This window comes from Ambystoma mexicanum, chromosome 6p, assembly GCF_040938575.1.
Source record: "Ambystoma mexicanum isolate Mex_15411 chromosome 6p, UKY_AmexF1_1, whole genome shotgun sequence".
Lineage (NCBI taxonomy): Eukaryota > Metazoa > Chordata > Amphibia > Caudata > Ambystomatidae > Ambystoma > Ambystoma mexicanum.
Window position 1 is genome coordinate 602,982,807 of NC_090935.1, and position 288,358 is coordinate 603,271,164.

At 46.4% G+C, this 288,358-nt stretch overlaps 1 long non-coding RNA gene across 1 annotated transcript; it reads right to left on the minus strand.

The window, feature by feature from the left end:
- Window positions 1-66,008: 66,008 nt before the first annotated feature.
- On the minus strand, window positions 66,009-191,999 carry LOC138510952 (uncharacterized). The gene is made up of 3 exons (XR_011280492.1): window positions 191,959-191,999; window positions 69,519-69,568; window positions 66,009-66,311 (listed from the first exon to the last, which is right to left on the minus strand). It is a non-coding gene; the product is annotated as an uncharacterized lncRNA (long non-coding RNA).
- Window positions 192,000-288,358: the final 96,359 nt, after the last annotated feature.

The following is a 288,358-nucleotide window of genomic DNA, read 5'->3' on the forward strand; positions in this document are numbered from 1 at the left end:
CGTCACCCCAAATCCATAAGGGTCCTTTTAACACAAGACTCATTATTATCGATTTACATGGGTCACAGACAAATAAAGCCTTTGTTCAATGGGGCATGAAAACATGGAGAAGGACATTTAGCAATGTTTGCCTTGAAACTTTCAAAAAACCTCTCTCTCTCTCTCACACAAAATATCAGTCACAAAGCCAACAGATGGTGGTTCCGGCTGCCACATGTCAAGTGCAGCCTCAAATGTCCCAATAAACATATTGCTGCACACAAGAAAACCCAGGGATGCACTTCAAACAACAACAAAATGAATAGAAAACAAACACAATTTTGTACGATGGAATCTTTCAACTGACAGCATAGAATGTCGGTTTATATGTATTACTGAAACTTGGCCTGGCACTTCCAACTCCATAACTGCAGCCGCCCTTTCTTCACCCTTTACCAGCGGTGGCTTGTCCATAATGGGTCGCGGAGGGTGAGGGGGGCAGGAGGAGGGTGACTTTCCTATACTTAGGCCGCCTCTATGGCCCTACTGAAGAACATCTGATTCGATGGATCCAGCTTTATTATTCCTGGCTCCTTTGCTGGTAGGCTGGGCCAGCGTCCCCTACATAAGGCCCCTATTTAAGGCTTAAAGCCTGTCTGGTGCCTGACCAGGGGATGCTTGGTACGTGTAACGCACTTCATCCACTGCCCAGCTATCCTGCATCCCATGGTACTCCTGGCATCCACCTAAAGTTCTTCCATGCTACTGCATTGCACTACATGCAAGGTGAGATGGGGCGGTTACCTTTCCGGAAAATCCACATTGTCCCTTCCAGCACTCCACAGTGTGTGCCTTGACTCACCTGATCTGTTGGTCACCTCCATTTAAACGCTATCCTGTTTCCGACCTAAGCCCCCTCCCACAATGTATTTGAATCTGCCTGTCTGTCTGGCTGATGGAGCCCTCTTCATGAGACATGACTCATCTCTGCCCTCCTTCCCCATCATCCTCCTCCCTTCTTCATGCCCAACACCTGCACTTTCCTAAATATGTTGTTTCTCACTGCATGTGCACCCAGACCAATGTTGCTTTTTACCTATATGTACATGTTTGATGTAGCCCCGTACCATGAGTTTTGGCTTTCCAAATTGTGCACCAGACAATGTTGCTTTTTACCTACCTGTAGCTGCATGTTTGCTGTAGCCCCCATACCATGGGGTGCCACTTTCCAAATTGTGCACCCAGATCAATGTCGCTTTTTACCTACCTGTAACTACATGTTTGATGCAGCCCCTCGTACCATGAGGTGAAGCTTGGCCAGCAGCTATATGCACATCAATCTGTGCCTGCTAGTCATGCAAATTCTTGCATTTGGCCTGACTCACTCTGCAGGGCACACTCTGGATGTTCTGATCTCCTCAGACCTCCCCCTCTCCATCCCTCTCACCACTCTGCTCTCCTGGAGTGATCACATTCTCCTTTCCTCAAATCTCTCTCTCTATCCCTCAGGCCAAGTCGGCTCCAGCACTGCCACCAACCTTTCAGACATCTGACGCATGAAGCGTGCATCAGTGGACACTTTGACCGCTACTTTCTCTCCTCCTTCTGCACATTTGGCTGCCTCACACCTTTCACACATCCCTTTCCAACCTTCATCTTGATGTCCGTGCCCCTGTCATGAGGATCCGCTTAAAGCCCAAATCCATGTGCAACTCTTGGTACTATTCCGACCTCATCAGCCTTAAACGCAGGTGCAGGGTGGCAGAGAGGAAGTGGAGGGCAACAGGTGCACCCTCTGACAAACTGTCCTGCCGCCTCTCCAAAGGCAGTGCAGACTCTCTGTCCTCACCACGAAGAGAGCTCACATCCAAGCCTGCGTCACTGCAGCATCTAACAACTCAGCTGAACTCTTCAAAATCTGCAAGGAGCTGGCCAATCCTGCTGCAGTATCTACCTCTCCTATTCCCTCACAGGCCCTCGTACTGTCTTGGCTTCTCATTTCAACGCTAAAACTCAGGACATCCTGTCCAGCTTCTCTTCCTCTTCTTCCTCCTACTCCACTCCTGACCCTCACGAGACAAACTAATGCTGTGGTCCCAGCATCTGCCTATACCTGCAAACTTATTACTGCATGCAGACCCTTCCTTACTACTGCCAACTGTATTATCCTGGCTAGAACTCTTATTATGGGCAGAATTGACTACTGCTATGCCCTATATCTTGGGACCTGCCAAAGGAACATCAACAAGTTGCAGGTAAAGCAGAATAATGCTATAAGAGCTGCTCTTAACATTCCCAGGAAGGTCCACATCTCCGACACCAGGCGCAGCTTACACTGGCTCCCTGTTACTCACAGAATATCCCTTAAATCTCTTGCACTGACCCATAAGTGCCAGTCCAATTTGGCCCCTGTGTACTTAGCCAACTGCTTCACCTCTCACTTCTCATCCCGCCCGCTGAGATCAGCTCATGCCTATACCTTATCCATGCCCAGATTCAAGCTACAAAAAGCAGGTGGCTCTAATTTCCCAGACCTTGCGGCCAAATTATGGAATACACTTCCCAACGCGCTCAGAGCCGAACCATCTTACCATTCATTCAAGAGTAAGGCTAAAATGTGGCTCTTTGCCCAGCATCACGCTCCTACATGCGCCTATCTCTTATCACCTGGCAATCTACTGTACAATATGAGTATCCTACAGTAAACTGGTGAACTACATGTACACCCACTCTCTAGGAATTTTCATACTCCTTTACATTATCATCTATAGTGAGGCTGTACGCTATGTAATTTCCTACATGTATTCTGCTTCCTGTATCCTTGTATATTGGTATATTTGTATATTGTAGACTTGTATATTTCACATTGTTTTACAGGGTGACACTCGCCACCTTGCACTATTCTGTACTGCCTGTCTTTTGTAACCATGTATATCTTTCAAGAAATGCGCCCAGATGCCTTTGGGCCAGGTGCGCAATACAAATAAAATTCCTGTGGCCGCCTCTCCTCCTCCCTTCTCTTCCTTTCCCTTGTTCAACCCCGACAACGTTTCTAGTCAAGTCCGATCTATGAAAGTTTCATCAAAACAGGTACTTCCCTGTTCTTCCAGAACCATTAAGGACCATACTGACACCCTTTTTCCAGCCTCGGCCGATTTCTGCAATCACTATTTTGCTACTGGAACATTCCCCTCCCCCTGACGCACACCCTTGTGCACCGCCTCTTAAAGATGCCCGCTTCCAATCATCCTTCCTCTCTGGCTAACTTTCGCCCAATCTCTATCACTCCTTTCCTGGGCAAACTCTTGAAATGCTGTCCATCTCCCAGTTTAACCTTCACACTGAATCTGTTGGTTGTCTCCAGGACCATCAATTTGGCTTCAGAGCGGCCAGAAGCATGGAAACTGCACTCCTGACCATCCGTGAAGACCTGTTCTCTAACCTTGATTCTAACCTTCCATCTGTCCTCATTCTCCTCAATCTTTCTTCTGCTTTTGACACGGTCAACCATGCTCTACTTCAGGCTCCCCTCGGCCACATCTACTCATTCTCTCATTCCACACTGCCTGTCCGCAATTCAGGAGTGGTGTGCTGCCAAGGATCTCCGCCTTAATGCCTGTAAAATGGAGATCCTCCTCATCGGAAACACAAGCTCCCTCTTTTGCTCTCTCTCTCTTTCTCTGGCTGCCCACTATGGGCCCTCTTCCTGCTCCGAGCTATGAGGCTAAGAACCTTGAGGTCATCTTCGACTCCACCCGCTCCTCCTCTCCTCACGTCTCTGATGTCTCTAAGAAGTCAAACTATCAGCTGCACCTGCTCAGAGGCATTCTTCCTTTCCTCACTTTCCCCTGGAATCTCACTGTCTCCAGAGCTCTGGTGCTCTCATGGCTGGACTACTGCAACAGCCTCTTTTCTAAATGTTCCTGCCTCTACTCTCCCTCCTCTCCAACTTATCCAGAACAGGACTGCAAGACTTGTCCTTGGCCTCAAGCCCAGGGATTGTATCTCTCCAGCTCTGAAATCTCTTCATTGGCTCCCAGTGGCGGCAAGGATCAAGTTCAAGACCCTATGCATTGTCCACAAGGCTTTCTGGGTACTGGGACCATACTACCTCCAACTCTCTCTACCTATGTATCCCCCATCTTGAGCTCCCTGCTCATCCACCTCCAACTCTGAGGGTCAGTCTCTTTTCCAAGCAGAGAGTTGGGGCATATCTCTTTCTTTGGCTGGGGCCTTCCTCTGTAACAGCCTCTCTGCCTGCCTCTCTCACCTTGAGCAGAACCATCTCCAGGTTTCGGAAGCAACTCAAGACCTTCCTCTTTGCTTCTGCTTTCTCTCTTCCTCTTCCCTGCTGATGACCCGTCTGCTCCACGCACTGGTCACCTGGCCACCCTCTGAACTTGCATCCAGGTCCCTGCCTGTCCAGTTGCATCTCACATTGCCTCTTGGCTCCCCCAGCACTTGTGCTCTGTATCTGTAACCCTACAGTCCCCTCTCTTTGCACTTATGAGACACCGCTGGCTGCACTTCTGATTACCTGCACTGAGCCACCCGCTGGCTGCACTTTTATTACCTGCACTTCTCCATCCCCCTACCCCCTGTGCACTTCTCCCCTTCCCCTTCCCTGCTCTTGCATGATCTGAATGAAACAAGGCCTAGTAAGATCATTGTTTTGTCCTCCCTCTGTTTCCCCCTCCTTGTGTTGTCACGCCTTGTAACACTTGTGTGTAGGCGCGTTATACATGCCATATCATATCAATTGCAAACTGTTTGTCATTTTACCCAGCGGTTCACAGAAAGTGTGCTGTATAATGCACCATTTTAACCCAATATTTAAAAAGAAATTCTCCATGTGGAAACCCTCCCCCCAGATGCACCTTTGTTGGTTTGGGCTCCCTCGCTACGCCCGGTCGTTCTGGCATATTTGTGACAAATATTTGTGTGCATCTAATAAAAAAATTCACAAGCTGCCACTGCCGTATACCTTTTACTCTCACACTCCCCGCCCCATTGGCCATTGGGGAGGGGAGGTATTTTATATCATTCTTCTTTCCTTATTTCTCCTCTCAATCTTCCTTTGTTGTCTTCTTTTGAATACCACTACCCAGCCTTTCCTAAACTGCACCCATTGACTCTTCTAGTAATGAAATGTTCTCCCGGTCTTGTAAAGTCCTTCTGCGGGGTCATAGACACTCTTCTATTGTCTATGCTTCCCCTGCCTTTTCCTCTGATTCTGCTAGATGACTTTAATCTTCATCTTCAACTCACTAATAAGTAATCTTCCAGTTGCAGCCTATCCTCCACTGACCATTTTCTGTTCTGTCTCCTGTGTGTTATGTTTTTGTCCAGTGAGCGCTTAGAGGCCTATGGGTGTAAGGCACTATATAAAAAGTGAATAGACACATAGATAGATAGATAGATAGATAGATAGATAGATAGATAGATAGATAGATAGATAGATAGATAGATAGATAGATAGATAGATAGATACTTTGATTAGCACACACAAAAACAGGCATGTGCCACAATATCATCATGAACCTGTGACAACCAAGTGACAGTACAGATCCAGGTACCCGCAACAAAACAACCACACCGTACTAACCAATTATCATCCCTTCTCCTAGCTCGTCTCCAGTATACCCTACACATATCCCAAAAAAACTAACGGCCAGACCTATCTCACACAAACATACAACTCATAGAGCCACCAAAAGACCAAAACTGCCACAAACAAACAACTCAGATATTGGATGTTGCTTCTCTGGACACAATGACCCCAGTGCACACAATCCAAATACACTTAGAAAGCCAACACGCAACAACCCTCTTCCCTCACAAACCTACCCAACCCTCTTTCTTACAAAGCCACGTGACCATCTGGAGACTATGCAAATGGTAATGGTGTGTGGTATAAATCAACTTAACATAACATCTGACATCTATGCATTCTTCTGTTCCTATTATTACCTTTCATATTCGACTATACCTACTCCTCCCTCTCATGTCTCTGGCTTTTCTCTGTACTTGGTCTTTTCTACTCTTCCATCAGTCTCGGCTCTTCCAACGTATTCATTGGATCATTTCCTGCTTTCCTTTACACTTTCCATCTCCCACCTTTCGCCCTGTCACCGCTCCTTTTTATTTCTTGCCTCGCGATCTCTGACTTTGTGATACTTCTACTTTCATTTCACACTTACCTCAACCTTTTCCCCACTTGCTCACTTTTACTCTTCCTCTACCGATTGTATTGCTTCATTGCTGTCCACGAAACTTCAAGGAACATTTGATTCCCTGTATCCTACCTATTCCTTTTCTCCTTCACGTAAGCCTCCACAGCCTTGATTGACTCCCTCTATTAGTCCTTCTTGTTGCCTCCTATGATGGGCCGGTTGTTGATGGAGGAAAATACAATCAACTGCTGATATGGGTGCTTTATTCTCCTTTCAGACCTCCTAAGAAACATCTTTATTTTTGATTAAGCAAAGATTTTTCACTGAGCTCCTTCATTCTTCTTCTCACCCATACCAACTGTTCCAGGTCCTAAACCACATTCTGTCTCCTCCCACTTTGGTTCTGTCTGTACCCTCTTCCCTGTCTGCCTCTGACTTTGCCATCTTTTCCTCCAATACGGCTAAAAATCTATGTTTTTCTATCTCTTCTCGCTCCTCTTCTTCAAACTCTGCATTTCACCCTCCTTGCCTTCAGCTACTCTGTTTACTTGAAATCTTCTTTCTGACACTGATATCATGTCCGACTCTCATCCTACTGCTCCAGCTTCTAACCCTGTACCATCCTCTTCAATCTCTAAAGTCTATCCTTTTCACAGTTCACACCTCAGTGCGCTCTGTAATTCCTCTTTAGTTACCTGAACTATTCCTTCAGTCTTTATTATAATTGTAAGGGTTTATTTGTAAAGCGCTTATACACAAATGAAGTGCTTCAAAGCGCTTCAAGGCGGGAAGGGAACAAGGGATTACAGTCGTCCTTCTTAGGCCGGAAAGATTCTGAATGATCAAACAACAATAACTAGAACACTAGGCCAGAGGCATATTTACTAGTGTAAGTGTGTGACCAAGAGTGAGGAGAGATAGGGGGAACGTACAGTACACTAAACTACAATACTAGGCCTGGCAAGGGAGGGGAGACAGAGGGAGGACCAGACAAATAGACTTGCTACGCCTAGTACATTCAAGGCTGTGAAGTGCGGAGAGATAGGAAGTGCGGGGGAGGTGGAGGGGAACAAGTGCACCCAGTCCAGCAGGGGCCAGTGTTAAGTGCAGAGGGGTTGACCCTCTCGAGGAGCATAGTGCAGTAGTGCCAAGCAAAGTGCAGAGGCCCGGAGGCAAGTGCAGGACTGGCAGGGGAGCCGGGGACCTGTAGGTCTCTAGAGGGGCACCAGGCAACCAGTCAGCGAGCTGAGCAGGTTTGGCCAGAGAAAGAAGGGCTGAAAGAAGTGAGGAGAGAGAATATGCTTCTATTCCTCCATTTCTAAAGAAGCCCCCACTTGAGCCTTCCATGCTGGCCAACTCCCACCCCATTTCTTTCCTTCCATTCCTTTCTAAGCTCCTCAAGCGAGTTGTTTACATTCAGGTTTCTGCTCACATAATACACTCTGTTCTTCTTCCCCTCTATCACTGCTTCTTCCATCCTTTTCACTCGCCTGAAACTGCCCTTCTTAATGTCTCTAATTCTCTACTGTCCGCTCAATATGCAAAACAGTGTCCCCTGCTTTTTTTGCATGACCTGTCAGCAGCCTTTGACACTGTTGACCACTCTATTTTCCGTCTGAACCTTTCCCATTTTGGCTTTGAGGGCTCTGAACTCGATTGGTTACATTTTTATCGTACTAACCGCCCTTATTCTGTTTCCTGTACAGGTCAACCTTCTCCTGTTCTTACTCGCCAGTGTAGTATTTCTCAAGGCTTGGTTGGTGGTCCACTTCTTTTTTCTTTATGTACTGTTCCTATTGCTTGAATTACATTTTCTTTTGGCCTCTTTTACCAATTCTATGTGGACAACTCAGATCGTCCTTGCTTTCTCTTCTTTCCCTGGAATTATTCATTCTACTGTCTCTGCTGTGTCTTGGCTATCCAATCTTGGAAGTCAGACCACTTATTTCACCTCAATCCTTCCAAGGCTGAAGTTCTTTTTTTCTCCTGCCGCTACTATTGTTCCACTACTTCCGCCCCCTTTCCATTCCTCCTTCCTAGCTTCCATTTTCTTACACAGCTTGTAACCTCGTTGTTATTCTCGACTCTTCCTCATCTTTTACTTTTTCCGATCTTTTCTGTTGCCCATTCCTGTTGTTTCCATCTCTATAATGTCCAACACGCCCATCCTTTCCTTTCTTTCCATGCCACTAACATTCTAGTTTCATTGCTCATTTTCTCTCAGCTTGTCTACTGTTCTACTCTCCTTGGTCAGCCTGCTTCTCAGTAAGCTCCCCTCTGCTCCTATTTGTCGTCTTTTTCGGCTTTCCCCGGGACTCTATTTTTCCAGCACTCCAGTCTCTTCAATGGCTCCTTTGAATCTCCCTTACTTTTCCACTTTCTCTGTGTTGTCTTTAAATGTCTTCATGACATAGTCCTGCCTTATTGTTCCTCTCTGATTTCTTTCTATTCCCCCTTTCATTCCTTTTGTTTCCAGTCCCTATTTCTTCTATCAGTCCCTCGCCCCCCATCTGCTCAATCTCGTTTCCACTCCTTCTCAGTTCCTGCTCTGAAATTCTGGAAAGAAATCCCTCTTCGATCTTTGTCTTCTTTCCCGCTTTTGTTCCCGCCTTAAGGACTATTTCTTATCTTTATGAAATCACATTCATTGGGCCTCATTACAAGTATGCTGGTCCGGTAACAATGGTGCTGGTAAGCAACCTGCACCGTTGCCACAGGACCAGCATACTCCGTGTCCTGCGAGCGGGTGCCTTTCCGGCCGCCAGGTCTCACCTGGCAGCCCGGAAAGGCACCTGCTCGCAGACCTTGACGGTAGCACCGGCACCATTGTGAATGGTGCCGGTGCTACCGTCCTCCCCATTCCCATTGAGTCCTATTAGACTCAATGGGCCTCATTCCGAGTACGGCGCTAACCAATGGCGCTATTAACGCCTTGGTTGACGCCGTACCCGGACCGGCAGCGCCTTGGTGGTTGGCGGAATTACCGCCCCATTCCAAGGTTGGCGGGGCGGTAATTCCCCAATCCCCATTTACCCTTCCCCATTCCCATTCTTGCCCCATAGGGCATAATGGGAGTGGGGAAGGCGTCAATTACGCCACCGTAAATTACGGTGGCGTAATTAACATCAAGGTCCCTTAGCGCCATGGTATTTAACGCCTGCTAAAAGCAGGTGTTAAAAGCACCATGGCGCTAAGGGAACTCGGAGTATGGCGGTAAGGGATTACCGCCACCGCTCTCGTTAGCGGTGGCCGCTATCCCTTACCGCCATACTCGGAATGAGGCCCAATGGGAATAGGAGTCCTATCGGACTCAAATGGGAATGGGGAGTCATATTTACCGGCGCCTGGCTATGGGGAATTACCAGGTTCGGCGGGGCTGTAATGCCCCTGTAAATCCCCATTGCCAGGCACTAGTAAAAAAAAGACTCCGGCGGCAGCTGCATAAATTCAATGTATACAAATACAGAATTTCACCTTTCAGTAAATCATAATTTAAGTAACATAAAAAGGACATTAAATTGAGGTGTTACAGCCCTGGTGGAGCGGGCAGTAGCTGATGTTATTAGCTCACACCCGAGTAATGGGCACGATGCATAATGAGGGTACGGGCGAATAACAACTATTACAGCCCTCTCCACCAGGGCTGTAATGCCTTATAAAATGGCAACATCATAAAAACTAGTTATAGGCTATGAACAAAAGAAAGGAGGAGGTGCTTGGAATTTTGCAATGAGTATTGTCCAGGTGGAATGTTGGCTACGGGAGACACTGAGCATTCATGCGGAATGTTTGGAGAAAAACAGCAAGCTTTGTAATTTAGCAGTATTGACATGATATGATAATTTATTTATATCGCGCTCGTACACAAAGTGTTTCAGAGCGCGACAAGGCAAGGGAGGGAAACAGGGGAGAACAAAACGATCTTACTAGGCCCAGTGACATTGACATTGAGAATGCGCAGCTGAAGGCAATGCAGTGCCTTACGAGTCTGGAAGCCTGACTTTTGCTCCTGAGCAAAGAGAGTGCTCATAACAAGGGCTTTCAGCATCATAAGATCTCGTATTTCTCAACAGCAGCAGGCAACGATGATATTAGCACCATGGGGTAACTTTTCTGAAAATGTTGGGCGGAGACATGACGTGTAAAGGAAAGGGGCCCCTGCCAAATGAGGGGCACACATTGGTGTGCCATGAAAGTTGGGGCGGACAAACACCCATGTACACGCAAAAAATGATGCCCATGTATTAACACCTGGCCCGGAGCTGGGTGTTGCTTGCAGACAGGGGTGCGTGCAGAAAAAAGAAACAAAAACAATGAGTAGCCAGTAAAGGGGCGTGGTTTGGAGCTCATGGTGAGAGGAGGCTAAGTTGCCGAGCTCCGGCCGAGGCGCCGCATCCTGATACTTTTTCGTTGGTTGTAAATCCACCCTTGTCTGAGAAACACAGCCTCGAGGCCAGTGGAAACGGGGCCCATCACAGCTCAACAAATCTGAGGAAGAATCGGACCCCCGGGGCGGTTGAATTCTCACTCGATCAGATTCCCCCACCCCGCCTCTGGCCGCTTCCAAGATGTCCGCCGCACCTCGTAATCAGCGCCGGCTGAGATTGTGATGCAGGTCGCCTTCGCTGCGGGTGCCGCCCGCAATAGCAAAGTCGGGCGAACCCGAAACCGGAGATCCTGTCGAGCCCCTGCTGTGGATGCAGATATAAGCAACCCAACACAGAGCTGGTGAGAGCCGCACTGGGCGGTGAGTCGCCGTTAGAAGCACGTTGCGGCAGATGAGGGTAGCCCCAATCATCGAACCACGACAGAGAACGAAGAAAGCAGCTGGGAGCACCCGCCTGTGAATCAGCTCCAGCTCTGCTCGAGGACTCTGGCTCGGCCCCCCCCCCGTGGCGCGGAGGGCCGGCAGACAGTTGGAGGCACACACAGGAGCGGAGGGGAGCCAGATCCTACGGGGACCAGGCGGAGGCATGTAGGCCACGTCTCCCGCACAGCCCGGAGATCAACTGGCATCGGAGTGGTAGTGATGGACAAATCAGAGGTGAGGAGGGCGGCAGGGTGGACCAGCAATTAACAGTGGCACTGAACCTCCCACACCATAAACAGTACTAGCACACGCCAACCGTGCTACTAAAGCCCCCATCCCACCAGAACGGCCCAGATGGGCACGGACAAGTATCCCAAGAGCCTGCAGAGAGGTGGCAGCCCCCTGTAGTGGGCACCCGGCATACCACACTAGGATGCCAGCTACGCACCTACGGCACCCAAAACGCAGTGCCTCAAAAACAGGGGAAACTAGGGGTTGGCCCCCCTTATATCCAACCTACTACAGAATACTAACCTGACCACGTTAGCCAAGACTCGAAATCCTTCATTCTTGACAGCCTCTTGAACTGAAACACACAGTCCCTGAGCTAAACTGGACACCACACCTCCGAACCCCATTATGTCCTCCAGAAACAAAGGGAAACCAATCACCATGGACACATTTGTCACCACCAAAGCCCAGACCCCAATACAGCCTCACCCCTCCGCTCCTAATGTCACGCAGATGAAGGAAGCAGAATCTAATGCCCAAGTGCTGGAAGCCATAGCTTCACTGCGAACATTTATTGACTCAAAGATTGACGAATTCAAATCTGATATGCAACTCATGCGCCAAGGTGCCTGGAACTTAACCGAGAGAGTGTCAAATGCTGAGACAGCTATAAAAGAAACATCAAACGACACAACGGACCTGAAAGCTAGAGTGGTGGATCTGGAGAGGAAAGTGGCCACGCTCGAAGAGAGATCCGAAGATGCTGAAGGACGGGCTAGACGGGGCAACGCCAGGATACTAGGAGTAAGGGAGGGAACCGAAGGCTTAAACCCAACGGCTTGCATAGAGACCTTCCTACAACAAGAGATAGGCGCAGAAAAACTTACGCAGGGTTTTGCGGTGGAAAGGGCGCACAGGTCCCTCCAAAAAAAAAAAACACCTGGCTCGCATCCTCGCCCTATAATCGCCAAGATACTTAATTTCCAGGACAGAGAAACTATTTTGAAATACTCAAGAGAGGGAGGAGCCATAGAACACGGTAACTCTAAAATAACCATCTACCCAGACTACACCCGAAAGTTCAAAGGGAGCGAAATTCATGCGTGCCAATTAAGGCAAGGCTCCGACAGTTCAACTTGAAATACATGCTGCTCTACCCTTTCAGATTAAAGGTCATTTTCAAGGGCCGCGCTATATTCCTTGAGACTCCGGCAGCCGCCAATATGTGGCTGGAACATAATAACCTGGCAGAAGGCAAAGACGCCCACCCTGAGGACGACTGAAGTAGGACACGAAACAGCATATGCAATGACGAACATCCCCCAGCCCACACCCCAAGTGCAGACAAATGCTAGCTAGAAACCAAGAAGGTAACTCTCACACCTGTTTGCTAAATGGAAGCGGCCCTCGCTCGGCCTCCCACTGGGTACAAGGCACAACCCCCATGAACAAACCAATACAGGCCAATTGCCTGTGCGGACCTGCTTGTGCCCAATACCCGGATGGGCTCAGACCGCACGAGAGCGCCTGAGCACCGCACGGAAACTGCAGTTGCTGGGCGCACCAGTTACAGTTATGTTACCTGTTTTGTTAGTTATACAGTCTTCAAATCACCAAAACCAAAGAGACATGGAACAAGACGACCCCAAGATCTGAGAGCTGGCAGACTTAAGAACTCAAACGGGAGACCCGCCTCTTGGCAGCAGGGAACACCCCAATACGAAAAAAGGGACAGAAAAGATGAGTCCATAACACCAACTAAATGGCAACACAACTCAAAGTCATGACATGGAATGTGAGGGGGATGGGCTCTTACCTTAGAAGGAATAGGATCCAATCCTACCTCCGTAGAAAGAAAGTTTCGATTGCGATGCTCCAAGAAATCCATCTAACAGAAGAGTCCTCATCTAAGTTGTCTGAATGATGGGGTGGAACCGGAAGGGGTGCACCCTATTCCAAATACACTCGCGGTGTCTTCACGTGGGTGAATCCAAATGTACCATTCCAACTATTGGGCCTGGAAGCTGATAAAGAGGGCAGATATCTAATAATGTGGGGAACCATTGAACATGTTGCGGTGTGCCTAGTGAACTCCTACTTTCACACACACGGAATACCCTCTCATCTTAAAGCACTGTGTTCCTGATTGGCACACCACAGAGAAGGAACCTTTATATGGGGAGGTGATTTCAGTTGTGTCAGCAACGGATTTATCGACCGGTCCGAACCCCCAAAAAAGCCAAATAACGCTGCCACCCAGGCATTGAACGACACACTCAAGCACCTCAACTTGCTGGACATCTGGAGGGAATGTCAATCTGGAAAAGTGAATACCCTTCATTTGGATGATAGACGTATCTTGATGGCCAAAGGCCAACCGTCTTATGCACAGAATTATAGAAATACAGACGGCTATGCTTGACCAACAAGCGGCCATTTTAAACGTAGCAAGAATCGCCATTTTGCTTGTTAACCACTGCTCATTGCTTTCTGTCTAAACTGCTTTGCAGCTTGCAATTCTTGCGAATTCTGCTGAGGAGGCTTCAACACATCATGGCAGAAACTCTAACGAGAGAAGAAGACTTGACAGTACTTTCGCTTGATGCCATCAAGGCCTTCGACTCCATATTCTGGGAGTGGCTGGTTGAGGTACTGAGAGGATTTGGTTTCGGAGAGGGCTTCGTGAGATGGGTCAAGGTGCAGACGATGTGCTTCTATATCTAAAAGACTCTCACCTCAACGCACAAACTGCATTGGACTTCCTCGATAACTATGCAAACAACTCGGGATTAGATTCAGCAGGCTGACATCCTGCACCTTTCAGCTAGCTAGACTCAGAAACTTGGACGAAGAAGACCTGCCGGACGTTGGGATAAAATGGCAGCCTGATGCGTTTCGTTATTTAGGTGTCAACATAAAGCACACCCCAGAGCTCACGCACGAACATAATACGGAAGCTGTGATGAAGGGGTTGCGCAAATCCATGACATTTTGGTCAAAACTCCCACTCTCGATGATGGGCAGAGCGGCTATAACCAAAATGATAATTCTACCCCGGTTTCTATACTACTTTGTAAACATTTTCCACTACATCAGACCACCTTTCTTTAAGACACTGGAAACACTATTCAGGGAATTCTTATGGGGTTCAACTAGGCACAAGCTATCTTTATCGATCCTTACGCTACCTTACAAAGAAGGAGGGATACAACTCCCTGATCTCCAGGTATACTACCTAGCGGCACAGCTCACCCACGTGAGAAAGTGGCTCCAAGACGAACCCACAGCTGAATCAGAACTACTGAGACAAATACCCTCCTTGTTATTCCCTAAAGAGGTACTTTGGAATCCGCTGAATCAAACACAAAACGTCCTCATGATTGCAAAATAAGGCAGACAGATATGGTCCAAAACCTGCTCAGCGAGGCAAATAAAACACCCCTATTCCCCCAATACCCCCACACTGGCAGACACATGCAGAACTCGATCAGATCTCACAGTGGCGAGAAGCTGGGAAAGCGCCGGGATCTACGTATGGAGGGATATGTTTGACGAGGGCAAATTCAGGGACTTCGAATCACTGCAAACAGTTGAAGGCCTATTGGGTGGTCAGTGTTTGTGGTACCTACAACTCAAACAAATCGCCAAGAAGAAATGGAGCGACTGGCCAGATGAACCCACTCCAGACCCCCTTCTGCAAGAGATGCATGACCTCATGGATGGCTGGAAGCCAGTGACCAGGCTTTACGGTCGACTGATGGATAAACCCAATCCCAGAAGTGCGGCACTAAGGGGAAAATGGGAAAAAGATCTGGAGGTCACGCTGTCCGATGAAGAATGGGAGAGTGTTACTTTACCCCAAAGGGGTGTACAGAAATGCCAGATTCATGCAGATACAACTGAATGTCCTATACAGGACTTACATGACCCCTCAGTGAGTGGTAGTTTCAGCAAGCAGGCCTCACCAATGTGTCCCTGGTGTGGTAGCGAGAAGCAGATTTGATCCACATGTTTTGGACTTGCAGCAGAAAAGTGACATTTTGGTCCAGGGTGAAACAGACCTGCACAGAAGCGGGGATAACCAGGTACGAATGGGTCCCCAAAGAATGCTTACTAGGCACCCACCCCAGAGTGAGCAAATACAAACATACTGTTAAGTTGATGGACATCTCCTGTATCCTGGCAAAGAGAACCATAGCGACGGCATGGAAGTCCCCGGGGGGCCCGAGATATGAACGCTGGATCAAAGAACTGGAAAGATGGACAGATGCCAAAACCAAGGCCTGGCAAGACGGGGCCAACCCTGGGGAGGAGAGCATGAATGACACTCTTGAATCTTGGAAGGCCCTACTGCGGGACATTCGTTTCACCGCTGACCACAAACCACCATTACTTGATTACTCCCACCAGTTGGGTCCAGATAAGGGAAGCTCTCCTAAACAACTGAAGACACCCGAAGTAAGTCCCCACTAATTCATGAACTGCCAGTCTCTTATACAGTCAACCCAGATCGAATGTTTGAGGTCACTACAGTGCACGCAGAAGACTGGTTCTGTTACCTGTTTATCATGTTATTATTTGTTAACTGTTATTAGTTACAGGAAAAGGAAAAGAAAATTAAAAAAATGACATTACTAACATATATACAAGCTAATTCTTGTTTACCACCATCTGTATGCAAATAAGAAAATGTCAATAAAATATGTTACCAAAAAAATGAGGGGCCAGTCAAATGTGGCCACCGAGCAACGGTTGTTTGGTGGCAAGGCAACATGAGCATGTTGCTTGTGTTTGAGTCATGGGACAGGCGGCAAGGGGATGAGCGTAGGGCAACGGGAATGAGGCGAGCAGTGAGGGCATAAGGGAATGGAGAGAGGCAGCAGGTGAATTGAGCCAGTGCAAGGTAGAAGGGGAGGTGGAGCGGGAACAGAATGACATCTCGGTAGCAAGGGATGCACATCACTCTGGTAGCAAATGGAATCCTGTGAGCTATCAGGATCCATGACTACACCTGAGCATATTTCCTGGACAGCCTAGATCCTGATTTGCTTCCAGGATTCCAGCGTTCCACCCATTGTTCAAAATGTCCACGCCAACATTCCGACATGATTCTGACATATTAAAACAATTCTGAAGGACGTTGGTGGGAAATTCCCAACCTTTTCATGATAAGTTCAATATATCCTAGAGTTGCACACCACAGTAAAGAGAAGACTTAAATGTAGCCCTTCTTGCACCAATCCCACCCACATTGCGACGTCACAGAAAGGAAATGTGCACATCGTTCATCGTTCCTGGCCCCGACCACTCCATCATCAAAGTTCTGCAGGTGCGAGAAATGTTATTCACTCAGAGAGCTATTTAGTCCTTATCCTGATGACGTTGTCGAAGAATTATAGGTTCAATCAATGGAGCAGGTAGACTAACGGTAACTACACAGAAAGCTGATGACATCATGACTGAGATTATAACATAGATGCATCAGACATGAAGTATATACGCATTCCTGCTCAAAGCTACACAGACACATCGTCCACACCGCTCTTAGACATGAAGAATATGCTTATGAGCCACTTAGCTAGAGGACGACACACCTTTTCTATGCAATAACCACAAGTTGCACAAGAATACGTATGAGCTGCTTGCTGACACTAATATACAACTAACATGGACTGCCATGCAAATAATGCCTGCTTGCATTTTACCTTAGGTTTTGGAGATGCATAATTTGTTTTATGGTGTCATTGGTCCTTAAAGGATCAGGACAAGCCTGAGAACAACAAGAAAGTATTGGAGAATGATGCGTTGTTCATAACTTGATCCCTGTTTGTATGCTTTTAATAAACAGTGAGTTTTGACACATTTTTGGACTCTTCCGTTTTTGAGTGCGTGGCATTTTCTCTGGCCCAGTTCCTCTTGCCTGTAATCAGGGATGTTAACAAATACCTTCCATGTTTTCAGGTGGTAGCAGAGGACAGTCGATAAGAACCCCAGTGCCAATGCCATTTTTCCCGCTGCATTCCTGAAGCGATACGTCACGACCTGCGAGGACCGGTCCACTGAGACCATGCGTGGAACCTAAGACGTTCATCAGGAGCTCCCTTGGTGAAATTCCTGCCTGCTCCCCATGCGACACTGAGGAGACCGGAAGGCAGAGTGGAAGATTGTGGGAGTGAGGGTGTCCGAGGGCTTCAGCGGATCCACAGAGTGTGAGTATGAATCCAACAATTTAACAAATATTGGGAGGGGAAGTTGTTGTGTTGTGGTTGTGGTTTGGGTTTGTCTTATTTATGAGAGGTTTCCTGTTTCCGTCAGCTAGGTTACGGATGATGAGATGATTCCCTGTGGCTAGGCGATTAGCTTGGGTTGCGGAAGATGGTACCTTATTGAAGTTACAGAAAAAATAAAAAAATAGGAAAAAAAACAGATCTGAGGTTATCCTATGCTATTTTATGGTGTAGATGAAGGACCACTCCCATGAGTGGCCACTTTTTAGATATGCATTCCCCTGCTAATGAAAAAGCAGGAAGAAGGCTGTATTTGTGGTGTATCTGTATTTTGGTGTTTTTGTGTATCATGGTGTTTAAGAGTGCATAAGGGTTGTTAATAGGGCATAGTGTATTGATGCAAAGGTGACAGCCCACACCGGGGCACAGAGTTGTCGGTGAAGAAAGGTGGAAAAGGCATTGTTTTGGAGCAGAGCGTATTGGTGTTGAAGTGTTGGAGAAAACGAGAAGGTTGTTTCGTTTGGGGTGGGCTCGAGCAGCACCTGAAGAGTTGTGGCTTGTACTTTTGAGGGCAGAGATTAGAGTGTGGGCGGTGTGCAGAACACGTCCTTACTGGTGTTGGTGAGCCGGAGAGGCTGATGGAATAAAGCAGAAGTTGTTGTGGTTTGGAGAAGTTGATTAATTGTTGATAATAACTGTAACACCGAACTTGATATTGCCCAAGTGTGCAAAAAATCCTGATTTGAGGTCAAGTAAGTATCGACAGTCAGAGAGTGACGTGACACCAGGGGGGATACACCCCTTAAGCATATGTGCATGTCCCTTCTGCGGTATCGAGACAACATATGCAAGTATAGAGCAGAATGGACTTGCAATACAGAGGGCAAAATGGTGAGGCCATGGCCCGAGAGGGCAGTCTTTTGAAAGCTGTGCTGCAACCCATGACCACTTATTTACATTCTACGTATAAGGGGAAAAAATTAAGTAGCAGATTAGAAATATTGGAGTTATGGAAGATGTTCGAGGACAAGGAAAAGGGCACACCCAGGAGAGAATGGATACTTAGCCAGCATGATGCAGGGGGCAAAGTGCCCACGACTCCTCTTGCTCCTCAAACTGCCATCCCACTGACAGGAGGCCAGAGATTTTACCCCTTGAAAGAGTTAAAAGCAGCAGCACTGTACACTAATCCCGTTTATGCACCTCCTGCGTATAATAGCGAAGACACACTTAGCAGCGCTAAACTGGCCAATAAGAAAACAGGGACTATGATTGATGAACGCAAGGAGTGCAGCGACCTGCAGGCGAAGTTGACTGGGGGTGATGGGTTGACTCAGGGACACGTAGGGGAAAATAAGGTCACAGTACCGCCAAATGAGTGGGTGGGAGGACAGATGCTGCTCAAATTAGGTGATAGGATGATAACACAGCCTAGAGACATTGAGGAGGAAGCTAGAAAATTAAGGAGAAAGGAGAAGGAGGACGAAGACATAGAATGGGCATAGGTAATGGAGAAATGAGGAGAAGAGAAAAGGAGGAGAGGAAGGAAAAGGAATGGTTGAGGAAGGAAGCAGAGGAAGTACATGTGAAGGAGAGAGACGAAAGGGAAAAGAGGGAAAGACAAAAGAAAATAGAAGAGAAGGAGATGAGAATGGCAGAGAAAGAAAAGGAAAGACAGATGAAATTGAAGAGAGAGAAGAGAAAACTGGAGATGGAGATTTGTTAAAGAACGTCGATGCAAACAGGAAGAAGAGAGAGGTATAAGAGAAGAGAAAGAGAGAGAGAAGCAGGAAGAGACACCTCAAGGAGGTAGAGGACATAATGACGGGGTCCAGACTTTCGGATGATGATGAGGAAGTAGGAATACGGAGAAGGATCGGGATACTGTATAGGAGCAGGAGGGATAGTGTCTCTGATTCTAAGGCAATCAGGAGTGTGGCAGCATGCCCACTGTGGGGGGGGAGGCTATTTCACTGGACAGAGTAGAGAGGAGTTGAAAGGGTAAAAACATGTTGAAGATGCTTAACTTTGAGCACAAAGGGGGTGAAGACAGTGATGACAGTTTGGTGACAACAGGGTCAGACGCGGAATTAGGGGACAGTGATGACTACGAAGGGAGGAGGCCACATCACCCCTCCAAGGGAACAAGCTCAATGCGGGAGGCATTGTAGGACAAAGAGGAAGATATGGAAAGGGGATATGATGTGATATTTTATTTATAGCACGCCTATAAACAAGTGTTTCAGGGAAAGATAGAACCAGACGGATGCCTTGAGTGCCCCAAATGCAGTTCACATAGCGCAGATGAAGTTACTCCATATGTGCAGAGATTGAGAGCATTGCCAGGACGGAAGAGGACTACTCCGAAAAGAGCATTTACATTTACAAAAGACATAGGGAAATATGACAGTTGTGTGGGATTGATACAGTTCCCACAGCTATAAAAGGGTGGCGGATGGCCACATTATGTACCTTGGAAACAGACGGACAAAGATAATTTGAGATGTAAGTTTACATCATTAACTGCAGGTGGGGCAAATGCATTTATGAACTAGGAAGATTGACAGTAGGGACAACACTTGCAGTGGGTGACATGAAGAGATTGCTCCCCGCCATTCTTGCGGAGGTAGCTGACAATGTTTGGAAACGGTCGGGATATCACTGAGTGACAGCGCAGAACACAGTGCACGATGGGACGCCATTCAATAACTGCAGAGCAGCCATATGGCAGGCTCTGAGGGTACAGTACCCGGACACATCTGACATAAGCACAATTATGTGACACAAAATGCATGAAGACGAAGACACACTTCAGTATATTCAGGAGATACAAGAGTGTTGGCATCTCGAGAAGCGTGAAACGTGGGATAAAACGGTGGGGTTATTTTATCACATATTAAGCCAAGGACTACCAGAGCACGTTCAGAAGCAATTGAAAAAAATAGTGGGATTGTAGGCGAAGTCATGGCCAGAAATTCAGTTAACAATAGTACATTATTGTCGGTTAATGCAGGAGAAACAGGAAGAGGCAAAACTAGTTGATAATATATTGTCAAGCTATACAATGAAAGGGGCAATGTTCACAAGCGAAGAGGGAGTGGTTACTCAGAAGATACAGAATCAGCAGTCAATGGCAGGGTAGGTTTTGCAGGAAGGGAAAACACTAATTACTGTCCGTGAGGAAGAAGGGGTGTACCCAGGGGAAGAGGAGCGGGGTACCAGTGCAGACAGGTGGAGACGGGTTTAACGGGGGACGCTCCAGACTTATGGGAGGTCCACCACAGTGCTGGATATGTGTAAAGATAGAGCACATATCCCGAGTGTGCAAAAGCAGGGGGGAGCACAACAGAATGAGGGATGACATATCCACAAGCATACAATACAGAGAAACCTGACAATTATACCCAAGATCACATGCATATGCAAACACATGCACCGCAAATGGCGCCAGCACAAAATGAACCGACTCAGTTGTAACAGCCCATGACATATACATTGCAGGAAAAGGTGTATACACAGACACCGCAGGCAGCATCGCAAGCACCAGCACAGCAGAACGCTGTAGCCACAAGGCACGCAGACACCACAATGCAGACTCCCATACAGAGATTAGGGGGGCGAACGCAGTAGGGGGGAATTCTTTCACTGGAAAAGGGATGACTTTATACCCACAATAGGACAGCCCACAGATTGAGGGGATGTGTTCAATCCTATCAGTTACACCCAACCCAAATGAGGAACCATGTGTAGGGGTAACTATAGGTGACACGACTTTCTCTTTTCTCATAGATACGGGGGTGACAGCAAGACGACACTAAGCAACACAAGTTCGATCCCCGGGTCCGCGCTTAGAAACCTTTGGGTGTTTAAGCGCGTTATAAATATGCAACTAAGACAACAACAACAAAAATTACGCAACTAAAAAAAAATCATTTCCTGTTACAGCACCTCGATGTCCGCGGGCTGTGTGAGCGCTTTAAAAATGCAAATTAAATAAACAAATAAATAAATAAATAAATGGTGAGCAAACTCAAAATGACCATCTCATTCACTGAGCAAGGGATAGTGTGTTCTACCCCAGGAATTCACTACATGAATGCACGAGAATGTATTCATGCATTCTGCGGTCAGACTGTAGAGAGAGTTGTGCCCCTACATCCTGAGGCATTTCAGTATGGAATGGGAGTGCTATGAGCGTGGCTCCCAGGGATACAGGGCAAACTGCTTCACTTACCCAACACGGTCTTGTTTAAACCAGAGATTCCCTTAGATCAGCGGTATTCAAACTGTGGGTCGCGACCCCCTAGGGGTCCGCGGGTGCATCCCTGGGGGGCCCTGAGATCTCAGCATGAATTTAAAAAAAAAAAAAAAAAAACTGTTTTTTTTTTTAGATTCGTAGAAATGATAGGGGTGGCTCACATGGTCGGGCTGAAGCATGAAACTGTCTCAGGCAACAATGAAAAAGTGACCCACAGTTGTAAATGGATATTCATTCCTTTAGTCACAGACTGGGCATCATTACAACTATGGCTGTATGGTAACAACGGTGCTGGTAAGCTACTGGCACCGTTGCTACCGTACCGCCATAGTAAGAGTTGTGCTTGCGTGTGCCTGCCAGCCCACCAGGTCTGACCTGGTAGGCCGTGCGGCACCCGCGAGCACAGTTCGTTGGCTGCACCGGCACCGTTACGAACGTTGCAGGTGCATCCGAGCCCCCCACTCCCATTGAGCCCTATGGGGCTCAATGGGAATGGGGATCTACCGGTACCGGCACCCACGAAAGGTCAATTATGTCCGCCTAACTCGGCATGACCTGGTAATTGCCCATTCGCGGGTGCCGGACGCGGATGCAACTCCAGCACAGCTACCGCCAGAGTTCTAATGAAGCCCACTGTTTCAATAGTACCCAAGGGGGTGCTTTGTGTTAAAATGTAAGTAAATTGTGATATATTCAGCAACAACGGTCAACATTACTAACTGCATAGTTAAGTAACTCATCAAACTGGTCCACATTGGCCAAAATGGTGGCCCATTTTGACTGGCCCACACTAGCATTTTACATTTTTGATACAGGCATTGCCCTATAGGCCTGTCCGAGCCTGGCGGCTCATCCATAATGGCGAGGGGGCGCCCACCCAGTGGCCCCTCACCCATTATGGAGGAGCTAAGGAGCCTGCCCATTGAAACAGTGGGCACTCCCTCAACTGTTTTATCTAGCTAATGGAGTGCTCCTGGGCTGGCTGAACTGTCAAAGGGAAACAGTTTCCCTTTGACAGTTTAGTTTAGTTCCCCAGCCGCACATGCTCACTGAGCCATGCAAGTGCTGGGGCGTTTTGCTTCGCCAGCATTGCATAGCTCATTGGAAATGCTGGCTGGGGCACTGCATGTCTGTATGTCTGAGGGGGAGCTCCTGCGCCTCCTTGCACATACGGACAGAGCAGCCAGAGCAGGCCGTTTCAGCACCCACACGCAGGCCAATGTTTATTTATCTGTTTCTCCTCTGCTTCGCACTTTCCACTTCTCCCCCCTTCAATGCACTTTTCCCCTCCCCCTCGCACTTGTGCGTTCTCAATGTTACTGGGCCTAGTAAGATGGCTGTTTTCTTCTCCTCTGTTCCCCTCCCTTGCCTTGTGCTCTGAAACACTTGTGTACGAGCGCGATAGAAATAAAATATAAATATCAATATCAATGCCTGCCCCCTGGACTCCCAGCACCAATTGCAAACTGTTTGGCTATTTACCCATTTTTTGTTCAAAGTATGCTCTACAATGCAACATTTTAACCCATTATTTAAAAAAATTCACAGGGGGAACCCCCCCCTAACCTCCCCTTATTGGTTCGAGCTCCCTCACTATGCTCGGTCGCTATTGCATTTTTGGCAGAAATAGTTATGCCCTCCACTTAAAAAAAAAAAAAAAATCACCAGCCGCCACTTGCCCTCAGACTGTTGGGAACGGGATGGGGGAACCCAGGGATTATGGTGGGAGCACAATGGGCGGGAACCATGGGATAGTGGTGGGAGCAGGGTGGGGAGAGCCCAGGGTGTGTGATGGGGTGGGGAGAGACCAGCGACTAGGTAGGAGTGGGATGAGGGAGCCCAGCGACTGTGATGGGAGCAGGTGACGGCGCGCAATATATACTGTGCATTTGGCATTTCTGGGGGGTCCCGACCTGCCCAAATTTTGCTCAGGGGGGCCCTGGCCAAAAAAGTTTGAAGACCACTGCCTTAGATGAAGAAGAAGGACAGGTGTTTGCACTAGAGTTGGAGACAGTTATAGTGAGAGATGAAACAGTATTATTGCACGGGACTGGCGATAAAGGGCGAGCGTAGAGAGCAGTAATTGCAGTAGAAGAAGGGCATAGACTGACGTGTTTGACAGACGAAGAATTGTTTTGGGATGACTATTCAGATCTTGAGACAGTGTTCTTTATGATCATCACCTACTGGATGGGAATTCATTATAGGGGAATTCCCAGAGAATGGCCCTAATGAAGAAGGCACCCCACCATTTCTTGAGGAAGATATAGCACAAGTATCAAGTGCATTATGTACCAACAGTCCATATGACGTTGGCTTGTTGAAAGGAGTCGGAGCTCAAGCCAGGGGAAATTTTTATCACAGACAAAGCATGACCCTTTATCTAGGCAGGCCGACTAAGGCATTTTTGAGACAATTTCTGCACTAGTGCAACAGGGAATTTTAGTGTCATCAGAATCACAATGTAACACGGCTGTAACACGGCTGTGTACGGCTATGTACCCAGTTAATAAGGCTACAGGGGGATTGTGGCATTTTATCCAGGATATACGCCCTTTGAACAACATTGTTGAAGTAGAGTTACCTTTGTGCAAAGCAAAGGGAGGTCTGGGAGTCTCTCTACCAGCACGAACACAGCCCAATGACCTGTTCTTGGGTGGCTGGACCTTGGGAGAGTATCAACCAAGTCTTTAGCTCACTGTCCCTTTCACAGAGAAGAAATACCCCTGCATATCAGTCTTTGTCCTGCCCAGGGGCAGCCCAGCACTGAAATGCTAGGCAATTCTCCTCTGAACAAGAGTACCAACAGCAACCCCATAAACGTGTTTCAGCCTTGTTGGGCATCATCAGTGAGGTGGAGCTGTGCCTCTCTGAGAACAGTGAGCAAGGGGTCCACGTCTGGATTCCCCAGGTAACTTATGGTGAGACCCAAAGTTACTAAATATGCTAAACAAAGGGGGGTCTGGGAGTCTCTTTACCAGCACGAACATGGCCCAATGACCTGTTCTTGGGTGGATGGCCCATGGGAGAGTCTCAACCAAGTCTTTTGCTCACTGTCCCTTTCACAGAGAAGAAATATCCCTGCATATCAGTCTTTGTCCTGAACAGGGGCCAGCACCAAAATGCTAGGCAATTCTCCTCTGAACAAGAGTACCAACAGCAACCCCATACATGTCATTCAGCCTTGTTGGGCATCATCAGTGAGGGGGAGCTGTGACTCTCTGAGAACAGTGAGCAAGGGGTCCATGTCTAGATTACCCTGGTAATTTAGGGTGAGACCCAAAGTTACTAAATATGCAAAACAAAGTGGGGTCTGGGAGTCTCTCTACCAGCACGAACACGGCCCAATGACCTGTTCTTGGGTGGATGGCCCCTGGGAGAGTCTCAACCAAGTCTTTAGCTCACTCTCCCTTTCACAGAGAGGAAATATCCCTACATAACAGTCTTTGTCCTGCCCAGGGGCAGTCCAGCACTGAAATGCTAGGCAATTCTCCTCTGAACAAGAGTACCAACAGCAAACCCATACACGTGTTTCAGCCTTGTTGGGCATCATCAGTGAGGTGGAGCTGTGCCTCTCTGAGAACATTGAGCAAGGGGTCCACGTCTGGATTCCCCTGGTAATTTAGGGTGAGACCCAAAGTTACTAAATATGCAAAACAAAGGGGGGCCTGGGAGTCTCTCTACCAGCACAAACATGGCCCAATGACCTGTTCTTGGGTGGATGGCCCCAGGGAGAGTCTCAACCAAGTCACCTTTAGTTCCCAATCAAGTGACATACTAGTATTCCGATGGAGGCAACTCATTTCTCAGTGATAGTCTTGAATAACGCTTTCTTCTCTATCCAACTTCACGAATAATCACAGGATCTGATGTCAATTCTATGTAGAAATGAAAAGTGTAAAAACATGAGACTTCCTCAAGGGTACTGTGAATCCCCTTCTATAGTCAATAGGGTTCTTCAAATGGACCTGGAAATGTACATGTGGACAACGGTCATTCAGCACATAGACATCATTTTGGTATTCAGCAGGTCAGAAGAGCAGTGCCAAAGGACTCAGTACAGTTGCTGACAGTCCTAGCAGAAAAGGGTTACCAGGTGGACAAGGCGAAATTACAGTATTGCCAGAGAGAGTTTTATATATTGGACAACTAATATCACAGGAAGGCAGAAAGGTGACCCCTGAAAGAGCAGAGGCAATTTTCAGAACACCACCACCAAAGACTGTGAGAGAAATGCAGCAATTCCTAGGCTTCTGTCATTATTGCAGAGCCTGGGTGTTCGACTACAGCACATGCACTAGGCCTCTTTTAAACGGGCTTAAAGAGGCTCAGAGGGTGGGCGGTAAGTTAACATGGACATGGGAGATGACAGAGTCATTTGAAAATCTAAAGAGGGCAATATGCACCACCCCAGTATTGGGGATTTCTGAGTATAGTGCAGAATTGTATTTGTTTTCACACACCAACGGAGTAGTGATGACAGCAGTGCTCACACAGAAAACTACCTTGTGGCACAAACCGATAGCTTACCACAGTGGGCATTTAGTATTGAGAGGTCACTATCCTTGCTAAAAAGCATTGGCTGCTGCTGCATTTGCAGTAGAGAAATCATCAAGTGTTACGATGGGCTGTAGCATCACTTTGTACGTGAGCTTGCCCTTTTTGATATTCTTGAAAAGCCAAAAAGCATGTTGACCACATCGAGTGCGTCAGGATGCGCAGTAATTATCTCAAATCCAGCAATAAAGGTAGTGAGGTATAGAAGTGTAAACCCAGCGACGTTCATAGCTGAATCAGTAGAAGAAGGGGGTCATATACACGACTGTACCAAGTACCACATACACAGAATATCATAACGACATCCATAGAGCGAGGGATAATGCCCTTGGAGGAGGGGAGGTTCTCTTTATTGACCATTGATCAGCTCACAGGAGAAAGACACACTGGGATGGCAGTTGTGAAATTAAAACAGATCGGGACTTATGGGGCTAACTTCAAGTTTTTTGGCACTAGTTGCACTTATAGTGACTTTAGAGATTCATGAGGACAAGTAGATCACAGTGTACTCCGTCAACAGTACATGCATGATTGTCACATTGTAAAAGGCGGGGCTTCCAACATGCTGATGGTCCACCAGTGCAGCTGTTCGGGAGAATTCTCAAAAATGTGCTAATTCCCTCTACCTTAGAGACCCCCAGCAACTTTGCTGGATTTTGAGAACTTGATTTTTTTGCCTGGAGAGAGTGTGACCCTTTTTCCCACTATCTCATGTATTTTGATATGTGTTTTACCTTTGTGTTTCCTTTGGTTATGGAGTCTAACCAACTCCATAGGCATCATCTTTTTCATTTGTGTCACACAGCACCCTCAGTGCAGTGACACAGGGAAGCCTTTTCAGGCTTTCGCAAGGTTTAACTACCTTATCTAGGATAAACTACTGTTTCCCAGAACAGTGGAGTGAAATTGACTTCACTTAGTCCTGTACATTTAAAGAACCAGCGCGACCTATCTTCCTATAGAGTGCTGGAGGGGTTACCTAGTATCCCCTGTGTCTAGATACTCATGTAACAGTCAAATGTTACCCTTTCCTCTCAGAATGGCTGGTGGCAGTGGTTTTACAACGAACTACCATGATTTTTCCCGACCGCAAACTATTCGTAGCTCTGGTACGTTAAATTGCGGGAGCCATGTTTTTCAAGATGGTGCCCAACCATCGTTGCTAACATGGTTCCCGGTCTTCTTTCTTTGCCATGTCTTTGTGGAAAGGTCCTTCTAGAGTTTTTCTTTGCGTGCCAAACCAGGTTTGGTCTCTTTGTTCATTCGCCTTTGGCGGGCTTCAGGAGTGAAACCTGCCTCTCGCTCCAGAGTGTCTGGGGTAGGGAGGAAGTGTGGGAGGTGCCCAAAAATCCCTGTGCTTAGTCTCCTAGGAGACCCAAATGCACTCTGTGATGATTGGCTGGCTGACTGTCTGGCAAGGACAGCCACCCTGCTGGGTGAGTGGCAGCTAGGCTGGAATGAATGGGAGAGAACTGAATAAAAGGCGAGTCTCTTGGCTTGGAATGCAGAGTCGACCACTGGACGAAGGAACCAAGAAGAGCTTGAAGAGGACAGCTACTGCAACTCCTGAACCATTGGTTTGCCCGGTGAAGCCCTGATGCAGGTCCGAATCTTCAAGTTTGCATCGACAGAGAAGCCCTGCAAAGGACGACTTCTCCCTTTGAGTTGGACGGACAAATCAACTCCCAAGTAAGCCACCTGGACACCCATCTCAGAGCTGGTTGCATTTCCTCAGAGTGCTGCAGGAAACCGTAGAGCCAGGGAGAGGGACACTAGATTGCGTGCGTTACTTGTAAGCTGGCCCACAGCGTTTGGAAGATCCTCTGGACTCCCACGAAGTCGGACCGACCGAGCCTGACCCCCCTCAGCTGAGCATAGGACCTCTGAAGCAAGGACAGTCCACCTTGACAGCCAGGGCCAGCGTTGTTACCAGTGCGGTAGCTGAAACGTGAAACAGCCACTGAAATTGAAGTTTGCCAGTTGCAAGCTTTTGATTGTCCCAGTGCAGTGCAGGAGTCCCCCAACATCCTCCCTCTTGTCCCCATGACTGAGGTCCTGGAACAGCAAGATCTGCAGGAACCAGAATTCATCAGCTGCATCTTTTTCTTCATTGTAAGGTGCTGTAAAACAAGACTGAGAGTACTTACCTCTCATGGTGAAAGTGCTTGAAACTTTTGCAACTCGCAGGCCTAATCAGCTTGTGACCCAACATATGATTCTTCTCTTTACAAACTGCTCCTAAGAACTTGAGCCGAGACTTTTCCGTTTACTTACCAGAACCACTTTATCCTATCCAAGACTTTAGCCCATTGACTTTGGCCTAGCCTATTGAATTGAATTGACTCTTCTGGTGAACTCAAAGTATTTGCACTGTCTAAGAATAATTGTAGTTTTTTATGTTCTGATAACCTTTGCCTTTTACTCCTCTGAAAATTATTGAAGTATATTTGTGTGTTATTATATGATTGCCTCCTTCTAATGAATGTTTTATAACTGACTCATAAATAAATTAATAAGTATTTATCCAAGAAACCTTGAGTGTAAGAGTTTATTTGAACACCTGTGATTGTAAACCTCTGTGTAACATCATTAATGCTCACATTCCCCTCTTGAGATAAGCCTGGCTGCTCAACACGCTACCAAAACCGTGTAGTACAGACTTATCCCAAAGGTTTATTTGCTTACATCTGTAGTCATAGTTGTGTGTATTGTTCCCAGAGGGTACTGCATACATACTTTGCCTAACACACGCATCCCTATTGGACAGGCTCATAGATGTGCTGCAGCTCCCATCAGCCATTGGGGTAGAGAAACGCCAAGCCCACACGAGGGGGGAGCATGTGGTTTCCCACAAAAACGAAGCTGCAGACTCGGAAGCAAAGTGAGCAGCTTACTTTTCAGACATAAATGAGTTTGACACTCCACCCGATAAACCTGTGCACACAGTTAATAGGATATTGCGAGAAGGATATAGTTCATTGCCCGTTACACAAATATTAGAATTTCAGGGACGAGCACCAGTGGAGGAAAAAGGGTTGTGGATAAAAAGTGGGTGTTCAATATCTCCCACGGATGCAATGTGGTGACAGGAGAGCACCGGAAAGCCGGTTATTCATTATACATTATTGCAGATTGTGCTCACGCAGCTGCATTACCCGACCCACCTTAGCAAAGATGTTCTTGCAGCACATAGAGCGGAAGACGTGTTTTGTCCCAACTTGGCTGAATATATTGGCAATTTTATGCATGACTGCATTATCTGCCAGAAATGCACTGCGGGAGGCACGTTGCACGTAGTGGGAGGAGCAATACTGCACCCTAACGTGCCCTTCTAACACTTCCACATAGACTACGTGGACATGATCCAAAATTGTATTGGCTACAGGTACATGCTAGAAGTCATGTGCCCATTTCCTTGCTGGATCGAAGCTTGTCCATGCTCACACTCTGATGCTGAGAAGTTCCTCATCAGAGAGGTTTTTCCATGGTGGTGGGGTGTGCGAGGTCCTATGTTCAGACAACTTTGTAAATGAAGTGTGTGAGCATATCACAGCCCTTCTTGGGATTAAGAATATGTTTTCCTGCACTTATCACCCACAAGCTAATGAAATTTGTGAATGGCTCAATGGCCTGCTCAAAGAAAATATTGCTAAAATAAAGATTACACTGAAAAAGGGATGACTCCATTGCCTCCCCCTAACATTATTCGCATTGTGCAATCAGCCTGCATCTGACCACAATTTAATGCCCCATAAGGTGGTGACAGGACGACGCATGCACTTTCAACTTGCTCGTCCCACTAGAGCACTGATGGATTCCCATAATGTTGCAACTGTTCTTGGTAATGAGATGCATGATTATCTCGCTTCGATGATGGCTAGTGTTTCTTTTATCGCTCAACAGATGATGACGCGGCTGGGGAGGTCAAAAAAAGATGATGAAGATAACACACAAGTAGAACCATCTAAACTGCTCAAACAACCACCTCTTTATGTTGGTGACCAGGTCCTGCTGAGAAGGGTGGCACAAGCCAGCCACGCTTCGATCCTCCCATCACCGTAAAGCAAGCAACAGACAAAGCTGTCATATTAGTAAGGAACATAGCATGGATTTACCTGCGAGATGTCAATACCATCTGAGGTGAGACCCCCTAGGTCAAAATGTAGATGATATCCCACAAGAAGGAGAAGAAGAAGACAAACTGTGACAAATTCAAACACGTTCCAGAACTAGAGCTAAACAGGAACACACAGAATGGTAGTTCAGGCACACTGGGCCTTATTACGAATGTGGCAGTCCAGAAATAAGGGAGCTGGTAGCAACGTATCAGCACCCTTTCTGGACCGTCACAGTCTGACCATGCGGGCAGGGGTTGTTACGCCTAGCAGGTCTGACCTGCCAGACGTAATGCACCCGCCCGCAGCGTTTTCATGGAAGCATTGGTAAAGTTAAAACTGTCATTTCTTACACTAGATAATCCTCACATTTTCATGGACAGAGTTTCAACTAAGTGATTTCATACCTGCACTATGAAAAGAAAAGTTCTTTATGAGTTTGTAAACAATTGAGAACAAGTGGTACCTTTGCATTGCACACACATACCCAATTCTGACAAGAAGCAATGTGCTTATTTTCACCCCTGCTTAACAATTCCAAGATCCAGTTTATGTTTGAAAGGCTGTTTATTGCTGCATTAGCATATTATTATCACATGAGAACTTGACTGTTCCAGCAATGATGAAGTCAAAGGTTATACATTTTGATAAACGCTTGTGCCAAATTCGTGGACAACATCAAGAGTGTACCTGTATGCAAGCTATGTATACTGCAGCCAGAATTATTGGACTGACCTTCTTTGCATTCTGCTGTCCCTACCTCTTTTTTTTTTTAACAATTTTTTTTAAACCAGCACACAGATGACAGTGATACAAGATAAAAGACAAACGTTTCATGGTCCCCCCGCTTGGAGGTCATGACTGAACAAGCAAGGGTTCAGTAAACCAACACCCCCATTTACCCTCCACACCTCCTAATGACTTAGCCTTCCTCTTGGTCTGGCCCAGCGGACGTTGACGCGTGCTGCTCACCCCCCAGGTGGAGGATCCTTTTGGCCATGTGTGTTTTGTTAGTTAGTGCTGGAAGGTTTTGGTCGAAATCCAGAAATGGCACCCAAATATTTGTGAAGCGATGCAGGAGGCCTGCTTTGGACGCTGTCACTTTTTCGGCAATCAATATGTTTCACAGGTTTATCCACCACAGGGTCATAGAGGGGCCTTCTGCTGTTTTCCAAGTGTGGGCGATAGTGATTTTCCCGGCCAAAAGAAATTGAGTCAGTAGTTTGCCCAATTTTCTGGTTTGCGGGTACGCCCCTGGGACGTGGCTCCTAGTAATATGAGTTCCGGTTCCATGGGAATCACCACCTGGGTGATGTCCTTTATTGTGGTGACACATTGTGCCCAGAAGGCTTTTACGATTGGGCATGACCACCACATGAGGAAGTATGATCCTGACTGTCCGCATAGGTGCCAGCAGTGAGAGTCCAGGGCTTGGTTGAAGCAGTGTAGCCTGAGTGGGGGATAGTACCAGCGTAGGAGTAATTGTGAGCGCACTCATGATTGGTGATGCAACAGGATGAGGAGTGCGTCCTGGCCCAGATATATACCCATATTTGGTCCTCCAGAGGGTGCCCAGGTCTGCCTGCCACTGCACCATGTAGGGTTTTTTTGTGGCAAGAACGTCCTCTTGCAGCAATTTGTAAAGAGTATGGATTTTCCCATGCGCTGGAGATCCCGTAAGGTAAGTTCAAGAGGGTTGGGGGGGCGCAACGCTGCCTGGCGGGTTAATGGGTGATTGCACCAATGTCGCAATTATAGGTAGGGGAATCTATTTGCTTCAGTTATTTGGAAGGCGGTTTTGCATTGTTCGAAGGTACGAGGCTGGTTCCCCTCAAACAGTTGTCCCAAGGATTCAAGCCCACCCGCTATCCAGTTCTTAAAGTTCAGTGGGCGGGACCCCAGTGAGAAAGCCGGATTGTGGAATATTGAGGAGACAGGACCCAACCCCTTCGGGATGCTTTTATGCTTCAGGGCCCAGTCCCACGTTTTGAGAGTGTGTTTGATGGAAGTCAGAGTTCCCTTTCAGTGTTGCTGCAGCAGGGGTGGGATGTGTGGGAGGGAGCTCAGGGGGAGTGGGAGGTGAGACTGTTCCAACTCCATCCATCTTGGGCGCCCAGAGGACACGACCCATGCCCGTATGTGTGATAGCTGTGCTGCTACCTGGTATTTACGCAGGTCGGAGACTCCCAGTCTGCCCATTTTGGTGCTGAACATCATAACCCTCTGGGGAACCCTCGCTTTCCTACCCTTCCAAATGAATTGGGGCATTTTCCTCTGCAAGCGGCGAAGAGGGGAGAGAGGAATCGTAGTGGGCAAGGAGGTGCAGGTGTACAAAAACCTAGGGAAAAGGCGGTGATACGCCCAATAAGTGAGATTTTTTGTGATAGCCATCGGTCGAGGTCACTCTCCAGCTCTTTAAAGAGTGGGGGGAAGTTTGTCTGATATACATCCCTCGGGGAAGTGGGGATCTGGACCTCCATGTAGGGAATGGCGCTTTTGCTCCATTGGACAGGACATGGGGTTTTGAGGGTCTCCTGTACCCCTGGCTCTAGGCCGATCGCCAGGGCAACGGACTTCCCAAAATTGATGGCGAATCTCAGCAAGCGCCGGTATTAGCGAGGAGCTGATGTCTGTGATGGATAGCAGCACATCGTCTGCATAGAGTGCGATTTTGTGCTGGGAGGCGCAAACCTGGAGGCCCTTGATATTTGGGTCAAGCCAGATCTTTCGGGAAAAGGGCTCCATAATCAGCACAAACAGGAGCAGAGACAAGGGGCATCCTTGTCTGGTTTCACAGGTCAGGGGGATCGGGTTTGATAGGGAGCTATTGACCCTGAGAAGGGTCTTTGGGGATTTGTAGTTTGTCTCTACCTCTTTACCCTCCTTGCTCTATAAAAGGTAAATGCAAAACACAGCACACTTTCAAACTCAATCAGTGGTTCCAGGTAGGGGAAATGCAAAACACAGCAAGGGTCTGAAGAAAGTCAATCCAGGGGTGCAGGTATGTGAAGAACAGAGCAGAAGGATGTCAGACCGGAGGGAGCAGGTAGGAGAAAAGAAGACACATCACAAGATGCAACAAGTCATAGCAGTGGTTACAGCACAAATGTAAAGGGGCAAATGAGGGTGCAAAACAGCATTGGTTGGCAGAAGGAAATGGAGGGCAGTGAATCCAAAGCATGTGAGAGAGAAGCACGAAGAGTAGAAAAGGGTAACCCACGAGAATGGTCAAGTTTAATAGGTCGAGAGAAAGGTAGAAGTGGCCAGGACAGGCGAGCAGGCAAGGGCACAATAGTGAGAAGGAGCACTGCATCCCTGGAAGCCTGTTGATGCCCCAGCTGCACCTAGAGAGGAGAAATGAAGAGGGTAGGAGGGGAACAGCAGGGACGAGAAGAAGGGCATATGATACACAACCAGAGCATGTTGAGGGGTAGGCAGAAACAATGGCCACAGATGAAGAAATCACGACTGAAGAGCTGAAGTGAGGTTACAGGGACACATTACAGATAAAGGTTATGGGTGAAATGCTTAGTATAGCGAGAAGGAAGGAGGGTAGTACAGACAATGGAAGGAGGGGGGTGTAGACCACCTTACGAGGTGGTGAAGCAGCAACACACCGTCATCGTATGGCGAGAAGGTTATGGACAGCAATACCGTTGCAGGTAGCGGAGACAGAGGGGGTGGCTCTACAGCCGTGTCTGTGCCCGGGAAGGCCCCGGCAGGGTTCATCTGGATCCTTAAACGTGGCCCTTCAAGCTGGCTCTCGGGCCGTAAATCATAAAACACCAGCCCCAGCCAATCTGTATTGAGCAGAGACGGCCTCCGGACCGGGAAGAAGGTGTCCTCGATGAAGTTAGTTGTACGGCGGCCATGATGGAGAAGGCCCAGCCGTAGTTGTGTTGAATGAAGCCCCTCACAGGCTCATGGGCAGATGATGATACCCACGGGCATGATGAAGAAAAAAAGAATATTTCAATCAAAAATGTGTTGGGTGGTAGGTTTTGAATAAATATGAACCACTGGCACTGCTGTGGGCAACCTTCCCCACCAGTTTTGTAAGCCTGTCTGTGCCATTGCAAAAGTGGTCCAGCCATTTGTAAATCAGTCAGTACTGCCAACAATGGGATTACCCCAGCGCAAACTGCTAGGCCAGGTCACCTCTGCACGGAAAAACAAGCAACCCAGATATATTTTGGGCGGATGCCCGTCCTGATCCTGTTATGGACTCGGCTGAAGTCTTCTGGGACCAAGCAGAAACATCTTCAAAAGGTATGGTATTTGATAAAACATTCAGACGACAAATGTGGCTTAAGCTGTTCCTACTTGGTCCTGATGCTCGAGAGGCGTTGCGATATCCAGGTAATTGAAAAAGACCTTTAACCACAGATTAAGTACTCAACCATGTATAGTGACAACAAATATTGTATTTTTTAATCCACTGCAGGCTTGGGGCAAAGTCCCACAAAGCATTACTGTTATCCTGATCTGATTGGCAGAGGTAGGTGAAGGATTGTCATGGCTTGACATATATTTTCCTGAGCCTACTGGTCAATGAGAAGTTGAAGAGCGACCAATCCAAAAGGCCACTAATATACTTTTTTTCATCATTGTTTGTTTCTGAAGTGCAAAAGACAATGGGCCATCTGAATAAGAATGGTTCAGGATGAGCTGAAAAAACAAGAAGTAGAAAATGATGAAGTATAGCTGGATAAGATGGTAGGGCCTGCTAGACATATATATATATATATATATATATATATATATATATATATATATATATATATATATATATATATATATATATCATGAACTGCATAACATAAGTTACACAGTTTGTTAGGAGAAAGGGGGCGGACCTTTGCCATACAAGGCACTAGGCGCAACAGAGAGTGCCTCAAAAATGGTGGTCTTCTGAACCCGCAGCCAATAGAGATGGAGGAGCTAAGAGGGGACATTGTCATGCCTATGCGCACAGGTGGCGTTCTGAATTACTTGGAGATGCTTGATCAGACAGGCTGAGCTTCCCAGATATAAAGAGCTGCTGTGCTCTAATGAGCATGATAAAGTGCTACTGGAAGCAATGACTTGATTGGTGGCAAGTAAACAGAATAAAGCACTAACTGGTGCTAGTCTAAGATTGGCATCAAGCTTAAAAACTAGATCTTTAACCTATTAGACTGTAGAAGGACATAGGACAGGGCAAAGCGCCAAAACATGGAGACCCAGAGAACGTGGGTGACTCCAACTAATACAATCTCAGGTTGATCAGAATCCAGCTTCAAGAGTGGTCAGGCATCCATCTGCTAATGGCACTCAGGTAGGTATGAGCATGGTTTCCTGTAGATAGCCTTTTCCAATCCAGACAAAGCAGGACCTCTATGTTATCTGCATGTGAGTAGAATTGGAGACCAAATTATGTCTGAGAGCTGCCTTTGGGTGGGTGGAACAAATAAACAAAACAGGGGAAAATGAGGAGTCCGGACTCACCTTGTTCATGGGGGGGGCACGCTTCAGAGGGGAAAGTGTGACTGACTGAGTGGGTTCATCCAAGAACAAATGAAACCATTCAAGGATGGCGCCAGCCATTCCTGCCTCCTTTAGCTCATGTAACAAAACTTCTATGATCAACAGTATCAACGGCAACTTACCCCAATAATACCAGTGAAGTGATACAGTACCACCTTCCGCAGATCATCCAGTATTGACAGTATCGCCGACTCAGTGCCAAGTTAATTCCTGATAACCCAGGGCAGCTTCCCTCCAAAGGATTTGTCTGTAGCATGCACAGCTTTGCATCTACCTTGTCTTGGAAATGAACACTGGCAAGGTGTTTTTCATGGGAAAGGAACATTAGTCTCAAGAGTGTCCGAAATGCAGCCACTTATAATATGGAGCAGAGTTTAATTAAAGATATGCTACATAATACCCACCCAGATATAAGGTTAAAAACGAATGAAAGTTTTGCTCTTACATTATGTTACCCAATATTTGAATTGCACCGAATAATACGAACTGACTGGTTAAGCAGCTGTCTGACTATTTTAGCTTTACCATCTTTGGCTGAGCAGATGAAAGGGCATATGCCAAGAGTGCATTACATCTGATCTGAAGTGTAAACAACTGCCCCATGAAATACTCTTTGCCTCTGGTGAGAAACTCCCACCTCCCACCTACAGGGAGGCTCTGATTTCCTGGGCGCAGTTGAATCATTCTGAATTAAAAACAGGCCTGCTAGCACAAGGTGTACAGGCGTAGAGGGGGCAATTTCCAAGAAGACCCTTTGATCTGTGGGACACAGAGGCTCGTGACTCTGAAATAAAGGATCCTGCCATCTTGGATCGCTCTTTCACATCACTTGCTTAGAAACCCACATGACTACCTGTAGGCGTAGTTCTCTGGGTTTGACAACAAAGGAGAGACATCAGTTTGTTAAAATGGCTGTGGTTGGGCAATGACAACATGGTTGGAAATGTCAGGTTTCACTGTACAAGGGATGAGACTCCCTCATTCTTTTGTATCCTAATTTAACTGATCCTGTTCACATGACACTGCCAGCGTTGATGGTAAGCCTTTCACATTTAACTGTGGGAATGGGTGCAACCAACAATGATTTCTTATGGTAATTCAGGACGAACGTAGATGCCCTCAGATCTTAAGGGGTGTGTGTAAAAGATCCCTTCCTCAACAAACTCTGAGAAATTGCACGCAACAGGCTGGAAATGACCGAAAAACGGTGGGCCCAGATGTGTGCGCGCATTCATGGGGTATCCTTCAACTCCCGCTTTAAACTGATCCAATTCAAGGTGCTTCACAGATACCACTACACCCTGAACAGACTGCACCATATCTCAAACGACCTCTCTCCAAGGTGCCCTAGGTGTGGCTGTGATAAAGCTGGCTATATCCACATGATGTGGTCCTGTCCCCGGCATACCCAATTCTGGGGTGCAGTATGCTCTACTATGTCAGCTATCCTTGAACACCCTATTACTCCATCCCCAAGGAGGTGTCTTTTTCATGACTTTCCTGAGCTCCACCGAGACTTCAAGAAACTGGCTGGCCTCTGCATGCTACTTGCAATACGCTCTATTTTACTCTGCTGGCTCCGGCCTACCACACCTACCCAGGCACAGTGGCTCAGGGCGGTCACATGGGCCTCGGATACCGAAGAATCCTGGGCTGTTCAACAGCCTGCCCACACAAGACCCAGAGATATTTGGTCAAAGTTTTGCTCATTCATGTCCCCCACTGACACTGCTTCAGACTCTGCGTCTCCAGCTCTCTCCCCCACCACTCCACCTCCTGAACTGCCCCCTTCCTGCCCCGCACCCACCTCGGATGTATCCCTCATGTTTACAAACTGGCTTTTGCACTTGCGCTACATGTCTGTACACCCTGCATTGCTCTGATTGTACATGCCTTGTATGCTACTCGCCTGTTCTTGTGTTACCAAGCCAAATAAATAAAAGTTTAAAAAAAGAAATTGCACGCAAGGAGAATCAGAAGTTGAACTGCTACAAATAATCTGGTAGCCAGGCGCCCACTGCCTCTGTTGTGTCATGGCTCCTGTAAGAAACTTTGGAATCTTCCCAGGTTTTGGAAGAAGCAGAAGAGGGTCCCAAATCTCCAAGGGAACCGGTACTAAAATCCTGCATTGTTGTGTAAGCCCCAGGGCATTACCAATGATGCTCAGCATAGCAACCTCTCAGTAAAGAAGAAGCCCCATTCAGACCTCTGACTCAACCGCATCATGGTTTACGCGGTTTATAGTTTGTTCGACAGTCATAGTGTCGAAATAGAAAAGTTTCGACACAAAAGGATCGAAATGTTTTTTTTCGAATGCATGTTTTTTTTGGGGGGGGGTTACCCCCCAAACCCCTGTTTTTTTGGGAAAAAACAATAATTTTACTAGACGAACCAAAAAAAAAATAATTACATTAAAAAAAATGCATTCAAATGTTTTTTTCGATCCTTTTCTTTCTAAATTATTGTATTTCGAAATTATGTTTTCAAAACTTTGACGGGACACCGGTTTACGCGCCTGGCTGCCTTCTGGAAGCGAGCCCCTGCCACAAGACAATGCGTGTACCAAATCTTCAGCTTCTACTGCACGGAGAAGCACCCAGACTCCAGACTTCTGTCCCTCGAAGGGTCTTCAACCTACAGCGTGTTAGGACCATTTCCATGGTGAAAGGCACGATACAAATGACAAAATGAAATGAAATGAAATGAAGAAGCTGGTGTGATGCCACTGAGCATATTTAAAGAGACTCGGGTAGTGACTCCATGTACAAGATGCCATATACCAAGGCTTGAAGGTCCTTGCACCCCTGGCCTTCTACCTTGCGCCATAGAGATTGGTCAGTCCCATTTTCCTACTTTTCCTTAAGACATTTTTAAAAGTAACCAATTTTGTTTCATTTTGTCATTGTTTATGGCATTCTTCGGGACATTTTCCTCACGGATGCATTATAAATACCAGAGTGCACAGTCCTTACATCTCTTGCCTGCATTATCTGTGTGCTTGCCTTAAAGGGGTGGGGTTTTAGTGTTTTTGTTCATTTTCCGTGTTTAAGCAAATTACATATTTTTCTATTGGGGTTTGTTTGTACCCAGATACCTTGCGCTTTGTTAAATAACTGGAATTTTTAGCATCCTTGTTTGTATTGGTGAAGTTATGTTTTATTGTAATGCTTAGTGGTCAGCCATCAGGATGCAATCAGAGCAAGTCACCCAAGGCATAATAGCCAGACCCAAGCCCACCCGGGCGGGCACTAATCCAACTGGATTACAACTCTCAACAACCTGCAAACCGGCAACAAGGGAACACACGTTTTAGCCTTGATAAAGACCCGGAGAGGTCGAAACACGTGTGGCTGGTCACTGAGTATTACAATAAAATATACTTACACCACTACAAACAAGGATGCTAAGAATTCCAATTATTTAAAAAAGCGCAAATTATCCGGGTACAGACAAACCCTACTGCTGACAAGAAGTGTGGGCAACACCTCCCCAACCCGTGACCACGCATCTAATGAGCTCCCAAAATAGACCAACAAGCGAATGAGTGGAGCGCAAGTGGATCCTAAAACCCAAGTGCCCAAACACTATGACTTCCATATTTGACTAGCATCTTGGCTGGACAGTTTTTTCATTTGTTGCTTACCATTCTATCCTTGTTTTTGAAGCTCCCATTGTTGACTGATATCTCTGAAGAGCATAGGCTGCATTAAGGCCATGTCACCAAAATAGAGGCGATGGAAATATGCGGTTCGGCAAGTTGCAAGATTCATAACATTTTCTGAAAACCTGGGTGGGAAGGTGCTATATTATTTAAGCCAGGAAATTCTAAAGGCAACAAGGCAGCATTGTAGAGGGGGAAATGATATGATATGATATGGCATTTATAACTCTCCTACACACAAGTGTTTCAAGTGGCATCTAGCCGAGGATTTATCTTGCTTGAAAGGTGTAGGCACAGTTGCAGTGCTCGGGTTCTCTTCGTGATGGGAGGAATACTGGGCGAGCGGAGCTGCAGAGGCGCTTTAGGAACCTTATCTGGGCCAGGAACCAGCAGGTGACAACTCTGGAGTAGTAGATGGACAGAGAGCCGCCTCCCTTAAGCAAAAGGATGGGAAAAGATGAAAGCACTGGGAGGGCCACAGTAAGGAAAGCAAGAGAAGGGAGTGGCCGGGCAAGGATCCAGCAGGTGTCATTCTCAATACTAGACGGACAGTGGGCCACCTCCCTTAATGAGAAGGATGGACATTAGGAAATCACTAGGAGGCCCTCAGTAAGGAAAGCAAGAGAATGGAGTGGCTGGGCAAGGATCCGGCAGGTGTCATTCTCAATAGTAGATGGGCAGAGGGCATATGAAAAGGATGGGGCATTATCAAATTACTTTAGGCCTTCAGTAAGGAAAGCCAGGGATGGGAGTGGAATGCTGCAGCTGGGCTACTTAGACCTGATTAGATGACAATTCCCAATGATTTCGTCTGTAAAGCTGGTTGATGTTTGACTGCACTTTTCCTGGAAAGGAGGAATTCTGTTGCTTATTGCCTCTCTGCCACTTAGCGCTTCCTTTCACAACATCAGCGCAGGTAGAAATGTGATCTGAATACTATTTTTTAGCAACTAAAAGGTCTTACTTGTACTGTCTGAATTGCGATTTATAGATAGATAGGAGGCTTCATACGAGGTCCATCACCACTTCTTTCAAGAACAGAGTTTTCTTAAGGGAACATACTTCAGACGTTAATGATTTGGCTCGTCTGGATGAGGCGGCTTCCTAGGTATGGTTCCTTAACTTGCAATAGTGACCAAATATCAGATCAGATAGTAGCAGTAAGGTTAAGGGACAGGGAAGGCTGAAAAGATGTCCACACGAAGGGACGGGGAAGTTGAAAACATGTCGACAGGAATGGGAAGAGGCGGGGCAAGGTGAAAAAATGTCAACAGGAAGAGGTGGGGCAAGGTGAAAACATGACAGGAATGGGAAGGGGCGGGGCAAGGTGAAAACAAGTCAACAGGAAGCAGCGGGGCAGAGTGAAAACATGTCCACAGGAAAGGGAAGAGGCGGGGCAAGGTGAAAACATATTGGGGTGCAACCAGTTTAATGATATTGTGAGGGATCAGTCCAGGACTAGACATATCCAGTACTTTAAGTGGGCCGGGGCCTGCAAAGGCTGGGCCCCAGCAGTCTACTAAAGTGGGGTTGAGCCCGGTCCCACAACAACATTGGCGGTAGGTATTATCCTGTCGCAGCCGCGACAGGAGAAGCGCCTGCCATTAGGTCAGGCAAGCGTTGCTGGGGCTGGCTGGCACTTCTGTCAGTCACTGTAACTTCCTCTGGTGACCGCTCGCGTGAGGGGTCGCCAGAGAATGTTACTGTACCTTTGCCTCCCGACTTTAACCCTTGGCGTACCTGGGGACTCCTCAACATATTTCGAGGTTTATAAAAGATGGATTGAATTGTGCACTTTTCAAGCCATCTTTCATAAACATAGAAATGTTTAACAAAGATGGCTTGGAAAGTACACAAACCATAAGGTACGCACACAAATATATAAATCCTATATATTTGTGTGCGTACCTTACTATAGTTTTTGTACTTTTCAAGCCATCTTGAAGTAAACAAACCATAGACAGGCACGCAAACAAATATATAAATGTAAGCATTTATATTTATGTGCGTACCTTACTATGGCTTGTGTAGTATGAAAGTGTTACATATTTCTATGTTTATAAAAGATGGCTTGCATACTACACAAACCATAGTAAGGTGCGCATAGAGATATATAAAATGTTTGCGTACCACATCCCACAAGCCACGTCCCCACATGAGGGCCCCCCCCTCGATTTCTTACCCCACTTTAAGCCCTGGACATATCATATTATATACATTCGTATGCACTGGTGTCCCTCAGATCTAAGGTATAGCCTGGTAGGAGAGAAGGGTTGTTCACATTTTGGAATGAAAACTGGATGTTTAGGTGCAGCTAGACGATGCCTCATGGGGGAAGGGTGTCCTCCTCAGTCTGCTATTACAGGCGCCCAAGCCTCGTGAGAGAAGGGTGTCCTCCTCAGTCTGCTGTTACAGGCCCCCAAACCTCGTGCGGGGAAGGGTGGCCTACTCAGTCTGCTGTTACAGCCGCCCAAGCCTCGTGGGGGAAGGGCAGCCTCCTCAGTCTGCTGTTACAGGCGCCCAAAACTCGGGGGGTGGGGGGAGGTCAGCCTCCTCAGTCTGCTGTTACAGGCGCCAAACATCATGGGGGAAGGGCGGCCTCCTCAGTCAGCTTTTACAGGCGCCCACATCTCGTGGGGGAAGGGCGGCCTCCTCAAACAGCTGTTATAGGCGCCCACATCTCGTGGGAGAAGGGCGGCCTCCTCAGTCTGCTGTTACAGGTGCCCAAACATCATGGGGGAAGGGCAGCCTCCTCAGTCAGCTGTTACAGGCCCCCACATCTCGTGGGGGAAGGGCGGCCTCCTCAGTCTGCTGTTACAGCCGCCCAAACCTTGTGGGGGAAGGGCAGCCTCCTCAGTCTGCTGTTCCAGGCACCCAAACATCATGGGGGAAGGGCGGCCTCCTCAGTCAGCTGTTACAGGCGCCAACATCTCGTGGGGGAAGGGCGGACTCCTCAGTCTGCTGTTACAGGCGCCCAAACATCATGGGGGACGGGCGGCATCCTCAGTCTGCTGTTACAGGTGCCCACATCTCATGGGGGAAGGGCGGCCTCCTCAGTCTGCTGTTACAGGCGCCCAAACATCATGGGGGAAGGGCAGACTCCTCAGTCAGCTGTAACAGGCGCCCAAACATCATGGGGGAAGGGCGGCCTCCTCAGTCTGCTGTTACAGGTGCCCAAACATCATGGGGAAGGACGGCCTCCTCAGTCAGCTGTCACAGGCGCCCACATCTCGTGGGGGAAGGGCGGCCTCCTCAGTCTGCTGTTACAGCCGCCCAAACCTTGTGGGGGAAGGGCAGCCTCCTCAGTCTGCTGTTACAGGCACCCAAACATCATGGGGGAAGGGCGGCCTCCTCAGTCAGCTGTTACAGGCACCCACATCTCGTGGGGGAAGGGCGGCCTCCTCAGTCTGCTGTTACAGATGCCCAAACATCATGGGGGAAGGGCGGCATCCTGAGTCAGCTGTTACAAGTGCCCACATCTCATGGGGGAAGGGCGGCCTCCTCAATCTGTTGTTACAAGCGCCCAAACATCATGGGGGAAGGGTGGGCTCCTATGTCTGCTGTTACAGGTGCCCAAACCTCGTGGGGGAAGGGCGGTCTCCTCAGTCTGCTATTACAGGCGCCCAAACCTTGTGGGGGAAGGGCGGCCTCCTCAGTCTGCTGTTACAGGCCCCCAAACCGCGTGGGGGAAGGGCGGCCTCCTCAGTTTGCTGTTACAGGTGCCCAAACATCATGGGGAAGGGCGGCCTCCTCAGTCAGTTGTTGCAGGCGCCCACATCTCGTGGGGGAAGGGCGGCCTCCTCAGTCTGCTGTTACAGCAGCCCAAACCTTGTGGGGGAAGGGCGTACTCCTCAGTCTGCTGTTAGAGGCGCCCAAACCTTGTGGAGGAAGGGCGGCCTCCTCAGTCTGCTGTTACAGGCGCCCGTGAAGTTTTCCCTTGAGTAAGCCGTACGAGAGCAGAAAGCGCAGCGAGTAATAGTTGGCGTGTGCATTTTCAAGAGAAAGCAGCAGCAGATTGAGAAAAGCGAAAGGACCATAAATGATCATCAAAAGTTCAACCAAAATCATTCTCCCGTTTTGACGAACCGAACATATCTTAAAGGATGAGGGTACTCCACTCCTTGGTTCCATGAAGAAGGCTGTGACCCACTAAGGCCGAAACGTCTTGGGACTCCCTTACCCTTGTGGTGTGGCGGGGTCCCCCCCAGATCCAAGTAGAGATTCATTTCAGGGACGTTGATCAACTATATATTTTTTGGTCACCCTTTAGCCTGGCTTAGTTAGACCTATCCAAGGACTTTTACCTTCGAGGATAACTGTCTACAATTAGAAAAATGAAATGTAGTAGCAGCAACAGAATGTCGTTATACTTCTGTTAGCATGCACATGTATGACTTTGTCCTATCTTTTGCTACATGCCTTTTCTTCTTTTTTCTACATTTTTCTCTATTTAGTTTTATATTTGTTTACATTTTGTTTATGTGACTTTGGTGAAAAAATGTACACCTGTATATTTTGTACTTATAATTTCTTTACAAAAAATATGTAAAAGAACAAGGACAGTCACTTAATAAAAGCTGTTCTTTTACAGACTAATGGTCTAGCACAAGTGGATTATTATGGTTCTCTTATGTACTGCTATCCTTGGTAAATACACAAATGGTGATATCCAAGGATAACACATTGTCGTTAAACCTAGGCTGCAATCAATAAGCGGCAGTCGGCTTAGACTTTTCCCGTCAGGACACCCCCACTCTTTGTACACAATTGTTAATGGCACACAGTCCTGAGTCTTGGTAGGGCTCTCCCTCCCGTATTTTCTGTTACAGGCACCCAAACATCATGGTTGAAGGGCAGCCTCCTCAGTCAGCTGTTACAGGCGCCCACATCTCGTGGGGGAAGGGCGGCCTCCTCAGTCTGCTGTTACAGGCGCCCAAACATCATGGGGGAAGGGCGGCATCCTCAGTCAGCTGTTACAGGTGCCCACATCTCATGGGGGAAGGGCGGCCTCCTCAGTCTGCTGTTACAGGCGCCCAAACATCATGGGGGAAGGGCGGCCTCCTCAGTCAGCTGTTACAGGCGCCCAAACATCGTGGGGGAAGGGCAGCCTCCTCAGTCTGCTGTTACAGGCGCCCAAACATCGTGGGGGAAGGGCGACCTCCTCAGTCTGCTGTTACAGGCACCCAAACATCATGGGGGAAGGGCGGCCTCCTCAGTTAGCTGTTACAGGCGCCCACATTTCGTGGGGGAAGGGCAGCCTCCTCAGACATCTGTTACAGGTGCCCACATCTCGTGGGGGAAGGGCGGCCTCCTCAGTCTGCTGTTACAGGTGCCCAAACATCATGGGGGAAGGGCAGCCTCCTCAGTCTGCTGTTACAGGCACGCACATCTCATGGGGGAAGGGCGGCCTCCTCAGTCTGCTGTAACAGCTGTCCAAACCTAGTGGCGGAAGGACGGCCTCCTCAGTCTGCTGTTACAGGCGCCCAAACCTCGTGGGGGAAGGGCGGCCTCCTCAATCTGCTGTTACAGGCACCCAAACCTCGTGAGGGAAGGGCGGCCTCCTCAGTCAGCTGTTACAGGCGCCCAAACCTCGTGGGGGAAGGGCGGTCTCCTCAGTCAGTTGTTACAGGCGCCCAAACCTCATGGGAGAAGGGCGGCCTCCTCAGTCAGCTGTTACAGGTGCCCAAACATCATGGGGAAGGGCGGTCTCCTCAGTCAGCTGTTACAGGCGCCCAAACCGCTCTCGAGGCCTCAGCGAGGCTCTCTGCGAATCTGGGGTTAGAGCCCAGAGGACCCTGGGTCTGTCTCACAGGTGGCTCTTTCTGATTGTCCGCCTCTCTGATATAAGTGGATTAGGTTTTCCCATTGTCTTCTTGGACTCTGCTCTGTCTGGATGTCCCGTTGAACTATGGTTAGGTTTGACTCATTGGCAGAATCCTGGGCCTAAGCCACAAGCCCTGGACTCATTTGCCACATGCGCTGATTTATAATACATTGGATGAATTTGTAAAACAAGAATGCACGGTGTTATTTGACTGTTTTGTGTTTGTTTTGGAGTCTTTCGCTCGTGAAGCTGCTGCGATCGACGACACACCTAAGAAGGCTCTCGCGGGACACACACAGGCACATCTCTGAGTAATGCTTTCCGCAAGTGAGCCCCCCTCGGGGAAGCGCAGAGCCGTAATAACCACCGCCTTGGCTGAGTGATAGCAGGCGGTAGAGATAAGGGCGAGTTAATGGAACATGTTGGCCACTTCAGCTCATGCATGGTGACAGCGGATGACAAATGGCAGCACAATGCAATGCACCGAGGAATTGCAGGAGGCGGCGGGCTCACAACGTCCTAGCGATATTTTAATATCCCAAATGATACTGTAGCCGGCCGCAGTCACTACCGATGGAAACGAGGCGTGTTATAATGCAGAGCGCTGGGTGAGCGCGAGAGTCGTCAGTTCAGTTATCAGATCACTGCCCTGGCTCACTTGTGCAGCTCTTTCATCGAAACAAATCCAATTTGCAAGGCCTTGGCAGAATGCGGGAACGCTGTGTTATCACACACTTAGAAATGTTGTCACATTTACGGTGCTGAATTTGAAAAGTTCTGGGCTGCAATAGTGGCCAGTTGACTGTGCTGCGACAATGCGCACTTGGTTGTGCTGCAATAATGGCCCGTTGTTCTATTATTAAGGGAATCTGATTGTGCAGCAATAATGGGGACTCGGTTGTGCTGGAATAATGGCCACGTAATTGTGCTGCAACGACGGCTAGCTACGTGTGCCATGGTAAAGGTTACTTGGCTGTGTGCTGCAATAATGGGCGCTTGATTGTCCTGCAATAATGGACACTGGATTGTGCAGCAAGCAATAAAGGCCATTTAGTTGTGTTGCTATAAAGGCGCTTGATTGTGAAGCAATAATGGGCAGTTAGTTGTGCTACTATAAAGGCGCTTGATTGTGCAGTAATAATGGGCGTCTGGTGTTGCAGCACTAAGGGGCACTTGATTGTGCAGCAATAATGTCCAGTTAGTTGTGCTGCTATAAAGGCGCTTGATTGTGCAGCAATAATGGGCAGTTGATTGTGCTACTATAAAGGCGCTTGATTGTGCAGCAATAATGGGCGCATGGTGTCGCAGCACTAATGGGCACTTGATTGTGCAGCAATGTGTAGTTAGTTGTGCTGCTATAAAGGCTCTTGATTGTGCAGCAATAATGGGCGCATGGTGTCGCAGCACTAATGGGCACTTGATTGTGCAGCAATGTGTAGTTAGTTGTGCTGCTATAAAGGCGCTTGATTGTGCGGCAATAATGGGCGCATGGTGTCGCAGCACTAATGGGCACTTGATTGTGCAGCAATGTGTAGTTAGTTGTGCTGCTATAAAGGCTCTTGATTGTGCAGCAATAATGGGTGCGGAGTGTCGCAGCACTACTGGGCACTGCACTGGAGCAATACCCATTTGCTTGTCCTGCAAAGCATTTCTGCCTGGGGAGGTGAGCTGAAAGCATCCGAGTTTGGGGCACTGATTGAAATGCAAGCCCTCTCTCAGATAACAGTGGCTCCCCAGATCAGTTACCAAGATCTTAATTTCATGATGGCTCCGGATTTCCAAAGGTAAAGTGTGCAGTTATAGGGCAGAGAGAGTGACAGGGGATTTTACTCGATGCCTTTAGATGCAACATAATAAGAATACATATAAAATCCTAACAAAAACCTATTAGACATTTTTTAATGCCTTTGCAATTCAGCAAGTCCTCGTTGAAAGACATTTTACCACACAACCGCCCCATCTCTTTCTGGGTCATCAGTCTCACACATGACCTTTCGGTATTATCCAGTGACCCCTCTGATACTAAAGCCCAATGCCTACACCTTACTCTCTCCACTGCGACAGGAATGTACCTGAAAGACACCATAGACATCATCTAAACTAGGGGTCTGCATCCTGTGGCTTAGATGGCTCACCCCTGAACTAAGGGAAACACTCACTCACCCTCCTCTCCCAATGCCACACCCTCCTCCTAGAGAACTCCACACACCCCAACCCAAACCAAAGACACATCATTGTCTAAGGATTATTAGGACATCTCCTCCAAATGCACCACAAGGCTGCACGCCTCTGCATAGTCAATGCATGGCACAACTAAAAAACAAAGCATGCTCAAATCAGTTTTTCAGTCGGCAGCATGGAGTTCCCATTAGATGACGCGGGTCCTTGTTGTAACTGTGAAGAAAGCCGGGACCTTCGTGCACAGCGACATCTCCTAACTAGGATGATGATTGCCCTTTAGAACGTGGCTCTTGCTAATGCCTAGGACCCCACTAAAGCCTTGGAAATAGACTCGATTAACTTTTCTGAGCGGTCGGGATGGAGCAGCGACAGGGTCAAGCTCTTACGACCTGATTTCTTCCTCCATCCAGTTGTCCAGAGCACATAGTATAGTAGCAGCTACTTGTGGCCAATTGGCCGCCTCGCTTGGTCATTGCGATCTGGCAAAGCCCGGTCCATCCTCAGGACGTTCTCTAGTATTTCACATGCCAGGCCTGTACAAGCACTAACAAGCAGGGGTGAGGTGGCTTTGCATGTTCTCGCGGCGGCAGATACCTTGGTAGCGGTATTGATGAATTTGCTGCCTCTGATCCAGGCAAGGAGCCCCAGCGAGGATGTGAGATCACTGACATATAATATGAGGCTGCGCTACCACTCAATGCCGAGAGGCTTAACTCTTGTGAGAATCCCATGGCTAGGAGGGTTGGGTGGGAAGGTCCGGGCTGAAACACTATTACGCAGACTGGTGTATGGTTAGAGGTGGTGAGGACTGGGGGATTTCATGGGGAACAGGGAGTTTTCTTGTTAGACCTAATTGTATCATGGAGTGCTATAAGTAAGGGGCGAACTGATGAGGAGGCACACGAATTAGTTAAGGAGTTTGGCATAGAGTGAGGAACGAGAAATTCAATTGGAGCAGCTGAACTTTTTTTCTTGTGGATGGAGGCCATTTGATGACCCTTCATGAATTTTCCGTGTCAGGCAGGCCACTAGAGTCCAGAGCGGGGTTTTGGGGAGGGGCGTCTAAGGGGGAGGAGCACAGGTGGACCCAGAGTGTGATATGGAGAGACTATGAAGAGGACCTTAAAAATCCTCCCTTGGAATTCAGCACGTCTTCAAAGCTTAATGTGGAACAATGAGTGGCAAGAGTCTAAGTGCCAGCATCAGATAATTTGTCTCCAGGAGACATGACCCTTTTAGAGGTTTGCAAGGAGGGCTGTGTGACATATGGGGCCACAGCTAGAAAGGATGTGCATGGCTGGCCAATATTTGGGGCTTTTGATTATGATTGCCAGTTATCTGGGCGTTGCTATGATGTTAGTCCCATACGGGTCAGCCCCACGTATTGCACCGATGATTAATTGGCAAAAAGGCTTCTCCCACTGAACTACTTAATATTTATAACATTGATATAGAAACCCAGAAGGCTTGTATAAAATGGAAGGGATATTGGGGGCCTAGGGTTTGTCCACAAATTCTGCAAGCAGGAAGTGGGTCATTGTAATGCCGTGGTGGACGGTGGGCTGAGCGATAGTCTCCCTGAGAGCGTAGCTGGGGACATAGCATGGGCTCTTCTGGCCCCAGCCTCCACAAAAACAGTGGCAAATAGGTCTGGTATGGTACGGGGCACCCTTGATGGAAAGTATGGTTTACACCCAATGAAGGGGACATTCAACTCGGATTTATCATATCATACTGATGCTGAGGCTTTATGCTTTGTCCATCCCTTCTGAGTGCCTCACAGGTGCTGAAGGGTGAGGAGAGTGTCTAGTGCCAACCACCACAATCAGTTGTCTAAGGAGGATAGCTCAGGGGCAACGTGCTCACCTTGGAAGCAAGGCGACATGGAGCAATACAGGATCGATCCCGGATCCGCATTTAGAAACCTCTGGGTATTAAGCGCATTATAAATAACCTATCATATTATATCATATCATATCATTGTCCCGTGGACTTCTTCCTGCTTGTCACCAAAATACTATCAATTACATCCTCATTAACCAGGGTTCTTGGGGCTCTCTGCTAGATATTCAGGTGGCTTAGTGGCTGGTGGGTGCTCATGACACATTGGTGGCAATTGTTAAGCCTCTGGAGTTCACACCACAGATGCCTTCTCAGAGGTATGTAAGAGGGGATTACCTTAAATAGAAGCACTACTGAATCCTGTCCCTGGGGATAGTAAAGTGGAAATGGTTTCCAGAGAGTAGGTGGGGATACGACAATCAGGGCTCCATATACTCTTCCAAGCTAGAAAAGCATTGATTATGAGGCCCAGCGACCCCTGGAATGCTCTACCTCTGGGAGAGTGATCCTCAAGTACATCAGATGCAGGGATTTAGGGGCACAGGGGCAGGTTGCCCAACTCCAAAGCAGAACAGATTCATCTGTACCAATACAATGGAAATAGAAGAAGGCAGTAACTGTTCTTAGTTGGATATGGAGCAGGCTATTCATATGCATATACGTGAGGCTTTCTGGGAATCGGTGATAAGGGGGCTTCTGGTGTGAAACCTGGAGTGCTTTCTCTGGTAAGCGTTGAAGCTGGGAAGCCCACTTTGACAGCCGTTAATCGTATTCCAGCATGGCTATGGACAGGCTGGTTTGTCAAGCACTTGCTACGTAGAAAAACCATAAGACCTCTGGGCTCAATAAACCCCCAATAGTCCTGTTCAGTTAAGAGATTGGGGTGTGAGCCCCATTGTTACTAGCAGCGACCGATGCCTTGTTTTCAAGAAGTGAGCTGCCTTGATATTGGAGCGGAGAAGAATCATCCCATTTTATAATAACGATGATGTCAGGCTCCCCTCAAATAACTGCCAACTATTACTCATTGACTCTGCAGAAAAGTTCATGTGGAAACCTTTGCTGCGGGCAGTGCAAGACTGGGACTTGTGAAACAATATTATTTCTCTAGTTTAGGCTGGATTTAGGAAGTTTATCAGTATTATAGACTATGCGTTGGGCTTGCCCCTCCTGAAAATTAGGTATGTTGACCTTCAAGGGCGAGGGGAGTTAGATTGTTACCCATCTTCAGGGATCTTACAGCAGCTCTTGAGTCCATCTAGAGAGAGTTGTTAAGTGAAAGCCTAGTTGATTTGGAGATACCCGGGGAGCAGATTAAGACAATTTGGCTACTCCATGTGGAAAGCTGGTCTGCATGTGCTTTGGTCCTTGGGTGAGATTACTAAACATTTTCACAGGGTGGTGGGGAGTGTGTCCCGGATGCATATTATTCCAAAAGCTTTCATCTCTCGGGCTCAATGGACCAAACCAGCAGTCCTGAGATCAGGTCGTGTACAACCTTAAGATGGGAAATACCAGACGGTGCCTTACTCTGGGCAAGGGCAGAGATAGTCCTTGACAGAACGTTGACTGAATGCAAACAATATGTCTGAAATGGCAGTTGGTAATCAACATTGATACGACTAAGGTGTTGGTTTTGGGAGAAGCAGGAGCCTTCGTAGCAGGGCAGTGGTGCCAGGCATTCTACGGGAGATGGATTATTTCGGGCTTAGTTTCTTGGCCTTTAGGAGATGGTCTGTCCAGAATTGTTTTGACGATTGGCCAGTTGGCAGGGGGGAGTTTAAGAACAATTGTTGTTTCTCTTCTAATTTGGTAGATGCCCTTCTGGAGACATTTAGCACACAGACCACCTGGGTGACAGTAGTGGGGAAGAGATTATGGCAGCTGAAAATGTGTTTTTAAAGTCCTTTTTTGTAAGGGTTGGGTACACCAATGATCCCTCTGTGGGTGAAACCGGTGACACTTTCAATTTCTGATTCGATCGCTCATGCACGTATGGAAGAGGTTATGTTGTTGCAAGGCACTGTTTTTCTCTGCGCTGGTTTAAGTTCTCAAGGATTTTCTTCTATAGGCTAGAAATTACCCACATCTTGTGTTTCTTTGATTACATTATCCAAGTGGACCACTTAATGATCCTAAAAAAGCCCTGGACATTATGCAACGGGCCAACGCTTGGATAACTCATTTAATTACTCACTGAGAGGGGTATATGGAGCAAAGGAAATGTTTACTGGGCGAGAACTGTGTCTTGGCCTGGGGTTGCGCTGCAGGGTAGACTTGTATTTCTGTAGCTGACGATGTACGGCCGCAAATGGGCTGCCTTTACTGGATGTTACATTGGAATAATGGAGAGAAAGAGCTAGCTTATATGTGCAATGGGTAAGAAAACTGTTTTTTTTTTGTTGCCAACTCTACTGGACCGTGCGCCCTAATATAGCAATGATTGATTTCTCAAAATGTCGCAGGTATGTGAGGCAAAAAGAGGCAAAGACCCCAACCTCTTGTCGTTACATAGAAAACAAGGTATCCTCACACAACAAAGAACTGCGCCATACTTAGTTCTTGGAAATGATATTTGTAGTGTTCAAAATCACACAATAAACAAAAAAGAAGAACGGTGCCCTTTGGGATAACACGTGTTTCGGCACAACAGTGTCTTTTTCAAATCAGGGCTAATCACAGCTAAACATTTTCAAATATGGATTCAAGTCCGGAGAGCAATGAAGTCTAAGGGATAGATCCCTCCTCAAAAGAGCGAGCTCAGTCTCCTTGCGTCGGCCGCGGCAGGGCACCCTGACACAGTCCTCAATAACCTTCATCACTCTATCTCTTACACTCTGGATGTCCTTGCCCCTGTCATGAGGATCCACTTGACGCCCAAAGCAAAGTGCAAATCTTGGTAGGATTCCGACCTCGCTGTCCTTAAACGCAAATGTAGGGCAGCAGAGAGGAAATGGACGGCATCGGGCGCACCCCCTGACAAACTGGCCTGCCGCCTGCTCCAAAGGCAGTACAGACTCCCTGTCCTCTCTAAGAAGAGAGCCTGCATCCAAGCCTGCATCTCTGTGGCATCTAACAACTCGTCCGAACTTTTCAAACCCTGCAAGGAGCTGGCCCATCTTGCTGCAGTCACTACCTCTCCTGTTCCCTCCCAGGCCCTCTGCACAGCCTTGGACTCTCATTTCACTACTAAAACTCAGAACATCCTGTCCACCCTCTCTTCCTCTACCTCCTCTTCTTCCTCCTCCTCTACCACTCCTGGCCCGTCTGAGGCCATCGCTCCTGCTCTTTTCTCCTACCTTTCCCCTGTTCACCCTGACAATGTTTCTAGACACGTCTGATCTATGAAAGTCTTGTCAAAGCAGGCTCTCCCCTGATCATCCGGCACCATCAAGGACCACACTGACACCCTTGCTCCAGGCTTGGACGATTTCTGCAATAACTCCTTTGCGACTGGAACTTTTCCCTCGCCCTTTAGCACCCCCTTCTAAAGAAGCCCTCGGCTGATCCTTCCTGTCTGGGTAACTAATGCCCGAACTCCATCACCCCTTTCCTGGGCAAACCCATGGAAAGGCTGGCCATCTCCCAGCCTAATCTACATACTAAATCTGCTGGTTGCCTCCATGACCACGAGTCTGGCTTCAGAGCTGCTAGAAGCACTGAAACTGCTCTCCTGAACACCTGTAAAGACTTGCTCTCCAATCTTGACTCTAATCTCCGTTCTGTCCTCATTCTCCTCGATCTATCCTCTGCTTTTGATATGGTCAACCATGCCATCCTCAATCGCCTCCACAACAACTTTGGTATTACTGATCAGGCCCTGGCCTGGTTCACCTCCTTTCTCACCGATCGACCCTCTCAGGTCCAGCTGGGGTCTTTCCTCTCTTCTATCTCTCTCTCTAATTGTGGTGTTCCACAGGGGTCTAACCTCTCTCCCTGGCTCTTCAACCACTACCTGGTACCTCTTGACCTCTGCATCGCTACTTTTTGCTCCAATTTCATTGTTATGCGGATGACACTCAGCTCTCTTTCAGGCTCCCCTTAGCCACCTCTGCTTCTTCTATCATACCAGACTGTCTGGCCACAATTCAGGCATGGTGTGCCACCAATGATCTCTGCCTTAATGCCAGTAAGAATGAGATCCTCCTCATTGGGCCACCCGCTCCCTCCTTTCCTCTCTCTCTCTGGCCACCCAGTATGGCCCCTCTTCCTGCTCCTTCCTGTGAGGTTAGGAACCTTGGTGTCATTTTCGACTCCACCCTCTCCTTCTCTCCTCACATCTCTGGCGTCTCTAAGAAGTCAAACTATCATCTGCACCTCCTGAGACTGAGAGGTATTCTTCCTTTCTTACTTTCCCCCATAAACTCAGTGTCTCCAGAGCTCTGGTCCTCTCTAGGCCTCTACTCTTCAACCTTTACAACTTATCCAGAACAGGATTTTAAGTCTTGTCTTGGCCTCAAGCCCAAGGATCATATCTCTCCAGCTCTGAAATCTCATCACTGGCTCCCTCTGCAAAGATCAACTTCAAGACCAGCATAACAATTATACAATAGAAAAGTCCTCTTGCACACTTCCTGTGCAATGTATTAATCTGAATTAACACAAAAATAAAAGTTTTGAAAGTTTAATCGTCATCACATCCGATGTGGGTTGTGTCGTGACAGAGTAATGTGCCAACACGTGTTTCGACCTCTCTCGGTCTTTCTCAAGGCAAAACTCGTGGATTGGTTTACTAATGTTGGATATCTTGGGTCTATTCTCACGTCCTACAAATCTTCTTTTACCAAAGTTGGAAATATATCAATGCGACCTTTAAGGAAGTGTGCAAGAGGACTTTTCTATTGTATAATTGTTATGCTGGCAGCGCATCCATAATGTGGGAACACCTCATGTTCCATTTGTCTTTTTAAGTGGGTTTGAGGTGCCCGCTTTTCCCTCAGGGTGCTGCAGCCTAACCTTTGAGGTTCAATTAAGTTGACTCTGTAAAATCTAACTGCTCACGCGCTATTCACCTGGTACACCTCAGCATTTTTGTTTTATCAACTTCAAGACCCTCTGCATCGTCCACAAGGCTTTCTGGGGCCTGGGACCGCTCTACCTCCAACTTTCTCTTGCAAAACATCTTCCTTCTCAACCTCTCCGCTCATCCACATCCAACTCTCTGAGGTTCAGACACTTCTCCAAGCAGGGAGTTGGTGCCTCTCTCAAACTTGAACAGAACCGACACCGGTTCCGGAAGCAACTCAAGACCTTCCTTTTCACTTCTGCTTTGTCTCTCTCTCTCCCTTGCTGATGATCTTGTCTGCTGCACTGTCAAAATAAAATGCAATCAGAGCTCTGAATGCATGAAAGGAGTCAGTGGCCCACATGTGAGGTGACTTACAGAAGCAGTCATATTAGTTTCGACATGGCCTCCAGAACATTGCCATACCAGTTTCAACAGAACGCTACACTAGTTTTGCCAGTTATACACACTGGCAGGCTAGTGTTTACAATGTTCCAACAACATTGTTATGTCACTTTTATATTGTCCCCAGAAAATGTTCATGCCCGATTAACATGGCACCCACAAACTGAACATGCCAATTTCAAATGTGCCATGCCAGTGTTGCTCAAGTTAAGCTCTTTGAAATGCTAGATTCCACATCGCTCCCAGAAAATGACCAGCACATTGCAGTTTCTACATTGTGATGCCATTCAGCCCAGTTACGCACACCCAGAAATTACCAAAATGATCTTGCCTGATGTTACTTTCAAATTTCCTAGAACCTTGCCCAATGCCACTTTCACATTGTCCCCAGAAATGTCCAATGGCATTGCACAGTGCCACTTGATGCTTCACATAGAACATCATTCTTAAATTCATTTTGTCTCTTTGATTTAAAAAGAAACATTTTGAGGAGATGGGAAACCCCAAATATCGTATGGTATCTACCCTGGTGACTGGCAGCTCGTTCAGTCTCCAGGTAAAAGACTTTAAATAGATTTTTCTTTTTTCTTTATTTAACATTTTTTGGGGGCACTGTTGCGCGCAACGGAGCATGGCCGCCTAGAGAAGAGCTCTGTGCTGGGCGACTACATTTATTCCTGACAGATGCCTTTATATGCCTGACACCTGGTAAAAAAGAATGGACACCGGGCCCCCCACGACGGCTGTCCAAGTGCTAGCCCCAAACTCCTGCCAGGCACGGAGAAAACTGCATACTTCAATTGCCCGGGGAGCTGCAGAGTCCTGTTCCGCCTGCAGCGTCTGGCGGCATCGGCCTCGCCTACCAGGAGCTCCCGTGGCTGTGCGGCCTGCTGCTGGGGAGGGGTGGGCGACCGCAGCCCTCCTCCCGCTTGTTCCAATTCGGGGCAGCCACTCGGCGCACATCCTAGGGGGCCGCGGTCATCCTGCCGCCCTGCTGTTCCACTCTTTCAGCGTGGAGGCCCCACCCCCCGTGGCGGCGGCTATCTGGAGGACCTGGGTGCCTTGTCCTGGGCTGGAGCCCTTAGTGTCCGTGCAAACGCGTTCTGAGGGTGCTTTCTCCCCTCCATCTGCGTTGGGGCGGCTGGCACTCCCCCCCCCCCGGTCTGTGCGCTCTGCGCATTGGAAGACCCGGCCCCCTCCTGGCGCGCAGTGGCCCTGGCCGCCCCGGGCACCGTCGACAGCACTCTTCAGGGAAAGCGGTGAGTCCAGATTCAACACGTGCAACGCCTGCCAACAATACTGAATTATCCCCTGCACGAGCGCCATCGCCCCCCCCCCGGCTGTCCTCTGCCGATTGCGCACTAAACCCTTTTCTACACTGTGGATGTCGGATGGGACACACTTCCGTGCCCAGTGCCTGATCAGGGTGCCAGAGTCCCCGACTCCTCCCCTGATACGTGGGAGGGCACAGTTCACTCGAGTATTGCAGAGCTGGTCTGGCCTTAACAATATTGTTATTTCTACTGTTACTGACGCTTCACCTCATTGATCAGCCCGAGCTTGGTGCTTGGAGACACCTGCATACGCACTACACTGAGCTCCTGGCTCTGTGATCTTAACTCTACGCCCCCTCTCAGGCTTGCTGCGCTCTGGCCTGAGCGGACAGACTGGGCCCCCTCTTGCATACCTGAAACCTTATCACCTGCGGTCCCAAGCTACCCTGGCAGCCATAATACTATCCCTCCGCTACATCTCGATGTACCACACGCCTGGCTATGTTCACGAATACATGGGATGCGCTGTCACCATTTTAATGACCTATATGGATTCACATGCCGAGCTGTTATTACCCCGCCATCTGTAGAAGCCGAACCTGATCTTGCAGCTCCTGGTGCGTGCCTGTGTGGTCAGCTGTCGCAGCATCCACTCCTCATACAAGGCCCTTGCATCAAGCTCCTCACCAGTGACCTGCAACCTACTCACTCAAGCAGGATCCCCACAATAACCATCACAGGCCGCTCCGCCCCCGCACAACTGCTCCAGGACCGGACCCACCACTCAAGCTCAACCTATCGCTAAGCAATAATCATCGACCTCTGCAGTCGCCATTAGGTAGCCCTGACCCAGGCAACTTTCTGGGTGCCACTGCCTGTAGAAGACACACCCTGTGGATATGCCTGGGGTGACCTGGCAAAGAGTGCTCACTCGCTACAGTCCCAGATGGTATCATGAACAAGGGGGTTGGGTGGCCAAGAAGCAGAGTTCCATCAACATGTTTGCGAAGGCCCCAGCCAAAACATCTGAACCTGATCTGCAGGCTGAGCCCACCACAACCACCTCTCAGTACCCCGCAGAATCACAGAAGATGTTTGAATTCATGCGCAAAGGGTTCACCACTCTACACTCTAAGCTTGATGACATGAATGGGACCATATCATTGATTATGGCCCACAAGGAAAAAAACTGGTGGCCGGGTAACGGAGATTGAGACCAGGGTTGGCACTGCAGAGGACGATATAACCTCCCTCCGCTCTGAGGTTGCTACCTTGTCCAGGCAGGTCACAGAGGTTGCTAAGAAGAATGAGGATCTCGAGTCTTGCTTGAGATGCAATAACCTCCGCATTATCGGCATTCCCTAGGATAGAATCGAGGGCCCCATGAAAGACTACACGGAACACATCTTTCTTCAATTACTGGACTCCCCTAAACTGTCTCAACAGTTTGCCATAGAGCGGGCTCATCGTGCCCTTACAGCGAAACCCAAACCTGGTGCACCCTGTGCCCCATCATTGAATTACTGCGGCCAGGATGCTATGCTTAGGGCCGCCAGAGCCAAGGGGGAACTCAAACTGAGTTCAGCCAGAATCCACCTATACCCAGAATTCTCGATCTCCGTCCAACAGGAGTGGAAAACCTTCATGGCAGCCAAAAGGAGACTACGCGAACTGGGAGTTAAATACGCCATGCTCTACCCAGCTAAGCTACGGATCGAACACTCTAACCAGGTGTTCTTCACTATGCCAGAGGAAGCATCTAAATTCATAGACTAAAACTCCTCGGATGATCACACCTACTTGCAGGGCAGTGAGGACACTCTAATTTGCGCTATGTAGTATGTGCCTTCATCTGGGGCGCCCCTTTCCACTCTCTGGTGGAGTGTTCTATGTTCTCATTGCTAAATTGTACGAGTATATTGTTAATTTAGGGCTTGATCCCTATACTTACCTCGTACCCCCAGAATTAATCATTAGTCTAATTGGTACCATGTTAATCCGCATTATGTCTCCAGCAAGGAAGCTATGCCGCCCCACAGGCGCACGCGCCCCCAGGCAATGAAGCCACTGTTCTTGGGTTTGTTCTTGGTTTTGGTTGTTAGAAGGTGGGCTTTCACTCCTCTAATTGGGAGAGGGCTGTGGGTGGGAAGGGAGGAGCGGGGAGTTATAATGGAAAATGCTTGACATGCAGGGTGGGAAAGGAGTATAGGCTCCTATTATGGTGTACACATCTTATCAATAGACGTTTGACCCGATACCTACTTCATCTCATGACTCCAGGTTTTCCTGATGGCTTATCATGACTTAGTTTGCATGAGCTGGAATGTGAGAGGGCTCGGAAGCCACAAAAAGATGCAAAACCTGCAGTTATATGTGGAACGTCACAGTGTCAAGATTCTTTTTCTACAGGCGACTCACAGTAGATCTGAGGGGTGCATCAAGTTTGCCAAGAACTGGTGACCCTAGAGGTATCACACAAGCTACTCCACTCAGAACAGGGGTATCATGATTATGATTCATAGAAGCATTAAGTTTCAACACATCCTGTCTCACATAGACCCGCAGGGGCGTTACGTCCTGCTTTATGGTAAACTGCAGAACAAAGAGGTCGTTCTTCTCAATTTGTATGGTCCCAACAGTGATGAGCCTGAATTTTACACACACCTGGCTTCCCTTCTTGCTGGCTTCCCTCTGGTCCCAATTCTATGGGGTGGGGACTTCAATACGATCCTCAATGTCGAATGGGATAGATCGGGATCCCGCCCCCGCCAACTCATCAGTGCAGCTAAAGTGATTCTGTCCGCCCTATCCCAGCTATCAATATTGGATGCATGGAGACTCATACACCCTGAATCCCGCATGTACTCATTTTATTCCTCAGTGCATGATTCACACTCCAGGATAGATAGATGGCTCACCTCAGACACGCTCATTAAGAGCATCACACACATGTCAATCCTCCCCTGGACATATTCAGATCACTCCCCTGTGATAATTTCCCTTGATTGGGACTCTGCAAGCGGTAAAACCCGCTCATGGAGGTTGAAACAGCTGTCATTATCGGGTTTAGCATTCAGTCCGGACCTACAATCAGCGATAGACGAGTATTTTGTGCTTAATACCAGATCGGTCCACACAGAGGCCACGGTATGGGATTCTTTTGAGGCCTATATTAGGGGCATAGCCATCTCCAAAGAAGCCGGGATCGTGGGGGTGATTCGAAAAACATATCAAAAAGTGAAACTACACTCTCATCACTTGAGGCCCAATACGTCCTATCTCACACCACTGAAGTCTTATCTAACATTGGCACAGAATTAGACACATTCCGTATACACACTGAACGCGAAAGGAAATTCACAGACACTCCCGGGCTCGCCAGGAGATATGGAGAGGGTGAGTAACCTGGCAGTGTGCTGGCCAGACTACTTCGCCAAGAAACCGGCCCCTCCAATATCTCGGCCATAGAGAAATCTGACGGGTCCCTGGCCCTCCTCCCGCAGGACATTAATGCTGTGTTCTCTGCTTCCTACGAATCCTTGTACTCCAATGTTGATGGCGCTCCTACTCCCGAAGTGGATGCTTTCTTAGATAGCCTTTCCCTATCCGTTCTTTCCAATGAATCTCGTAACAAGCTTGATACCCCGGTTACGGCTGAGGCAATATCCAAAGCTATTGACTCCCTGGCCTCAGGTAAGGCCCCTGGTTCGGACAGCATTCCAATAGAATTCTACAAGCAATTTAAACCGTCATTATTCCCCCAACTTCCGACACTCTGGGAGGAATCCTGCGAGGCGGGCGTCCTGCTGCCCTCCCTCTGTGAGGCCATCATAATTGTCCTTCTCAAACCGGGCAAACCCCCAACTCAGTGCAGATTGTATCGCCCTCTCTCGCTCATTAACAGCGACGTTAAGATCTATGCTAAGATCTTGGCCCTACGATTGACCCCCTACATGTCCCACATTATTCACCCAGATCAATCGGGATTCATCCCTGGTAGATCCACGTGTCTCAACCTACGCCGACTATTCAACATCATCAGCAGAATTGACCCCAACACCCAAGAAATAGTGGCAGACCTCAACATGCAAAAAGCTATCGACTCAGTTTCATGGGATTATCTTTGGCGGGTGCTTGCTAAATGTAACTTCGGTCCCTGTTTTCTGCCTTGGGTTAAACTATTATACTGTGAACCAATAGCCAGGGTCCGTACCGAGGACAGATGTTCATCTCATTTACTTATCGTCAGGGGGCACGAGACAGGGTTGCCCTTTTTCCCCTCTAAGTTTTGCCATAGTCATTGAGCCTCTAGCAGACAGGATATGACAGGTACATTAGCATCGGGGACTGAGAATGCTGGGTACACCGGACATAATATCCCTATACGCTGATGACTCCCTACTTTTTATTCGCTCACCGGAGCACAACCTTGCCCCAATCCTCAATGATGTTGTCCTTTTTGGTCGGGTATCTGGCTCAAGGTCAATTGCTCCAAATCCATAGTATTTCCTCTTACAGATGCCACTCTTCCCCCAGCTGACTTAATGGGGTTCACCTGGGCTCAATCTGAACTCACTTACCTGGTGGCGGTGGTTGCCCGACAACCCAAATTGGTATTCGAGGCTAACTTTAAGAACTACTTGACCACATTCGCTAAGAAGTGTTTGGGATAGGCTAGGCTCCCGCTATCCCTTGTCAGCAGGATAGGTGTCCTAAAAATGGCAGTCCTTACTCGACTCCTTTACTGCTTTCTAAGCCTTACACTTTGGCCCGGCAGAGAATTCTTCCAATCTCTGAGCCGTACTATTAATACATTGCTTTGGCACTTCGGTGCAGTTCGCCTCAAACTAGATACACTTACTGCCCCAAAAGACAGTGATGGCTTTGGAGCTCCCAACTTCGAGAAATACTGGCTTGTCACCCAGGCCCAATTTGCATCAAACTGGTTCAATACTACAAATCCTCCTCCACATGTCAAGCTCGAACAGTGGGCGGTCGATAAGCAAGACATTAGCTCCCTAGTCCTCTCCCCCCAAGCCTTGGCTGCAGCCCCTTGGACCTGTTAGACACCACGTTTCTGGCCTTATCCAAAATCTGGGCCCTATCTGGCGTGTCCCGTCCCTTTCATGGTTGTTTACCTCTCTGGAATTTCCTTGTGGGGGTCCCTTTGATCCCAGCCCTGGTGGCGAACCTATGGGCAGATTCCGGGTTCAAATCCATCTGTGAAGTTTTTGATCAAGACACCTTCCTGGAATGAGCAGACCTGCCCGAGGTCGTGCACCAGAAGTCGCCTATCTGGCTTCAATACTCAGGCCTGTGTAGGGTCCTTAAAGGAGCTACCCGAGCTTTCCCATTATTCCTCCTGACGATCCTATCCTCACCAAGGTCATTAATACTAGCACCTCTAGGGGGAAGGTCTCCAGGCTATATGCTCTACTACAATCCAAATCCTCCCCACCATTTGATAAAATCAAACGTTCGTGGGCAGAGGACCTGGAGGTTGATATCACTGACCGTTGCTGGAGGCCTATGTGTGCCGTACCCATAGAGTGTCACTTAATTCTCACTTTAAGCTTATCCAGTTCAAAATCTTACACAGATTCCACTACACCCCAATCAGGTTACACTGTATATCACCAGACCACTCCCCTAAATGCCCCAGGTGCAGCTTCAAGGAAGCGACATATATCCACATCCTCTGGTCCTGCCCATCTCTCGAACAATTCTGGGGGAGATCTTCTCCACAATGTACAACATACTGGATCATGATGTCGCCCCGTCCCCAATGGGATGTCTATTCCACGACTTTCGTGGTCTTGGCCCAGACTCCAGGATACTGGCGGGACTCTGCATGCTTCTTGCAACACGTTGTATCCTCTTGTACTGGCTCAGACCCCAGGTACTCTCCGTGGCTTGCTGCGGTGACCTGGGCCTCAGACGTTGAGGAGGCTTGGGTGACTCAACTACCCCCGATGTCCAAACCCAGGAATGTTTGGTCTCTTTGTCGCTCATACCTCTCCTCTATGTCTGCTGATGATACCATTGGGTCATCGGGTCTTCTTCTCCCATCACCAATCCCACCAGAATAATGTCCTGTATGCAGTTCTTTTTTATGCCTATTGTATACCTGGGTGTAATGTCTACTTCACATGATCGTTGTTGTTGTACACCAAATGTTCTATTGGTATTCTGATGCCGGGTGTTGCCTCATGCTCGCCCTACTCTGTAATGTCAAGTGCTATAAATAAAGTTTAAAAAACCAATTGTGTCATTACAAATTATTTCACTGGATTGTCAAATTGTTTTAACAAAAGTATCTTTCCACTCCCTCAAAGGATCTCTGTAAGCCAGCCTGCATGTGGTCTATCAGTACAAGGGCGTCTGCATATGCCAATACATTTATCCTCAGATATTTCCATTTTGCAGGATAGCTCTTCCAATATTCACTTTCTACCCATTGATCTTCAAGGCAAAGATTAACGAGTGTAGCGGCTAAAATGCACTCCTGACGAACTCCTTTGGCAATGGGGATAGGAATTCACTGATCCCCCTGATTATTCAATCTCACCTTCAATGAATTTCCTGAATATAGCAGCTGAATCGTTTGTAAGAGGCCCCTATCAATCTTCCAATTTGTTAGTTTACACCACAGTTTATTGATGCCAATATTATCAAAAGCTGCCTCAGGATCAATAACCGCTACATATAGGGATTTCCCAAACTGTCCGTCGATGTCCGAGGCACAGGCACATAAGGTTAGAGCACTTGTAATAGTCCCAACCATTTTCAAAAAGCTGCTTGCAACAGACATAGTATTCTATTTGAATCAGCCCAAATATTCAGGTCCCTGAGCAATTACTTTGCAAAATTCTTTGCTGAAGAATCTCTCAAAGCAATAGGGCAGTAGTTTTCTGGTGTAGCTCTTTCACCTCTCATAAATAGGGACAGGCAAGGCCCTTTTACAAGAGCTTGGACAGTCAGAACCTTCTGCCATCTGAGAAAGCAACCCGAATAGAATGTCAGCCCACAGAACTGGATTTTCTTTGTAGATACGATTCGAAACCCCATTGGGCCACTAGCTCTAGAATTATTTAACTCATCAATAATCATTTCTTTATCAAATCTATCATAATTAGAAGACCACCCCATCCTTTTGTGTTGGTTTTCTTTACATGGGGCTCCATATCCCGAATCTACTTAAAATTTTGCGGATAGGTATTCCACTCATTGCCTCTCTGACAAACAGCAGCTTTGCAAAGTCGCCTGTTTATCATCAGTTCCATTTAAAGTTTGCCAAATTTAGCATGTGTCTTTTGTGATGACATTCTTAAAAAGTGCCTGATTTTTCTTTATTTTTTAAAAACTTTTATTTTTGTTGGCAGAGGCATACAGCATACACAGACATCAGAGCAGCCAGGAAATTCAATACATACATAGATGAGTACAGTGGTGTACAAAAGAAATGATACAACAGCAGGTGGGGAATGAGGCATCATGGGGCGCCTAATGTTTCAACATTTAGCGCAGAGGTCTGGGAGGAACTGTCAACAGAAGAGTGCTCATCCAATCTGTTCAGGTAGCTGTTAAAGGCAGACCATATATTTCGGGGGCGGGAACGAGCAGGAATCATATTAAGGAACTCTTCTTCGCAATTACGGGACCATGTGAGTACGTTTAACCATTTCTGGAATGAAGGGGGGAGGGGCACTTCCAGTTCTGCAAAATACATTTTTTAGCAATAATACAGCTCACATTCAGAAATTTGGCCATGCTTTTAGTCCCCTCCGTCTGCCACACCTCAAACAGAACTCCCATCGGGTCAGGGTCAACTACAGCATCACTGATTTCGGATAGTGTTTCTAGGATCTTTTCACAGAATGCGGCCAGGCGCGGACTGTCCCAGAACATGTGTAAATGGCCAGCGTCCTCCGCACCGCAGCGAGGGCAGAGCCGTGGGTCAGATCTCACAAACGCGGAGATCCTGCGCGGGGTGTAATACAGCCTGTTCAACAGTTTGTACTGTATGGTGCGGTAACAGAAATTTAGGGAGACTCTGTTAGTGGGGGAGCACATCTTCCTCTGATTTTTCTTAATGTATACTTCCAATCTATGAATTTTGAGCCAGCTTCGGTGAACCTGTCTTAACCATTTTATTTTGCTTTTAACTTCGGCACTAGACAGGGTTAGATTACACCCTGACAGGGCCTTAATTTTTCACTGCAGAATTGTCTTTCTCTCATTTAGTTGATTATCAAACGAGTGAAGGTGGCCAGGTATCATCACCCCCACGAGTTTGTTTGGCTAAATTACTGCTGGTCCCAATTTTTCAAGGAGTAGATTATCTCATTTGGGTGAGTGACGACCTTGTTTGATAGAGAGATCAACCACTTTGCCAGTTTTATGTTTGCTCTTTTGCTGTTTCCAATTTGCCTAACCCTGTTTTTTTGCCCGTTACAACAAGGTTAATGGGGCTTCCCGGATCAACCCTCTTTACAAGGCCCATGTCTAGAATCAAATTAAGCATTGCATGGTTGCTCCAATTGGTATGGACTATTTCACATTTACAGACGTTTGATGGAACCATCTTACAGGTACTCAATAGTAGATGCTCCGCCGAGGTTTTGCCATGTAGGCGTATTTCTCCTTTTGTCATCAAGTAAGAAATTAGCTTGGAGAAAACTGCATCTAGCAAATAATGATGACCAAACTCTACCGTAGGCGCTTCTTTTAGAACCAGAACTATCTTCAGCCAAGATTGAGCTCTTCTCCTCATCAAATAACAAGGCCTATGCCCTATTACAATTACATTCACAGTTTAGTTCGCCCCCCACAATTATCAGACTATTAGGATACTGATGCCCGCCATTTCACCAGGATATTTTCAATTTCTTCAATCACAGTATCTATCTCAATAGAACCAGGATTAAAATAGATATTCAATAGCAAAGTATGAAACAAAATATTTATGTACTTGTCAATTATCTCTGTTGCTCAGAAAGCCTCAGACCCACACACCCAGCTTTTGAGGCAGCGGCCCTTTGTTATCCCTATGGCCGTTAATAACCCTCCAATCGAACGCCCTCTTATAACTTTTTTGAAAGCTTCACATTTAACATGAAGCCACACAGCAAAGGGCTTGTACTTAGCCATGTTTCTTGTAACAAGAGATAATCATATTTAAGTAAGACTTGAGTATTCTGTAAAAAGGAATTAAATCCTTGAGAGTTCCAGCTTAGTACCTCGATTTTAGAAGCCCGACATAGAGACTGGGATTCCCGGCAAGGTGTTTGCAAGCCATTCCCAGCCGTAAGATGATTGATACCTGTAGAAATGCCTGCGTTGGTTGTTGTCAAAGTGGCAGGTTACTATCAGATTCCTTCTTAGTTCAGTCTCCCAGTTTGTATCAGACTTTCCCATATAATAACTCTCAAAGCTTTTTAACAAGATGTCTTCTTGATGGTGAAAGAGATGATTTTCTAGTAACCTGGAGACAAAATTAACAGCACACTTTCCGTTGCACAGATTATCGAATATTATGAACACATTTCAGATCTGCTGCAGATATAAAATATAATTCTGGCAAAGGAGAAAGCAGCCTCAAGAGCCTGGACTGATTTAACTGGAAGCCCTGTTCTTCTGCAAAAAAGATAAAAAAATGATGGGCCAGTCAGAAAAAGACCCATTATTGGGACAGGTTGACCCGGCGTACCCTAAACCGGCTTGCTCGTGATCAAACATAGAACTGATTACCCCTCACAACTACGATCCTAGAGAGAGTTTGAAGAATTTATGGTCACACACACAAAAGTCTACACAACAACATTTGCCTAGAAAGTCAGCAGATACAAATAGCCATACGCGTCAGCGTACATGAGATCAAATTTTAATTATATGTAAAAAAGATTAAAAAGACAATATTATACATCTAAAGGGTAAAAAGACACAAAGGCAAATGTATAATCTTTGTATCAGACGCATAAACAAAAGAAACACACAAGGCTATAGAGAAAAAAGAAAATAACAGGAATGGTAAATTAATGCACCCTATAATCCTATAGAATAATTTTGAAAACGCCTAACTTTAGACATTTATTGAGATATGGGGTGTCGACATGTTTCGGCCAATGGTTGGATTGGACATTTTCTCAGGTGTCCGTACAAAGGTAAGTATAGTGGCCATCTTCAGGACAGGTAATTTCTTCACAGTAGGCCTTATGGGTGGTTTGATGCTGACATCATGAATCTAAAAAGATGTATATACATATAATTACCAAAAGCAGTCAAGACACTTAGCTGCAGATAGAAGTATAAATATGGTTTATACAACAAACTAGACATTTAAATTTTCTCATCCTGGCAGTCTGTTCTGATGTTTAACAGACCCACAGTTCTCTATAAAGAGCAATGTTAACAGATCAAGATTATCTAACACAGATTATTATTTAAAGAAGACAGAGAGCTGACATAACACAGTGTGACACATAAAAAGTTCAATCTCTAACTTATTATCACTGGATCGAGTTTGATAAACACAAGCTCAATCAATGGCTTGTAGCAATTGCAACTGGAGGTCTCTTAGTAACAGGTCTGTGGCAAAGTACAACTAAATATGTTCATCCAGGTAAATAACAAGATCACTCTAAAGGTAAATGTAGAAATGACCATTAGAGTGCTGATCATCATAATGATAGATCTTATTAAAAACTGAATGTATCAGTCATTTAATACATAGAGAGAGCTCAGCCAATGTTTAAATACAGGCAGGGAGCTCCTGGAGTCAATAGTATTAGGAACAACAACGAAAGGGATAATTCATAAACCCCAATGACTCACTTACATAATCAACACATTTGTTGTTGAGTAGGAGATAATGATTTGTGGCATCAGGCGCTGCAGTGACAGATATGGATGTAGGACTTGGCAAGATGGGGAAATGCTGCAGTGCTTGGTGTCTCCCTAAATCAGAGGGCACATATTGTAAAAGCCGCCTCTCATATTGTGTAGAGACGAGGTGCAGGTTATTGGGAGTTCATTCTCAAGACAGAAGAACGTTCTAAACAATACCTCAAAATTCTAAGAAAAGCGGGAACCAGGCACATAAAAGGCTTGTGACAAAGTTTCCGGCGTATGATGCAAAGATTGGGCAAATTCATATTTAATGAATTCACTAAATTCCAGCATGAGTTCGTGATAAAGCAGGTAAAGCCCTTGCTTAGATAATGCCGAAATCGTGCGATAGAAAACCAAATACTCGGATAGAGTTACCAGATGGAACTATTGCACTTTACTCATTGTTGATTAATGAAACAAACATTTAAGGAGTTTTACTCTACTTTATATACTATGAAAACCACAAGAGTTAAGAGTAAATGTGAAGGGTACTTGGATGGGATTACATTACTCCATTTGAATCAGCGTGATTATGACATTCTAGAGAAACCAATTACACCACAAGGTATTGAACGGGCCATTTCGAATCTACCAACAGGCAGTCTCCCAAAGTCAGATGGCTTAGCTGCTGATTTTTAATCCACATTCGGCAGTATATTGGTCCTGCAGCTGTTTGATATGCACATGTAACATTGGCTGGAAGTGTTCCCCTATCCTCACTAGGGCAGTGAAAATATTTTATTGCTAAACCCTGGTAAGGCAGGAATTAAATGCGGGTCATATAGACCACTGTCTCTAATGAATACTCATGCAAACGTTATTGGTACGATTCTTGGAACTAGACTTACGAGGGTTGCGTAGGAACACATTGCTTAGTTTACGCAGGTGCTTTCTCCAATTCTGGAGAATTCCACTTGGCCAGGCTTCACAATGAAAAGGCATTTGACTCTGTTGGCTGGAGTTTTATGTATGGGACTCTTCAAAGGTACAGCTTCAGAAGGCTTATGAGACATTGGATATCTTTGTTATATAATGAACCTACATCTAGGATGAGGACAAATAACTCTATATCAGTCAAATTAAATATAAGTAGAGGCGCCAGGCAAGAATGCCCGCTATCGCTACTATTATTTGCCCCTATTATAAAACCCATGGCCATCAGGTTAGGACGGAGGTCTCTAATTGGGGCATTTCTGTGGCTGAAACCAATCATGTAATATTATTATATGGACATGAAATTCTATTGTACAAGGGGGAACCGAGCACTACTGCGGAAGATCAAACATTACAGAATGTGTCAGATCTTCTGATTGATTTGTCTGTCAGTTTTGTATCCTCTGACTAGAGCAACTACAGATTCCTTTCCATATCTCACAGTGATGATGAATGCCGATTTTGATACAATGTGTCATGAAAACCTGGAATGTATGTTACCTAAATTGAACAATGTAGGAACTCCATGGCCAGGCTTAACTGTATCGCTGATGGGTAGGATAGTGCCTGCTAAAATGGTCATTCTTTCCAGACTTTTAACACTACCTTTAGCTGACCATACCATTATTTATTTTAATGCTGGAAGCGACGCTGCTTGTACTACTATGGGAAAACAGCCAACCAGCGGATTGAGTTGTCAATGCTAAAATTACTGATCGATGGTGGAAGGCTTGGTGCTGTCTATTTCAAGTTATGTTGTTATGCAGTGCAACTGTAGCACACAGTATTGTGGTGGATGACGATGCATTAGGCTTACTGGGCAGGATGATATGCAATATGGTCCCGGCTCCCCAGCACTTAAGGGTCTGTATCTGCAACCCTACAGTCCCTTCTCTCTGCACTTATGAGCCACCCGCTGGCTGCATTTATGAGTTAACTGCACTTCCCCCGTCCCCCTGGCAATTCTCCCTTTTACCCTCTTCCCCACACTTGCACAATCTGAATGACACAAGGCCTACCAAGATCGTTATGTTGTCCCACCTTTGTTTCACCCGCCTTTTCTTGTTGCGTCTAGAAATACTTGTGTACAGGCGCATTATTAATGCCACATCATATCATATCATATCTTATCATATCATAGGCTCTTGAACTTACCTTGGCAGATGTAACCTAAATTAAAACCTTTCCCCTCACCCGAGTGCATCATACGCAATATGTGGTCCAGGTCAGATACACATAAAAATGTTGTGTCTGTCTTTGCAGATGATATCCCACAGTGGGGCAATAGTATCTTTAAGGGTCCAATGAGTGACGTCTGTTGGAAGGTGTGGGGCAGACAAGGAAGACCAGTCAAGGAGAAATGTGGGAGTGATTTAGAGATAAACATAGATGATACTAAATGGCGGTATTTTGTCTGCATGTGAAAGAAGTATTCATAAATGCTTGACTAAAATGTATTCAATACAAATATGTACATAGAGCGTATTTGTCATATGGGCATGGGCTGAGGATTGCCTTGGAGTTCTCCGCCTCATACCCACGATACAAGATGCAGAAACCCAATTATTTACATTTGGTCTGGGAATTATCATATATTCAAGCACTATGGCAACAGGTGATGACATACCCATGAGCAACTTGGCACTTGATCCTGAGGTTTTCTGTTACGTAAAATCCCTAAGAATAAAAAAGGAAAATAAGTTAGCAAATGCATTGTCTTTGATGGGATTATTATGAAGCAACATTTTGTAATACATTGCGAAAGTGCCGCTCCCCTAGCATTCAGAGAGGATGAAGGACTTAATATGATGGTCTAAAGCAGAAAGAGACCTACCATCATTACATCTGTCTCTGACCAATTTTACTCTATGCGGAAAGAGTTCTTGACATTACCTAATTATTCAGCTGTTCAGCTCTCAGGTATATATCTAGAGGTATACTGTCTTGCTGCCACCTTGGGGAAGCGTGTGCCTCAACTTTTCGCTCCATGGAAATTCGGTTGGACAAGCCAGTCTTACTCGCCTGGATGACTGGACTTTCATGTGACTTCTGTGATAGGTAAGGAAGGGATGAGTTAGAGAGGAATCTATGTGTAATCGATAATGTCTTGAAGGTGATCCTGAGATTAGGGCCGTTTAGGAACGTGCATGTAATGGATGGGATCACACAGAATAACTCTGACTCCAAATAACTGAACCATCTCAGGAAGAAATGCAAAGTACTGCTTTATTAACAATTATCTAAAACAGGGAGTTACAATGAACATAAACATACGTACGCTCGATTTCTCCCAGCAATTTTTCACAAAACATGGTTTATATATCAAAAATATGTCAGAGGTGACGTCATACTACGTGGCAAATAATGAAAAACCTACTAAGGGTCAGGATAGGCTTAAAGGGAACATCAAAGTATATCTTCTATATGAACTAGGATTGTAGTTGGCTGCCCATTGTCAGGTGGACAATATATGCCTACCTCTAAAACATATCATCTTCAGAAACATTAGATACACGGTTTTTCATTGGTCTTCAAACTATAAGGTCCTTCATTAAATGGACCACTACAATTGGTTGGCATGCTTGTGCCAGGTCTGGAACATTCAGTTCACTTAGCAGCACATAAGCCCAGACCCAGGTGCAAGGAGATGGGGCATGACACTACATTCACACGCAATTAGCCCATCATTTCTCACCCATGCCTTTGGTCAAGAAGATTGTCTTGAACTTGGCCATGAAAAAGTATCCTTGTCTTTAGAATACATGGGAGTGCAGGTCTCACTATCATGTTCTGGGACTCCAAGTCCAAACTCTATTTTCATCCATGGCCCACATGACAGGAGACCATGATCTGGATCATTTTGAAGGTTTCAAATGCTCTAGTCTAAATGAATAAAACTTGGCACTCCTGGTGTTCTTTTCTTGCACCTTAACAAGGAATAATTCTTCCTTTGCACCTTCGCTCTTTTCCAGAATAGAAAGCTGACCTTGGCTACTTCAGTCTTGACTCCAGGGCAGACAACCTTGTCATGCAGTCCCACGGTTCAGCTTATTTTTGCTGTAACACAGTTTTCCCTTCCCCCTCCTTGGGTCCTGGCTTACTAAATTCATGATACCGACATCCAGCTTCTGTACAATGGAGGCTTCATTCTATTTACTACTTATAGCCAGATTCTATGATGACTTATTCTACTTGCGTTTTAGCGTCTGTACAATTATTGAATGGTTTATTCTCTGCAGCACTTCATGCACGTGGTATCCCCTTTTTTGTTGTAAAAAGCTCACTTGATTTTTTGCTTCGTCATTAGTTTCTATAGGATCCATAAATTCCCTTTAGCCAGTATCTCGGGACGTCATATATGTCTCTTGTGACGTCACCAGCTTCTTTCTCTACTCCTTTTCATATTCCTTCGGTGAGTTCCTACCTTAGTTTTTCATCGCTTCGGGGAAACATTCGGTACGGTTGTCTCAATAGGTATCTTTTCTCAAACACATGTTGCTGTATTGGCACAACTGCTGGTGTCAAACACGCCACAATCTCAGCTCTCCAACATATAGGGCATAAAGGGCAGAGATTCCTGCAGGGGCATGCAGCTGCTCCTCTACATTCCCCCCCTCTGGTCAGGGCCTCAACCACCTCCTCAATTGTTTCCACATCTTGGTATTTTCTCTTGAAGAAGTGTTTCTTTGATGTCCATATCTTCATCACCCCCCTCAGGGTACCAGCTGATTTGACATGTTCATTTACACTCCAGATCATGTAGTTACATTGTCCATTCAGGGTACAATAGACCCATCGTCCCACCTACCTCTTATGATTCTTTGGATACAGGAACTTTGTTCCCTCAGGTGCTATGATGCTGGCCTCTAAGTATTTCCTGACAGCGTCATCACTCAGCTCCTTGGCATTTGGTTCAGGTTTGACATCGATCATGATTTTCATCCCTACCACCTTCTTTGCCGTTTTCTTGCATTGAGCAATCACCATCCTGAGTACACAGAATCCAAACATTACTAACACCAGTATTACTCCAAGAACTTTAATATATTTGCCAACAACTGTGGAATCCTTGAAAACAAAGAGGCAAACCAGCTGTGATCTTCAATGTCATCTGTCTCATCTTCCATCTTGGCATGTAGGTCTGTTAACAACGTTATGGCCTCTGTCAAGGTTCCATTCTGGTCATCGTGAGACAGTAAGAATGTGCAACATGATGGCCCGATTTTGGCGTAAACTCCTCCTTCCATTGCTGTGAGCCTATCAAGGACATATCGATTATGGAGGGTCATCAGTCATAGCTCCCACCTAGTCATCTGTAACCATTTGGCATTCTCCACTAGGATTATAGGCATACATTTGGTTGTCATTATCATGGCAGTCTTACTGAACAACTTGTGCTCCTCAGGAATAGTGGCATACACTGTTATTGATTTGGCTGAGAAGTAATGTTCTCCTTTTAACCATAGGAGTTCAAGTGATCCTCTTTTTCTCAAATGGGCATCCACCTTTGCAAATTCACCAATGCGCAGGTCGCTGTGGGGAATCACTAATGCTGGAACATGTATGAGCAGCAGGGAACATACTCCGCCCCAATCCTTGTGTAACTTCATATAGGCTCTAGATCCACAAGCCGCCCAATATCGATCCATAAGGATGCTCTCCCTTCTCCTAGTCTGGGGACGTCAATTGCGTTCTTGCATTCTTTGTAATATCCCACATGGTTCTTTCCATGCCTTTGGAAGTATAGTGTTGGATTAACCAATGGCATTACAACTACTGGGCCTGATTCGTCTTCTACCCATGTCAATAGTTTGGAGTGCTTGGCCTATGACTTTAAGAATCCATCATTTACTTTCTGGACTTCTTGCACATAGTCGATTTTCAGAAGATGAGCTGCACAACACACCATACCTTCTTCCCACCCTTTCTTGGTTTACACTCATCCATAGATCAACATTTGAGTTTGTTGCCAACATCCAGATGATCCTGCTATTTCTATCCCATCAGGACCATTCATTCTCTTCATTTCTTTGATGATCACCTCATTCTGTCCTGCAGAAGGATATACAAGGATCTTGCTCTTCCATCCAGGCTCTTTCTGCATTTGTGTAGTATTTATATATTCTTCCTGGTATGGAAATAACCATTTTGATCTCATCGCAAGCTCGCCCAACTTCCTTGAAACTGTCCTTGATTAGTACATGCTGCAAGATGGCTGAGTCACTTCACATCATGTGCTGAAACCTCCTTTCAGATGAAAGTCCTTACTGTATTCATGGCATAGGGGATAAGAGAGCAGACTTAGCAACTCTCATCAGATGCTCTTTCCCCCACCTTCTTCATTTGTTATTCCCCAGGTGAGCTGCATTACCTAGATATGTATTTATTCCTTAATTATCTTCATCTGCATCTCTTTTATGTCTCACAATATACGTATATAGAGATCTAGAAATGTATCATTATTCATTTTCATAGTGGGGAGTTCCGCAAGAGCTCTTTCTTCGTTAGAAACATTAAGATGATAGGGACTGTGAAAGATAAGGAACAGAAAAACAATGAGAACAATGATGCAAATATATATCATGCATAAAAATCTGGGCAACCATTCCTCGCGCCATTCTACTGCTGGCTGAACTTGTTCACCCTCTATGGTCTTGCAATTTTCTTCATTATTCCTTTATGATACAATCATCAAGTTTCCTTTATGTCTGCAACAGCACAATTTGTTCAATTATAGCAATAAGGAGTCGTCTTAACACTGGACCGTTTTTAGGATCCTGTAAAAAGGTATGAATATTACTGTCTCTTCTAACAAGAGCAGGTTAAGACTGAAGTATAAACACAAAGACAGCAACCACAAGCTGATGAACGTCCCCGCCAGCAAGTATCGTGTTTTTATCACTTAAAACAAATATTCTCCACAAAATGAATCTGGATACTGATCTCTTTTCCAATTTCTGATCCAGAAATGACATTTAGGCATAACTCTGATGTATTATTCTCTGCTACAATATATTTCTAAAAGTTAATTAAAAAATTCCTGGAATTCTCTTCAAGTCCTCGCACTGCCTGCTAAAAATATATATAAGGAGTTTCTATTTAATTCCAGTCCAAATAAGTTAAGTGTTAATCACTTGTTGCGTTGTCGTCCTTCTTAGTCATCGATCCGGTCTGCACACACAGAAATCTTGTTCTTGTCTTGCTTCTGGATCAGCAATGGTGGGAGGGAAGGTCTTGCCTTTATAAACGTTCACGTCTTTAAGTGGAGCCCAGCTCTTCTTCCTTGTACCTTAACTGCAGAAGGGGACATTACTTCAACATAGAATGGGCCATGGAAAATAGCTCATGCCACTTCCCAGTGAAATTCTTGATCTGGACTAGGACCCCAACATATAACTTAGGTGGTGGTAATAGTTCACTTGGATTATCTTCTTCTGTGTTATTAGACCATCCCCCGTGATGCTTGACTTGATCTGAAACGAAAGAAAAACTGGTAGTCATACATGTCAAATAATCATGAATCTCATCAATTTAAGTTTTAGCTACACTTTGGGCATCACTCTTATCCTAGACGGAGGTTCAATGCCTTGTAACTAGCTTGTCCTGGTGAGGTGGTCCGATCTTGGCTGATTCCGAATGGCATATATGGCCAGGGGTAGGCAATATAGCCATCCCTTCTTCAAAGTCAAGTTAATCTTAGCAATCCGTTCTCTGAGGAGGCAATTGATTCTCTCACATATTCCATTCACTTGCGGTTGGTACGCAGAAGAGAACTTGTGCTTTATACTTAATAAAAAGCCCTATTTGTTTGAACAATTCATTGACAAAATGTGGCCCATTATCAGATCTTCATACTTCACACACACCACACCTCGGAAATACTTTGTGCACTAAAAACTTTGCTGCACAAGTGGCATCAGGGTGTGTACATGGACCTGCCTCGATCCACATAGAAAAGGGACACACCACCACTTATAGATACCTATATACATTACATGTCTGCAGCATATTGACATAGTCGATATGTAAAAGCTGAAATGGACCATTCAGTCGAGGTATTGCTCCTATAATTGTACTCAGTGTATGGCCAGCAGTAATCCTTTGACACACAATGCAATTGACCATAAATAGTGCAACATGTTCTAACAAATTAGGAATGAACCAGTCTTTTTACTAGCAGCATAACTCTCTCTAGTTACATGTTCAAGTGCAGCCTTTATTAAAGTTACTGGTATAACTGGCTTTCCAATGCTGTCCTGTCACCATAATGCTTCTGTGGAGGATAAAGAACCCACCCTTAATTTCCACAGTTCTTGCGCTTCCTGTGGTACTCTTCCCTGAATCTCTATTAATTTGGTATTGACAACTTGTTAAACCCTTAATGGACTAACATAGTCGTGACTGAGTTCTCATTAATACTCTCAGTGTCAAAACTCAAAATTCCTGGAGAATATGCAACCCTTTTGGCTTCTAGTTCTGCGGCTTAGTTCCCGCAAGAGATAAAATCTGTTTGTTTAGTATGCGCGGCGCATTTAACAACTGCTATGGCTAATGGGCGCTGTAGTGCCTCAATGAGACTCTCCAATAAGGACGAATGCTGCACTGGAGTGCCGTCTGCGCGGAGGAAGCCCTTCCTCTTCCAACGTACCAATCCTGCATGTACGGTTGACATCACATAGCTGGAGTCACTGTACACCGTCACTTCCTGCCCTTCATGTTTCTCGAGTGTGACAATAAGCACTACTAATTCTGCTGCTTGTGCTGAAAAATAAGACAGTAGTCTTGCACTTGCTAGTACTTTGAATTTTCCATTTAATCTGTGTCTTACTACTGCAGCGCCTAAATGCCTTTCCTCGCTAGTTTGATCAATTTTTGAAGAGTTATCAATAAAAAGAATCTCCCTTCCTGCTAAAGCATTCTCCTTCACAAGGGGTATATGATCAGAAAACTCAACATAATTAGCACAGTCATGCACATGATCACCTTCCTCTACAGGTTCAGCTGTAAATGTAGCTTAGATGACTAGTTTGCTTCTTACGATTTTAATTGCTGGGTTAGAATTCATTACCCCATAAGCTGAAGCTCTTTGGGAGGTCAATGTGCCCTTGGGTTTCTTAGAATTGCAAATAGACCATGCTCCACTAAAAGAGTCATAGAGTTGCCCATGACAATACTTCTAGACTTCTCAATTGCAAATGCAGTGGCTGCCAAAGATTGTTCGGAAGGGAAGTGTTCTCTCATAACTGGGTCTAAAATCCCACTGTAATATGTCAAAGGTGTGTAGCCCAATGTGGTTCTTCGTGTAAGCACTGCTGTCATTACTGACCCATAGGTGTGAAAACAAACACAATTCCTCGCCATATTTGGGAATTCCTAAAACTGGGGCTGCACAAATTGCATTTTTCAATTCTTCAAATCCTTCTCCATTTCCTCGGTCCATTCTAGCTTTGTTTTTACCAACTTGCACTTTCTTTAATGCTTGCAGAATTGGCCTTGTGTACTTACTATAATCAAACACCCAGGCTCTAATGTAATTGCACAAACCCCAAAACTGTTGCATCTGTCTCTCTGTGTTCAGTTTTGATGTTTTCATGATTTCCTCAGCTCTCTCAGATGTCACTTTCTTTCCTTGATGCAAAATCAACTGACCTATGTATAACACCTTTTCTTGACAGTACTCTAACATCTCTTTGTCCACCTTATATCCCTTGTCTGCTAGAATAGCCATTAATCGGATAGAGTCCTATCTGCACTCATTCTCTGTTTTATTTCAAATCAGTTGGTCATCTATTTATTGTATCACTGCACTTCCAAGATCAATATTGCCTAGATCCATCTGTAATACTCTGTTAAAAATCGATGGGGACTCACAGTACCATTAAGGCAGCCTAGTATGTTTTAGTCTCTTTTGGCAAAACATAAATGAAGTCAAGTCTTGGGAGTCCTTATGCAACGGGATCGAGAAAAACGCATTTTTCAAATTGATCATCATGAAGTATTGAGCTTCTACTTGGATTAATACATAATATTGAGGCTGTATTAGGAATGAAACGAAACTCAGCATCTACAATCTGGTTAAGAGGTCTCAAATCCTAGATAAATCTCCATGACCCTCCTTTAGAGTTTTTAATCGGCTACACCGCCGTATTACATGATGACTCTGATGGCATCAGAATCCCCTGAGTCATCAGTGCTAAAATAGTCTGAAATATACCTTCATCAGCTTCTCGAGACATGGGGTAAAATTGCTCCTGGCTTGGCTTTATTTTAACCTCCTCTATCGCCTTCAATAAACCTATGTCATAAGGGCCTGTGGTCCATAGGGCACTCAGTACCTTTTCAAGATCCTCCTTAAAAAATGCTGGTCACTGCCTCAGTATCGACCATGTCTTCCCTCTTCTCTATCCTTATCCAGTATGTAATGCTCATGAAGAACACTACTTCATCATTACTTTGGTCTTCCGCGAACATATCATCATCTGTTATGTCAGTCAATCTGTACCCCTCCTCAAGAGCTATCACCGTTTTCCATGGTGTACCCTCATTGTCTACTCCATCGAGCATTGCCATATCTTTTCGTACTGTAGTGGCTTCCAACTCTATAGGAATAGTCTATCCACCCTCCACATCTATAGGTATTTGTAGTCTAAATAAAAACTCATCAGGAATCCTCACAATCTTTCCTACCAGGCCAGGTAGCCATGTCAGTAAAATGCTTACCCCATATAAAACAATCTCTGGGTCTATTGGAACACCTCACACAGCCACTTGCCTTGTGAACTCACGTATGGACCATCCCACATTTAAATAATGTATTCCTTGAGTGGAGCACACTATTCCTTGCTCAGTAAATGAAATCATCATGTTATGTTTCATCATTAAATCTCTTCCTAAAATGTTAACCGGTGTCTGTCGTAAATAAAACAGAGGAACGCACATGTCACATTCTCCTATGCAGACTGGTAATTTATCAGTAAAAGGAACTCGACTCGTAGCTCCAGAGAACCTTTGAGCATTCATGGCAATACCTGACATTGGATATTTTCCCTCTCGTATACCCAAACGAGTTGCTCCAGTGTCTACAAGAAGAGAAAAGGATTATTCCTCCTATTATCACATCGACCCATGCTTCCTCTTGGGGGTCTGGTGTCACAGACAGTACTGAACACATCAAGTCACCCTGTGAGCTGTCCTATTGTGGATACAAGCTCATCCCCGTCCCTGTGATAGGATTTCCTCCTACCACAATGACATCCCCTATTCTAGGTGTCAATACTTGGCTTGCATTTGCATACTGCTGTGTCTGCATAGAAGCTTGCTACGACTGCCCTTGTAGCAGATTCATTTGTACTTGTTCCTGCTGTTGCACCTGCTGTTGTTCCTGCTGTACTGTTAGTACTTGTGCCTGATAAGATGTATGATCTTGGACAAAGCCCTCTCCGGTCTGTGTGCTATTTGGCAGAGGATAAGCTGGCCCCCCTCTGGAAAAGTGGTGATTTTGTACATTCCATTGGCTACCACATATGCACACAATATGCCCTGTCATTCCACAATTCCAACATACTGGATGAACCCTCCTGTTAATCCCTCTTTGGTTATATCTTCCCTGAGCACTCTTGTTCTCATTATGTGTATTTTGAAACCCACCTTGGTTATTCTGAAATCTGCCTCCTCTTCCTCTTTCACCCATACCTCTGCCTCTTGGCGCAAACCCATATCCACCTTGGTTCATCGGGTAAAAATGATTTGCCTGTGATGTACGTACTGCTTCCTGCATTCCCAATCCTTCTCTGCTTGGCAATGCCGCCCCTTCTATGGCAAATGGTGACAACATTTTCTGAACTAACTTGGCTTCCTCGATCTTCCTATTCTCATCCTTCTTGTTTTTCTCTTGTAATAACCAACATTGGTCCATCCCTACTTGTTTTTTCATCTGCCTCTGTACTGGCTCAGCCAACCCCTGGGATAATGTGGTAAAATAATGCCACTGTCTTTTCCCATGGCTCGCAAGTTTCAAGTTACCATTGCTCCTGAATATCCTGAATGTAAGCAACAGGGTCTTCATCTTCCTTCACTTTACGTGTCATTATCCCAGGAGGATAGCCCAGCGGCAACGTGCACGCCTTGGAAACAAGACGACACGAAGCAACACAGGTTCAATCCCCGGGTCCGCGCTTAGAAACCTCTGGGTATGAAGTGCACTATAAATACGCAACCAAGAGACATATTCCTGTAACAGTGCCTCGATGCTGTGTGAGCCCTTTAAAAATGCAAATAAAAAATAAAAATAAAAAATAATAATAATTGCACCCATATCATGCGCTGGGTTTTGTGCAGTCACACTTCAATATCCCGCTCTCATATGTCATCAGCCCTCTCTCCATGAATGGCTGCCAGGAGACCTTTTATGTCCCCATATGGTCAGCGTATTTCCTCCTGTCATTTTCTCTAATTCGTGTATCCATTTCCCAGCCCCCGAAAGCAAACTAGGGAGCTTGCATTTTAAGTTATCCCTGTCCATCTGTGGCCCTGGAATGTATTGCGTTCTTGCTCCCCCTTTTTCTAACAAGGGGAATTGTAAACCCCATCCCATAGTTAGATCCCACTGTTATTCTGTCCAAATCGGGATAATCGTTCCTGTTTGTCTTCTTGTCGGTAATGACCATTACCTTACATATGGTCGAGACTCTCCCTTCTCACTATGTGACCGTTCTCGGACGCTCAGGATATGCAATAGGATCTGGCTTTCTATCTTTAGGCTGTTCCAGATCTGACCATCTCACTTCCTTATCCATTTGCGGGCTTCCTGCAGGGGCACATGCATACCCTCCTTATGCCCCAAGACCTGACTCTCTTTCCTCGGCTGACATGTCAAGGCCCCAACTAGTGTGACTATCACCCCCCTCACCCTTGTCTAAGTTCAATCTGCTCAAAGACAATGCCCTATGTTCATTATTGAACAGGTTTCCCTTCTTACTTTGTGATTGAGATACTGGGGATCGATCACCATTCCTTCGAGTTCCATACTCGCTACCTCGTCTTAACTGTTGGTAGACCTTATCAATCCTTTCTACAATGCTTTCCGCATCAAATCTTTCTTCTTCTAGCACTACTCTAGATACTGCTGGCATTACTTCCTTTATCTGAAGAATGTCTTCCACTCTGTCCCATCGTATTTCTGGTCTCTGCCTTATTTGTTATTTATGAATGAGACTGGCATCAAAACCTCACTGTCTCCTTTTTCGTTCTATTTCTTCATCTCCTTACTGCTTCCCTTCTTTCCTCTTCTTCTCTTTGTTTCTGTAATCTTTCGTCCCTTAGTCTTTGTGCTTCTTCCTCTTCTCTCTTTCTTTCCTTTCTGTCCCTTTCTTCTATCGTTTTTTGTCTGTTGTAATACTTTCTTTGTCCTTCTGCCCATTCCTCATTTTTTTCTAGCTCCTCCTGATATATCTGCTCTCGTCGCTCCCTATTTTTCCTTTTCCGCTCATCCTCTTTCAATCTTTTTTCTCGTTCCTTGTCCTTCCTTTCTTGTTCGTCCTTATCTTCTCGTTGCCTAACTTCTTCAATATTTTTCCCATCTATCTTGAGTAATATCTGTCCTCCCATTCATTCATTTTGTACGAGCGCTACCTTGTCAGACTTATCTTTTTCTCCTTTCCATCTCTTAATCTCCCTGTCCATCTCTGTTGACAAATTCGACCCCTCACCTTTTTCTTCCTTATCTTGTATAAAATGATAAATCTCTTCCTATCTTTTAATCTCTTCCGGACTATCGTCGCTACTGTAAACGGGGGTAGATATATCGGATTACTGTACCACATTGCTACTCTTAATTCCTTTAAAGGATAAACTCCTATCTCTTCCATAGTAACACTCTTTTCTTCGGGCAAGGTAAGGGGAGCTGAGGGCTCAATGCCTTCCCCCTTATGCTGATTAATCATCCACTCCTCAGTTGGCAGGTCTTCTCTTTCCTTTTAATACTTCTTCCAGAGCTCTAAAATCAAGAATCTTTTTTCTAATTTCTTCTCTGTGTACGCAATCGACTGTTGATACTTACCAGACCGTTAAATAAACCTGTTACCTTTGCTTAAATTACCCCTTTTCAACATTTTAAAATAAAAAATATGAGCAAGCACCATAAATCGCAGCTCAATCCTCTTATTTCAATGGCTTATCTATCCTTTTGAATGGCCCCAATCATTTTACTGCACTTTATCTTTTACTCACTGTTACTTTTTCAACTCTTCACAATTTCTATGGCTCCTTGATATTTTACTCAACAGACAACATTTAGACTAGTCATACATTTATACTTTATAAAACACCATAATCACCTCTTCCCTCTTCTTAACTTTTTTTCCCTGTGCACGGTTTGAGACATTACCTCACGCAGTCCTGGCGCATTTTATAATTCACCCTACTCCCACTGGAGTTTGAAATGTTTCCTAATTCCCTTGAGTTAGGAATCTTGAAGTTGTCTCTCTTATCTCTTCAATTATTTCCTGTTACTCAAAAATTATCAAAATCCTGTCCCTATATTTTGCCATTCCCCTTAGTCTACTCCCCATTCTTTAATCGACTCGAGGCCCTCAATCTGATCACTTCGCCTTTGGTCCGCAGAGCGCCTGTGGAAACCGGGCAAGGATTTCTTCAAAGGGGGACCTGCCAGGCGTCTCGTTCTTCTTGCAAGTTTATTTCTATTCAGCCGCTCTCCACAGGAAACTCAGCGATCTTCCAGCTAATGGCAGAGGATGGCTGATCATCCGAAAATCTGTAGCTGAACTAGTTTGGATATTTTAAACCATCCGCACCACTACCACGTGAGTTTAGGGTGCTTTTGGAATGTGACTGTAACGGATGGGATCACACAGAATAACTCTGAGTCCAAATAACTGAACCAACTCAGGAAGATGGTAAAGTACTGTTTTATTAACAATTATCTAAAACAGGGAGTTACAGTAAACATCAACGGACGTACGCTTCGATTTCTCTCAGCGATCTTTTCACAAAACATGGTTTATATAACAAAAATACATCAGAGCTGATGTCCTACTACGTGGCAAATAATGAAAAACCTACTAAGGGTCGTGATATACTTAAGGGGAACATCTAAGTATGTCTTCTATAGAAACTAGGATTGTAATTGGCTGCCCATTGTCAGGTGGACAATATGTGCCTACCTCTAAATCATGTAATCTTCAGAAACATTAGATACACAGTTTCTCATTGGTCTTCAAACTATAAGGTCCTTCATTATATGGAACATTACAATTGATTGGCACACTTGTGCCAGGTCGGGAACATTCGGTTCACTTAGCAGCACGTAAGCCCGGACCCATGTGCAAGGGCATGTGTTAGGAAAGATTTCAGAATTGTATGTAATTTTCCCTCCATGTGTCAACCCCCAAACATTTTGCTGCTGTTTAGACACCATTGACTGACTTTGCCAGAGAAGCACAGCCTTCAGCTGCACTCCTATGGGCTTTCATTCACTTCTTATGGGGAAACTGACATGCCCTTAAAACAGTCAGTACTGGGAGACTTTGTTTCCCTTAGTCCCTTTCTCATGTTGCAACTTTTGTGCAACATGTAACAAGTGTGCAATGTATCTTTCCATACAGAACACTTGGGTCTATAGTCATTTCCAAAGGCCCTAGATACTCTCGCTGGACTTTTTATGAACTGTGCAGATGTGTCATGGAACAGGCTGTTTACAGCGTGGGTACCTTGTTTGGTTTTTGTTTGAAAAGTATACCCTGCCCCCTCTCACGCTTGCACAAAGGGGCACCCCTATTGTTTGTTGTTTGTATACATGGACAGGACTGGTGGCAGCTATCGTTTCACATTATTTTTAACCCTTTCCTGCCATGTTAACCACGTTAACCGCGATGGCACGAATAGGTGGCCTGGCTCCAAAATGGCCATGCCACGAGGTTCTTTGTCCTGTCCTTTGGCCATCTTGCCCCTTCACCTTCCCCAGGTCGAGTGAACCCGGGCCAGTACTTATTTGGTCATACACTTTCCCGCAAATTGTGTGTGTGCCTCCAAGATGTGGGCTGGAATGTCTGATTCCAATACACATCCTGGGTGCCAGAGAGTCTGGAGTGCCCTGAATGCCTGACACCACCGTTGTTTGTGATTGGTCCACATATGGAGTGTGTGTTTGTGAGCAGATCTCCCATTCGGTCCTCTTTGGTTTGGCACGAAGGAAACTTTGGATAATAGAAGGCCAAAAACACCCATACCATGTCGATCTCCCGAGTTCTCACTTTACAAAGGATAGGATCCAAGTATCCTGCAACTACGAAGCTGAGTCGAGGAACCCCTGGTGACCCACTGGAAGGTTTGGCACCCTGAGCCCGCTGTCATCCCATGGGACCCCTCTGCATCTGATCGTCCTCAAAGGTCTGCAAAGACTCTTCGACCCATTGGAAAAGTGGGACCAACCTTCTCTCTGTCTCCCCCGTCATTTTGAGGAGGCCCTCGAAACTTGGTATACTGCTAGCTCAGTGTCCACGGCACCCTCACACCAAATTTCATACACTTGGCATTCCCAGGTCTGAAGTGAGACGAGTGCGCCAGGACCGGATTAAACGCGGTTACTGTGTTGCCCTGCTGCGGTAACATCCTTTGCAAGTCCGCTGCATTTGTGACCCTCTTGCCCCTGAAGCCTGCTGCAGTGAAACTGGGTCGATTCATCCACCTGGAGCAGAGAAATTGACACTGTTCCATTTGGGAATCTTCGCTGAATCTCAGGAACTAAAAGGTGCTGAGACGTCCTTTTTTCCACATTCAAACCTGCAAACGAAGTGGACTGACCTGCCAAAGTTTGGGTCCGCTTGCATTGGGGACCGGTGAGTAATCAATACCCCAACCGGTGGCCCCTAGCTCAAGGGTCCATTTTTACGCATGAGTGGCCCCTGAGGGCCCCTCTCCTTTCCACTGCTATTGAAAAATAGCGACTCCATTCTGAACTCTTGAACTGCCTCTGCCTTCAAGTGGAGGTCCTTCTTGAATAGTGGGAACCTATTCTTCATCGCCTCACCCACCTTCCTGAGCTGCTAGAGACCCCTGAAGAGTCCCAATTGTGCCCATTGGAACAACTGCATGCACTTGCACTGCCTGTACTGTTGAGCACAAGGCTCCCCTCTTTTTAGGGCTTGGACTGCCTCTTAAGGGGTAATTCATAGATTTCAGTGCACAAGTGGCGCACGCGGCTGGCACACAGTGTGCGCGTGCGGCAGTCTGCGCCAGCCGTGTGCGCCAAAACCCATTTCGGCGCACAGCCTATTCATGGATTTTAACATCCCTAAGCAGCTGTGGTGCAGAGTGGTGCAGCTACCCTGCAGCAGTGCCAGTTACGCCCCCAACCCCGCCCTTTGTGCCATGAACAGCGCACAAATCCAGTACATGGTGCACAGGCCAGTGGAACAGCATACAGCCCCCCAACCACGAAAACATGTGTAAAACTCCCCGCGCACCCCTCGGAATACACGTACCCTGCTCGCGCAAGGCCAATCGTGTGTAAAACTCCCAGCGCACCCCTCGAAATACACGTACCCTGCTCATTCGTGGGAAGTTTCACACACGGTAGGGCCTGTATTTCTGGGGTTCTCGGGTAGTTTCACATGCTGTAGGCCCTGTGCGAGCGGGGCACGTGTATTTCTGGGGTTCGCGGGGAGTTTCACACAGGGTAGGCCCTGTGCGAGCGGGGCATGTGTATTTCTGGGGTTCGCGGGGAGTTTCACACGCTGTAGGTCCTGTGTGAGCGGGGCACGTGTATTTCTGGGGTTCGCGGGGAGTTTCACACGTGGTAGGCCCTGTGCGAGCGGGGCACGTGTATTTCTGGGGTTCGTGGGGAGTTTCACACGCGGTAGGCCCTGTACGAGTGGGGTACATGTATTACTGGGGTTTGCGGGAATTTTCACACACGGTAGGCCCTGTGCGAGTGGGGTACGTGTATAACTGGGGTTCCCGGGAATTTTCACATGCGATAGGCCCTGTGCGAGTGGGGTACGTGTATAACTGGGGTTTTCGGGAAGTTTCACATGCGATAGGCCCTGTGCGAGTGGGGTACGTGTATTACTGGGGTTCGCAGGAATTTTCACACGCGGTAGGCCCTGTGTGAGTGGGGTACATGTATTACTGGGGTTCACGGGAAGCTTCACACGCGATAGGCCCTGTGCGAGTGGGGTACGTGTATTACTGTGGTTCACAGGAATTTTCACACAGGGGTAGGCCATGTGAGAGTGGTGTACATGTATAACTGGGGTTCGCGGGAAGTTTCACATGCGATTGGCCCTGTGCGAGTGGGGTACGTGTATAACTGGGGTTCGCGGGAAGTTTCACATGCGATTGGAGCAGGGTACGTGTATTTTGGGGGTGCGCGGGGAGTCCTACATGTGAATTGGCAGTGTGGGTCCTCCCAGGTGTGCCCTTTACCCCCTCCACGGCCCCTGCAGGCAGCCCACACCACAGGGGACTACCCTGCACCGCTGGTCATGTCCCGCAGGCAGCCCATCCACCATGGGCATGCCCCCCAGCCAAGCCACATGTCACCTTGCACTAGTAATCACCAACTCATGTCCCCCCGGCACCCCCACCCACCCAGCATTGACAGGCACATGCCAGCAGGCCCCCACTCATGTCCCCCAGCACCCCCACTCCCAGCAGTGAGGGGCACCTGCCAGCAGGCCCCCACTCCTGTCCCCAGCACCCTCACCCCCCAGCACTGAGGGGCACCTGCCAGCAGGCCCCCACTCATGTCACCCAGCACCCCCACCCCCCAGCAGTGAGGGGCACCTGCCAGCAGGCCCCCACTCATGTCCCCCCCTACATGAAGTAAAGAAGTAAAGATGCACAATCATAACCCACTTCTACACCAAAATACCACAGCACGCCACCCCGTACGCAATGATTTCCTAATCCACCCCACACTGACATGCCTATCTCAAGACACAAACCAAAAGTCAACTATGTACATCAACACATGTCTGTCACACACACACACTGGTTGTCATTGATTGTGTTAACCCACATTTTCACATGCATTAACCCAATGAGTGAATCCCACACATGGAACTAAAAAATGAAAATGTATTATGTACAAAAATAAAGCAATGAAATGAAAGCATAACAAAATAGCAAACATGAAATGAAAAGCATGTGCAAAAGATGAGTAAATGAAAAGTACAACCAATCCAAACTAATCCTAAAGAAAATAGTCAAAACTCTCCCTCCACCAACGCAAATCCAAAGGAAACGTAAAAAGAAAAATCCATTGATCCATGGTGAAATCAAAAGAAAAAGTTCAAAATAATCCATTGTCCGACTATGTACAATCCATTGTCCAAAAGAAAAATCCATTAATCCATGTTCAAAATCAAATAAAATCCATTGGGTCCATGAGCCCAACGAAAGAAATGAATCCTACCTAAGAAACTACCTAATAAAAGAAATATATACAAATGTGTGTGGCATAGTCCATTCACCACAAATCAAAGGAAAAGGAAACCTAACTCTAAAAACTATTTACAATGGCAGCAGGCTAGTCCGACGGCTCACTTTTCGATGTCCCTGGTCAGGGCATTATCGAACTCCTGCTCAATGTCCTGGAGGCGGTCCTCTTTCATGGCCCAGAGGGTTCACAGGGACGATGACATGTTCACCTCCAACTCCCTGCGAATTGCCTCGAGGAACTCGGCCCGCCTCAGTGCCCTCCGCATGGAGTTCTCCGCCCTGACCATCATGAGCCGTGCCTCTTCCGCCCGCTGCTGCTCTGCATCTATGGCGTGACCCAACCGCTGCCACACGGAAGACACTTCCAATCCTGGGTCCTCCTACCCTCTGGCTGATGCCTGCCCCTCCGATGTTGAAGGCCCCGAGCCATCATGGCTCCCACCTTGATGCTGCTGCTGTGCCTGTGCCTGTGCCCTGGCTCTTGCTGCCTGCACGTCCTCCTCCAGCTGGGGTGCAGTTGTTGAGGTGGCCACCCCTGCTGGACGTCCGACTCCCGACTGTGGCAGGGATGTGTCCTCCACCAGCCTGGCTGCAGGGTCAGAGGCAGCTCCACGGGGAACCCAGGTGATACATGGGTGGGAAGATGGCATGGAGGACGACTGGCGCATAGGGGGTTCAGGTGAGGAGGGGGTCGGAACAAGGTCCAGCAAACGGAGGAATCTGGCCCTGGTGACCCGTCCCAGTAGGTCAACGCGGTCAACGAGGCATTCGTGATGACGTGCAGTGTCCTCACGAAAACACTGCAGGTCACCTAGCATGCCCCGTTGATGCAACACCATCCCACTCAGGACAGGCTCAACCCGGTCCCGGAAAGCCACGTCTGCAGAGAGAGGAAGGCCAGTTGTTGTAAGCAGATCCCCTCCCTGAAAACGGGTCTGGACGTAGGCATCCCTGCTGGTGCAGGATGATGCAGTCACAGGATCGGGGACAGGATTACACACAGGCACCTCCGCGGCAGCCTGTACTGGCTCCTGTCCCTGCCCCTGCACTGCACCACTAGCACCAGTGGAATCCCCACCTCCAGACCCTGTGTCTGTCCCTTCCACGGCCTCCTCCTCCACCAACCTGGATGACTCTGTGCCATCTTCCTCGGTCGGACCCTGTGGGGTCTCAGCTGCCCCTTCTGCTGCCGAGGAGTCCAACTCCGACCTCCGCCTCTTGGACCTACCCTCAGCAGCTGCGGCCTGGGATGTGGCACCAAACTCCTCACTCCCTGACGAGATGATAACCTGGGAGGGGAGCCGGGCCTTGCGTCTCCGGCTGGTGGTGCGATCCCTACCGCCTTGCTCCACAGCACCCTCTCCGCCCTCTTCAGCAGTTGACGCTGCAGACAGGGAGAGATAGGACACAGACATCAGGGCACTGTACAATGGACTGATACACACATGACAGTTGCACATGAGTGGCAGTGTCACACTTCAGATATGGCATCACAATCCCCAACACACATGTCATTTCAACTCACACATATGAGCAATTCCACAACAATATTGCACCAGGCAGCACCATCCATACACATACAACAGCATGAGCAGCCGAAGGTGAGCCTTACATCACATGAAACACGGGGAGTGCACAAGACATGCACACACGCCACCACACTTACATACATGTGTACATCTCTGCCAACTGTCGCAGTGATGAGATCGCCATCCATGTCACATCTGGCATTCAGCCTTCTACATATCAGTGTCACATGCATCCATGTTGCATCACAGTTGCACACTTGTCAAATACACACACATGCACATGTACACAGTGCAGATACATGCAGCTGGAACCATGTGTGACACCAAAACCATGCCAACGTACATACACAGAAATTTCAACATGTGTGCTCCCACATCTGCATTTGGCCTGCATGCTCACCAACACATACACCATCGATGTGTCTCACACCTGAGAGGACTCACATGTGGCAGCCACACGCCCCTGTTCATACACATCCCTACATGGCCCTACAAAACACATGTGCAACCTGCACACTACTGGCACACCACAACACGCACAGCATCCAATCAGTATGCATGTACACTTACCGCTCGACTCCAGACGGGTCTGCCTCTCAAGGACCTGGACATGGAGCGCTGGGCGTATGCATTCCAGGACCCTCATTTGGTGGTTGGACAGGTGGCCCCGGCACCCCTTGGCATCCGCTGCCTTCAAGATGCACCGGGCCTTGTTGAGGGTCCTGGACCTGAAGTCCTCCCAGCGCTTCTTGTAAGTCGCAGACTGCCACCCCTCCGCATTGATGGCAATCACTATGTCCATCCAGATCCTGGTCCGTCCTTCATAGTCGGCGCGGGAACTTCCAAAGAGGGCATCATACTGCCCCAGGACTTGCTCCACCAGCACACCAACCTCCCTGGCAGTGAAGCTGGTGGCCCTCTGCCTCTCTGGCTGGGGGTTGCCAGTGGTGCCAGATGGTGTTGTGCCCGACATGGCAACCCCAGAGGCAGGAGTGGGTCGGCAACTGGGTCCTGGGGCTGGGCTGTGGAGCGATAGTATCCCAATCGGGAGTCTTAGGTTCCAGCAGGGGTGGTCACTGCAACCGCACCCCTGGCTGACGTGCAGGCAGCAAATAGCAGGGCACGTGGGCAGCAGGCAGTCAGGCGGCAGCAGCAGATGGCAGGTGGGAGCATGCTCGGGGCTCTGGGCAGCAGTAATTCGGCCTTCTGGCCAGGAGCGTGGTCTTCCGTGTGTTGTTGCGTGGCCAGCTTGATACGGAGTGATTTGGCACGTGAAAAAATTTCACGTCAGCGTGTAATTGGAGGAAAGGCACATGTACGCAATTTCATTGGACAAAAGGCCCTTAGCGCGTAAGCGCTTCTGTGACATTACGCGAGCGGGCATTTCCCTCGTGACGTGGGCATAGTGGTTCAGCGCGCGTGAAAAAGCTGCATGTCCGTGTGTGAATGCGTGTAAACCGAGGAACGGGCCTACGCGTGTAAGTGACGTGACGCGCGCAGGCGTTTCCCTCAGCACGGGTTTAAGGTGAGAGGGGCCAGCAGTTCGCTGTATGTGCCTTTCGTGGAGACCGACGTGTGCTGCTGCTTCGTGTTGTTTCGTGCGCCATCGCAACTTCACAGCTAACAAGGCTGTATCTCTTCTTTTGGTGTGGGTATTGACTACGCATGTTTTTCTGCATCGCGCTAGTCAGACGGTGAGTCGCGCACGCTATTTTTCCCACTGCGGGTGCCCCTGTGTATCGCACCCATTTTCGAGGTCATAGTAGCCTGCGTGTCCCACGCGTATGCGTTTTTCGTGTTACTGGGTGCCACCGCATACTGCGGGAGGTTGATTCCACGCACGTAGGCTGCAGGGCTGCGTGCATGGTTTTATTGCAGTTTTGGGGTGCCTGAGTGTTGCGTGACCCGTCACTACATCACCAGGGTCACATACAGCCTTGCAGGTGCAGGGGGGCTGTTAACATCTTGCATCCCACCCCCTTCACCACAATTGCCCAGGTCAATTGTGGTGTACACCTCCCATTGGCACTACTCCATCTGTGCCGGCACTACTACATCTGTGCCATGGTTGGGAGGCCACCAAAGGTGAGGGGGCCCTCAGCTGGGCGTCCTCCTCATGGCGGGCATGGTCAGGGACGTGGCTAGGGTGACCAGGGAGTAGGGGGACTCCAGGGTGTCCTGGGTGGCCGCAGAGGGGGAAGAGGCAGGGGTGCACCACTTGAGCATAATGTTGTGCCATGTGTCGGTGCAGTCATGCCACCACCCCCTGTGGTTCCGGGAGATGCAGCTTCTGCATCTGGCACTGGCGCCCGTGTGACCCGGCAGTCCGTTTCATCGACTGCCACGGGCCCAAGGATAGTGGTAGCTGCAGGTGCAGCTGTGGACACCACCACCCAGGCTCAGGGTCTGCCAGCGCAGGCTGCGTTGGCACTTGAAGAGCCCTTGGAAGATTTCCAATAGGCCAGGAGGGAACCCTCAGGGGCAGTTATGTCATCTGCTGCCCCGAACAGCAGGGTGTTGGCAAGTGCAGGGGCAGATGCACCCAACAACACCCCGGTTGTGAGCCTGCCAACCAGGACAGTTGCGGTCAATGACCCTGCCACAGCGGATGTTGCTGCGCAGGGACCATTAGAGGGCACCCAGCTGCCACTGACACAAGTCAGTCCTTTGGTCGTTCCTCCACCTGCCACTCCCTTGGCTCAATCCACCGAACCCACTGGCCATACTGATCAGGGCGGCATTAGCCAGCCAGGGTCTGCGCCACAATCCAAGAGGACGAAGGTTGCACCTGCAGCACAGGCTGGGACCCTACACACAGCCACGACCTCCTACACATCGAGGAAGAAGCCTTTCTGCAACCAGGAACTGGACTTCCTCGTGGACTACGTGCGGGACCACAGCCGTGACATGCTAGTGGGTGCTAATTGTCAGACTACGGCTGCCCACGGTGATACCCACTGGAAGCAAGTTGCGGAACATGTGAGTGCATTCGGCCATGAGGTCCGCACGGCGCAAGAGTGCAAAAAGCGTTGGAATGATCTCAAACGCAGCGCTAAGGCTAAGCGTGCCTCAAATTACAACTTGACTCTGGTGACTGGCAGTGGGCCTGCACCAGAGGAGGAAGACTTCACTCCGCATGAGTCACTCGTTGCAGAGTTCATACCATCTGAATCAGTCGAAGGAGTGGGAGAGATGCCGGACTTTGATGCCCAGTCCAGTGAGTGTTGATGCGTGTTTGTTGAGGACGTGTGTGTTTTACTTGTGTGATGTGTTGTGCATGACTGCCACTACATGTCACGTGTACATGGTTCTGATGTGCAAGTAATGCAATGCTTCACTGATGCATGTCTGCTCTGCTGGATGGTGGACATGTGGAGCAGACGGGGACTGTCCGCATCACCACTATTGCACCCTACTCACATGCTGGTTACCAGTATGCCCCTCTGGTCCATGTTCCAGCTCACTGGCCCTTTTGCATGTAGGGTGGGTGACCTTCCTCTCAGCCCAGGGACAATGTCATAGCATGACTGACGTGCATGTGTCCTCTGCCTGCATGCGGGACTCCATGTAGGCATGCTCCCTTGCCCCTCCACCCCCCACTCTGCACCCCAATTCCACCTTTGCACTGGTCTGCTTCAATATTGCCGTTGGGTACTTCCCTGTTCATGCGTCCTGTGTACATGCTAACTTCCAGCAGCCAATCTGCCAGACATATGTTGTGTGGTACATCCTTAGTACTTGATGCAGGGTATCTCACTTGTACTGTGCGGAGGTCAGATGCCCCGCAGGGACATGAGTGCCCATTCATGCTGCATGTGCATTCCACGCATGCCCCTATGTGTCCTTGACTGGATGATCACTGTAATACAAGTCCTGGGTGACATACATTGCATGGCATTTCATCAGCCTCCCCATGTCCACTGTGGCTCAGTACTGCGTTGCACACATGTTTAGGGGCTGACAGTCTGTGTGGGTCACAGGCCTCAGCCTGTTTAATGGCCAATGACTCTGTCCAACTGGTGTAGTGTCTTCTTCACATGTGGGTGTACTCCAGAGGTTTTATCATGTGTCCTGCTTACTGTCCCATCATCATTTGCTGTGTTTTCACTTGATTCACATGATGCTGTTGATGCTGGTCAACACTGTCTGTCAATACACAGTTCTATGTTCGGCCTTTTGATAGCATGCTAGGCATCCCTGCATTTGCACTTGGGGGGAGGGGTGGTTTGCTTGTAGACATGCTACCAATTGAATGCACATTACACGTGATGCCTGAAGTTGACCTTGCACTGCCTTCACATTTTATGACACACATCATGAAGTTCTTGTACATGTAGATAGTGAGTAATGTACATATTTGCTGCACTGCATTGACCCACTTCAGTGCAAACTGACACCTTTTGACATGCCTAATCACAGAAGCAATTTCAAGTTGACCCAGCATGCATGGCAGGTTCTATTTTGTGTGTGACATGTCTGTGTTTTGTGCTTCTAACATGTGTAGTGACCTTATTTCTCTCTACTTTTCAGATGATGACGCAATGGAGCCAGAGGATGGTGTTGTCATGCCAGGCACAGGGTTGTTATCACTACAGCAACCCGGAACAAGTGGGGGTCGTGGGGTAGTAGGCCATGAAAATCCACATGTGCTACAGTCCATCTTGTCTCTGGCTGGCAATGAGTCCAGCGCTGATGACCACTCTGACGTCCATGTCGAGTTGGACGAGCATCAGGTCTATATGTCAGGGGTGAGTGATTCTGATGTGGGAACTCCTCTGTCTGCAACACCTGCACTGAGGGGTCAGACAGTCTTGGAACCTCCACCTGTGGTGGATCGGGACGCAGGGTCACCCTCCACACCAGTCACTGATGTGCCTGGGCCATCACATTGACGGGGCATGTAGTCGTGCAGCCGCGGGCATAGCCAACAAAACAAGGACACCCAGTCCTTGGGTCCCGCAGGGGTCAAGCCCAGCAACACGGTCGCCACGCGCAACCACAGTATACTGAGTGGGAGCAAGACATGACTGCCCATTCTGAACGGCAGGGGGCAGCAATGGAGAACATCGCTGAGAGCATGGAGCGTGTGGCCCAATCCGTGCTCCCCCCTGCTAGGCAGGTGCTTCTCCAGCAGCAGGCGGCACGGTCCACGGCCCGCTCGCTCAGGCTGGGCATGGTGGCCTCAGACAGGGCACGCCAGACTGAAATGTTGTCTCTGTGTAAAGCAATTGCTGCTCACACAGAGGCACACATGGAGGCCCTGAGGCAAGAGTATGCTTCCCTCAGATCCACTTTGGGTGTCCTTATGATGCCCCAGAGGGAGCGGGCAGAGCAGAGGTTTGCACAGCTTGAGCGTACCATCTCGGGCTGACCTACATGCTTGCCGGGAGGTGCAACAGTTGTCCAGCCAGGGCTTGCAGGAGGAACTCTGTGTTACACGTGCTCCCTTGCAAGAGGAAGCACGTGTATCACGGGAGGTTCTGCATTTAGACCTACGTGTGATCGCCGCACAGAACCAGGCTCACCCATCCGGCAGACTTGCTGCCGACGAGGGGCAAGCTGTGGCTGGGCGTGGTCAGGCTCCTGTGCCACGTCCTCCTTTCCAGGAAGAGCCAGACTCGGACGACAGTCTATCTCCCACATAGGTCGGGCTGTGCAGGCGTTGAGCCCATGGAGGGTTTTTTTCCTCAACATCATCGCATGTGCGTGTTGAGCAGCACCCTGTACCTCTCCCCTCCTGCATGCCTCCCCCCCTGGGTCGTATGTGGCCATTTTTGATTTTTCTTTTAGTTTAGTTAGTTTAATTTCAATTTGATAGTTAGTTTAAATAGGTAATGTAGGTTTTTCATAGTTAGTGTAATTAGTTAATATAGTTTAAAATTGTTTGTCTATTGTGCTTTCATGTGATGGTGTGGTGCTTTGTGGCTTTTGAGAGCATCCACTGTCTGTTCCAGCTGGACCCTTCAAGCTTGTTTTGTGTATGTGTTTGCAGCTTGGGGTCTTTGCCTCACATATGCCACTCCTGCTTCCCTTATCCATGGGCTCGCAAGGATGGTTTGGTGTAACAGCCTATTACACAAGGGCTCTGGACTGTCATATCTGTGGCATGTCTGCTGCTGTGAAACTTGTGTTAACACCCCTAGTGGGGATGATAGGGGTGTTACTGACCACTGTTCTTCATTCGCTAGATGGGGGGTTTCATGATTGATGTGTACATTCATTGCTATTCATTGTGTAGTAAGTTTATTATCTATACTGTACATGTGCTTGTTGCAATTCATGGCGTAGATTGTGTGTTCAACAGTTTGCCTGTGAAAGACGGACTGATGGTGTGATTTGTGATGTACGTCTCTGACATGGTCCAGTCATGTAATGCCTGAAGAGACACACACAGATGATTTTAAAGCATTAATCATGTGTTTCATGCACTTTCTGCAGGGGGATGAGCCTCCAGACCACCTTTGCCAGCAGACATGGGCCATTGGACGTCTGGAAGCTGGACACGTTTGGTGGTGCCGACATGCGCATGTGTGCGGAAGCAGAGAGACAGGGATTGCGCTCATGCATCCGAAAACAGCTGACGTGTTTCAAGGGACTCCAGGCAAGGTGAACAGCACAGGGGGGCCACAACGCAGCAGACCTTCCACCTGGCCAGTTGCACATGCATGCTTAGTAGCAGCACTGATGGTGGGCTTGGACAAATATTGGTGTTGAAGCGCACAATACAGCTGAGATGCGTTGGTGGTCTAATGGCTAGTTGATGGGTAAGTTGTCTGGGGCACCTGCAGGGCCAGTGGCACATACCCTCTGGTCCACCATGGTCCATTGAGGCACTTGTATTAGCCATGTAGCATTGCAAGACATGGAAAGAAGCAGCTCACGGGGACAGACAGCAAGGGATAGACTTGTGTGCAGTGCATTTCATTACCATGTAGAATTTGACACATGCACTACCTACTTTATTTGGGTCATGGTGGAACACGACTTGTTCTGAAGTCATACCTTGCTATTTGCGTCTGGCTGCTTACACAGGGAACATTGCGTGTTTTGTGATTAGTGACACATTGGTCTTCCATTTGCAACGCACCCAGCGGCGCATGACTTACTGCATTGACTATGTATGAACCATCACAGGAGTGATGTTACGTTTGGGTACGAAGCATCTACACCAGATTGTTTGTTTGTAGAGAATTTTGTTACTTTGGGGCATATATGTTGGTGTGTTTGTGTGTTATGGGCACGCACAGATTAGTAACTGTGGCTCTCTTTGCAGCATTAAACTGCTCCTGTTACCAGACCTGAGAGTGGGCAGGCAGGAGGCCAGCACTCACCCCAGAGATAAGTTTCTCTTTGTCTTCCATTTGAGTAATTTGTTACTATGTGCATGATGATCAGGTTTGGTGTACTTGTGTATGTGCAAATGTGAGGAGTACAGTTGTGTGCATTTCCTACTTTCCCGTGTGAATCCTACTCCCCTCTCCTGCCCCTCATTCCGGTTATCCAGTATAGCAATGCCTGTCCTGACTGCATATCCCTGACCCTCCTTCCCCACCAGGGTCTCAGAGGCCTGTGTGAGTTTGACCTTGCAGGCACCCCGACCACAGTGGGGGTGGTTGGTTCGTGCCACTCCTGCACCTGTACACGGGAGCTGTGACAGTACACATCAGTTTGTGGTGCATTATTCTGTGTTATGTACCACACATCCTGTTGTGACATTGTTTTACTGTGCTATCTTGGTTGTTACGTCATTGTGGTAGTACTTGGACTTTGTGACGGACTGCTACTTCAAGTCATCTACTGGAGGCTCTTCTGGTTTGTTTTGCTGCCTGCAGGCTTTTTGCTTGGCTTCTGTGTTGGCCTGATTTCAGTTCTCTTTGATTTGGTGTGTTTGCAAGTCAAGGTGGCCTCTTAGGGTGCTGGACACTTTTTGCACACAAGGTGGGAGATGTTGACAAAGGGGAAGGGTGATCCTGTGGCCAGGTGAACTTCAAGGATGAAAGCTACATAACCCAGGTGCTGTTGTTCAGTGGGTCATGGTGATTTGTGAGGGAGGGGGGGTGTTTTGTTGTTGACAGTTGCCTTGCCCTACAGTGTGATGCGCACCCTGACATTGTAATTGTGGCATCCTATGTACATGATGTATTCTGCTGATCAATGCCTGTTAATGTGTTGTGTTGTGTTTAGCTTTCAGGTGTGAGGGAATAGTTGTGGCTTGACATGCTGGGGTGTACACATGGTGAATGTTCACATGTGATATGTAGAGGACACTGATGGTCACTTGATTGCACATGCATATATTGAGTGCATGTCCCTACTGACCCACACACACTCACTATGATCCACTACATGTACAACCACCCTTCCATGTCCATGTGTACACTCTGTTTGCCTTCTGGTGCCCACTGTGTCCCTGCAGCACATGATCTATGACCAATTGTGGATCCTGTATATGCGTATTTTGCTTTTTGATGTAGTTTGTCGCTTAGATGTGATGCTTAGGGTGTACGTCACACACAATGGCTGTTCACTATGCTGTGCGCTGAGCAGTGTGTTGCATGAGGTGGACACGGCACACAGAAGGTGCAGTGTTGATTTTGCTATGCACAATGTGCATGTAGGCAGGCATTCATTGTTATGTTACAACTACAACTGTTGGAATGCAATTGGGTATGAGTTCTTTTGTGTGGGAGGTTGTTGGTCCGTCATTTTATATGATTCCTTGTCAGGCATCACTGTCTGATGCCACTTTACATTTTTCACATGTCAATGTGTACCTTATTGGTACTGTGTTGGTGTATAGCTATTGCTTGCCATGTCCTGTTGTGGTTTGGGAGGGTTTGGGTGACATAACAGTGATAGTCATGCCCTGTTTTGCAGGTCTGTGTGATTCACAACTTGCACGTGTGCCTTGTGATCACACAGGATTGCTTATGTTTAAGTAGCTGGGGATGCACACAATGTGGCACTTCCATGGCAACATTCTCAGGGTGGTAAGGTTGTGACAGTTGACTGTCTCTTTGCCATCATCGATTGTCATCTGGTATGTGCCAGGCCTGTGTGCACTCCGCAGGGGTGGGAGTTTAGGTGAAAAATGTGGCCATAAACTGGGTCCGGGCTTCCTCGCCACGTGCCCTATCCCCTCCCATGGGCAGCGCCTGTGCATGTGGTTGGGGATGTGGGGGCACCACCATGTCCACCAGTATGCCCTGCCGTGTTGCAACATTGTGCAGGACACATGTTACCACAATGATCCTGCACACTACTGGGGGTGCACAGAGTAGCTGCTCGCCAGAGCGGTCAAGGGAGGGGAAGCGTGACTTGAGCACTCCGAATGTGTGTGCCACTATGGCCCTGGTTGCAATATGGGCCGCGTTGTATCTTACCTGGGGTGGTGTGGTGGGGTTCCGGATTGGCGTCATCATGTGGTTGCTCAAAGGGTAGGCACTGTCCCCTGGAGAGGTGATGATGGTTGTGATTATTGGGGTTTGTGTATTTGTGTGTGTGTGACATGCATGCATGTGCACGGGCATTTGTACTCACCTAGGAGCCATGTGTCGCCATGCTGCCCAGCTTCCAGGGCCCGGCTCAGGGTGGACATTCTGTATATGAAACTGTCATGGGTGGAGCCAGGGTAGTTTGCATAGACAGAGGTGATGATTCCCTTTGCATCGCATACCACCTGCCCGTTGATGGAATGCCAGTGCTTGCGGTTTCGGTAGATGTGCTCAGTGGCCCGAGGTGGACGTAGGGCCACATGGGTGCAATCCATGGCACCAAGCACTTTGGGGAAGTGTGCCACCCTGTAAATGTCCTGGACAACGGCCTGCCTTTCTGCGGGTGTTCTGGGCATTTATATGTGCCTGCGGACTGAGGAGCGTGCAGTGATGATTGCAACACCTGGTGTAGGCAGCGTGACTGCGTGGCCTGTGAGACCCCCCCCACTATGGCAGTAGTCTGCTGAAATGACCCAGTGGCCAAAAAATGCAGGACATTGAGCACCTTCTCCAAGGGGCTCAATGCTTGGGAGCAGAGGGCGGGGGATGTAAGGTCATCTTCCCACTCCCTGACCAGGTCTAGGATGATACGAGATGGAAACCTATACCTGCCATAGACCTGGTCGTCAGGCATCCCAAAAAGGCTTGTCCGGGGTGAAAAAATGCGGGCCCTGGCTATTCTCCTCCTCCAGCGGTGTCCCACAATCAGTGCTGCGACAAATGGGGCATTCATCGTAGCTGTATATACGTGTTTGTTGTTTGCGCACACTTTTATATTGTGCGCGGGACGCTTCCGCCTGCCTTCGTGTGGCGGACGCATTGACGCCTGTGCGCGTCTTTTGACGTGCGCGGGTTTCCCGTATTCGAATCCATGAATACGGGTGGTTCGCGTGTGTGTGGGCGTTCCGTGTTGTTCCCTGCAGTACTTCCCCAGTTCCGCCTTCTTTTTCACGCGTTATTCCGCATTCCGCGTGTTCCGCCCACTGTTCCGCCCACTTTTGTTTTGTGCGCTGCGCTATGTGCACTTTCCCTGTGCGCGTAGCGCACGCCATTTGATGACATGTGCGCCTGCATGCGCCATGCATGGATTTGGTGCACAACCAGTGGAAAACACGTGCAGCGCCTTCCTTGAAACGCACGCGTGCACATGCGCTTGCTTTCTCACATTTGCGCCAGCTTGCGCTGGGATTTTCGGCGCACATTTGTTCCATGATTCGGCCTCTTAGATAGTTGTGTTGTTGATGTCGAAGGGCCCTAAAGATTACCTGCACTGCCTGTTTCCTTCCCATCTAGGTTGTCGGCATATATCGTGCATCTAACCCTTTGGACCCCATTGGTCTTGTATATATTGTATTGATAGTGGTGTGTTGGTTTACTTAGTGTTACTTTGATTCTTTTGCTATGGTCTATGTTACAAAGGCCTTGTAATAAATGTGTCTATATGTTTGATATAACACCTGTCTGGAGTAATTTGTAAGTGTCCTTGCTCTGTGTGCTCATTGAGGTCCTTCAGTCACCCTCACCACTCCTGAGACTTAGTCTTGACTGCCTGCCATAGCTACCCTGATTGGTCTGGCTTGTCAAGAGGTTACCCTGTTCCAAGAAACTAGGCTGGCCTTCTGAACCTCTGCCCGTCCTGGTCAGAGTCCATAAATCCATCTTAACAAATTGGTGTACAGCGGTGGGATAGGACTGAAGGATCCAGTGTTGCATACTAGTGAAGGCATTTCAAGTTATTCCTACCAGGACACATAGTGAATTGTTGTAGAATAACTGAAAAAGGCCATAGTCCTATCTAACAATATGGAAACAAGTGCCTTGTTAACTTTAAATGCTTCTAAATCTGAAACATTGAGAAGGATGTGTGCTGAGAGAGGTGTATCTGCTCATGGCACAAAAATGGAAATGATCCAAAGAATCATGGAATGGCAAGAATCCCAGCTTAGTGCCATAGATCCTGTTGACAGTGCAGAAGGAGGTGGGGCTGCTCTCACTACTAGAACTGACAGTTCTGTCGCTGCACTTGTTCATGGGACCCATGAGGACTTGGAGGATGTAATGTCTAATGTTTCCTCTGCCAGTGCTGAAAGTGAGGCCATGCTTGAATTCAAGAAGCAAGAACTGCTGTTTAGGCAGAAGGAGCTTGAATTTAACATGACCAAACTGAAGATAGAGCAGGCAGAAAAACAGAAAGACAGGGATCACCAGTTGGAACTGGCCAAGCTTCAGATTGCCAATGGATCCAAGGATCCTGGACATGAGTCTGGGTCCTCCTCTCATCCAAGGTTTCCTAAGGATCTGCTCAGTGTGTATGAGGAAAAGAATGGCAGTATAGACTGGCTGAATACATTTGGTTATGCATGTGAAGTTCAACAAGTTGACAATGCTGATAAAATTGCCTCGTTACTTTGCAGACTGCACCATTCTGGCTGTAGTGCCATTATGGAAATGTCAAAAGCTGAGAGAGCAGATTTTGCAAAATTGAAGCAAACTCTCATCTTAAAGTTTGGAAAGATCCCTGCCCAATACTTAAAGAGATTCAGAGAGTACAAAGAGAAAGAAGGTGGTACCTGGGTATCTTATGTAACTGAATCCTTAAAAAACTTGACTGGCTGGGTTGAAGGTTATAAGGTCTCTACCTTTGAAGGTATGATATGTCTTGTCATGCTTGAACACATTTTTTTGCATCTTCTTCCCCTGAGCTTAAGCAGCACTTGGCATTTTCAAAGGAGATAGATCCTAAGAAATTTGCCATAGCAGCAGACTTGTGGGTGTCACATAGAGTGTCCCATAAGAACAAGACTCATCCTGGTAGGCAGGAGGAGGGGAATAAGTCTAAAGATAAGGAAGGTGGAGAACCTGATAAAACTTCCTCCAATAAGGGCCACCTAAAGAAATATAAGGGTAAGACACAAGCGAACTCACTGGGTAGTGGAGGTCAGCCTCCAAAACAGAACTCTGGTTATAGTAAGCCTCCCAATGTAAACAGACCCAATGGATCTTGTTTTGCTTGTGGAGCAACTGACCATGTGAAGGGGGACCCCAGATGTAAGGTTAAAACCTTGGGGGTCCACTCTGCTAATCTGGTCTGCTCCTCCTATGAGGAAGAAGAGATTACAGGGGCATCCTTCTCCTTAGACTCCTTCCCCAGTGGGATGGAAGCTGACGTAGTTTTAGTTTCCCTGGGTTCCTGGGAGTCTAAAGTCTCAGAGGCTTATGCTAGGATTCCAGATAATACCAAGCACTACTTTAAAGACAGTGTGCTGATCGACGGAGTAGACACTCCAGCTCTTAGGAATAGTGGGTGTAGTCGAACTGTAGTGGATTCTACCTTGGTAGATCCAGAGGAAGTTGCCACAGCTCCTCTGGCCCCCACTAAGTTGGCTGATGGCCCACCTCTCATGTTCCCAGTAATACCTGCAACTCTTACTATCAATGGTACAGGAGTCAGAATTCCCAGTGAGCATACAGAGGAATGTCCCAGGAAAGGTCTTGCTGGGAAATTATGTCAGAGCTTTAGGGCTTCTGGGAGATACAGCTGAAAGACCCTGCACAGGGTCTCAAACAAGGGCAGCACTGGCCAAGACTGTCAAACTAGAAATTATATCGTGCCTCCTATTGCTATGAATATATGTATATTGGGCTACGCCAAGCTGCTAACGAGCTGCTTATAAACTACGTGAATAAACTCGCATTGCAAGGTCCTGACCTTAGAAACCATGTAAACTGTCATTTTGGGTCAAGCCGCCATTTTAGGTTTTCTTGCTCTATAAAGTCACCATGTGAGCTAAAATGGTAGCCTATGTTATTCAGAACAGAACTCGATTATCATGACCTCTGTACAGCTAATGTATAACTTGCCTGCAGGCCACTTGTTATGGTCATGAGCTGAGACCTTGTCCTTCTGCTGACCTGTGTGCAATGGATTACCTGTATCACCGAAACTGATCTATAATTGAATGAGAACACCTGCTTAACTATATTGTATAAATTAAGTCCCGCATTGTAATGTTAGGCCTAGAGCATACATTATTACCATTTCTTCTTGTTAATGTATAAACCTAAAATGAACTAGATTTGACCTGGCAAGGGACCCTAGAGCAGTAACTTATTTATGGAATGGTTAACCTGAAGAAAGGCTGGACAACAGGCCGGAGAAATGTATAAAAGCCTGACTGTTTCAATGAATATTTGCACTCACTGAGCACGCTGAACCACGCCGGAGTTCGCTGTGTTGTACTGAGGGTCGATAGCTATCTGAATTTTGTTATGTTCTTTTGTAACTGGATTCAGTATAAAATAAAGTACTTTGTATGTTCCTTTGTAACCTGTGTTTGGTGTGTTTCCTTTTTGGTTACCCTGCCTCATATTATTTCCTTGTTTTCACAGTTGGCGCCCGGAATAGGGACCCTCAAGATTGATGCCGGATTATTGAAGGTTGACGCACACTATCGGACCGGGATCGGACGGTGTGACATAACGGGCCCGACTGAACGAGACGCAACATCTCAACAGCGCTGCACAATCCGTTCCCTGGACGATAGCCGTGTGGTCTGAGACGGCATCTTGACGAGGGTCAATTTTATGAGGCGGGCAGATTTGCCGAAATCACCATACACAAGGTAAAATTCGCTAGCTAAGTCCTTTGTAAACCGATCGGTCCTCCTTAGGTTTGGTCAGGTGAGTCGTTACCCGACTCTTAATTCAACCCTGACAATTTGAATTTGGCGCATTGTATCTGCAGACACAATTATTGACCAGGTAACACAGAGTATTTGAGAAATGCCTGGGAAATTGTCTAGCTGCTTTAGGGCATTATTCCGCAGCGATAGACAATCTTTGGAATTTAGCCGTCCGGCACCACAGGAGGGGTCGCCGGCATGTACTATGTACTGTAAGCATGGCATTGGAAGTGTAGTATTTAATAAAATTTGGCACAGACAAACCAGACATGCCTCCGAACTTCAGTGGCCAGTCAATGGTAGTTTTGAGATCCCTCGTTTTGAATATTTAGAGTCAGTCTTGTTAAAAAAGAAGGCCAGACCTGCAGCATTTGAAGTTTTGCAAAATTGGAAAAGAGAAGCGTTGCAGCAGCTTAAAAGTAGGGAAAAACATGTGCGCCGTCATAAAACAAATGCTGAAAAGGCGTTGTTATATGATCAGGACAAACAGTCTGAGTCGGTTAGGAATATGGACAGGGCTTTCTCACTCAGTATTCAGAAAATCTATCCTTCTAAAGATCTTCATGTTTCTGATGAGTTTATCGACAAATTGTTAAATGAACGAAGGCCTGGTGCCTCTGCACAACCTCCGTATGTTCCTCTTCCTCCTGCTGTACCTCTTCCTGCTGTTATTCCTGCTCAACCTGTTGTTCCTATTCCTCCGGTTGTTGTTCCTCCACCTGCTCCTCTGCCTCTTCCCATTGCACCAGTAATAGTACCTCCATTGAATTTGCCTGCACCCTCACTCCCAAGTAGTTCTGTACCGGTTGTAGTTGATCAGGGTGCGGGGTCGAGGATTGTTACTCGTAATACTGTTCCTACAGAAAAGAAACAGGATTTGTTTGCATGGGCTAAGCATTGTATGGAGAGAGATGTTCGAGCTAATGTTCTTGCCACACTTTCTAATATGGATAATTCTCCTGAGAAAAATGTTTTCATTGAAGGTTTAGGGATTCATTTATGTGTAATGTGGGGTAAATTAAATAATGCAGACCTCCCACAAGGGTTGAGGGACCTGAATACTTTAGCGTTTTCAAGAGACACTGTGGAGAAGGTACATGAGCATGTTGAGAGGATATTTGAGTATAGAAAGGAGTTGGAAAGGTTACGGAATGAGGATGACGAAGAAGAAAGTATGTATGTATGTACAGAAACGATTTCTTCCGTGTCGTAAGGAGGCTGAGGAGGCGCGGATTTGTACAAAAGATGCGATTAGATGGATTTCAGACATATCGATAACTCCAGTTGAGGTATATGACACATACAGTCAATATACGCTAGAAATGCAGAGGAAAGTGATACAGGTAATGGTAGAGTACCTGCAGGATGAATGTTTAAAGAGAAAGGTTAGTTGTCCCACAGAGTTATTGAGCATTTATAAGAGAGCTTTTTCACTTGACACTTCTTCAATTGCTTTAGCGCTCGACTTAGCTCTGTTGCTTAGTAAGCGTTCGGAGTTGCCTACATCTCAGTTGCCTATAAGAGAGGTTTCTCCGACATTTGTCCCAAAGGTTGAGATTCCTGCTAATGATGCAGCAGGTACACCTGCTGTGGACATTCCTGCACAGCACATTATGTATCGCAGTTTGTTGACGTCCCGTTTTCACGACAGGAAGTGAATACTATTAGACAAACTATTCCTGACATTAGGAAAAATCCGACAGGGTTCTATAAAGAGATAGAGTCCGTTTTGCAGTCCTCAGTGTTTACCCTAGGTGACATTGATTTGCTATTCCCTGTACTCCTGCCTGCAGATCTGTGGAAACAAGTTAGAACTATAGACGATGTACCAGGGTTGGGAGATACATGGGCTAACATAGTTAGGCTTGATGGCGAAAGGCCAGCTGGTGAGAGACCACCTCAGGTGATACTAACTTTGCCTGACAGAATCATTGCAAAACTGAAAACTATAATCCCTGAAAAGAGAATTATTTGGGACAAGCTTACGGCCTGTGTCCAAGGAAAATCTGAGGGTGCTACCGAGTTCTTTAATCGGTTCGAACAGGTATTCTCGGATTTCAGTGGACAAGACTTAGGCACAGAGTCTGGGAAAAGATTATTTGTGGACAAATTTGTACGTGGATTGCTGCCTGACATCCAGTCACAAATGATGTCTTCTGAGAGCGCTTGGCAGGCGAAATCCCAATCAGAAGTACTGCACATGGCTCAGTACTACGAGAACCGTGTCAATGATGAAAAAGATAGAGTCGAGAAGAGAAAAGGTGATTTGAAGACTAAAGTATTGTTACAGCAAATTGTTAGAGGCCCGAGAGGGGGTAGTTCGCAGATTAGAGGTCAGTATGTTCCACAAGGGAATGTGCCCTTGGGTCCTGTGAATATTCACCAGTGTGCCTATTGTCGCCAGGAGGGTCATTGGCGTGCACAATGCCCCGTCCTTCGACAGAGGTCGAATAACACATTTGGAAATATGGGTAGACGATCCAGAGGTCGCCCGGGTGTAGGGGGCCCTGGTAGAGGCCAGTTTTCGCAGGATCCCCAACAACCTTTTTCACAGGATAATCAGACTTCGAGTGTGGATACTAGAAACATATTTGATCATCCTTCTGCTGCATATCTATCTGAAGAGCTTCCTTTTGATGATATTTTGTTTCGTTAGGATTGCCCGAAGCAGGGTTTGGAACCTACACCTATTCCCGTTAATCAGAAAGGTCCCTACGTTGAAATGGTAGTGGGAAATAGGAAACATCAATTTTTGATAGACACTGGAGCACAGAAGTGCTCCATTGATCATTCTCGGGTTCCAAACATTCCACGGTCAGGGCAAACCAATGTTTCTGTAGGGTTTTCTGGCACACCAGTTGTTTGTCCGGTTTCTTCACCGGTACCTATTTCTTTGGGTCCCTTTACGGACCACTGTCCATTTCTCTTGACTTCGAATTGTGGAGAGAATTTGCTGGGGTTGAATCTGTTGAAGGAATTAAATGCGGTAATTCATTGTTCTTCTGATGGAGTGCGTTTGACGATTTCACCACAGCAATGTTCTGTTTCGCAATTCTTGACTAGACCTTTGCCGCCAGAATTCAGTAATGTAGCAGAGTGTTTGTGGGCAGTTGATGACAATGATGTCGGTGTTTTGCAGATTGAGCCTGTTAAAATAGTTTTGAAACATGGAATTAAGCTGCCCCGTATTCCACAGTATAGGATCTCAGTTGAAGGCGAGCGAGCTTTGAAGAGTATTGTTTCCGATTTTGTGCATCGTGGGGTGATTGAGGAGATTGCAGGAAGTTTGTGCAATAGTCCGATTTTACCCGTGTACAAAAAAGGTGATAATGCAATTCCATTTCGTTTTATAATTGATTTACGTGCCATTAATAAAGTCGTCGCTCCGCAATTTCCAATTGTGCCTGATGTGACGACAATATTAACCATGATTCCAGCTACGGCTACTCACTTCAGTGTTGTGGACCTAAAGAATGCTTTCTTCAGAATTCCTATACATGAGGATAGTAGATACTTGTTCGCGTTCACCTTAGGGGGACGCTCATTCACATTTACTCGTGCACCTCAAGGTTATACTGAGAGTCCTAGTATTTATATTAGGGCTTTGAAAGAGCAGCTTGATATCCTTGGATTGCCCCCTACTTGTACGTTGCTTCAATATGTTGATGATTTGCTTTTAGCCGCTGACTCTGAGAGCTCTTGTAAAGAGGGCACTGTGTTGTTGCTCATCCATCTAGCTAAGCATGGTCACAAAGCTGCGCTCAAAAAGTTTCAATATTGTTGCCAGGAGGTCGCCTATTTAGGCTATCTCCTGTCAAAGGAGGGAAGAAGATTGACACCTGAAAGAATAAAACACATTTCTGGCATGTCTGTCCCAAATACACAAAAGGAAGTTAGAGCCTTGATAGGTATGGCTTCTTTCTGTAGGTTATGGATCCCAAAATTCTCACTAGTGATAAAACCGATGTTGGCCTTGACGAAGAAGGGTATTTCTTCGCCATTGCCATGGAATACGGAGCATCAACATTCATTCGAGTTGCTCAAGACTGCATTATGTTCGGTGCCAGTTTTGGGCACACCGAACTATGAGAAGGCCTTTGTGTTGTTTGTGCATGAAGTTGATGGATGTGCTTTGCCTGTATTAACGCAGGAACATGGAGGGAAGAATAGGCCATGCGGTTACTACTCTTCCGCCCTTGATCCTGTTGCATGCGCTTTGCCAAGATGTTTGCGCGCTGTCGCTGCTGCTGCTGCGTCTGTAAAACAGAGTGAGGGAATGGTCTTAGGCCATGATTTAACCCTGATGGTGCCTCACTCTGTAGATATTCTATTGAACAAAACCCAAACGCAACACCTCACTTCCGCACGACTGACAAGATATGAATTAATCTTGTTTGCTCCCCACATTCAAATTAGGAGGTGCTGCGTTCTTAATCCGGCTGAACTCCTACCTTTCCCGCAAAATACTATTTGCGGTGACGAAGAGTCACATGACTGCCTGTATACTACTGAACAATATACAAAAGGCAGAGTTGATTTGAGGGACACTCCTTTGGATAACCCACAAGCGGAGCTGTTTTGTGATGGCTCCTGCTTCAAACTACTGGATGGTACATCCACAGCTGCTTATGCAGTCACTACATTAAGTACGGTTGTGGAGACCAAGAGAATTACGCATAACTCTGCGCAGGCCGCAAAGAGATTATAGCATTGACTCAAGCTTGTGAGCTTTCCGAAGGGCTAAAAGTAAACATATATACTGATAGCCAGTATGCCTTTGGGGTGGCTCACAACTTTGGGAGACTTTGGTCAGAAAGAGGGTTTTTAACTTCGCATGGCACCAAGATCCAACATGGCTCCCTGATAGTACAATTGCTTTCAGCGCTTGCGCTCCCTAGTCAGTTAGCAATCATTAACTGCGCAGCACATCACAAGATTATAGATGATGTAGGGAAAGGGAATGCTTTCGCTGATCAAATAGCTAGACAAACTGCCTCTGATCTCTTCACGGAGATGTATGTCTCAAGGGAGACTGTAGATGCCTATGCAATGGATGAGGGTGTTGGGTCTGTACGGGATATCCAAGCCGATGCCACATTAGAAGAATCCAAGAGGTGGGCTGAGGGTTTGGGGAAACTCGATGATGATGGGTGTTGGGTGGACATGGTTGAAGGGAAATGGTTGCTTCCTAATGCCTATATAGTAATGATGGTTACCATGGCACACGGTCCCACACATGTGTGCACTCAACAGATCACGAGAATGTTAGAGAAAGTCTGGGTAAATGATACGATTTCAAAAATTGCCCAGCATTATGTCCAAAGTTGCATGATTTGCCTACAACACAATGTGGGAAAGGGGACAGCAACTCCAAGAGGTAGCTTTGGGCCTCCTTCTGTCCCGTTTGAAGTGATTCACTTTGACTTTATTGAAATGGAGCGATGTAACAATCTAATATATGTCCTTGTGGTCATTTGCCTCTTTAGTAAGTGGGTCGAGGCTTTCCCTGTTAAAGACGCTACAGCCATGACCACTGCAAAGACCATGTTAAAGGAATTGTTCCCACGGTTCGGTTTGCCGAGAGTTATCTGGTCGGATAATGGTCCGCATTTTATCGCTGCTGTAATTCTACAGATATGTACGGCATTGCAAATTGACCAACGATTCCATTCGGCCAGACATGCTCAGAGCGCCGGATTAGTGGAAAGACACAATGGTATCATAAAAAACAAGCTCGCTAAGACGTGTGCCGGCACAAAACTAAAATGGCCGGGCGCCTTACCGATCGTGTTACTTTCAATGCGGACAACCCCTCAAACTAAGACTGGGCTCTCTCCCTTTGAGGTGGTAATGGGGAGACCTGCTAATATTTGGGGTTTGCCTAAAAGCTGCGCATTGCGCGATGTAGAAAATGTACTTCTCTCCGACTATTGTAACCAATTGACTAAAAACCTGTTTTCAATTTATCACCAGGTGCGAGAGGCATTGCCGGTGAGTTACGAGGGCCCCGGTCACAGTCTACGACCAGGGGATTGGATCCTCGTTAAATCCTTCGATAAAGCGTCTTGCCTCGCACCACGTTGGAGGGGCCCCTACCAAGTGCTCCTGGTCACTCAGACTGCGGTGCGGGTAGGAGGACGTCGCCACTGGATCCACGGCAGCCACACCAAATGGATCCCACACCCAGTGCCATACGATACAGAAGACGCAGAACCCCTTTCCGACATTGAAACCAACGTACCCGAAACGGCAGACGGTGGAGAGAGAGTATCGGAGGCCGTTCCGGAAGTTGTAAGGCCCGACAAAACGGCCATCTTGCCTCCTTGCTCTCCCACTGCATCGTTTGTGGATCATCCATCTTCTGATCCAACTTCCGTTCACTCGCCACCTCCTGTGGGAAGTGACGACATCCTGTCTGCTGATTCTTTTGCACTGGAAACTGTGAAGTATAATCTCCGCCCAAGGAGATAGGTTTGCAATACGGCTCTTGCTGTACAATTGAAAGAATTTGAGGGCTTGCCTTTTTTGGCCCAATTGCATAAAGGGTTCTGCTGGCTAAGGGTTGTGGGAAAGGACATTAAGAAGACGCGCGACCAGAGTCACCAGCAAACGAACAATTGGTGTTTCTCGATTGAAGACGACAATGCCTGCATCCGCTACCGTTCGTACTGAACTTTTGGACAAAAATGTGACTAGGAGACACAATGAGCAGATATGTATGGGGGCCCCGAAAACGTTTTGTTGTCTACTGGTGATAATCACGGGACTTTTAGTAACTGTTGGTTGTGGGTTTTGGTATTTGGAGAGAATGTACCCTTTGAATGATTTCCTACCTGTTGAAAATATAACTGGTGTTCCCACTCCTTCTGTGCAACTACATACCTTGTCACCTAGAGATCTTTTGCATAGACGGAATTATCAAAATAACACTCTACTTCTAATTATGAATGCTACCCATGCAATCTTTAACAGAACCAATTGTTGGATCTGCTCGCATTTACCGCAACATGGGGATAAGGGGCTAGGTTGCTATATTCACCCTTTACCTTTGACAACTGCTTGTTACGCTTCACTTAGAGCACTGTTCTTTGGCCGATGGAACGATAGCATCTCGGGGAACTTTGATGGCACTAATTTGAATAGTTTTGAGAAACGTGTTCTGACTCCCCTGGGATGCTCGCTTTTCGCAAATAGGAGTAAGCTCAATATTGCTTCTATTAGGCCTTCTGATAGACTGTCTCGTCCTTTCCAATCTTTGATTTCCTTTAAAATGGCTCCGATAGGCAATAAGGATGCCGTGCCTCCTTCTTATACTGTTAACCATAGCCCCGATTCAGTTTCTTTCTGCATACAGAGGAATGGCACCCGGTCAATGGGAGATTTTAAAGGTTGTGCCAACGTTGCAAATTTGACTGGGGAAGACAGACCTTTGTATGTAGGCGAACCTATCTATTTTGTTTGCGGTAATGTAGCATTTCCATGGTTGCCCAGGGATTGGCAGGGAACTTGTTATCTAGGAATCCTGTTACCTGGGGTGTTTATAGCAAGTACTGTAGAGGTTTCGAAGGCTCGTCCACGGCGGGACGAGAATGGCGACACACCAGCACAGGTTTTAGGAGATGTAGCGAAATCATTCCTTCCATTCTTTGAGCAGATAGCGAATTCCGAGGATATCAGGAAACTAGCGAGAGTGCTGGAGAGAACCATCAACCGGACCACAGATATACTCTATAATATGACTTTAGAGCAGAAAGCGATCAGATTGGTAGCGCTTCAGAACTGGATGGCATTAGATGTCATTCTGGCTGAACGTGGTGGAGTATGTAAACTAGTGGGGTCCGCTTGCTGTGTTTTCGTACCGGATTCCTCCCCAACTATTTTTAAGGCAATACAGAATCTGCACATTCTTAGTTCAGGAGTGCATGTTCCCGAGGGAAATTGGGATCTTAGCGCTTGGTTCTGGGACTTCTTGCGGTCTTGGGGTTGGAAAGTGCTTTCAGCCTTGCTGATTATTTTGGGAATTCTGCTATTTCTTTGTTGTTGTATCCAATGTCTGCCAAGTATATGTTCAATGCTAGGGGGATGTTGCGCTCAGGCGATAGGTACAATAGGACATAAAGTGTATGCCCCAGATAAAAACTCTAAGGAGTATGTACTGAAAGAGATCTTAGTAAAAGATCTAATGGCGATAGATATTTCTGACAGCTATTCAGGGTGTATGGACGATGACACATGGAGTTATTTGCAGGGAGATCAGAAGTAGTTTAGCACTTGGCATAGGCCAAAAGAAGGGTTTGTCAAACTAGAAATTATATCGTGCCTCCTATTGCTATGAATATATGTATATTGGTCTATGCCAAGCTGCTAACAAGCTGCTTATAAACTACATGTGAATAAACTCGCATTGCAAGGTCCTGACCTTAGAAACCATGTAAACTGTCATTTTGGGTCAAGCCGCCATTTTAGGTTTTCTTGCTCTATAAAGTCACCATTTGAGCTAAAATGGTAGCCTATGTTATTCAGAACAGAACTCGATTGTCATGACCGCTGTACAGCTAATGTATAACTTGCCTGCAGGCCACTTGTTAGGGGCATGAGCTGAGACCTTGTCCTTCTGCTGACCTGTGTGCAATGGATTACCTGTATCTCCGAAACTGATCTATAATTGAATGAGAACACCTGCTTAACTATATTGTATAAATTAAGTCCCGCATTGTAATGTTAGGCCTAGAGCATACATTATTACCATTTCTTCTTGTTAATGTATAAACCTAAGATGAACTAGATTTGACCTGGCAAGGGACCCTAGAGCAGTAACTTATTTATGGAATGGTTAACCTGAAGAAAGGCTGGACAACAGGCTGGAGAAATGTATAAAAACCTGACTGTTTCAATGAATATTTGCACTCACTGAGCACGCTGAACCACGCCGGAGTTCGCTGTGTTGTACTGAGGGTCGATAGCTATCTGAATTTTGTTCTGTTCTTTTGTAACTGGATTCAGTATAAAATAAAGTACTTTGTATGTTCCTTTGTAACCTGTGTTTGGTGTGTTTCCTTTTTGGTTACCCTGCCTCATATTATTTCCTTGTTTTCACAAGACCAATACCATGTCCCAGCCAAAGGGGAAACCCAAGGCTAAAGGAGTAAGACAATCTAAAAGAGGGAAAGAAAACATTCCCCCTAACTCACCTACCATTGAGGTGGAGGTAGTTGGTCAATCACCAGGACCTGATGAGGAGTTGATGATACCTGAAATAATTGATCCACATGACCATCCTGAACTAAATGATTTGTTAGTAGAAGGTGGTCCTGACAGGGAAGAATTTAGTAAGGGCCAACGTGAGTGCCCATCTCTGGAAGGCCTAAGGAGACAGGCCTGCTCCCAGCTTGAGGGTGAACCTCCTGGGAAGCACAGGATTTATTGGGAAGATGGGCTCCTGTATAGTGAGTCTACAGAGTCAATAGAAGGAGACCATAGGAGGTTGGTGGTTCCCCTTTTTGTAAGACCCTTCCTCCTGCAGCTGGCACATGAAGTGCCCCTTGCTGGTCACCCTGGAATCAAGAGAACCAAGCAAAGGTTATCCATGCACTTCTACTGGCCCAAGATGGGGGTGCAAGTAGAAAGTCACTGCAGGAGTTGTGCCTACTGCCAGTTATCTGGTAAGAGTGGCTCAACAATACAACCTCCATTGGTACCACTCCCAGTTGTGGGGGTAATGTTTAAAAGGGTAGGGATTGACATTGTTGGTCCCTTGACCCCCAAACATCCTCAGGCAATAGCTTTATCCTGGTGCTGCTCGACCATGCCACCAGGTATCCTGAGGCCATCCCATTGAAAACTGTGACTGCCAGGTCAGTTGCAAAAGCTTTGCTTGGCATATTTACTAGGGTTGGATTCCCTAAAGAGGTTGTGTCTGACAGAGGCAACAACTTTATGTCCAAGTATATGCAGGCCATGTGGAAGGAATGTGGTGTCACCTATACATTTTCATCCGCATATCAACCACAGACAAATGGTCTAGTTGAAAGGTTTAACAGGACCTTGAAGAGCATGATTGGGACTCTGTGTAACGCTCACCTGATTCCCGTAGAGGCGCCGGTCTTGACTGGGCGTATACCGTATCTTCAAAGGTGATGTGTAACACACGGCTGGCTCTTTGGGCTGGACCTCTGTGCACTGTATGTCTGGCTCGAAGGGTAAGATGTCTGCAGATAGAAAATATGGGATTAAGGAACTGGGTTATTGAATGTCTCTCTCTTCTTCCCTTTCTCTTCTCCTGTAGAACCCCAAAGGTTAACGCTCTCACCTTAGGTAAGTGAACGCCGTGCTCTCCATCTGCCTCGGGGCAGGGTGCTGTAACCAGTTTCTTCACTGGATAAGGGGAGCAGGCCTCTTGACTTCAGAGGACTGCTGTCCGTCGTTTACTGCACGAACGGTAAGTTTCGAGTAATTCTAATGTCTTTAAAGTCTTTAGTAATGATGTTTCTTGTTTTGCAGGGTTCCGGCGATGGCGGATGACGGGCTGAAGTGAGTTGAAGATGGAGCCCGTGTGATGAATAGAAGCGCCTGGAAGCACGTAAGTAAGCGCTTGTTGCCTGCTTCACGATGCGCTCTAACTGTCTTTTTATTTTGCAGGTACAAGTTCGGAGCGGCTGCAGGGTGCCGGAATACCCACTGGGTTAGATGTGGAAAGGAGTAATGGCACGTGAGTATTAAAGTTCCCCAATGTCTTTAAACGCACCTTGTTTTGTCTTTCAGATGCGGGATGCAGCGCCGAAGGCCTCCGGAGCGTGCGAAGAGTTGGTAAGCTTTTGTCTTTCAGATGCCGGAATGCAGTGTGAAGACCTCCGGAGCGCACGAAGAGTAGGTAAGCCTTTGTCTTTCAGATGCCGGAATGCAGCGCGAGGCGTTGGTGACAGCCGATGGACCAGGTAAGTGAAGAGCTGTCACTGAAGACCGTAATGCTAACCTGTTCTTTCTTGTCTTTATAGGTGTTGCTGAAGACTTGATTCAGGATGGTAAGCCTTTTTCCTTAGGCCCAGGATCAGATGCAGAAGACACGATGAGCGTTCTGCTACAGAGGATGCAGAATTACGCAAAGCAAGATTCATCCATCGGGTGTGGTTTAAATAGCCCCCTGTAGTGCTTAGGTGTCTCCTTCCACAGCCACGCCTAGGTAAGAAAAGAGTTCCCGCTTTCCAGAAGAGTTCCAGTGTTCTGAATCTAGGGAGTGGCTCCTGCCCCACCCAACAGGAAAAGTAGTTCCAAACAGAAGAGGATCAGAGGCTCAACTGGCAGGCAAGTAAGCAGCATGGTCTGCTGCAGGTAAGTCCACCCAAGCATTATGAGCCCGGCGCTTCCAGCGCTGGGACTGGGCATATTTATTAGCCTGGTGCCACTGGCGCCAGGACTGGGTCCAAAAGGTCCCAATTGGGACTGGTTGGCACTCGGAACCTGGGTTCTGGATCTGCTTCCAAAGGAGTTGGGAAAACCCTGACCTTTTGGAAGCAGAGATCATGACAGTACCCCCCCTCAAGGCCCCTCCCAAACCGGGCTTCTCCGGGGGTTTTGGCTTGTCAGGAAATGTTCGGTGAAATCTTTTGATTAGACGAGGAGCGTGGACATATTCAGCAGGTTCCCAGGATCTCTCTTGGGGGCCGTAGCCTTTCCAGTCAATTAGGTAAAATAGTTTAGATTTGGAGATCTTGGAGTCCAGAATGCTTTTGACTTCAAACTCGAGTTCTCCATCAACTAGGATAGGTTTTGGAGATTTAGTTAGTCGGGTTTGAGGTTGCAAGGGTTTTAATAGAGAGACGTGGAAGACCGGATGTATCTTCATGTGCGGGGGCAAGTCCAACTTGACCGCTACTGGGTTTATTATGGTAGTGATGGAATAGGGACCAAGGTATCTTGGGTTGAATGTGCGTGGCCCTTTTAGAGGTAGATATTTGGTGGATAACCAGACTTGATCCCCTACTTGATATTGAGGGGCTTCCTTCCGATGTTGATCTGCTCCTTTCTTGTATTGTTCTTTAGCCCTTTGAAGGTGAGAAACAGCTTCCTTAAAGGCTTGGGTGATTGTAGAATGCAGGTAGTCTACTGCTGGTGTTTCAAGATCTTGGAGGGGATCCAACTCCGAGGTTCGAGGGTGACTGCCGTACAAAAGAAAAAACAGGGTTTTCCCAGTTCCCGAATGGACAGAGTTATTGTAGGCATATTCGGCTATCCAAAGGATGTCTTTCCAAGTTTTTTCAGTTTGTTGCAGCATGCAGCGTAAATACTGTTCCAGAGTCTGATTGGTCCTCTCGGTTTGTCCGTCGGTCTGAGGGTGGTGACTGGTCGATAGTCTCACATCAATTTGAGCCGACCGACAGCAACTTTGCCAAAAATGGGAAATAAATTGACAACCTCGATCCGAAATTAGAACCGAAGGAAAACTGTGCAGTCGGACGATGTTTTCGAGAAATTCTCGGGCCAGAGTTGCTGCTGTTGGCAAGCCTTTGAGCGGAATGAAATGCGCCATCTTGGAGAATAAGTCCACGATTACTAGAATCGTATTGTATCCGGAGCATGGAGGTAAATCGGTGATGAAGTCCATAGAAAGCGTATGCCAAGGGCGAGGTGGGATGTCAATAGGGCGTAAGAGGCCTGCTGGTCTTTCCTTTTGACTCTTGTTTTGGGCGCATACTCCACAGGACATTATAAAGTCTCTGATATCTTTTTTCCAAGACGGCCACCAGAAGTAGCGCTTGATCTTTTCTGAGGTCTTGGCCATACCGGGATGTCCTTCCATTAAAGAATCGTGATAACAAGAGATTACTTTTTTCTGTAAATCTGTGCTGGGTAGGTATAATCGTTCTTGGAAATACAATAAGTTGTCCTTTACTGCAAAGTCCTTTCCCTGCAGATGCCAATTCTGTATGTCTGCTAGAGTTACAAGTTGCCTGGCTTTATCCTTAACTTCCTCTATGGATTCTGTGGCGATTACACCGAGAATTCTTTGTTCGGGAATGATTGGTACAGGTTTAGGGTTGATCAAGTGTTCTTCCACTCCCATCCGAGAAAGGGCATCAGCTTTACCGTTCTTTGTACCAGGTCGATAGGTAATTATGAAGTCAAACTCGGCAAAGAATAATGCCCAGCGGAGTTGTCTAGAGGATTGGGCTTTTGCGGTTTTCAAATATTGCAGGTTTCGGTGATCCGTAATCACAGTAACGGTGTGTCGGGCCCCCAGCAGATAATGCCGCCAAGCCTTAAAGGCAGACTTGATAGCCAGAAGTTCCTTGTCAGTAATCGTGTAATTGATTTAAGGAGGCGAGAATTTGCGGGACCAAAATGCCACGGGATGCAACTGATTGGTTACCGGGTCCTTTTGTGATAGAACTGCCCCCATGGCAAGGCTTGAAGCATCAGTTTCCACGATGTACGGGAGTTCGGGGCGAGGGTGTTTTAAGATTGGTGCAGAGATAAATTTAGTCTTCAAATCCTGGAAAGCTTGTTCCGCCTTGGTAGACCCTTCAAAACGTTTGTTTTTCTTTAACAAGGCAGTGATGGGCTGGACTATTCGAGAGAATTCGGGGATAAACCTGCGGTAAAAGTTAGCGAAGCCTAACATGCTTTGCACACCTTTTACGGAGGATGGTGATGGCCATTTGAGAACTGCATCGACCTTCTTTGAATCCATACGCACTCCGCCAGGTGATAATATGAATCCCAAGAATTCAACTTCAGTCACGTTGAAAACACATTTTTCCAATTTAGCGAAAAGTTTGTGTTGACGCAATCTTTCGAGGACCATTTTCACGTGTTTCCGATGTTCAGATTCCGATGAAGAATAAACGAGGATGTCGTCAATGTAAACAACAACACACACATCTATGAGCTCTCTGAGGACATCGTTCGTAAAATATTGAAAGGCGGCCGGGGCATTGCAAAGTCCGAAGGGCATGACCTGATATTCAAATAGCCCATACTTGGTGCGGAAGGCCGTCTTCCATTCATCGCCCTCTTTTACTCGTACCAAGTGGTAAGCTCCTCTAAGATCCAGCTTTGTATATATGCATGCTTTTCTGACTTGGTCCAGGGGTTCAGGGATCAAAGGTAACGAATATCTATTCTTAACGGTGATCTGGTTCAGGGAGCGATAATCTATACAAGTTCTAAGGTCTCCTTCCTTTTTTGGAACGAAGAACAAAGCTGAAGAAGCAGGGGACTTGGAAGGACGAATAAACCCATTTGCCAGGTATTGATCCAGGCATTGTCGAAGGTGAAGGTTCTCAGGCTCGGTGAGGGCATAAATTCTACTACAAGGAGGAGTAGATCCAGGTATCAGGTCTATCTGGCAGTCATAAGACCTATGAGGAGGTAGAGAGTTAGTCTGATCCTTCCGGAAAACATCTTGGTATTCTAGGTATTCTGGAGGTAACTGGGGAGTCTCAGAAGAAATTGCTGCCAGTGCAACACCAGGTGGAGGGTGACAAGTAGAGACACATTCTGGAAACTGGACCGTTCTTGCTCGCCAATCGATCAGAGGATTGTGTTTCTCTAACCAAGGTATTCCTAGAATAATCTGAAACTGAGGGGCCTTGATCACATCGAACACGATCTTCTCATGGTGTCCATCTTGACTTACTAGCGTCACCTCTTGAGTGGTATGCGTTACTGGCCCGGAGGCTATCTCCGTACCATCCACCGTAGTAATGACGTCCTTTACAGCCTTGGGACAAAGAGTTAGATTCATCCTCAAAACCATTTCATGATCCACATAATTGCCGATGGCACCGCTATCGACGTAAGCTTCAATTGCATGTAATCGATCCGGATTATCAGGGCTAATGAGGACCATAGGTATCACGAAATGCGAGGTCACGGAACTGGTTTTCACGCTCGGCAAGAGGACCTCTATTCTTGTCGGGCGAGGTCGTTTCCCTGCTCAGAGTTTATAACTTTGGTAACTGCAGCTCCTACTGCCTTCTTGGCAGGTTTCACCGGACAGTCTCGAAGAAAGTGCCCTGAGTTTCCGCAATAGAGGCATAATTGCAACTGTTTTCTCCTTTCCCGCTCCTTTTGTGTTAGAGGACCTTTCAGACCCCCTATTTGCATGGGTTCCCCGGAGTCTACTCCTTTGGAAGGAGTTGGCGGTTTGGAAAATACTCGAGCATGAAACTTGGAACGATCGGCCTTCCTGTTCTGCAGTCTGTGATCTATTTGAACGACTAAGTCTATATAGTCCGAACAATCTTGTGGGGGATTCACTACTTGGGCTAACACATCTTTGAGCTCTCCACGTAGACCTCTATAAAACAGCGTAATCCTTTTGTCCTCAGGCCATTGAGTTTCCACTATCAGTCTGTTGAAAGACGCAATATAAGCCAAAAGGTCTTGATTACCTTGTCGCAACGAAAGAAGCTCATTGTCCAAGGCCTGCCCCTGTGAATGTCTTGCGAACAGTTTTTCCATACTGAGCTGAAAAGCTTGAAAATCATGGAGGACCGGATCATCTTGATTTACTAGAGGGATCGACCAGTCTGCCGCATTGCCACTAAGGTACGAAAGCACGAAAGCTACTTTAGCTTGATCAGTTGGAAAGGCTGCTGGCCGGCATAAGAAATGCAACCGGCACTGATTGATAAATACTGCAAACCTCTTTGGGTCACCAGAAAATCGTTCGGGCGGAGCCAGAGGTACATTCCCAGGTAGGTTGATTTGCACTGGATTCATAGAGGATGTAGAAGGAAGATTTCCCCCAGTTGCGGGTAACGGGGTCTGTCCGGCTTGTGACTGTAGCAATTGTCTAGCGAGATCATCTGTTCACTCCTTGGAAATAATCAGTTCCCTTCTTAGAGCGTTCGTTTCCTGACTCGCTGCATGCACTTCTGCCCTTAGTTCCCCAAGTAACTGGGCTAGCTGGTCGGTATCCGAGGTTTCCATAGCGCCTGGACGGGAGTTTTGTGGTAGGCTTTGCGTTCTGTAATGCTCACCTGATTCCCGTAGAGGCGCCGGTCTTGACTGGGCGTATACCGTATCTTCAAAGGTGATGTGTAACACACGGCTGGCTCTTTGGGCTGGACCTCTGTGCACTGTATGTCTGGCTTGAAGGGTAAGATGTCTGCAGATAGAAAATATGGGATTAAGGAACTGGGTTATTGAATGTCTCTCTCTTCTTCCCTTTCTCTTCTCCTGTAGAACCCCAAAGGTTAACGCTCTCACCTTAGGTAAGTGAACGCCGTGCTCTCCATCTGCCTCGGGGCAGGGTGCTGTAACCAGTTTCTTCACTGGATAAGGGGAGCAGTCCTCTTGACTTCAGAGGACTGCTGTCCGTCGTTTACTGCACGAACGGTAAGTTTCGAGTAATTCTAATGTCTTTAAAGTCTTTAGTAATGATGTTTCTTGTTTTGCAGGGTTCCGGCGATGGTGGATGACGGGCTGAAGTGAGTTGAAGATGGAGCCCGTGTGATGAATAGAAGCGCCTGGAAGCACGTAAGTAAGCGCTTGTTGCCTGCTTCACGATGCGCTCTAACTGTCTTTTTATTTTGCAGGTACAAGTTCGGAGCGGCTGCAGGGTGCCGGAATACCCACTGGGTTAGATGTGGAAAGGAGTAATGGCACGTGAGTATTAAAGTTCCCCAATGTCTTTAAACGCACCTTGTTTTGTCTTTCAGATGCGGGATGCAGCGCCGAAGGCCTCCGGAGCGTGCAAAGAGTTGGTAAGCTTTTGTCTTTCAGATGCCGGAATGCAGTGTGAAGACCTCCGGAGCGCACGAAGAGTAGGTAAGCCTTTGTCTTTCAGATGCCGGAATGCAGCGCGAGGCGTTGGTGACAGCCGATGGACCAGGTAAGTGAAGAGCTGTCAATGAAGACCGTAATGCTAACCTGTTCTTTCTTGTCTTTATAGGTGTTGCTGAAGACTGGATTCAGGATGGTAAGCCTTTTTCCTTAGGCCCAGGATCAGATGCAGAAGACACGATGAGCGTTCTGCTGCAGAGGATGCAGAATAACGCAAAGCAAGATTCATCCATCGGGTGTGGTTTAAATAGCCTCCTGTAGTGCTTAGGTGTCTCCTTCCACAGCCACGCCTAGGTAAGAAAAGAGTTCCTGCTTTCCAGAAGAGTTCCAGTGTTCTGAATCTAGGGAGTGGCTCCTGCCCCACCCAACAGGAAAGGTAGTTCCAAACAGAAGAGGATCAGAGGCTCAACTGGCAGGCAAGTAAGCAGCATGGTCTGCTGCAGGTAAGTCCACCCAAGCATTATGAGCCCGCGCTTCCAGCGCTGGGACTGGGCATATTTATGAGCCTGGTGCCACTGGCGCCAGGACTGGGTCCAAAAGGTCCCAATTGGGACTGGTTGGCACTCGGAACCTGGGTTATGGATCTGCTTCCAAGGGAGTTGGGAAAACCCTGACCTTTTGGAAGCAGAGATCATGACACTCTGGAAGAACCTCAAAGAAGAAAATGGGATCTTCTGTTACCATGCTTACTGTTTGCCTACAGAGAGGTACCTGTAAGGGGACCCTTAGCCATAGTCAAGGAGGGATGGGAGATGCCCACTCCCCCATAACTACCAGTGTAGTGGACTATGTGCCGGGGCTCAGAAAAAGGATGGTACTCCTGATGGGTCTGGCTAGTGGCAAGTTGAAGGCAGGGCAAGCTCTGGTGAAACACTGGTATGACCAGAAGGCTTCCCTCATCAATTTCACACCTGGTCAGCAAGTCCTGATCATGAATCCTATAAGGCCTAGAGGTTTACAGGAGAAATGGTCAGGCCCTTACATAGTGGTGGAGTCACTGGGTGACGTCAACTATTTAGTGGACCTTGGAAGGGCTGGTCAGGCTCCAAAAGTGTTCTGTGTAAATAGACTAAAGGCTTTCATCCCAAGAGTTGAAATCACTGCACTGCTGTTGGCTTCAGATGTTGAGGAAGAGTAGTCAGAACCTCTCCCTGGCCTGTTCCAAAGAAGTCCTTAAGACAGCTCCATTGAGGGTGTCCAAGTGGCCCCTCACCTGACTTCTGATCAACAGGCTGAGGTGAAAACTTTGCTTAGGCAGTTTTCCCCCTTGTTTTGACAGTCCCCTGGTTTGACACCTTGGTGCAAAAATAACATTGACACAGGAGACAGTCTACCTACCAAAAGTAGGGGATACAGAATGTCAGACAAAGTCAGGTCTTACATTAAGACAGAGGTCAACAAAATGTTGGATCTTGAATGTGATTGAACCCTCCAGTTGTCATTGGTCCAGCCCAGTGGTGTTAGTTCCAAAAGCAGATACTTCTGAAGTGAGGTTCTGTGTGGAGTACAGGGCTCTGAATGCTGTCACCAAGACAGATGCACACCCCTTGCCTAGAACAGATGAGCTGGTGGACACTTTGGGTGCCTCCAAGTACCTCAGCACGTTTGACCTCACTGCAGGCTATTGGCAAATAGCCCTTGCAGAACATGCCAAGGAGAAGACAGCTTTCTCAACACCAGAGGGTCTTTACCAATTCATGGTAATGCCTTTTGGTTTGAAGAATGCCCCTGCCACTTTCCAGAGGCTTGTGAATCATGTGTTGAATGGGTTGGATGAATTCTGTCTTGCTTATCTGGATGATATGGCAGTTTTCAGTGCCACCTGGGAAGACCATGTGAAACACCTTGGGATTGTGTTACAGGCTCTTCAGAAGGCCCACTTGACTATAAAGGCCAGTAAGTGCCAGATTGAACAAGGATCAGTGGTCTACCTTGGACATGAAGTAGGTGGAAGGAGGATACAGGCCCTCATTACGACCCTTGCGGAAAGCGACTGACCGGAGCGCCACAGCGTAAATAGCGTTTCCGCCATTGTACGAAGGAGCAAAGTGCGGCCCATTCCGACCCATCGGGCACGAGCACCACGCCACGGCGGAAGTGCAAAGTCCGCGATGGCGGAAATGACCCCAAAACGGCCCACACCGCCGCCGTACGGCGCCCTAGGTGCAATACCGCCACCCCTCTTAGCGGTCACCGCAGTGTGCGCCTACCGGAAAGTACGGTGCCCGGAAATATACGGAAACGGAAGTTAAAACATGGGCCCGGAACGGGAAACATCCCGGCGTACACCTATAAAAACACCAAAACCACACAACCACTAAAATCACTACCCTGAAACACACCCCAACCCGTCAACCACCCTAGCGAAACCACGAAAAATGGGAAAAGTAGCGAAGAAAGCGTGCGACCGCAAGCGGCAGGTCCACTTCTCCCGTGAGGAACTCACCGTGCTAACAGAGACCCTCCAGGAGAATGCAGCCGTCGTCTTCTCCACGCAAATGACCAGGACGGCACTTGCAAACAAGAAGGCCATATGGGCTCTGGTGGCACAGCGGGTAAGTGCGGTGGGGACCGCACCCCGCACCCCACAGCAATGCCGCAAGCGATGGGACGACCTGCGGATACGCGTCCGCAGCATACTCTCTGCCAACCGCAACATTGCCACAGCCACCGGGGGAGGTCCTGAATCACCCATCAAGTTGACCCCCTGGGAAGAAATCTGTGCCTCCACCATCGGAATGGAGAGCATAGAGGGAGTCGGAGGGATGGAGAAAGGAGTGCAGACATCCGAAGATTCAGGTAGGTGGGCCAGATAAAACAATGCCAAATCCACAAAGTCCAACCATGTGAAGTACCATGCGTCCACATAGTGCAACAGAAACACATGTCCAGGAGAACGTCCACACACATCGGCCTGAAAGCGCACGTCAAAACCCACAATAAATACATAAATAATTAAAAACCCCTAATACACGCACTACACGTGCAGCAGGCACACCCTAACTGCAGGCTGCCAAACAACTGCACCCTCACTCCACACACAAATCAAAGCACCTCCAAGACCCCGACCCAAATCACCCTCAGGTACCACCCCAATGCATGTGATACAATGCCATTCCAATTCCCACTGACCCATCAATAACCCTCGCCCTCCTTTACTCCACCACAGGGTCCGATCCAAACGACGAGCTACAGGACACCCCTACCAGCACACCTGCAAAGAGGGCCAAGACCAACGGCCAGAGACCCTCCACCTCAGCTGCACGCATCAAGACACGGCAGCAGCACAAATCAGGTGGCAGCACAGAGGAGGGAACATCAACAGGCACCCCAGCAGCCAGCATGGCCACAACACCACCACCACAGGTCCCCCCAATGGATGCCACAGAAGGCACTGCCTCTGGTGGCAGCAGCACCATAGGTGACACCCCATTGATGGCAGCATGCTCGGACACAGAAGACGGGGATGTCGAGGTCAGATCCATCCATGACCTGTCCCAATCCCCCTGTCTGTCCCATCCCGTACAACATGAGGATACCACGCAGGTGCAGCCACAAGACGACGACTGGCCATCCCCCACAAGCCCTGTGGCAAGGCAACATGAGGACAACAGCCCCTCTGTGACACCACCGCAAATGGCCATGGCCCAGCAGAGGCAACAGTCCCTCGACAAGTTAATCGTCCAACAGCAGCAAATGGCCACACTCCTCAAGGGCCATGCCGATGAATGTGGGGGCACCAAGGCAGACATAGAAACATCAACAGAGACACTTAGGGCAGAAATGGAGAGAGGTACAGAGACGCTAAGGGCACAAATTGAGAGTAGCACCGAGAGCCTGAGGGGGGAACTGCATGCGACGTCCAAAGACGTATGTGCCGAACTTGCCGCAGTGCGCCGTGTGCTCACTGAGCTCTCGCAAACCCTTAGGGACATGCATGGACGTGAGCAGGCAGACACATCATCCGTTGCAAGTTCCGTCCAGGGCAGCCCCCAACGTAGATCTGGAAGGAACCTGCGCTCCACAGGCAGGGGTGCCCCTGATACCCGCAGAGGGGGCATGCAATAGCGACAGCCCACTGACAATGAGCATCTTTGGACACTGGTGTTCGGGTGGGAGGTAGGAGGGTGGAGGGGGTGTGTTGGGCTCACTTGGGTGGCGGGTCGATAGGGTGTTCAACATGATATCACATATGCCATAAAAAGTGCACGATCAACCAATGAGAAGTGTGGACATTGATCTTTGTGTACTAGGCCATCATAGGCGTACAGTCCATATTGTGCATGTCCCAGACACACGCAGTGCCACGAGTCCCGTGTCCATGTATCAGCCACCAGGCGTGAGTGCTAGAAGCATACATCAATGAGATGCTGACGAATGTCACGGCCCTCCGGTGCCTCGCAGACTCCATGAGGTGCTGCCACATCCCCACCCTCATCATGACCATCATCAGGTGCTTGCAGTTCTGCGTCAGGGGGCATGGGCACATTTCTACGTACGCACATGTTGTGGAGCATGACACATGCCATGACCATCTTCGCAACCTTCTCATGGCGGTACAGGAGTGCCCCGCCAGACCTGCTGAGGCAGCGGATACGGGTCTTCAGTAGGCCGAATGCCTGTTCTATGACTACACGGGTACGTGAGTGGGCATGGTTGTAGTCCTCCTCATGCTGGTCCCGTGGGTTCCGGACTGGTGTGAGGAGCCATCTCTTCAGTGGATATCCAGCATCACCTGTATGTGGACGAGAAACGTATGATGTGGAATGCCATTGATACGTACGCACACCCCCCCCCCCCTTCCTGGCAGGTCATTGACAATTCACATACCCCACATCATCATGCATGTAATGAGACTCACCGAGTAGCCAGGATCTGTTCCCTGCGTGTCGTTCCATGTAGCGTGGTATTGTAGAGTTCCTCAAGACCATAGAATCATGGGTTGATCCAGGGAATCGGGCACAACAATGTGTAATGATCCTGTTGGAGTCACACACCATCTGTACATTCAGGGAATGAAATTGTTTTCGGTTGCGGTACTGGGCCTCCATGGCATGTGGGACGACCAATTCAACATGGGTGCAGTCGATGGCACCAATGCAACCCGGTATGCCGGCAAGTGCATGGAATCCCACTTTTGTGTTGGTAATTTCCTGCTCCGAGCGTGGTAGAGAGATGTAGTCGTCTGCGTGCTTCAGGAGGGCATCGAGCACTTGCAATAGTGTCCGTGAGAACAGTGGCTGAGAAATGCCATGCAACTGTCCGACTGTGTGCTGGTAGGTGCCTGTGGCCAGGAAGTGGAGTACAGACACCACCTTCAGTAGGGGTGGGATGGCGGTTGGGCTATCTATCATGCTGACAAGGTCAGCCTGTGTCATGTCCACAATGGCGGCTATGGTGTCCCGGTCCAGACGGTAGAGGGTGTGGATCTGCTCATCAGTGAGGTTGAACGGATGTGCTCGGAGGCGTTGAATTGCGGGCTGCCTGCGTGGTGGTAGTGGCTGTGCTGGTGGGCCTTGCTGGCCCTGCCTTGGCCTCCTCCTCCTCCTGCGTCTCCTCCGTGCGGCTGGTTGTAGTTGGTGTTCGTCTACTTCTTGGAGTCGGAGCACTTGCAGTGCTATCAGGTCCCCCAGGGCCAACATCGCGAGTCCTGCCGGTAGCATTTCGGTGTGGTTGTGGGAGGAGACTGGCTGTGCAATTTATGTGTTTTCAGGCTGTATGGCCTCCACCTGTGGTGATTGATTCCACCTGTGCAAACTGCTCTCCCCTTTGGCCGAGCACGTCCCGCGCACAACGCTGCAATTCGGGGAATTGTATCTTGCTATTGCAATCATGTATTTGTACCCGATGGCCGTGTAAGATTGGTTGATATGTTCATTCTGCTGTGGTCCCATTGTTTCACATACTATCTGTGCAGTCGCGAACAGACTTGTGAGGGGTCAGTGGGACGTAGTACTCGAGTAACGGTGGGCCCTCATGCATCACTGTACCGAGTTGCAACGACGGGCGGGGCGTCCCATTCGTGGGTGAAGGCAGTTGCCATTTTCACACACAGCCGCACTCGATGGGATAATTAGTGATTTCAAACGGCCACAGATGCCTTTTCGACGTGATGTTGCAAATGAGGAATTCGAAGGGCGGCGCTTTCGGTTTCCAGCTAGCGGCGAGGAGATGCCCACAGGTCTGACTGCAAATGTAACGTTCTATTGTTCTATGTCCTTGAGACAGGGCCCATGGCGAGGGAGCAATGATTGATATGAATAGTTTGGGATGCGCAATAGCTACGTGGGCGATGAGGCCGTCCGTTCCCAAATACATGTTACTTCACAACACTGGAATTACGGGCTGGGGCACTGTGGATTTAGCAGGCTGCATAACGCACAGACTCAATGGATGTTTCTAATGTCATGTGAGTAATTATTCAGGCATTTTGATCCCGGGATGAGGGAATGATGGATGGATGCATGGGCAGGTGATTTGATACAGAGTTTGCCATGTACAGGGCTTCTTGGGATCTATCCGCCTCCCCTACGCTATGTGATGCAGGGCTGCCATAGTGGGACCATCGTCCATCTGGCCTTGTTGAGCCCTCCCTGTCTCGAGGCGCCCTCAGACACTCGTTTGTGATGGTGTTTGCACCTCGATATAGATGGTTATGAGTCGCAAGTGGTTTTGGGGTGGTGATGTTCCTTTGGAGTGGGCTAGCATGCATATGGCTGTGGATTTCGTGTGATCATTGAAGTGAGTTGTTGGTATGTAGTTCTGATGGCCATTCTGTTCTTTTTCTTTTCTTTTGGTTGACAGGTATCTCCTCCCCTTTTGCCACTGCCATCTGTATGCCACTCCTGCAGATGGATTTTACTCCCGACACCTGCTGCTTCGTGTTAATCAGTGGAGCAGCATTACGATCTTATGGGACGATCGCCAATGGGCCACATGCCCTTACGCAGTACTGGTGGCTCGGAGCAACATTTCGGCCTTTCAGCTGGACTAGTGCCTCCCCATTGGGACGGCCCTGCGGTTCTGTGCGCTTCCATGTTGCCTTTTCGTACGTGAATGTGGCTCTGTGTACCATGGGGGAACAGGGCGACACACAGGTAGTGGCTGGTCATTTCTTGCGGAAGCAGCCCACAATGGTGATTAGTGTTTTGGATTTCATGGCCTGATGGCTGTATGTGCTTGGTGATTTTGATGTGCATAAAATTTCTATTCTGATTTGGCCCGTGTAGCGTTTTTCTTTGCAAGTGATGTGGCATATGCCTATTTGGGGGGCGATGTATTGTGAGGAGATCTGCATTGGGTTCCAGCTTCGGGGTTTAGTTGCGTGGTACTGTGCTGTGCGCGTTTGCCTACGAAGCCCAGTGAGGTCAGGGATGGGGGCTGCCAATATGCCAGTTTGAATGTTGTCATGCTCAGGGGCGGGGGATTGGGTTTTGTGTAACAGATGCCGGTCAGCCAGGTGGACTGGTTGAATGATGTGGTTTTCGGAATATTGCTGGTCACAGGTGCCTGTGTTTGCGTGCGTTTCTTGGTGGGGGACTGTGGTCATGTCCATTGGGATGGCTTCTGTATTCGTGCCATCTGTGCCCTGCAGCTCCCATTGGCCCCTCTTGTGTTTCTTTTGTTCGTTGGCATGCATGGGTGACTTGTACATTTCAATGGTTGCATTGTGGCTTCATTGCACCTACGGGGAGTTGTACTTTGTGGGCAGGGAGCGGTGTACAGGCACTCAGTGGGGCCGTTTACGGTTGATTCGCGATGCCGTACTTCTCGCCATGGCGGAATGGTACATTCCGCCATGCCTGATGGCGTTAGGTACATGTCCGCTAGGGTCGGAATTGGCGTACCGTTGCACCATGGTGGTGTTTGCGGTTTGGCATGGCGCGCGCGCGCGTGCTTGGTGCAGTTAGCGTTGGCGTTCACTACGGTGTCGCTAATGGCTTCGTACTTTGCGGTGACGGGTCATAGTCGCACCGAGCGCTATTCGATGGCGGTATTGCATTTCCGCCATCGTTTTTCGATTTCCGCCAGGGTCGTAATGAGGGCCACAGCCTCCACCCAGTAAACTACAAGCAGTACAAGACTGGCCTACCCCACTACACAGACCCAATTGAGAGCCTTTTTGGGACTCACTGGGTATTACAGAAATTTCATGGCAAACTATGGTACCATAGCTGTCCCTCTGACTGCTCTCACCACTCCAAAGAAACCCAAGAAGGTAACTTGGTCTGAAGAGTGTGAGAAGGCCTACAATGGCTTAAAAGACTCCTTGTGTCAGGCCCCTGTTCTCAGGGACCCTGATTATCAAAGACCTCTTAATGTGCTGACAGATGCCTCTGACGCTGGGATAGGAGGTGTACTATCACAAGTAGATGGGAATGGTAAGGAACACCCTATTGGCTTCATTAGTTGCTAGTTTCAGGACAGAGAGCTCAGATGGTCCACAGTAGAGAAAGAATGTTTCTCTGTTGTGTGGGCCCTAAGGAAGCTGAGGCCCTACCTCTATGGGACCCACTTCACTGTGCAAACTGACCACACGCCCTTAAAGTGGCTAATGAACATGAAGGGAGAGAATCCAAAGTTGCTTAGGTGGTTTATAAGTCTGCAAGGCTTTGACTTCACTATTGAGCATAGGCCAGGTGTCCAACATAGCAATGCTGATGAGTTGTCCGACCTGAACAAGAAACTCATCCAGGGGTGGATTAGATCCCCCTGTCCTTAGTCTGGGAGGGGCGAGTGTTACGAAAGATTTCATAATTGTATGTAATTTTCCCTCCATGTGCCAACCCCCAAACATTTTGCTGCTGTTTAGACACCATTGACTGACTTTGCCAGAGAAGCACAGCTTTCAGCTGCACTCCTCTGGGCTTTCGCTCACTTCTTATGGGGAAACTGACATGCTTAGTTTATTTTTATTATTTATATAGCCCTTAAGACAGTCAGTACTGGGAGACTTTGTATCCCTTAGTCCTTTCAAATGTTACAACTTTTCTGCAACATGTTACAAGTGCACAATGCACCTTACAGTATAGTGTGCTTGGGTCTTCCTTTAATTTCCAAAGGCCCTAGACTCCCTCAAAGGATTTTTTAGGATAGGTGCAGATGTACCTTGGACAGGGCTGGTGGCAGCTATCGTTTTGCATTATTTTTAACCCTTTCCTGCCATGTTAACCGCGTTAACCGCGTTTGGCACAAATAGGTGGCCTGGCTCCAAAATGGTCATGCCACGAGGTTCTTTGTCCTGTGCTTTGGCCATCTTGCCCTTCACCTTCCCCAGATCGAGTCGACCCAGGGCAGTCCTTATTTGGTCATGCACTTTCCCGCGAATCCTAATGCTTTCGCGGGCTTCTGCATGCCCTGTGTGTGTGCCTCCAGGATGTGGGCTGGAATGTCTGATTCCAGTACACATCCTGGGTGCCAGACAGTCTGGAGTGCCCCGAATGCCTGAGACCACCGTGGTCGGTGATTGGTCCACTTACGGAGTGTGTGTTTGTGAGCAGATCTCCCTTTGGGTCCTCTTCGCTTTGGCGTGAAGGAAACTTTGGATAAGAGGAGGCCAAAAACACCCATACCATGTTGATCTCCTGAGTTCTCACTGAACAAAGGATAGGATCCAAGTATCCTGCAACTACGAAGCCGAGTTGAGGAACCGCTGGTGACCCGCTGGAAGGTTTGGCACCCTGAGCCTGCTGTCATCTCATGGGACCCCTCTGCATCTGATCGTCCTAGAAGGTCTGTGAAGACTCTTCGACCTAATGGAATAGTGGGACCAACTATTCTCGCACCTTCACCAAACCCTGCAAGTAAGCTTTCTCGGAAGTGTCCCTCGGCCAACCAGTGGGCTGACAAGCATATGCAGGCCCTTTGCTCTGTCTTCACCGTCGTTTCAAGGAGGCCCTCGAAACTTTGTTTACTGCTAGCTCTTTGTCCACGGCACCCTCACACTGAATTTTGTACACTTGGCATTCCCAGGTCTGAAGTGAGACGAGTGCGCCAGGACCGGAGTAAACGCGGTTACCATGTTGCCCTGCTGCGGTAACGTCCTTTGCAAGTCCACTGCATTTGTGACTCTCTTGCCCCTGAAGCCTGCTGCAGTGAAACTGGGTCGATTCACCCCCCCGAGCGGAAAAAGCGCCACTGTCCTGTTTGGGAATCATCGCTGTATCTCAGGAACTAGAAGGTGCCGAGACGTCCTTTTGCCACATTCGAACCTGCAAGCGAAGTGGACTGACCTGCCGAAGTTTGGGTCTGCTTGCGTTGGGGACTGGTGATTAATCAATACCCCAACCGGTATCCCCTAGCACAAGGGCCCATTTTTACGCATGATTGGCCCCTGAGGGCCCCTCTCCTTTCCACTGCTATTACAAAATAGCGACTCCATCCCGAACTCTTGAACTGTCTCTGCCTTCAAGTGGAGGTCCTTCTTGAATAGTGGGAACCTATTCTTCATTGCCTCACCCACCTTCCTGAGCTGCTAGAGACCCCCTGAAGAGACCCCATTCTGCCCATTGGAACAACCGCATGCGCTTGCACTGCCTGTACTGTTGAGCACAAGGCTCCCCTCTTTTTAGGGCTTGGACCACCTCTTAGTTAGGTGTGTTGTTGATGTCGAAGGGGCCTTGCTCTGTGTGCTCATTGAGGTCCTTCAGTCACCCGAACCCCTCCTGAGACTTAGTCTTGACCACCTTCCATAGCTACCCTGATTGGTCTGACTTGTCCAGAGGTTACCCTGTTCCAAGAAACTAGGATGGCCTTCTCAACCTCTGCCCCTCCTGGTCAGAGTCCAGAAATCCATCTTAACAGCATGACACTACCCCCCCACCCAAATAGCCCAGCATCTCTTATCACCAATGCCTTTTGCCATGAAGATTGTCTTTGAACTTGACCTTGCAAAAGTATCCTTGTCTTTAGAATACATGGGAGTGCAAGCTCTTACTATCGTGTTCTCGGACTTCAAGTCCGAAATCTGTTTCCATCCTTGGCCCACGTGACAGGAGGCCACGATCTGGTCCATTTTGCAGGTTTCAAAAGCCCTAAATGAATAAAACGTGGCACTCCTCGTGCTCTTTTCTTGCACCTTAACAAGGGATGATTCATCCTTTGCACGTTCGCTCTTTTCCAGAATAGATAGCTGATCTTGGCTGCCTCAGTTTTGACTCCAAGCTAAACAAGCTCACCATGCAGCCCGATGATTCAGATTATTCTTGCTACAACACAATTTTCCCTTCCCTCTTTATGGGTGCTGGCTTACTTAATTCATGATACTGATGTCTAGCTTCTATACAATGGCGGCTTCGCCTGCATTCTATTTACCATGTATTGCCAGCTTCTATGATGACTTATTCTTCTTGTTTTTCAGCGTCTGTACAATTATTGAAACGGTTGATTCTCTGCAGTACTTTGTGCATATGTAATCTTCTTTTTTGTAAAAAGCTCACTTGATTCTTTACTTCGTCAATAGTTTCTATAGCATCCATATATCCTCTTCAGCAAGTATCTCGGGACGTCATATATGTCTCTTTTGAGGTAACCAGCTTCTTTCTTTACTCATTTTCACATTCCTTGAGGGAGTTCCTCTCTTAGGTTGTCATTGCTTCGGGGATACATTCAGTACGGTTGACTCAATGGGTATCTTTTCTCGAATACATGTTGCAGTATTGGCACAACTGCTGGTGTCAAACCTGGCACGATCTCAGGTCTCCAAGATATGGCGGGTAACAGGGCAGGGTATCCAACAGAGGCATGCAGCTGCTCCTCTACAATCCTTTCTCGGATGGGCAGCCAGTGGGCCTCTCTCCTGGCCATTGAGATGTGCTAACATTTGGGAATGTTAAGGGCTGCACTAATTGCATTGTTCTGGATCACCTGTAACTTACACATGTTGAGTGAGCAGGTACCAGCAATGAGGGCATTACAATAATCAAGCCTCAACCCAATGATAGCTTTAGCAATGGTGAGGCAACCTTTTGAAGATAACAATGTTCTGGACACGTTGATCAGCTTAGTAGGCAATGGCATTCACCTGGCATGTCAAGGGGAGCATGGCATCAAGAAAGACGCCGAGGGTCTTCACTAATTTTCAGACTGGTATCTGGAGGCTGCCAATGTTGAAAGTGGAATACAGAGGTATAAGATTCTTGATTACTGCTGGTGGCCCCACCAGCACGATCTCTGTCTTCACATCATTCAGACAAATGCTGGTTGTCACCATCCAGGCTCGGGTAGTCATATATTATAGAGTTTAAGGTGAGTGAGTCTTCAGTATAGTTACTATGCTAGTTCTGTCAGCAAGGAAGGGTGCCAACCAGGGGGTAGCTTCTGGGGAGAAGTTTGCAGCAAAGGTCAAGTGGTGGCAAAGGATTTTATGTTCGACAAAGTCAAATGCGGATGAAAGGTCCAAGAGTTGGAGGAGGACCGGTTTACCCTCAGCCCTAATTGCATCAAGCTGTTTATTTAAGTCTAGGAGGGCTGATTATGTTCCATGGTCTGGACGGAAGCCCGATTGGCGCATTCCTAAGATATGGTTGTTTTCAAGGTGGTGCTGAATTTGGATATATGCCGCTAGTGTTCATTCTTTGCTTGTTGGAGAGCTGTCACAGGAAGACAGATCGGTTGGCTACACATGCTCAGACCCCCTGCATAGGCCGTAGTCATGCAGTGGTGGCGATCATGCACTAGCTATTTTCCAACAGCTGCTATGGAATTCACCTGGTGGGCTTCTTTGTGAATGATATATCTTTGTTGGCATTGGCAATGGCAATTTCTTGTCTACCAAAATATTTGTGGACTGTGCTTAGAAGCAGCCTTCGACCGGGAGAATGCAGGCAGTCCATGGACCTCCCCATAGAAACATTTTATTTCTTTGACATTGGTTCAGAAGGGCGCACATTACGTAGCTATAAGCTGATGGGATATGCCATACATGAAGACTACATTGAGGATGTAAATGTGTTTCCGTTTTTATTTTTGTACAAAAATCACATAAGGTCCAGGTATTGATTCCTTTCATTGGATTAAGTAAAAATATTATGCTGAGATGGTGCAAAGCATTAGATTTCGAAGTGCCACTTACAGAACCATTTTTAACAACATGCAGATAACTGTGATGTTACTGGAGACTGCAGTGTGTCATTCACCTCTGGTCTAGCATCTGACGTTTCGTCCAAATTAGTTTCATGAAAGCACTGCATGAACTCTGAAACACTTGTGTACGAGCGCGATATAAATAAAATATCATATCATAACTTGTTTTTGCAGAGTTGGGTTTGTAATCCAGCCGTCCTGGGTGGGGGGTCTTCTGATTTTGAAACTCCCTTGCACAGCTCTCACAAGACTCTAGTTCGAGCTGATGCTGACAGACACCTGACAGACACCACACTGTCTAACTGTGGGATTCTCTATATGTGCGATTACTCTATGATCATTACAGGACTACTCCAAGTATTGAATTCCTCCGCATTTGTTTCTGTGTTTTCTTCACATGGCACACATCCAGACAGCTTATCTACTTTCAAGACGAGGTGTGATTTAGACAGAAGGCACTCCCGAGGAATGTGTGACTGGCGTGACGTATGTGTCTCCCTGCCATTCCTCCTCTGTCTCTCGATATTTGAGCACAGAGGCGTTTTAAAATATTGTTTTCTTGGTTGATTAGGCTATTACCAAAAGAATACTAAATACGCATGGGCTTCCTTTGAAATCCATCACAGCCACATACTGAAGGTAAGCCAGTACACAAATGTACCATGCTTCCAAATAATGGAAGTTGGTAGAATCTCATGTTGGTTATCAGAGTCCTGACCTGATAATTCCGCACTGGAGGTAAATGTAAATCAGATGGGGGTTATAAGGAGTCAATGGGTAGGGAATCTCCGAACAACACTTTCTTTACACCAGGCTCATGAAAATGATCCTCGTGGTGGTCAAAGGTTTCTGCAAACTCAACCCTTGGCTTCCATAAGGCTCAAAGATAGCTCACTATGTGACTGTGCATATTCGAAACAGACACCCTGCTGTCATTATCCTATGTGATAAAGTGGCTTTCTCCTCCCTCCATATTGTCAATCACAGCATCACTGCTGCCAAACAAGCATAACAAGACATTGGAATAAGATGACATTCTGAATACACCAGCTCTCTCATTTCTGTCTTATTGACCCATAACAATCATGTTGGATATTTCCCATGAATAAGAGCATGGGGATTCAAAGATGAATGACCATACGCTCCAGATGCACAGGGAGCAAGGTTTTTACCTTTTGAACTTTCTCTGCTGGATCCAATGGGTGACCCCCGCACTTTGCAGAACAAACGATAATGCCGTTCTTTGCTTGATTGCACAAAGTAGCTGTTTCGTTCACATGGTTATTCCAAATGATGTTATTGGAAAAAACATATTCCGAGGAAATGAATAGTCTTAACTCATGATAGTTCGCCACCATTAAAATAAGTCATCTGTTCATTTGCTTTATGGCCAGACAGAATCATCACCTGTGATTTCTATAGGTTAGGCACATTAAACTGAAGCAGCCATGTATTAGAGACTGAAGAGCTGCTGGAGTACGGGCAATTGAAACAGTATTGTATGCATACATCAACAGCGATATAAGGGAGCCCTGGAAGCATGAAAGAGCTTCTGGATGCAGTGGAGGTGGATGCCAAGAAGGAGGTCTCCAGCCCGGTGGAGAACGGCACCATGCCGGAGAGGGCAGCACCACAGGCTGCAGGCCATGATCAAACACAGATGAGCTTTACTCCAAGGGACCCAGACGGGATTCAAAAGTTTTTTTTGCAGGGTCTATAGGTCAGTTACTGATATTCTGAAATGACTGTTGCAGAACATGTATTACAAGTCAGTCGCTATATTTTCTGAACTAATTGTGTTTTGCCATCTGACAAGGAACTATCTGATGGTGAAAGCTTAATAATGCTACAGCCAGAGTGTAGCATTTTCCTTTCAGCTCCTTCGTTAAAAAGACATCCTCTTCTGGGGATGTGATTGAATGGACGAGCAGAGGGCCTAATCTTTATCTGCACATATGGAAGTATCGGACATTAAAACATGACCCTTCTCCAGTTTCAAAAAAAGCACACACCTTGCACAACCCCATCTGGACTTAGTTTACATTTGCATTGTCGCTCTTCTGAAGAAATGCTGGCAATTTCCTTTTTCAAAAACGAGAATCGTTCCAAAATAATTCTCAAAACTAAGAGTGTTTCCCGATTTGAATCATTTGGGGTTAGCTTTTCTCCTATATAATTCTTGTCCGGGAGGATAGCTCAGTGGCAACGTGCTCGCCTTAGCAACAAGACAACACCCCACACAGGTTCGATCCTCAGGTCGCGCTTAGAAACTTTCGGGTATGAAGTGCGTTATAAATATTCAACTAAGAAACATAGAGCCTCATTATGAGGCAGGTGGCCACGTAATGAACGGTGCGGGTATGGGACCTGCACGTTCATTACGGGCTGCCCAATTACGAGGACTGCTGCGGTACCTGCTAAGGAACGACTGGTCAGGCCAGGCGTCCTTAGCGGGTCCGCTAGCAGTCCACGATGCTAACAACAGGCCCCCTATTAACGGGCCGTTGTTAGCAGCCTCCCCATTCCCATGGGGCTCAATGGGAATGGGGAATGGTTTTTTCCAGAGCCCAGAAAAGGGCAATAACCGGGTCTTCCAAGGTCGGCATGACCCGATTATTGCCCTTTTCTGGGCCCGGAAAAAAATCATTACCGGTTCATGAGGCCCATATTCCTGTAACAGCACCTCGATGACCCTGGGCTGTGTGAGTGATTTAAAAATGCAAATACATACATTCTGGCACTGTCTGCGGATTTTAAAAAAAGCTACTCCTGCACAGCAGACACCCTTTTATGGGGTTGGATAATGCATTTAGCGTGGGTTGAGTCAAAGCAGCTTCCTTGTGAATGAAAGCTATATCTGCGGTGCAGGGCTCTGGGGTGGCTCTCACTTGCACAGCTGGTCCCGGAAGGAGACAGCTTGCTTATGCCATGTCTTCATGCGCCTGCGGCTGCCCCCTACCCTTTGGAGGCTGGCGTTGGAACCTCGAATCCGCGAGTAGCGTCATTGGAGAGGGTGCACGTGGGTTTCGATCTGCATGAGGGATGTTATCGGAGCTTATCGTATGATTATCTTTGGTCAGCGCCTTTCATCTGCCTTCGCTCACTTCAATTAAGCTAATGTTGGCAGAAAAGCGTGGCACTACTGCGAGACAATACGGTGCCTTTTCAACGTCTGCATACGATAACAAAACAGATACATCAAGCCAGACCCAGTGTGAGGCCATGCGATGCTTGGAAGCCCTGCAGCGATGCCTGTTTATGGGAGTCACTTCTACTTGCCTTTCCCGTTGAATTCCGGTCAATGCGGTGAGTCAACTGGCTCTGTGAGCATCTACCATGGGTTTGCTATGCATATCTCTGTCTAAAGTCTGTGGCATTCATCTAGAAGTGGGTGTACCCCGGCTGCTATGTCACGTGTCAAATGGCATGAACAATGTGCTAAAGGAACCCGGTACAAGAACCATTAACATTAAAGTCGGGGCTTGGTCCGGCACATAATGGGTGTTTGACCAGCTCCCCCAGAGGTGTAACGGCCTTGTGCTTTTCTGGACCACAGGCTTCTGCTGAAAGGTAGCTACAATCCATTATAGTATTAACTGTGGGGCCCAATCTAGGTATGGAAATCTGGGAATAAGGGAAATAGCAACATACCGCCACCATTTCCGGAATGACATTCTACCATTTCCGGAATGACATTCTACGCGAATGCGGGTAGGGGCTACGGATCGCCGGTCAGGCCTGACCTGCCGCATTTTCAGGCTCTTACTCACATGTCTCTCACTGAAGCATCGGCACCGTTAGCAACAGTGCCGGTGCTTAACCATTACTGCCACTGCTTGTGATATCAGGCAGCGGTAATGGTGTTACAGGGTTGCCGGCAACCCCATAATGAGCCCCTGTGTCTCGAGAGAATCGAAGGCTTCTAATGGCCGGGTCCTCGTGTAGCATCTGTCTGCCAGGCTCCTAGTAGGTGCTAGAGGCTGGAATGGATCTGTGAGCCATCCAGCACATAATGGGTGTTTCTGAGCAGCTCCCCCAGAGGTGTAAAGGTCTTGTGCGTCTCTAGAGTCCATGCTTGTGCTGGAAGGGAGCTGTAACACATTATGCTATTCATCGTGTCCAGGGAGGACACAGTTAACTCCTCAGAGACAGAGCCGAGGAGGAAGGGCAGAGCGCATGTGCAGGACAGTGATTGCTGCGTTACACTACAGTGTGTAAGAAGAAGTTGAATAGAGAAGACATGTTCCCCTCAGCCCATGGTTGTGCATTATTTGGCACGCACTTTCCACGCTGCAGGCACAAGGCATGCCCCTAGCCCAGCAAGCCAAGGGGACATTAAACTATTGACTCAATTTGAAGTCTTTCAATGTTCGTGTCCACTTGTATAATCTATCTGCCACGTTCCAAGTAGCCTGTAGAGGCAAGGATGTATCTGTGAGCCATCCCAACTCTAGCTGAGGGGAGTATTTAAATAATTAGGGAACCCTTCTCTGGCCCAGTGCTGACAAAGGAGAGCCACTGTCTTTTTACCTTGATTTATTGACGCGCCTTAGGTGAGGTTAGTTTAGAGTCCAGTAAAAGAAGATCTCTGTCGTTATCTTTGATTCTTCTGATGAAGAAATAGACAATAGGCCTCATTACGAGTTTGGAGGTAGCCATGCCCTTAATAAGGGCATGACTACCCCCAAACTCGGGTCCGGGTTCCCTGAATGGGGAAACACCGGGCCATTCTGACCTTGGAGGGCCCGGTATTTCTCCATTCAGGGAACCCGGACCCGGACCATCCCCATTCCCATTTCAGCTCCCATAGGGCTCAATGGGAATGGGGAGCATGCTAACAACGGGCCCGTTAATGACGGGCACGTTGTTAGCATGCTGGGCCGCTCGCGGATCCCGCTAAGGATGTCTGGTCTGACCAGAAGTCCTTAGCGGGTCCCGCGAGGGGACCTCATAATGAGGCGGAAGGGGGTTAACGGCACCAGTAGCTTTACCGGCGCCGTTAACCCCCTACCGCCTCACTCGTAATGAGGCCTAATAAGTGGTTAATGGCAGAGAGTATTGAAAGAACAAAAGCCCTGTTTAATAAGATGTGTTCCCATTTAGTCCGATGTGTGTTTAGTCACATTAAGCCACATTGCTAAAGACTGTGGGTTATTTGGTAGAAATGTTGGACAGAATGGAGCATGGTTCAGATGGGTCTACATGGATCCTTGCATTTAGCCTTTCATATGTCCTATGGACAGAGAATGACAAAAGATGATTGTAAGCATGCATCTTTTTTGGCAGTTTCTCAAATCTAAGATCCTGAATGTACCAATTCCTTTAATTGAGTATGTCAATTATTAATTGTTTTGAATTCTTATTAGAGCATGGGGGAAAGCTCCGGCCAGTCAGGTGGCCAGGAAGTGCTAAAGCCTGTGTTCCAAGCAGGCCACCAGCGCTTTGCCTCTAGAAGCTATTTTCTTTTAGGAACACTGCCTTCGCACTGCCCTCAAAGGACTTGCACGCCCGCCCGCACATGCGTCCTTCTCACCTACACCCCCCATCTACTTAGCCTCTCACCCACTGGGTACCATTTTCTTCCTCTCCAGGCCCCTTGCCGACTCTCTGTCTCTGCCACTGCCATGGATATAGGAAAGGGAGAGCTTTCTTTTCTTAAGGGAATTTGGGGCGCATGTGGTGCGCAAAGCGAAATTCTCTTAAAAATCCATTAGCACCCTAGCTGGCAAAGAGTGCTAATAAGCATATGTACCTTTGTGGAGGGTGCTTTACTGGCTGGCAAGAGCCTGCATTACCTGCTGGTAAAGCCCTCCATCTTGGTACATATTGCATGATTTTAACCCTTGGAACATTCATACAGTGCCTTTTTTAATTTTTTTAAAACTTTCTTTATTGGCATTTTAATAACAACAAAATTCCAAACAACAACCCCTCTCCGCCCCACCCCCCAGTGCCCACAGAAAATACCCTACTATGCATGACGAGTGGATGATTACCAGAACTACAGGATTGCAATGCGAACACTACAGTTCAGAGATCCCGGGTTCTGTCAGTGGGAGGATCGAGTCGCAGGCAGGCATTCACTCAACACCCAGTGTCCCCAGCCCCTCAGCCGCCACCCACCCCCTACTCCCTTAACCAGGTACCGTTCTAGCGTTCAGACACCTCCGGAGATGAAGAGCAGTTAACAGTTTCCTGTGACAAAGGGGGCACAGCATCCCCGGCTTTCGGTTGATTGAGTAAATACAGCGTGTACGCATCCCACATATGTCTATTCCTCCAGCGATTCCCTTGCAGAGCCCCCCATCTTGACTCCATGTCATTACAATACAGAATATCTTCTGCCCATTGAGTAACTTTAGGCCCGCCCTTCTTACCCCACCCCAAGGCCACTTTCCGTTTTGCCAGAACCAGAAGGAGACCAATCAGCTTCCTAGTCCCCTTGCGTATCTGCTTAGTGTACCCCAGTAGAGCCAACACTGGGTCTGGAGCAGTACGGTCCCCTTCTATCTCACCAACCACCGTAAAGACCTGCTCCCAGTAATGCTGCAGTTCCATGCATTCCAATGCCACATGGAGGAAGTCCGATGTGGCATGTCCACATCTAATACAGACACCCGTATGGTGGGGAAAGTATTCCTTTAGCTGGGCCGGAGAGTAATAATACTGATGTAGAAACTTAAAATGAATCAATTTAAATCTAGCACATACCGCCCCCTTCCTGGTCATATCACAGCAGTATCCCCACATGGCTGCCGATATCTCCCTGCCCAGAGGCCGCTCCCAGACCTCCCGTGATGATGCTGCCGCCCCCCATCTGTATGTCAGGGCCATTGCTTACAATACCAATGTTACCCGCTACTCCACACCTCCCTGTATCATCTTGTTAAGCATATCCACCACGCGGGGCTGTTCAGGGAAAGATGAGAACAGTTGCTTCAGCGACACTCGCAATCTATGATATAGGAACACATCTAACACGGACATGGCTCCTCGCTCCCTCAGTTGATCAGAGGTTACAAACCGCCCATTTGGAAACAAATCACCAAACTTGGACACCGCTAGCGGTTTAATCATATCCACAAAGCTCTTTTCGCTGGACAAGGGGACCTCGGGTATATACGTAACTGGGAGTTCCAGTGAGTATAATACCTCCCCCCTTAGACTTCCGTTCCACAACGGTCCAAGCCCTGCAAGTCAGGTCCACCATATTTCGGGCCTTTCCTAGTCAGCTCGGCACAGTAAGAACCACTGCCCATAACAACGCCGGAAACGCTATAGACCTCTCTATCTCCACGTGTCGGCGTTCAGCCGCCATTCCATACCAATACCATAGAAAGCTAGCCTGTGCGACCGTATAATATAGTTCAAAATCCGGTAAAACCAGACCCCCCTCCTGAACGGGTGCTATCAGTTTGTCCCAAGAGATCCTCGCTCGCTTACCAGCCCAGATAAAGCTTGTCACCGCAGAGCGGAGCTCCCAAAAAACCTTCCTAGGTACTGTAATGGGCACGTTAAGGAACACCTAAAGAAACCGGGGCAAAATGGTCATCTTGACCACAGAGATCCTACCAATCAGGTTAAGCGGGATTGGATTCCACCTAAGCATTGCCGACTTAGCTGCTTCAAGTGCGACCAGATAATTCCTACGATACACCACCCCTTCCTCTGTGGCTACCGTGATCCCCAAATATCGCATACTCTCTAGTTCCCATTGGAATCCCCATTTGTCTTGAAATTGAACCGTCACCTCTGTTAACGGAAATATGCCAGATTTACCAGGGTTCACTGTGAGCCCCGACAGTTCCCCAAACAGCTGGACATCAGCCATGATCGGGTCCAGATTGACCTCAGGATGACGAATAAACAAGACCATATCATCTGCATACAGAGAAATGACCACTTGGTGCGTGTGTAGCTGGACTCCCCGGTGCAGATGAAGTTCCCTTATTCGCTCAGCCCATGGTTCTATTGCCAAGGCAAATGAAAGAGGGGACAGTGGACAAACCTGGCGTGTTCCGTGCTCCAACGGTATCAACTCAGTCACCTGTCCGTTCACCCTTACCTTGGCCACCGGACCTTCGTATAGCAGAGGTACCAGGGAGATGAACCGCGCACCCAGCCCCATCCACTGCAACACCATGAACAGAACGGGCACTCGGCGGAATCGAATGCTTTAGCGATCGTCGATTCACTGTCCGGGAGTGCTGCCATCAGGCCAAATATTCTACGCAGTGCCAATCTAGTCGCCAACACTTTGTCCAGTATTTTATTATCAAGATTAATGAGTGATATCGGCCGATATGAAGAACAATCACCGGAGGTTTGCCAGCTTTTAGCAGCACCACCACCACAGCTTCCCTGAGGGTGTCCGGGAGACGTCCCTCATCCGCCGCTTGCTGATAAACTTGCAGTAGGTATGGAGCCAGTTCGGTCACATAGGTTTTATAAAATTCGTCTGTAAAGCCGTCCGGCCCGGGAGACTTCCCGCCCAGTAGTGACTTAATAGCATTGACCACCTCCTCCAGGGTCAGTGGTCTGTCCAGTCATTCCCATTGCTTGTCAGAGGACCAGAATAAACCCACCCCGTCCGAATATGTGTCAATATCTGTTTGTGTGGCCTGTGACTGTGTAGAATACTGGCGGCTATAGAATTTATGGAATTCAAGGACTATTTTCTCATCCTCAAACTGGTCCACCCCCATAGCATCCGTAATTGCCTTAATTCTATTTTCCTGCCCGCTCATTCGAGTAGCCTTAGCAAGCGACCTTCCCGGGGCCTGACCTTCCCCATATTGACGACGAGCTACCCTATCCCACAGATATTTCACCTCCCTTTGGGCAAGAGCATGACATTCCTGAAGCCTCTGCATTATTTCCCCTTGCTGAAGTTTAGTGGGCGTGGGGGCAACTGCCTGCAAGTTACAAATCTCTTACTCCTTATCAGCCAGCTATTTCCAAATCCATTTGATGATGCCCAATTCCTTGGCTATGCATACCCCCCATATCACACATTTAAACCCCTCCCATAAAGTGGACACAGATGATACCGACCCCTCATTATCCCCAAAGTATGAATCTATAGCAGCTGACAGTTCCTCCCTAAAAACTGCATCTGAAAGGGCCTCACTCTTAAACCTCCAGGCAGGTTTTGTCCCAACTCTCCCCGCCAGCACGATGGTTAAAACCACAGGTGCATGATCCGAAAGGGTACGAGCCAATATCCCCACATCTCTCGTTAGCCCTAAAAGCGCCCAAGATGCCAGGAAATAATCTAGGCTTGCAGCTGAATTGTGTGGCGCTGAGTGGTGCGTGAACTGACTCACGTTCGGGTTTCTCACTCTCCATATGTCCTACAACCCACACACCGCAAGCATTCCCTGGACCCAGTCAGAGCTCCTGCATCCCAAACGCGGGGCGTTTCACGTCCAATCCCGGGATGAGTCCAGGACCGTATTAAAATCCCTGGCCCAGACTATCTCGCCTTCCGGGAGACCCTCCAATTGCTTCTCGATCGATAGGAGAGAATCTGTCGTGTCTGATTGGGACCATAATAGCAAATGAATGTATATAGCTTCCCTTGGATCATCCCTTGCACAATTAATGCCCTACCCTCCCGATCCCTTAAAACCGTGGACAATCTAAACCCTACCGAGCTATGTACCAAGATGGCCACACCCCTGGAATATGATGAGAAGGACGAGAAATACCTATGACACCCCCAGCTCCTGCCAAATTTAGACTCAGTATCTGCCGTCAGATGGGTCCCCTGGAGAAAGACCACTCCCACCTGATTGCGCCTCAAGTATTGCAAGACCTCCCTACATTTAGGTGGGCTACTAAGACCTCTGATATTCCACGTCATGAGATTAAGGGCCGCCATCGCACAATAGTCTATCAAAACTGTTCAAGTCATCTACCATCAGTCTATGTTCCCGTGTCATCCGTGTTACTATCCACCCTACCCCCGCCCCTACCAACAACACTCCAACTTGTCGGTGTCTCATCCCCCCCGCCGCCCTCCCTCACAACCAGGTCATAGCCTGCCAACCCCTCTCCCCCCTTCATAATACCCCGCCCTCCCCTCCATGAACAACCCCAACCATAAAGAATTAACCCGCTCTCGCTTTGGGGGCGGTTAGAAGCCGACCCTCCCCGCACAAGTAAACCCACTGTAACCAGATTCATCCATTGCCGCGGACCACAGCGCCTAATAGCAGCCAAGATCATGCCATGAGACCAGGAGTACCTCCCACATCTTCATCCCGTGGGCTGGGGAATCATGGCAACAAATCCAAAAAGGAGCTAGCCTCCTCCGGAGTTTGGAAAAAAATTAACTTGCCGTTGTGTTCCACTCTTAACTTAGCCGGAAACAACATAGCATATTTCAGTCTCTTCTTAACATTAATAAATGTTTTCCTAGAAGCTTGTACTTTATCGGAGAAGTCAGGGAAAAACCTTATCACATCCACTTTATAGCAGACCTTGCCTTTCTCCCTTGCTTTACGGAGGATCGTGTCCCTGTCTCGATAGTTTAACAGGTAAGCTATTAGTGGGCAGGCAGAGCCCCTGGGACCGGTCTCCTGCCACCCGGAATTCTGTGCGCCCTCTCCACCACACAGAATGATGAGAAACCCACAGGGCCCAACGCCACCCGGAGGATCTCCACCAACTCCTCCATGTTTTTTCGATCCACGGACCCACAATCCTGACATTGTTCCATCTGGAACACGACTCCAAATCCTCCTGTTTTTCCGCGAGTTCCTTCAAAGCCCTCTCAACAGCAGTCATGTCTCTAGACGTGGAAGCCGCTTCATCCTCCACCCTCGAGACCCTGCCCTCGGCCTCATCCAGCCTCTCCCCATGCTTGTCAAGCCTCACTTGCATATGATCCACCTTGCACGTCAGCGAGTCTAGTTTCCCGTCCAGAGATTGTATTCCCGACTACAGCTGCTTGAACATTGCCTTAATATCCTGAAAGGCTAAGGTGTGATCTGCAGGAAAGGATGAGTTTTGGGCCTCTAGCGCCTCCTCAGCGGATTTACCCCCCCTCCCCGGTGGCACCATATCAAAGTTCAGCTTGGCCTGCAGTTTACAACTTTTGCCAGTCTTGGACATGTTGTGCTGCATCTGCACGGGGGGCACCAGCAACACCAGGAAGGGGCCAGGCCCTACTAGCGGATCCTTATCTGGGCCTCCAGATCTCCACAAGCACATGACACTGCCTGTCCACCGCCCCAACAGTCTTCAACCCTGCACAACAGAGCACCCCTAGTGAACAGGCTCTGTGGATGAATAGAGCAGACCGCTACCATCCAGGCACAAATTAACACCTGAACAGCGGGACGTCAGCCAAAGAGCCAGGTGCCCGCTGAGCCCAGTCCACCACCACCTTCCGGTGGGCCCGGCCGCCCAATCCGCCAGGATACACCCTCTACCAGCCACGTGTCTCTGGCCCCCCAAGCTGGCACCCATGAGAGGCGAGTCTCCATCACCCCTGGAGCTGCCACAAGCAGCGATCACTTCTGCTCTATGTCCACAGGTTATAAGCTCCAGAAGTACCAAATGCCATCAATCCTTCCAGATCACCCGGGGGCCCTCTCCACAGCTAGAGAGAGACCTCAATGCAGGCAACCAGTTCCAGTCTAGGGGGATCACCCCCGCACCTCACCCAGGCCCCAGGCATCCCCACACAAGTCCCTGCTGCAGGGGGGTCCCCAGCCACTGGATACTGCTCGTGGGGGACTCATCGCAGGTCACACAGGCTCCCCGTTCAGGCCAGAGAGCAGCGCCGCCCAGGCTATGGACCCCAGCGCAGGCACACCGTGAGGCTCCCCCACCTCCTCTGAAAAACGTCCTCTCCCCACCGTCGGTCCGACGTACTCCACAGGCGTTGCCGCGAACTGCCGCGAGCTGCCGCGAGCACTATCTCCAATGCGCACAGACCCAGCCCTGTGTCTCAGTTCAGGGAGGTGTGCCCAGGTTGCAGGGACTCTCCTTCCACGGGCCGCCAAGCCCTCCACTCGCTCGCGGTCCAGATGGAAGCACAGATCCTCCCACCCGGCAATTCGCCACCTCACCAGCACCGGACGATCTCCACAGTCCGGAGGGACCACCGCCCGGATACACTGCTGGGCAGCACCCTTCCGGGTGCCACAAACGGGCCCCTCCTCCCGGAACCGCTTCGTCCCTTCCCTCACTCAGCCACAGCGCTCGATCTCCTACAGCTTCCCGCCTCACACAGAGTTTTCGGGCTTCCCAAGCTCTGATCCGCAAAAAAAGAACACCCTCGGGTCCAGGCACTCTCTGCACCGCGGCGCCGACGTCTGTTGGTCAATGTCCGGACTTACGACCGGATTGGTGTGTGCAGCGGAGCACTACGAGCTTGCGGCCATTTTGGTCGGGCTTGCCAGCGCCCCCTCATACAGTGCCTTTATTGGGCAGTCAGACGGTGATACCAGCCAGTAGTGCACGCATTGTTCAGCACGCCACATTCAGAGGCGAACCAGTAAAACAAAGCATTCTTGCAGGCAATTACGATCATCATAGCAGTTGTTCATACTGGCACAGGCCTGTGCATATGTACTCACGGTCAATTTCCAATGGCGCCCCAAGGCTGACTTATATGTTATCAGCAGTCCTGTGAAAACCAATGATAATGTAAATACCTAAAGCAGAGTGGGTCTTATCCCCAGGAACTAGGGAAGGCTTGCCACCTGTTAAATATAAAGGCATTACTTGCACCCATCATGCCATTTCAACACTTCGTTCTTCCTCGTGAAAGAGAGGGCGGAACTAACAGCTTTATTGCATGAGTGATGAGCTGATAGGACCTGAAGTCAGGCTTGCTGCAGCACACAATGGGGGATTCTAATAGATCCCCCAGGGCCTTTAAAGTGCCTTCTGGGTCTTCAGGGCCCATGACACCTAGAACGGCCCTTGCGCCGGGTTTTTAAAGGTTAATTATAAAATGGATTTGAAGTATTACATTCTCATTCATTTTAACATTGTGCGATGCATGATTTGAAAGTGAATCAAAATGACTTGGAGAATACATTTCAGCAATGAGGCTAAAGGCACATGTGCTGAACTGGTTTGTGCTATTGAAAATGATTTATGTGCAAGCATGTTGTTTGCTTAGACTTTAGAACCGAGTCCAGACAGCTCTATTGCTCACAGATTCCTTCATTTGGTCTTTCTGAGACACTCAAGCATACATATTTGTCTTATTTGGAAAAGGACAAATGTGTCATGATAAATTCGAATTTATAACAGACCAAAACTACCATTGGGGTTTATCAGATGATGAGAATTGGCAGATATTCATCTCTCAGAAAAGCCTATAATGCGACCTTTTAAAAATGGATGCATATGCTGGACGTTAACCTCACTATCGGACTGCAAACCTTTGATGTAAATTCACTTCATAATGTGGGGATTAGTGCAGACGCCCAGTTTCAATGCCTTGACACTCTTGGTGACTTCCCAACCAGAGGTTCAGCATTGTGCGGCAACAGTCCATACAATGGAGGAGAAGAGACTATGATCGAGTCGACGAAGGCTTTAGAGGAGCCTTGAAGCCCGGGCAGGGAGAATCTTGCACACAAAGATCATTCAATAGTTTGCCTTCCCTAGTGTATATTATAGTGGACACTGAGCAAAAGCCTGACACGGTCTCCAGAAGGCTCGCCATTAAGCCGCTTCGCTCTGACACCGCTGCAAGCTTATCCTTGGTGAAGAGTAAGGTGCTCTTCTCTAATTTGACGACCATTACACCTCTAAAGCCTTCATCAGATAACAAGAATAGGGTCTTGGGATCGATTCACTGAATAGCAACCAGAAATGATCCCCTTTCCTGACCATCGCTGAGGATCTTACGCTGCGAACACTCACCTGGCTGTGGTCTCACTCACTTACCTGCTATCGACGCAGACTCACTTCACCTTACCCTCCGCTAGGTTAGACGCTGTAGCCAGGATGAGTAGAACAAGATTAACTTGTGCAGCCCCTAGACTCAGACAAATAACCCTTTACTTTCCTTAGAGGTATTTGTGCGACAACTAACTAGATCCGCTGCAGATGATGCTCAACTCCGTACGTGTAGGGTCTTTCTAAATGTGACTGTTCCCGCGTCTACTTTACTCTCCTCGTTGTGAGGCATAAGAGGCTGGGGTACCCATTAACCTGAGATGATTGGCTTTCTTCAAAGAGGTGGTTCAACTTGAATCCAAACAAAACACTTAATTGCTTTTCAGGCGATTTGCCATTTTCAATGCTAGCAGGTCGATTAAGTGCAGCGAGCAATGTAATCCTACATTAACCAAAACCTTGTGACTTTGTATAACACGCTGCCAATGTGTAATCCTCTGTCATTCATATTATGCTCCAGATTTGACTCTCAACCACAGAGACAGGCATGATACTGCATAGGCTTCAGAGCTGGCCCAGCTATATTCCTGTGTCAGGTTGCATACATGTGTGTTGCTCTGCTTTGAACCAGGGAGTCTAAGGGCTACCAAATGATTGGTTTTTAGGGTGTCCCCAACAGAGTGAATTAATCAAGTGAACCTTCTGCAGAATACACTATGGCAGTTTTATTGAACTGATAAACTCCAGGGTTTACCCCCAGCAAACAGCCTGGTGATGGGAGTAAATCATTGCTAAAGATTGGCTGATTTCACACAAAACCACTGAAATGAGTGTCACATCACATAAGGAATGTTCAGCATGCTCACCAAGAAGGCCCACTTTAAACTTCACCTCCTAAGAGGCATTCTCCTTTTCCTCACCTTTCCCCACAAACTCAATGTCTCCAGAGCTCTGGTTCTCTCCAGGCTGGACTTCTGTAACCGCCTCTTCCTCAATCTGCCTCTTTCCTCTCTTTTCGCCCCCTTCAACTAATCCAGAATAGGGCTGCAAGACTTATCCTTGGCCTCAAGCCCAGGGACCGCGTCTCTCCAACCCTAAAATCTCTCCACTAGCTCCCTGTGGTTGCGAAGATCAAATTCAAGACCCTCTGCATCATCCACACGGCTGTCTGGGGCATGGGATCCCACTACATCCAACTCACTCTCCCTAAATACCTCCCTTCTTGTGCCCTTCAATCCTCTAGTTCCAACTCTCTCCATACCAGACCTTTCTCCTAGCAGGGGGGGAAGATCTCTCACTTCGGCTGGTGCCTCCGTCTGGAATGGCATCCTTGCTACTCTCAGACTTGAGCCGGATTGCCTTAAGTTCCGGAAACTTCTCAAGACCCTTCTTTTCTCTACTTCCTTCCCTCCCGCCCTTCCTTGCTAATTGCCACATCTGCCGCTGCGACTGGTGGCCTGGCCCTTCATGACTATTACGGGGTACCAGGCCTCCTTGATCAGTCTCACCAGCACCCCGCCATACCAGCATCGCCCTCCCAGGGACCCCTCCCTGACTAGTCTTTTTGGGCTGGGCATGCCTCCTGAATCTGGTCCTTGCACTTAGACAGTGTTCCTTGCCACAGACATCCCCGGGCATTTAACCCCCACCCCCTTTGCCTTCCCTCAGCATTTGCCTAGCCTCTGGGCTCCCCCAACCCATCCCCTCCCATGTATGTCACCTCTCCTGACTTCATTGCCCTCCGCCTCCCTCCCCCTTGCACTTTTGTTACTGCTCTTGCACAATCCGAATGTCACAAGGCCTAGTATGACCGTTATTGTTCCTTCTCTCACTTGTTCACCCCCCGCCCCCTATTTTTGTCTTGTGACGCCTGGAAACACCTTTTGCTGTATTGGCGCCTTATAAATATGCAATAAATAAAATAAAATATTCATGGAGGTATTACGTACACAAAATGGAGGAATTACCACAAGTGGAATTACTTCTGAATGGATTTCCTCCATTCCCCAATGAAGTCCTATGGGACGTCAGAACATACCACTGAACATTATCCATTACTTTAAAGTGGAGAAACCCAGGAATACAAGTCCCAGATTGCAAAGTTAAAAAACCTGGACTGGACTGTTGTCTCCCAAATGGAATGGATAATATTGGCATGTATGGTCAGAATGGGGACCAAACAACAACTCCGAATACAGTGGAAATTCTACAGGTCTCACTGATAGTAACTGCATTTCCGTTTGGAGAAACTGGCACAGTTAACACCTCCAAACACGTTTCGAGGTCCTGCCTGAGGTAATTGAATGGACAAATACCTGGAAAAGAGGACAAGCAAGGGGCAAAAGTACAACAGAAGGTGGCATGCAATCTTGGACAACTCGTTAGTATAGCCTTATAGAACGAGGGAGGGGCCATTATTGCTGGATAATGACCCACTACCAAGTTAAGGCCTGAGGAGAAGCCTCGGGCCATATGTTGGGGGAGGCTCATTATCCCAAGTAATAATGACCCTTCCTGAGGTCTATAAGGCTTTTAGCACCTATTGGGAACAACACTATAAGTATTAGAGTTTTGGTGTTGAAGTATATAATGTTACTTTGTTAGTGGATAAAGTAAAGAGGCAAACTGAGTTGGTACCTTAGATATGGTTGTATTTTGTAGTATTTGAATAATACGTTTGTCTTTGTAAGTAAAGCATTTTAATTACAATTTTTGTTCAAATCAAACAGATTTAACATGAGCATGCAAAAGTAAACAGGTTCTCTATAAGTAACTGAAAGCCTTTTCCCATGTTTTAGCTTTCTCTCCCATGTATTAAATCGGGTGTTGCAGCAAAAAAAGTCCCCCCAGCGAGAAAGTGTTTTGTTGAAAGAAACTTTGCCTCAAGATTGCATTGTTGCTCCTTCGCTTCTTTTGAAGACAAAATGGTCAGAATGCAATCAATACCAGTAGTTATTGACTGCACCCTGGACATTCCGATTGGGTGAGAGGAATCAATACCAATCTCCATGTGCTAATATAGCCTTATAGAGCAAGGGCGGGGTCATAAATTGGCGAAGAGTCATTACCCCAATAGGTAATTTCCACTCCTGAGGTCTATAAAGCTATAAGCACATAGTGGTAGTTGGAGTTTACATGGTGAAGTGAAACATGTTACTTTAATACTGTAATACTGGGTAAAGTAAAAGGCAACTGAGTTAGTAAATTAAATGTTTTATTTTGTGATATTGAAATGACAATTGTTTTCAGGAATCAAGCATTGTAATTGAAAACTTGATTGAATTGATACAGGTTTAACATGAACATGCATTTTGTGTCCCGTAAAAGTAAATGGTTTCTCTGTAAGAAAGAGAAAGCATTATTCATATTTTAGCTTTCTGTTTCGTGTATTAAATAGCATGTTTCAGAAAAAAAGACCTTCTAAGAGATGTTTAAAGAAATCGTGCCTGGAAAATGCATTGTTGTTTCACTATCTGCTTTTGGAGACAGAATCTTCATAATGCAGTCAATACCAGTAGCTATTCACTGCACTCTAAACATTCTGAATGGCTGAGAGGTCAATAAGAATCTTCATGTTCTAATAAAGATGATTTTTCTGAGACTCTTGCTAGATTGCAAGACAGAATTTCAAAGAAAGAGTGAATTCACATAGAAAGTGTCAGGGCCAGATGATATGAACTTCACGGGTAACAGATTTAGCACATGTTGTCTGTGCCAGAGGCTATAAGGTTTGGCTCGCCAGATGATTTAGACTACACCTATGATCAGCCCGAGCCAGCATAGTCAATGTTGCTGGACCATGGGAATAGTAGGACAAAACATATGGATAGCCTCTGGTTGCAGCGCCCTCTTCTGGGTACATAGCACCATTTCAGATTGAAAACCGGTGCAAGAACGCAGTTTACGCAAACAGTTAAAATTGCACACTGTACGTACTCCTTTTTCTACATCCTTAAAGTAGCCTTAGTGTAAGGTATTGGGATTGTTATATCATTGTCTAAACATGGGCACTTTCCCTTTTTTCGTTTATGCAAAAAGGTGGCTCTTATGCACAGCATAATACTGTGGTGCAAGATCTCTGCTTCTATGCACAGCATAATACTGTGGTGCAAGATCTCTGCTTCCATGCAAGGACACAGCACTGAGGTCACTGTTCCTTTCCTATTGAACAGTCATACATTTTGGTTTTGCCTGACCCTAACATGACCTCGTTGGATAATACATGGCAACGGTGTCTGTTGTCTGTGAGTGCTTGTTTGGGATCTACGGCCTTGCAGCTGGTTCCATGTAATAATGTCCCTGCAAAAACGTCACCTGGCCAAAAAGTCTCCAAAACATTGCCGTTTTTTGCAGGGCCATTATTACATTGAACATGTGGGGGACACCCCCGCAACCTCCAAAGCAAGGGGAGCAGAGGACACCCCTGCAACCCCCGCTCCCATGGACCCCATATATGTGATCTACATGACCTTTACCCGGCAACATTATGGCGACCATATATCTGGGGAAAATATTACCGGATACCTTGAAGCCCCGGCAGCAGCCGGAACTTAAAGCTCATTGGACTGCCGTTGCGGGCCCAGAGCATCTTCAAAGTTATTAATCCACAGTGCAGTAGGGGCCAATAACACAGAAGGTCAAGTAACAACTATTGGCTGCAAATGCAGTAAGATCTATGTGCAGACACTTTGTGCTTATAAGTTGAAATTATTCACACACAAAAATAATGCTTAATTATTTTAAATTTGGAAGGCAATACAAGTATGAAGAAAATAACTCAATCGTGTGTGTTTAAAGAAAGTTTCATGCTGTTTGAGAGGGTAATACAGTGTTTTCTTTAAAACAATGACAGTGACAGTGAAGGTGATGGTTACATTTGTATGTAACAAGTCAATGTTGTTCCCCTTTTTGCCATATCATTTAGTTCATAGTTCATAACCCTCCATTATGGACAGCTCCTGATTCTTTTCATGACCACTGTGGTCTAAACCTATACTACGATAGATGCATCCCGTCCAGTTCCAGCGCCTATTCCTCATGTGATCTTCCCCTCCCCTGTTCTCTCGCTGACTTTCTCCCACTGTTCCCAATTCCTGCTCACCTTTATCCCCATTTCCTTCTCACCCCACAGACCACGGTCTGGTTTACATTCTGGGTGAAGTCACAGTTCAGCAACACGGACAAGGTTTCAGCGCTTTAAGACCCCTAGAGTGGTAATGTGCACAGTATAAACGCCAAATAACATAAAATAACATAGCATAGCATAACATAAGATAACATAACATAACATAACCTACCATACAGACTGTTAGGGAGTTTTACTTAAGTCCACCTGTGGTAGGACTGTAGAAGACTCACTCTTAGATGTACAGGAATCCAACTCTTAGGTTTGCCCTGAACTACCCAAAAGGTTTGTTAGCTATGATGGAGCAGCCAGGCTTATCTAGGGGGGAGGAGGGCTGTAGTTGAGTGAAAAGACCTTTGAGCACACCTATAGTCAAGGAAACACTTACAGGCTATAGTTACATAAAAATATGGTTATTTATTATATATACCAAGACAATGTTAAAATCACAACAGTTCAGGTAAGTGCAAATAGTTCACACAGACAGATGTCTACATTAGATATTTGCTCTTGTAATACTCAGTTCAATAGTAGACCCTTGGCTGAGATACAGGTAAGTGTCAAGAGTAGCTTTAGGTTAGGAAATCTTTCCTCACCCAACATTTACTAAACAGCAATACTGGTAAGGCAGAAAACTTTGGGTAGGCTTAAACTTTAAAAGTTCAACCCCATCTGGGGAATGAGAGTCTCAAAAGTCAGATGGATGCACTGGGGGACCAGTGACCCATGGGTGGCAGAACAAAAGAAGGCATATGCTGTCAAAGTTGTCAAATATCAGAAGAAGTGTTTTCGTAACAAGTAAGTAATAGAATTGGATTTAAAGGGTTCATGGGGCTAGATAGGCCACCTGAAGGATTTCAGCTTCTAGGACAGATGTCCATAGGCACGAGAGAACACAGTTGGGTCGTCCACCCCAACGTGACTCAAGAAGCTCAGGAGGAGCGAACAGCAACACAAAAACTGCCTAGATAAGTAGCCAGGAGTCAGATAGTACCTTCTATGATGAAGAACAATGATGTCAGCGGCAGGTCCCCATGGGACATAGACAGCTGCTCTGGTTCGGGTCTCTGGCCTAGGTGGCTGAAGGAGGAACATTTCATGGGAGCAGACAGTCAACTTGGTCACAGGGATTCCCAGAAGATGATCTCCATGACACTGGCTGTGGAGGCTTGACACAGGCTTTATTGCAGAAGCAGTTGTCAACCGGCAGACTTTCTTCCTACTCTCGGTCGTCGACTCTTCTGAGGGAACATCTACAATCAGAATGGAGTCTCTGTAGGCCCAGAAAGATGCCCAAAAGTTTGCAGTCAGAACTGCACTTGACGAGCTGATGCATGTAGCAGTGCCAGAGGTCCGAGGGTATTCAGGTATTGCAGGCCTGGAAGGTCACAGAACTTCTCGGGATGGCTAAAATTGTAGCTGGTCTCGAGTCTGGTTAGGCCCACCAGTCCAAGAGAGGAAGTCCCCTGGTCTGGATCTTCCCTGTTGCACAGAAGAGAGGCCTGGAGCAGCAGCAGTTACTCAGTCGGTTTTGGCGGCCACTGGAGGTAGCTGCAGATGTCCTCTTCTTTCTTCTTCTTTTTCAGAATGGTTCTTTCAGTGGTCGACTCTGGCTTCAGCATCAAGACCTTCGCCTTGTAAGCAGGAAACCAGCCAATCATTATGCATGCAGCAGTCAAACTTTTGGTGGTGACAGCCAGGCACCCAGTCAGAACTGGATCTAAGCAGACATTTTGGAGGACAAATACCTGAGGAGTTTCATTGTCCTCCCAGCTTCCCATCCTCCCAACCACAATTCTTAATGGCAGCCTGTCGAAGACAAAGGAGGGAGCAGGACTTCCCCCACTCAGGTTAGCAGAGGCTCAAGAAAGTGCAAGCCATCATGAATTGGTGACAAAAGAAGGCAGGCACCATTTTTAGGTAAACAGTGACCCATGTGCCCATTACCGCAGCTGAGATAGCAGCCTGCCTGTCAAATTCACAAAAGTCTGTAGAAAATAAATATCCATTACCACCAGCCACTGCAATAGACTTGCCACTGTAACTGGAAAGTTACAGGAGAAGTGAGAACAGGGATACAATTTATCCCCTCAGCACTCCACACAAGGTGGGGTGTGCTGATCACACAAAATAAAAGCATATGTAGGATAACAAATATCCCCCTATCCTGGTAATAGTATGTTATCAAAGGAATGTAAAAAAAAAACTAAACAGGGAAACTCAAGGAGCTTCCCGAAATACTGCACAAAAGGCGCTGTGTGCTGCAATAGGAAAATACAGATGCCATAAAAAGATGGAGGAAAGCAGACTCCATCAAGAGAAACCAAAAAGGAATCTTAGAGTCACAGAAAAGAATGAGTGAGTGAGGAAAAGCGTTCCCACTCACTCAGAAGAACCAGACAAAAATCCAATAGTGCAGCAAAACGTCCTGGGAGATTCACAATGTGGTCAGAATTACACACAAGATGAAAATTCCGCCTAATAGAGACCCTAAGCAGCTATAAGTCAATGTGGGTGTGTGTGTCTGCGTGTGGTCGTGGTGGAAGAGGCAGTTCACGAGACCTGCTTTTATGATTCCTTATTAACCATCATGGAGTGGACCAAAGAAAACACTGTATCATGAAAGAGCAATGAAATATCACAATGTTAGGGACCAAGATGTAGCTTAAGAGGGCACTGACTACTAGCAATAACTACAAGGCAGGCATATCTAAGAGAGCTGGAGTGGACAAATTAGAATAAAATAATCCAGCCTTTCTGTCCTATCCAATTATAAAACCATAGAGCACTGCTGAGCTAACGGGGAATAATGAAATACATCACTGCTGTTCTAAATGGAAAAAAGGGAATTTGGCAATGCTTTTATGGAATATGACGCTACTATGCTAATGGGTCTTAATTGAATCTGTCAGTGCTGTGCTGACAGGCCATAAGGATCTTTTCCACTGCTGTGCTAACTGGCCATAATGAAACCTTAAAGTCTAGCCATAACAATGAGGCCACAGTGGAAGTCACGGCATCTGAGTGGTTTTTGACTTCTGACTGGGAACATTCAATTGTGAGAGGGTACCGACGGACAGGAACTATGTTTTGAGGCAATAGGGGATCTGATTCAACGTGTCCATAAGGACACATTATGGCTCTCCCTCCTTCTGAGTGGAGGAGTTGTAGAGCGTAATCTCTTAACGAAAAGGAAAGTGCAGGCATGCCAAAGGCATCCGCGGCACAGGCTTGTGAGAGACAGCACCGCAGCCCTAGCACTCTGACCATCAGGTCAGGCCCCAACTACTGCTAGCCTACTACCCCTATTATAACCCCTATTAGCCACTCACAGAATACGCCATGGACTAGAATTATCACAGTGTAGCAACTGTGTGCAAGCAGTATTACTGTATTAGCAATAAAGGCAGTGTCACACTAGAAAGCGTACGTGTGATTATTGGGCGGCCATAACATAATAGGCGACAAGGACAGAAGTGAAGACCCACAGCGGACATCATGCAAGCACCACACCCCCACCAGCATTTCTTCAGTCCCCAGGTACCATGGCCACAGTGGGAACCCATGTTTGTGACATACGTGGAAGCATTGGGTGGTGCGAACATCGAAGTAGCAAGGAAGAGGGCCATGCTGCTGAAAGCACTAGGAGTAGAAGGCCAGAGAATCTTCCGAGGATTGAAACCCAAGTCGACAGAAGGCGATGAAGACAACGTCTATAAAGAGGAGGTGAGGCGAATCGTGAAGAGGTTTTCGTCTAGTGAGAATGTCGTACTGCACAGAATTAGGTTTGACAGTAAGAAACAAGAGCCGGCTGAGCCAATGGATGATTATGTCACGAAACGGAGAGAACTGGCTGCATTGTGTGCCTTTGGGGATACGTCAGAGAAAAGAATATGCAAAGTTCATCCTGGAAGAAACGCTACAGCTGGATAAGGCAATACAAATAGCCAGAGCAGTGGAGGAGAACCCTGGGAGGCGGAAAGAATTTGGGGAGAGCTGCCCCGAGACAAAAAGTTCAAGCTCTACAATTCAAAGGGAGAAGGCAGAGATGGCAGCCAGACACCAAGGACAGAAGATTAGGGAGAAGAGAACCATCCCAATGCTACAGGTGTGCCAGCACCAGTCACCTTGCCAATGACAAGGAGTGTCCAGCCAGGAACAAAGAGTGTTCAAAGTGCTGTAGATTTGGACACGTGGCCACCGCCTGCACATGGAGAGGTAGGAAAATGGCCACAGCGATAGTCAGAGACACAGCTACGATGGAAGACAGCAATGAAACAAGGGTCATGGCCAACTCTGGATCTGATCTAACCATATTACACCTTGCTGTGTACAAAGAAATGATAGGAAAAGACATAGGCCGAGCATGACAAAGCACAGACTAACCATCTTTGGCAGAGCTACAGTAAACTTGTTGGGCGACATTCGAAGCACCATTGAATTTAAAGGGAGGGTAACAGAGATCAAAATATACCTTTCTGAAAGAGGACCAGCCGTGCTGGGTTGGGATGATCAAGCAAAATTGCAGATGCGACTAGATGCCAATGTGGAAGGACAAGTGCTATCACTCACCTCTGATTGCCCATCAGTATGCATAGAAATTCCATAGAAGATTTTCTTGAGCTGTTCTCTGACGAACCAGGAAATATAATGTACTATGTATATAGGGTAAAGCAACAGAGTCATCCCAGTCAAACATAAAGTGAGGTCAGTCCCTGCCACTGCAAGAGAAGCACTACAGGAACAGCTAGCCAGGATGCTCAAAGACGGGAAGATAGAAATTGTAGATTCGTCCGAGTGGTTGCGCCTGGTAGTCCTGATCAAGAAACAGTACTCGAGATGGTAACAGATCTACCCACTCCCCAGTATTAATGAATTACCCCTCCTAATGAAAGAGGCCAACATTTTCTCAAAATTTGACATGAGGGACGCATACCACCAAATTGGCCTACTCAAAGAGTTGAGGTCTCTGATGGCATTCAGAACCCCATTTGTCACATACCAGTTCACCCGTATGCCGTTTAGTCTGTAGTCGGCTGCCAGGGCCTTCCAATGCATGATGGACTCGCTACTGTGGACATTTGGCAATGTAGTGTACTTCTAGAACGACATTCTGGTGTATGCAGCCAATGTCCAAATGCACGATAGGGTGCTTTATGAAGGGCTGACACGTCGAGAAGAAGCGGGAGTCCGTCTATGATTCGACAAGTGCGTTTTTAGGGCAGATGAAGTAGAGTACTTAGGCTACAAAATCTCAAGAGCAGGCATCAGCCCAAAGAAGGACCTGCTCCAGGCTTTTGTGGAAGCACTGGATCAGTCTAATAGGGACTAACTGAGATTGTTTCTTGAAATGTCCGACTATTACGCTACGTTTGTACAGAACCTTTCGGAAACCACAGCTACCATGCACAAATTAATGAAAAAAGGGTCTGAGTACAAGTGAGGAGCAGAGCAGCAGAGTCATTTAAAAAAGTGAAGCATTGTATCACACATGCCCCCTGCTTACAGCCATTCAACCCGCAATGGAAGACCATCATAACCACAGATGCCAGTTCCTATGGCCTAGGAGCGACATTGACCCAAAGGAAGGGCGATGTGGAGCAGGTAGTGTTGTAAGCCTCAAAGGCACTGTCACAAGCAAAGATGAACTACTTGCCAATTGAAAAAGAAATGCTGGCTTGTGCATGGGCAGATGATTTTTTCTGGACATACCTCTGGGGCACCAAATGTCAACTGGTGATGGACCATAAGCCGTTGGTACATATGCTTAGCCCAGGAGGGACGGGAACGTCCACCCCTCACCTTGCCCGAATAGAAGCAAAACTGCAAGAATATACATACGAAGTGGTACATATCCCGGGATGACGAAATGCACAGGCGGACTGCATGTCCAGACAGCCAAAGCGGAACAGCTTAAACGAGAACTTCCTAAAGGATGAGTGCATTGTAGCTTCATTGGGAGATCTCCGAAGCAAATAATACCTGAAAATGAGTGAGAAACACTGGAGAGAGGAAGTAGCCAACAACACCACCACTGCAAAACTCACACAATGGGTTCCAAATGGCTGGTCGGAAGTACGAATGATCCCGGAAGACCTGTGGCCATACTGGAAAGTATCAGATGAGATATTTGAGGACCAAGTCATGCTGATGAGAGGCGACCAAGCCATCCCGCCTGTTAGATTGAGAAGAACTATCATGTGCAGGTCCGAGGTAGGGCACTTGGGGAGCAACATGATGAGGGGAAGAATGAGAGAGTCGTACTGGTGGCCAAGCATGGACCTCGACACAAGAATGATGACTGAATGGTTCCACACATTTCTCAATAGTGACAAGAGGTTGAAAGTGGGGCAAACACCTCTCCATCCAACAGAGATAACAGAAGGAGTGTGGCAGAAGCTAGGACTTGACTTCCTTCAGAGGCCCACTCGAACTGATGAGACCTGAGCACAAATATGTCATTGTGCTAATAGACTACCTATTGGAGTGGGTGGAAGTGGAGTTTGCCCCAAACATTAGATCCTCCACATTAATTGAAGTGTTGAAGAACATCTTCCAGAGAGAAGGTTTGCCCAAAGAATGGGTACAACTCGTTTCTCGTGTGATGGACACATTCCTGAGGGAAAACAACATCCACCAAGTAAAAGTGGTGCTGTATCATCCTCAAGCAAATGGCTTGGTGGAACGGGCCTGGTGGAACGGGCCAAGAGGTTCATCAAGGGAGCGATGCAACTAGCCACAGCATCAGGAATGGGTCCCTTATAGACAGTCAAGGAAGCAGTGGATGTCCATCGACTAACCCCGTTTCAGATGCTAAGAGGACACAACGCAGGACAGCGTCCACATTGGTCCCTCCATGGATGTCACAAGTAAGGGAAGACGATGAAGTCAACATGGAAGAATTGGTATGGAGAATGAAGAATAGAAAGGCACTCATGAAGGAGTGGAATGAGAAGAGAAGGGTGCCCCAGGGCAGCGGAATTCGAGAAGGAGACTGGGTAAAGATAAAGCTGACACACAGAGACCCCGTCACAGGGTCCAAATTCAGCAGACCCATCCGGGTGCGCAAAAGGGGGACTAATTACGTGCACACTTGGGATGGGAGATGATGGAGCCTGGAACGAGTGTCGCTGTTTGAGGGAAGTCCCATGGAAACACCAGGCCCCAGCTCTCAGGACCAGGTGCATGAAAGCTAGGAAAAGGGAGAGGAAAGAAGGATCGACAAAAGACCACAAACTCGAGCAAGGAGATGGCAGGGAGGCAGGAAGAGCAGGAGGAGCATAGCCAGACGCCCCAGGAGGTGGGGACGGACCAGGAGTAGGAAGCAGAGGACATGCAAGAAAGAAAAGAAAGCCGAGAAGGTCGACCGCAGAGGGAGAAAAAGAGACTCACACGATTCGCAGACTTTGTCATGGAGTAGCACCACCTGCTTTCGTCTTCCGACAAAAGGAGGTATGTAGACGGTAATCTCGCAAGAGCTCACCTAACCTCTCGCGAAAGGACGGAACAAAAAGGAAAGTGCAGGCTCGCGTAAGGCATTTGCTGCACGGGCTAGTGAGGGACAGCACTGCAGCAGTAGCGCTATGACCAGCAGGTCAAGACCCAACTCCTGCCAGCCTACCACCCCTTTTATTACCTCTCTTAGCCACTCACAGAATAAGTCATGGACTAGAATTATCACAGTGAAGCAACTGTGTGCAAGCAGTGTTACTATATTGGCAATAAAGGTAGTGTCACACTAGAAAGTGTCTGTGTGATCATTGGGAGGTCACAACAGGAGGGTGTTTGCATACAAATCTGGATGAAGAAGTATACACAGAGAATATCGCTGTGGCTCACCACCATAGGGAGGTAACATAGGCCATGGCAAGACACTTTTTTAGCTCTCTGTGATAGGGCCTATATGTGAGTGCCGCAAAATGGGCTTTTTGAAGGACTGTGTGCTGTTTCACACACTGGAAAGTCCTGGTAGCGTAGACCCATTCTGCAATTCTGCCCTCTATCCCACCTTGCTGGTGATTTGACAATCGCATGACCTTCTATATCCGCCTTCAACTTGGCCCTTGAAATCTGATGAGTTGATGTGATTTCTTGGTAAGGTGCCAAGCACTGCAAAAGGGGGTGCTGACAGGGTTCGAACGCTACTTTGTCTGCCGCTCGAATACAGAACTTGCAAGAGAGCTGTCACGTATTTCTGTCCGTGCCGCCCACGTACACTCAGACTAGCTTTCAGGGGCGAAAGGATGGTGTTTACTAGATACCAATTGGGGAATACTGGGCTGGAAACCTCAACCTTGAGCTTATATCTCTCATCACAACGGATACCTTCGTCCATACATGCAGTGAAACTAAACGAGGCGGGCTCAGAATCAGACCACTTGGCCACACAAAGAAGGTGATTCACCATGCTAAGAAGCTTAAAACCACTGTGCTTTGTTGTCCCTGTATATGACACACACATGCATTACACCATGCACAGTCACTGAAATGGGTCGGCATATTGCAGCATCATAATCCCACCTTTTGAGCACATAGAAAACCTGTCAATCTCCACAGAGGAAACTTTGCCTGCAGGTCAGAGGTGTGCATTTCATGCGTAAAAAAACAACACACACACAAAAGGAACACTAAATAAAGCTGGACCAAACGAATCCCCAGAAATTCCCCACAGTCTAAGTGGATGATTAGACAGCACAGTGTTGTGGTTTCACCATTAATTAGTAGTTCTGCAACATACCTCTTGATAATAGAAGTGTGATCCACTGAAGCAATGTGCACTTCTGTGTAATTCAGAAAACATTATATAGTCCATGGCCCCAGAGGAATATGTACTGCATTGGGTTTCTGATGGTACTCTTGCTCAGCGGAGAGTTGCCTAGCATGTCGGTGCTTGACTGTCCTGGTGGGTGGGGGCAGACTGGCATCCACATGGATATTTCACCTGTGGTATAGGTCAGGGAGTTAAAATGTGATTGTAGACTCCCCTGTAGCTATAGGACAGATTGTGGAGCTTCATTCCTTCTCAGTAGAGGGGATCTCAACTGTTAGGCAAATATGAGAACGGCACGTTTTGCCACATAATATACGTGGCAAAATTAATAGAGGGGCATTTTGGAAACCCCTAAGCAATACATGTTAATGACATTTACAACAGCAATGGGACCTGGAGGAATAGTAATACATTGGTATTTTTAATAGCTACATATGTACATGGCTGGCTATGTTCACTTAAGGGCAGCAATGCAATACATATTATATGCACACACTGTGAGGATTCTCAGACCTTCGCTGAGAGGCAAACGTCCGGTTCACGCCATAGTAGATTACACCATGCGGCATCAAGAGAATCAACTATCTATAAGCAGTCCTGTTGGGGGCAATTCCTCATGTGCCTATTGAAGTTCTGACTTGCCCCAATCTTGCGTCTTTGTATCACGGTAACCTGTCTGCCGTCCTGCTTGAGACGTGACTTCCTCTGTGCCTGCTGTGGCCATGTTAGAAGCATACTCATCCTCTATCCTCCTCATCCTCTTCATTCCTTCCTTCCATGTTCCTGTTCAGACTGATATTACCCAAATTGTTTGAAACAATTTGTACGCATGGTAGATTTGACCGAATTCGGTCACTACCATTAGTTCGAATTGTTTCAAACAATTTGGGTCTGAAAATACCGAACATGAGGAGCATAGGTTGCAGGGGTGTTCCCCGCTCCCCATGTTGGGTATCTGCAGCCTTTGGGGTCTTGGGGGTGTCCCCCACATCCTTAACAATGGAGGTGGGGGACAAAAATAGCTCAGGCCCCCATTTTCAATGAATGGTCAAAACGGGGTCCCAAGCAGTTTCACCACAGGCAGTCTGCCCGCGAACAAAATGTTTGCGGGCAGATCACCCAGATCATCCAGCCTTGCTCTCCATATTGTGCACTGCCTTCCACAGTCTGGGTTTCTGGGCACCCACAGCTTCAGTTCAGGATATCATGTCTTCCTTGCTCTTTGGCTCCTCTTTGTGTACATTGCCGTAGCAGATCCTGCTCTCTTTGCGGCCTTCACCTCAACAACAATTCACTCCCTTGTTATAGCCAGCCTGCTTGCTGACCGATGGGCTACTCTCCTTCATTTCATCTCCCATTTGACAGGCTTCCAGAATCCATCCTTCGGCAATGGTGTTTCTAGAAATCAATATTATGGGATGAGGGGGCAAACCAGAGGGAACAAATAGAACAAGGGAGTGATGTGGTGGCACATCAAATAATGATCAAGAGGCTAAAATGGTTTAAGTAAACATATATTTTCCCATGGTAACCTTATGCAAGTTCAAAGTTAGTTTAAGACAATAAATGTTTTGAATCAAGTTAATATACACCCTAATATACATCTGGACTTATCTACAGCCCCAGATAAATTCAGCCTAGGAGAGGTGTTCATTGGCTGAGTAAAGCTGGTGTACTCTAAGCCGACTGCAACAGATGTGACTAATTTGTTTATTTCGTAACCTTTCGTGCTTAAGCTAGGAACCAGGCAGGGATGGCCTATGTTGCTGTTGCTGTTTGTGTTGCTGTTTGTCCTTGCAATGGAGCCATTGACATCCATTTTGAGAAATGATGGCAGGATAAAAGGTGTGAGCTGCAGAGGGGTGGAGCAGAAACTCTGGCTGTACGCAGGATCTCACAGTCACTTCTGGCAATTATGGAGAGGCTGGATGGTTTTGGAGAGGTTTCGTGTTACAAAATAAACTGACAAAATTCCAAGGCAATGCCAATCACTTTGTTCTGTGTTAAAGCGAATATCATCGATGAAGGTTTCCAGTGGTGCCCAATGAGAATGAAATATGGATCACGAAGCGCATAGGACAGTTGATGGATGTGAACATGATGGTAGCATTAGAAAAATGTAAATAGGACATTGAGAGAGGGCCTCGGCTTAACCTGTTACTATGGGGCAAGATGCTCATGAGGAAAAAGACTGCTGCCCTCGAGAATTAACTACATTTTGGAAATGATTCCACTCCTGACAAAAAAATGGAACGTGGCGAAGACTGGATAAACTGATTCAAAATTATCTCTGGGAAAATAAGCATAGGATGAAATTGTGGAAACTTCAACTACCATTGAACAAGGGCGGCATGAATGTTCCAAATGTTGAGGCGTATCATTTGGCCTTTACAGAGCGCAACATCGTACCTTTCTAGGAGGCTTCTCCCAATGACTGAGCTAAGGCTGAGACAACTCTGGTATGCCTGTTTATTCATTACCAAATCTGGCTAGAGATTGGAAGCATTCCCTCAATCAGATTTGTGAGCGTGTGTTGAATAAACTTGTCTGGGTTCATGGGTCTTGATGCACTATGGACTAAAAGAGGTTCGCTCTGGTTAAATCCGAAGGTGAAATTGAACGGGAGGTTGCTTTTCTGGCCTATGCGGTTCTTGAGCGATGTGAAGTGGCTCGGGACCTGGTGGAAGACGGTGCTTGGATCCCTTGGGCAAGATTTCCTACAAAGCATAACATTGAAAGGAATATACTCTCCAGATCCCTCTGATCCTCTGGCTCCAACTCTCTACTTGTCAAGCACTTCTCTAAGCAGCGAGCGGGTGGCCCTTCCATCTCTTTGACTAGCTCCCTCCTCTGGAACAGCCTCTGCCCCTCTCTCTGTCTTGTGCCAGATCTCCTCAAATTCCGCAAACACCTCAAGACATTCCTCTTCTCCTCCTCCTTCCCTCTCGCTCTCTCTCTCTCTCTCTCTCTCTCTCTCTCTCTCTCTCTCCTGTGCTTAACCCCACAGTCACTGCGATTGGTGGCCTGGGCCCATATGTATCCTTCTGGGTCCTGGCCTTCTGTCCGATCACCCACAACACCTTCCCCCCATGCACTTGGCTTCAAGCATAACGTGGCCTGTGCTGCCTCAGAGGTCTGCACTTGTCATTTGAGCTGGTGACCCCCTTCCATCCAGCGGTCACTGCCTGGCACTTACCTGTTACCTTCGTAACGGGCTCCTGCACTTACCTGTTGCCTTGCAACTGTCTCCCTGGCAGTTCACCCCTCTGTGGATTCCCTATCACTTACCCCCTTCCCCTGTCCCTGTACCTCTCTCTGCACTTGCATGATCCAAATGTTCACAAGACCCGTGGGCACTTTGAAACACAATTCTCTTGATGTATAAGTGCTTTACAAATGCCCAATACAATAAATAAATACATAAATAAATATGAAGAAAGAATTCCAAGTGTTGCAGAGAGTTTTGGGAGGTGCCAGTGCTATTGGGGAAGAAGACCTAGAGGATACCATTATACAACTGTCGAAGCAAGAACATCTGGCCTCTATGTTGTTTAATCTCTTTTGGGCGGCTAGGAAAGCAAATTCTGTGCTGATTGTGAAGTGGTCTCATAATCTCACTTCTGGTATGGAGGCAGTGAGGTGGGAGAAGATTTCTGGAAACATTCCACTTGTGTCCCTGAATGGTGGAGAGCACGTGAGACGGATTAAACTCTTAAACAGAGTTTGCTGGACACTGGATGGGATGTTTACATTGAAGATGCCTGGAATCCCTCCAACTTAACCCTTTCATCAGGTACCTCCAAGGTCCAACCAATGGCACCTTGATTGGCACCCAAGCCAAACTTAAATATTACAATTCCAACATCGCAGTACAACTCCATTCCTCAAGATGCTCCCTCAGTGCTTTAAGCAGAATCCATAACAATATTCCATCTAACCTTGAGCCATTATTTCAGGTTTCACAATAATAGTAATAATATCACAATCTTATCTCGTGCTTCATTATGGATCTCTCTCTCTGTAATAAGTGTTATTGTTATTCAGCTTATTGGTCATGTAGTATAACATAAAGTAGTCTTGTATAATGCATCTTTAAAATTTGTGGTGGCCTTGTGGGGTGTGGTTTTGCCAAAACAAAAGAGGGGGTTAATTGTAAGGGAGAGGTATTTACCAATCATGCAGCATTAATTGAGTGTGGGCCAGATGTACCAGAGTCCCGAGTGCTGGCATGGTTCTTTGTGGTTTGTGGCAGTGATACTTGAGTATGTGTTCTTTCTGCAAGGAAAAGCTCCAGAGTTGCTAGAGGACAGCGATGGGACATTGGGGGAACCCATGGTGGCAGAGCAAAGTATGTGGTTGAGCTAAATATGAAACAGGCTGTGTGATTAGCACCGAGCAGCTCCCCAAGGGCTCCTGAGGTTGGAAAGGTGCTTGCAGGCCTAAAATTGACATATGTGTTATAGTCATTGTGTGTAGTTTAAAGGTGCAAGTAGATTCAAAGGTTGTGGAAGGGAGAGGTGGTGTGGGGCTCCTGAGGAGTTTTTAGAATGTTAGTGATAGTCTGAATCAGTAGAGTTCAATCCAAGTGGTCCATCCCTTGGGAGTGGCAGATGTTTCTGGTTCATCTGAGTGGTTCTGCTGGGTCGTAGAGTCCCGGCCTGGGGTTTAAGGTTGCAAGTTATTGGTTCAAAGCACTTCTTGGTCCAGTCTTTACAGGGTGCTGTGCAGGTTTGTATTTTGCAGTCTAGTGAATAACCAGGTTTTAAGATATATTCTGAAGACTAGCTCATTGTCCTCGGTGAGTTGTCACCTGGGCATTGAGCTGCATAGTTTGGTTGTTCAGAGAGAGAGAAGGAGGATCTTTAAGGTACTTATTTGATCAACTTCTGAAGGGTGAAGCGGCAAGCCCATCCTTGCAGAATATATATGTGGGACTTCCAGTTGCACTAAAATGTCAAAGACCAACACTTAATTAGTCTGTAATAATGCAGCAAGAGATTCTTACTTTGAATCAATCAGCCCACGCTACCCCAGGACTGCAATCCATATACTGGCGCCTGAGTAAAGCGTAATATTGCAAACTTTGGACTTCACTAATTTACAGGGAATACTGGGCTAAGGGCCCCAAATACCCATGGACACTACAACCTGCCTCAAAGTTTGTGGTCACGATGGAAGAATAAATGAGTCAGGCATCATTCAAGCATAAACATTTAGGACCCTTGGATGTAAATGCATGGAAAAAATGCTGCCAAATATTGAAATATTGGGTGAGGACAGTAGGAGTAAGGGGAAAGAGAGGGTGCGAAAGGGAATATGTATGTTTAGATGTAGTTTACAAATTCTGTACTTATTCTGTGTGAGATAAGCTTTCAAGTCTACTGCCCATGCACTCATGCTGCCTTCCGTACACTATTATCTTCTGTGGGGGCAGTGGGAGGGGGGGGGGTACCTGTAATAATCCTGCCTATGCAGCAATTAATATTATATTTTGTTAGCTGGGTCCTTCTACCATCAGGCTAACCTTAAAGGCTTTAGGCTTTAGGCTTTAGCTCCCATTTTATGTGCATACTGATCATTATAACCATTGGTAGCTGGTGAATATTCAAATTGGCGTGGCTTAAATATTTCCCACAAATGTGCCAGAGCAACAGAGCGCAGTAAGGTAGCCTGAACCAGCCAACATATATTCTCTTCCCGGCAACATTTTCTGAATAATGGGTGAAAATGGTGCCTTTTACAGCGCAATTTCTGTGAAAGAGTTGGTAAAATGCCAGACAGTTTGAAATGGTATTGTAGGGTAACTCAGTAAAAATCCAATAGATGCAAGTCACGAACAGTGCAAAGGAGCAGTTTCCAACACATCAGCACACAATATATTCCAGTATAAAAGCATGTTCACCCTGGCTGTGGCCATACATTTCCATTCTGGCTGCACCAAACATACTCATGTTTGCTTTGCACATAACACATGTATGTCAATGATAGTTCTGCCAATATATGGCAGACTCCCCATGTAAATACATACTCCAGTTGTCTTTGCCATTACAAATGCCACGCCACAATATGAAAATATGTACAAAATGGCTGTACCAATGCAGGCTAGTCTATACACATAATCACATTTATCATGTTTGCTGTACCATTGCTGCCCAGAAACAAATGTCATGCCACAGCAAGTAATTATATCCAAGCTATCTGCACCAAAAAATGCCAGTGAGCAAAATACACTGGTCTAGCCAGGTAATAACACATATCATGCTTGCTTTATCATAGATGCCCAGTAAACAATTCCATACTAGAGTAAGAAATAGCTAAACTCGCTGCACCAAAATGCCAGTCTAGCCACACAATACCACATATCATGCTTGCTTTATCACATTTGCCCAGTAATGCCATGTCAAAGTAAGATATAGCTTGACTGGCTGCATCAAAATGGCAGTTTAGCCATGTAATATCATGTATCATGCTTGCTTTATCATAGGTGCCCAGTAAAAATAAATGCCATGCCAAAGCATAAGCTAGACTGGCTGCACCAAAATGCCAATCTAGCCACAAATACCTAATATCTTGCTCGCTTTATCACAGATACCCAGTAAAAAATGCCAAGCTACAGTAAGAAATTATAGCTCAACTGGCTGCACAGAAATGCCAGCCTAGCCACATAATAACAATTGTCATGACTGCTTTATCTATAGATGCACAATAAAAAATGCCATGCCACAGTATGAAATAGCTAGATTGGCTGCACCAAAATTCCAGTCTATCTATGTAATTAAACGTATCATGCTTGCTTAGTCATGGATGCCCATTAGAAAACACCATGCCACAGTATGAAATAGCTAGAATGGCTCCTCCAAAATGCCTGTTATCATGACACTTGTCATGCTTGCTTATTCCTAGATGCACATTACAAATGTTATGTCAAAGTCTCCCCCACTCCCTGCCCAGTCGCCCACCAAAACCCCTCAGCCCAGCATACATACAAGTGTGCACAAAAAACAACAATCACACACCCGTTCACTCGCCCATTAACACTTGCACCCATAATTCATACAAACACTCATCCACACTTGAATACATACATACATATACACATACTTTTCATTACATGTCTTAATCTTACCTTATACCCCAGTCCAGATACTCCTCACCACCAGTGCCTCCCGAAAGCCACATGGCTCCCACAGCACGAACAGAGGCTAGGATGCAAAGAGCCCCTATCTGGTACCTGCATGTGCGCAGGAGCCAGAGTGCACCTGTCATGCTGCCCCAGGCTGTCTGAATGTGCGGATAGGTGCAGGAGCACTGCCTACACTCATTCAGAGATGCAGCTCCACAGCCTGCATCCCCATTGCTTCATGCAAGTCGGGGAAAGCAAAACGCACCCTGTGGAACACAACTGTCAAAGGGAAAACACAACTGTCAAAAGGAAACTTTGTTTCCCTTTCACAGTTTAAGCCAACCCAGGAGTGCGCTCTCACTGCAGAAAGCAACTGAGGAAGTGTTCACTGTTTACACTGAGCTGGCGTGGCTCCTCAATAAAGGGGGGTACTGGTGGGCCAATGCCCCCTCATCCATTATGGAGGAGACACCCCTGGTTATAACATAATTGCAATTATCCCACCTGCATGAGCAGGTGGGATGACTAAAGGGACCAGATAACTACATGTTACTGAGATGCCTTTTTTTCCAGCCCCTTTTTAGTGCTGGAAAATCCCAACCATCTGGAGGAATGACAATTGGTGCATATGACTTACCCACTGCTGCTTCTTTACACAATGTATAACACTATGCAGAAATAAAACTCTTGAGTTGTGCCCTGCAAGGCCTTAGCTGTTCAAGTCCTTGCTTTCAGCACACTTTAGTATTCTTGTACATGAATTGTGTTTTTAGTTTCAGGCTATAAAGCCAGGTTTAAAAGTACCAGAATGCAATTTGGTGATGAGAACTGGTTTAGCATCTCACACCTGACATGCAGTTATTTGCAATGTCTTTAATCTTCAAGCTGTCATAGTCATCTGAACCTGGTGTAGTTTGATTAAAGGCATGCAGCTTGTTGTAATGCACAGTGCCCATTCAAGCGAGAGACACCAAACATTTAATGAGAAGCCATCACTCATTGTTCACCTAACATTTTTCACTCAGCGAGAGACTGCATGCTTTTATTTAAAACAGACACCCCTTTCGTTTCAGCTTCAGATAATATTTGGTTGGATATGGAATGATTTCTAGTTCATCTTCCAATAAAAAAGCAGTCAAAACATTCAGTTTAATAGAAGACATATCAATCATAGCTCAGTTACAAATGATAGGTAGTGAAGGACAGTCTGTTTAACTGATGAGATATCACGGATAGGTGGCGAGTGCAGGTGGGAAAGGGGGCACCTGCCCCCTTTCCGCTTTAGCATTGGGGACAGGGACCTCACTTTGCCCCCGTAGAGATGCTTACAGCTGTCAGTTTTGGGCTGCACATCCTAAATGAGACTATGTGCAGTGCCAGCACGGCTGGAGATGAAACACCATTGGCTTCAAAGGCATGTGCAGGAGCAGCACTGTTATTAATGAAGTGATTTTGACAGCAATCAGAGATCCATATCTGATGTGCGATTCTTTGAAGGCAGAGTGGCACATCCAACCTACCAACATAGCTCAGCAGGTTGAGTGATTGTTGATACGATGTATTATCTTTAAAGCTGGCTGTACATCTTAGGGCTTCTTGCAGTTTCTGATAGACCATGGGTCAGGGGTCAAGTCCTAAAAAACGAAGTGGGGGGACTCATTAGCATAGCCAACGGGAAGTGACATCACCGGAAGTGACATCGCCGGAAGTGCCATCACCGGAAGTGCCTTATGCAGGAATTGGGACTATGGTATTTATTACAGTTCAGCAGACAAAAACACTCACCCAGGAGAAAAAAATACCTATTTAATTATTTTTCCTTTTGTATTTTTATTGAACTTCTATTGCGCTTCATCGCCCAAGCGCTGTACAGAGTAAACAATGGTACAATTTACAGATAAACAGAAAACCAAAGATCAACAAGGAGATATGTTTTTAAACAAGACTTGAAAAGAAGAAATAGAAGGAAGAGCAAGAGAAGTGGGGCAAGAAGGCCAAATGAACAAAACAGCCAACAGAAAAAGATTCAGAACAAAGTGAACAAGCTGGAGAATAACAAGAAACAACAGAAGATATGGGGCATAAACACAATACAAAGAAAATTAAGAAAATACGTGATTTTCAAAGGAAAGCCAATTCAAGGAGTGGAGAGCAGAAGTGATTGAGTGTCGAGGAGCAAGAGTACAAAGAACTTGATTAGAAGAATGATAAATGAAGCGAAAAGGAGCAAGATGAGATGCAGGAAGACCAAAAAGAAGAGAAGAACAGTAGACCAGACCAGTAAACGCTGAAGAGGAGATGAGAAGCTTAGCACAGGGAAAGGTAAGAAAGCAAGGAGTTTTTATAATAATAAAGAGCTGGTAGCGACAGGAACAAGAAATGGAGGATATGAGTACAGAAAGACTGAAGAAACAAAAATAACATCAAGATTACGAGCTGAATTATTAACTATTAACATCCTGTTTTATTGAATGTACACAAAATCAACGTTTAACAGTCTTCAATTGCACTAATTTCCCCTCCATCAGGGATTTGTGCATGTTAACAAATGCTGGCATCAAAGAAACTCCCACACATGTGCATAGCTTTTGTTATAGTGGGTTGCAGGATCTACTTTGCGTGACTGGTTATCAACTGCATTGCGATGTGAAGACAGCCACCTGTTCACATATGGCAGAGGATTCCACAGTGGCAGAGGAGGGCCCATCAGGTTTATAAACATTAAGGAGGAGAGGCGGCTAATGCTAAGAGTATCCCTTACAGGTGACTGAATCATGTTCATTGTCCTGAAACCCCTTTCACAGTCACTAGATGTTACTGGCAGCGTGTTTACTGCCCTGATGATGGGTTGCAGCTGTTTGGGAACTTCATCCCCACCGTTGTCAATGTAGTCCCGGAAACCTTCACCAATAGATTTGTAATTCAGTGAAAATCTCCTGCACAGGATTTCCAGCTTATGTTCGCCCTCAAGCAACGGACTGTCAATGTTGCTGGGCCACTTCTGAGAATTAGGAACATCTATCTGGGCAACAAGTGCCTCAAATTCATCAGCCCAAGGACTATTGGTTTACCTATTACTTGCAGTCATGGCATATAATTGTGAACGTAAATTATCTGCCAAATTCTGCTAAAATTGAGGAAGATTTATTCCCACCTGTCCTCTTGACTCCTCCTGATTGATAGTCACCCCTTTAAAGGACCCTTTTGCAATGGAATCAGTTACTTCTTTCAGATGTTTACCAGGCACATTCTTGTATCTTTCAATGACCCGCACAGTTCAGTTGATGAGCTGATAGGCTCTCGTAAGAGTCACATCATCCCTCTGCAAAGCTTCAGAAAGAACCCCAACTTCACTTACTACATCTGCAATGCAAGCTAAATTAAGAAGAAAATCCTCAGATGTTATGATTTTATTGAGCCCAATGAATGTAGCACGATGTAGCACGATGCTTGCTGTCACGTGAAGTACATGCGCTTGCCCTCAGGAAATGATTCTGAAGTGCCAGGTATGACTCCCATACTGCCCGAATAGCCTTCTGGCTCGAAGCAATCCACCTAATAGAAAAGATTTTGCCAATCCCAAGAATTTGAGCTTCCAAATCTTTTGCACATTCTGAAAGTTTACATTGTTTTTTGGGCGATTGGTTGTAGACTGCATACAGTTTTTCAAAACATTATGTCAGATGATTCAGACCAGGGACAGTTTGAACAGTGTCAGATACGCTCAACTCAATGCAGTGGCACAAACAGTGCCAATTCACAATGCAGGGCTATTTTTCAGCTAACCTTTCAAGCACACCAGAGTTTCGTCCTAGCATAACACTTGCCCCATCACTGCATACCCCTATCAAATTTTCTGCAAGGAACTCATGGCAAAACCCATGTTTGGACAAACAATTTAAAGTTGAGGCTTCAATAGACTGTGCATCTCCTCCAGCCAATTCTAGCAAATCAAGGAAAAAGGTGATAGGCTCTTTACCACCAATTGAAGAATGAATATAAACAATTAAAACGGAATGAGATTAAACAGTTGTGGATTCATCAATAAAAATTGTCATTTTTGGAGCCCATTCCAGAATAATTGAACAAAGCTTCCTACACATTTCAGAAGCAATGCAATAAGCTAATTGTGCTGCAGTGTACTGGCTATGTAGAATAGAACCCATGTCGGCTTCATTAGCAACCTGCAACCCAATCAGATCTGGAAAGTCTAAAAAGGGACCATTATTTTTGGCGCAGAAATAAAAAGTGATTGATGCAAAACAATGTTTTTGTGGCTCAACAATGGCAGACTGCAGCACCTCTTTCTTAGACTCAGCTTGGATTGTACATGCCCTCATGTGTGTTTCAGATACTCTGTGCTTATGCATTTTCTTGCGTAACAAAGTCAGCTTGCTAGCCTTCGTTGTGCCACATGGAGCTATCTTCCCAGAGACCCATTCCTTGGAAATGCTAATACCTCAGGACACCGACACTCCAAGTAGTCTAACTTCACTGCATATCGTGCACCCAAGAAGACCATTTTCTACACTTAGCCATGGATACTTCTCCTTGAATTGTGCTCACTGATTCAGGTCCCAACACTCGAGCAAGAGAGTATCCTTTTGTAGAACAGCAACCTCATCATGTGTGCCCAATACAACTTCTGTTTGTGGATAAGCTGGGACATGGATTTCACTGGACATGCTCCTCCCTGAATTTGACACAGCAGCATCTTGATGGGACGCACTATGCTCAGGAAGACTGTCTGAGCTGGAGCTTTGTGTCTTGGATGTTTTTGCAAAGAAATCCATAATACTGGATTTGCAATTGCACTGTGCTACACAAATTCGAAAAGTCATCAAATAAGCTTGTTTTTAGTTTCATGTACTAGCATTTGGTGCTCCAGTATGGAGTTTCAGTCATGAACAGAAAGAAAATTAACAGAAAAAGAATTTCTCTGAAAATATCTAGGACGTTTAGTTTGTAGCGTGGTTATGAAACATTGCCTTTATTGATTTGCCCATCAACAAATTGCAGACAATAGTACTTTAGCAAGTTAAAGGCAAAAAAAGGATTTGCTTGACTGGCCAAGATTTTGTAAAATTATACAGGTCAGTTCAATATTTATCTGTATGTAGCTACTTCTATCAATAGTTATTGGCCAATGCGTGCCATGGTTTTTACCTCTGCGACTGACTACTGCTGATGCCCCCTCCACGCTGGGGAAGGGAGGCAAAGTGTTGGTGGGGCCAATGCTTGATGGGACTCTCTGTTGACCTTTGTCATATCCTGGCTGGGCTCGCAACCAGGCCCTCTCATGCTGTGCAGGAAGATGGTCCATGGCAGGGGCATCTAGGTCTTCTGGGATATGCGCGTGGGCCTCCATTTGATTGAGTTACTGACCAAATACCCTGTTAAGATGCATCACAAAAACAATCATATTTTAGAGCATGGGAGGGCAGGGACCTGGACCTGAAATCAGAGGGTAGCCAGATGACAAGTGCAGTATCAGACAGGACATCAGCAGGGGAGAGGAAGAGAGATGGCAGAAGCAAAGAGGAAGGTCTTGAGGTGCTTTGGGAACATGAGATGGTTCTCCAAGTTTTAGTGAGGAAGGGAGGCTGTTGCAGAGGGAGGCCCGAGCCAAAAAAAGATCTACCACCAACTCGTTGCTTGGAGAAGCGACTCACCCCGAGGATGTTGGAGGTGGAGGAGCGAAGAGTTCGAGTAGGAAGGTATTTACGAAGAGACAGTTGGAGGTATTGAGGTCCCAGACCCCAGAAGGCCTTGTGGACAATGCAGAGGGTCTTGAACCTCATCCTTGCAGCCACTGGGAGCCAATGCAGAGATTGCAGTGCTGGAGAGATACGATCCCTGGGCTTGAGGCCAAGGACAAGTCTCACAGTCCTGTTTTGGATGAGTTGCAGGGGGCGGAGAGTAGAAGCAGGCTGATTTAGAAAGAGGATGTTGCAGTAGTCCAGCCTAGAGAGAACCAGAGCTCTAGAGACAGTGAGCTTCTGGGGGAAGGAAAGGAAAGGAAGAATACCTCTAAGGAGGTGCAGTTGGTAGTTTGACTTCTTAGAAACATCAGAGATGTGAGGAGAAAAGGAGAAGGTGGAGTCGAAGAGGTTCTTAGCCTCACAGGTGAGAGCAGGAAGAGGGCCAAGGGAGGCCTGCCAGAGTGACAGGAAAGGAGGGTGCAGGTGTTGCTGATGAGGAGAATCTCCATCTTACTGACATTAAGGCAGTGATCATTGGCAGCACACCACTCCTGGATAGCAGACAGACAGTCCGAGAGGAGGAAGAGGTGGCAGAGGGGAGCCTGAAAACAAGCTGAGTGTCATCCGCATAGCACTAAAAATTGGAGCAGAGAGCGGCAATGCAGTGGTTGAGAGGTGCCACATATTGGTTGAACAGCCGTGCATAGAGGTTAGACCCCTGCGGAAAACCACAGGAAGAGAGTAAGATAGAGAAAAAGGAAGGACCCAAGTCAGACCTGGGAGGGTCAATCAGAGAGGAACGAGGTCAGCCAGGCCAGGGACTGATCGGTGTTACCCAGGTTATCACGGAGGCGATTGAGCAGGATGGCATGGTTGACCGTGTCAAAACCAGAAGAGAGACTGAGTAAGATGAGGACAGAGGGGGATTAGAATCAAGGTTAGAAAGCAGGTCTCCATGGATGTTCAGTAGAGCAGTTTCCGTGCTTCTGGCTGCTCTGAAGCCAGACTTGTCATGGAGACAACCAACAGATTCAGTGTGTGGATTAAGCTAGGAGATGTCTAGCTTTTCCAGGAGTTTGCCCAGGAAAGGAGTGATTAGAGACAATAAATTAATGTTGTACCCCACTGTTTAAATAGACAATTAAAATCAGGGTTTTGCATCCACATAAAGGTCTGTACGAATGAAGGAATGCAATGGCATAACCACACACGCTGTATACAGGGTGCGGGCGGAGTGCCTCGGTCTGTCTGCAGCATATCAACAAGTTCGGCTGTGCCCCCAGGGGGCAGTCTCCTGCTGCTTTAGTGGAAGCATCCCAATGGTATAGGTGGGCAGTACGGGTAGGGTGGAAGCTGCAACCCCTCCCCTCACAGTGGCGGTGAGTCCCAAACTTTACACTGCTCACTACTGTGGTTTCGCAGCCCACATGTTTAGCCTCACCCCCAGGCAGCGGGGGCCTTGTCTTACACACCCTAGACTCTGCTTACCTACGGGCAATTTCGGTCACACTGCTCACCTCTTTGTTGATTCACAGGCGTGGAACATGAGTCCCAGCAATGTACATGCCAGAATCACGAGGGACAAAAGCACACAGTACACATGCTGCATTAAAAAAAAAACTTCAAGTAGGCAGGGTATGTCCAGGAGGCCATTTTGTGAATTGGCCTCATAGTTTCATGGTTTCTGAACAGGAACCTTTTCTCTCCCACAGGAGATCCTATTGGTCAGCAAGACGTTAAAGGGGACTTTGGGGAGGGCAGTAGGGGGTGAGAAGTCATGGAGGAAAGGTTGAATTGTTTAAGGGGAGAGGAGGCTAGTTTGGGGGAATTTTGTACAGTTTTCTTGGTTAGGGCATCCTTGGATTATATGCCAGAGCCTCAAGTTGAGCTCTTTTGCCTTGCAATAATTGGCCTTTTAGAAACTTACGATTTAGGGAATGGGCTTCTCTACACTGCTGGTCCCATCTCCCGGCTGCACAGCTTTCTGTACCATGCCCACCCTATTTACAAGTCTGAAACATTAGCTGCACCCTCCGTAAAGAAGTCAATATCATTTTAAAGGTTGAGGGGGGCCAATGTTCTAATGTCGCGGGGCCTTGGCACTCATTTAGTACCTCAGGGAAATGTAGAAGCTAAAGCACAGTCCTTGCAAGATCTGTGGAAGTTAAGCATGACATTTTTCCTGCAGCAAATCCATGAAGAGGTTTGCTATTGTACACCTCCGGGCTCAGTAGTAACGGTTGCTTACAAACCCTATGAGTTTTGTTAGATGACCCTAGACAACAGCAACCCCAGGCTGAACATGATTCTGTCACCCTTGGCGCAAACCATTGAATATATAACATCACTGCAATTTCATTATCATCCTCCCATTTCATTTACTTGTGCGTTAATTGAATTCAATGTTTCCAATTCACTTTGCTCTGCGAGCCCCGACCCATGCCTCAGTCGCCTGTGCTTGGAGACATTGCTTTCCTCCGCAAAATGGAGTCCATGGAAGGGCATGTGACAATTGATGGCAGGCCATAGCCAGGGGTGAACTGGGTTGGGAACCAAAAGAGGCCATGGAAATCATTTTAAAGTGCCCTATATTACATATTTTCATCATGCCCAACCCTTTTCCTATGGTCAAATTTAGAAATACCGCACAAAAGAGTCACAGGGTGCAGAGGCCTACCGAGAAATCTCTCGAGTTCCCAATGGGACAGTCACCCCTGAGTACGTCTCAGAGGTTGGGTTATAAACTGCTACCTGGATTGTAAACAGAGGATAGCACAGGGGCAATGGGCAAAGAGCAGCAGACTTTCGAATCCCGGATCCGCGCTTACTCTGGAATTAAGCGCGTTTTAAACAAACAATTGAATAAATACAATAAATAAACAAATGACAACGTGCTGTACGTAGGATTAACTGATGATCTGGTGCAAAATTGAGCAGTCTGTCTTATTTTTCACCTTCCCAAGTTCTGTTCCATCTCCCCCTGTCGTCAAGAATCCTATTAACTTCCTGTGCATCAACAGATTATCTTTAAGATATTATGCTTCGTTTTCAAATGCACCATGAGTTAGCTACATCTAACATGTATTCCCTCTTAACATGGGACAAGTCAACTACAAGCCTTAGATCACAAAATAGATGTAGTTTGTCCAATCCAGATATTTTTCTGTGGCAATTCCAAACGGTGGAATCAACTGCCTATGGAAATTCGCGTAGTGAGTTCTTTGGAAGTATTTCAGAACAAATTCAAACCTGTCTCTTATAATTTGTGCTCGTTGTTTGATATGCTGTATCTTCTTATCTGTTTGCTGCTTATAATAGATCTGCGCGTAGACGCAGGTTCTCCAGGGTGGTTCCTTATGTAAAGGCGCTTTACTAATGAATAAGTTAAACTGAAATCACTACTACAGGGTTATCTGCCATGTACCCCACTCCCCTGATGAAATATCTTCTCCTTCACTGCCCTGCAGTGGTCCTTCCCATGTCACCCTCTCTCCTTCAATGCTATCACCCCTCTATTGAACTGGCATGTCCCATGCTATCATCTCCCCTCGCTGGCAGTGATGTCTCCAATCCTCCTCTATATTTATCTGAAGGACACAGGAAACCCCACACTCTGGGTCAGGGTATTAGAACATTACTAATTACGGAAGAAAACCAGAGGATACAATTTTGGAGACAGAAGGAATCAAGAAATTTAATTGAACCTGATCCATTATTTAAATATCAAATTTTAATTGAGAATTAATCATAGCACTCAATAATTTTACATCGCAGGAAAGGAATTAAGAACACATAATTTCACATAGTTTCACATATAATCCATCTCATTCGTACACAGGCATCCAATAACCATTCATACATCCATCACAATAATACATGCAAGGTAAAACTTTATCCTAAAAAAGTCATAACAATTGATTTACTTATTGACTTCATAAAAAAGAGAGAGAAAGAGATATATAATAAATATATATGAAAAGCCACAACAACAGATAGTTCAAGTGGTCATCAGTTTAGGATGGGTCACATCGATGTCCAAAGTTGACCTCATCACTGGTTTCTCAACCGGTTTCGGCGTATTTAACTTTAATTGAGTTACGCCTTCATCAGGAGAATAACAATTCAACTCTAAAAAGACAGGGAGATATACATATATGAGAGACCTCATCATAGAGCCACTAGAGAAAACAAAGGGAAACCCCCAATTATCAACCAATTCATATTCATTAAAAGTGATTTAAAATCAAACACAACCTGCCCCCTACCTTGTGCCATAACTCCAAGGGGGGTACTTTGCATGCTATAAACAGTGCTACCATGATCATTGATGCCCCAAAGTGCAGAGAGAATCAACCCCTCGTGGCCATCAAGCGGACCCATTAAGTTAGTGAGAAGATGCAAATTCCCATGTATTAAACTTGCGTGATCTATTTATACAGGCAGTGTGCTATGCGAGCGCTTATAGGTCTAATTTTTAATAACTAACCTTCATGAATGAAGAGAGAGGAGAGACAGCTGAAAATTCCTGATATGAAGAACAGGAGTACCAGCTATACCAATATGCGATGTCCCAACACGTCTGTACTGCGTAACTGTCAGCTGAAGATATGGGAATGGTTCAATCCTGCAGTGGCTGTTTTTCATGCAGGCAGCACCATTTCGGAGGAAAGGATCAATCCTCCAATATAAATTTTCATAGACTCAAGGGGTACACCCAGAGATTCACAACTCTCCCGTTCCCTATATAAATGAGAAAAAAGGTCAGAACTGTTGATAAGGTCGAGTTGGGGAGAAGCAAAAGTCATGCGAATCACAATAACAATTCGGGTAGAACTCCCGAAGCAAAGATAATCAATTGCCAGGGCTCACGTTACTAACGGGAGAGTGCTCGGCATTGGAAGGGTGTCAGCAGCCAGAGGCATATATAATTCAACAAAGTCAAAGACTCATTGTATGCAAGCCTAATAAATACCGGGTAGCTCGTGGCTGAAAAAATAAATAATGCTTTCTAGCAAGAAACAGGAAGAGTCTACTTACTATTCCGGGACGAGCTGTTAAAAATATGCTTGCTCGCAGGGTCTGTGTGGTCCGTAACCCGACGGCGCCCCTCTGGCGACGTAAGAACTATTCCTACGGCTTCTTAAATACTATACTAGCGCTCACGTGACTGCAAGGGCCGCTCACGTGACTGTAGCTTGTCAATCAAGGTGAAAAACGGACTATGAATGGTATACCGGCCTGTTTTTCTCGTTCTCAGTGGCATCAGAGGGCTCGCGATGGACGGGACCTAAGGTGTTTCCCACGTCAACGTCTCAATGGTGGATCCCCTTTAGGAATATGAAAGACCTGGTTCTAGTGTGTTCAAACCATTAGTTAAAGTTTTTAGGTTAAAGATCCATAATTGTTCTTTGTAAGCCAGTTTTTTTGTCATTTGGGTTACGTTGGAGGCAATTACTTTTTCAATACAGAACCTCTCCATTTGTTCCGCAGTATGGCCCATTTGAACAAAATGAATTACCATAGGAGCATTTAGATTTCGAGTATTAATTTTTGAGCGATGTTCATTAATTCTGGTGCTTACTTCTCTCGTGGTTTTTCCAATATACATCATTTTGCAAGGACATGAAATTGCATAAATGACGTTTTTACTTTTACACGTTGTAAAGGTGCGTAAGTCCCAGGTTTTATTTTCCATTATGAAAGAAGCCGTTTTTTTTGAGAACTTGCAGGCAGTACATGACGTGCATGGATAATGCCCTATCACTGGGTTAAAGTTGGTGTCCCTGATCGCGGTTGGTTTAGCTGAGGTTCTACTTGCACGTGTCATTTTTTGTTTTAGATTTTTGCCTTTCTTGAAAGCAAATAAGGGTTTTGGCAAAATCATGCCGGATGCATTCAGGACCCGCCAATTTTTTAAAATGATGCCTTTAATGGTATTACTGTATTGGCAATAGGTCGAAACACAAACCAATTGTTCTTTTTTAATGTTCTCATTTTTAGGTAATAGTAGCAGATCCCGATTTGCATAGCGGGCTCTCTTTCTAGAGTGTTTGATGAGCTTTTTAGGGTAGCCTCGTTCTAATAGTCTATTTTCTAGGATGGTAGCATGTTTGATAAAATTATCAATATCGGAACAATTCCGGCGTAACCGTAGGAACATACCGAAAGGTAAGTTCCGTAGCAAGCTGGAGGGATGTTGACTCTCAAAACAGAGTGTGGTGTTCCTTTCTGTTGTCTTTCTGAATAATTCAGTTCGTAAGATACCTCTTTGTTCAAAGATAGATACATCTAAGAAAGCAATCCTCGTAGTGGAGTACTCAAACGTGAAATGAATATCTGAATCAACTTTGTTGAGCCATTCCACAAATTGAATTAAAGACTGAGTATTGCCTTCCCATATTAAGAGTATGTCGTCAATGTATCGGCGGTATAACTTAATCTGTTGCCGGAACGGATTTGAGTTTGCCAGGGTTTTTCTTCCTCAAGAAGAGCCATAAAGATGATGGCTAGATTTGGGGCAAAAGTACAGCCCATAGAAGTCCCTTTAATTTGTAGAAAGAATTCTTCCTTGAATTTAAAAAAACTGTTGGTTAAAACTAACTTGGCAGCTTCACACAGAAAATTGGTGGGAACACTATGTGGATATGGTTGTCTATTGAGTATGATTTCTAAGCTCTGTATAGCTCTTTCTTGAGGTATGTTTGTATAAAGAGCCTCAATATCTAATGTGACCAATATTTGTGTGTCGGAATCAAAGTTCAGATTTTCTACCAAATTAATCACGTCTCTGGAATCTAAGAGGAAAGTAGGTGTTGCCATGGCCAAGGGTTTGATGAAAAAATCAATGTACTTTGATAGTGGCTCGAGAATCGATCCGCATCCTGAAACAATTGGACGTCCCGGGGGATTTTGAATATCTTTATGCATCTTGGGCATGATATAGAACAGAGGAATGCGATCATCTGAGTGGTTGATGTATTCAATTTCTTTTACCGAAAGGAAACCTGCTTGGCTGGCTTCTTCCGTGAGTTGGAGTATTTTAAGTTTAATCAACTTCGATGGATCTTGTGCTATTTTGGTGTAATGACCTGGAATGTGAAGAAGTCTAAACACTTCTTGGTCATATTTATTGGCATCCCAGACTACTATCCCCCCGCCTTTGTCAGCAGCTTTTATGACTATGGTAGGGTCAGAGGCCAGTGTCTTAATGGCCTGGAATTCTAGTAAATCTAAGTTTGGTCCTGATTGGTGTCTGTAATGGCGGATCTGCTGTTCTACTTCTTTAAGAACCAATTTTTCAAAGATGGCTACTTCAGGGGGAAGGTCACTCAAACTCGGAGTGAATGAAGAAGGTTTTGAGAGACCGGAGATGTTAGGCTCCCTTAGTATCGTATGGTCCATAAAATAGAACCGAAGTCTAAATTTACGTAGAAATTCTTTAATTTCACTTATCAACGCCATTGCACTAGGATTCTGCGATGGAACAAACGATAGGCCACGTTTAAGTACTGATGTTTCCGATGTTGTTAATATACAGGATGAGAGATTAAAGATTGGTAATATTTCATTTACCATCTGTAAGCCCGGTTGCGGATTTGAAAGTCCCGGTGTGTCATACCCTGTCCCGGATTGTTTTGCATGGGCATTCCCCGGGACATTCGGCCTTGGGGCGCTTCTCTGCGGCCTTTTCGGCCGCCCCTTCCTCGAAAAGGGTGGTCGCCCAAAGATTGATTAGGATCATCATTGCCCGAATTACTGGACGACGTGTCCGAAAAAGTGACCCATCTTTTTTTAGGACCTATATTCTGATTTATGTTAGTTTTCCAAAATGTTTGGGGATTGAAATCTTCTGCAAGGTATGGATATACCAATTCCTTTTTGAAGAGTGAGATGTCTTTTTTTAGTTTATTCGTCTTTTTTTCAATTGGTAAGTTCTTAAATTCTAGAAAAGATTTATCAATCTGCTCTAGTTTTTGTTTAGCTTCTGTGATTAGCGTATTTGTCAAAAAAGACTTCTCTTGTTCCAATAGCGTTTCCAAAATCTTACCACTTACTCTCTGGGCTGTTGTTATAGTTAGCACCAAGAGGTCACGGCTACATTTGGTAGCTACTTGACTAAATGCTATCTTATAGTCATTGTCATCCAGAAATAAACATGGGATAATTTTCACCTGTAATCCCTGCGGGATGATACTTGATTTTAGATATTCCTTTAGTACATGTCCGTGCATTTCAGTGCGAAATTGCTTCTTTTTCAATCTCAACAGAGATTCGCTTGTAGACCCTTGATTTTGTATGGGTAATTGCAAATTTTCAAAAAATGAGGGACCCTCGATGAGTTCAGCTATCTGTGCCTCCGTAAACGAAAAGGTGTCGGATTCAGCCATGTTGGTGTGATACTCTCCAGCACTAGAAAGGGGTACAGCAATGCACATGCAAAGTGCACAAAAATGTCAAAACAAATTCCTCAACAGGATCAACACACTGTCAATAACAGAATAAAATAACCTGCACAGCCAAGGGCTGAATTTTATATATTTATCTGAAGGACACAGGAAACCCTACACTCTGGGTCAGGGTATTAGTACATTACTAATTACGGAAGAAAACCAGAGGATACAATTTTGGAGACAGAAGGAATCAAGAAATTTAATTGAACCTGATCCATTATTTAAATATCAAATTTTAATTGAGAATTAATCATAGCACTCAATAATTTTACATCGCAGGAAAGGAATTAAGAACACATAATTTCACATAGTTTCACATATAATCCATCTCATTCGTACACAGGCATCCAATAACCATTCATACATCCATCACAATAATACATGCAAGGTAAAACTTTATCCTAAAAAAGTCATAACAATTGATTTACTTATTGTCTTCATAAAAAAGAGAGAGAAAGAGATATATAATAAATATATATGAAAAGCCACAACAACAGATAGTTCAAGTGGTCATCAGTTTAGGATGGGTCACATCGATGTCCAAAGTTGACCTCATCACTGGTTTCTCAACCGGTTTCAGCGTATTTAACTTTAATTGAGTTACGCCTTCATCAGGAGAATAACAATTGAACTCTAAAAAGACAGTGGGCCTCATTCCGACCCAGGCGGTAAGGGGTTTACGGCAGCGTAAACAGCGCCGACCCTTACCGCCTGATTCCGAGGTCCCTTAGCGCCATGGAGGATTTAACACCTGCTTCTGGCAGGTGTTAAAATCCATGGCGCTAAGGGACCTTGTTGTTAATTACGCCACCGTAATTTACGGTGGCGTAATTAACGCCTTCCCCACTCCCATTATGCCCTATGGGACAAAAATGGGAATGGGGAAGGGTAAATGGGGATTGGGGACTTACCGCCCCGCCAACCTCGGAATGGGGCGGTAAGTCCGCCAACCACCATGGCGTAAGCGTAGTTTACGCCATGGTGGTAAAGGTACGACCCAGGCGGTAACTTACCGCCTGGGTCGGAATGAGGCCCAGGGAGATATACATATATGAGAGACCTCATCATAGAGCCACTAGAGAAAACAAAGGGAAACCCCCAATTATCAACCAATTCATATTCATTAAAAGTGATTTAAAATCAAACACAACCTGCCCCCTACCTTGTGCCATAACTCCAAGGGGGGTACTTTGCATGCTATAAACAGTGCTACCATGATCATTGATGCCCCAAAGTGCAGAGAGAATCAACCCCTCGTGGCCATCAAGCGGACCTATTAAGTTAGTGAGAAGATGCAAATTCCCATGTATTAAACTTGCGTGATCTATTTATACAGGCAGTGTGCTATGCGAGCGCTTATAGGTCTAATTTTTAATAACTAACCTTCACGAATGAAGAGAGAGGAGAGACAGCTGAAAATTCCTGATATGAAGAACAGGAGTACCAGCTATACCAATATGCGATGTCCCAACACGTCTGTACTGCGTAACTGTCAGCTGAAGATATGGGAATGGTTCAATCCTGCAGTGGCTGTTTTTCATGCAGGCAGCACCATTTCGGAGGAAAGGATCAATCCTCCAATATAAATTTTCATAGACTCAAGGGGTACACCCAGAGATTCACAACTCTCCCGTTCCCTATATAAATGAGAAAAAAGGTCAGAACTGTTGATAAGGTCGAGTTGGGGAGAAGCAAAAGTCATGCGAATCACAATAACAATTCGGGTAGAACTCCCGAAGCAAAGATAATCAATTGCCAGGGCTCACGTTACTAACGGGAGAGTGCTCGGCATTGGAAGGGTGTCAGCAGCCAGAGGCATATATAATTCAACAAAGTCAAAGACTCATTGTATGCAAGCCTAATAAATACCGGGTAGCTCGTGGCTGAAAAAATAAATAATGCTTTCTAGCAAGAAACAGGAAGAGTCTACTTACTATTCCGGGACGAGCTGTTAAAAATATGCTTGCTCGCAGGGTCTGTGTGGTCCGTAACCCGACGGCGCCCCTCTTGCGACGTAAGAACTATTCCTACGGCTTCTTAAATACTATACTAGCGCTCACGTGACTGCAAGGGCCGCTCACGTGACTGTAGCTTGTCAATCAAGGTGAAAAACGGACTATGAATGGTATACCGGCCTGTTTTTCGCATTCTCAGTGGCATCAGAGGGCTCGCGATGGACGGGACCTAAGGTGTTTCCCACGTCAACGTCTCAATGGTGGATCCCCTTTAGGTATATGAAAGACCTGGTTCTAGTGTGTTCAAACCATTAGTTAAAGTTTTTAGGTTAAAGATCCATAATTGTTCTTTGTAAGCCAGTTTTTTTGTCATTTGGGTTACGTTGGAGGCAATTACTTTTTCAATACAGAACCACTCCATTTGTTCCGCAGTATGGCCCATTTGAACAAAATGAATTACCATAGGAGCATTTAGATTCCGAGTATTAATTTTTGAGCGATGTTCATTAATTCTGGTGCTTACTTCTCTCGTGGTTTTTCCAATATACATCATTTTGCAAGGACATGAAATTGCATAAATGACGTTTTTACTTTTACACGTTGCAAAGGTGCGTAAGTCCCAGCTTTTATTTTCCATTATGAAAGAAGTCGTTTTTTTTGAGAATTTGCAGGCAGTACATGACGTGCATGGATAATGCCCTATCACTGGGTTAAAGTTGGTGTCCCTGATCGCGGTTGGTTTAGCTGAGGTTCTACTTGCATGTGTCATTTTTTGTTTTAGATTTTTGCCTTTCTTGAAAGCAAATAAGGGTTTTGGCAAAATCATGCCGGATGCATTCAGGACCCGCCAATTTTTTAAAATGATGCCTTTAATGGTATTACTGTATTGGCAATAGGTCGAGACACAAACCAATTGTTCTTTTTTAATGTTCTCATTTTTAGGTAATAGTAGCAGATCTCGATTTGCATAGCGGGCTCTCTTTCTAGAGTGTTTGATGAGCTTTTTAGGGTAGCCTCGTTCTAATAGTCTATTTTCTAGGATGGTAGCATGTTTGATGAAATTATCAATATCAGAACAATTCCGGCGTAACCGTAGGAACATACCGAAAGGTAAGTTCCGTAGCAAGCTGGAGGGATGTTGACTCTCAAAACAGAGTGTGGTGTTCCTTTCTGTTGTCTTTCTGAATAATTCAGTTCGTAAAACACCTCTTTGTTCAAAGATAGATAAATCTAAGAAAGCAATCCTCGTAGTGGAGTACTCAAACGTGAAATGAATATCTGAATCAACTTTGTTGAGCCATTCCACAAATTGAATTAAAGACTGAGTATTGCCTTCCCATATTAAGAGTATGTCGTCAATGTATCGGCGGTATAACTTAATCTGTTGCCGGAACGGATTTGAGTTTGCCAGGATTTTTTCTTCCTCAAGAAGAGCCATAAAGATGATGGCTAGATTTGGGGCAAAAGTACAGCCCATAGCAGTCCCTTTAATTTGTAGAAAGAATTCTTCCTTGAATTTAAAAAAACTGTTGGTTAAAACTAACTTGGCAGCTTCACACAGAAAATTGGTGGGAACACTATGTGGATATGGTTGTCTATTGAGTATGATTTCTAAGCTCTGTATAGCTCTTTCTTGAGGTATGTTTGTATAAAGAGCCTCAATATCTAATGTGACCAATATTTGTGTGTCGGAATCAAAGTTCAGATTTTCTACCAAATTAATCACGTCTCTGGAATCTAAGAGGAAAGTAGGTGTTGCCATGGCCAAGGGTTTGATGAAAAAATCGATGTACTTTGATAGTGACTCGAGAATCGATCCGCATCCTGAAACAATTGGACGTCCCGGGGGATTTTGAATATCTTTATGCATCTTGGGCATGATATAGAACAGAGGAATGCGATCATCTGAGTGGTTGATGTATTCAATTTCTTTTACCGAAAGGAAACCTGCTTGGCTGGCTTCTTCCGTGAGTTGGAGTATTTTAAGTTTAATCAACTTCGATGGATCTTGTGCTATTTTGGTGTAATGACCTGGAATGTGAAGAAGTCTAAACACTTCTTGGTCATATTTATTGGCATCCCAGACTACTATCCCCCCGCCTTTGTCAGCAGCTTTTATGACTATGGTAGGGTCAGAGGCCAGTGTCTTAATGGCCTGGAATTCTAGTAAATCTAAGTTTGATCCTGATTGGTGTCTGTAATGGCGGATCTGCTGTTCTACTTCTTTAAGAACCAATTTTTCAAAGATAGCTACTTCAGGGGGAAGGTCACTCAAACTCGGAGTGAATGAAGAAGGTTTTGAGAGACCGGAGATGTTAGGCTCCCTTAGTATCGTATTGTCCATAAAATAGAACCGAAGTCTAAGTTTACGTAGAAATTCTTTAATTTCACTTATCAACGCCATTGCGCTAGGATTCTGCGATGGAACGGAGGCACAGATAGCTGAACTCATCAAGGGTCCCTCATTTTTTGAAAATTTGCAATTACCCATACAAAATCAAGGGTCTACAAGCGAATCTCTGTTGAGATTGAAAAAGAAGCAATTTCGCACTGAAATGCACGGACATGTACTAAAGGAATATCTAAAATCAAGTATCATCCTGCAGGGATTACAGGTGAAAATTATCCCATGTTTATTTCTGGATGACAATGACTATAAGATAGCATTTAGTCAAGTAGCTACCAAATGTAGCCGTGACCTCTTGGTGCTAACTATAACAACAGCCCAGAGAGTAAGTGGTAAGATTTTGGAAACGCTATTGGAACAAGAGAAGTCTTTTTTGACAAATACGCTAATCACAGAAGCTAAGCAAAAACTAGAGCAGATTGATAAATCTTTTCTAGAATTTAAGAACTTAAAAATTGAAAAAAAGACGAATAAACTAAAAAAAGACATCTCACTCTTCAAAAAGGAATTAGTATATCCATACCTTGCAGAAGATTTTAATCCCCAAACATTTTGGAAAACTAACATAAATCAGAATATAGGTCCTAAAAAAAGATGGGTCACTTTTTCGGACACGTCGTCCAGTAATTCGGGCAATGATGATCCTAATCAATCTTTGGGTGACCCCCCTTTTCGAGGAAGGGGCGGCCGAAAAGGCCGCAGAGTAGCGCCCCAAGGCCGAATGTCCCGGGGAATGCCCATGCAAAACAATCCGGGACAGGGTATGACACACCGGGACTTTCAAACCCGCAACCGGGCTTACAGATGGTAAATGAAATATTACCAATCTTTAATCTCTCATCCCGTATATTAACAACATCGGAAACATCAGTACTTAAACGTGGCCTATCGTTTGTTCCATCGCAGAATCCTAGTGCAATGGCGTTGATAAGTGAAATTAAAGAATTTCTACGTAAACTTAGACTTCGGTTCTATTTTATGGACCATACGATACTAAGGGAGCCTAACATCTCCGGTCTCTCAAAACCTTCTTCATTCACTCCGAGTTTGAGTGACCTTCCCCCTGAAGTAGCCATCTTTGAAAAATTGGTTCTTAAAGAAGTAGAACAGCAGATCCGCCATTACAGACACCAATCAGGACCAAACTTAGATTTACTAGAATTCCAGGCCATTAAGACACTGGCCTCTGACCCTACCATAGTCATAAAAGCTGCTGACAAAGGCGGGGGGATAGTAGTCTGGGATGCCAATAAATATGACCAAGAAGTGTTTAGACTTCTTCACATTCCAGGTCATTACACCAAAATAGCACAAGATCCATCGAAGTTGATTAAACTTAAAATACTCCAACTCACGGAAGAAGCCAGCCAAGCAGGTTTCCTTTCAGTAAAAGAAATTGAATACATCAACCACTCAGATGATCGCATTCCTCTGTTCTATATCATGCCCAAGATGCATAAAGATATTCAAAATCCCCCGGGACGTCCAATTGTTTCAGGATGCGGATCGATTCTCGAGCCACTATCAAAGTACATCGATTTTTTCATCAAACCCTTGGCCATGGCAACACCTACTTTCCTCTTAGATTCCAGAGACGTGATTAATTTGGTAGAAAATCTGAACTTTGATTCCGACACACAAATATTGGTCACATTAGATAATGAGGCTCTTTATACAAACATACCTCAAGAAAGAGCTATACAGAGCTTACAAATCATACTCAATAGACAACCATATCCACATTGTGTTCCCACCAATTTTCTGTGTGAAGCTGCCAAGTTAGTTTTAACCAACAGTTTTTTTAAATTCAAGGAAGAATTCTTTCTACAAATTAAAGTGACAGCAATGGGCTGTACTTTTGCCCCAAATCTAGCCATCATCTTTATGGCTCTTCTTGAGGAAGAAAAAATCCTGGCAAACTCAAATCCGTTTCGGCAACAGATTAAGTTATACCGCCGATACATTGACGACATACTCTTAATATGGGAAAGCAATACTCAGTCTTTAATTCAATTTGTGGAATGGCTCAACAAAGTTGATTCAGATATTCATTTCACGTTTGAGTACTCCACTACGAGGATTGCTTTCTTAGATTGATCTATCTTTGAACAAAGAGGTGTCTTACGAACTGAATTATTCAGAAAGACAACAGAAAGGAACACCACACTCTGTTTTGAGAGTCAACATCCCTCCAGCTTGCTACGGAACTTACCTTTCGGTATGTTCCTACGGTTACGCCGGAATTGTTCTGATATTGATAATTTTATCAAACATGCTACCATCCTAGAAAATAGACTATTAGAACGAGGCTACCCTAAAAAGCTCATCAAACACTCTAGAAAGAGAGCCCGCTATGCAAATCGAGATCTGCTACTATTACCTAAAAATGAGAACATTAAAAAATAACAATTGGTTTGTGTCTCGACCTATTGCCAATACAGTAATACCATTAAAGCATCATTTTAAAAAATTGGCGGGTCCTGAATGCATCCGGCATGATTTTGCCAAAACCCTTATTTGCTTTCAAGAAAGGCAAAAATCTAAAACAAAAAATGACACGTGCAAGTAGAACCTCAGCTAAACCAACCGCGATCAGGGACACCAACTTTAACCCAGTGATAGGGCATTATCCATGCACGTCATGTACTGCCTGCAAGTTCTCAAAAAAAACGACTTCTTTCATAATGGAAAATAAAAGCTGGGACTTACGCACCTTTACAACGTGAAAAAGTAAAAACGTCATTTATGCAATTTCATGTCCTTGCAAAATGATGTATATTGGAAAAACCACGAGAGAAGTAAGCACCAGAATTAATGAGCATCGCTCAAAAATTAATACTCAGAATCTAAATGCTCCTATGGTAATTCATTTTGTTCAAATGGGCCATACTGCGGAACAAATGGAGTGGTTCTGGATTGAAAAAGTAATTGCCTCCAACGTAACCCAAATGACAAAAAAACTGGCTTACAAAGAACAATTATGGATCTTTAACCTAAAAACTTTAACTAATGGTTTGAACACACTAGAACCAGGTCTTTCATATACCTAAAGGGGATCCACCATTGAGACGTTGACGTGGGAAACACCTTAGGTCCCGTCCATCGCGAGCCCTCTGATGCCACTGAGAACGAGAAAAACAGGCCGGTATACCATTCATAGTCCGTTTTTCACCTTGATTGACAAGCTACAGTCACGTGAGCGGCCCTTGCAGTCACGTGAGCGCTAGTATAGTATTTAAGAAGCCGTAGGAATAGTTCTTACGTCGCCAGAGGGGCGCTGTCGGGTTACGGACCACACAGACCCTGCGAGCAAGCATATTTTTAACAGCTCGTCCCGGAATAGTAAGTAGACTCTTCCTGTTTCTTGCTAGAAAGCATTATTTATTTTTTCAGCCACGAGCTACCCGGTATTCATTAGGCTTGCATACAGTGAGTCTTTAACTTTGTTGAATTATATATGCCTCCGACTGCTGACACCCTTCCAATGCCGAGCACTCTCCCGTTAGTAACGTGAGCCCTGGCAATTGATTATCTTTGCTTTGGGAGTTCTAACCGAATTGTTATTGTGATTCACGTGACTTTTGCTTCGCCCCAACTCGACCTTATCAACAGTTCTGACCTTTTTTCTCATTTATATAGGGAACGGGAGAGTTGTGAATCTCTGGGTGTACCCCTTGAGTCTATGAAAATTTATATTGGAGGATTGATCCTTTCCTCCGAAATGGTGCTGCCTGCATGAAAAACAGCCACTGCAGGATTGAACCATTCCCATACCTTCAGCTGACGGTTACGCAGTACAGACGTGTTGGGACATCGCATATTGGTATAGCTGGTACTCCTGTTCTTCATATCAGGAATTTTCAGCTGTCTCTCCTCTCTCTTCATTCATGAAGGTTAGTTATTAAAAATTAGACCTATAAGCGCTCGCATAGCACACTGCCTGTATAAATAGATCACGCAAGTTTAATACATGGGAATTTGCATCTTCTCACTAACTTAATGGGTCCGCTTGATGGCCACGAGGGGTTGATTCTCTCTGCACTTTGGGGCATCAATGATCATGGTAGCACTGTTTATAGCATGCAAAGTACCCCCCTTGGAGTTATGGCACAAGGTAGCGGGCAGGTTGTGTTTGATTTTAAATCACTTTTAATGAATATGAATTGGTTGATAATTGGGGGTTTCCCTTTGTTTTCTCTAGTGGCTCTATGATGAGGTCTCTCATATATGTATATCTCCCTGTCTTTTTAGAGTTGAATTGTTATTCTCCTGATGAAGGCGTAACTCAATTAAAGTTAAATACGCCGAAACCGGTTGAGAAACCAGTGATGAGGTCAACTTTGGACATCGATGTGACCCATCCTAAACTGATGACCACTTGAACTATCTGTTGTTGTGGCTTTTCATGTATATTTATTATATATCTCTTTCTCTCTCTTTTTTATGAAGACAATAAGTAAATCAATTGTTATGACTTTTTTAGGATAAAGTTTTACCTTGCATGTATTATTGTGATGGATGTATGAATGGTTATTGGATGCCTGTGTACGAATGAGATGGATTATATGTGAAACTATGTGAAATTATGTGTTCTTAATTCCTTTCCTGCGATGTAAAATTATTGAGTGCTATGATTAATTCTCGATTAAAATTTGATATTTAAATAATGGATCAGGTTCAATTAAATTTTTTGATTCCTTCTGTCTCCAAAATTGTATCCTCTGGTTTTCTTCCGTAATTAGTCCAATCCTCCTCTAGCCATCACTCATTGCTGGAGCCCAATTGGAATCCCTGCCCCTCAATGTACCTTCTTTTTTTGCCAGCGAAGGACTAATTATGGACATAGCGGTGATGTATTCAACAGGGCAGTTTATGGGGCGACTGCTGCCATTTTGGCACCCTTTTAGCGGTTGGTTCTGAAAGGAACAGTGGGGGTGAGTTAAGAGGGAGAGTGAAGTTGTGAAACCGGAGGTGCTGCTTTGGGTTTGGGCACGTGGGGTTGGCGTTGCTTAGCAGAGGCTGGTGCTGCTGCTCTGATGCTTTGCTGTTTACTAATAAATGACACCCAGCAAGCAGAGGGGTTTGATAAGAAATATATTTGGAAAAGTTCCTGTTTTTAAAATGCCATTTTATAGTGAATTGGGGTAACGCGGGCTGTTTACTACACGTGGTACATAGATTGCGCTGCATGAAGTACATAATCCATATTTCTCCATGCAGCACTTTTCAACCACTGTGCCATAAATATCCCATGCAAATGAAAATCACAATTCGTTGGTATTTAAAAAAAAAAACAGTGCTATTTAAAATACCAGGTTTAAACAGTTAGCATCATATTCACAATGAGACTATGCACAAAGTTCACATCGTGCAATGTATTTATTGCAAAGTTGAAGTTGAACAGGCATTTCAACATCAGGCAACCCCCAACAAATCCGTGATGGGATGAGAGCTGTACCTCATTCTTGCAGTGACATGTCATGTCTCTTGTGTAGCATTCCATAAGGCCCCCTCCCTGCCCCACGTCATTTTTTGTGCACCCCTCTTGCCTGCAGTGGCAAAGCCCATTCTCGCTACTTTCCTGTGAAGGTATCCCGCATGCACCCCTTTGTTTTGCAGGTGCATGCTCAGTGCTCCCCTCTCACGTGCAGTGGTGTATTTAGGCAACCCTTTCCCTGCAAGGGTACAGGCCTGCACTGCTCTCATCATGTCACAGCGTGTTCTTTCTTCGGATAAATGCGGTTGGCCAGGTAACCCCAGGAGAGACTTTCCATAGAAAAAAGGACTGGACTCCCCTAAATCAAGCCACTGCTCTTCCACTGTGGGTAATAAACATCTTCTGAAAAAGTCCTTACCAGGGCCAGAAAATCCTATTGCACAGATCTAGGAAGTCTTTATAGGAAGTCAGTCAGTGGTCAAAGTGTACAAAAATAAGTAGTGGAACTGTGTTCCCTACTGGCCTACATCGCTCCTCACAAACCCCATTGCCACCCCCCCCTCACACGCAGAATACAAACCCCAAAACACATGCTCCTGCTGTTTAGGGGAACGCTTAATGCAGTGAACTGAAAGTTTCACTTCTTTCTACACTTTTATTTAAAAACAAAACCATTCCGGAACGGTTTATTTTTAAAATAAAAGTATAGGAACAATAAAACGTAATTGAATGACGTATAGGAGCACTAGCTATGCCAGTGTAAAGTGGGTCTGAACACCCCCTGCCACCCCCCCCTGTTGCACACCTCTCCTGACCCCGCCAATCCACATCCTTCTCTACCTCCTCCTCATGTTTCCCCCACCTCTGTCTGCTCACGTTATGTTCAGTGCAGCTCGGGCCTTGCATCTAGGGAGAGGCCGGGGCCTAGGAGCTTCAAGTTCAACTTAAAAGCTTCAAGCTACGGTCGCCAGTGCGTGCTCAATTATATTAACTTAAAAGCTGACCGTAGCCTGAAGCTTTTAAGTTGAACTTGAAGCTCGTAGGCCCCAGCCTCTCCCTGGACGACCGGGGCCTAGTAGCCCACTTGACTCTCGGTCCCCTCGATGCAGGGGGAACAAAACAGTTAAAAAAACATCCGTTTTACAAACAAAACGTGAAGTATGAGAGAAACAAAGGAATGGGGTGTTTGCTTACCAGGCAGCAGGCAAGGAAGGCCGCACGCACAGGTCCACTTTCTCCTTTCTGGCTCTTTCTTTCTTTCTTTAAATTAGAGTAGGCGTGGACGGACCCACGCAGGCGCTTCCCCATCCAATTGGATGATGTGCACCTATCCACCATTCAGCATTCAACCCACGTAAAACTCACAATTCCTCCCACCGCCCTGTCTGCCTCACAAAATCCAACATCACACTACTCCTCCTTCTGCCACTCACCCCATCACCTCCCAACAAAGCCTTCCCACTCAACTCAGCCACACCCTGCGCAGTCAATCGAACCCTCATCAATTCTCTCTCTACAGCATGTCTCTCACACCTAAACAGAAAATGTTCCACAGTCTCAGGCACTCCACACACCGCACAATCCCTCGATTCTCGCTTCCCTACTCTAAACAGATATTCATTCAGTCCCACATGCCCTATTCTCAATCGATTCAGCATCACCTCCTCCCCCCTCCTCCATTCTAGACTTCCCGAATTCACCTTTACTGACACTTTCTCACGAATACCAAACATCCACCTACCTTTCACCCCACTCACCCACTTCTCCTGCCACTCATCCATGACCCGCCTCACCATCACTGCCTTCGTCTCATCCACACTCAAAGGTAATCTTACATCAACCGCTTCCCTTCTCATACCCTCACCCGCCGCCAGATCCACTAACTCATTTCCCAGAATGCCGCTATGACTGGGGACCCACGCCAACTCCAGATCCATCCCTCCACGAACACACCGATCAATCTTTCTCCTGATATCCAAAATCACATCCTTCCTATCACCATCCCCTGCCACAATCGCCTGCAACCCACTCAATGAATCTGAAAATACCACTACTTTCTCAAACCTCAACTCGCATACCCTTTCAATCGCCATTGCTATCGCCACCAACTCAGCCGTACAAATTGACACATCATCCGTCAGACGCCCCACTTTATACTCCCCCGTGCTTTCTAGATAATACGCCATTCCCACTCTTCCAGATATCGGATCCTTTGAACCATCCGTGAACACCCTGCACCCTTCTTTCTCTGCCACATATGCCTGACCCAAATCTTTGATCTCACCCCGCAATCCTCGCTTCTTTGACACCACACTCGTCAACTTCAAGCACACCTTAGGAGACCTCATCATCCACATCGGACACCTCACTAGATCCATATCTGTCACAACCATCAACTCGCCCACACCCCACTGCACCCTCTTCTCCCACATGTGAAACCCCAAAGTGCCCCCTTTCTTCCTCCACCGATCCCCATAATAGTCAAACCTCCAATTATACCGCAAACATTCACGTACCGGATGAGCCACACTCTTCGCACTACACTTCATCCACCACCTCATATTCAACACATCCCTTCTCAATTCCAATGGCATCTCCCCCACAAGTACCTCAACCGCATTCATTGGAGAGGATCTCATCACACCCGAACACACTCTCAACGCTCTCGCCTGCATCCTATCCAACCGCAACTTCTGACTCTTTGTGAAACCCACTGCCACCTGACATCCGTAATCTAGCACACTCAAAATCAATCCCTTATATAACATTCGTAAACACTTCTGCTGCGCACCCCATTCTTTCCCAGTCACCGCCCGCAACAAATTCAACCTGCGTTTACACTTGTCTATCACTCCATTCACTTGCATGTTCCAATTCAACTTTCTATCCAGAATCACCCCCAAGTACCGGAACTCCTTCACACTCTTCACCCTCACACCTTTCAAAACTAAGTTCAACTCCTGCTGCACTCTTCTCCTCGAAAACACCATACTCACACTTTTTTCCACAGACACCGAAAAGCCCCATTTCCCACACCACTCCTCCATGCATACTATCACAGCTTGCAACCGATTCTGCACCGTCAACAAACTCCGCCCTCTTACCCATACCACACCATCATCCGCAAAGAAATCTACCTGACACCCTAATCCTATCATAGCCCGAATCAGTCCATCCACCATTACATTAAACAGCATTGCACTAATCACACTTCCCTGAGGTGTCCCATTTTCCATCTTCCAAACTTCAGACAGCACCCCCCTCACTCTCACCTGAAAGGTCCTATCTGCCAAAAATGCCTTTATCCACCGAAACATCCTCCCCTTCACACCCACCTCCAACAATCTTACCAACAACCCACTCTTCCACACCATATCATAAGCCTTCTCCAAATCCAAAAAGAACGCTCCCACCATCTCTCCATCACATATTGCCTCTTCCACCCCAGTCACTAATCTCACTAATGGATCAGCCACCGACCGATTCTTCCTGAACCCACTCTGAAAATCACTCAAACACCCATTCGACTCCAAATAAAACCCCAATCGCTCAACCACCATCCGTTCATAACTTTACACATCACAACAGTCAATGCAATCGGTCTATATGACTTACACTCCGTTGGAACCTTTCCACCCTTCAAAATCGCCACCACAATCGCTCTCTTCCATATCTTCGGCAAAACACCACTCTTCCAAATCTCATTGATCAGAGCTAATACCTCCAACTTACATTCTACCGGCAACTTCTCTAAAAATACATACATAACACCATCCACCCCTGGACTTGACCACTTTCCCTTCCGAATCGCATCATCCAACTCCAACATCGAAAACAGGACCTCATATTGCTCTTCCCAAGGCCCAACATTTGCCAACACCTCCCGCATCTCCTCCTCTACCGTACCCATTCGTATCCTCACCTCTTCTGGAAAATTCCCCGAACTGTGTACCTCCGCAAAATACTCCCCCATCAAATTCGCCTTTTCCCCATCCTCATTAATCACCTCTTCTCCTTTCAACAACACTGTCATTCCACCCTGTGATCTCGTTAATCCAGACATCCGCTTGAACTGTTTCCATACCTCACCCACACCGGAATCATTCCCCAAGGACCCACAATAACCCCTCCAATAACCACGTTTCCGTTCCCGAATTACTCTCTGCGCCTTAGCTTTAGCCTTTTTATATGCCACCAAATCTGCTATCATTCCTGACCTTACCGCCCTGGCCCTAGCCTTCTTACGTTCCGCCACAGCTCTCGAACATTCAACCGTCCACCAAGGTACCTCAATCTTCCCACTCTTCCCCTTCTCAATCTCTGGAACTGCTGCCTCAGATGCTGCTCTCATTCCCTGCACCAAATATTCATTCCACTCATCCACCTCTTCACCTCTACCTCGAGAAACAATCGCTTCCTGGCACACTCTTTTATACATCTCCCAATCAGCCTTCTTAAAATTCAACCTTTTCCCAGTCATCCGTGGCCTGATCCCTACCTCACCCCTTACAGTCACCAATATACCAGAATGATCACTCCCCATGTCCCCTTCCATACGCACCTCCCAATCACATTCACCCGCTATAGCAGCAGACACCCAGGTCAAATCCAAGCACGACAGCTTCCCAGTCCTCACATCTAACCTCGTACCTGAACCATCATTCAGCAAAACCAGTCTCAATTCATCCGCCATGTCCTCCAACATTTCCCCATTTGTATCTGTCCGGTCGCTACCCCACAACGTATTGGCACTGTTAAAATCGCCACACAACACACAAGGTCCCACATGTCCCCTTATCACTCCAGACAGCACACCCACTTCCACCACCTCACACGGATTATAATAATTCAGCACCAATATTTCCAATCCTCCTACCCGTATCCCCGCCCCAATCACCTCTACTTCTCCATCCACCACAATCTCTCTTGCTACCAACCCCTTTCGAACCGCTAGAGCCACACCCCCCCCTCTCCCTTCCAACCTATCCTTACGAAACAATTCAAAACCCGGTATCACAAACCTCAGATCTCCCCTCAACCATGTCTCCTGAATACAAACCACGTCAACATTCAATTCCCTGCACAACACCGCTTTTAACTCTTGTCCATTTCTCAACAAACTTCTCGCGTTCCACTGCAAAATCCTCATGCCGGGATCCCACTCTGCTTCCGCATTTTAGCAACCATTTTAAATACATCCTCTTCCACCACATCCACAACACTCAAATACCTCCTCCCCGCTTCCACCACTCCTTTCGTAAGATCTGACACACTAATAGAAGCATTCCTTTGAACCAACTCCAGCACACTCACTATGAAACACATAAACTCAGTTTTTGAAACAATCACCATTTCTTTGCCTTTCACCTCACCCATCACTTTCTTTCTTCCCACACCCTCTTCCACTACCAACTCTTTCGCACTCACCTCGCTTACTACCCGTGCCGGTTTCACCTTTGCTACAGCCTCAGCATATGACAAACCTTCCGCCGCCCTTACCTGCACCACCTCTCTCGCAACCCTGTGACTCTCACACCCCCTAAACGCAGTAGAATGCCCTCCCCCACAATTTACACACTTCATCGGAGTCTCCACCTTGCATTCCTTAATGTCATGATCCCTTCCACATCTCCCACAATGTCTTTCATTTCTGCATACTCTCGCCATATGCCCAAACTGTTGACACTTATAACACCTTATTGGCATCGCTACATAAGCTTTCACACGGAACCTCTGATAACCCAACTCCACCACTTCCGGACACTCCTTCCGCGCAAATCTCACTGCTACTGTTGTAGATATTACATCCCCACGTGCATCTCTCCTTCCCAACCTCCATGCTTCCACCACCCCAACATCCACTAATTTATCTTCTATCTCAGACATACTTACAGTTACCGGCACTCCATACAACACCCCCTTACACGACACACCACTTTGATCAATCGCATGTACCGCATGTCTACCCAAACAACGCACTTCCAGAATCTTAGCTTTGCTATCAACATTCGTTCCCTCCACTAGCAACCGACCTCCAGCCACTACTAGCACCCGAGTAACATCCCCCACAGCTGCCTCTATCCATCTAGCAATTTCCAATGGATTTAGCCCCAAAAATGTCTTTTCGCGACTATCAGGTTTCAATACCACCTTCCACACACTTTCATGTTGCATCTTCTCTGCCTCCACCACACCACTCCCCAAAGCCCCCAGCTCCTCCAAATCACTTTTTTCCTGACACTCCGACCCTGAGAAGTCCTGAACCAACCCTCCTTCATTATTCCTCTGAGGAGACCTACTGCGAAGCCGTCCCCCATTTCCCCCTTTCCCCTCCTCCATAGATGAGGATCTCACAGAAGACATCTTTCCCCTCTTCTCCCTTTCCTCCACCCCTCCTTTCTTTCCAGGCTTCCCACCTCCCTTGCCCATCCTTACCTCCTCTTCTGGACACACTTTCCCCTTGCTGTCGCCTAGGAGACCTCTCAGCCTCCTCAAGCCCAACTCTCTCCACTTAGTAGCTGCTCCGCCCTGCCTGAGTCCGTCCACATGAATGCCCGAGAATCCGATGCAAGCCGCGCGCTCAACTCCTCTCCTCGCGCTCACGGTCCAGCATTCCCCCGAGCTCTCCTCCGTGATTCTCTTCCGAAATCGCCCAAGAGATCAGCAGTCAGAAGAGGCCCACAGACTGCAGCAGCCCCGATCAGCGAGGCCTCCCGCGGCGCTTGCGGTAACGGCCCCCGCTGCCCTCCTCCTCCTCCCCGCCCGAAGGTTCGCTACTCCGTGATTCTCCCCCTCTCTCTCTAGCACCAACTCCATCGACAAGTACCAGACTCCTTTCTGGCTCTCATGAGCCACTGCACCCACCCACACTCAGTGATTGACACATTTCATTGGCTGGTAAACAGCCAATGAAATTAAAGTATTTCTGTTACGCAGATCCAGGTCTGGCCTGTCTGCTTTTAACACTGTTTGCCTGCCTGTTCTCGAGCACTGCATATTTGGTGCAATGGTGAAGAATGGTGCAGCCTGTTAACCTTGCAACCATGGTTCGAATCACGGGGATGGCAGATTTAAAAAATGAAATGTAAGTTATATTATTATGCACATGGCCAGGCCTCTAAAATACCCAGGGGGGGGGGGACGGTGTCCACCCTCTGAAAATAGTGGGTGGATGCGGTGTACCCTCGACTTGAGCCCTGGGGTGCTGTAATATGCACCTTGTATGCAGGGGATAGGTTGGGCTGGTGCTTGCTCATATTCAGGTGGGTGGTGGAATTTCTGCCTTCATAGCTGAAATAAAAAAGTTGTCACCCATGAACTGACAGTGAAGTTTCCTCAGAACTGCTGTCAGCGCAATAGAAGCATTTACTTTAGATTGAGCAGGTGGACAAGCAAATAACCTCTTTGGAAGTACACCCTGCGACAAAACTCAAAGGAAGAGGCACAAACATTACACAGGGTATTTTTGGGGGTAGTCAGAAAAAAAGTAAACAAAGTTTAAAGAAAACACGTAGATTTAAGTTTAAGAAGCATATTTCACTTTGGAAATGTCTTCTTTTTTTAAGTTTGAATGAATTTTTTTTTTTTTATTATTTATTTACAAGTATATACAAAAAACAACATCATAGTACAGAGGAACAACAAGGAAAAAAAGAAAAAAAAACGGATCAAACAAAATCATTGAACATGTTCCAAATCTTTTCATATGAAGACAACTTACATTTCAATTTGTAGATCATTTTTTCTGTTCTAGACAGACCATGCATTTCTTGAACCCATTCCTCAAATGACGGAGGAATCCAACCTTTCCATCCTCGAAGGATCAACCTTTTCGCAACAATGGTTGCTCTAAAAAGCCATTTTTTGAGGGGAGAGCTGACATCAGCCAGCTCAGAATCATCCCCTAGGATCATTGTCTTAAAGTCCAGGACACACCCTTCACCCAAAATTCTGACACACACATCACAAATGTCAATCCAGAAATCCCTGACCCGCACGCAGCTCCATAGCATGTGTTCCAATGATCCAACTTCCTGAGTACAACCCCAACAATCAGCATTGTCAGTCATGCCCCTTTTATGCAATGTTTGAATGAAAATGTAAGCTGCACTTTTATAAAACAACAATGAGCCAGCATGTGGGAAGCCTGATTTCAACCTAGATGCCCCCGCCCCAATGATATTCATGGCTCACCTCTTCCCGTGGTGTCTGCATCTGGCCAGACGTAAGGGCAGGTTCAAGGAAATGAAGGAGCTGTTAAACGCGCGATTGCCGGCTGTTCATGTAGGGGTGCACTCGTAGTATGCCCCTGGCTACCAACAACAGCATATAAACAGTACTCAGTGCTTAATTTGTAAAGCACTGTTCAGTGCTAGACCTAGATCGGCCCACCACCAGCCCATCACACTGCTGCTGCTCCATGTCACATGTTTGGTGTTGCCAGCAACTGCTGGCACAGGCTAGTAGTGGGATGGATGGGGAAGGGCACACATGGTTTGAGAAAGTATAAAGTTGGAAAACTCTTGTTATGGTAGGCATAGTGGTTCCAGCATTCCGGCAACCCCAGAGGCAAAAGAGTGCATTTGAACACACGTATAAGTTCTAGACTACACTTGTTAGATATTTGGGTTCACACAAAAGGCATGGCCATTGCCCCCTGAACTGTAAGCACCAAACGTGAGGGTAGGAAAAAGAAAGCCTCATAGAACACAGTGGGCAAAATCTGTAGGTATTGCAAATGAGACATTTTATTAACAGGGCAAAGGTTGGACTTAACATGACAGGACGTTACACTGCACAATATTTTACTGACCTCTATCACAGCACCCACAGAGTAGACATATGTTTGACTTGCCTTCAACAATACAGATGGGAAGAAGGTGGGAGAATGACTCTTTGGAGTTGAAGTCAGGTGAGATTAGATTATTTGCCCGGGATCACACACCTATGCTGAACAGCAGGCACCTCCCAGGGTGCTACTAATGCTTCATAAATATACCTAAAAGCTTTACACATAATAATGCTGTCAATTGAGAAAACTAGAGCGAGTTAGGAAATTACCCTAAGACATGATTACTGTTTGTTTCATACTTTGTAATTTACAACACGCACAGGGGCAAAGCACAGGGGCAAAGTGCTGGTCTTGGAAGCAAGACCACGCAAAGCAACAGTGGTTTGGATCCCAGATCTGCACTTAGAAACCGAACTCTGGAGGTATTAGGTGCGTTATAAAAAAACATCGGCACAAAGAAATGCTGCTCTGACTTATCAAACCATAGCTTTAGCACACAAGGGCATGTACAAGCAGCACCTTGGAAATGGCAATATGGTGAGTCGCTATTTTCATTTTTGTTTTACTGCAGCCAGCATTTGTATTGCTTGTCCAATTGCCCCATGGTGTAAAAGGGATGTACCAGATTAAACATTTTTTATTTGATTCTGCGACAATAAAGAGATTTCTAATTTTTGAAAACTATAAAGATACTTACAATGTTATTTCAAATCCTTGACTCGATAAGGGAATGAGGACAGCTATTGTGAGGCTTAAAATGTGAGCCATGATTTCCATTACATCACACTAGCCTGAAGCAAAAGCTGATCTCGTGTGTTACCCAACCTCATTAATCAGAGCTGTCTTGCTGAAGAAGATGCAGGGCTCAACTGTCAAATCAGAAAGCAATACATGCAGCAGTAATAAAAGGAGGTAATGCAAATCAGGCACTTGTAGAGGCTGCCGGGACAGGAGTAGTAGACAGAAGTGGCAGTCGAATTTCTTCCAACCCATCCTGAGCTGCTTTGAGTGAAACAAACAGCACAAAGTGCCTGCAATGAGGTCACACTGACTCTCACTCTCCCCTGCGAGCCCTCGCATTACGCCCACCTAAGCCTTCTGTTAGAGCAAGCTAATTACATTTTTCTTTGGTATATATATATGCTATCAGGAAGGGTAAGTTGGGTGAAAAGACAACAACAGGGCAGAGGAAAGGGGCGCCGCACTAGCAGTGGTGACAGGCTTGGACTGGCCTAGTATAGGGCAAAATTGGCCCAGGGCAGACCCAAAAACACAAAATGGTGTTCGGGGGGGGGGGGGAGGAGGAGGGGACAGGGGGGAGCCAGCCAGGGGAAGATTAAGAGCAAGGCAAGGCTCTTCTATCATGACCCCCCATGCTTACATTATTATTGTAGCGGGCCACCATATCCACGGCGGCCGCCGCAATAATAATGTAGGCAGTCATGGCGCATTGGTAAATTAAGGCAAGGCCACCTTGTGCTGCCTGCTGCTACCAGCTCGCTCGGGCCATGAACCTGGCCTGCAGCGGCTGCAGCAGGGCACAGGGCAGGGCGAAATGGACCGTCCGTTCTGGACACTATGAGGTGTGTGACCGCGGTCAAGGGGGGTCAGGGGGGCTGCAAGCCAGGGGAACAGCAAGGCTCTTCTATCATTCACCCCCTCGCTTACATTATTATTGCAGCGGACCACCATATCCACGGCGGCCACCACAATAATAATGTAGGCAGTGCAGTCACACAGCGCATTGGCAAATAAGCAAGGCCACCTTGCGCGGCCTGCAGTGCTGCTGCCAGCTCGCTCGGGCCATGATCCTGGCCTGCGCCGGCTGCAGCAGGGAGGGTGGGCACAAGCAGGGCAAAATGGACCGTCCGGTCTGGTCACCATGAGCTGTGTGACCGCTGTCAGGAGGGGCAGGGGGGCAGCCAGTCCGGGCAAGAGCAAGGCTGTTCTATCATCCACCCCCCCTGCTTACATTATTATTGAGGCGGGCCATCATATCCACGGCGTCCGCCGCAATAATAATGTAGGCACAGGCCTTGGGGGCAGGGGCACCTTGGTTCACCTCGCAGTCGCTGCGGACGGTCAAAGTGGGGGGGGGTGGGGTCAGGGGGCGGGCAGCCAGCCAGGGGAAGAAGAGTAAGGCAAGGCTCTTCTATGATCTGCCTCTCCTGCTTACATTATTATTGCGGCGGCCCACCATATCCACGGCGGCCGCTGCAATAATAATGGCACAGGCCTTGGGGGCCGGGGCAACTTGGTTCACCTCGCTGCGGACGGTCAAAGGGGTTGAGGGGGGCAGCCAGCCAGGGGAAGAGCAAGGCTCGTCTATGATCCACCTTACATTATTATTGTGGCGGGCCACGATATCCACGGCGGCCGCCACAATAATAATGTAGGCAGTCACGGGCGGTCACCTTGCGCCAACTGCTGCTGCCAGCTCGCTCGGGCCATGATCCTGGCCTGTGGCGGCCGCAGCAGGGGGGGAGGGCTGGGCAGGGCACATCATGCAATGGACCATCGGGGCGGTCCGGACTACACTGTGAGGTGTGACCGCGGACAGGGGGGGCAGAGGGCTAGGCGGCAGCCAGCCGGTGAAGAGCAAGCAAGGCTCTTCGATGATCCATCTGCTTACATTACTATTGCGGCGGGCGGCGGGCCACGGAATCCACAGCGGCCGCCGCAATAATAATGTAGGCATTGATTGGGGCAACACCATCAACTTGGATCACCGACCTTGCCGCGGTCAAAGCTGGGGGGGTGGGGGTAAGTGGTCAGCGGCAGCAACAGCCAGCTAGGGGAGACCAAGTCTTGCTGTAGCAAGGCTCATATCATGATCGGCTGCTTACTTTGCTTAAATACATTATTTGTGCGGCGCCGGCGGGCCACCATATCCATGGCGGTGGCCGTGGCCGCAATAATAATGTAAGTAGGGCCAGCGGCAGCCGACATAATTTTACAAAATATAAAATTGCATCATTTTTTTCACACACGCGGACGCGGTCCGACTCAAATCCAGACAGAAGGAGTTAACTTACTTAGAGTGCCTGCCCTGAGGAAATTAAACACGACGCAACTTCTAGAACTTCTTCAGCTAGGCCGCAATGCGCGTCATAGGACCACACGTGCAGACAGGGAGGCTCAGGCTCTGCTCTCACGAGTGCAGCCACGCCTTAACAAGTGAATTGATGGCAGGCAGCACTCACCAACAGACCCACGTGAGGCCACACCCTGACCCCACATCACCATGTCATTTCATTCGCTGGCTCACAAGAACAGCCAATGAAAACTAAACATTCTGTGTTACCATACAGAATGTATCAAACACTGCATAGTAACAACAGAATGTTGGTTTTCATTGGCTGTCCTTGTTGTGAACTGCCAGGCCCTGTAAGCAGAGCAGACACAGTGGCTCCAATGAATGATTTATGATGGAAGCTTGCAGGAAAGTTTAAACAACAAAGCAATTACACGTGGCCAGCCGGCCCTATCATGTTCCGGTGCCCAAAAAAAGAGTGCCGGTGTTGGCCACCACCAAACACCGGCACAAATTAAGCACTGACAGTAATTCTACCACAGATAAGAAGATACCAAACCATTTTGGAAGTTAACAGGCTGCATTTTATTAACATTTTTTCATCAGTTATGACGGGACCCAATAGTTATTTTACATCCTGTAACATCGGTTGCCATGACCTTAACCGCTAACCGCTCCACTGACCCTCCCGATGCCTGTTTGGCCTACTGGATGTCTAAGCTTGGCACAGGGTTACTTGTAGGAAGACCAATGTCCAGCCGGACAGTCCAAAGGCCCAAGCCTGGGCTAAAATCCACCCAATGTGCAACCCGGGGGCCACCCTCGCCATCCTCGCCTGCTTGGCATATTTGACGCGAGTGGATCCCTCAACCCACAACCCGGGTAGCAAATTCATGGTTCTTGCTAATGCAACATTTTGGTCATGGTCCGAACATTAATACGCTGCATTGAATAGGTCCCCGTCTATAGTGCATCTGGGCTCATAAAATGCACCTTAAACACACATAACCACATGTCAAGGGCTAGGTGGGCAGGATAAACAACTTCCTTGGACGTCCGAGAGTGTGCAGGACCACAGCGGTGGCAAAACAAGGGGAGGATTCCTGGCCAGAACCCCTTTATATAGCTGTCCCCCTGGATACAGGTAAGGTTACCTGTGCTGCTTGGCCATGCCCTCTCATACCTCCAGAAGTCCCATAAGACCTTCAGACCACCACCATGGCCCACAAGGCAGCCCCTAATGGCGCCGCTCATGCAGGGCCATGATGGCACTTCCAGGAGAACCTTTTGGACTCCTGGAAAGTGTTCTTTGACCGGGGTGGGGGAAGGGAGGGTAGTGGCTGTGGGAGGGGCAAGGCCTCCATTAGGGCTGTGGGGAAGCAGTAAATAGGGGAAGCAACTGCACCTATTTCCCCCTTCTAAGGACATATATGCCCTTCGGGCAGGTATCTAATTGTAGTCCTTCCTAGATTTTCCTAGATTATGCCGCTTTATGGACACATTTGAGTGAAGTATGCTACATAGACTAGAGGAGTAGAAATCCGGACACTGAAACAGGGTGTTTGAGAATTGGCTACATAGATGGCTCATTTTCAGAGACTAATTATTGATATGCTATGATATGATATGATATGGCATTTATAACACGCCTATACACAAGTGTTTCAAGTCGTGATGAGGCAAGGGAGGGGGAACAGAGGGAAGACAGAGACAGCGATCTTACTAGGCCAGGTGAAATTGAGCTTGCGCAAGTTCAGAGGATGGGGAGAGGGGGAGAAGCGCTGGGGGAATTGGAAGGGGACGTGCATAAGATAACCGTAAAAAATAAAGATAAATTAAATAAGACAATAAATAAAAAGTGCGGCCAGCTGGTGGTAAGTGCAAGGGTAAGGGCAGACATCAGGTGTCAAGTGCTGGCAGAGAGCTGTAGGGATACAGAAACAGTCCCCAAGTGCAGGGTTGCCAGTGGGGCAGTGCAGGTGTGCAACTGGCAGGGAGGGCACTTGGGCCCGAGATCAGTGGGTAGCCAGGTAACCAGTGCAGTTTTGGATTCAACAGGAGATCAGCAAGGGAGCAGAGGAAAGAAAGCAGAAGCAAAGAGGAAGGTCTTGAGGTGCTTCTGGAACCGGAGATGGTTTTCCCCAAGTTTCAGAGAGGCAGGGAGGCTGTTCCAGAGGGAGGCCCCAGCAGAGGAAAGAGATCTACCACCAACTCATTGCTTGGAGAAGCGACTCACCCTGAGGGAGTTGGAGGCAGATGAGCAAAGAGCTTGAGAAGGAAGATATATAGGAAGAGAGAGTTGAAGGTATTGAGGCACCAGACACCAGAAGGCCTTGTGGACAATGCAGAGGATTTTTAACTTAATGCTGCCACTGGGAGCCAGTACAGAGATTTTAGTTCTGGAGAGATATGATCCCTGGGACAAGTCTCAAAATTCTGGTATGGATGAGTTGCAGAGGGCGGAGAGTAGAAGCAGGCAGATTTAGAAAGAGGCTGTTGCAGTAGTCCAGCCCGGAGAGAACCAGAGCTCTGGAGACAGTGAGATTCTGGAGGAAGGAGAGGAAAGGAAGAATACCTCTGAGGAGGTGCAGCTGGTAGTGTGACTTCTTAGAGACATCAGAAATGTAAGTAGAGTGTGGAGTCGAAGATGACCCTGAGGTTTTTAGCCTCACAGGTGGGAGCCTGAAGAGGACCAAGAGACAGGGACGGATTGGCCCCTCGGCCTTTCGGCCTGTGGCCAGGCCAAAATCATCCCAGGAGAGTGGGGGCCGGTTTCTGGCCTTGTCTGGGCCGGTTTGAAAAAACAAAAAAACTAAAAAATTGAAAAACAAATCTTTTTTTTCATATTGCTTTTTTCTTTTCAAAAAGCCTTTCATCCTTCTTAGGTCGATAAATGAGTATCAACACAGGTTGGGTGATAGTGTATGCATATTTGTTCTATAAGAAAAAGCTTAAGCGTAAGTGCTATACAATAACATATAATCATTTGGCCTTGGACGTCTGCTTGGAGTCACAGTAATTTAGTGTACTTAGGAACAATGCTATTAGCTTCCTGTTTTGTTAAGGGGTCAAAGGTTGTGTTTCATCGCTTCCCGGGATGTCACTTTGGGGTGGGGTGAAATGACATCACTTCTGGTGATGTCATCAGAGGTCAAGGGTCGTGAGGCGAAGCATGGGCCACTTCTTCTTGGGTGACTGGGCCTATTTCTTGTCCCAGTCCGACCCTGCCAAGAGAGGCTGGCCAGAGAGTGACAGGAAAGGAGGGAGCAGGTGTGCCGATTAGGAGAATCTCAGTTTTACTAGCATTAAGGTAGAGATCATTGGTGGCACACCACTCCTGGATAGCAGACAGACAGTGAGAGATGAGCGATGTAGAAGAAGTGGCAGAAGGGATCCTGAAAATGAGTTGAGTGTCATCCGCATAGCACTGAGAGTTGGGGCAGAGAGCAGCAATGCGGTGAGCAAGAAGCGCCAGGTAATGGTTGAACAGCCAAGGAGAGAGGTTAGACCCCTGGGGAACACCACAGGTAGAGATAGAGATAGATGGGAGGAAGAACCTAAGTTGAACCTGGGAGGGTCGATCGGAGAGGAAAGAGTTCAGCCAAGCCAGCGCCTAATCAGTCATACCCAGGTTATCACGGAGACGGTTGAGCAGGATGGCATGGTTGACCGTGTCAAAGTCAGAAGAGAGATCAAGTAAGATGAGGATGCTGGGGGTGTTGGAATCAAGGTTGGAGAGCAGGTCTTCACAAATGTTGAGGAGAGCAGTTTCTGTGCTTCTGACTGCTTTGAAGCTAGACTGATGGTCAGGGGGACAACCAACAGATTCAGCGTGAAGATTAAGACCGGAGATGGCCAGCATTTCCAGGAGTTTGCCCATGAAAGGAGTGATGGAGATTGGGCGATAGTTAGCCGGCAGGATGGGTCCGCAGAGATTTTCTTAAGATGAGGGTGCACAAGGGAGTTCTTCAGGGGGATGGGAAGATCCCAGTGGTGAAGGAGCGGTTGCAGAAGTCAGCCAGTGCAGGGGCAAAGGTGCAAATGTAGTCCTTGATGATTTTGGAGGAACAGAGGTGAACCTGTTTTGACTGGACTTTCATAGATCAGACTTGTCTAGAAACCTCATCTTGGGAGAAAAGGGGAAAGTAAGAGAAGGAGGGAGGAGAAGGGGCCAAAGAAGGGCCAGAGGAAGATCAGGGAGTAGAAGGGGCAGGGTGAGAGGAAGAGAGAGAGGACAGGATGTCCTATGTTTTAGAGATGAAATGAGAGGCCAGGGCCGAGCAGAGGGTCTGGGAGGGGACAGGAGTGGTAGAGACTGCAGCAGGATTGGCCAGCTCCTTTCTGATTTTTTGGTACAGCAGTCACAAGGGTCTTAGGTTATAATTTTTCAACATAACCTTCATAGTAAACTTCTAGATGTTTTGGTTCATCCTTCATTAGCGACAATGGATGCATTGTATGCTGTAATGCTGCACACTACTCCAAGGTGTTAAGGAAGGCAATTTAGAAAATAAAATTAGAAAGACTGTGCTCTTTCAAATCTAGTTGGCAGTTAAGAACTATGAACCTATGGAGATTTGGGGATATGGGGATCCACTGACTCATGAAAAGACAACTCAGAGGAAGCAAGAAAACCTGTGCGTGAACTATTAAACACAGGGACATTTTGTTAAAGACTGCCCAACATCATGTTTGGGAAACTTGGGAGTTGTAAAGTGTGGGGGAGTCCACTCCCAAGCACCAATGACATTTTTTGTATACTCCCCGTTTACAGAAGATATTCCCCAAGATTTATCACATGTGTATCTTCAAATACAATGAGCGCTGAAGAACAGGCTCAGACATAAGATCTATTAACACCCCAGGCAAGGGAAGACAACCAAGACGGTTAATCGGATCGTGGGCTGAATCCCACAAGCTCAGCCTGTGCTCCAAGCAACCTGATGGCTGCTCCAACTCGCCACCACCTTCCACCCACCCACTCCTCCCTTCTCCTTGGATCTCTGGTCCCTTCCTACCCCCCAGACCCACCTACCTGATTTGTTTGGCAGCAGCACCCCCTCCATCGCTGCTCCGGCTGCTCCGTGTCCACACCGGCTGCAATGGAAATGGCAAGAGATAGAAGAGGGAAATGGAAGAAGGGGCTCTTTTTGTCCCGTTCTTTCAAACAAAATGCATCTCTGTTGGCACCCTGGGTTTCCAGATTTAAAATCCGGGGTGCTAATAGAAATAACACCTGATCTGGCAACCTGGATTGGGTGGTAATGGTACCAGTGCCCATTGTCAAGGTCCTCACGCTAGACCTTGGGCCCCGGGCCATTACCTCCCGATCCGGCCTGCTGGATATGGGGTTATTGCTATAGTGGTGTCTGAGACATTTTGGCAAAGGCATGGATTTAACCATCACTCGACAATACAAAATTCCAATGTTTCTTAAACCCACACTTGGACGCATCTATTCTGTACACATCTTACCATTAACTTCAATAACTATTACCCATGTCACTATTACTTTACTAATGAAACTACAAGAGCTTTAGGAGTATATCCACTTTGATTTCACAACAGCCCCAACACAATATTCAGACATGGTTAATTGTTCTCATTAAGTCTTCAGCTGTGGCGCTCTCCTCCCATCAGAGAAGTTCAAGTGTGACATAACCCATCCATTGATTGGCATACAAGGGATTCTGTGATATTGAGGAATTATGCAAAGAAGCTCCTATGATTGCTTCTGTGCCGCAACAGATTATTTCCATTGTTGATATGATAGCCCCCGAGTATCAAGATTTTGTTGATGCCTTCTCTCCCATTGAAACAGAAAGACTGCCACCATATTGACAGTATTATTCCCTGGTCACCAGGTGCCAAGATACCGGATGGTCATATCGCGTCACTCTCGGCTATGGGAGAACAGCTTATGAAATAATACTTGAAGGACTGGCTTAGTAAACGGTTGATCTGACTGTCCTCTTCTCCAGCTGGCATTACTATTTTGCTGGCCAAAATGATTGGTGAACTGAGGCTATACTTACACTTCACAAATTCAACTCCATTGCCATTAAGAATCTATGCCCTTTGCCATCAATTTTTGATTTCATTGACTGAGTGAAGAACGCCATATTGTTCACCAAGCCAGATACGTGAGGAGCCAGCAGTCATGCGAGGATACCCGAAGGAGGAAAATGGAAGATGGCTTGCATAGGATGGGGCTCTTTAACACTAGCCCATGGCCTAGTTCTAGAACGAGGAGTGAGTGCTGATTGGGCATGTTGAGTTTTGGTGAGAATCTGGAAGCTTTGCCTTTGTCCTCTTGGCATTGCTATTCTTTATAATGTGATGTTCCCCTGCTCCCTTTTTCTCCTACTTTCCTCCCCCTACCTCTTCCAGCAAAATTCCAATGGATAGATTCATCTCTCCCTGGTGTCCTATGGTGCAAACATTAAACTACTGTTTCAGGAAATTATCCCAGGCTGTTGCAAGAGGTGTGACCAATTCCAAGATTATGACATTTTATCTCGTAAACAGTTGTACATTTAAAGGTGCTCTCATGGAAGGTTAAGAGGATGATAGTCAGGTAAAGAGGAAAACTACTGTTACATTTAAAGTTGGACCATGATGACTAGGGGCCTCATTACACGGTAGGCGGTGGACCAAGGTGCTATTAGCACCTTGGTCCATGCCGGTAAAATACCGGCACCGCCTTGGAGGAAAGGGGAATTACTGCCCCATTCCAAGGTTGGCGGGGCGGTAATTCTCCTTCCCCATTGCCCTTCCCCATTCCCATTTTTGCCCCATAGGGCATAATGGGAATGGGGAAGGTGCTAATTACGGTACCGCAAATTGCGGTACCGTAATTAGCACCCTGGTCCCTTTGCGGGTTGGTTTTTAACGCCTGCTAAAAAGCAGGCGTTAAAGAACCAACCCGCAAAGGGACCTCGTAATCAGGCGGTAAGGGTTAACGGTCACCGGTACCATTACCGGTGACCGTTAACCCTTAACGCCTTCCATTAATGAGGCCCTAGGTGTTCCTACAAGAAACACACCTTATCGACTAATATGAACATTACATTCCTAAGAAGACATATAATGGGGAGATCTCAAGCGGCTTCATAGCCACATCTACGGGAGCAAGCATTCCTTTTGGGAATGACTTCCATTACTCCCTGGGAAACCAAATGATCAGCCGACAGGGAATCTATATAGCCCGAGGAGTTCCTTTGGATGGTAAACCCATCATTATCGGTAATATGTATGCCCCAACCTCACACTACTATGGCTTTTCTAATATAATACAAGTGAAATTAGGCATCTCGAACTGTGAGGGCATACTAAATGGAGGACATTGCAACTGGATTTAGGAATATAACTTTTAGAGCGGAGGGACACATATAAGATGTGGGGTCACACGACATTGCAATGGGCGTGGGACATATATTGAGTGTGGGGTCACAAGACATTGCAATGGGCTGGAGGGACATATATGGAGTGACGGGGTCACAAGACATTGCAATGGGTGGAGGGACATATATTGAGTGTGGGATGTGAGAAACCTGAAGGTGTCTACCTAGCTAGTGTCCAGGGATATGTCATCCAGGTTGCCAGGACACGGCCATCGCTATTGGATCCAGCTCCTGGGGGTGGACCAGTGAGGGAGGATCACCTCGGGAGTGGGACACCGATGGGTAAGACGTTGTATTCCTCTGATTTCAACACCTTTTACACATCCTACCATGTAGGACATTCAAAACCACTGCCCCCCCCCCTTTTCCCGACACAAACATTTTCACACCACACACCAGAGAACGGACTAACACCAGAGCCGTTTACCTGACATGATCCAATACAAGGGTCAGGCAAATTCAGGCAATTGATCAGAATCACAAACACCTGACAACCCTTTCTCTTCCCCACAGGGATAAAAGGTGGAGCAAGAGAGCAGAGAACGAGCAAGGCAGACCACACAACAAGACAGCTATCCAGACCCAGCAGTTCAAGAGCAGGAAAAAGGTGGCAAACATCGAGAGGCTGATGAGGAGAGACACGACCTTGCCCTTTTTGACAAAACCCTGCAAAACTTCTGCAGGCGGAATCATAAAACCGAGGGCTATAGCCCAAGTGTGGTGCAGCAGTACACATAGCGTATCGACGCTGATAAGGCAGAGCGAGGGAAACACCTGCTACTGTGGTATCAGCCTTGACTCCAGTTACGAGGAAAGCCAAGTGGTTCATCACAGCCAGTGATTCGATGGAAGAGCCCATAAGAACTGGGCTGTGGTGAATGACAGTCACAAAGTTGCAAAGTGAGAAAGTTCAAAGAACTGTAAAAGTGTTGAGGGGAAACCAGCTTCAGAAAGTGAAGTGGGAGAATGGGATAACACCCTCCCCCAGTCTCATCCAGACCATGGCGTAGGGGATCACGGCCCAAGCACACCCCACGAGAGGAGTTTGAACAATTCCCTTCCTTACCAGATGACAAAGTATCCTGCTTCAAAGGCATACACATACAAGGAGCATGCCCACTAGCACGCCCTGGTCAAGCCGACGCATGCGTCATGGACCAGCTCGATTAGACACCAACCACGAAAATCACCATCGTTAGAGATGCCATGACGACATAGTTAACAGACAAGAACACACGTGCCACCATGCACACTGGTCACTCACACACCAACCCACACGAAGAATATACTCAGTGCTATGACGTAGCAGACGGACATACCCACGGACCCACGGACATGCATCGTTGTTATTTTTCACATAGGCCTTCTACAGCACCGCAGAAACGCAAGACCCCGTGACCTCCATAGTATGGATTATGTACCACCACCCACGAATTAGGCCCAAGTAGGCCACAAGCAAGAGTCCCCAGGCAGGAGCGTCACAAACGAAAATCCTCCCAGAACGAAAATGCAAGTGCTGACCATGCAGAACGAGCCCCCGACGAGAGCCCACAGCGAAGGCCGCTAAATTGCAACCTGCATGCTGCGCACCCAGCGCCAACGTTATACTTGCCGGTGCCAAGCCCTCAGAGGCAGAATACAAAATCTAATGCTCATAATTTTGCTCCAGCTTCGGTCTCCCCACACGTGACCAAGCCGAGCTGACAAGGTGCCAAGCTCACGAGACAGAGAATTGCCAGGGTCCCACGTCTGGGACACAATCTGCAACAACGAAGCGACAAGTTGGACACCTACAGCAATGGGAAAGACATGAACACCAGCCGGTAAGCAGACCTGTCCATTGTCCACCACAAACACATAGTTGCACATTGTTGCCAATGTCAGGTACACCGCGAGCGGGGAACGGCGATGGTCCCAGGCTTGGGAGCTCGCGGGAGAACCAATCAGAACACAAGGGGCTCATCACTGACGCTATCACTCTTAGCCAACCACCAAGGGTCCCCTTGTAACAATTCCGATGTAGCAACTGTTAGGGACAGCCCAAGTGTGCCACCTGACCCGTCCTTATCCACTAACATTTCCTCCCATAGGGTAACTATACTAACCCCACCACTCGGGGAATCAACCTGAAGTGGCAATAGGTCTTGTGATGATTTTCCCAGGTGACGCAAGTAGCGCGTCATACTGCTGTAAAAAGGGCCTGAGAGCCCCACTAATGACGAGAGTCTCTCCAGATGCATACGGTCTGAGCGTATCCCTGCCGTTACTCCAATAAACAGCAGTTATTACCTTGCTCTTGGGTGTGTCTCATACTCCTTTTGGGAAGCGGTCTGCGGACGGCCTTGCCAGCCCCCGGGAAAATCACCCCGACAAGTTGGAGGCACTGCTGAGATCTATTTGAGGTCTATTACCCTAAGAGCATTGTTCCAAGGCTTCTTGCAACGAGGCAACCCAGCAGCGCAGCCCCCTCTGCCGTTGCCCCCTTTGAAGACTACAGGACCATCGCGGAACTGCAAGAAGACCGGACAGCGCAATCCGGATATTGGCCCTCAGGAGCCGACTTGAGAAGTATCCCGCCCGCGGTTGGCTAGTGTCCAGACATGGTCCAGACGAGGGGAGGTAGCGAGCTGCTTTGGAGGGGTGCACGCGGTCGAGCGCCCCCGGCTCACGAGGACTTGGTGAGTATGACACGCCTGACCAGCAATGTAATGTTGTGTGGGAGTGGGGAGGAATTGTGATAAGGGTGGCGGAAGGTGTTTACAGTGTGTTGCAGAAGATTTGATTAATAAGTGGTGATAGACGAGTGAGCAGTAGTAGGACAGACACAAGGGCCGTCTTCTACCACGTCATGAAGTGAATTGGGTGGAGCCGAAAGGCACCACGTGTGGTTGTTGGAAGGAACTGATTTGCCCAGATCGCAGGTACCGGTAGGGGAGGGGTGTGGCTTTCCTATGAATTGACGTTATAGATCAATGAATAGATGTGGATTATTACTAATTGAGTGTTGAAGCTCGTTAGGTGGATGAAGTTTCCCTGCAGGAGGTAGCTAGTTTTGTTCCTAAGTGCGGAAGATGATTGGCTGGTTAAGCTCCACAAGAGAGGGTGGCGTATCACACGAGAGGCGATGCAGCGTGCGCAGTACGATTGTAATAAGTAATTGATTGGTTCATCCTCCACTCCTGGCGAGGTGGGAAGACAGCTGTGGGGTTTACGGGGGGCAAGAGGGTTAAAACATATTGCGCGCTCTTTGATCTTATAAAGGTTTCTTACTGGTAATAGTTTACAGAAGTTGGTGACGTCACCCGTAAGACTTGTATAGGACACTGCGACCACCTCGTGTTGATCAAGGGGTGGCCGGGGGACAGGAAGTGGAAAAGAGCGGGACAGAAGGGGAGAGGAGGCTGCGCATGGAGAACGCCGGCAACTCTCGATAAGGGAGGGGCAAAAAGGGGAGAGGTGGCCGCGCACGGAGAACGCCGGTCACGCTCAGCAAGGGGGTTGAGATCGGAGAGGGAGAGGTTTTGACAAAAAAAAAAAAAGGACGGTGAGGCGGCTGTAAAAGCACGCCACATAGGGCACGCAGCCGAAGGGGGCTTCGTGCGCCACAGCCGCAGGGGGCCATACTAGTGACATCAAGGGGAACAAATAATAAAAGAGAAGAAACTGCACACTTGCAATTGTATTACTTTTCAGCGGAAAGTCGGAAGTCCCCAACTTACGGGGCCAGGTAAAGAAGGTCGATAGTGGGAAAAAGAAAATTGTAAAATGGCCACATACTGCGGGTCGGAGTCTGGAGTGAGAGGGAACGCTTCAACTACGCCCCTTCAGCACATTTGCATGTCTCTATCACCACATAAGGAGAAAATTATAAAATACAGCATTGACTGGACACAAGGGACGGATAACAAACTACTAACACCATGGCCGCCTAATGGCAGATTTGACTCATACACCCAACACTCGCTATTGACATACATACACAACACCTACAAAGGAAATAAATTAGCCCACCATATAGAGATGTTTAACTTATGGAAGATGTTCCAGGGAGCCAGGCCAGGGGCAATGGGAATGTTTCCCATGGAAAGGGCAACAGAGGAGAAAGGGAGCAAGGAAACGAAGGAGGGTAAAGAGGAGAAGGAGAAAGGAGGGGCGTGGACACAGCGAGCAGCAATGCACTATGCACAGGAGAGGGCAAGAGGGAGGAAGAAGGATCGGTTACAGTATCAGAAGCAAAGGTGGAAAAGGAAGGGACAGACGAAATGCCTCTGGCAAAGGTAGTAAGGAAGAAGGAGGGTTGTACCCAATAACAGAATTAAGAGAAACCGCCAGACAACAATTAACAGCCGCTGAGGGGTACTCAAACCCCGCGTACAGCCCTCCACCATACACCCCTACAGATAGCTACCAGAGGGGGGCGGCGGCAACGGACACGATAGACTCAAGCACAACACAGATAGGGACAGGGGGTGAGAAGAGAACTGTGGGAAAAATGGCAAACATAGGACAAGATGAATGGATAGCAGCACAGGTGCTACTAAAGCTCCAAGGGACACTAACAGGGGAAGAAGAGAACGCAGTGAGAAGAGTGAACAAGGAAGAAATGGAAAACGCACAGACAGGGACAGAGGTGAGTAATACAAGGGAAGGGCGACTGTCACAGGTAGAGGAAGAAATGTTGGAGGAGAGGTTGGCTGAATTAAGAGAAGTACGGAGCGCTTTGATCAGACAGCTCGAGCAAGAAACACGAGGAAGGAAGAAGGAAAGAAAGGAGAATAGGTATGAACAGGCGAGGATGAAGGAGCAAGCAGAAGAAAGAAGGAAGGAGGTGGCGCGGATAAGGGCAATAGCAGAGAGGGTGTCATTCGCAGAGCTACGGGAAATGAAAAAGAAGGAGGAGAAAAAGGACAGGGAAATGGAACTGTGGAAAAAGAAGATACTATCTGAAAGCGCCAGGAAGTATGAAGAAGGTAAAATAATAGGAAGCATATTTAAAAGAGAAGGGGGAAATGGGGGAGAAAGGAAGAAGAAGAGAGGATATTAGCAAAGGTAAGTACAGAGGTAAGGGAAGAACTGCACAGAAAGAGAGTGGAAATAGTTGGTGAAATAATGGGAAAGAAGGAAGAGGAGAGAGGAGATAGGAGAGTGGAGCACGGAGTAAGGACATACACATGCCAGGACTCGGAGGTGGCTACAACATCAACACAGGGGGCTGATGTTAAAGGAGGTGAGCACAAGGAAGCGGACTTAATTGATTTAAGGACGGTAACAGTGGGGGGAAAACGCACAGAGTGGGGATTATCTTTTCATGATGGATTTCGCAGCGAGGAAGAAGAATGTTTGGGAAAAAGTGGAAGAGAGGGCAGTAGAGAGAGTTTAGATAAACTGTACATCACACGCACTAACTGCAAGTCACCATGGACATTCGGAAGAAGGTAAGAAGAAAACACAGGAGAAGCACAGGTACGAGAGGCAACAAGGAGAACGCCACAACCATTAACACCAACACCAGTACAAATACCATGCCCACTAACACCACGCCCACTGACACCCACCCCTGCACACACCCCATATGTCGGTAGACTTAGGGACCTCCCAGGAAGCAGGCAGGAAGAACGGGCAAGCACGCCCGGATGAGACAAGAGGGTAACAGGAGAGGGAGGAAGGATGAAGGGGACGATAGAACAAACCACTGTAATATTGATATAATTGCAGAATTACCTGACACAGTGGAAGTGGATGAATACACTGACATAACCCCACGGGCCCTCTGGGGAAATAAGGGGGTACAATTTGATGCCACTTATGGAAAGGGGAGGGGCCATACCACAATATGTCTCCTGGAAACATGCCAATAAAGAGAACATAAAGGGCAGACTTCCATCACTAAGTAGAGGAGCTGGGAAGTGGATATATGAGATGGAAAAACACACTGCGGGGCAAAAGCTGGCGGTGGGGGACGTCAAGGGGCTCCTGATCTCAATACTGGGGGATGCTGCAGATGACATTTGGAAAAGGGCGGGCTTCCCAGGCAGACACGTCACATGATGGAGCACCATTTGCCAACTGCAGACATGCGCTGTGGCAGGCATTGAGGGTCCAGTACCCAGACACGTCAGACATAGGAGCAATAACGTCACGCAAGATGCGCGAGAATTAAGATCCTGTTGACTACATCCAGGAGATTCAGGAGAAGTGGTGCCTGGAAATGCGGGAGCCGTGCGATAAAACACTAGCAATTTTCTACCATATTTATACAAGGGTTCCCAGAGTAAGTACAAAGGCAGCTGAAGAAAATAGTGGGAATGGAAGTTAAGGCCTGGCCAGAAATACAACTAACTATAGTTCACCACAGCAGGATGTGGCAAGAAAAGATGAAACAAAAGGAGGAAGACAGGAAGGCAGAGGAGGCAAAATTGGTACAGAGGTAATTATCAAAATATACCATGGAAGGAGCACTAATAACTACACCCACCCCCACACAGGTTACGGCTGCACTAGAGACAACACAACAACAGGTGGCACAACTACAGCAGCCAGAACAAATAATAACACAACAGATGCCCCCGCCCCCACCATACACGGCATACACAGGAGGAGGATATATGCAGATGTGAAATGAGTACTTAAGTCACACCTAATAGTGCGCAGGAACCACACATACAGGTGGCGATAGGTGATAAAAAATGTTCCTTCCTAGTTTACACCGGGGCCACTAGGTCTTGCATAAGGGAGGGTAAATTTAAATTGTCAGGCGAAGCTATGCACACTCAAGGATTTTCTGGGGCTCGAGGGTTGGTTCCCTTCACTGATAACATCTCCTTATCTATAGGAGATCACGACATGTCTCTTCGGCTTCTGTACTCAAAGCAGTCACCAGTAAACATACTTGGAAGGGATATAATGAGCAGGTTGAATATGACCATCTCCTTCACGGAGGAGGGCATAATTTGCTCTACACCAGGCATTAACATGCTCACAGCATGACAAATACTGCAGGCGTACTGTGGCCAAACAGTGGCCCGGGCTGAGCCAGTAGATGGAGACCTCTTCCAATATGGGACAGACATGGCAATAGCATGGTTGCCCGGCATTGAGGGCAAAATTTGGAGGAGGCCAACAGCTTACCTATTCAGACCAGAGACACCAGCAAGTGAAAATGAGGGGAAAATGATTTCAGTAAACACAGAAAGCATTATGGATACTGCAGACTATATCACAGTACACGTCCACGAGAGGGAGGGGAGGGCCTGGAGAGCTGTAATAGCACTGGCAGAGGGGTGTAGGCTTACACAGGTATCAGATGAGGAGCTCTTCTCAGACGACAATGGAGAGGGAGAGATGGTGTTTGGAATGAGCATTAACATCTGGTTGAAAGTAACATACAAACAAGTGGCACAAAAAATGGCTATGGCGCTAGAGGCACCTGCCCCTACGCCAGTGCCATTTTACGAGGAAGACATGGCAGCTGTACCAACATCCCTGTGGACCACCAGTCCATATGACGTTGGCTGCATAAAAAGCATTGGAGGGGTAAAAATAAAACTGAAAAAAGGAGCAATGCTACCAAGAGTGAAGCAATACCCACTATCAAAAGAGGCAGATGAGAGCATATATGAAACAATAACAGCCCTAATAAACAAAGGTATATTAGTACCATCAGAGTCACCATGCAACACTGCTGTGTGCCCTGTGCACAAAGCAAAAGGAGGGTCTTGGCGTTTTATCCAGGACCTAAGACCTTTGAACGACATTGTAGAGGCAGAGTACCCCATAGCAGCTAACCCAGCCACCATACTATGTGGAATACCAGCAGAGGCATCACGGTTCACCCTGATTGACCTAAAAAATGCCTTATTTTCGATACCTCTGCACCCCGACTCACAAGACCTGCCAAGCTTCACATACCGCAACACAAAATGGAAACAAACGAGGCTGCCCCAATGCTACTGTGAGTCACCATCCATCTTCAACAGAGTGATACAAATGGATTTGGGAAACATTGAGATGGAGAGCACGGTGCTGCAATATGTGGATGACATAATAATATGCAGCAAAACGGAAGAGAGGTGTAGGAAGGACTCAGTGAAGATGCTCACAGCTTTAGCTGAGAAGGGGTAAAAGGTAGACAAGGAGTAGTTACAGTACTGCCAAGAACAGGTGCTCTACATTGGTCAGCTCATTTCACAACATGGAAGGAACATTGCACCACAAAGGGCACAGGCAATAACAAACACACCACAACCACAGACAGTGAGAAAACTACAGCAGTTTCTGGGCCTATGCAACTACTGCAGGGCATGGGTTTTTGACTACAGCTCATACATAGGACCCCTACTAGAGGCCCTCAAGGAAGCACAGAAAGGAGCTAAAAAGTTGGGATGGACAAGAGAAATGAAAGAGGCATTTGACAAATTAAAACACGCTATCTCCACAGCACCAGTACTGGCCACCCCAAACTATGAGCACCAATTTTTCATTTTCTCACATTGCGACTCAGCAGTAATGAAGGGAGTACTGATGCAAAAAACAAGCATGGGACACAAGCCTGTAGCATTTTACAGCTGACACTTGGTCCCTGTAATGTTAGGTCACTTCCCTTGCGAACAGGGCCTGGCCGCCGCAGCCTTTGCGGTGGAAAAATCATCATCAATAGCAATGGGGTGCCCTACCACACTTTGTGGAACACGCCCTCTTTGCAATACTGAACAAACCCAAATCAACATTGACCAAACAGAGGGCTTCAGGATACGAGATCATTCTTTCCAAACCAGAATTAACGATTGTAAGGTGCAGTAATGTAAACCCGGCAAGGTTCATAGCAGAAGTGGTAGAAGATGGTGACTGCGCTCATGATTGCACACAAGCCATTGAAATATACTCCAGCGCAAGAAAAGTTGAGGAAAATGCCCTAGATAGGGGTGAGATAATGTACATTGATGGGTCCTCAACAATTGACCAGAGTGATGGGGTACGAAGGACAGGAGCAGCAGTGGTTCGTTTGACAGAGGATTGGATGTATTTACCAGTAAAATGTGTCCAACTACCACAGCATTTCTCAGCGCAAGCAGCAGAACTAGTGGCCCTAACTTTGGCACTAAAAGAGAGCAATGACAAGAGGGTAACAATATATTCAGACAGTGCATACGCACTCAGGGTTAATAAAATGGCAATGAAGGGGGTTCAGAAGAGCAGATGGAACCCCAGTACAACATGCCCTGCTACTTGCTGAACTGATTGAAGTAATAAATGACCCTAAAGAAATAGCTTTGGTGAAATGTCAGGCACACACTAACGGGGATGACCCTATCTCAATAGGTAATGAAACGGCAGACGCACATGCCAAACATGCTGCGTATTTTGGCAAAATATGGACCCTCCCAGATAAACAAAAGGATAGGAGGAGGGCGGGGGCAAGACAAATGTTGATGAAGGATGGGTACACACACATCCCTGAAACTCAAATTATGGAATTACAGGCAGCAGCACCTATGGCAGAGAAGGAGCTATGGGTCAAAAGAGGGTGCACAATGTCCCCCACAGATGCATTATGGTGTCAGAATAATACAGGCAAAGCAGTGATGCCCTTAGCTCTATTGAAAACAGCCCTGGCTCAACTATACCATCCCACACACACAGGAAAGGAAGTGATTGCAGCACGAATAAAAGAGGCCTGGTTCTGTCCCAAGCTAAATTCACACATCACAAACTTTATCAGCAATTGCCTAACCTGTCAACAGTTCATGGCTGGGCACACGCTGCAAGTGATAAAAGGTACTATACCCCGGCCAGAAGGACCCTTTCTGCACTTACACATTGACTATGTTGACATGATCAATGTATGTCAGGGATACAGATATATGATTGTGGTAGTGTGCCCATTTTCAAGGTGGATAGAGGATGGACCCTGCTCTCATGCAGACGCCTTCAGAGCAGCCAAGTTCCTGGTGAGGGAGGTCTTCCCTAGGTGGGGGGTTTGCGAGGTGCTGCGGTCAGACAATGGCCCGCACTTCGCAAATGAAATGTTCGAACACATAACTACACTGCTTGGCATTAAACACAAATTTGCATGCGCATACCACCCGCAGGCTAATGGTTTTTGTGAACGCCTGAATGGCCTCCTAAAGGAAGAGATTGCAAAAATTCAGCAGACAACTAAGAAAAGCTGGTTGTACTGCCTCCCCTTGGCCGTGTGTGAATTAAGGAATAGGCCAGGGTCAGATCACCACCTCACACCCCACGAGGTGGTGACTGGACGTCAGATGCGCCTTCCACTTACTCCACCATCAACGGCCATGTCATACTATCATACCTCTGCTAATGTTTTTGGTGACGAAATGTATGAATATGTGTCTTCCTTGATTACTAGTGTCGCCTTTATCTCTCAACAGCTCGAGCGGACGCAGGGCGGGTCGAAAATCACCCAACAAGAAGATATAAACGAGGAACAGGAACAACCACTAAAATGGACTGTTAAGGAAGGAGACAGCGTTCTCCTCCGCAATTATAACAGAAGGTGGAATAGCCCCAGATTTACAAACCTCTGGAATCACCTGCATGACGTCAGCCCTACAAAGATCAGACCCACCCTTGCATTGACGAGAGGGCCACCGCAACAGCAGCAGAAGACAACACGGCAGCAACAGCAACCAATAACAACTGCAATAAAGCCCCTATCCCCTCCCAAATAACAGACACTACCAAGGACTCAAATGGACAACTGCCCATAGCCCACCCCATGGTCACGAGATCCCAGAGCAATCAAAACACTGCCCCGGCCAGCCCCACCCATGCTACTACCCAAATAAAGGACATTGCCTAAAAATTGTCACATTGCACCACACTTGTAGACACGTGCATGTTCTCTTTCTCCTTTTGTCTCGCACATGCAGGCACCGCGCACAACTGTTTATGTACAAAGAAAAGTGAAGGAACTAATGTTGCATTTTGCCCAGGGGTAAATGCTACCCACAGACGACAACACCCCGTAAGCACTGTCACACCAATTTGTATATGCTATAAAAAGACCAAAATATCTAAAAAAAAGAGAAGGATACGTGTGTATTACAACACGTTCATTTTGGCCATAGAACAATCATTTCCACATCTCCACGAGCACTTACCAGCTCTGAGAGATAGGTCACTGAGATTAGCGTGGGAACAGCTTTTCGCCTGGGCATTAAATTACTACTTGATAGGTAGAGCTTGAATAAAAAATACTAACAACGTTAATGCTCATTTTTAGAAATGTTCAGGCGGGCATCTATAAAACAAAGAATAATAAGCTGCAGGACTGCAGCAAAGGTAAGAGGAAAATGCCAGCGATATTAGCTATTGTAATAAAATTAATAGGTGTGTTCTTTATCACTGGTTTATTGGCTGCCTCTGTCTGGCAGACACACTATGCTTATCATGTTATGGCTGCACCTAAAACTAATTTACCCCATACCTCTGCTGCAACAGGTACAGTGTCAGGTGGTACAAGTAACACAAGGGGTAATGGGAACAGGGATAAGCGTAGTACCTCTATGGATAACAATGGGGTGGACACATACCTCACAGCATCCGCACACGTCTCAAATAACATGTGGTATCAGCACATGTCCAAAATTGGTAAGCAGACTAAGGACAACTGCTATGTGTGCTCGCTGATCCCATACGCCATGAGCACATCAAGGACTGAAGTGCCAGCAAGAACAGTAGAATGTCTGATATATATGGCAATGTTCCAAACAAAAGGACGATTTCAAGTAAAAGTAGTAATGTTGCATTGGAAGACAAGGGACTCATACCTATATGAAAATAACTTCATTAAAACACTTATGATGTACAATAGTTACCGCCAACATACTCAAGGGTTCCGTTATGTGACGGATGGTCCTGAAAAAGGAGAAACAAAGAAAGTAACACTAAAATACCTAAAGTGCGATTGGTATGCAAGCAAAATTGCTGGTGAACCAGGTTGCTGGGAAAGACAATTGATAATAATATATGGGAAGATATATACGAATGAAGGATGGATCGAGGGAGTTGTCGGGAGCAATATTGTAACATCCGCAAATGAAAATGTGAACAGAATAAATGAAACTAACCACAAATGCTGGACAGAATGGGTAAAGAGCGTACCACTGTTAACATGGCTAGAGAAAGACGAAGACCCAATAACTACACTACCGCTAACTGCACCCACACTGTGCTATCAACACACCAGCGATGTTGATGTTGGAAGTAACAACAACTGTAAAAGTACAGTACTGATACCTGAGGGGGGTGCCGGCACAGTAGTTCTAATGGACCACTACTGGGCCTGCGGAGATAAGGCATACCACCGCTTAACACCATCTTGGAATGGAATATGCACTATGGTACACGTCAATGTACCATCTCTGGTTGTGCCTCAGAAACATGTCAACTTGGGCAACTTCCCTAAAATGGACGAAGGGAACAAACGGAGGAAAAGATATGCGGCGACTGAAAAAGGTAAAGGAAATAATGACACAGAAATTTTGTTAAGGGTGAAAAGACAAGGAGAACCACTGACGGGAAACTACCTGTGGGGAAGATCGGAAACAACTCTCAGTGACATTCCTCCAGGCCACAGACTGTTCAGCAGTGCAGCAATGTTCTTCTCATCAATAATACATCCAGGACTGCAGGCATAGGCAAATGCAAAATGGCTTCAAATAACCCGATTGGAGCTAATGATGACAATAAATTCAACCGTCAATGGATTTAATGCAATAAAAGAAGAATTGAGGGCAGTGCGAATGGTAGCACTCCAGAATAGATATGTGCTGGACCTCCTCACGGCAATTGAAGGAGGAGTTTGTGCAAAAATTGGAAAATCATGTTGCACATTCATCCCCGCTAATGACGCAGACAATGGAACACTTACTGAGGCAGTATCACAACTCGCCATGATGCACTCAAAAATGGTAGAAGAAGCCAAAGGAGTGAAGAAAGATGGCAGCTGGTTTTCATTTTTATGGTCATGGATGCCTTCATGGCTGTCAGATGGATTAAAAATAATAGTAGGATGTATCATAGTGGGAATGGCTGTATTGCTTGGAATGAGGTTATGGAAAGCAAGAACAGCACGGACGACGGACGAAATGATGGAAATGATCGGCATGCACGCCCTACTACCAGCTGATGATGACAAACAAACAGCCATTATGATAAAAGAACGAGAAAGGTTGAATAAGCAAATACTAGAAAACCACTTGGACCCACCATCCGTGAAGGTAGAGAACCCGAGGAACCAGAGGAACCCGAAGAGCTATGTTGGAAAATGGGTATAATGCAAACCTGGTGGTGGCTGCATCTATATGTATTGGTCATTTGAAGATCATGTCCACCACTATGGGCACTTGGCTGGAATAACGAAAATATGGAGGGTACGCAGTGACAAGAAAATTGATAATTTTGTGGTCGACAAGTCGACCAGAGGGGGGGCTGAAGTGGGAGAATGGGATAACACCCTCCCCCAGTCTCATCCAGACCATGGCCTAGGGGATCACGGCCCAAGCACCCCCCACGAGAGGAGTTTGAACAATTCCCTTCCTTACCAGATGACAAAGTATCCTGCTTCAAAGGCATACACATACAAGGAGCATGCCCACTAGCACGCCCTGGTCAAGCCGACGCATGCGCCATGGACCAGCTCGATTAGACACCAACCACGAAAATCACCATTGTTAGAGATGCCATGACGACATAGCCAACAGACAAGAACACACGTGCCACCATGCCCACTGGTCACTCACACACCAACCCACACAAAGAATATACTCAGTGCTATGACGTAGCAAACTGACATACCCACGGACATGCATTGTTGTTATTTTTCACATAGGCCTTCTACAGCACCGTAGAAATGCAAGACGCCTGAAAAGCTTGTGTATATGCTTGCTGATGCTTTATCGCTACCTATCCCTATGACGACGCCACCATATATACCTAATGCTGTGCATAACCAGACCATCCACCTTATGGCGATTTTGCGATTTGCAAATAAATCGCAAAATTTGCCATTTCCCGCAATTGCCGCTATAAATCATTAAATGAGCGCAAAAAAGACACGTTAGCTTAGTGTGTCTTTTTTCGCGCTCATTTAATGATTCAGAGTGAACACAGCTGGCTGCTGATTGCAGCAGCTTGAGGGTTAACACCTCAGCTCTGCGTTGCAGGCCCAGGATTGGGGGAGGGTCACGCAGGCCTGGGAGATGCACAGCATTTGGCTGTGACCCCAGGCAGCTCCAAGGCTCATTGAGTGCCCGAGCTGACAGTTGGTGAAGCTAGCCAGGTAAGCACTGGCCTGTCCACTCATCTGCCCCCAACTCAGAGCACCCAAAGGGGCCACTGGACTGTTTTCATTCCCGGCGCTCGACAGGAAAGTAAATTACTTTCCTGTTGAGCGCCGGAAAAGAAAGCATAAACTTAATGCTTCCTGACGCTCGTCTACAATTGGTATCATGCAGCCCAGCCTCAAGGCTGGGCTGCATGATACCAATTGAAGACTCTCGTAGCTGTATTAATTTCAAATTGCTTTACAATTGGTATCATGGGCTGCATGATACCAATTGTAAAGCAATTTGAAAACGAATACAGCTATGAGCGTTTGTATCATGCAGCCCAGCCTTGAATCAAGGCTGGGCTGCATGATGCCAATTGAAGACTCTCGTACCTGTATTCGTTTCAAATTGCTTTACAATAATTGTAAAGCAATTTGAAACGAATACAGCTACGAGCGTTTGTATCATGCAGCCCAGCCTTGAATCAAGGCTGGGCTGTATGACACCAATTACGCACAAAATTGGGTGTTAAAATTTATGAAAGGCAAATGCCATTCGTCCTGTGCAATTTTGGTGGTTATGCAAAGCCAATTTAATGATATATGCATATTTCACCTTGATATGCTAATTTCTGATGACATCACATGCCATTGCATTTGTTAATGAGTTCCCTCCTCCACTTTAATGTGTAGGACTTGACCCCTGGTAGTGTTGTGATGTTTCATTTCTGTTTGTGGGTGTGTTTAGTCACCATGTGTGGGTGGCATAACCAAGGAATTATGACCACCCAAGAGAGTTCATTGTTTGGCTAGGTATTATGGGCTTGCAGTTACTGCCACTGCATTGCCCCTGTGTCTTGGCCTCATGGATTCCTTCCATGGAGAAGTGTAGAGTTGTTCCCCCTCTCTCCTGGGGTCATAGGACAAGCGAAAAGCAAACCTATGGGCTTCAACCAGGGTTACACATTTGAATTCAAGCCTATCTGTTTATTTGCTTTCCACTTGTCTGCTGGAAGTAGTGGCACAGCACCATTTCCTTGGAGCTCATCAGGCTGTATCCCCCTTCCCCCACCACAATCCAAAATGTTAGGCTGTGGTGACTCGACCTGGCTGTCCTACAGAGCGCAGCCAGACAGAACACATTTTGTTCCTCACTAACAAAAGCCTTGCAATTACTTGGTTTTAGGCTAAAAAAGATGTTAAATGATATATTTTTCAACGTTAGAAAATGCCGCAAAAAACGCAGTTGGGTGCCGCAATTTTTTTCTTTTTTGTGCCGCAATATTTTCCATTTCATGCCGCAATTTTCTGGAGGGTCTGCATAACACTCTGGCACCCCGCGACCTCCATAGTATGGATTATGTACCACCACCCACGAATTAGGCCCAAGTAGGCCGCAAGCAGGAGTCCCCAGGTAGGAGCCTCATAAACGAAAATCCTCCCAGAACGAAAATGCAAGTGCTGACCATGCAGAACGAGCCTCCGACGAAAGCCCACAACCAAGGCCGCAAAGTTGCAACCTGCATGCCGCGCGCCCAGCGCCAAGGTTATACTTGCCGGTGCCAAGCCCTAAGAGGCAGAATACAAAATCTAATGCTCATAATTTTACTCCAGCTACGGTCTCCCCACACGTGACCAAGCCGAGCTGACAAGGTACCAAGCTCACGAGACAGAGAATCGCCAGGGTCCCACATCTGGGACACAATCTGCAACAACGAAATGACAAGTTGGACACCTACAGCGATGGGAAAGACATGCACACCATCCCGTAAGCAGACCTGTCCATTGTCTGCCACAAACACATAGTTGCACATTGTTGCCAAGGTCAGGTACACTGCGAGCTTGGAACGGTGATGGTCCCAGGCTTGGGGGCTTGCGGGAGAACCAATCAGAACACAAGCGGCTCATCACTGACGCCATCACTCTTAGCCAACCACCAAGGGTCCCCTTGTAACAATTCTGATGTAGCAACTGTTAGGGACAGCCCAAGTGTACCACCTGACCCGTCCTTATCCACTAACATTTCCTCCTATAGGGTAACTATACTAAACCCACCACTCGAGGAACCAACCCGAAGTGGCAATAGGTTTTGTGATGATTTTCCCAGGTGACGCAAGTAGCGCGTCATACTGGTGTAAAAAGGGCCTGCAAGCCCCACTAACGATGAGAGCCTCTCCGAATGCATACGGTCTGAGCATATCCCTGCCGTTACTCCAATAAACAGCAGTTATCACCTTGCTCTTGGGTGTGTCTCATACTCCTTTTGGGACGCGGGAGGAGTTGGGGCCTCCCCAGCCCCGGAGGTCCGCGGAGGGCCTTGCCGGCCCCTGGGAAAATCACCCCGACAAAAGGGACCAGCACTACGTGGGTGCTCCTCAGAAAAACTCTGGTCAATCGCCATCTGAGTAAAACTACAAAAACCAGAAGACCATAGGAGAGTCACCAAGATAGGTCAAAGTGGTCATACAGGAGGTCAAGCAAAATCCCCATACAGTTGAAAGTCTTTGATCTAAGAACTATAAAGAAAGAAAGGGAAGTGAATCCCAACACATGAGAAAGCAAGGGAAGTGAATGCCGTAGACACTGAAAGTGAATATGAATGTGAAGTTGGCAAGAGTGAACCTGGAAGAGGGATGCTGACGAGAAGGGGGTAAAGTCTAAAGCCCCAAGAAACAGTGTGTAGACAAAGGTGAACCCGGCCGAGGGATGTCCACTGGAACTGTTTAAAATGATGTTAAGATTTATGAGTGAAGGAAAAGCCATACTGACCTTGGAGGATTGAGGCGGAAAGTAAAGAGGGGTCAGCGCCTGGAAGAGGGAGACCCAGGGTTGAAAAACCCTCACCCTAAGTAAAACCAGGAGACAAACTTTCATCGTGTTGAAGGAACTTTTGTTTTGTTATTGAATACGTCAGGCTCTCGAAGGCAAGAGAGTTTTAGAAGAAACGAGACTTGGCCATCGATGGTTCTGATAGCTGCAAGCAGAACTGTAGACTCGTGCTGGGAAGGCTCAATTGTGTGCTGTCCTCCAAGATTCCTTCTTACTCTGTACTCAAACCGTGGGGAAGGGACATCCAAGCTACCGCATCCTGACACATTATTTGTGAACACCCCTTTCGTTTCTTGAAAACCACCCACACCCTTTTTGTATTAGTTGTAAGGTTTGGCAATAGTTTTCTTAGTGTAGACCCTTTTTATTTGACACGATGCCACTAGGACTGCCTTATTTTCATTTGATGGTCGACGCTTGCTCCCATCTTAGATTTAGGTTTAGTTTTTCCAACCTTCATACAGTTTAATAAACACCCTTAAACTGTGATCACTTGTGTCTGTCTTTACAGGGGTCACAAGACATTGCAATGGGCAGAGGGACATATATAGAGTGTGGGGTCACATTACAAGTCCGATGGTAACCATGCCGGTGCTTCTGGCGGGGTTGGCACCGGACCCGCAACACTTTTCCGGCGCCTGACTTCCCAGTGCCACTGGGACATTACAAGTACCGGCGGATCGGGAAGTCAGGTGTCGGACAAGGTTAGTCCCCATTCCCATAGAGTACCCCAAGAATGGGGACTAGGAAGCACTGGTACCATTGCTAACAGTGCCGGTGCTTTTGTGACAGCTCTGCTTTCTGGGCAGTTGTGCATGGCAGGTCAAACCTTTCCAGGCGCTCAGTCCCTGGAAAGCGGAGTTGTAGTCTGCCGGTCCGGAAAGGGTGCTTAATAACGCAATCAGTAGAGTATGGGCCTCCGATGAGGAGTGCCGAATGGGCAGAAGTCGCGTTCCGCTCTAGCAGATTCATGCCTCCAATGGAAGATGCGTACCACAATCTGGGTGGTAATAATTAGTAGTTATAACATCTGTTGGCAAGCGCTTTGAAACAGGTGCCCCGTGAGATGGCGCTCTATGAAATATCAAATATCATTATTATTATTTAGATATAAGCATTAGGCATGGTTGTTGGGCTTCATTCATTTCTGTTTGATCATGTGTGAATTTGACCTATGAGTCCCACTTTGGCTCATCATCTATGCAATGATTCAGGTTGTTGAAGCAGATATAGGGTACTATGTATTTATTTATTTATTTATTGTATAATGTGCTATAGGCAGAAACATTCAGCTTCATAGCGCGTGCCCTCTAGTATCAAACAAAACATCAAGATATGGGGGTTTGGGATCGGGGACATTTACTTAGTCAATATGAAAACGTGTACAATTACCATAATGGGATTCATAGAAAGATTTAATGCTGTTCCTACTTTTGTAAATACCGTCTGAAGCAGAAGTTGCTTACGTTGTAAATGTCATGAATGCCTGATCGGTAACGAAGCCTGGGACAAAAGCGCCTCCCCATCAGAGGGGCCCCGTCACGCAGCTATTCTAACCACCTGGGAAATGTGAATGTCACACGATAATAGCGTCCTTTTAGATTCGCTTTGCACCGCCTCTTAATGACAAACAAGATAATGAAAGAATAGGCACAGGGGTGTCTAGGAAGACAATGCCCATCTGTGTTAATAACAGCAAAATGGACAGGCGTCTGCTAATTGGTCTATGATATTTCTGATGTACACGGGTTCCATGAATTGAACGAGGAGTCGTTTACTCATACTGAAATGATGTTCCCTTCTGACAAGTTGGCAGTCAACAGCCTGTCTGCAGAACATTTTTAAACCTATAATGGCAAAGTGACATTTAAAGTGCAATGTACGTGTAAACCTATGTTAGCTTCCAGTTATGTTTTTCCATTTATTTGTTGCATGTGTTGAGTTGTAGGTCGTGCCGTGAACATGAAGAGCGCCGAAAATGATTGAGCTGCCCTCTGTTCTGAACCATGAAATGGTCTCATCGACGCTTAGTTTATGTGTAAAGTGTATTTAACAGGCATAGATGGGGGATATGCTTCCATTCCATAGATCACTTGCCCTTAGCCTTGCTCATGAAATGACACGGGAGTTGTGAAGTCCCCGCATGGGGCCAGGCGCGCGGCGCAGCTCAGAAAAGGGCCGAGACAGGAGCTCTGCTGCATGCGTGTTCTTTATTCAAGTACAACTTTCTAACTACCCATGCCCCGCCCTCACGCATCACTTCCCGTTCCCCCGCTCCCTTTGTCCATCCCACCCTCTTTGCCCCGGAGACGTCAGCGTGACATCTCCCCCCTTTTTAAACAGTTACTAAACTCTTCACAACAGGCGGCAGTCTGGTGACTCTCTAGTCCATCTCCTCGATCCATCGGCGAGGTCTGCTCTGGGCTCGCTGCGGTCGTGCTGGACCGGGCCTTGGCGGTGTCCCACGGTCCGCAGTTCCTGACTCTGCATCTTGCTCGGGCTCGTACGATTCCCACTGATCGTCCACGTATGGGTCATCCGACTCATCGTCCGGTGGAGCCTGCACTCTCCCACTCAGACGTCTCGTTCCTGCTTGTGGAAGCTCCTTGAAGTGGAATGAGTTGCGTGTTACCGCTCCGGCTGACCCTTGGGCGGTGATCATCGACCCTTTCTTTTGTGTGACGAAGAGGGGCTGTTCCCGAAATGCTGCCGTGTGTTTGTGGGTCGATGGCTAATGAACTGCCACTAAACTTCTATTTGAGATGGCTGGACCCGCCGGCGGGTTTCAGCATATTCCTTCATACGGTTCTTGGAAGCCCCATCTCGCTCTCTGACCTCCGAGTCTAATGCCGGCCGTGGGGTGATTGCTTCCGCTTGTGGGAGTCGGGTCTGCGTGTTCCGTCCGAACATAAGTTCAGCAGGTGTCTTTCCTGTTGTGCTGTGGGGTGTCCCACGATAGTCCCTCAACAGTTGATTTAGCACCTGTTCATAAAGCTGCTCGGTTGGCTATGAATCGTTCGATCATCCCATTAGCTTGGGGCCATAATGGGGTGACCTTTCTGTGATGGAATCCGAGGTACTCCGCAAACTGAGCGAACTGATGTCCACAGAATGGGGCTCCGTTGTCCGTCTTGAGCACCTTGGGCACGCCATATGCCGCAAATATGTGGTCCAGTGCCAGAATGACGTGATGGGCGGCCGTAGAAGAGATTAACTGCACATCCGGGTACCGTGAATACTCATCCATCACTGCCAGGACATATCTCTCCCCTTCGATGGGCCCGAAGAAGTCCGCTGCTACCGCTTCCCATATCTTCTGCGGGAGTTCTGACATGCGCAGGGGTTCGCGATGCCGGTTGGGCGTGATGAGGCAGCATGTAGGGCAGGCTCTTAGGGTGGCCTCTACCCGGGCATCCATGTGTGGAAACCAGACCTTCTGGCGGAGCATGTACTGAGTGGAAACTATGCCCCTGTGGGTCTCGTGTGCTAGGTTGATGACTTTCGCTCTCATGGCTTTCGGGATCACTAGTTTTCAGTCCTTGAGTAGCAGGTGGTCTTCCAACACTGCCAGTTCCTCTTTCATTAAGATGAGCCATTCTACGTCTTCCCTTATTTGGCCTCCCGCTGCTTTTCCTCTTTCTTTGGCTCTTCGCCACTGTCCCGACTCTAGTCCTTCGCAGATGATGCGGCAGGCTGGATCGTTCTCCGTCTCTCTAGTGAGTTCTTCCGTGTTGACACCCTCCGGCGTGGTTTGATGAACCAGGTATCTGAGATATCGGTCGGCCACTGATGGTTCGGGCATGCTCTCACCCCTCGGTCTCCTCGACAGGAAGTCGGCGGGGTTCTCACCTTTCCCTGGTGTGTGGATGATGTCAAATGCGTCGTCCTGAAGTCTTAACCCCCAACGAGCGATCCGTGGAGGCATTTTGGCTTGTGGGTTGCCATAAAGAAATTGCAAGGCTTGGTGATCTGTGACAACTTGGAACGGCATCCTGTACAGGAACAAATGGAAATGTTTGCACGCCCATCCGACGGCCAGCCCCTCCTTCTCTGCTTGAGAGTATGCCTGCTCCATGTTCGACAGGCTGCGACTGGCGTAAGCCACTATGTTTTTCTGTGATGATTCTCGGGGATCAAACTGTGCCAAGATGGCTCCCAAACCAACAGGACTGGCGTCGACCGTCAGTTCTGTCTTCCTGTTGGGATCGTAATATGACATGTTCTCCGCCTTTGCGATCCTCTCCCTTATTGTCTGGAAGGCACTTTGGCAGTCACTAGTCCACCCAAATTTCTCGTTCTGATGGGTCAATTTTCTTAGTGGCTCGCTGACCGAGGCAAAATCTCTAATGTATCTGCTTCAGTAGCTTGCCAGTCCTAGAAATGACCGAAGTTCAGACACATTGGTCGGGGCTGCGGTGTCGTTCAGGGCTGATACTTTGTCTGGGTCTGGGGTCATCCCAGATTCTGGGAAGACATGGCCGAAGAACTTTAGCGTGTTTTTCCGGAACTCACATTTGTCCCTATTTAGCGTGAGGTTGGCATCATGTAGGGCTTTACACACTTTCATGAGGGTCTCGTTGTGTTTGTTTACATCGGTTCGGAACACCAAGATGTCGTCAGAATAGTTGAGACAGTTTGGGATGTGTTTTATTATGTTGTGGACCTCGGCTTGAAATGTTTCCGCAGCAGAGGACAGCACAAAGCTCCGTCTTTTGTACCTGAATAGGCCAACGTGAGTGACAAAAGTGGTTATGTTGCGGCTCTCGGGATGTAACACCAGCTGCTGGTATCCCTTTTGTAGGTCCAGTTTTGAAAAGACCTTGGCCCCATTCAACAAGTGGATCATGTCGGTGATTCATGGCGCAGGGTACCTCTCCCTTTTGATAGCTTGGTTCCGGCGCCGCATGTTGACACATAGTCTGATAGCTTTGGATCCTTTCTTCGGGACTGGGACAATTGGGGAAACCCATGTGGTGGGTCCCGTGGCTTTCTCAATGATGTCTTGTTCCAGCAGTTTCTTTAGCTCATCCTCCACCTTCTTTTGAATGTTGACGGGTTTCCGCGGTATGGTTGGGCTATTGGGCTTATTGAGTCGTCTACGTGTAGTTTGATTTGCCGGTTCATGAGCTTCCCTATTCCCTTGAATATCTTGGGGTATAAGTTGTTATCATTTCCACGTGATCTATGTACTTGTGGACCATTATGTTGTAGATTATGTGTATCAAACCCATGTCAGCGGCTGCCTTGAAGCTCAGAATGCAACCGCTGTCTGTTTCGGTGGCCAGGACGTGTATTGGAACTTTCATTTCTTATCCCTTATAGCGGCAGAGCCCGCTAAATAGTCCCAGGCACTTCAGAGGAGTTTTGGCTCCGTAGGCGTAGATGTCGACTGTGGCCGACTGGAGTTTTGGTTTCGGAGTTAAATCAGAGTATATTTGTTCACTCACCACATTGACGGTGGTGCCAGTGTCAATGAGGAATTCGGTTGGTCTTTCTTGCAATTTGATGATGAGTGTCGGGCTGTGGGCCGTCGCCGTGGGGTTACCCAGGTCGTAGACGTATGCCTTCTTTTTCTGGTCACTCCCTGATGAGCTGGGATCGGACTCGGTAGGGGATTGCTCTACCAAGTAGCGTACGTGTCGTCACGATCTTCTCTCTGGTCGGGCACGCATCACAAATCTCCTCCTCTCCCTCCTTCTCTGTCGGTCTTCACCGGATTCTTTGTCCCTCTGATCACTGGGCATTGGAGGTGCTTGGGATTGGGTTGGTGCTGGACGGCTCCCCATAGCGACTCTTCGTGTGAGCGGTGTTGTCTCTGGGCCGCTCTCTACCTCGATCCCGGAATAGCCTACACACTGCCTTGAAGTTACCTTCCTCGCCGCAAGACATGCAGCGCTGTCCGACAGCAGGGCATGTCCCCTCATGTGGATATTCAAAGCCACACTTGTAACAGAAAAGTTCTTCCGGCTTCCTTTCTAGTTGCAATTTGTTTAAGCTTTCTCCAGCTGGGGTGGTCCCGAAGCTTTCCACTTGAGAGTCAATGGCTCTTTCGACCCTGGCCAGCGCCAGGATTTCTTCCAGTGTGTAGGATTTCTGGAGCAGTTTCCTGCAGAAGGCTTGAGACTCGCACCCTGATATGATTTGAGATCTTAAGGCCTCAGTGTTCGAGTAGTTAGCGAAATCGCAGTGTTTCAGCTTGGTGCGAAGTCGCATCACGTATGCATCCATCATCTCCCCTTTTGCCTTTTTCGTGCTGTGGAACAAATGTCTTTCGTAATCGACGGTGTGCGGTGCAATATAGGCTGCCATTGCGTCCTTGAGATCTTGTATGGAGTCTATGGAGTCTTGGGGCATCTCGTCTATGATGTCGCAGGTGGCAGAGCCTACGGCCAACTTCAGAAGGCACACTTGCCTTGCGTCTGCGACGGGTCCCGTGGCCCCCATGTAGAGATTGAAGTCCCTTATCCATTTGGTCCATCTGGGACCCATGTTGCTCTTGTCCGTCACATCGAAAGCTCCCGGCATCTAGGCTGCTAGAGTGTCTGGTAATTGGTATGGCACATGATCTGGGGCCACTGGCGCTGGGGGCCCATTCCCTTGGGCTTGTACCCCTTGGCCATCATCTTGACCTGACATGACGGCGGGTGTGTGTTCCCCCGCGGAGTGGTAACCTCTTTATTGCTGTGTGATGGCCGCCTGGTGAGGGACGAGCACCATCCACTTGTCCTCCCTCTCTTGTCCTGGGCACCTCTCAGTGCCTTTCCTCTGGGGACGCCTTATGAGCTTGTGGTGCCACGTGGAGTCACTCCCCTTAGACCAACGTGTCCCTGGCACGTCTTGATCCCTTTCCCAGGGTTTGGAGCAGTGCAGGTGCTCTTGTCTATGCTGGCACATGCCTCGTTGTCTCCTTCTGAACGAGGGCGGGGCTGTCAGCTCCAGCGCGTGTTCAACGCTGCGGCCCGGGCTTCTGCGTAGGGAAACAGGTGAGCTCCGGCTTCTACCGTGTGTTTCTTTCTGCGGCCTGCAGCAGCGTAGGGAGTCAGGCGGGGCTCCGGCTCTTCTGCGTGTGATCTCTGCGGCCTGCAGCTGCGTAGGGAATCGGGCGGGGCTCCGGCTCTTCCACGTGTGTTTCCCTTCATCCCGTTGCCGGCGTTCGCGCCTTCGAGCAATCCACACCTGGTCGTGAGTGTGTTGGGCGGACCGTGTCTCTCTCTCTCGCGGGGTGGACACACCGCTCCTCATCCCATCCTCGTCGCCATTGTGAAGTCCCTGTATGCGGCCAGTTGCGCAGTGCAGCACAGAAAAGGGCCGACACAGGAGCTCTGCTGCATGCGTGTTATTTATTCAAGTACAACTTTCTAACTACCCATGCCCCGCCCTCCCCGTCACTTCCCGTTCCCCCGCTCGCCTTGCCCATCCCGCCCTTGTTGCCCCGGAGACGTCAACGTGACAGGAGTAATGGATAAATCAATAAATATTTCTTTTTCAAAATCGATTCTCATAGATCACTTATGCTGCGTGGAACCGATCCGATGCACAGAAGCTTCAGATACCTGCTTGATCCTCAAAGGATAAAATGTGCCTCCTAAATAATGCTCTGCCACTGCTGCCCTGGAATTCTTTCTGCTGCATGTGTCCAAACTGCGGCTGAGTCCAGAAATGGTTGGCAGATTTTTCCCCCTAAATAAACCCTAGTGACCGAGCGTAGCGAGGGAGTCCGTACCAATCTGGGGGTTTTCAGGAGGATCTCTCCTAAGATTTTTTTTTATAATGTGTTAAATTGGTGCATTTTACAGCATACTTTTTAGAAAAATTGGGCCAAACAGTTTGCAATTGGTTTTGTAGGGTAACTCATGAAAAAATCCAATAGATGCAAGTCAGCAACAGTGAAGAGGAACATTTCTTCAACACATTTTCATGTTGCCTTTTCCTGAAATATATGCCAGTATAAATCATTTTCAAGCTGGCTGTGCCCATACATTTCCATGCTTGGTGCACTGGGTCTGGCGCACATTACAAATAAATAAAACAAAACAAACAAACCAATATATGCCAGTATTCCCATATAAGAACATACATATATTTTCCTTGGCCATATTGCTGGTAAAGATACTAAGAAAACATGCCCACGCATGTTCTGTCATTGTATGGCAGTATTCCCATGTAAGAACATACTCCAGTTGGCCTTACCATCAAAAATGCCAAGTCATAGTATGAAAACGTGTCTAAACTGGCTGCACCAAAATGTGATTATGTGAGGCAGTGGGCATCCCAGGGTGCAGATCATGTATGCAAGGCACTGGGGCCCCAGGGGACAGCCATGGCAGTTTTTACTGGGCATCTCTTGCCTGCCCCCCTAAGGCGTGTGAGAAAGTGCAGGGCCCAGGAGACAGGCATGGCATTTTCTACTCAGCATCTATCATTGATGCCCATTTAAAAAAGTAATCCCTTCCCCCAAAGCCCCTCAGCACCTCAAACACACAGAATATCAATTATGTCTGTATGTGAGGCACTGTAGGGCTCTAGTGGCAGGCACGGTATATTTTACTAGGCATCTGTCATAGATGCCCAGTAAAAGAAAATCCATGTTTGTCCCCTTGGCCCCCCCATCGCCTCACATGCACACAATCAGTTTGATTATGTGTGTATGCAAGGCACTGCGTATCTGAGGGGGCAGGCATGGCATTTTATACTGGGCATAGATGCCCATTAAAAATATCATGCGTTTTCCCTGTGCCCCGCTTTGACAAATCAATTTCCGGGGCACCATTGGTCCAGGGGTGAATATCAATTTCTTAACCATTAATCAGCCCCACACCTCATGTACACCAGAAGGGATCTGAACAGATTGGAAACACGAGCAAAGTATAAACCTCCTTGTCCAATTTTTGCAACGTGGACAGAATGGCAGGCTTATCTCAAAAAGGTTGTGGTTTGTTGGTTAGTTGCAACACAGCGAAAAGAGAATTAGAAATTAATAATAAAAGGGACTGTCAAGGTTGTATAAAAATATCTACTTTTTTATTATCACAACAGACAATACTAGCAACACTACAAAATACAACCCACTCTTTTAAAGGAAAGCAGAGGACAGACAGTTTCAAAGAAGGAAAAGGGATGCACTTGTGATACTGACAGGAGGGTTGTCGGTGTAGTGATGACAGGTTATTTATAACACACTTAATAACCAGAGGTTTCTATAGTGCGACCCGGAGATCGAACCTATGTCACTGCGTGTCATCTTGCTTCCAAGGTGAGCCTATTGCTGCTGAGCTATCCTCCCAGGACAGTGAGTAACCGCAACAGTTCAAGGATACTTAGCCTCAGCACAAAGGGAGCAATGGGTCTTAAAATGTTTATAGGGGCCTTTGGAGAAGGACCAGGGGGACAGAACCACAATGTACCTTGTGCTTTTAGTTGATCCTGGTGCTCGACAGGGTCATGTCGGTTTCAGGGTGCTTTGCAGCTTCTGTGACAGAGATCGAGACAGGAGACAGCTGCGGATATCAGGCGGAAAACAGTTCGGCGAGCAAAGCTGGACAGACAGCTGCAGGCTGGCCTACACGTTGACTCAGGCTCAGGAATCATTGTCTCAGTGCTTGTCGGCGGTTCTGAAGCACTAGTCGGGATTCCTCTGATGGCTTTCAGCAACTGCAGCGTAACAGTCAGTGTTTCAGTCAGTTGCATCTCAAGGGACTCGACTGGCTTGAAAATGTCCTTTAAGGCGGAAGTCGGTAGATGCTTGTCAAAGCACTTCTCCTAGCGTCCTCACTGTGCTTGTGTAGTCCTTTAATGCAGACAGCACAAAGCTGAGGAGTGTATTGCAGGCAGCTGCCTTGTCTTTGGTGTCGGGTTCAGAGAATCTCTGGCACTTTCCACCTAGGAAGCTTGCTGCAGAGCCTAGCAGGGCATGCTTTTGCCGGCTAGGTACCGGTTCTGGAGCTGCTGGAGGGTCCTCTGGAGTTGGTATCTCCCTTCGTCCCCTTGGAGATGTTTAGGGGAGGGAACTTGCTACCCTAGCGCGGAACTAGCAGAAATGTCATATTTAAATTGAGTAAGTGTGACGCAAGTGATGTTCACTGTTCTATCATTTGTTTTTAAGGTAAAGCGGTGCCCAGATGTGGAATAGGCACTTTTTACTGGCAGTTTTTACCCCAAGATTTTTTTTTAATAATGTGTTAAATTGGTGCAGTTTACAGCACACATTTTAGAAAAATTGGCGAAAAAGCCAAACAGTTTGCAATTCGGTTTTGTAGGGTAACTCATGAAAAATACCAATAGACGCAAGTCACCAACAGTGAACAGGAACAGTTCTTCAACACATTTTCATGATGCCTTTTACTGAAATATATGCCAGTATAAAACATTTTCAAGTTGGCTGTGCCCATGCATTTCCATGCTGGGTGCACCACTATATGCCAGTATTCCCAGATAAGAACATACATATGTTTTCCTTGGCCATATTGCCGGTGAAGATACTATAAGAAAACATGTCCACGCATGTTCTGTCATTGTATGGCAGTATTCCCATGTAAGAACATACTCCAGTTAGCCTTACCATCAAAAATGCCACGCCATAGTATGAAAACGTGTCTAAACTGGCTGCACCAAAATGTGATTATGTGAGGCAGTGGGCATCCCAGGGTGATCATGTATGCGAGGTACTGGGGTCCCAGGGGACAGCGATGACAGTTTTTACTGGGCATCTGTTGCCCACCCCCCCAAGGCCCACAGTGCCTTGCAGAGCCCAATAATCAATTATGTGTGTGTGTGAGAAACTGCAGGGCCCAGGAGAGAGGCATGGCATTTTCTACAGGGCATCTATCATAGATGCCCATTAAAAAAGTAATCCTTTCCGCCCGGGCCCCTCAGCACCTCAAACACACAGAATATCAATTATGTGTGTGTTTGAGGCACTGCAGTGCTCAAGTGGTAGGCATGATATATTTTACTAGACATCTGTCATAGATGCCCAGTAAAAGAAAATCCATGTTTGTACCCTTGGCCCCCCAGCGCCTCACATGTACACAATCAATTTGATTATGTGTGTATGCAAGGCAAGCCATATCTGAGGGTTTTAGGCAATGTTTGTATGCAGTACCCTCTGGGACCACTACACACAACTCTGACCACAGGTATAGGAAACCCAACCTTTGGTATAAGCTTGTACTACACAGCTTTGGTAGCGTGTTGAGCAGCCAGGCTTATCTCAAGAGGGGTCAATGTGAGCTGTAGTGGAGTAACAGATATTTACAGTTACAGGTATACAAATAAAGTCTTACACTCAAGGATTCTTGCATAAACAATTATTAATTTATTTATCAGTCATTTGGAATAAGCCTTCTTCAGAAGGGAACAATATAATAGTAACACACAAATACACTTCAATACTGTACACTCTTAGTTTCTAAATCAGAAAATACCCCTTTGGGATGGCCCACAGACACAACCTACACCCACAGGTGACCTCAATAACTAGGGTTCTGGGTACATTAATATCTTACTGTTGGCATTTAGAATGCTCTTGGGAGTTGGTAAAAGGAAAAGGTTATTAGAACAACAAGAGATCACAAATATTCTTAAGCAGGCAAATACTTTTGGATCCTTCGAGAAGAGTCATACAATTCAATAGGCTAAGCCAAAGTCAATGGGCAAATGTTTTGTATAGGATGACGCACTTCTGGTAAGTAAATGGAAAAGTCTTTGCACAAGTTCTTAGGAGTCTTTGATGAAAAGAAGAATCAAATGTAGGGCCACAAGCTTATTAGACTTGTGAGTTGTAGAAGTTGTAAGCACTCTACAGTAAGAGGTAAATTCTCTCAGACTTTTTACAGTACCTTAGAAATGAAGAAAAATATGCAGCTGATGACTTCTGTTCCTGTGCAGCTCTGCAGATCTCGCTGTTCCTCAGTCGTGGGGACAAGATGGAAGACATTGGGGGACTCCTGCAATGCACTGGGACAGTCACAACTCACAACCGGCAAACTTCACTTTCAGTGGCTGTTCAGTGTTTCAACTCCTTGCGTCTACCGCAAATAGCAACACAGCGGTTCCTGGCTGTTGAGATGGACTTTCCTTGCTTCTGGGGTCCCGCACTCTGTTGAGGGGGCTCAGGCTCGGTCAGTCCTGCTTCCTGGGAGTGAAGAGGATCTTAAAAAAAAAAACCAGGCCAGCTTAAATGCAACGCACACAATCTGGTATTCCTCTCCCTGGCTATACGGTTTCCAGCAGCAACTCTGTGGAAATTCAACCAGCTCCAAGATGGATGTCCATGTGGCTTACTTTGGAGTTGATTGGTCCCACCAACTCAAGGGAAGAAGAGGTCCGTGCAGGGACTTCTCTGTCGATGCGAACTTGGCATTTCGGCTCTGTAGCAAGGCTTCACTGGGTAAACCAACGCTCCAGGAGTTGCAGCAGGCGTCCTCTTCAATTTCTTCTTCGGTTCCTTCATCCAGTGGTTGACTCTGCCTTCCAAGCCAAAAGACTCACCTTTTATTCAGTTCTCTCCCATTCATTCCAGCCTAACTGTCAGTCACCCAGCAGGGTGGCTGTCCTTCCCCGACAGTCAGCCAGCCAATCACCAGAGTGCATTTGGGTCTCCTAGGAGACTAAGCACAGGGAGATCCCGGCACCTCCCTCACTTCCTGCCTACCCCAGCCACTCTGGAGCCAGAGGCAGGCTTCACTTGTGAATCCCGCCAAAGGCAAAATGAACAAAGAGACCAAACCTGGTTTGGCGCTCAGAGTAAATCTCAAGAAGGACCTTTCCACACAGAAATGGCGAAAAAAGAAGACCAGGACCATTTTGACAAAGATGGCTCCCATGGGTGCTTTACTGTAGCTGCGAACGCAGCCTGCGTTAAATACACAACATGGTAGTTCAAACGAAACCACTGCGACCAGCCATTTAGTGAGAAAAGGGTGACATGAAAAATGTTACATGGAAGCTAGACAAAAGGGACACTAGGTAACTCCTCCAGCACTCTATTGTTAGATAGTGTGTGCTGGGTCTAGCAAGCTACAATGGTAAGTAAAGTCAATTTCACTTTACTGCTCTGGGAAACAGTAGTTTATCCCAGAGAAGGTAGTTAAACATTTGGGAAATCTGGAAGACTTCCCTGTGTCACTGCACTGAAGGTGCTCTGTGACACAATGTAAAAGATGATGCCTATGGAGTTTGTCAGACTACACAACCAAACGAAACACAGTGTACAAAATCACATTAAAATACATGAGAGAGAGGGGGAAAAAAGGGTCACACTCCCGCCAGGTTAAAAACAATCAAGTCCTCAAAATCCAGTAAAGTTGCCGGGGTCTCTAAGGTGGAGGGAATGAGCACATTTCTGAGAATTCTCCCTAACAGAGGTGGCAGGCATGACATTTTATACTGGGCATAGATGTCCATTAAAAAATAGCATGCCTTTCCCCTGTGCCCCGCTGTGACGAATCAACTTCTGGGGCACCATTGGTCCAGGGGTGAATATCAATTTCTAAACCATCAATAGGCCCCACACCTCAAGTACACCAGAAGGGATCTGAACAGATTGGGAACACGAGCAAAGTATATACCTCCTTGTCCAATTTTTGTAACGTGGACAGAATGGCAGGCTTATCTCCGAAAGGTTGTGGTTCATTGGTTAGTTGCAACACAGCGAAAATTGAATTAAAACTGAATGATAAAAGGGACTGTCAAGGTTGTATACAAATATCTACTTTTTTATTATCACAACAGGCAGTACTAGCAACACTACAAAATACAACCCACTCTGTAAAGGAAAGCAGAGGACAGAGAGTTTCAAAGAAGGAAAAGGCATGTACTCTGGATTCTGACATGAGGGTGGTCGGTATAATTATGATAGGTTATTTGCAACACGCTTAATATCCAGAGGTTTCTAAACGTGGACCTGGGGATCAAAGCTGTGTCGTTCCGTGTTGTCTTGTTTCCAAGGTGAGCATGTTGCCGCTGAGCTATCCTTCCGGGACAGTAAGTTATCGCAACAGTTCAAGGATACTTAGCTTCAGCAAAAAGGGAGCAATGGGTCTTAAAATGTCTATAGGGGCCTTTGAAGAAGGGGTTTTCAACAGGAAAGGTAAAGGGGTGAAAACGTGAAACTAATTCCCACCCATCTTCCTGTCTGTTGTGGGTCAAAAAGTCTCCCTGGCTAATGTATCTCTCTGTGGTACCTAATTAAAGAGGCAGGTCTCCCTTATAGCTGCAGAGGGACCATATGCTCTGACTGCAAACCACATACTCGTGCTTTAGGAATGGGGTCCCCCTGCAGGGCAAACTACTGAAAACACACAGTCCCAGACATGACAGTTACTGTCAATTGATACTAAGAGGCAGGAGCTGGCTTTAGGTTTACACAGTGCATAAGAAAGGTTGTTGGGGTTACTTGTCTCCTTTGTTAACCTCTCCAGCTAGGCCCCATGTTGGCCTGTTTGAATTACCCTATGAATGGCATGCACATTGCTGTAACCAGCAGCAGGACCCAACAAAAGGACAGACCGGATCCATGGATCCTTTGTTAGTTAATTAGGCTGGCCATGGCAGAAGAAAGGTGTGTCCCTCCCCTTCTAGAGATGCATCGTGTACTCCTCATGTCATATCCCAACTAAATATGACTGAAGGGACTGCACCTGTAGGCTGTGTCCACCCAGATTACATGGTTCTATGGGTATGTTGTGCAGTGAGAATAGGAAAATGTTTGCGGATTAGCCCCGCACATTTTCCAGAGGTTGATCTACCACCAGTCAATTTCATTTAAACATTTAAAAAAGCTCAGGTGAGCGCACAGGTCAAATTCCTCACATCCCCAGAGCCTCACATGTAGAGATATTCAATTATGTGTGAGTGTGAGGTGCTGGGGGCTCAGCGGGCAGGCATGGTATTTTTTAATGGGCATCTATCATAGATGCCCAGAATAAAAAGGACATGCTTGCCCCCTGGGCCACCCGCACCCAGCACAATTAATTTGATTATGTGTGTATGCGAGGTGCTAAGGGGCCCACGGGGCAGGCATGACATTTTTTCTGGGCATCTATTATAGTTGTCCATTAAAAAATGTCATGCCTTCTCCCTCTGCCACCCCCACCCTACCATCTTGCACAGGAATCTGATTTTGTCAGGTGGGGATAGGGTGGTGCAACAAAGGCATTTTTAAAATGCTGTTGTTGCACAATACCCCTCTGCCACACAAGCCAAAATAAACTCCCCGGTTCAGCACAAACAAACACACACACACTTTCACGCAACATTCCCATGCAGCATGCACTCGGTCATTCACACGTGCAGCCATCATTCAGTCACTCATTATACATAACACAAGCATACACACATGCATACCAGTGCTCCAGCCACCACATAGCGCAAACAGGAATCAGGGAGCAAGAGCTTCCTGGTTCCTGCACATTCGCGCAGGAGCCAGGGTTCTGATGAAAAAAGTGCCCTACTCTGCTTGTATGTGCCGGGAGATGCAGGGGCGCCCCCTTTCACAAACAAACACGCAGGTCCCCAGCCAGCATTCCCAATGGGCTATGAAAGGCTTGGGAAACAAAATGCCCAGTCTTGCATGGCTCATTGAGCGACAGTCAAAGTGAAACACTGTTTCAAATGTCATTTCCCTTTGATAGATCAGGCAGCACAGGAGCGCTCCCTCAGCTGCACAACGCAGCTGATGGAGCGGTAAGTGTTTACACTGGGATAGCTTCTTGGCTCCTCCATTATGTGCCAGGGTGCCGGTGGGTCACTGCTGAACACTATGATTTGCTCAAAATCTGTGGGGAACACTCCGCCCATACCACAGCTACTCCATTTTATAGAGACGGAATGCCACTATCTATGAAGATGTGTATTTAGGGGGAGAATAAATGCCATTCTTGAAAACCTCAACCTTACACAATCTTCTGCAATGCCTTATGCACAGGGAAAGGAGTGTTACTGTTGCAATAACCAATCAACCATGATGTACCACCCTTCTGCGTTTACCCATGTCTGACATCCCCAGTGTTCTGTACTCATTACCTGTAGATGCTCAGCTAATCCCTCCTCACTGGTTGAGCATACAAAGGATCTCCTTCTAAACCTCCCGCTACAACTCTTGTACTGCCAATCATATGTAGGGTTTCTCAGTGGGGCACCCACAAGCACTTGCCCCAGTCTAATCTATGGACATCCTCACTCTAATGTGTAACAGGACATCATCCTTACAAAAAAGGCATTACACCATGAATACACCCCTGTTTTGCTTTTACCTTATACCTTAATGAAAGTGTAGTACATATTTCTTTCATCTACATTGATATCTAAACGGTGTCTTTTCTTGATTCTGCTGTTAATGACTGGGGCCTAGAGACCCACGCTACACCTCACTGATGACGCCCAATCAGTGCACTGTCTGGGGTTGCCTGTGGCCTAGTGTAAAAGGGATGTGACTTGGCACTTTCGACTGGACTTACCCTTTTGTGGTGGCACCAAGACAGATCTGCATACAGCACCCTTCTGCCATAGCAGGTGGGAACACGCTGTGTTGCAGGACTCCCCTTCGGTTCTGGTTATGATTGATTTCAAATCTTCTGTCCATCACTCTACAGTTCTGCTGTTAATACATTTTCCATGGTTGCTATACATTCCTGGCTGTGCAACAGTCTTAAAGTAAAATCCTCGAGAAAATGCTGCAGCAGGAGAGAAAATAGTTTGCCTCTATCCACTGGGAAACTAGATTACGAAAGATTTTAGTGACAACATAGAAAAGTCTTTCAGAATGTTCATCTCTTTCCATGTTGCATCTTTGGGCAATGGAGGGGGGTGGGGGGGCAGGGAGACAAGAGGAAGCCAGTACGTTCTGGGAAGTGACAAGCATGCACAGTGCTTGACCATTGATCACACTCTGACCTTGGAAATCTGCCTGCAATGTGCACTCCGAAATTGGAGGACCAAATCCATCTCTCACGAATAATCAAATGTTTTGCCATATACAATGAAGTAAAACAGGTGCACGCAAAGTACCGTTAACTATTAGCCAAACTAGGTTGAGCAGTCCAAATAAATGGATGGGGCTTTGGGCAGAATGGTATGCCACCTGAAGCCCAGGCAGTAATACCTGCTTCTAGGTCCGGTCAATCCTCATCAGGGCTTGCTCTCCAATTCTGTGTCCCTCAGGGTTCGGTGTTGGGTCCTTTCTTGTTTTCTCTCTACACTATTCCTCTTGCTTCCTTTTCTCGTCACTTCTATGCTGATGATTCACAACTGTTTCTTTCCCCTTCTTTTCCCCCTCTCTCCACTCTACTCACACATCCTGTTTGTTAGCCATCAAATCTTGGATGTCTGACCACTATCTTCACCTTAATCCCACTAAAACCCAAGTGTTTTTCTTTCCCACTTCCACCATTCCTTCTCCTCTATCTCCACCCTCCTTCTTCTTTTCCTATCTCTCCCTCTGCCCAAAATCTTGGTGTGATTTTTGATTCCTATCTTCCATTTTCTCCCCATATCTCTACTATTGCTCGGTCCTGTCGGCTTCCACTTTTCAATATTCAAAAAGCACGCCCTTTGCTCTCCTTTCATGCTGCTAAAACCCTTCTTTCTTCTCTTCTCTTATCCCGCCCGTTCGCTTGCGATTGTCTACTTCTTGGTCTTCCCGCCACTCATCTTGCAGCGCTTTGTTCTATCTATAACTCTTCTATATGCCCACTCGTTTCTCTCTCGCTCTTCGCGTGACTCAATTTCCCCAGCCCTAACGTCGCTCCGATGGCCCTCATTTGAATCGCGCATACTTTTCCATTTCCTCTGTTTGGTATTAAAATGTTTACTTGGAATGGCCCATCCTATTATATGCCCTCATCTCCTTCTATCCTCCTTCACGCTCTCAGTCCCTCAGTCTGCCCACTGTACCCCGTCCTCTTTGTGGTCAAACCCCTTTCCGCTCTTTCTCTCTTCTTGCCCCCAAACACTGGAATACGCTTCCCTTCCCTCTTCGCTCTCCGTCTTCCCATTCCCTTTTCCATACTCGTCTTAAAAATCATTTGTGGTCCCCACTGATCCATTTCTCTTACTGGCTTTCAATTGATTTGTACCGTTGTTCTGATCCCTTTGTAAAGCACAGTGTCGTATTGCTCTCTATTAATAAAAAGAAATACAAACATAAACTGCAGGCAAGTTTTAGAAAATATAAAAAATATTTCCTTCCACGCACGCCACTGTGAACGCCTCTGAGGTTGGAAAAACTGCCTAACTATTTCTAACAATCATTGGCAATGCCAACATTTTTGGCTTTTGTAGGCATCGGAAACGGCATTTGCCAGGCACTTCCATAGTGGTATTAACTGGACGTCAATGGTAGTAGCTGCAAAATGCGTTGTGAAATATACGAAATTGCAGAATTCCTTCCTGAGCTCTGGATTTCCGATATAAGGCCAGTTGGTTCCAGGTGATCCTAGCATGCAATGAAATTAATGCCAATTCGTATCTTATGCATGCTGTCGAAATTCCGATTGGCAGACTTAAGGCTTTAGTCCAGAACATATGCTCGAGCGATGCCCAATGATTTGATGAGCATCCAAAAGCGTTTTCTGCTCCATAAGTTAAGATCGGCGACACTTTGTGTACGTAGAAGTTTCTCACAAATGCTGGAATTTACTATCATGCCCAAGTACTTCACGCTTTTCGATAATCGTAATTTGTCTTGCCCAAGTTTCCACACAAACTTTGTCTCCATTGATCTCAGAGTTGCACTTGAGTTATGAAATATCAGTATTTCACTCTTTGTGGCGTTGATTTTCAGGTTGTTTAAATTCACGTACCTCTGTACAGCTTCTAGTTTGCGTTGTAAGCCAATCGGGGTCAAATCCAAGATAACCAAATCGTCAGCATACAACATCCAACTTATTGGCGATGAATTGAGCTTAGGTGGAAACGCCCTCACTGAAGATATTGCGTCGCCAATATATGAGATGAAAAGGCTGAAAATTGCCGCTGCCAATGGGCAACCTTGTTTAACACCCTTATGTGTCTTAATCTGAGCAGATAGGGAACCTGACTGGTCTAAACGAATAGTGATCGATGGATCTGTGTGTAGTTCTTTAATAGCCTCTAATAGACCAGCAGGGCAACCCCATAGACCTAGCTTTTGCCAGAGTCGCTCACGGTCAATCATATCAAAGGCGCAGGAAAAGTCCACAAATGCGAGATAGATTTTGCTGTTTGTACGCAGTGCTTCCACTTTCAATAAATTCAAGACAAGTAAGTTCAGCGAACACCCAACATTTTTAACAAAACCTGCTTGTCTTTCATCAACCCTTTTTGCTGCTTGAGCCCAGTTGACCAGTTTTTTTTGTAACAATGTGGCGTAGATCTTACGTAAGACATCAAGCAATGCCACTGGCCGATAATTTTTAGGTGACGTTCTGTCGCCTTTTTTGAAAATTGGGACAATTATCCCTGTTTTCCAGGAACTTGGCGACTGACGGAGCCTGTTTATTCTTGCGAATAAGTCAACACATAAATCAGCCCAGAGGTCAGGAAACTGTTTAATCATAACATTCGACAACCCGTCAGGACCGGGTGCCCTAGAGTTTTTGGCTTTCTTGATAACCTCACGAATGTCTTCTCTCGGAAATTGTAAGCCCCATGGTGTAGGATCAAGCACTGTTAGAGGCTGTAACAACAAGTTTTTGTTGTATAATGTTGTAAAGTGCTTCACCCACTCGAGTTCGGTTACCAAACACACTTGCAAAGCTTCCTGTGGTGATTCCATACGATTGACACGCCAAAACTCTCCACTATTCTTGGTTATTAGGGTTTTCAGCATGGCCTCCGTGTCTTGCTGATGTAATAAAAATGTATGGCTTTTTAGCCAGTTTTTATAGGCTTGTTTTGTGACTCTATTTTTTTACGCTATTTCACACTTTGCCCCTTGGTTGTTTCTCCGAATTTCGGCTTGCATCAATCTTTTGTGCTTCATCACTATTATGTCAAAACGATGTTTGTTTTGAAATGATGGATTTTTTAATCCAGTATTCTTTACTTTGAATTGACACAGTAACGTGGCATACTCAACCTCCTCCGGACTGCTCTTAAATTGGTTACATAGCCTGGTCACCTCGGGTTAGATTCAACCACCACTTTCGTTCTCCACTATGGAGGTTGATCTACTACCACGATTTGGATTTTCAACTCTAACAATTCGTGGTCACTGTGTTCCATTGCCCGAACTTTCAAAGAATTTATCCTGCCATGCATTGAGTCCGAAATAAAGATATAATCGGTGGTTGATGATTGGCCATCACGATGCCACGTAGACTTTGCCGGAGTATCCCCTTGCGTGCAACCGTTTAACATTATTAATCCTCTTGCATTCAGTTCTTCCGACCAGTCTATCGCCAGTTGTGATTTAGCTGGATTCTGAGGCTTAAAAAAGTCGATATTTAAATCACCACATATTATCATTCCAGCTCCTCTATTTACTTCCAGAAGATTGTCAATGATTGTTGTGACTTGATCGAGGAACGGGTAGGAGCCTGTCCAACGATGGTTCCAGTACAGGTTTATTATCTGGATTATATCTAGCTCCTTTCCCGCAGGATTGATTTTGCCTATCTCAGATACTTGAATGTATGAAGTGTGATTCTTAGAGTTTAATAGCCGGTAGCCTGAGGACCGCTTAATCATTGTTAGAAGGCCAGCTATAGGCCTCCCCTTTTCAGCCCTGATGGCAGGGTTCAGTGCACATTCGAACTCTGAGATCACTGGTGTTTCTAACATCCAGGTTTCTTGAAGACACACCAGTTGCAAATTGAGAAGCCAGTCGTTATTTAACAAGTGCATGAAGCCACGCGTGTTCCATGACACAAAAGAGCAGAGCTGTGCTTCCTTATTCTTTGGGCATTAACTTGAGGTTTTGGTATTCAAGGCGGTGGCGAGCCAAATCCAGTCTCAGTTGTCTTCTTTACCCAAAGCGCTGCTTGCTAGGATGGTGGCACTGTTATCACTTAGTCTTACACTATTTAGAGTAATTTGAATGTTCTCCATTGGATTTTTACTAGACACCACTTCTTGGCCAACGGATGTCACTCTTTGTCCGACTAAATCGGCAGAGATTGTTTTGGGAGCCGCCTCCCTCCAGCACAGATGTCCTTTCGAAATTTTATTCATTGATGCATTTTTAAGTGACTGCTCGCTGGAGTTAGGTGTGATGTTTTGAGTAACCGAGGCAACGCCTGTTACGGCCATACCCTCCGATCTTTCACGTTGTGGATGGTCATTTACTTTATAGATGTCAAAACCCAAAGACAAGAGGTCTTCCCCTGCTTCTAAAATTGCATTTGCAATTATGTTGGAGACAACATGTAATATGACCTTGTCATTACAAGTTTCATCAGGAAATTCCACTATTTTTAAGTCTTTAGAACCTAACGCTCTTAGACAGGGTACATGATGGAGCAATCTTATTACATTTGCGCGGTTCAGAATCAATTTATCACCTGACTCAATCCTCTCCAACATCAATTTAATCGTCAATGTAACCTTCAAGGGGCGAACTGTTGCCTGCCCATTATTGTTCTTCTGTCTGTTTGCCAGGTCTCTGGAATGTTGGTGCTCAGCTTTCCGTGACGAAGGGACACCAACCTTCTTCGAGTCAACCTTCGGTTCACAGCGATCTCCTTCAAGATTTAAATAGTTTGTCAGGGGCTGACTCTTGCACCCACGCTCTGGATATTTTAATTCTAGAATAAGTCTTGAACGTTCCCTTTTTTCTTGTAAGGTTGCAAACACAGGACTTAATGGTGTCAATTCTTCATTGACAGCCGCTGCTTCAACCTGAATGAAGGAACAGGTCCTGCCCCCTGTCTCTGATGCTGTAATTTTTATTTTATTTAGGGGCTCTTGTAACCCAGTCATGTTAGGATTCAGTTGGCCTGCTTCGGCATTCTGGGGAGCGCTGAATTCCACCTGTCTAGAAGGTAAAATGACGTCCTTTGGTATGGCTGCGGCATCAAACGGCTGATTCCGTGAAGCCTCCTCTTCTCCAGCAATGTCCTCATAAACCGATAAATCCAGCAGCTCATCTTGGTTAGCCATTTCCACTTCACTTAGACAACCACTTGCTGTGTTCAATTTAGGTGCCGTCGCTTCTGCTAGAGCCTTTATTGGCTCCTTAGTTGATTCATTCAATTTCCGACATGTGGTGATCGCTTTATCTACAAATTGTAACATATTGATGACACGAAGAAATTTCCGGGCACCTCTTTGTTTGCTCTGCTTACGTCCTGGCATGTTTTTTTGCTTTTTACTTTGCAGAGCGTTTTTCTTTTTCATTTCCACCCTTTTTTGTAACTCAACCTCCTGCCCTCCAAAGATTGGAAACAAACTTGCTGACTTTGCACTGACACCGTCTACCGCTTCTGGACCAGAGGTTTGACCGACAGCTGGCAATTAAGGCGTTGAGTCAGACGCACTTTGGTTGTCCAGCAACGCCAGATTAGTTGAACTTCTGGCTTGTAAAAATGCTGTATGAAAGGAGGTGTCCACAATCTCGCCATGATCAACTACTTCACCACATAAGACTCCAGTGTTAACATAGTTCTCAACATCAATTACCACTGCGGGCGAGGCATCCTTAATTTCCGTCTTGGCATTCATTTGGACAACATTGTCTATTGGGTCTCCTGTTTGTATTAGAAGTGAACCGATCTCAATGGCTGTGACTCTTTTCACCGGCTGCTGTACAACCCTTGGAAGCTCATTCGTTGGCATTTGTGTCCCAGTACCAACTTCAATTGACTCCCCGGCTTTTGAATCAGAGTCGAATTTACGAAACAAAGACATAGCTTCCTTTGCTACCTCAGCAAGCAGCTTTTTATCAAGCATGTCATTTCGTTTGCCATCATTGACTGATGCCAGACCTGCCAATAGCTTCTTGGTTACATCATCTTGTTTTGAACTTTGGCCGCTGTGCATTGTTTCTATATGTAAGAGTTTCAAATTCATTAAGGCCAGTAATGTTGTGACATCTTTCACATTTTCATTTAATGTCTCATAAAGTTTAGTGAAGGGTACTAGAGAGATGGCCATTGCAGAGGTCACAGCTATTAATAGATCATTTGAGGGCACGTGTACACAAGGGGTATGTGAGCCGCCTCTACCTTGCCTTGACCAGCCACATGCAGCATGACTAAATGCTGACCGTTCTCTTCTAACTTTCGGAAAATCTCGCTCTACAAGCGATGAGTCTCTGGACGTAGAATCATCCATAGAATCACCACTGTTTACATTCTGCGGTATTTGAACTGGTCGACACAGAGTAATACCGTGGTTTAAATTGTTGTGGGAATACTGGCGTTTCTGAGAATCAGCCACCTTTCCACATGGGGACTGGGACGAATCATCAGAGGATCCATCCTCTAGGGTTCTCACTCTTTTGTAATTTCCAGACCCCCAAATGTCTTGATTGACATTAGTCATATTCATTACACTGCCTTTTCTGTGAAATCTTTGGCATTTCTTTAGAGACAGGAGTACTCCCAGACATCTGTTTGCAAGCACGTTCTTTATTTAGATCAATTAACTTTGTAATACTGTTGAAAATACCACTAAGGAGTTTCTTCTGCCTTTAATGGGCATAGAATGCGCTTCTTCCTCTACCACATATTCATCTTGCAACCTTGCGGCTTCCTTAGCTGTTGTATTAGCTAACTGTGAGGCCGTTGTACATACAGCACTGCAAATGCCTTTTAATGAACTCATAATGTGCTCATTCCCCTGCTGCTGTGAATTAAACAGGCTCATTGTGTTGCTTATGTTGGAAGTCACATGCGTGGAAGCCTTCCCGCTTACCTCGCTCTCCTGCTCCCCAGCTCCGAAAGTCTCAGCTGAGCCCGCGTCCACTCCTGGGCTCCCGGCAGCGACAGCGGCAGGCCGCACAACCGCAGCTGGGCCACTCAGTTGGCTGACGTGGCGTGCCTCTTCCACGTCCAGCCGACGTTGCCAAGCCGCGGTCCCCTCATCGAAGCTCCCCGCCGCTGCATCACCGCGCCGCCCATCAACGTCATCGGGCGCGACCACAGGGAAGCCTACCGGCAACGATGACCGAGCTTCCACAGCCGGCAGACCATGGGGCCGCGGATCCTCACTGCACCCCCCGGGCCATTGTGAGCTCAGCGAGCCAGCCCCAGCCTCTGCCGTGAAAGCTTCGCCATCCACAACGGTACGGGTGAGTTTGTGTGTATTGTCTGATATAGAATGCCCGGTCTCTCTGTTTTCCGTCTGCGCTGATGTTGATATGTCAGGTATATCAAATACCTGTGACAATTGTGCAGGTGTATCCTTCATTTGTGGATTTTGCTCTGTCAACAATGAGGTAGCGGCTGTCGTGACTTCAAAAACGTCCTCTACCACAGGAGTCTCTGGTTCCTCTACTATATCTGCTGTGGATCCACAAGAGAAATACTGGCCCATCTGTTGTTGACGATGGAGCTCGGCTGGGTATTCGTCTTGTAGCACCAGTCGTTTTAATTGAGATCTAGTCCTTGAAGGTGGCATAACAAGTTCCATCTTTTTTTTTTGTAGGGCCACACGCCACTCGCCACTCGCCAAACAGCCAAACAGATGCTCCTCGCCCTTGCTCCTGAGGGCTTACGCCGCAAGGGCGTGGGAGGCAGCCTTTTGTGGGCTAATCCATTGCTGGAGTTAAAGGCACTCACACCTCCAGGCACCTCCAGGTGCCACAAATTGGAGAGAAGAAAACACAAAAAACAGGAGTAATTTGGAGGGAGAGAAGTTCAGTCCTTGCTCGCTCGCCACAGCCAAACAGATGCTCCTCGCCCTTGCTCCTGAGGGTTTACTGCGATTTATTACAGCCAAAACCAACAGGGATTGGTACAAGAACTCTGAACAATTCCAGCATGTCACAAAGTAAATGGCACGCAGGCCACTTTTGACTAACAAATGCGTCACTGCTCCGTCATTACTTGGGCCTCTCCCCAGAAACCTATTGCAGCATGGTATTGGCCATCAGGAGCATAATAACTTATATGGGTACATATATATGTTATTCTACTGGTTGGTTCATTCATGTCAGGTGGCTGGCCTGTTCCATCCCCAATTCACTAACTATAACATTGTTGCAATGTTGTGGACTTACTATTGGTTCTTGCCTGTTGCTACCTACCCCTAGGGTAGTAAACTTTGATTGGCTAGAGCTGACGTCCCCAGGCCTGGGACCCGAAACGGTAATCAGCTCACTGTGTACCTTTTCAAGGTGATGAGAACGATTATGTGTCTGTATTGTAACGTGTGTACACCACCTTTGCCTTATGAGAATATTCTCCTGCTCGGCACAACACTTGTTGCAGTCCATGTCTGGCTGCCTGGGATCAGCTCTCCTTTCTCACCACAGATCACTGTCCATTGTCTGCTTCAGCTTTATCACGTGTTTGGAGACCACTAAATTGAGCTGTGCAGCTTCGAATTATGAGGATTTCTTCCCTTTTCCGCAGCTGGTTCCCTTTGTCATCTCGGGATTGGAATGTTATCCGTATCTCTTGACCTTGGCTGCGGATCCTGTCTCACACGTCTTGCTTTCTGTCCAGCATGAATCAACTTGATTCGTCCCTTGCTCAGTTGTCTGAGGCCTGCTGTAATTTTCCTAAACATTATAATGTGATTTCTACAGAGTCCACACTATAATATATTCTCCGTAGGTTAGTCACACTCGGCTCTGCCAGGTCCCATAGGTGCTCCTGCAGTCCCATAGAATAATTTGCGTTTAAGCATCAGCTATCTTTTCTCAGGATCGCTTGTGCCTTGTGGTTTCTGTGATTCTGCATTTGACTAGTGGCAAACATAAATAAAAGAAAGGACAGTATTTATGTGTATCTGTCCCATAACTATAGAAATGTGCACTTGTGTCCGTTATGTATTCGAGTGTGTGTTTGTGTCCCAAAGTGTGGATGGCGTGTGCTTCATGTCTAATGCTGCCATGTTGTGGTGTCTCTAACGATGTCTTCAGTCCAGGCTCTCCATATAGGTGTCTCTGACCATGGCCTGCGGCTCTTCATCCACACATGGATAGATCCGTACTACAACTGGTCTGTATGGCTGGCTGAGGGGATACCTCTCAACGTACTTGTCAATTATTGGTGCACTTGGGATTCGTCCGAAATAGAATGGGTTATTGCAGTGTTTTCTGACCTTCTGTCTTGTCATGAACCTCTTGGTGTCAGGATCCCGACTCCCTCTTCGGTGGTGTCACTGGATGTGCCCAATGGGATGTTATTGCATCGGACCAAAAGTTCTGGTAAACGTTTGGCAGTGGCTGCAGTTAAAACCACTGACAGATGACATTTGGACGTGGCATTAAGGGCGTTGGCACGCTGAACCTGGGCCAACATGTCCAAAGTACAGCCTCTCAGAAACCCTGTCACATGTTTGCTGTATATTCACTATGTCTCAGTGTAAATGACAATACTAACAGAGTCGCGATTCCCAGGGCTGGTGGTGCAACTCTCACTAGAGTCTATGGAAAACCCTGGGAAGTGGGCACCACCCTTATTTGCAAGGTTAATTATTTATCTTCAGTTTAGAGTAGCATGTGTGTTGCCAAAAGTGGCCCCTCCTGCACAAATGGTAGATTTCAATCACAAGTAGAAATCTTACATAGTCCATTCATGTCTTGTAAAGACTAGCTAATTTTAGAGAGAGAGGCAAATGTAGATGTCTGACACATTTCGGACTTCAGTCCTTCTCCGGGGACTAGAAACTGCCTCTCTTCAGACTTGATTACTCCATAGTGATGCTGTGTGTGCAGTGGTCGAAGTGAGCGGGAACGGTTGGGAGCTGTGCTCCTCTACTTTTTTAAATTAAGTCTTAGTGTTCCTATATTTTTATTTTCAAAAGAAATCCTTTTGTTTTAAAATAAAAGTGTAGGAAGAAGTTGAAACTTGCTCTTTCAGTGCACTACAATGAATGTTGCCTTAAACAGCAGGTGGCAATGGGGTTTGTGAGGAGTGGGTGCAGGCCAGCAGGGAACATAGTTCCACTACTTCATTTTGTACACTTCGACCACTGTGTGTGTGAGATATGTTTGATAGACCACGCTAGCATGTTGAGTATGAACCCAGCATGGATTGCAACGCTTGCTGGGTTCACACTCAACATGCTAGCGTGGTCTATCAAACATATCTCACACACAGCATCACTATGGAATAATTTAGTCTGAAAACAGGCAGTTTGTGGTCCACGAATGACTGAAGTCGGAAATACATCAGACATCTACATTTGCCTTTTTCTCTCAAATAAACTAGTCTTTACAAGACATGAATTGATTATGTGAGATTTCAAATTGTGATTGAAATCTACCATTGGCAGGGACGTCATTTGGGGGTCGCCAGAGGTCGCAAGTGCGACCTCTGAGGTCTCCCTTGCGACCCCTGTGGTCTCCCTTGCGACCTCTAAAAAATAAAAAAATAAAAATAATAAAAATACGATTTTTCTTTGTTTTTGCAATGCAAGCTCCGGGCTGTGGCCAGCATCATGTGGCTCTTTAATTCTGGAGTGGCTGGCTTTCTTGTTCAGGCCCCTTAAAAAAAGAAGAAAAATAAGAACATGAGGGCCACAAGTCTAACACTTTCAGCACTGAGCCTAAATAAGAAAGAATAGGAATGCCAAAAAATGTGTCTTTCTGGAATTCTATACAATAATCGCTAGACTCATTAAAGGTTTATTTCAGGCATACTTCAGGAGGTGAGTCACTGATTTAGTCTGTTCTTAAACGCCTCAACTCAGCCTTTCATCCTTCTGAGGTCGATAAATGGGTACCAACACAGGTTGGGTGATATTGGGTGTATTTTTCTTCTATGTAAAGCGCTTAAGCTTAAGTGTTATATAATAACACATCATTATCATTTGGTCATGGACGTCTGCTTGCAATCACAGTAATTTGGTAATATGGGCCTATACACACTGATCTTAATGATACATATGGCGATCCATTCAGGTATGAAATGTACATCACATTATAGTGATATCGTAACCATATTTTTCGTAGTGTACAATGCTATGTGATGCCACTTCCTGTTTTGTCAACGGGTGAAAGTTCATGTTCCACCGCTTCCCGCGATATCACTTTGGGGTGGGGTCAAATGACATCACTTCCTGTGATGTCATCAGGGGGTCAAGGGTCATGTGATGTCACTTCTGCTACCCCTGTCATTTTGGTGAAATGACGTCCCTGACCATTGGAGGAACTTTTCTAAAGAACCATAGACGTAACATACACATTTTGTGTGTGTTTGCACAGGAGGTCCTTCCAATCTCCTTGATCACCAAATCAAGGAACCAGCAAATCTCTCACTAGTGTGCCAATTAAGTTTTAGACATGTTTATCAAAAGTCCCCGTTCAAAAGAGCACACAATTGAGAGCCCTTTCTTATTAGAAAATATTTTTATTGAGATTTTGCAAGGAACAACAACCATTTCAATATGTGCGCAATCAAGAATAGGATTCAGTGTATATTCAGGTGGTCTGGCAGAAAGTTGGACAGCTGGTATACAAGGGGTGCTACAGTTACATGTCAAAATTCATACAATGAATGCCTGAGCAGGCAACATGAGCCAGAAGGTTATAAAAAAATATCCCTATTGCATTTTGCTTAATAGAGGATTCCCGATTTAAAACATTACTAGTCTCTTATCAACAATGACTCTTTGTTTGTAATCTGTAAGTTGGTTTTGAATTGGAGAACTCTTTGTAGGCCTTATGCAGGTGTGGTTTGGGACTTGTTTGTTGTTAGGTTTAGTAGAGAAGAAGAAAGAGAGAGAGGTTGAAGGGAAGAGGAAGGGAGAGTAGGGGAGGGCATTGTAGGTTTCAAGATCATGATCTTTCAGGGAGTGTCCTGTAAGTAGTTCTGTAAATATAGCTGTGGTATTGCTGGTTCATCTAGTTCTAAGGTGTGATCTATGTCCTCGGCTGAACACACAGCGTGTGTTTTGGGTATGTATTATTTATGTATTTATTCTGCATATCACATCTTTGTTAGTTTTAGTTGTGGTTTGGTTGGCCCAATTGGGAATCATAAGTGTCTAGAGGATCGAGTCTCGGTAGGTTCCGTAATAAAATGTCCTGTCATTTGTCTATTTGGACAGTGGGGAAACTGGATCTTGGACCATTATATCAATTCATGAAATATTTACAGAAATGCGTATGGAGTATGGTGTATTATGTAGGTTTATGGACTTCCAGGTTTTGACATATACTTGGGACATTAGGATGGATGTGATTTAGGGAGTTCTCGGAGGGGTTCCATATTTATATAAAGTTTGCAAGTGACCTTGGGTCCCGGCGGAGTGGTTTTTTTCTAGCCTGTGGGACTGGCATATGGAGTTCCTCCATAGTCTATGGTATGGGGGTTCCTGATTTTTACAGTGGGAAGTAACTCGTTGGATGGTAGATGCTAATAACGTTTCTAGAAGCTGTGTTTTCTTGGGGCTGAGAGTTGTTTTTATTCAAGCTGCTGATACAAAGATCTTTTAGTGTGTTTTTAGGGTTTAGCTCTAGAATGCCTAAGTTAGACTGTGCTACCTCATTCCAAAAACGAGATAAGCATGGTCGGAGAAAGAGCATGTGCTCTAGTGTGCCTACTTCTTGGGGAAGTTTACATCTCCAGCACGTTGGGCTGTCGATAATTTAGGCCTTGGGCATTCTGTCTGGTGACCATAGAGCCCTGTGTGGTACATAGAGTAGGGTTTGGGATTTGCTGGCAGCTCTCAATGCTCTGCTGATTCTTTTATAGATCTGTTCCCATTGGGTGAGATCTAGATCAATATCGCCTTTTTGTTCCTATTTCTTATTAGGAGTAGAGTAGATTTTTGTTTCTGTGTAAATGGGGATTCTATTTTTATAGAATGCCTTGGCCTTGTATAATGTGCTTGTCAGCTGAAAGGCCTCTGTGGTATTGTCATTTAGTGACTCATCGTTTACCCTACGTTTGATTATTGCTTTGATTAGTTTTAGATAATTACTAAATTCTTGGTTTGGTAGATCGTATTTGCATTGAAGTTCTGCAAATGTTAATGGCTTATTTTTATCTGAAAGTTTTTAAGTGTAGAGTACTTTCGTCTCAATCCATGCTTCCAAACATACTGTTTTCTTGTTTATAGTTAGGGGTTATGCCATATTTGGAGATTAATACGGTTGTTTCCAATTGTACCAGGAGTTTTGGAGAACTGCTTACAAATGTTGGAAGAGGCGGCCAGTATTGTACGTTTTTTGGGCATCTTTACGCTCATTATGAGACTGCAGTCCAGTGGGAATGGATCAGATAGGGCATCTTCCAGTTGAACCCATCTTGGATTCCCTCCCCTATCTATTGGAGGGTGATATGTGATCTTTCCCGTAGTTCTCTATGTGTAACATAGCGTGTGTTGCACGGAAGAGTCTAGATTAGAGAAAAAATGAATAACGTCATCAGCATATGCAGCTAATTTGAATGGATGGTTTTGGATGGCTATAGTGTTCTGATCATTCTTAATGGATTACAACAGAGGTTCGAGTGCTAGGCCATAGCAAAGTGGTGATAGCAAGCAGCTTTGTCTAGTGCTTCTGCCTAGGGGGAACAGGGAGGAGAGTGTATTGTTGGCCGAGATGAAGCCCTTGGAGAGTGCTAAAGGCATTTGACCAAATTAACGAAGTCCTTGCCTTTGCCGTGCCACCTCAGTGCCTGTAATTGAAACTTCTATTCCAGGCAATCAAACGTTCCCATCGAATAGCGCCATGGTCAATCTTGGTACTAGGTAAGGGTTAGGAAGGGCTAGTGTGTCAGATAAGAGTCTAGAGGTTGCATTGGCTTACCTTCCTTTCATGAATCCCACTTGAACATTTTTGATCAAGTATGATAGGACTTTTTCCAATCTGTGAGAATTTTGGCATACATCTTGAGATTGTGCAGTAATTCTGTTTGGGTTGGTGGGGGTCTTTGTTGTCTTTCGGTCAAACAATTATATTGGCTTCTTCAAAAGTAAAATGTTCATATAATTCTAGTAGTTTAGGAGTAAGAGAGGTCAGGAAGGTTTGGTAGAATTCTATTCGGTAGCCCTCTCTTCATGCTTGAGATTGCTTTTGTAATTTCAGTAGTTGTGATGGGGGTATTGAGGCATTTAGGTCAATTTTCTTTGTCTTTTTTAATGACATTTCTGCCTGTATGTTTGGAGAGTCTGAGGTGTTAGAGGAGTATAGAGAGCGTCAGAAGTTAGCAAAAACATGTACTATTTCCTGATCCTTAGTGAGGGTGTTCCCCTTCGTATTTTTGATTAATTCATTTTTTGTTTTTTCTCTTTTGCCTATGAAGCATCTTGCCAATAGTTTCCCAGCAGTATTTGATCCTCTGTGGTATTTTGCCTTAATATTAACCAACTGTATTCTAGCAGCTATTGTTAATTCTTTATTAAACCAAATGTTAGTTTTATCAGGTTCTTTAGGGCTTGGTCTGAGTTGTCACCTTGATACTTTCTCTCTGCCTGTTATATTTTTTTGAGGCTGTCTAGGGGTTCTATTTTGAGTTTCCTTTTTTTAGATGACACTCTGTTGATTATTTCCCCTAGAAGTGTGCCTTGAAAGTGTCCCATACCATTTATGTGCTAATGTTTTCTGTTTGGTTAATGGAGACGAACTCTCTAGAAAAATCATCTATTCCCTTGCTAAATCCTATGCCTTTGGGTAATGAGTTATTAAGTCTCCATTTCCTCTTAGGGATTGATGTAAGATTGTTATCTACCAGATAGGTGTGTGATCAGATAGAATAGGACAATGGGGTCTATTTTAGTGCCCATAATGCTGTCATTTATTTATTTATTTATGTATTTATTTATTTATTTATTTATTTATTTATTTATTTATTGTTTGCTTGTTCGGCGCTTATACAGGAAGTAAATACTGTTTCAAAGCGCCCACAGGGCATCAGGGAGGGGACATGGGAACGAGACACATTAAATGCATAGATATGGTGGGGGGCTTCCGGTTAAAAATAATCAATTCTTGAGTAAAATGGTGGGTATTAGAGTACAAAGTATAGTCAAGTCCTTCCGGGGTCCATAGTATCCAAATGTCCATAAAGGGACACTTGTTTATCATAGTGATTAGTGAGGGTCCATGGAGGCCGACTACATCTGCCTTCAGTTTTTTTGACATGGGATATTATTTTTTGTCTCTTTATGGGGAAATGTAGTCCCCTTACATTCCATGAAACTACATGAAGTAACACTGGGCGATCTATGAGAGGCTGGGCTTTCCGGATCCAGCCTCCATCACCAGCTTTGTGAAGTGCGCTGTTTATTAATGCCCATCTTCAAGATGCCCACTAGCAGAGGTTATCTTTGGGGAACTGCAAATGGGTTGCCTGCGTGTGAATTTAAATGAATAATGCTTTGTATTTTTGGGGTTTGGGTGGCTCTGCGGCTTGCCTGGACTGCCCCTCCCTCGATGATCTTCCAGGGGACAGAGGAGAAATAGGCATACACTAAAGCATGGGTGTAAATGAAGAGACATGGTAAATACATAAATAAATACATACATAAATAAATAAATAAGACCGCTAGTTCACTCAATAACCTGCCATCTGTATGGCCATGATGGCTTCCATTTAAGAACATTAACAAAGAAAATAATGTTATTAAATCATTATTGTTATTATGGCACTTCAGACCTCATTGGCAGCCACTTTACTACACTAGTTTTCATTAATGCTCTGCAAAATGTATTCATTGGGCCCACAAAATCGTGCCAAGTTGCTGGCTTACCACTTTGAAAACACTTTTTTTCAGTTACAGCAAAAAATATAATACTGTACAGCCTACTTTGTGAGGTAAATCTTCCTAAAAACACATTTTATGCAGAAATATGTCTACAAATGATTCATTTTTGCACAAAGGAACTACACAAATGTTACTTTTATGACAGAATAAATATGCATTGTTCCAATTTGCAAAATGTTGACTGTGTGCATTCGTACCTTGCTGTACTGTACTGTACATGTTTTCGTTTCAGACGGGTGATATTATGGAGTGAGATGTACACAATGGAGACGCCCTGTAGCCACCCCACATAAAAAAATAAAACTATGTCGTCACCAGGGCCCCGCCCCTGTTCCAGCCACCTGCCTGATCGCACTTCCCTCGGTGCGAATGGTAAATACTGGTGCCTTTAGCAAATATTTCCTGCATCTCATTGGTCCACGTCTTCTGCGGGTGCTACCGAACACCCTGCACCATAGTCCCTCCCTCCCCCTCCCTCCCTCCCTCCCTCCCTCCCTCCCTCCCTCCCTCCCTCCCTCCCTCCCTCCCTCCCTCCCTCCCTCCCTCCCTCCCTCCCTCCCTCCCTCCCTCCCTTCCTTCCTTCCTTCCTTCCTTCCTTCCTTCCTTCCTTCCTTCCTTCCTTCCTTCCTTCCTTCCTTCCTTCCTTCCTTCCTTCCTTCCTTCCTTCCTTCCTTCCTTCCTTCCTTCCTTCCTTCCTTCCTTCCTTCCTTCCTTCCTTCCTTCCTTCCTTCCTTCCTTCCTTCCTTCCTTCCTTCCTTCCTTCCTTCCTTCCTTCCTTCCTTCCTTCCTTCCTTCCTTCCTTCCTTCCTTCCTTCCTTCCTTCCTTCCTTCCTTCCTTCCTTCCTTCCTCCCTCCCTCCCTCCCTCCCTTCCTCCCTCCTTCGGGAAATGGCTGGCACAATCTCATGGTCAGTGGTTAAGTCTACAGTGTGGCCTCCGCAGCTCCTCTGCCACCTGTGACCCAGTGATCAGAGAATTCTGCAAAAGTAAACATGCAAAACAGGAGCATTGACACACATCTGTTATGTGATATGGGGAAACTTTTGAACCACCTCAAATGTATCACCAGCCCAAAAAAGACAGCATCGTCAAAACTAGTTTAGGCGATCTGGCCAAAAGACTGAGTACCTCTTACTTTGAATAGAGAAAAACACAATGTGCTGCAGAGTAAAAATGGAATCAAGATAGATCTTTGTTTATTTTGGAGTATTAAAAATTCATAAAACGAATTTGAGGACAAAACCTTTTACTCTGCTCAGTCCGCCAATTTATTTGCAATAGAAAAGTATTTTAAAGTAGGATCTCTTGCTCACAAATGGGTTTATGGAATCGCCCCAACCTACCTAAAAACCTGATACCACAGTACCATCCCACCACAGAAAAAAATAGATCACAGGCCCAAGATATAAGCGTGAAAAGGGGCTCAAAAAATCGTTTGCGGTTATAGCTGCTAAACTCATTAAAGGTTTATTTCAGGCATACTTCAGGAGGTGAGTCACTGATTTAGTCTGTTCTTAAACGCCTCAACTCAGCCTTTCATCCTTCTGAGGTCGATAAATGGGTACCAACACAGGTTGGGTGATATTGGGTGTATTTTTCTTCTATGTAAAGCGCTTAAGCTTAAGTGCTATATAATAACACATCATTATCATTTGGTCATGGACGTCTGCTTGCAATCACAGTAATTTGGTAATATGGGCCTATACACACTGATCTTAATGATACATATGGCGATCCATTCAGGTATGAAATGTACATCACATTATAGTGATATCGTAACCATATTTTTCGTAGTGTACAATGCTATGTGATGCCACTTCCTGTTTTGTCAACGGGTGAAAGTTCATGTTCCACCGCTTCCCGCGATATCACTTTGGGGTGGGGTCAAATGACATCACTTCCTGTGATGTCATCAGGGGGTCAAGGGTCATGTGATGTCACTTCTGCTACCCCTGTCATTTTGGTGAAATGACGTCCCTGACCATTGGAGGAACTTTTCTAAAGAACCATAGACGTAACATACACATTTTGTGTGTGTTTGCACAGGAGGTCCTTCCAATCTCCTTGATCACCAAATCAAGGAACCAGCAAATCTCTCACTAGTGTGCCAATTAAGTTTTAGACATGTTTATCAAAAGTCCCCGTTCAAAAGAGCACACAATTGAGAGCCCTTTCTTATTAGAAAATATTTTTATTGAGATTTTGCAAGGAACAACAACCATTTCAATATGTGCGCAATCAAGAATAGGATTCAGTGTATATTCAGGTGGTCTGGCAGAAAGTTGGACAGCTGGTATACAAGGGGTGCTACAGTTACATGTCAAAATTCATACAATGAATGCCTGAGCAGGCAACATGAGCCAGAAGGTTATAAAAAAATATCCCTATTGCATTTTGCTTAATAGAGGATTCCCGATTTAAAACATTACTAGTCTCTTATCAACAATGACTCTTTGTTTGTAATCTGTAAGTTGGTTTTGAATTGGAGAACTCTTTGTAGGCCTTATGCAGGTGTGGTTTGGGACTTGTTTGTTGTTAGGTTTAGTAGAGAAGAAGAAAGAGAGAGAGGTTGAAGGGAAGAGGAAGGGAGAGTAGGGGAGGGCATTGTAGGTTTCAAGATCATGATCTTTCAGGGAGTGTCCTGTAAGTAGTTCTGTAAATATAGCTGTGGTATTGCTGGTTCATCTAGTTCTAAGGTGTGATCTATGTCCTCGGCTGAACACACAGCGTGTGTTTTGGGTATGTATTATTTATGTATTTATTCTGCATATCACATCTTTGTTAGTTTTAGTTGTGGTTTGGTTGGCCCAATTGGGAATCATAAGTGTCTAGAGGATCGAGTCTCGGTAGGTTCCGTAATAAAATGTCCTGTCATTTGTCTATTTGGACAGTGGGGAAACTGGATCTTGGACCATTATATCAATTCATGAAATATTTACAGAAATGCGTATGGAGTATGGTGTATTATGTAGGTTTATGGACTTCCAGGTTTTGACATATACTTGGGACATTAGGATGGATGTGATTTAGGGAGTTCTCGGAGGGGTTCCATATTTATATAAAGTTTGCAAGTGACCTTGGGTCCCGGCGGAGTGGTTTTTTTCTAGCCTGTGGGACTGGCATATGGAGTTCCTCCATAGTCTATGGTATGGGGGTTCCTGATTTTTACAGTGGGAAGTAACTCGTTGGATGGTAGATGCTAATAACGTTTCTAGAAGCTGTGTTTTCTTGGGGCTGAGAGTTGTTTTTATTCAAGCTGCTGATACAAAGATCTTTTAGTGTGTTTTTAGGGTTTAGCTCTAGAATGCCTAAGTTAGACTGTGCTACCTCATTCCAAAAACGAGATAAGCATGGTCGGAGAAAGAGCATGTGCTCTAGTGTGCCTACTTCTTGGGGAAGTTTACATCTCCAGCACGTTGGGCTGTCGATAATTTAGGCCTTGGGCATTCTGTCTGGTGACCATAGAGCCCTGTGTGGTACATAGAGTAGGGTTTGGGATTTGCTGGCAGCTCTCAATGCTCTGCTGATTCTTTTATAGATCTGTTCCCATTGGGTGAGATCTAGATCAATATCGCCTTTTTGTTCCTATTTCTTATTAGGAGTAGAGTAGATTTTTGTTTCTGTGTAAATGGGGATTCTATTTTTATAGAATGCCTTGGCCTTGTATAATGTGCTTGTCAGCTGAAAGGCCTCTGTGGTATTGTCATTTAGTGACTCATCGTTTACCCTACGTTTGATTATTGCTTTGATTAGTTTTAGATAATTACTAAATTCTTGGTTTGGTAGATCGTATTTGCATTGAAGTTCTGCAAATGTTAATGGCTTATTTTTATCTGAAAGTTTTTAAGTGTAGAGTACTTTCGTCTCAATCCATGCTTCCAAACATACTGTTTTCTTGTTTATAGTTAGGGGTTATGCCATATTTGGAGATTAATACGGTTGTTTCCAATTGTACCAGGAGTTTTGGAGAACTGCTTACAAATGTTGGAAGAGGCGGCCAGTATTGTACGTTTTTTGGGCATCTTTACGCTCATTATGAGACTGCAGTCCAGTGGGAATGGATCAGATAGGGCATCTTCCAGTTGAACCCATCTTGGATTCCCTCCCCTATCTATTGGAGGGTGATATGTGATCTTTCCCGTAGTTCTCTATGTGTAACATAGCGTGTGTTGCACGGAAGAGTCTAGATTAGAGAAAAAATGAATAACGTCATCAGCATATGCAGCTAATTTGAATGGATGGTTTTGGATGGCTATAGTGTTCTGATCATTCTTAATGGATTACAACAGAGGTTCGAGTGCTAGGCCATAGCAAAGTGGTGATAGCAAGCAGCTTTGTCTAGTGCTTCTGCCTAGGGGGAACAGGGAGGAGAGTGTATTGTTGGCCGAGATGAAGCCCTTGGAGAGTGCTAAAGGCATTTGACCAAATTAACGAAGTCCTTGCCTTTGCCGTGCCACCTCAGTGCCTGTAATTGAAACTAGAAGTGTGCCTTGAAAGTGTCCCATACCATTTATGTGCTAATGTGTTCTGTTTGGTTAATGGAGACGAACTCTCTAGAAAAATCATCTATTCCCTTGCTAAATCCTATGCCTTTGGGTAATGAGTTATTAAGTCTCCATTTCCTCTTAGGGATTGATGTAAGATTGTTATCTACCAGATAGGTGTGTGATCAGATAGAATAGGACAATGGGGTCTATTTTAGTGCCCATAATGCTGTCATTTATTTATTTATTTATGTATTTATTTATTTATTTATTTATTTATTTATTTATTTATTGTTTGCTTGTTCGGCGCTTATACAGGAAGTAAATACTGTTTCAAAGCGCCCACAGGGCATCAGGGAGGGGACATGGGAACGAGACACATTAAATGCATAGATATGGTGGGGGGCTTCCGGTTAAAAATAATCAATTCTTGAGTAAAATGGTGGGTATTAGAGTACAAAGTATAGTCAAGTCCTTCCGGGGTCCATAGTATCCAAATGTCCATAAAGGGACACTTGTTAATCATAGTGATTAGTGAGGGTCCATGGAGGCCGACTACATCTGCCTTCAGTTTTTTTGACATGGGATATTATTTTTTGTCTCTTTATGGGGAAATGTAGTCCCCTTACATTCCATGAAACTACATGAAGTAACACTGGGCGATCTATGAGAGGCTGGGCTTTCCGGATCCAGCCTCCATCACCAGCTTTGTGAAGTGCGCTGTTTATTAATGCCCATCTTCAAGATGCCCACTAGCAGAGGTTATCTTTGGGGAACTGCAAATGGGTTGCCTGCGTGTGAATTTAAATGAATAATGCTTTGTATTTTTGGGGTTTGGGTGGCTCTGCGGCTTGCCTGGACTGCCCCTCCCTCGATGATCTTCCAGGGGACAGAGGAGAAATAGGCATACACTAAAGCATGGGTGTAAATGAAGAGACATGGTAAATACATAAATAAATACATACATAAATAAATAAATAAGACCGCTAGTTCACTCAATAACCTGCCATCTGTATGGCCATGATGGCTTCCATTTAAGAACATTAACAAAGAAAATAATGTTATTAAATCATTATTGTTATTATGGCACTTCAGACCTCATTGGCAGCCACTTTACTACACTAGTTTTCATTAATGCTCTGCAAAATGTATTCATTGGGCCCACAAAATCGTGCCAAGTTGCTGGCTTACCACTTTGAAAACACTTTTTTTCAGTTACAGCAAAAAATATAATACTGTACAGCCTACTTTGTGAGGTAAATCTTCCTAAAAACACATTTTATGCAGAAATATGTCTACAAATGATTCATTTTTGCACAAAGGAACTACACAAATGTTACTTTTATGACAGAATAAATATGCATTGTTCCAATTTGCAAAATGTTGACTGTGTGCATTCGTACCTTGCTGTACTGTACTGTACATGTTTTCGTTTCAGACGGGTGATATTATGGAGTGAGATGTACACAATGGAGACGCCCTGTAGCCACCCCACATAAAAAAATAAAACTATGTCGTCACCAGGGCCCCGCCCCTGTTCCAGCCACCTGCCTGATCGCACTTCCCTCGGTGCGAATGGTAAATACTGGTGCCTTTAGCAAATATTTCCTGCATCTCATTGGTCCACGTCTTCTGCGGGTGCTACCGAACACCCTGCACCATAGTCTCACCCTCCCTTCCTCCCTCCCTCCCTCCCTCCCTCCCTCCCTCCCTCCCTCCCTCCCTCCCTCCCTCCCTCCCTCCCTCCCTTCCTTCCTCCCTCCCTCCCTCCCTCCCTTCCTTCCTTCCTTCCTTCCTTCCTTCCTTCCTTCCTTCCTTCCTTCCTTCCTTCCTTCCTTCCTTCCTTCCTTCCTTCCTTCCTTCCTTCCTTCCTTCCTTCCTTCCTTCCTTCCTTCCTTCCTTCCTTCCTTCCTTCCTTCCTTCCTTCCTTCCTTCCTTCCTTCCTTCCTTCCTTCCTTCCTTCCTTCCTTCCTTCCTTCCTTCCTTCCTTCCTTCCTTCCTTCCTTCCTTCCTTCCTTCCTTCCTTCCTTCCTTCCTTCCTCCCTCCCTCCCTTCCTCCCTCCTTCGGGAAATGGCTGGCACAATCTCATGGTCAGTGGTTAAGTCTACAGTGTGGCCTCCGCAGCTCCTCTGCCACCTGTGACCCAGTGATCAGAGAATTCTGCAAAAGTAAACATGCAAAACAGGAGCATTGACACACATCTGTTATGTGATATGGGGAAACTTTTGAACCACCTCAAATGTATCACCAGCCCAAAAAAGACAGCATCGTCAAAACTAGTTTAGGCGATCTGGCCAAAAGACTGAGTACCTCTTACTTTGAATAGAGAAAAACACAATGTGCTGCAGAGTAAAAATGGAATCAAGATAGATCTTTGTTTATTTTGGAGTATTAAAAATTCATAAAACGAATTTGAGGACAAAACCTTTTACTCTGCTCAGTCCGCCAATTTATTTGCAATAGAAAAGTATTTTAAAGTAGGATCTCTTGCTCACAAATGGGTTTATGGAATCGCCCCAACCTACCTAAAAACCTGATACCACAGTACCATCCCACCACAGAAAAAAATAGATCACAGGCCCAAGATATAAGCGTGAAAAGGGGCTCAAAAAATCGTTTGCGGTTATAGCTGCTAAACTCTGGAACCTCATGCCCACTACTCTCACAGGGGACGATAATCCGAAACCCTTTAAGAAAGCTTTGAAAACCTATCTATTCAGGTAATTCCATCTCATCGTCTGCCTAACTTTCCATGGTAACTGTCTTGTCCTGCCATTGATGGAATGGCCTTATGCATGTGTTTCAGCGCCCTGATGCCTGCGGTCATTCAGCGCTTTACAAATAGACAAATAAATAAATAAATAAATAGAAGGGACACTCGGCCTCTCCTTGCTCCTTTATGCTGCAAACATGTTGCATGGCATGTTGCAACTGGTAGATGTGAGTGGGAGCAGGGGCAGGGCAGTCTGGAGTAAGCACTGGATCACAGCTTATTCTAAACGGGCAACCAGTAGGTGGACGCGCACTAGCTGAGGACGGCTCTTTGGCAGGTGTTCATTTAGTCCCTACATGTCTGGAAAATCGCTTCATTCATTTCTTGGATAGTCTCGTTGATTCGTTTAATGGCTAGACATTCTCACCAATGAGGAACTAGGAATTCTCCTAGGTGTTTTCCACTAGTGGAATGCATACCTTGTTCACCGTCAACGCACGTTTGCACAGTCCTTTGTAAGGATTGAGAAGAGTTAACATCGAGACTTCCCCCAGAAGGGGCTGGCTGGTGCTGTCTGACCTCTTTAAAGCTTTGCTGGTATATGGTTTTGTCTGCCTATGGAGGGCACTAGGGGGCACTGTAGGTACCCAGACTCTTCAGTCATGGGTTAGGGAAGGGTTCGACAAATCAGGTCGTGGGTCTCTTCTAGAAGAGATTGTCTGAAATCGCTGCAAAGCCATGGTTTATTCTCTTTCAGTGTTGACCACGAAACAGGTGTGTGGTCCTTGCATTCTTCCACAAGCTCCTGTTCGAAGCGCAGAGCAGCATCAACGTTGAGCATCTACACTGTGATCATTCATTGTATTAATCAGAGGACATGACTACTTCAACATGCCACTCACCATAGCTTGAATGCCCATCAATTTAGCTGAAATATTCAGCCCACATAAGCATGGTCTTGGGAAGGTCACAATGTCCTTTAACCTTCACACATTCATGCCCCCTTCTTACTTGTATTATACAAATGTTAGATTCAGATCCCAGAGCTTTGGCCTCTGTGCCAATTGTCTTGTTTGTACTTTGTAGAGAACTAGAGATGGAGGTTTTGAGCCTGTGCCAGAGTAGTACCCTACAGGTTATAGAGAATTTTAGACTACTTAATATTTAGTTTTGCTATCTTTCTGCTGATCTGCGTTGCCCATAGATGTCTGTCAGGATGATCCTTCTTGTCTTGTTTGGGCATAGAATACGTTTTCACATCATGGGTTTGTAAAGACCTATAGAGACAGCTCCAGGACAATGGCATACACATGCTAAGCTTTTTATCACATGAACACCTTTCTCTGTGGCCAGACAGAGGAAAAACAAACTATTAGAACAGTAGTTGCCTTGCTTTGTTAATGCCACTCAGTTAATGCCACTCAGGAAAATTGAAATATTCCTAACACAGTGTTTGTTCTAATATTTGTGTTCCTTCCGTGATCCAGGTATCCTACTCTTCTGTATGTATTCGTGGCATGCAGACTTAGGTTATTTTTGGACGTGGGTGTGCCACAACTGAAGGCTGGGAGTTCTGATTTGTTATACAAAAATTACAACAGACTCTTGTTTTGTCTGAAGAGAACGTATGTGCCGCTGAGAAGACAATGAAGAAAAGTGCTTATGTTTTGAGAGGTCCTTGCGACCATATTCTCTGGATTAAATGGTATGGTGATCCTCCCAGTTTCTACCTGTTGAGTTTTGCCAGTAAAGTTGCCTCCCTGGTTTCATGGGCCTATGAATTCATTGCCAATTCAGTGGCGTTCCAGCTTCGTGTGGCCGTTACTGGAGTGTTGATCCGGTATCTCATGTCGATTAATTGAAAGCCATGGATCCAGAGTCTCTATGATTGTGATGCTGTAACTTCCTCTCACGTACCTGTGCATAGCAATGAGGAGATTAAGGTTTCGGAAATCTGTGATGCTCATTCTGTGTTGGTCACCTGCAGGACATGGTCTACTGGAAAGGCTATTGTTAGTGAATGGTCTTCCAAGACGGCATCTTTTGATATAGTCTAGCCATTGGAATGTTGTTTTGATTGTCAGTTCTCCACTATACTCAGAGCTATAAGGGCATGGAGGGAGGTGAATACTGTCTTTCTTGCATATCTGGTAGCTGGTGCGGTGTGGGGCTTCGTGACCCACAGGCCGCTTGGGGGCATTGGGACCAGTATGGCACTAATGGGCATTGGGACTTGCATGGTGCATACGGATGTTGGAACCTGCATGCTAGCCAGAGGTGTCATGATCAGCAAGGTGTTGAGCAATAAGGCATTGTGGCGTGGCATCTTGCCATGAGGTCTCAGCATCATTCATTCAGTAATAAATGGGGATGAAGTTTGCGGCTACACATGAGCCTGGGGCATAGAGTTATGTCTGTTTCATAAAAGTAGATGGTTTTCTATGTTAAGATGCCTGTCACCCTTAGGCTTGGATTTCATTCCAGGATGTAGAAAGCAGCGTTTTTTGCTAACACTATCTTGGTCTATCATGGCCTGGTTGTTGTGTGCATGCACTTCCACTCCGATGGCCAGTGGAGTGCATATAGGTGGCTGGCGACATGACGGAGTTGTATTGCAACCCTTCCTCACATCCATCGTTGCGGTCAGTCAGTGTGAACATGGAGAACATCAAAATGATGGGTAACGAGGATTAGGAAGTGCTGTTTCAAAATGCTCTTTTTATTAAGGAAAAATGCTGGGGTCCTGGAAAGACAAAATAACTCATTGTTTTGTTGGTTTAAAAATTGGGCCTATTTCTTTACAAGTACCAGATAGCCCTTTGGAAGGCTGCCAACTCCTCTGAAACGTCTCAGTTGGAGCGTTGTATGAAGAAGCAAGACCATCTGCTGGATCGACCCAGGCGGAGATCCTACTGCCTGTCCAGGCTGGATGCAAGAACTTCATATGCCAGCAGGACATCCTGTATAAGGAATAGGTGGATGTCTTCCTTGGCAAGCACCCATCTGGATTATTGTGAAATCTGTTAGTAAAGCAGCGTCTATGATTTACTGCTTTGTCAGAGTTGGAGCACCATATGGACATTTCCAAAAGTCATGAAGAGATATGGTAATTAGCTCCAGGCGTTACAAAGGACTCATTTGGGGTACTCTTCCGCGGGGAAGGGAATCTTTTAAATCCAGACCTGTGGTCAAATTAGACGTATTGATTCTGCTACATTTTCCGATTGCTCAAACGGCCGATTCATGCACTCAGAAGTGCCCCATTGGCTGTGCCACGGGAAATGGCACTCAGAAGAAATTCAGAGGTGGGTTCTTAGAAGAACCAGCACCTTACTGCATATGACCAATGGTAGCACCTAGCCAGGCTCCCTTATATCAGTGTCATGAAACCGCATTCTGGATCTAAACATGCTGAAGATCTTATTGGAGTGAAAGCAGGAAGCTTCAAAGACCAACAATATACCCTCAGTTCATTTCAGTCAGCACATTTCCAGCAGAGATCAATCAGAAGTTGGTGATTTTCCAGTGTTATGCCCACACTGAATTGTTCCAGCAGGAAAAAACATCAAGGCCAGTTGGCCAAAGCACTGTGGCAAATCAACAATTTCTTTTTTCTCTTATATTTTACCATCTCAACTGCATTTTGTCTCAATGATGACAAAACCGGATCCTCCTCGTCGGTTCAAAAATAAGACTCAGTAAGCTAGGCCCTAAATACTCCTCATTCACTATTGACAACAACGTCATTACAGTAGACAAGGTAGCTAAAACTCTTGGCTTCTACCTAGACTCTGTCCTAAATTTACAAAGACAAATCAACGCCACAGCATCGTCAACGGCATGCACATCAAAACTAATTAATGCCTGTCGACCAGTCCTAAATACAAACAGTTGCCTTACCCTTGCCAGAGCCCTCATAATGTCCAAACTGGACTACTGTACTACTCTCTATCTGGGTACCAGCCAAAAGAACTTGCACAAGCTCCAAGTATTACAAAACAACACACTTAGAGCGGTCTTCAACATCCCCCGATCCAACCACAACACACAACCTAGGCAAAACGCCAAATGGCTCCCAATCCAAGACAGGATCACCTTCAGAACACTCATGATCACCCACAAGTGCCTCAACAATTCAGCACCTAAGTACTTGATGAACAAATTCTCGAAGAAAGTGTCCTCCAGGCCTACCAAATCTACCTACACCCACCTGCTAAACACCCCTACCTTCAAACTAAACAAAGCAGGCAGATCTAGCTTCCCGGTGTTAGCAGCCAAAACCTGGAACAAGCTGCCTCTTGCATTCAAAACTGACCAGGTATTCCTTTCATTTCGGAACAAAATAAAGAAATGAGCTATTCTCGCAATCCAATTAAATAGCCATCCTGTTCTATTGTGACTACTAGACCCCAGCTACACTCCAGACCATGCATAGAGATTGGTCAAGATTGACACCTAGGCTAACTTCGGCCAGTCTCAATCCCTAACAAATTCTAATCCTTGAATTTGATCTTCTTGTACATACTGTAAAATTGTCAAATACCTGTATATATCTGTAAATCACTATCTATTGCTCACCTTGTAATGTATATTTCTGTATTCCTTTCATTTTTATTTTACTGTATACAATGTTGTAACATGTACCCTAAGAAAAGCGCCCAGATACCTTCGGGCTTGGTGCGCTATACAAGCAAATAAGTCAAACAAACACGTATGTTGGGTCACTATATCACTCCCAATCCAAGATGTCTTCGATCAATTGGTGAACACCAAGAACAACATGCACTGACCCATAACTGGAACATAGCTCCTACTAAGCTATCCAGTCTTATCATGGTTCTATATAGGGGAAGAAATGCGAGATCTTCACATGCTCATTGCTGAAAACCAAGACGCTTCTGGCAATCAGGGTCTCAAAACATCATTCTAGCCATAGCACTCAGAGCTGTTCTATTGCACCTATGTCAACATGTGCAAGAACAAACCACAAAGTGGAAGATCCAGGCATCACCAGTTGGGGCACTGGCCCCAGTGCATTGCTCATTGTGGTTAGGCAAGAAATGATAACATCCTGGAGATGAGCCTATGTTCCAAAAGAGTTGCAACACAATGCAATCACGCCTACACACTTTCCGATCCCACCTACTGATGACATTGTGTCAGATCTCAATTCAGATTTCAGCAGTCGACGGGGCATCCTGCAGTGTGGTGCAATAATCATATCTTGTATACGAATAACACAGAGTTTGGATATTGTTTGCATCAGAAGATTATTTGTACCTGTTTGATAAAGGGGCTACCTTAAATATGAGTGACGGCCTTCTGAAAAATATTACGATGCTTCGTAAACATTACATGCAACCGAGACTGGACTTTCCAAGATTCTGGCAATGTGCCCCCATGCTTCAGCCCAGCAAATATTACCACCTCAGAAGGCCACCGGTGATTGGTGGCTATCCCCTCAATCGTCATCAAGTATTGGCAGATACATTGAAGGTGGAAGATGTGGAACAGACCCAGCACCCATCTTTTTATTGATGGCCAGGTGCTTCAAAGTGAAGGGTTAAGTACTGTGGAGGATTTCTCTCCATCCTAGGCACGCTGGACGCAGCTAGTCTGGCAACTGGTAAAAGCAGAAGACGCGTGGACTTGCACACTAGGATGTCCAAGCTGTGTGGTGTGGTACCAATTGAAGGCATTCGTTGGTGGCAGAGTCATGGCATATCTCAATTAAATCAAGACACAGAGCACGTAGTGGATGCTTGTATGATCATATTCAGAGATTTTCTTAATTAAATAAATTAACGATAACATTGACATAATCACCTATGTGACTACTTTTGAGACATCTACAAGCACCCCGAATAAATAAATAAATACATAAATAAATAAACTAGTCATAGCACCAGAGGGATGGAAAGAGGTGTGCTGTAGGTGTTGAACAACTTGAAGACCAGGGTAAGGAATAAGAAGAGGGCTTTGTTTTACGAGAGCCAGGATGCCCGGTGGTGGCATATAGCTATGGCAGTGGAGGTTGGGAGGTTGCAAAAGCTTTTTTTGTGGCAGAGTTCATGGAGTTGGAAGGAGTAATGTGGAAACCTAGGCCTAGAAAAAGCATTTGTCGTGTTTGGCGATGACCGATTAGGGTTTGGTGTGAGTGCAGGCAGGGTTGGGGCGGTTCTTGCAGATGTTGAGTAGGCTCACATAGACTGCAGTGGCTTTATTCGTAATGACCGAGGAGAGGCACATCTCCCTCTGGGTGGCAGGTGCAATAATGTCTGGGGCAGAGAGATAGCACTGAAGATGTTTTTTGCTACTCTGGGTGAGAAGCTATTGTAATTGTTTTGTGTGAGTTGAGCATCAAGGGGTGCACTGCAATCTGGGGTCAGATGGCAGAGAGGCTCTGGGTAGCAGACACCAATGGATGGGTTGGAGAAGAAGATCTGGGTTTTATTGGCAAAGAGCAAAGAACATGGTGTCAAATATATCATAACTGTGCACAATTCAACATAACATAACTTGCTGGCTAGATTCCTCATTCTAGGAAACTATGTCCAAGAACCTGCTTCTCTGAACGTTCGCCCCATTTCATCTCTGTGACAGCGTTGCAGCAGATTGTCTCAGCCCTAGCAATGTGTGCATTGTATGGTGGCTGCGGGGACAAAAAGCTGTGAATTGTTCTTAAATGGAGAGAATTTACAGCAGAAATCCCCGCCGCTTTCCAAACCTCTAGTTATCCCTAGTCACGCTCCAGATGTGCAACACCATAAGCACACGTGACTGACATCTGCGTAATCCGTTTTTGATCATTTCACAGCAGTGTCCATTTCCTGCAGCTCTCTGCAAAGTATTACTTTAAGTAAGTAATTCATTTAAGTCAGAGAATCACTGTAATTTGAAATGGTTCCCGTGCATTAATTTGCAATTATTTTCCAATGGTAACACTGTATGAAAACCAGTTTATGAATTTTGTCAATTAGACGCTATCCATTGCAAAATGATTTAACACCGCCATTCACAGACCATTAACCACCTCAGTATGTTGGATTGGAGAATATACTTTCTTTCCCATTTACTGCTGCCCATACACTGGTGCATGCAATGAAATTAATTTGCATCCAATAGTTTTAAGGAAAAAACATGGTTATTTAAATAACAGTAAGACGATTCGTTAAAACGATTAAACAGACATCTCAGTTTATAGACTACCAGCTCACATTGGCACTAGTGTGCATTGCAACACAAACATCTCCCCGTGCCATGGCACAGAAATGTCCTCCACAATAAGCCTAACATGATCACCTAATATCCCCAGAACATAATATTGACGTAAAAAGAGTTGGCCAAACTCACCATCCATCTCTTTCCCTCATATGAGCTAACCCTGGAGTTAGGAAAGTAGCGCAGTCCAGACCTAGGACTGGTAGCAATGCTAAATTGTGGTCATTAAATTATCGTGGTGTGAAGTGCATGTCAAGATACATTTTTGTAGGGAGCTGATGGCCTAGATGTATGGGCGCATCAGAGTACTGTACAGGGGTACGCCACCACCGCGTACACAAGTACATTGCAATGGGTACACTTCTTCAATGCTGTGTCCTGTTTTAACAGAAATACTTCCGCTTGCTCCTGAATTGAAGTAAAAAGCAGTAGACATTGATGCTCGCTTTTAAGGTGCTTTATCCCCCCTCTCTATTGCTCCATTAATGATAATAGCCTGTTTCATGATCTATAGATATTACACGCCCGTGGAGGATAACACCGTAAATAACGTGTTACTGATCCGGGCCTTCTGAGCATTGAGTAAAATAAGGGCAACTATGGGTCGACTGAAATATGTCTCATGTGAACCTTTTTGACCTTTACAGGAACGCATTATCGGTTTTGTCAATCAATGGAGAATCATCAGCAGTATTTGAACCCACGTGTCCTTCGTGATAATGAGCCCATATATCTAACCCTGATACTATAGTGGAATAACTTGCTGTTCATTTCCTCAACTAGCTGTTTATTGCATTAGGAGTTGCGTGAAACATTTGGAAACCATTCTTGCACGTTGTCTTTCCCGGGGAATTGTTTTCAGTCATTTCTAGATAATATCCTTCAAACATGTTACAAATAGGTTACCATCTCATGTTACACATGGACCTTGCTTCAAGGATTTTAGCAATAACCTTAAATGATCTAACGAGTAAGGTAGTGGAACCAACTTCCGCGTGTGCGCGCACACACACACACACACACACACACTCATACACCTACAGCACTGGGCCTTTGATATAGATGGATTTTTCTCTAGAACAAGGGAGTGGATGTCCAATATTCCCTGGGCAACGCTACCTTTTTTAGCGTCAAGGTTTGTAAGCAAAAGCTTAGAATTACGTCACAATCTAATGGCACTCTTTCTTTAAAAGTGACCCTGCCATCCAAAGATGGACCACTTTCAAGACGTTACAAAAAATCCCTGGCAGATGTTGGTAGATTCCAAAGTCCTTGGTGTAAAGCCATGGCCGTTCTTCTAGAGTTGTGGGAGTGCGGTGACCACCATGACGCCCATGGCCGCAGTAGGAGCACACAGTATCCCCACTACCAGCCATGCATGCATGTCCCAATAGGGAGGTGCTTAGATTTCAAAATGTGGCTCTTTTCTCTGCGGTGCTCACTAGCCCATTTACTCTGGGGCGTGGTTTTCTCGTTTAATTGTTCATAACTCTGACACATTATTGCATGTGCTTGAGTTAATCCTTATAAAGACATGTTTGAAAAAAGGGATCCCCTTCCATGGCATACGTTGTCCCATGCGATAACCCACACGAACATTATATTAGATCTGCTGCTTTTTGATCTCCAGAATAATGAAATTTCGAAATGCCACTCCATTAAGATCCTAACATACGAGAAAGCCACTAGTTCATAGGTATGGGCAGAGTATTCTGTTCATTGCACAGAGAAACAAAGTTTTTTTTTCTGAGGGAACCAAAACATTGCAGATTAACACTTTTCCCCGGTGGATCAGAAAATTACAGAAAGTATACGCCATTATATCCCAAGGGAATAGACAATTGCAGAGTGACACATTGTTTAATGAGGGAATAGAAAGTGACAAATCTTCCCAAGTGTTTCTCCACAGAGAAAAGAAAGTTGCGCCAAGAAGTGCATATTTGTCTTTTCAGAGGAGACATAGAAACGTGAAGAGATAGAGAGAAAGACACAGAGAGAGCAGGGTCGTCATTTCACCAAAATGCCAGGGGTAGCGGAAGTGACATCGCATGACCCTTGACTCCTGATGACATCACAGGAAGTGATGTAATTTGACCCCACCCCGAAGTGATATCGCAGGAAGCGTTGGAACACGACCTTTCAACCATTGACAAAACAGGAAGTGGCATCACATAGCATTGTACACTACGAAAAATTAGGTTATGATATCACTATAATGTGATGTACATTTCATACAAGAATGGATCGCCATATGTATCGTTAAGATCAGTGTGCATAGGCCCATATTACCAAATTACTGTGAATGCAAGCAGACGTCCATGACGAAATGATAATGATGTGTTATTATACAGCACTTGCGCTTACGCGCTTTATATAGAAAAGATATACACCCAATATCACCGAACCTGTGTTGGTACTCATTTACCGACCTCAGAAGGATGAAAGGCTGAGTTGAGGCGTTTAAGAACAGACTAAATAAGTGACTCACCCCCTGAATTGCGCCTGAAATAAACCTTTAATGAGTCTAGCAATTATTGTATAGAATTCCAGAAAGACACATTATTTGGTATTCCTATTCTTTCTTATTTAGGGTTAGTGCTGAAAGTGTTAGACTTGTGGCACTCAGGTTCTTATTTTTCTTATTTTTTTTTTTAAGGGGCCTGAACAAAAAAGTCAGCCACTCCAGAACCAAAAAGCCACATGGTGCTGGCCAGAGCGCAGGAGCTTGCAATAAAAAAAAACTAAAAAAAAAGGGGGGGTGGGGTTTGGGTTTTTATTTTAGAGGTCGCAAGGGAGACCACAGTGGTTGCAAGGGAGACCTCAGAGGTCGCAGTTGCGACCTCTGGTGACCCCTAAATGACGTCCCTGAGAGAGAGAGCCAGAGATAGAGAGAGAGGGAGAAAAGGAGACAGAGGGGATTTGGGGGTGAGAGAGAGTAGAGGAGGAGGAGGGGGGGAGTAAGCAAGAGAACAACAGGCAGAGAGAGAGAGGGAGAGATGTATATTTCCAGAAGGGAATAGAAAATCGCAGCAAACAATATGTTTTCCAGAAAAAAAGTATATTGCATAGATGCATTTTATTTTGTCCTCAGGGAAAATGGAACAGAAAATTGCTGAGAAGGATACATGTTTTTTTTTTCCTGAGGGAACACAGATTTGAAATTAAAAAAATGAGTGGCATGTGCCTTTTTAAAGAGGTAAGAGAGACGAGCAGAGGGAGAGAGAGAGAGACAGCGAGAGAGAAAGATAATGAGATAGAGATCCAGAAAGAGAGAGCAAGAGAGACAGATGTTTGTTTCCACAGAAAACATAATATTGCAGAGATGGCTATGTGTTTTTGCCAAACAGAACAGAAAATTGCAGCAACTACATGATTGATTCGAGCATAGCAGAGAGTGGTACTTGTTTCTGCAGGGAGCGACCCATGAAAGAGGCAGCAAAAGAAACATTTATTTCTAAAGGGAAGAGAAAATCACACTGATACCTTTTTTCTGAAGAAACCTAACATTTCACAGAACAATGAATATACCACTTTTTGTAAAAGGCAATAGACAATTGCAGAGAGTAACCCTATTTCCTCAGACAGCACGACATTGCAGAGAATTACACACATTGGCCCTCATTACGAGTTTGGAGGTAAGGTACGGCCCTTACCGGCATGGAGCAAATACCGTGTCTGTGTTGCCACAAGGCTGCTATGAGAGGGCGATTAGGAGTACGCGGGCACGAGCTTTGCGCCATGCCGGTAACAACCTTTCCGCCATGCCGTAAAAGGGCGTAAAATCGCCCTTACCGGCATTGTGTGAAGCACAGATAGCTCCACTGCCATCCAAGCCATCGGCATTAGCGATGACTGCTATCAGCGGTGACTGCAATTAGCGGTCATCGCTAATAAGTGGAACCGGAAGTAGCGTCATCGCACAGGAATGGGAAAGAGCATGGCGGCCATCTTTAAAAACACGATCCATTGCCATCCTCTGTAACCAGGAGCCATCTGACCACCACACCTCTACCACACCTCTAGCACTACCTGCAGCATCTTACCATGCCCAAAGCACTCAAAAAAAGTGCAGAGCGCTTGCGCAAGGAGCGCTTCTCACCAGAGGAGCTGAATATGCTGGCCGAGACGCTGCAAGAACATGCAGAGGTCGTATTCTCCACCAACATGTCTCGACCTGCAGTGCAGCGGAAGAAGGAGATATGGGCGGAGGTGGCGCAGAAGGTGAGTGCCGTTGGCACTACCCCCCGCACCCCTAAAGATTTCCGGAATTGCTGGGACGACCTACGTTTACGCGTGTGGAACATCCTCTCGGCCAACCGCAAGCAGGCGATGGCAACAGGTGGAGGTGCGGACTCCCCCATTAAGATGCAACCCTGGTAGGAGATCTGCGCAAGCACCATTGGGATGGAGGCTATTGAGGGAGAGGGGGACATGGAGCGATTTTTTTTAATTTCTTTTTTACAGTGTGTTGCTTTGTGCGGCTCCCATGGGCATCCACTGTGTATTCCAGCTGGGCATATGCAGGCTTGCCCTGTCTTTGGGTTAGATGCTTGGTTTCCTGACACACACACCCGTCCTGCTTCCCCTTTCCATGGGCTTGCAAAGGGTGTGACCAAGTGACAGTAACTTACACAGTGACATTGGGCTCCCATGAGTTGTGTGGGCAGTCTGTAGTCAAAACTGTGTGTACATCCCTAGTGGGGATTGTTGTTGGATTGTACACTGCATGGTGTATTGATATGTGCTTGTGCATCCATGTCTTTCTCCTTATATACATGTAGGTTCTTCATGTCTTCACAAGGCTGTCTCTTTTGCAGATGCAGTTCATGTTGTATGCAGTACAATGAGACATTTGCCTGACAGCAACACTCTGCAGTTGGAAGGGGTTGATGTGCTGTCTTTAGTCAGGTTGTGAGACTTGCACTACTTTAATTTTTTTCTGTCATATTTTGCCACACTTTCATCCTGTACTGATGTTTTGTGTTGCTGGTAAGTATTTGTCCATGTGTGGTGTTTCCTATTGATTACTGAGAGCATATTGTCTGTGGACTGTTTACATTAGGGACATTGCACTTTGTGACACTTGTGTCATGTGTTGTGCATTCATTTAGTTGCTTTCACATTGCATGCCATGCCATGGTGTGTTGGGTAGCTGAGATGGGGAGGGGTTGGGTGACATGGCACTATTTTTATGTGGTATTTTGCAAGGGGGTAATCATTCCTGAATGTGTGTCTTTTTGTGACACAGCATTGGATGTCTTTAAGTAGGTAGGGATGCACACAATGTAACACTTCCAGGTGATAAATCTCAGGCTGGTATGGTTGTGACAGTTGACTGTCCCTTTTGTCATCATCATTGATTGTCAGCTGGTATGTGCCAGGCCTGTGTGCACTCCGCAGGGGTGGGATTTTAGGTGAAGTAATTAGCCACCAGCTGCGTATGGACTGCCTCATCACGTGCCCTTTCACCTGCCATGCGCAGCGGGCGTGCATGTGGTTGGGGATGTGGGGGCACTGCCATGTCCACCGGCATGCACCAGCGTGTTGCAACGTTGTGCAGGACACATGCTGCCACTATGATCCTGCACAATACTGGGGGCGCGTATAGCAGCTGCCCACCAGAGCGGTCAAGGGAGCGAAAGCGTGACTTGAGCACTCTGAATGTGCGCTCCACTATGCCCCGGGTTGCAATATGGGCTGTGTTGTATCTTACCTCGGGTGGTGTGGTGGGGTTCCGAATTGGCGTCATCATGTAGGTGCTCAGAGGGTAGGAACTGTCCCCTGGGGAGGTGATGATGGCTTATCATTAGCGGGGTTGTCACATTACTCAGTATCTGACATGCATGCATGTGCAGAGGCATTTATACTCACCAATCAGCCATGTGTCGCCATGCCGCCCAGCTTCCAGGTCACGGTTTATGGGTGACATACTGAAAATGAAACTATCATGGCTTGACCCTGGATAGTTGGCATATACTGAAGTGATTATTCCCTTGGCATCACATACTACCTGAACGTTGATTGAATGCCAGTGCTTGCGGTTTTGATATATGTGCTCAGTGGCCCTGGGAGGACGAGAGCCACATGGGTGCAATCAATGGCACCTAGCACTTTGGGGAAGTGTGCCACCCCGTAAAGGTCCTGCACCACGGCCTGCCTTTCTGCAGGTGTTCTGGGCATGTATATGTGCCTGCAGACTGAGGGGCGTGCAGTCATGATGGCCAACACCTGGTGTAGGCAGCATGACTGCGTGGCCTGTGACACACCTCCCACTATGGCACTTGTCCACTGAAATGACCCAGTAGCCAAGAAGTGCAGTACATTGAGAACCTTTTCCAAGGGGCTCAGTGCTTGGGAGCACAGGGTGGGTGATGTGAGGTCATCCTCCCACTCCCTGACCAGTTCTAGGATTGTGTGTGGTGGGAACCTGTACCTCCCATACACCTGGTCATCAGGCATCCCAAAAAGGCTGGTCCTGGGTAAATAAAATGCGGGGCCTAGCTATCCTCCTCCTCCTGCAGTGTCCCATGACCACTGCTGTGAGGAACGGTATATTCATCGTAGCGTCTGAGCTTGTTTGTTGTTTGCGCGCACTTTTATGCTGCGCGGGGCCACTTACGCCTGCTTCCTGCTGGCGTACGTGTTTCCGGATTAGCACGTCTTTTTTGGCGCATGCCTTTCCCCTGTTCGATTCCATGAATACGTGATGTTGGCGCGCGTGTGGGCGTTGCAAGCATTTACCTCCTGTACTTCCCCCGTAACGCCCACATTTTTGCGCATTGTTCCCCATTCCGTGTGTTACGCTCCATGTTCCGCCCACTTTTGTTGTGTGCGCTGCGCTATGTGCGCTTTCCCTGTGCGCGTGGCGCACGCCGTTTGATGACGTGTGCGTCTGCGTGCACCACCCACGATTTTAGCGCACATCCCAGGATTTACACGCGCACTGAATTCCATGAATCGATGTGCGTGGCTTTGGCACGCGTGCGCTGCAATTATCACATTTGCGCTGCGATTTTCCCGCTTACACTCCCCTTTTCGGCAGACATTTATTCCATGAATCGGCCCGTTTATCTCTCAGGGAATAGAACAGTTCACAGAGTGCCACATTGTTTCCTGAGGAAACAGAAAATTGCAGATTGCCATATGTTTTTGTTACAGAGAGAACTGAAAATTGCAGAGAGAAACATGTTTTTCCAAGAGTGTTCTTTTTTGCCGACGGAACATAACATTGCTGTGATTTATTATTTGGTGAACAAAATGTTACGAAGCCTGGTACCAAAGTTTTCCGAAGAGAATAGACAGACTACTGTAGGGTGACAAATTATGTTTTCCTAAAAGAACAAAAACTTGCATGGAGTGATAGTTTTTTCTTTCAGGGGGTAGAAAAAGAGTGACTGGTTGTCTTAGGCAAACAAAAAGTGATTGTGAAAACAAATGAATTTTTTTATAATTAGTTATTTAGAACAAACTTAATATCCAGAGATTTCTAAGCACAGGACTTGGGATCAAACCTATGTTGCTCTGCGTCGTTTTGCATCCAAGGCGAGCGCGCTGCTCCTGAGCTATCCTCCCAAGACAACGATCAAACTTTCTGAGGGATATAATAACTAATTTATAGAGAGCAAAGTGTAGTACCTGATACCCGAGACCCACTGAAGTTTTTTCACTCGGAAAACAAGGAAAAAAGGAAAAATGAAATAATCTAATGTATATACCTGCAATCATATATAGCATAGGCGTGTGTCATGAATATGAAATGTATGCACTCAAATGTGAAACATAACACAAAACTGACACATAATACAAAGTAAAGAATGTTCCTTGACAAAGCCCAAGGAAGGGCGAACCAATAGCACATGCAAAGAAATGTTGGCACAGAGGTTTTTTTTGTAATAACTAACACAATTTGCACTAGCATGAATGCTTTATATAAGAAATTAGGCTTCTCTCACTAATAAGGTCACTACTAATGTCACAAGGGAATACACTAAGTGAAATAACTTATGTCGTATTGATGAATGTGGAACAAAACAGAACAAACATTAAGTGAAACAACTTATGTTTAAGATATGAATGTAAAATATATTGAATAAAGTGCATAAACTATATGAAAAACACTAACAAGTATGTACCTCACAATAATTATATGATCTGTGAACCTGTGGGGACACCTGAATTTGAAGCGCAAAGGCTCACGTAGGAAGAAAAAAAACTTTGCTCATAACATATAGATCGACAGGTGAATATCGTTCCCTACTCAGCCATACAGCCACTGACCCGCATCTAAATGTGGACAAGTCAGGTCAACAACAGAAAGGAAATCAAACAAACTAAACCACGGGTAGAGCGCCAAAGCAAGAAACCCTATTTATTGATTTAGTCATCTATGGTACTGACTGAATAGGTAGACTGAAGTAAAGTGAGACATAGAGGTTTGGAGCAGTGACGATTGGTGCCGGCTCATATTGTATTGTTTTTCTGAAAAGTATTTTCTGTGTAAAATAAAGGTAAGTATTGACAGTCGATTGTGATTTGTCGTACTGGAGGATGGTACTCCGCTCATGCGCCTGTGCAAACAGCTGCCAAAACACACACCCAAGCTTAAGCAATATAGTGCAGAATGGGTTCAGGGAACAGCAGATAAAATATGCATGCCATAGCCACAAGAGGGATCACTGTCGAAAGCAGTTTTGCAGCTCATGACCACATACCTGCACGCTGCATACACGGGAAATAAATTGGAAGAAAGGTTAGCTAGCCTAGAGCTTTGGAAGATGTATCAGGAGGAACGGGAAGATCCGCCTTCTGAAGACTAGATGCTTAACCAGTGTAAAGAGGGGGCTGTTAAGCCTTCTGCTCCCCCTACCACGCTGAAGTAAATGGCGATAGTACAAAAGATGAAGGATTGTATCCATTAGGGGAGCTTAAAGCAGCGACAGGATACAGTAATCTGATACATGAGCTGCCTGCTTATAGCAGTGACGAGAGCCCAGAGAGAACTCCAGAAAAGGATGTGATCTCTAAAGCTTTACGGGACAAATAGAAAAGTGAAGGCAGAGTGTGACCCTAGGTATATAACGGGAAATTAAGAGATGGAAGGGAGAAAAAGTCAAAGCTGACGAGATAGAGCTCATACAGAACGAATGGATGGGTGGTCACATATTTCTCAAACTTGATGGGAATAGCATCGAGGACGTACGGCAAGGGGAAGATCAAGAAGAGCAAGACAAAAGAAGCTATTGAAAGAAGATGAGTATAAAAGAAAAAATAGACAAAGATGGGAACAAATGTATCAGGAAGAACAGTTAAGAAAGGAAGAGAGAGAAGAACAGCAAAGAAAATATGACAATAGACAGAGAGCTATCGAAGCACGAGACAGGCTAGAAAAGAAAAGAAGAGGAAGAACAGAAATTAAGAGGTAAAAGGATGCACAGACACAGAGATGAAGAGGTGTGTAGTGCATATGAGAGAAGAAAAAGACAGGAAGAAGAATGGGTTAGGTAGGAAGCAAAGAAACAAAGAGAATTTGATGAGGAATTGGAACGAAAGAGAAGACAGAGAGCACACAACATTGATCACAATGAGAAAGAGCTAATGGAACTGAGTTAAGTAGTAGACCTAGAGGAGTTCCTCCCATTGCAAGAAACAATGCCAGGACCCTCTAGAGTGAACCTAGAGGAGAAGTTTGAGATAGGAAGTGCCGAGAGAGAATCGGGAAGGCTTATCAGGAGATGAGGACAAAAAGCGAATCGAGTAATAAAGAGAAAGACGATAGATCTGAAATTGCCTAATCACGAGTCAAGGATGGAAGCCTGTTTAATCTTGAGCATAGAGCCTTGTCTTTTGACAGGCTGACTCTAAACAGGGATAAGCAGGATGTCAGCCATACTAGTTGGGGACAAGATATGTCAGATGAAGACAGGAAAACTTTCTGTGGAGAAGAAGGTGTTGGTGCGTGTGGTCCCGAGGGGTGTTTTCAGACTGATAAAGAAGTGAGGTGGTCGGATTTGGACCTGAGCCTATGGCGTGCCAGAGCCACCTAAAAAGCGACTTCATAGTGAGAGGGGGTAATCGCCACCATATGTGAGCAGACTGAGGTCATTGCCAGGAAGAAGGCAATCGGGAACCATTGTCCCTACTATGGATAGGCAGACGATGGGAGCCGATTGCGATTTTGGGTTTTCACAATCCCCCTTGTTAGAAAAACGAGGGGCCAGACCATAGTATGTCCCATGGCCTTAGATTGATAAGGACAATTTAAGGTGTAAATTGCCCAGTTTAATGTCGCGGGTGGGGAAATGGATCTATGAATTGGGAAAAAATGACAGGAGGAAACACATTAGCTATAGGGGACATTAAAGGTCTTCTAGCAGCTATCCTTGGGGAAAGGGTCACAGCACAGAACACAGTGCTAATTGGAGCGCCGTTTAATAATTTTAGAGTGGCAATCTGGAAAGCGCTTAGAGTACAATATCTTGATACGTCGGAACGGGGCTTAATTATGGCACACAAGATGCAGGGAGGCGAAGATCCGTTTGCTTACAGTCCAAATTTTCAGGAACAGTGGTTTTTGGAAACTTGAGAGCCTTGGGGGAAATCGATACCTGTATTCTATCATGTTTTATGTCAGGGATTGCCAGAACAGGTGCAGAGATAGCTCAAGAAGCTGGTGGGTAGGGAAGTAAAGCTATGTCCAGAACAGATGACCATTGCGCACCATTGTCGATTGTTGCAAGATAAAAATCAATAGAGGGAAGTGGCTAGGAAGCTTGAGGAAGCAAAACTAGTACAGAAGAAGCTGTCGAAATATTCTATAGAAGGGGCAATGTTGACTAGCGGAGAAGGGCTAGGAACACAACGGACAGCAGGTATGCTGGAGGTGAATAACCAATGGCAGTCGTATCGAGGAGGAAACAGATTTATGTTGAGAGGCAGGGAGGGCTTCCAAGGCAGGGGAGGCTTTCAGAATAATCAGGGAAACTTTCAGAATAACCAAGGTGGTTTTCAGAATGTGTAAATTGATAATCTAGGCATGCAGGGAGGGCAAATTAGAAGACCCACTCCTGTGTGTTGGACATGTGGAATGACAGGACATATTGCGCGATCATGTGGGAGCCAGGGTATGTGCAAAATGGGCAATTCTCAAGAGGGGGGACAACTTGTACTCCAGTATATAGCCCACAAAGTAGGGATGGGTTCGCCAAGATCAGACGCTGTATCAAGCACAATCACCATGAACACAACAGGCTTTGCAACCACGGAAATCACCCTTGAATCTGCTGTAAGGGCAGTCACATAACGCACCCATGCAAATACAGCAGAGCACAAATACAGGACATCTATTGACTCCTAGAGTAGGGGGTGTCACCATCGAGGGTGGGAACCCTTTCACAGACACAGGAATAAGCATGTACCCCCAATAGGAAAGCTCACAGGGTGACTTGATGTGTTCAGTAGTATTGGTGATGCCAAATCCTCAAGAGGAACCAAGGGTTGATGTCACCATGGGAGGCAAATTCTTTTCTTTTTTAGTGGACAATGGGGTAACTCGCTCAGGTATACGAGAGGGAGAATTTTCGTTATCAGGAAATGCCATGAATGCTCAAGGGTTCTCTGGAGCAACAAGTAGAGTACTTTTACTGAAAAACTACCGGCCTCCATAGGAGAGTGTGATATGTCTGTCCCATTGTTACATTTGAGGCAGACACCAGTTAATATACTAGGCTGAGATTTAATGACAAAGTTAAATATGACTCTTCACCGATGAAGGCATAGTGTGTTCAATGCCAGTAATACATTATTTAAATGTGGGCGAGTTCATCAGGGCATTTACAGGGCAAATAGCTCTGAGAGGAACGCCCTTAGAGCCTGAAGTTTTTAATTATGGGCTAGGCATTTTGTTAACGTGGTTACGCAGTCTAGTGGGCAAGACTATGAGAATACCTAATGAATTTCTGTTCAGGCCACAGATACCTATGGACGAAGAGGGGGGACAGGTTTTTCCCTTGGAATTACAGACAGCCATAGTGCAAGGGGAATTGGCCATGCTAGAAGTATTTTATGATGAAGGCAGGCCATGGAGAACAGTGATTGCTATTGGGGAAGGATATAGATTGACTGATGGCACTGATGAGGATATGTTGAAAGACGACCCGTCAGATGACGAAGTAGTGTTCGAAATGAGCATTACGTATTGGATTAGGACAGAAAGACGAGAGGTTCCACAAAAGATGATGATAGTGCATCAGCGTCATGCATTTTTTGATGAAGATATGGAGAAAGCACCAATTTCTTTGTGGACTACGGGCCCTTATGACGTAGGCCTCTTAAAGGGGATGGGAGAAGTTAAAATTAAGTTGAAGCACAAGCCATTTTTACCTTAAGCAAGGCAGTATCCCATGTCTCGAGAGGCAGACAAGGGTATTTTCAAGACTATATCAGCTATGATGGAACAAGGTATCTAAGTGACATCAGAGTCACTATGTAATACTGCAGTGTATCCGATAAAAAAATCAAAGGGTGGGTCATGGCGTTTAATTTAGGACATGAGACTGATTAACAAGATTGTAGAGGCAGATTTTGCTCTAGTTCCGAATCCTGGGAGAATTTTGTGCAGCATTCCCCCGGAAGCACGATATTTTATGGTGATTGACTTGAAAAATGCGTTTTTCTCAATCCCGTTGCATAAAGTTACCCAAGAGCCTACGTCATTCATGTTCCATCAGACTAAGCTGAAAAGTACACGTTTTCCCCAGGGGTACTGTGAGTCCCCATCGATCTTCAATAGGGTCCTGCAGATAGACCTAAGCAATATTGATTTACCAAGTGTTGTGCTGCAGTACGTAGACGATATGTTGGTCTGTAGCACAACAGAAGAAGAGTGCAGACAAGACTCGGTTCAGCAAATGAATATTTTAGCAGACAAAGGGCATAAAGTGGATAAAGAGAAGTTGCAGTACTGTCAGGAAAAGGTGTTGTACATAGGAAAGTTAATCTCACATGAAGGAAAGACAGTTAGACCTGAAAGAGCTGAGGCGATCTTGAAAACATCAAAACTGCACACGATAAAGTAAATGCAACAGTTTTTAGGACTGTGTAATTATTTTAGAGCATGGGTATTTGATTATAGTTCATACACAACACCCTTGTTGCAGGGCCTCAAGAAGGCACTGGTGAATAAGGAAAAAATGGAATGGACTGAAGAAATGGAGAAGGGGTTTGATGAACTAAAAAAGGCAATTTGTACAGCTCCTGTTTTAGGAATTCCCAATTATTCTGAGGAGTTATTTTTGTTCTTGCACATAAACGGGACAGTCATGACAGCAGTACTCATGAAGAGAACTACATTGGGGTACAAACTCTTAGTCAAAACCACTGGCAGTAGATGAGCAAGTGCATGATTGCTCAAACTATAAAGAGTTTATGACGAGTTCCGAGGGTAAAGGGGAATACCCTAGTAGCTGGGGAGGTTCTCTTTATTAATAGATCTTCGAAGATCGATCAAAGTGATCGAGAAAGGCATTCAGGCTCAGCTGTGTTAAGACACAGAGCCAATGGGGAATTTGAAGTGGTAGCAAGTGCGAGACTACCGTCTCATTTTTCAGCAAAGGCTGCAGAATTGGTGGTGCTTATTGTCGAGCTTGAGAATCATGCAGGGCAGGAAGTGACGGTGTACAGTGACTCTGCCTACGTGACGTCAACTGTGCACGCAGGGTTAGCACGTTGGAAAAGGAGGGGCTACCTCAGAGCGGATGGCACTTCAGTGCAACACGCCACATTGTTAGACAGGCTTATTAAAGCACTACAACTCCTGGTAGCCATTGCGATAGTTAAGTGCACAGCACATACTAAGAGAACTGACTTTATTTCATGTGGAAAGCAAGTTACAGGCAAAGAGGCCAAAAGAGTTGCATATTCTTCTGATGTTTTTAGTTTTCATACTCCTGATGTGAAAGAGAAAATGGTTGTAATAATGGTTGTGAATGAAAGCTTTAATCATTTGTCATGAACACAGTTAATGGAAG